Source organism: Crinia signifera, chromosome 2 (assembly GCF_055691185.1).
Source record: "Crinia signifera chromosome 2, ASM5569118v1, whole genome shotgun sequence".
Classification (NCBI taxonomy): Eukaryota; Metazoa; Chordata; class Amphibia; order Anura; family Myobatrachidae; genus Crinia; species Crinia signifera.
In genome coordinates, this window is record NC_139218.1 from 266,097,745 (window position 1) to 266,386,102 (window position 288,358).

The window sequence follows — 288,358 nt, forward strand, 5'->3', positions numbered from 1 at the left end:
TAGCACCCACCATTCATTCCACCAAAATCTGTGCTGCAAAATCCAAAAATCACTCCTTCCCTTCTGAGTCCTGCCATGCACCCAACTGGTATTTTTTGGTCACATGTGAGGCATTGCCGTACTCGGGAGAAATTGGGGCACAGATTTTGGGGTGCTTTTTCTCCTTCATACCTTCTGAAAATGAAAATTTTTGAGCCAGAACTGCATTTTTGTGTAAAAAAATGTAATTTTTCATTTTCACTGCCCACTTGTATCAAAATTGGTGAAACCCCTGGGGGTTTGAAATGTACACTATACCCCTAGATGAATTCCCTGAGGGGTGTAGTTTGCAAAATGGGGTCACTTGTGGGGGGGTTCCACTGTATTGGTGCTTGGGGGGTCTTGCTAATGCGACATAGCACCCACCAAAATTCCACCAGAATCTGAGCTGCAAAATCCAAAAATCACTCCTTCCCTTCTGAGTCCTGCCATGCACCCAAATGGTATTTTTTGGTCACATGTGAGGCATTGCCGTACTCGGGAGAAATTGGGGCACAGATTTTGGGGTGCTTTTTCTCCTTCATACCTTCTGAAAATGAAAAATTGTGAGCCAGAACTGCATTTTTGTGTAAAAAATGTAATTTTTCATTTTCACTGCCCACTTGTATCAAAATTGGTGAAACCCCTGGGGGTTTGAAATGTACACTATACCCCTAGATGAATTCCCTGAGGGGTGTAGTTTGCAAAATGGGGTCACTTGTGGGGGGGTTCCACTGTATTGGTGCTTGGGGGGTCTTGCTAATGCGACATAGCACCCACCAAAATTCCACCAGAATCTGAGCTGCAAAATCCAAAAATCACTCCTTCCCTTCTGAGTCCTGCCATGCACCCAAATGGTATTTTTTGGTCACATGTGAGGCATTGCCGTACTCGGGAGAAATTGGGGCACAGATTTTGGGGTGCTTTGTCTCCTTCATACCTTCTGAAAATGACAAATTTGGAGCCAGAACTGCATTTTTGTGTAAAAAAAATAATTTTTCATTTTCACTGCCCAGTTGTACCACAATTGGTGAAACCCCTGGGGGTTTGAAATGTACACTATACCCCTAGATGAATTCCCTGAGGGGTGTAGTTTGCAAAATGGGGTCACTTGTGGGGGGGTTCCTAACTTTTAGCATCTTATGGTGCCTAGAAACCTACATGGTGCCTAAAAAATAATCTCATAAAAAGGAGGCTCCAAAATCAAGTAGGTGCTCCTTCTATTATGAAGCCTGTGGTTTGGTCAACGTGCACACTAGGGCCACATATAGGATATTTATGAAAACAAAAGAATTGGGGGAATCAATTTTTAGTCACATTTCTCTAGTAAAATGTACTGTGTTCCTTAGAAAAATGTATTAAAATTGCAAATCTGCAAAAAAAATGAAATTTTGAAATTTCACCTACACTTTGTTTTAATTCCTGTGAAACACCTAAAGGGTTAACAAACTTCCAAAATGCTGTTTTGAATACTGTGAGGGGTGCAGTTTTTGAAATGGCATCATTTATGGGGGTGTCTCACATACAAGTCCCTCAAAGTCACATCAGAACTGAACTGGTCCCTAAAAAAATCAGTGTTTGAAATTTTCTTGAAAATTTGAGAATTTGCTATTCATATTGTAAGCCTCCTAGTGTCCAAAAAAATTAAAAGGAAGTTGAAATAATGATGGAAACATAAAGTAGACATATGGTCTATGTTAGTTATTAACTATTTTGAGTGGTATGATTATTTGTCTCACAAGCAGAAAATTTAACATTTTGCAAATTGCTAAATTTTCCATTTTTTTACGACATTTTGGTATTTTTCACAAAAAAACACAGACTGTATCGACCCAAATTTACCACTAACTTGAAGTACAATGTGTCACGAAAAAACAATCTCAAAATCACTGGGATAAGTAAAAGCAAAAAAAAGTTATCCCCACTTAAGTGAGACATGTCAGATTTGAAAAAAAGGGCTCTGTCAGGAACGCAAAAACTGGCTCTGTCAGGAAGGGGTTAATTGATGCAGGTCAGAGTTCCTTAATTAATTGGAGCAAACACAGGGCAGATCCCCTTTATTAACTAACACAGGGAAGAGTTCCTTAATTAATTGATGCAGGGCAGAGACCCTTCATTAATTTTAGCAAACACCGAGCAGAACCCCATCATAAAATGGAGCGAACACACAGGGCACAGCACCAGCGCAGGAGCACATGGGTGCACTGGTAGCCATTTAATTATATTTGAAAATGAACTGCAGCAAACACAGGGCAGAGCCCCCTCATTAAATGGAGCAAACAAAGGGCACCCCTATAGCACACATAAGAACCCCTCTATTTATTGCAATAGTGCAGTGTCCCTTTTTTTTTTTTTTTTTAACTTCATTTCTTTATTAAGTTTCATTTAATATAGTACAAACATCCACTTAAAAACAATTACAAACATTTAAGTTACATTTTACAAACATACATCACATACATAAATTGCGTGGTATTTCATCTATTCCATATTCATATATTTATTACTGTGGAAGCTTAAGAGATCTTTTTCTCTATAGAGGCTCGGTTGATAAAAAAATAAATAAATAAATAAATAAATAAATTCTTTTTCTTTTCCCCTTCCTTCCCTCCCTCCTTCCTTTAACTATCTTTCCATTAACTTGTTAACACGGTTTGATTTTGTTTTGGCGTCTTTATACTCCCCTTCCTCAAGCATTTTTTTTATCAATTCTAGTCAGCACTTGGGGGCAACTATGGAAAAAAAAAAAAAAAAAAAGGGGGGGGGGGGGGGGGGTGAAACCTACCTACCTATTGCCGTGCCTAAGAACATTCATCACAGTCTAAACAGTCTAACTCTTATGATTATTTTGTGAACTGTGTCTTATATAACAGATGACTTAACTCATTTCTAAAATTCTATGTTATCTTAAATTTCATAATAATGTGATTGTGTCCAGTGATTCCACACTGCATTAAATTTACTTAAAGTATTTCGTTCTTGTGCGATGTGATTCTCTTGCTTTATTACATAATTTACCCGTGCCTTCCATACTTCAATATTTGGTGCTATATTAGACATCCATTGTCTGCCCACAATGACCTTCGCAATTGATACAAGATTTATTATATATGCTTTACAATTCCTATCAATGTTACCCCCTACTATTCCTAGTAGACAACATTTAGTGGTCAGAGTCTCTTTTGGTATACCTGTCTCTACTATAATTGCCATGACTTTTTCCCAAAACTGGAAAACATAGTTACACTCCCATATTAAATGAAAAAAGGTGCCAGAGATATTTAAACATTTCGGACAGGTGGAGGTAGTCCTCCCCGCGAACTTCATCATCCTTAGTGGAGTCATATATGACCTATAAAGGATAAATAACTGCGTCTGCTGTATCCGAATGGAGTTTGTCGCTTTTATAACCCCTGCTTTGGCGGCTAACCATTCTACCTCAGTTATTTCCCCAACTTCATTTTCCCATTTTTCTCTCACCTTGTCCAGATTGTCTTTAAACTTATTTTCCATTAAGGTACCATATAGTTTAGATATTAATTTCTTAATATTGGGAGTGTTTATCATTTTTTTAATTTCGGATTCGCCAAAACCTGCATCTGATATTATTACTCGTGTTTCCAATATACTTCTAAGTTGTAAATATCTGAATAGATATGTATTTGGAAGAATATACTCTTCTTTTAGTTGTTGGAATGACTTTAACCCATAGGGTCCATAGACCTGGGAGAGAAGCGTTATGGAATAGGGATGCCATACTTCATTTAATTGTAAGAGCTTAGTGTCCTTAGGGGTCAGTATATCTATAATTCTAAAATCTTTATCAATAAATTTATTATCCAATGTCCGATTGGCCTCTTTCCAGATCATTACCGCCTGGTCTATCAATGGAGGGTCTCCTTGGTGTTTCTTCCCCTGAATTAGTCTAAACTTGGGAGGGATGTTAGGGGTGGAGGTCTCTACTAATCTTTTTACCAGATGGCTATTTTCTTCCTCTTCCCTTACCCAGGCTTTAAGATGTGCCAGCTGTCCTGCTATATAATAGCTTCTAAAGTCAGGGAGCGCCATCCCACCCTTTGCTCTGGGTCTCATCAGGTCATTTAGTTTAATCTTGGGGCGAGCCCCATTCCATATAAAGGAACTTATTATACTATTTAGCTTCCTAAATAGCGGTTTAGGGAGATAAATAGGCGATTGCTGTAATATATATAATACCTTCGGAAGCACAATCAGTTTTACCAAATTAACCCTTCCGATGGGTATCAGGGGCAGCTTACTCCACACTTTTATTTTACTTTTTAACCATTCCATCAAGGGTTGCACATTTAGTTCTATAAATTCTTTCGGGTCGGCGGATATCTGTATCCCAAGATATTTAAAATTTGATACCCTCTTAAGTCGTGATGGTAATGTCTGTGAGCCGCTGTCCGAGTCACCCACCGCAAGAATGTTGGATTTAGTCCAATTTATTCTGAAGCCTGTATAGTCTCCAAAATCTTCAATAAGATTTAATATTATTGGGAGAGTAGTACTATAGTTTTTCAAAAATATTAGAAGATCATCCGCATATAATGCAATTCTCTCTGTCTGATCTTTTACTACATATCCCAAGTCCACCGGATGTTGCCTGATCAGGCAGGCTAAGGGTTCTATCGCCAAGGCGAACAAGACAGGAGACAGCGGACATCCCTGCCTTGTCCCCCTGGCGAGACCAAATGGCAGAGAGGTCCATCCGTTCGCTGATATACGTGCAGTTGGGTTATGGTATAGTAATTGCAACCATCTAATAAAATTTGGACCGAACCCAAATGCCCTGAGTACCTCCCATAAATATGGCCACTCCATTGCATCGAAGGCTTTTATCGCATCAAGAGACACCACCGCTCCTTGGTTCTCACCTAAATCTTTTATCTGCAGATGCGAATAAAGCCTTCGAATATTAATGCTAGTCTCCTTACCGGGCATAAAGCCCGTCTGGTCGGGGTGGATCAACCTGGTAATAAATTTATTTAGCCTATTTGCAAAGATTTTAGCAGTTACCTTTGCCTCAACCGAAATAAGCGAAATAGGCCTGTACGAATCCATTTCCTCAGGGTCCTTTCCCGGTTTTGGAATTAATATTATTTTCGCTTCGGTCATGGATTTTGGGATAGTCCCCTTATCAAACCCTTCAGTAAGTGTTTGAAGTAATAAAGGTGATAATGTTTCGGAATATTTTTTATATATTTCGGCGGGTAGGCCGTCAAGACCTGGCGCTTTCCCTGAGGGCATCGATTTAATCGCCTCTATAATTTCCTCCATTAACAATGGTGCCTCCAGCTCGTTTTTACTACTATCATCTAGTTTAGGAAGGTTGATTTTTTTAAGATAATGATTTATCCTTTCTCCATCATGTTGTATTTTACTAGAATATAGATCTTTAAAGTAGTCTACAAATGCTTCTCCTATTTGAGGGGATGTATGGACTATGTTATTAGCCTGATTTTTAATTTTTAGTATTGTATTGGTGGGCTTTTCACATTTAGCTAAATATGCCAAATACTTCCCTGAACGATCCTCGTTTTGATATTTCAGCTTAGCTCTGTGTTTCATAATAGACTGGTTAACCAATTCAATGGCCTTCATCCAGTTATCTTTAGCCTCCTGCCACTCAATGTATGCAAGCTCAGAATTATTTATACAATATTCTTTTTCTTTTTCAATATACTTTTTTTCCAGTTGAGCTATACTATCTCTACTTTTCCTTTTTTCCTCAGCTTTTCTCTTCCGTAACGTGCCTCTGATATAGGCCTTCAGTGATCTCCACCGAACCCACATTAATATCCCAGAAGTCTCGCCATTGGGACGCAAGATCATTATTTTGGTCAATATTGTGCAACCAATTGGGGTTAAACCTCCAAAAGCTCTGTCCCAACTCACTGCCGGTGTCAAATTCCATGTATATCGGAGAATGGTCCGATATACCCCGGGCCTTGTACTCTATCTTGCGGACCTTTGGGACAAACTCCTTGGATACTAATATTAAATCTATCCTTGATAGGGTTATATGTGATGCTGAAAAACATGAAAATTGTTTATTGTCTGGATTACGCAGACGCCATGGATCTATCCACCCAATGTTTTCGATATACCTATCGAAGCCCTGATTGCTTCTGCCTCCTCCCGTTCCCTTATGGTTCTGCCTGTCTATCTGGGGGTTCAGGACATTATTAAAATCCCCAAGACACAGTACCGGAACATCTGGCGATGCGGTCATAAATTCTATTGCCTTATTTAGAACCCTGAAAGAAAAAGGTGGTGGCACATATACTGCTAAAATCAGAACTTGCATTGAGTTAATCAGGTAATCTATGAAGACATAGCACCCATTTGGATCACTAAGAACTCTATTGCAGGAGAAGGCCGTTGATTTACGGATTAAGACCGATACTCCCCTAGAAGTTGAAGTAAAGGGTGCATGGTATGCGTGACCTATCCAAGGTTTTTTAAGGGCCTGTAGCTTTTTTTTAACTAAATGTGTTTCGGATAAACACATAATATCTACTCCATAATTTTTCAGTTGGTTCATTACAAGAGATCGCTTAACCCCATCATTTAAGCCTCGTGTATTCCATGCAAGAATTTTAACCATTTCTTAAAATTTGGTATAGATTCCCCATCTGCTGTATCTTACCTCTACCCTTATAATGAACCAATATTTCACAATTTAAGCCTCCACATTTTTCAAAAACCACGCTTTCATAACAAACATCACATATAACAAATACAAAAACAACCATCCCCCCCCCCTTCCCCCCCACCCTATATACCAGATCTCCCAAGCTGAGTATACTTAATCCCTATCCCTGTACTCTTTTCCCTTAGGGGCTAAACTATTCCTGACCACCAACGGGCGGTGAGCCCCCTGGTGACTTTTTAATCAGTCATTGTCCCACTGCCTTCCATCTGATGTTTTCCCGGAGCCCATTTATCGATCCAATTTGCTGCGTCCTTTGGATTTGTGAAAAATACTGTTTCTCCCCCCGCCACCACCCTCAGCTTTGCAGGATATAACATAGAGTAGGAAAGACCTTTTTCCCTTAATCTTCTTTTGATGTCTATATATCTCGCTCTCTCCTTCTGTGTCTCAGCTGGGTAGTCGGGAAAGATTGATATTTTAGCCCCGTTATGCAATATTGGGCTTTTTACTCTAGCCATTTTGATTATGGCATCACGATCCTGGTAGTGTAGCATCTTAATGATCATTGTTCTCGAGGGTGCCCCTGGAGGGAGAGGTCTGAAGGGCACTCTGTGTGCACGTTCTATTGAAAAAAATCTCGAGAATGCTTCACCATCGAATTTTTCACGTAGCCATTGCTCCATGTATTTTATCGTGTCCCCTCCTTCCTCCTTCTCGGGCAATCCCACTATCCTTAGATTATTCCTCCGACTCCTCCCCTCGAGATCAGAGATTTTAATTTTCATCTCTTTCATTTGGGCATTTAGTTTATCAACTTTCGCCACTGTTATATTATTACAGTCCTCTATTAGCGAGATCCGGGACTCTGTCTCTTTTTGTTGTTCCTTGACTAATTTAATGTCCTGTCTCATATTTGCCACATCAGTTTGGATGTCTGAAATTTTTTCCATAAGTCTCTGTTCAGAGCCTGTTATCGCCTCCATTAGCTGTTGTAGGGTGACATCTTGCGTTTCTGGAGGGGTACTGCCCTTAACTGGTGTTGACATAGGGGTATTAGTGGGGGTCTGCACCTTGGAGCTATTACTGGGTTGTGTGCGTGCATACCTTTCCAAACGTGCCGCAGCACTTGTGTTTCCGGTTTTACCCATATTTGCAGCAATAACTCTTTACCGTGGCCTTGTCCTGCACAATATTAGTCTCGCAATATGCTTTTGACTGGCCTTTGGTTATACTTAGTGTGCAGGGCAAATATATTCACTTGTGCCTTCGTTATCTCTATACTGCATGCGACAGTAGTCCCTGCATATAATGAACAGTCACTGCATATAGATGAAAGGTTGGCTTGTATTACCTGTTGTTGCTGTTTCCTAACAGGTTTTCAGGAAGACTTGAGCTTACAGTTGGTCTGATCAACGGTTTAATTGTCCCCTTGCTTCTCCACACACGTATAATCAGCAGTGCAGTGTCCCTTTACAGCACAGGACAATGGTACATCACCACTTATGTGGCAGACAGGGCAGCAGTACAGCCCCAGCACTGGCAGCATAGGACGCCACACAGTACACCACAGGATTTTACTGCAGCCCCAGCAGCAAGTGTAAATAACTTGTGCAGGCTGGCAGCACAGGACAGGACTACACCCACACAGGACAGGACTACAGCCCATGCCACCCTCTGCTCAGACAGACGCCAGATACATCCATTCTGCTTCCTTTCCAATGCTGGAATGAAGATACCGCTGAGCTGCGGGACTTATAGAGGGTCCGGATCGCGCAAGACAGCGGGATGGTGATGTTTTGCCTTGTTCCCGGACCTAAGTTTGGCGGGAACAGCCGAGCCACGCTCGGATCGAGAAGTTCTGCCTTTGATCAATATCTACAGTACTAAGCAAGTGAGCACCCTACAAGTGCCGCAAACAGAGGTTGTGCCGGACCTGTTGGGATATATAAGTGTTCGTGTAAATAACAAATTAAGGTGAAAGCATCTAAAAATAACAATTCGGTGAAATAAATACTGTAAGTAAAAATGTAATTATATAAAATAAGCACTTTATGACTTAGTAAATTTACTAAGATGGGAGATCTATTCAAGATAGGAATTAGATTATATCTATTCTCTTCTAGAAGATGCTAAATAAATAGTAGAATCTAAATGGTTACTATGGGCAACATCCCATCTTCAATAGAATGCCCAGCATAGTAAATGTATCCCTAAGTGCCAAAATACCTGAAAAACATAAACAGGGTGCACTCCAATGCTGCAGTATTCCACCTACTTTTGCTTAAACTTAGTAATGTTATAGGGGAGATGAAGAGAGAGAAAATGAATATCTCATGTAAAAGTTACTGAAGTCCTTTCACCAATTACGGGCATGTAATTTCTCAGCAAATGACCTCAAAGGAAAAAGCATCTAAAGGTTCTAGCTCCAGTGGCAGGCAATTACTCTACACCTATGTACCCCACTGTTTTAATATATTACAAAAAGACAGTTCAGTTAATTTATGTTTAAAATGTCATCTGTGTTACAGAAAAATGGTGACATCCGATATCAGAGCATTGGAAAGGCACTTTCAAGCTGCAAGAGCGTGTCTGTGGTGACTTTTGTGGCTTTCAGCGAATCTATGGAAGCACAACGTATTTGCATTGTAAAGAGACACCACAGGGGATCACAGATGTTTCATATGCAGGGTGAGTCAATTATTCATTTCACACATACACCAACCTGTCTTTGTCAAACAGACAGTAATTACATAGGCAGATTGAGAACACTATAACTAATATCTGTGTATGACATAGTCACGAGGGCAATGTCAGAGTTGCCAGGTCAGTTCTGCAAAGTCACAGGTATTAGTTATACTTAAAGGCAACTCTTAAAGTGACAGTGTTGGAGTCCAGATCATCAGCAACTAGTTCTGGGATAATGGGTCGACAGTCATTAGGTCAAGCACTATTGGTCGACAGTGTCTAGGCTGACATCTAAAAATAGTCAACATACCCCAGGTCAACAGTGACAGAAGGTTGACACAAGCTTAAATTTGACATGTACATGGTCAATACTGAAATGGTTCACACATGTTTTTCCGGTTTTCTTGAGCAGACTTGTGCCGACAGGCAGCATTTCATACGCTACCATCCAGTACAGGGTGGTAGGAGAATATAAGTGTGTCCATTCTCTCTATTCAGTCCACATTGACCAACTACATGTCCTTTATCTTAGATTTCTTCACTTCCTGTTTTACCCCCTACATGTGGAAGAACTAGTTTGACCCATAAACCCCCCCTCTCAGTGATGAGGCTAAATGGTTTTTACAATGTTTCAGTATCTGTTAACCCCTGCCTTTCCAGTGTCTTTTTTCTCCTACCAATCCAATATGCCACACTGTTATCCAACCTGAACATGCAATGTTTACAACCACTATTTGTTCTCTATCCTGCAGCCAGTTCCTTACCCAGCTACAAATTTTTAGCCCTCATCACAAAGCTTTCATTTTATTGATCATCCTGTTATGTGGCACAATATCAAAGGTCTTTGCAAAATCCAGGTAGACCATGTCCACTGCATTCCAAAAGTTCATATTCTTGCTGACTTCTTTGTAAAAACATATTAGGTTTGTTTGTCACAAACAATTCTTTACAAAACCATGCTGGTTACCACTGATTATACTATGCATCTCTAGGTATTAATGAATACATCTCTTAATAATATTCCCACAGTTTTCCTACGATTAAGTTCACAGGTCTAAAATTTGCTGGGTCCTCTCTTTTTCCTTTTTTGAATATTGGTACTACTTTCGCTATTCTTCAGTCCTTTGGCTATATACCAGACTAAAATGATATATCAAAAATGAAGATTTGCTAATTGCTCCCTTAGTTCCATTAAAACCCTAGGATGAATCCGATCTGGATCTGAAGATTTATTTGTTATGATTTTATACATTTTCTTGTGGATCTCCTTTTTAGCTAATGCTATGTTTCATTCTTGTGAGTTCAGCCCATATGTGATGCCTTTAGATTCCATTGTCTGCTCCCTTCTAGTAAAGACAGATGAGAAAAATGTATTCAACTTTATACATATTCTCAGTAATGCTATTTCCATTAACTTTGGTTAAGGGGCCTATATTCTCTTTTATTAATCTTTTGCAATTTATGTATTTAAAAACTTTTAGGATTTGTTTTGCTTACATGCTTTTCATTGTTCAGAATCACCCATATAACCTTCCAATAGCTACCATGCCTAATTACATTCCCACTATACACCCCACACATAACTTTACATGTTTTCTCTATCACATCCCACTAACCACAGAATCATACATGCCACCAAGAACCTTTGCAATCTAGCTGGACCAATATGCAAATATCCCATGTAGCACTTACCCACATGCTTCAATTGCTGATTTCCTTACAGATTGTAATCTTATGAACAGGGGTGCTGGATGACAACCTGACACTCCGGATTCTGACTGTCAGTACACCGACATTGGAATCGTTTAGAAAAATGCCCGGCAGTCGGTATCCCAACTGACAGGGGCGATTCACCCTCTATGGGGGTCGTGGAGAGCCCACAGCTTGGCAAGCACAGTAAGCCCGCAAGGGGCTTCTGTCCTTTCCCCCCTATCGGAGTACCGGTTGTCGGGATTATGATGTCTGCATAATAACTGTTGGAATCCCGACTGTCGGAGCCGCATACCACACCCGTGAGCAGGGCCTCTTACCTCTTTGTCTGGATGTATTTACCCAGTCTTGTTTTATTATATTTTGTTCCCAACTGGAAAGTTTAATGCAATATGCTGGAGCTATACAAGTACCTGTTCTTATTATCATTATTGACAAGCTGTGGGCCAGTGTCGCATGGATTTGAGTACAGGCTAATAGCGGCTCATTTAAAGCATGAACAGGTCCCTGACAATATTCTTCTTAGTAGATAAAAGTTTCTTTCACTCTTCATAAAACACAAATTTGCTATGAACAAAACAGTAATGAGTGCAAGTCAAATGAAGTCCATCCATCCGTAGACTAACACAAACTCTGATAAGATACAGAGTTGCTCACTAAGCATATATAGTATACAGTTTGAATGTTTTTTCAAAATAATTTAACATTTATTTGTATCCTTAGTTATCTTTTATGTAGATCTAATTTTAATGGGTGAATCAGATGATTTGGCAAGTGATGGAGAATTCTCATAAGTTAATCAAGAGGTCAGGTTCTAGATAGACAATATTAATAGGGCAGAATAGCCAGAGGAAATCAATACAGTTTCAATTATTAATATCACACTCCTTCTGTATTTCCTATTCTTTTCTTGGGTTATATTGAGTTCTGTTCATGTCAAGCAAAATTAAATGTATTATTGAATTTTTAATTGGAGAACAGCTTCAAGAAATAGCATTACTGTGCGGATGGTAATACCGTATGATACTTAGAAGCATAATGAGAAATATAAAGACCACATTTTTGTAAGACCTCTGATGTGGTATATTGTAGGTAATATAGCATTAATAGTGTCTGTAGGATATTGAACACAAATGAGGTAAGAGAAGAGCAGTAGAGATATGTGTGTACTACCCATGGGTCTGTTAATTGCTCTCTTCTGCATGGGTATGGATTAGCTCATATACAAAGTTTAAGTCGACAGTCAATAGGTTAGCACCAAAAGGTCGACATGAATTAGGTCAACACTGACAAAAGGTCAACATGGATGAAAGGTACAGGGGAAAGGACATGCACAGGTTTAACAGGGACAAAAGGGTGAAACAAGCAAAAAGGTCAACATTGAAAAGATTGACACATTAAAAGGTCAACATGGGTTTTTCTTGTTTTTTTTGAGTGTCACTATCAACACCTGAGCAAATGAACCCCTAAATAGTGTACCGCATAACAATAATTACATTTATATAGCTCTTTCTCCAATAGGACTCAAGGTGGTTAACAGAATAAATATAATACAGTACAGGAACAATGAAGTACATAAAAGCTTTTCATAAATGATACTTAAGAGAATTACAAAGATGCTTGAGTAAACAGGAAAGGCTTCAGTCTGTTCTTAAAGGATTCTTAAGTACTCTAGAATGGCTTGCTTCACTCGCCATGCTTTGGGCCAGGTTACCATTGCAATTCATACTCTATATCAGGCATTCCCAACCACAGTCCTCAAGGCACACCAACAGTGCAGGTTTTCTAGATATCAAGGTTTGAGCACAGGTGACTTAATTAGAATCTCAGGGATTCTGATTAAACCATCTGTGCTGAAGCCTGGATATCACTAAAACCTGCACTGTTGGTGTGCCTTGAGGACCGTGGTTGGGAATGCCTGCTCTATATGGATGGTAAAACACAAAAAAGTCCCAAAAAAATCGTGAAAAATCCACTTAGACCATTGCCACATTGATCTTTTGCTTGTGTCGCCCTTTTGTCAACTTTTTGTGAATATCTACCTAGAACATGTTAAACTTTTGTCAATGTTGACCTTTCTGTATTGAACTATTGACTGATGAACTAGACCAGTGCTAGCCAACCCTAGCCCTCAAGAGCTACCAACAGTTCACATTTTCCGAACAACCTAGCTGCTGCACAGCTGCACTCATTAATCACTGACACATTTTAAAAAATACACAGATGGAGCTAATCAGCTAATGAGGAGACCTGCAAAACATGCACTGTTGGTAGCTCTCGAGTACTAAGGTTGGCTACCCCAGAACTAGACATTGTTTGTGAGCAATTCGGCTACCCTTCTGCATTACTTGCATGCAGACACAACAATCTTTATGCTAAGCCCAGGGCTGTAAACTCATATGGGGATGCAGTCATTTGGTCTACAGCATTATGGTCGACATGAATCTAGGTCGACATGGTTTTAGGTTGAAAGGTCATTAGTTTGACGGGTCGTTAGTTCGAAAGGTCATTAGTTCGACATTGTGTAGGTCGACAGTCAAAAGGTCGACATGGAGTTTTTCACTGTTTTTTGAGCCAACATGTGCCGACAGGCGGTATATCATGCCCTACCATCCACTAGGGCGTGGTGGGAGAATAAAATAGTGTGCCGAGCGTATCGAGGCACCGTGCCCAACGCATCGCGAGCGATGCGAGGGGATGCGGTGCACTTTAAACTGTATCCATGTTGACTGTGTTGACATTCAGGTAAAAAACAGTGAAAAACCCCATGTCGACCTTTTCAATGTCGAACCTAGACAATATCGAACTAATGACCTGTCGAACTAACGACATCTAACTCTCTCTGCACGTTACATCTGCCCCACCTGCAGTGCACATGGTTTTGCCCATTTTGAGAACAAATTTGTACTGCAATCAGATATGAATAAGGGTCTATGTGTGGAGAAAAAATGGCACAGCACACCAATATCAAAACCTCATCCTACCGTGAAGTATGGTGTGGGGCTGCTTTGCTGCCTGAGGGCTTGGACAGATTGCGGTCTTCGATGGAAAAATGAATTCCCAAGTTTATCAAGACATTTTGCAGGAGAAACAATTATATGTTCTCATTTTTGGTACTCTTTACCTAGAACGGCGCCCGCGATTGGCATCGCGGGCAAAAAATCGCGGGCACATAAAAAACGGGTGCGACGCGATGCCCGCGATTTTCCCATAGGGATCAATGTTAAAAGTGAGATTGGACGCGATTTTAGTGTTAAATGCCTCAATGCCCGCGATTTTTACATAGGAAACAATGTTAAATGGGCCACAGAGCCCTAATAGTCCCCCTGAAGTCTTAAATGGCCCCCACAATTTTTAACGCCACCCCACGATCAACGTGAACCCGAAGCGTGGCGAGCGCAGCGAGCCCGCGAGGGGCGGCGGTACGCGTCCTCCGACCTTTTCATACCCCCACTATCCACGTCGGCGTGGAGTTTAGAATAGAATAGTGTGGCGAGCGCAGCGCGCCACCGAGCCCGAAGCGTGGCGAGCGCAGCGAGCCCCGCGAGGGGACGCGGATACCTGTAAAGCCCGCGAAGGGACGCGTTTACCTGTGAAGGTATCCGCGTCCCCTCGCGGGGCGCGCTGCGCTCGCCACGCTTCGGGCTCGGTGGCTCGCTGCGCTCGCCACACTATTCTATTCTCAACTCCACGCCGACGTGGATAGTGGGGGTATGAAAAGGTCGGAGGACGCGTACCGCCGCTCCTCGCGGGCTCGCTGCGCTCGCCACGCTTCGGGTTGACGTTGATCGTGGGGTGGCATTGAGGCATTGAACACTAAAATCGCGTCCAATCTCACTTTTAACATTGATCCCTATGGGAAATCGCGGCCATCGCGGGCATCGCATCGCACCCGTTTTTTAGTGCATACGATGGTCGCGATGGGCGCCGTTCTAGGTAAAGAATACCTCATTTTTTTATTGAACACGCCATGTAAACATTCACAGTTCAGGGTGGACAAAGTATGTGAACCCTTGGATTTAATAATTGGTTGACCCTCCTTTGGCAGCAATAACCTCAACCAAATGTTTCCTATACAGTAGTTGCATATCAGACCTGTCAGGTGGTCAGGAGGAATTTTGGACCATTTCAGTTTACAAAACTGTTTCAGTTGAGCAATATTCTTGGGATGTCTGGTGTGAATCTCTCTCGAGGTGAGAGAGAATGAGTAACTCATTCGGGTGTAGGTCAGGACTCTGACTGGGCGACTCCAGAAGGTGTATTTTTTGTTGTTGATCTACTTCTATGCTTTGGTTCGTTGTCCTGTTGCATCCCCCATCTTCTAGGAAAAAAAAGAGAATGGTGGTGGAGCGTTAAATATACTGCCAATACAGATATAGTATTAATTGAACTCTATCTGTATTGGTAGTATATTTAGCGCTCCACCACCATTCTCTTTTTTTCCTTATGTTTTAAAAATTTGGGAGTTGACTTCCCAAGGTGTGAGCAGCTGGCCCAGCATCCCACCCCACCAGCGCCTGTACTATTTACCTATGGGTACATTTTTTCTTCACACCCCCCATCTTCTGTTAAGCTTCAATTGGTGGACAGATGCATGCGCAAAGCGTCTATTACTTTCAGGCAGGCGGACTCCGAACCCCCCTGCCCCCACCCGTGCGGGAGTTGGGAATGTCCCCAAAAACTGGGACATTCCCACGGAAAGGGGGACAGTTGGGAGGTATGTACGAGATAGCATGTGTATAAATCTTTCCAATGGATAGATCGGTCAGCGGATCAGATTAGTGTGTACCCATTGCTATAAAGCTACCAATGTAACAGTAATCTCATTTTATACAGTCAAATCCTATAATATATATGTTACAGCAAACATAACTTCCATCCAAGTTAAACAATAAGAAAAATGCTAGTGAACAAACATGTTACAGACTTAAATAGACAAGCTAAATACATATTTGATTATTTTGCTTGAATTAAATATGTGTTTGTTCAACAGAGTGGAATACAATAGTACAACAGACAGACAAACAATGAACTACTTGAATTCAGCTATTATTCACAGCAAGAATGGTATTTTTAAACTGCGCTCTGTATGTGTGAGCAGCTCATTGAATGTTCACAAGATTAAAAGATAAATGTAAGCAACGTAAATGGTAAATTAAGGAAACATACAGATGGAGCCGGGCTCCCTCTTGCTGCCGAATCGACAGACTGTCTCCACTGGCGATCCGCCAGCAGCCCGGTGCTCCATCTGACTGAGGTGCACACGAGTGTCTCATTTTCCGGGCGGCAGGAACCTGTCCGACAAGCCGGCAGGGACCCGGGGGAAGTGCCGTCGGAAGCAGAGCAGATGGTGGCTGGCGGCTGGCGATTCTGCCGCCATCCCCTGCAAAGACAAGGCCGGCTCCATCTGTAGGAAGCAATAATAAAAATAAAAAATACCATATATACTCGAGTATAAGCCTACTTTTTCAGAACATTTTTTATGCTGAAAAAGCCCCCCTCGGCTTATATTCATTTGTCCCATTTGAGTCAATAAATTTTCCCAGTTTTTTGTTGTAAAATTAGGTGCCTCGGCTTATATTCGGGTCGATTTATACTTATAAAAATTAATAATGAAAAATAAAAAAGTAAAGAATCAAAATGTATGAAAATAAATAATAAAAACAAAGTATAATATGTGGATTTGCCCCTGTAAGAAAAAGGTAGTATGTTTACAGCTCCCTTTTGGGATGATAGGAGTCCTTTTTGGCAGTGAAATCCAAGACTGACCTGTGACCTACTTCTAGCGCACTGTGCGGAGGAAGCCTTATAGTCCTGTTTCCCCCAGAGGTATCAGAATTTGTTTTGATTTGTTTTATTCATTTTGTTTCTTTAATTTTTACTGTTTATTTTTAATTATGTATTTTTATATTTTGTTTTGATTTTTAATTATTACTTCCTATGTTTCCTTAATCTACAATACAAGTACCACCTTCATTATAAATGCTAACATTTATCTTTTAATCGTATTATCCACAGCAAACTCCACACAATAGACATACTGAGAAATATTTTCTATACTTAATTATTAATCAATAAACAGGTTTTGAAAACAGGCTGTTGCCCAAAATCTGGAATAACCTGTGAAACCCCCTAAAGCTATCATACCCCCGAACATGACCATCTCCCAGAGGGACACAATGCTCTGGTCCTGGACTTCCCTATTAAGGCGTGTACACATGGGGCCTGATTCTGTTTCACTTGCAAAAGCAAATTTTCTCTCTAATGGACAAAACCATGTGCACTGCAGGGGGCAGATGTAACATGTACAGAAAGAGTTAGATTTGGGTGGGGATTTTACTTCAAACTGATATCTATAGTTCAGTGAAAAAATAAAGCAGCCAGTATTTACCCTGCACAGAAACAAAATAACACCCAAATCTAATTCTATCTGCACATGTTACATCTGCCCCACCTGCAGTGTACATTTTGTCCATTAGAGAGAGAATTTGCTTTTGTAAGTGAACCAGAATCAGGCCTGGGTGCAATCTGTCGGGGTGCAGGCATCGGCTGTCAGGGAGGGAGGGATGGACATCTCTGTCTCCCTGAAAACAAACAAAAGTGGTCAGGAATTGCGCTCGGAGTAGGCCTTTCGACCAGCTGCAACTCTGGAACGACTCTCCTGTTAGTGAGAGACAGAGATAGAGTACAAGGAAGGGGGGTTGTCCAGAGTGCGCTCCAGTAGTACCACCTAGCCGGTAAGGGTATAGAGTCCCAAATTTGTGTGATCCTGCAGTCACTTATATTCAAACGGAGTGTTCATAAACTTCAAAATAACACCGAAGACTTCGAATTTAAAAGGTAGTTCTTTATTAGAAGCCCAACGCGTTTCGTCTACACGACTTCATCAGGGGCAAAGGCATGGCCTGGTATGGCCAGAAATCCAGACAGAAGTATACAAATGGGAGTATCCCTTTACATGTACGGTATTGGTAGGTATGGGAACTAAACGCCAAAGGTAAAAATCTCCAAATATAGCTCCTTGAGAGGAAATATAGAACCAAAGGGGTGGAATCCAAGGTGTGAGACTGGAGGGAATGTCTTCCTCTCTCACAGCCAGCCAGATAAAATCAAATATAATAAGATCCGCAGCAAGCGAATATAGGTGCTTACTCCACTGCAGACCAGGATTATCTCTGTCTCCTTGCCTGATACTCTCTCCTCTCCCTCTTTGTGTTTCCCTGATACTCTTTTGCTCCCCCCTTTCTATCTGCCCCCCCTCTCATCCCTTGCTCCTTGACATTCTTACTCTAACCTTCACTGACCAACACCTCTCTCTCTTCCTACTTTCTCACTCTGACTGCTATGGGGCCCACAATGTACCAGTTACACCCATGCATATATTGAATTATAATGTATACTTTATTATGGAAAAAAAAATCCGTCATTTCTTTATACTGTATCGGGAGCCTGGAGATTAATGTAGACATGTGCTCTTTATGAAAGTACCTTAAACCGAGAAAAATTTTTTTGTAATGAAAATATCAAGACCTCTTATGAGTGGTTAGGATAATCATCTGCACTTGGTCTTTAGGATTTTCCACTTCACCAGGCAAAGTTTTATATTCAGACACATTTCTTCCAGAGTATTAGCAAGTAGTTTTGAATAATGTGTAATTTGATATCCCAGTTCCACATATGAAAGAACTTTAGCAACTCTCTTGTCCAGAAAGTGAGGACAAGACAATTACTGTGTCATGATAAATATGATGGTGAGAAATACAAAACAGGAAGCTTTGCTTTATTATATGAATATAGTATGACCCATACTGTAACCAACATTCACATTTATGTTGTAGTAGTAGTACGTTTATTTATAAGGCGCCGCAAAGTGTCCGCAGCGCCGTGCATAGCAAACAAAAAACAAATGACAAGGTAACATACAGGGTGTGTTGAAAAATACAGTATAAATAGGGGTATAGCTGGTAGAAATAAAATCAGCATCAGTTCAGAAGTAGGTGTCAAAATTGTCGAGGAGACTGAAGATGAAGTAGAGGAAGGGAAGAACAGGGCAGGAGGACAGGAGGACAGGTGAGGTAAAGAGGTAGGGTGAGTACGTGAGGCAGGAGGACCCTACTTATAAGAGTTAACATACTAAAAATAGGTGGGTGGACGAACGAAAAACAACTGGATAAGTATGAACGGAGGCAGGATCGGAGGATCAAAAGAGGTTAGGAGGAGAGATAGGCTAGTCGAAAAAAGTGGGTTTTGAGGGAACGCTTGAAGGAGGTAAGGGAATCAGAAAGCCTGATGGGTGGCGGGAGGTTGTTCCAGTGCAGGGGGGCAGCGCGAGAGAAGTCTTGGACACGGGAGTGGGAGTAGGTGATTAGGTGAAAGGTCAGTCGGCGGTCAGCGATGGAGCGAAGAGGACGGGAGGGAGTGTGGATAGAGATGAGTGAAGAGAGGTTGTGTGCTAGTGTGACCTTCATGACACCTACTGTACAAATTTCTAGTGGCGCCCTCATGTCAACCACCCCAGCTGTAGAGCAGGGTCTCCTGTCACAGGATAATGTAGTCCTATAAGCCCCTGTACATGTGATCAAATGCAAAGTAATGTACTAACCCTTGCTTTCTCAATATGCTGTCTTCAGCATTTACCCATTTTAATTGTTAAACATTTAGCTCCCATGTCATGATGTTTTACACATACTTACCTACCATCCCAAAATGGCAGGGAGGGTCCCGAAAATTTAGCAGGGCCCCCACCCCCTCCCTCTGCTGGTCAAATACCAGCAATCACAGCTGTTTGGTGAGGGGATCGTGTCATTTAGGTACCATCCCTTCTCCAAAAAGCCGTGAATCCCAGCATTTACAGGAATGGGGTCGGGGCATAATGATGACAAGCCCCGCCCTTGGAAAAGCTGCAAAGAGTCTTCTTCCAGAGAAGAGACACTTAAGGTAGGCAAGTATGGTTTTACACTTAGGACTAATGAAAATAAAATTTTGGGCATCCACTTCTGCATTGTTCTAACCTGCACCTGTAGCTACAGCAGGCCAGGAGGATGAAGTATAAAAAACTTGTTTCTATTTAGACAGATTATCTGTCCATGAACTGATAGCGCATGCATTTACATGTTCTATGACAGACATGGGTGTCTTTGACGTCTGACTACAGTGTAGCATATAAAAAGTAATAATATTTACAAACACTTTGTAGAAATATTTTTGATATAACGCTACAAATTTGGTTGATTCTAAGAAAAAAAACAGTAATTTTGTACCTTATAATGCCCACCAATACCTTTTTCTGTTCCATATGACTTTGGGGGGGATCCAATTACCTACGGCCATTGACTGCAGGTACTTGTCTCAGCAAGCAGTCCTGGTTTCCTGCGAAAACTGGGCTGCAACCGACAAATGCACATCTTTAATTTTTAACGCAATCCTAATTTGTGAAACATGGGGAAAACCACATCTATGTGACCACACCACCTCTGCCCCTTTATTTGTGAGAGCAGCTGTCATCACTATTACCTGCATTTGTACCAGCCCTATCCCCGGTGGGAGATGGACTCAGATGGAACTCTGCATAAATGTTGACCTCTGAAGAGTCTTTAATGTTTACAAATCCATTGTACAGTTCGATTACATGTGCAGCTCTCTGTTGTCAGGTTATGGATTGTTCCATAGAAGTTTTTTCATACTGTAGTATGATGTAGTAATGATAAAATATCATCTGGCGTTTATATTTGCCCAAAGTGTTAGAAAACAAAGTTTCTTTGCACTTCGGAAATTGATGCATCTGAGTATAATTGATAAATTTGTTTCTAATTTTGAATGAAATTGATCAATGCAGAATAAGATCTGGCCTTAAAAAAGGAAAAATAGTTGCTCCACCCATTTATTTCATTAGGCTTTTCAAGTAATAGACTGTTGATATTGTTACAGCCACCATACACTCTGTTGTGTATGGCAGTGCAATGTGTCATTACGCACTGCATGTAATTTACCTGCGCTTGCCGTGGAATCATCCCATTGAAAATGCAGCACATTCTATTGGACAATTCAATTGAAAGACCGGTATGGAAGATCAGGGGTAAACAGTAAAAAGTGTACAATATATCGTTCCAATCCACGTTAGAGTGACCTATATTGTGCAATATCTTTCAGGGTATACCCAAATTTATACATTTTACAAATTTTAAATACAGGCTTATTTTTCTCAAGATTAAGTTTTCTTTTACTTTTTTGTATTGCTTATGAGCATGTTACAGAGGTAACCTAATACATAATTGTCAAACAGTCCATCTCTGTACACCAGCTCTGTGAGACTCTGCTAGCGTCTAATTTTTTATTTTTTTTTGCTAAAAATAAAAAATGTATCGGTCACAATGTAATGTGTCTAGATCGCACCAGAAAACTGTGTGGACTAATTTGAAATGCAACACTTATAAATATGTGTGTAAATAAGTCTCTGAGGTGCTACGATGCAGTGGCTGCAGATTTTTCCATGCTGAATTCCGCTGTGCTTTAACTAACAGTCTACTGAATAATTTGATATGTGAGCCTTGTATGTCTTTGTGTGAGTTAAGGCCCATACACACTTGCCGACTTTAAGCTGAAACTCGCTCAAAACAGCCGTTTTGAGCGAGTTTCAGCTTAAAGTCTGCAAGTGTGTATGGGCTGCCGATGCCCGACTAGCGATGATGCGCGCTCCCGCATCATCGCTAGCAAAGTGGGCTATCTGCTGGTTTTACCAGCATGTCTGGCGATGATGGCTCATATTTGAGCCATCATCGCCAGGTGTGTACGGCAGCCGGGCTGAAGAATCAGAGACTTTCAGCCCGACTGACCGCCTCCTCCCTCCCACTGCTCCCTCCCCCTTCTCCCCGGCGCTGGAGCATACTCACCACCTCGGTGACTCTGCCGCTCCCTCCCCCTGCTCCACGCGCGTAGTCACACCGCTGCGCCACTCTGCTTCATACATACTGGTCCCTGCCCACAGCACAGCCTGTCATATGCCCTGCCCCCTGCCGTCGTGCTCCACACACTGCCACCAATGAATTTGTTTTTATCCAGTAATATATACATAGCTGGCACATGCCAGCAATGTATATATTACTGCCACCATTGCCACCAATGAATTTGCTTTTATCCAGTAATATATACATTGCTGGCACATGCCAGCAATGTATATATTACTGCCACCATTGCCACCAATGAATTTGTTTGTATCCAGTAATATATACATTGCTGGCACATGCCAGCAATGTATATATTACTGCCACCATTGCCACCAATGAATTTGTTTTTATCCAGTAATATATACATAGCTGCCACATGCCAGCAATGTATATATTACTGCCACCAGTGCCACCAATGAGTTACAGTAGTTATTAGCCAGTAATATATTCATAGCTGGCACATGCCAGCAGTGTATATATTACTGGCACCACTGCCACCAATGAATTTGTTTTTATCCAGTAATATATACATAGCTGGCATATGCCAGCTATGTATATATTACTGGCACCACTGCTCACCAGTGATGATTTATTAGCCAGTAATATATATGTTGCTGGCACAGGCCAGCAACGTATATATTACTGGCATTACTGCCTACCATGGGTTAAATTGAGCCGGCACGGGGCATAACTGCGTTCCGTCAGTTCATTGTGGAGGCGGAACCTCCGCTCACCTTGCCCTGCTGTCTGTCCCTGCCTGCATCGTTAAAGGAGACAGCCGGCAGAGCAGTGGTAAACCCGGCTGTCTCTATTTCAAATGGCACGCCGGCTTGGAATTTGCGAGCCACCGTTGCCTGATTGGCTGCGAGTCTCTGACAGATGGACCTGCTCTGAGACAGTCGGATTTCCCCACCGTTCTGCTCGGCGGTCTACTTTAGTGATGCAGGCAGGGACAGACAGCAGGGCACGGTGAGCGTAAGGAGGCAGAACCGCACAGTGCAGTGCACATAGCATGTTACCCCTGGCACAGTGCATGAAAACCCTAGCAATGAGCACTGTAGGTAAACGGCAATTATGTGGCATTATATATATAATGGGCATTACAGTGTGTTGCATATGTGTAATGGGCATTACGGTGTGCATAGTCCCCTGACCCACAAAGCCATGCCTTAAATTTTTTGCAGGCCAGCAATGTATATGTTATCCCCCCCCCCCCCCCCGAATGTATATTTTGTTATGGCGTAACATATACATTGCTGTCGCAAGCGAATGGATTTCTCCCTACATGCACAGCTGCAAATGAAACGTTTGCAGTGCACATGGGTGGGATTTTCCCCGGTCAGGGCGGCATGGGGTGGAGTTTACCTGATTGCTGGGCTCCGCATATACGCAGCCCAGCAATCCGTTCTGAATCAGGCACCAAGAACAGAAATGCACTGAATAAAATGGCCGCTGCTCCCACCCTTGGAATACAAACCCAGCCCATTATGTAAATCGCCTTTTATATGAAAGATTTTCAGCAAAGTCTTTCGTCTCCTGAAAATCTCTTGCTCTTTGGGGAAAATAACTCAGTGTGTACGCACTACTTTGGGGAAAGATAAATCTATCAAAGATTTTGGCAAAGTCTTTTGAAATGAAAATCTACAAGTGTGTATGGGCCTAAGAGTTTCCTGACATCGTAGACCAAGCATGCCCAAACTATGGCCCTCCAGGTGTTGTGAAACTACGAGTCCCATCATGCCTTGCCACAGTTTTTCTATTATGGAATTCTAAAACTATGTAAAGGCATGCTGGGATGTGTAGTTTCACAACAGCTGGAGGGCCACAGCTTGGACATGCCTGGCCTAGACACAATGCGACTAAAGGGGCCAAAATGCTGGAAGATTGGTGTAATTTAAATTTACACCAATTTCTAAAACAGAATTTCATAAAACATACATGTTACATACATACAGCATATACAAAAACATGGCCTCTCATACAGTATTAACGTTATCCCTTAATATCGGATCCATACCCGTTGTGATTCCCTATTTACTTGCTTCCTATACTTATTCATATCATTTAGACCAGAGTACACTTCCAACCAAATCCTTTCATCCATCTACATAATTTCCCCCGCCCCCCCTCACCACTGTTGCCTGTACCCCCTGCCCCATTCCTATTCAGTAATTCAATTTGTCTCCAATCTTTATTCCTATGTCAGATTTTACTTCTATTAATGTCTTTACTATTCATTTATCTGTACCTTGTGACTTAATCTATTCCTTATAGATTGTGTCCACTGTGACCAAATACTTTCAAACTTATGTATATTTAACTCCTACTGATGTGCATATGCCTCTCGTGTTCTACTGTATTATTCACTAATTTTATCCATTGTCTCAGTTCTGGTCCTTCCTGCGCCATCCACTTTCTTGCAATTATTACTTTTGCCATTGCCAATAATTTCTGTAACAGCTGGTTATTTATGTCCCCTATGCCCGTATCATTAATACCTAGTAAGCATACTCTTGCACAGTATCTCCGTTCTGGCCCTCCCAAACTGTTCAATATATGACCTACCTGTTCCCAAAACTCATTGATCACCTCACATTCCCATATCATGTGGAAAAATGTTCCTTGTTGTTTTTTACACTAGGGGCACATATCATTCTTTTCTCCTTCATCCACTAGGTGTCACTGGAGTTACACTGGGGAATAGAAGGCGACCACAGGGAGCATGGGCACTTTAAATAAAAGATTAGGGTGGCTAACTCCTCCCCTTCTACTTCCCCTCCAGGTCAGTCTTAGTTTGTGCCCGAAAGGGAGCGGACACACACTAGGTGCTCTCTGAGCACTTCAGAGATTTTTTAATGCAGCATGGGTTTTTACTCTGCGCAGAGGACAGGCAGATAGCATTACAACTATCTGCCTGCTACGTGGGAGCCTGCCGAGGGAGCCGACCGCCCTAGTCAGACAGCGCGCCCGGCTCCCTGGCTGCTGAGACCACCGTCTCGGGAGGCAACGGGCGCTGCCCACCAAAGCACGCCGCAGTCCTCCCCCAGCCAACCGCCGACGGCAGGCGCATTGTGAGTATACCCTGCCACCGCTGCTAGCGGCGGTGGTCAGGAGTTATTAGAAAAAGGCGGCAGCAGAGGGCTTCAAGCCTGGCTCCATGGACGCGAGAGCTGCCGGGCGAGGGGGCGGAGCTACCGCGTGGTACTCCCAGCAGCCCCGGCTATCCCCAGCGCTATCACGCGCGGCGGCCATCTTTTTTACACTGGCGCCGCGGCAGAGCAGACAGAGGGAAGCTCCTGTACCGCTGCAGCCCCACCAAAGGCTACAAGTACATCGCAGATCCTGGTGACCGTCCTGCTATAGCTCTCCCGGTACTGTGAGTTACAGTGGGGGGTTGAGAGCTTAGAGAGAGATAGTTGGGCTGTGACAAAAAAATCAGAGCTATAGCGCTACCTGGCTATATGCCATAGCGCAGTACAAAGCCTGTGGCAGCTCCTTTCCTTCACTATCTCTCCTGTCAGTCCTTCTTACTGGACTTATCTATACCTACTCTCCCTTGGGTGTGTGGTAGTGTGTGGATTCTGTGACATATTTGTACAATGGCAGGGGGAAGCTCCAAGAAAATTGCCTGTAAAACTTGCAATGCTAAGTTTACCCCTTCAGCCCCTGGGGAGATTAACTGTGATAAATGCACTGCTACCCCCTCTGGCTCACAGACCCCTGTGGACCCACCTTTCTGGGCCTCACAACTAACTGAGGTTATGTCCCGTTTATCCTCTGAATTAACACAGTCTCAGAGGGATAGAGAGACCTCTAGGACACAGCAGACGGATTTAACCTCTGCAGTTCAGAGCCTTACTAGGGCCCTAGCTCCACGGCAGGCTGAGCCTCGCCCGTCCTCCTCAAGGCAGCCCCCTCCCTTGCTGAGGAGAAGAGCTTCTCCATTACACTCCCATGACTCTGACGAGATGCCAGACCTGGAGGAGGGAGAATTTGCGCCCCCTGGGGACGACATGCAAGATGCACAGGATGCACAGGATATGTTAGTCCAGGACACACAGGAGCCTGTCATACCTTCACAGGGTATTGAAGACCTTATAGAAATGGTCAAAGTAGCCTGCAATGTGACAGACGGAGTTGATACACCTTCCCGTCCATCCCTTTTTGGGAAAAAGGCAAAATTGTCCCCTAATTTCCCGGTAGCTGAGGAATTAGATGAGCTGGTAACTGACGCCTGGAAAAACCCAGACAAACGTTTTCAGGCTCCTAAACGGTTCTTTCAGAACTATCCACTGCTGCCGGAGGGTAGGAAGAAGGTGGAAATTCCTCCGGGAGTCGATTCTTCTGTTTCCCGGCTGTCTAAAAAGACTGTCCTCCCAGTCCCTGGGGCTACCACCCTCAAGGATGTCTCAGACCGTAGGTTAGAGATGACCTTGAAAAACATCTTTTCAGCGGCTGGCGTGTTACAGCGTCCGGCGCAGATTGGTTGTTGGGTGAACAAGGCCATAGGTGTCTGGGCGTCACAACTCTCTGCTGAGGTGAATGACGGTTCAGATCCGGCTACTATGCTGCAGCTGTCTGAACAAAGGCTGATGCAGAATCAAAAAGGGCGGTAGAATCCATGGCCTTTAACGGGGATCTCCTGTTCGGCCCGGAACTAGATAGATGGATATCTCAGGCCACAGGTGGGAAGTCACATTTCCTTCCGTCGGCTGCTCCTCCTCCATCTCGCAGAACCGCCCACAATCCTTCCTTTCGTGCCTTTCGTCCCTCCAGCAGGTTCAGAGGTAGATCCAGGGGAGGTGCTCCTTCACAGAGAGGAACCAGAGGCCGTGGAAGAGGTGCTTCCACTACCACTCTGGACCCCAAGGCCACCAAGCCTATTGCATGACGGTCCTCCGTCCCATCTGGGAGACCCCAGGGTAGGAGCTCGATTACGGAACTTCGGCTCCCTATGGCTCCAGGGTAAGAGAGCTTGTGACCCTAGGTTACAAGATTCGCTTCAGCAGTTCTCCCCCAGACAGGTTCTTCAAGACCGGTCTTCCTCATCCTCCAGAGAAAGGGCAACAGTTGTTGGCCGCCATCGCCAAGCTGCAGGACATGGGAGTAGTGGTTCCGGTCCCCGCAGACCAGCGGTCCCGGGGCTACTACTCCAGCCTGTTCCTAGTACCGAAGCCGGACGGCTCGGTACGCCCAATACTCAACCTGAAGGATCTGAACCCATACTTGCACGTGGCCAGATTCAAGATGGAATCCCTTCAATCCGTCATACAGGGCTTGGAAGAAGGGGAGTTCTTGGTATCCATAGATATCAAGGACGCTTATTTGCACATCCCCATTTGGGCCCCGCACCAGGCTTATCTGCGGTTCGCGGTGCAGGACCGGCATTGGCAATTCCAGGCCCTTCCATTCGGCCTCTCGTCCGCACCTCGGGTCTTCACCAAGGTGATGGCTGTGATGATGGAGGTCCTCCGTATGCAGGGGGTTACTATCATCCCCTATTTAGACGACCTTCTGCTGAAGAGTCGTTCAAGGGACACCCTGTTGGAGCACATTCTTCTTACACAGAAGATCCTCACATCACACGGGTGGATCCTTAATTTTGCCAAGTCCCAGCTTCATCCCACTCAGCGTCTCCTGTTTCTAGGGATGATTCTGGACACCAGCCAGATGCGGGTGTTCCTTCCAGCGGACAAGATTCAGTCCTTGCAGGCCTTGGTAAGACCTGAGACAGTCCTGAGACGGAGACAGGTGTCGGTACACCTGTGCACCAGTCTTTTGGGGAGGATGGTATCCTCATTCGAGGCGATGCAATACGCCCGGTTTCATTCTCGTCCCTTCCAGCTGTAGCTCCTCCGTCAATGGTCGGGCTCTCACCTGCACCTGCAGCAGAGGGTGACCCTGTCCCCTCGGGCTCGTTTGTCCCTGCTTTGGTGGCTGAACACAGCCAACCTACAACAGGGGAGGAGGATTGCAATTTGGGATTGGACCCTCATCACCACGGACGCCAGCCTCCGGGGTTGGGGTGCGGTCACCCTGGACCGTCAGTATCAGGGGTTGTGGACGCAACAGGAGAGTCTGCTTTCCATCAACATCCTGGAGCTACGAGCTGTCTTCTATGCTCTTCTCCAGGCCAGACCTCTTCTCCAGGGAAAAGCGGTTCGTGTGCAGTCCTACAACTCCACGACTGTTGCGTACATCAACAAGCAGGGAGGAACCCGCAGTTGCGCAGCCATGAAAGAGGTCAGCAGAATCCTGGTCTGGGCAGAGACCCATGCCCTAGCCCTGTCAGCCGTGTTCATCCCAGGAGTGGAGAACTGGGAGGCAGACTTTCTAAGTCGGCGGGACGTTCATCAGGGAGAGTGGTGCTTGCACCCTCAAGTCTTTCAGAAGCTGGTACATCGCTGGGGCTGCCCCCAAGTGGACCTGATGGCGTCCCGCCACAATTTCCAACTTCCCCGGTTCTTCGCAAGAACACGAGATCCTCAGGCAGAGGGCGTAGACGCACTGGTGGCCCCTTGGCTCTTCCAGTATGTGTACCTATTCCCGCCGTTCCCGCTGATACCCCGAGTACTTCAGCGGATCCGGAGAGAGGGGGTCACGGCCCTGCTGGTGGCTCCAGATTGGCCTCGTCGGTCTTGGTACACCAGTCTGACAGCTATGCTGATAGACGAGCCGTGGCCTCTACCTCTTCAGGAAGACCTTCTCAGCCAGGGACCCTTCATCTTCCCAGATTTAGGTCGTCTGCATTTGACGGCGTGGCTGCTGAGAGGTCCATCCTGAGGAGGGCAGGTATACCTAGAGCAGTTATACCCACCATGCTTCGCGCCAGGAAAGAGGTTACATCAGCACACTACCACAGGATATGGCGCTCCTATGTGGCTTGGTGTGAGAGGCGTGGAGTCTCTACATGCCTGCTCAAAAAGGCGAGACTTCTCCTTTTTCTGCAGGAAGGTTTGTCGGCAGGGCTGAGGCTGAATACTCTAAAAGTTCAGGTCTCAGCTCTCTCTATCTTTTTTCAGAAGAAGTTAGCCTTTCTTCCTGAGGTTCAAACCTTCTTTCAGGGGGTGCTTCGGTTACAGCCCCCCATTCGTCCTCCAACGGCTCCCTGGGACTTGGTGCTGGAGTACCTTCAGTCCTCTGTTTTTGAGCCCCTGGAGGAGGTAGACCTTCGCTACCTTACTTGGAAGGTCGTACTTCTGTTGGCTCTGGCTTCTGCCAGGCGTGTATCGGAACTGGGGGCTCTTTCTTGTCGCTCCCCGTTTCTACAGTTTCATCCTGACAGAGCGGAGCTCCGTACCAGTCTGGCCTTCCTCCTAAAGGTGGTATCGGCCTTTCATCTGAACCAGCCCATCGTGGTTCCTGCCTTTCCAGAGGATTCCCCGGTGGCGAGATCCTTGGATGTGGTTAGGGCTCTAAGAATTTATGTAGCCCGTACAGCCTCTATCAGGAAGTCTGATTCGCTGTTTGTGACCTACGACCCGGTGCATCGTGGATGGCCAGCCTCTAAACAGACGCTGTCCAGGTGGATTAGGTTAACTATACGTCAGGCCTATGTTACCTCTTCACGGATTCCTCCTGGTTGCATTACAGCGCATTCAACCAGGTCGGTGGGATCCTCTTGGGCGGCTGCCCGAGGGGTTTCTCTACAGCAGCTCTGCCGAGCGGCTACCTGGTCTGGCTGCAGAACCTTCGTTAGGTTCTACAGGTTTGATACCTTTGCGGCTCCTGCTTCAGTGTTTGGCCGCAGGGTGTTAAGCGGTTCTCAGCGCTCTCCCACCCGGGATTGAGGGCTCTGGGACGTCCCCAGTGTAACTCCAGTGACACCTAGTGGATGAAGGAGAAAGAGGGATTTTGTACTTACCGTAAATCCTTTTCTCCGAGTCCACAGGTGTCACTGGACGCCCACCGCAGCGCTGTTCTCTTTAAAGTTGCCTCAGGGCCTAGGTCCTGCAGGGGCCATTACCTTGGAGTTTCCCTGCTGGGTTACCAGGGTCATATATATATATATATAATAAAGTTACATATGTTACATTGTCTGTTGACTGTGTTTGTTTGAAACTTTCAGTGTCTGTTGACTGTGTTTGTTTGAAACTTTCAGTGTTTTCTCACTGTTCTTTCTTTCATCTTGTATTGAATGATTGTATGTGGTATTAACCTCCTCTTCGGAAGTGTGTTTTATCTTCCTGCTCCCTTCCGGGCACAACCTTTATGACTGACCTGGAGGGGAAGTAGAAGGGGAGGAGTTAGCCACCCTAATCTTTTATTTAAAGTGCCCATGGTCCCTGTGGTCGCCTTCTATTCCCCAGTGTAACTCCAGTGACACCTGTGGACTCGGAGAAAAGGATTTACGGTAAGTACAAAATCCCTCTATTAGGGTCATACTTCTTTGCTCTTTCGGGGGTGACATACACTCTATGTAAGATATAGAGCTGGATCTGCTGGAATCTGATAGAATCCGTTGCCCTGGTGGGAGAGGCCAATGCCCTCTTCCATTCTTGATTATTCAATTCCCCCAGATCCTTCTCCCAATACTGTCTAGTCTTCTCTATTTGGGGATTATCAAGTTCGTTTACCAGTATCTTATATATTTTTGCCACCTTCATCTTTTTTTTTCTTTATCTAGCATTTTCTTTACTGGGGAATCTACCACTTTCACAACTCCACTTCCATTTCTAATATTGGGCCTTATTTTGGTTCATTCTTTCTGACAAAATCCTTCTTAGATGGACAAAACCATGTACACTGCAGGGGGGCAGATGTAACATGTGCAGAGAGAATTAGATTTGGGTGAGTACTTTTGTTTCTGTGCAGGGAAAATACTGACTGCTTTATTTTTACACTGCAATATAGATCTCACTTTGAAGTAAAACCCCACCCAAATCTAATTCTCTCTGCACAAGTAACACCTGCCCCACCTGCAGTGCACATGGTTTTGCCCATCTAAGAAGGATTTTGTCAGAAAGAATGAACCAAAATAAGGCCCCTTGAGACTACTCCTTAGTTGCAGGTATCGAAAGAAGAACCCTCTTGGTAACTTATATTCTACCTCCATTTGGTTAGAACTCTTCAAGACCCCTTCTTGATATACTTGGGCAATAGTATTTATTCCTACTTTAACCCAGGGGACCCTGATCTCTTCTTCACCTATATCGTTCTTTCTTTCTTTTCCCTCCTGCATGTTCTTTTATCCATATGGGGGTTTCGGGATCCATTCCTTCATAACCCATTATTTTATTTGCGCTATCCCATACCCTTTTTGCTTGTCTTATTAATGGGTTATTTGTTTTCTTTATATTTCCTATTATTATTGCTTGCCTAGGTGACATTTTTCCACAGTTCTGTGAAATTTTTTTTTTTTCCCCCCAATCCAATCCTGGATGTGGGTTAGCTGTGTCACAATATAATAGATTTGGAAGTGTGTTAGTCCCAGGCCCCCAATATTTTAGATCTTATTAGGGTGTCTTTTTATTCTTACCCTTTTTCCTGCCCATATTAGTGAGGAGGTGATACGGTCTATTTTTATGGGTTTTCATGGGTATATGTACTGGTGAGTTTTGGAGCAGATATAAAAATTCGGTACTTATGTAATATCTGGGCTCCCGTTTTTCTTATGAGACCGCGTCCGCTCGCCACACTATATAAAATTAACTCCATGCGTAGTTGGATAGTAGGGGTATGAAAAAATGGGGTGCATTTAACATGGGAGCCCAGATAATACATAAGTACCAAAAATTATTATTCATCATAATGACCTGTATACATTTCTCAATTTGAATTTATATAACAAATGTGAACGAAGCTAGCAATTTTAGCAGATAATTTGCACATCTCACAGGGATGTTGGTGCTCAAAGAGTTAATGCTAGCGGAGCTGCAAGGGACCTGGTGGCTCACTCACGCCAAACATCTTGTAATGCATGCAGGATTGAGATTAGGTGAGGACACATCTGTACATTTCAGAACCTATAAGTAAGAATAAAGTGCAGCTATATCGCATAACCAGATTTTAATATCAATTTTTGAAGTTCAATTAAAAAAAAAAAAAAAAAGACAGAAAATGTCTAATTGGCAGCACATCTTTCCTTGTCAGATTTCATTAAAGGTCAGAATATCTAAAAATATGTTCTCACCCATTTCCAAGTGAACATGTCATTTTTCATTTAACAAAACAATAACTTTCTGTTCTTCGAGATGATCACCATTTATGAGAGTTATTGGTCTGTAAAATTAGCACCTCAGCCCAGTTACTTAAGATCAGTCTCAATTAAATTTGTTTGATCAGCACTATTTTTTGTAAATGATGCTGCTCTTATTATTTTTATGTCAAAATACATGAATCAGGATTTCTCTTATAGTTTAACTACAGGACACAAGATGGCCTTGTAAGCATTGACTAATTGTTTTTGCTTTAGAACAGGGGTATTTGTCACAATGGCATACAAATACCAGTTTTATTACGTTCACGTAACCAGCTACAAATAGATGAACATCTTGCAGCTGGTAGATCTGGTAACTCCCAAGCATAGGCGTGCGCAGCACATTTTATTAGGGGGTGTACTATCAAAGGGGTGTGTGTGGCACCCCCTTTTGTGCATGTCTATTAGTGCCCATTGGGTGTGTCAATCTGGCGTGTCTACCATCTTCTATTGGCACTCGCTACAATATAAAATGTCTCTCAGCCACAACATAATCTCCTGCCTATTACAGTTTGAAGTTCTAATTACTCTGTGTAACAGTAAAGGCAAATAAAGTCAAAAACATATATGGATGACGCAGGAATGTAGTGATATGACAATGGTCTAGAACAAATAATGCAAAACACGTAATTGACTGATGGGCGCTTCTTTTAATGGAATACAGTTCTAAAAAATAGACAAAGGTATTGCAGATATTGCTAGCGGCAGGGAGGTTTTCATAAGGTAGGCACAGCATTAGGGGGTGCCTGTGTACCCCTAACACTCAATGTGCGCACACCTTTGCTTCCAAGAAGAACACAGAAGGACTATCAGTGCATACAATGTTTTATGCAAGGGACTATTTCTCAGGTGACTTCATGGTAAAAAGCAAAAAACTACCACATACATTGGTAACCTGTGCATTGAATTCATATGTTAGTAACAACTTTCTTTTACAATGTGTAAAAACAAATGCCAGGTTATTAGCTTAGAATAGGGCGTTTCTACAGATGCTTTGCAAGTACAGTAGATATGCAGACATTTAGGGTATATCACCAGAAGGCAGTATTTGCGGCATCTAGGACAAAAACTAACTTCTTCATGCTAACACTGTCCAGTGTGTTAAATGCTGGACAGTGATACAAAGGATAATATCCTCCCTGTGTCCTGGTTAAATGGGATCATTTTCTATAGACATATCAGGGCAGGTGAATGAAATGGCTGTGTAAAAAACAGAGTATTTCAGCAATGTTGTCTCATTGCAGAAACAATTTAAAAGTCGAGGACAAGATCTTCATATGTCAGTATAAGACAGGTGAAGGCAATCTGCAGATTGCTAGCAATTGAAATATAAATCCTACAAATGTCCAAGGAGGCAGAAGTGACGAGCAATCTGAGTACAGTGGTGTAACAAGCAGAAACTTATGGCAGACCTTGCTAGATTTTAGAAACAGGCCAAAAACTGCAGGTTCTTATGTGACTAAACAAAGAAATAAAGCTAGCATTTCAAAAATGCTCGGGTAAAATAAGACATGTAAACAAACAGATATAATTTCATATATGAAAAGTTTCTTATAATGTGGATTCCAGTGCTACTGTGACCGCATTCAAGTAATACTATACAACTAAAACACAATGTAGTTAATAAAAAATTAATTTGTTATGTAATCTCTTACAAAACTAAGACATACATAGATAACTTCGTACCAACACATGGCCACAAACAATAACATCACTGAATAGTATATTTTAGTTGAGCATAGATACTGACAATACAGATACTAAAAGCAAAGTGATATTGTGGAATTTTATGGGTAGATATTTTGATAAGAAAGGGGACAGGATCATACATTTTGACTGTTGGCAATCAGGATATAGCATGCTTCATTACGGAAATTAACACTTTATTTTACAAAACACTGTAGTTGAATCTATGCATTTCGAAAAAGAGAAAATACAAAGACAGGAACCACAAGTGTAGCTATATCTGCTGTACAAGGAGGGTGCAAGACTCACAAATATAAGAATAAATGAATAAAGAAAAATATGTACAGTGCTCGGGTTTTGACTGAAATAATTGAAGTGAATGCATACAATGCAATGCAATGTGATTTTTCATTGTAAAGACCCAATTTTTAATTGTATAGTCAACCATGGGTGATTTCATACCCCCACTATCCAACTACGCATGGAGTTGATGTTATATAGTGTGGCAAGCGCAGTGAGCCACCGAGCCCGAAGCGTGGCGAGCCCCGCAGAATACATGTAAAGTTATCCACGTCCCCTCGCTGCGCTCGCCACGCTCGCCACACTATATAAAATCAACTCCATGTGTAGTTGGATAGTGGGGGTATGAAATCACCCATGGTTGACTATACAATTAAAAATCAGGTCTTTACAATGAAAAATCGCATTGCATTGCATGCTTTACAATGAAAAATCGCATTGCATGCCTTAAGTAGTGGCATGCAATGAAAAAATCGGGAGCCCAGATAATACATAAGTACCAAAATTTGAGATTAGATTGTTTCCTCTTAGAGTGAAGAAAACTGGTCTGGTATAAGAGTAACGGGGTCTGGTAGAGTGAAGAAAACTGGTCTGGTATAAGAGTAACGGGGTCTGGTATTATTCAAAGGTGCAGGCTGGAGCAGATGAGGGGGGGGGGGGGGGGGGCGGCTGAAGCCTTCAAAGACTGCTCATATGCATGCCTATTGCCTCTGAGTAAAGCAAGATCCTCCATTGGGGATTATTCCGGGACTTATACATTCATCTCCAGTCCAAGGAGACAATATATTCATCCTCAACTCAGTCTGGTAACTATACAAAACCTGTTGCAAGACCTTTCACAAAATGATTTTAATTATTGTATGCATTAGCTCCAATTATTTCAGTCAAACCCGAGCGCTGTACATATTTTTCTTTATTAAATGAATGCATTTGTCTAGAACTGTACTCCTACAGATGACAAATGAAGTATCTGATCTGTGTAATTCATGACTGTGATGTCAGAGCCATAGTTCATTATCAACGAGGTTCTAAAACAAGCAGTACGGTAGCTTGCAGTTGTGCACCGTGACATTCTAGACAAGAACACGTTGCTTAGGAATTTAGGCACTTTTACACAAGTGTTTGTATTTCATTTGAATACAAACCATATCAAATAAAACACTTTAAATAACATGCCAAATGCAGCCAGGTAAACTGAAGTCAAATAAATATTTAACTAATCTTTAACCATCATCATTATGGTTCTCTTAAGACTAAAAGCCCCATACACCACAGCGACTTCTGCCCTTGAAGAAGTTACTCGCGGTGCTCCCTCGAGATGGCCGGACCCATTGCATCGGACCCACCGTCAGTCACCTGCAATTTGGGCTCTTTTCCTGTGATTGATTGCTGCAACCGTCCAGTGTATGGGAGCCATAAAGGTATTAACTTGATGTCAAATAGATCAGTACCTACCTCATTTTCATTACAGTCTGCATAACAAACTTTGTCAAGAGGAAGATTTTAATAGAAGTTGTCCAATTTCTGCTTTAAAGAATTGTACCAACCGCAATTCCCAAACAGTCCATTGAAGATGCTGCATGAGTGCTGCTATTCACACAGGCTAATGACATGCATGATACTGACAAGGTCATCTTTTAAAGATGGAAAAAAATCTCAATACCTTAATCAGTATACAATATATATATATATATATATATATATATATATATATATATATATATATATATATATATATATATATATATATATATATATATATATATATTCAAACTGTATCCAAGCAATTTGGTAAATTTAATAAAAATAAGTATAAAAGTACAATAACACGTTTTTTCATTCATTTGGCACAACTGAAGTGGTCCAATAAAAGGAAAAACACCCAACGTGTTTCGTCTTAACGACTTCCTCAGGGGAAATGTTCTAATTGTTGTTATAAAGTGGAAGCAAATATTTTCAATCCACTATAGGTGTGTCACCTTCTGATCAAAACAGGCTGAAGCGCATCGAGACATCCTTTATTTGTGATCAATCAATTCGAATGAAATATTTCAGAAAAAATGGACAAGTCTGGAAGGAGACCACAATTAATTTGTCTTCCACAAGTATTCCTCCTTGGTAATATATCCAGCACGTGGGTCCTTCTCAGGCTGCACATTTGTCTGTCTGTCTATCTATATAGCAATGATTATAGAAGCAATGGCCATGAAACTGACTTTATTCATACGTGTGAAATGCATTTGTAGGACTATCACAAAGTTGAAATGGGTATTCCGCTATTATTTAAGCATATGCTATTCATAACCATATGTTAAAGGAGTAGTAGGAGGCATTTTGACTCCTTTTGACTGATATTTTTTTTCTGCCAATGTGATTCTTTTACACTATTTCAAAATAATATGTTAGACTTTGTTTTTCCCTTCTGGCTATACCGCACATATGCTTGCATGTATATCCTAACTCCCATCATACACACAAATCAGGAACCAGTGACTGAAATGTGTGTGTTTTAGTGTGTTTCTTCATACACTGTAAAAGCAACTTTCTAGGTCACAGAACTGTGGGCTAGGCTTATCTACACACACCATAGATTTACTAGGAAGCCAAAATTCTTCCTTTCAAGAGAACATTTTTAAACACATTGAGGGAAAATGAGGAACTGTAGAATGTGGCACAGATTTACAACCATGGTAACAGGAGGAGACAAAAACAGATTTAGTAGAGAGCGTCACATTTACTGGGGCAGCAATCATCTATAGCACAGGTGATCTTTGAGGACTCACAATGAAATGCTATAATAAGGTGATCACACAATTACAAGAAAAAAAAAATTCCAACAAATTATCGAGTGGTGCGGTAGACCAATGAACAAATTTAAAATTTTATCAGCAGTCAATGTACAAGATAATTTAAGATATTTAAACATGTTATTTCTTTGGTGTTATGCAATTAATTTTACAATATTGATGAGAAAGCTGCAGTATTTGTGTACAAAATAACAGATTACAAAATGCTTCAATAACAAAATGTGCAAAAATATATCCATACAAACACAACTTTCTTACCAATAAAAAGTTTATTATAATCTTTCAACATTATATTAACTTTAATATATATATTTATATATATATATAAAAACTTAGTAGTAATTTAAATTGGAATGCCTTTATTCACTTGAAACTTTATAATGTTAGGTCAGGTTTATATTTTTATACTTTACAGCTCTCCCTTTTGATTTGACAGATTTTGAATGGTTTTACATTGGAATTAATTGAATTTATACAAAAGAAAAGTAATAACTTTAAAATACCTTCATTCAAATCTACCAGGTCTGATTGGTTCCTGGGTGGACAATATCTACGTCAACCACTTAAGGTTGACCGTGACTAGATTGACAACTAAAAATGGTCGACATACCATGTGTCAACATTGACAGAAGGTCCACATTGACAATCAAAAGGTCATCACCCTAAAAGGGAAGTTTTTCCCTTTTATTTTTTTTAGACCATCTTTGTTCATACAGTACTTAGCTTTCGCCATGCTTCTGGCACAATATTGTGAGCCCTGCGAGGGGACACGGTACACTTATACGGTGTCCATGTTGACAGACAAAAAAGGGAAATACTTGTCTCAACTATGGCCGACCTAAAGTGTGTGTCGACCTTCTGTCAATGTCGAACTATGGTATGTCAACCATTTTCAAGTGTCGACCACCTATACAATATCAGTCGGATTAATCCAGACATACACTGGTTTTACTTTAACACAGAACTTATTTTCTTCAAAGAGGTCTATGGTCACTTGTCACTATCATTATTGATAAATGAGAACAAAGACACATTCAATACAGTTTGTTCAAGTGCAGCGTCAGGAAGAGCAATGACAATGTGATTTCCAAACTCCTTTCTGGGCAAATCCTGTGTTGAGGCTACAGATTACAGATATAGTCATATACCAATTCCACTTTGCTTACATTACTATCAAATGGGTCAGTAACAAACTACAAAGGTGCCTTTATATGAAAGAAAAACAAGCAACAATCAAACACGTAAAATTTTCCATTCTTTGGAAGAACTTGTGATCTTTGAGAATTAAATGTTAGGATGCAGTCCAGTGCAAGTTTTCTCTGTAGTCATTTGTAGATAAAGATGGATACCAGGGGATGGTCGCAGTGTCCTTCAAATGGAATGACTGGGTAGGAAATGTGCTGTGTATAGTAAGATCTCACCTAATGATAAGTATCGCCAATATCTCCAGTATTGACCAGCTCCTGATGCTTTTACATATAACATATATCTTACAAGTTTGTGGCTTTATACAAACCGACTGGTCTTTTAGGTTTAGTGGTTTTAACTTTAAGTGGCACCAATAACCTTCCCGTATTAACAGCTACATCATAAATGTGCACAAACAAAATAAAACCATAAAACCAAAAAGAAAGAAACAAAGCCACGTTTTTGTTTCATTCTACTTGAATGTACTTCTCAAATCTCAGAAGTGTGTGAATGGAAAAAAAATAAATTAATTTGATACATGTGCTTAATCATATTTAGGAGCTGAAGTATATTGGTATGTCAGGACCTTATTCCAGGCGATGGGTCAACATGACCAGAAATTACACAATATGTGAAATAAAATATAAACTTGAACTCTACAAATAGATTTCTATTTTGTAACGTTCAACATTTTGGTAAAGCCAGTTAACCAGTAAACAGTTAAAAATAACTTTATAAATTTTCTTTTCTAAAGCTCTGACATAACTTTGTATTTGGTTATTCACATAAAAAATACAAAATAATCCTGTACCGATAATTTCCTGTTTCATATTTCGAAACAAAGTAAATATATAAAAAAAAGTAATGTGCAAAATAGAAAATATAAATAAATGTATATATATATATATATATATATATATATATATATATATATATATATATATTAGACATACACACACACACACACATTTATAAAAATGTTGTTTCTTGCATTTCCCCATTCTTTGTGTTCCTAAGTATCCTGTCTGAAAATACACTTTCACTGTATCCTGGTCTCCTAGAGTCTGTGTTATTACATAAAGCAGCTGGCAATAAAGATGAATCATTTGATGTTTCCTGAGGTCTATCAGATAGTTGCTTTGGTCTAACAGAATCCTGAAGTAAAGGAGTAGAAGTTATCCAGCTTATTAAACCAATGTCAATGTCAGATCGGTCAATCTTTGAGTCCCATTTAGCCATCTCACCCATGTACAAAGATTCCGATGCCACACAAGAGTCATGAGTGTAAGGCTGGAAACCGGTTAATGAATGGTCGTTTTGCTTTACAGAAACTGAAGTCACTGAACTGGAACAAAGTTGGTGATCAGTTGTTCTGAGTTCTTTTTGGTCTTGAGAGCAGAGATTTTGAGATTCTCTCTCTTGACCCATATTGATTTCACTTTGGTTCCTATACGAATGGCGGTCACTAACCGTTGATATTGTGGTATTGATTTGTTTCTCCAAAACAGATGCAGAATTAGAATTTAACTTGTTGTTCAAAACATGAGATAGGCATTCTGGGTGGGCTCTTAGCACCTGGCGTCCGACCTGCACTTGTGTTGGAAACATTGTCCCTTGGATGGATTTGTATAAAAACCTAAAGAAATGAATTAACAAAAAGTGTAAATAAAGGCAGCAGTGAATACAAGCTAATTGTAGAATTATGAAAATATTTAATATAAGGATGGACAGTGATGGTCAACTATTTACCATCATAATAAAAACATTGAAGGTGTTATTGATTTCATCATTCTATTTCAGACTTCTGGGGTGAGATTTAATAGGATGAGAGATTTAGAAAGAGAGAGATTTGGTAAGAAATCTCCAGTTTTTTTAAAGCGGCAATCATTTACAATGCAAAACCAGTTTGACTTTAAAGTGTAAATGATTGCGCTTTAAAAAAACTGGAGATTTCCTACCAAATCTCTCACTTTCTGAATCTCTCATCCTATTAAATCTCACCCATTATGTCAATCAGTTATCCAATATTCTATTTAAAGTCAACATTCATTGTAATGTTTAAACCTGAAGAGACTCAACCTAACAAGTCTTCAGAAGGAGTGAACAATAAAGGCTATATACACAGAGCAGTTACATACATTTAAAAGGATTGCTATTTTGCATTAATATCTACCTTGCACATGAAAATGGATATTGGTATAGATCATTTTAAGAGGAATTTAATTTAGTACATTCAAAAACCTGGTGTGGCGACAACAAAATGAAGGCAATACATACAACAAAGGTTCTCAAACTTGGTCCTCAGTAACTCAAACAGTGCACGGTTTCCATGTCTCCTCAGAAACACAATTGATATAATTAGCTCCACTGTGGATCATTTACAGTTTGTCAGTGAGCAATGAGTACACCTAGTGTGCTAGGTGACCTGGAAAATGTGTGCTGTTTGGGGATAGTTTGAGAACCAGCGACATACACAAAAAAAACAAAAAAGGGGGGGGTTTAACAAAACGTAACTTAAAATACCTGGGTAATAAAGCAGTGATGGGGGAGAAGATGCAAATTAAATAAAATAAAGGATTGGCGAGGAGTTTCTGCATAGTCCAATATGGGTTTGAAGGAGGGTTGCATGTAGGACAGGATGAGTTGTAAATTAAAGCCACAGAAAAAAATAGGAGTATGCTGAAGGCCATGGAGGACACATTGATCCAAGTCTGAAAATAAAATATGCAACATTGATTATTGCTATAAATCACACTTATAATGTAAAACTGATCAGTAAGTTGTCCAAAAACTTTGCTCTTACCCAAGTTTTAGTTTCAATTCCCAAGTGCAGCATAATGGTGAATAGAGCACAGGTCACTATTGGAGTGCCCCATGTGAACAAATCAATATCTGAATCGTAGAATGTCTAGTAGATAAAAATAATACATTTTAGTAATAATCGTGTCATAACAACTTTATATAGTAAAACAAAAAAAGATACTTACAAAATATGGGACGAAAAAGCATACAAGACTTTGGTAGAAAGCATCAATCATATTACGCCAGAACATGTGTGGCTTGTACTCCTATAAAGATAATTGACTAAATTAGAAATGTATGAGAATATACATTTCCCCTAAAAAATAAACCTCATAATACAAGCGGTTTCATGACATATTTGGAAGTTAAGGCCCCCATTACTATCCGATTTGGGCACGATTTCACCCGATTCGGATGAATCGGGCCATGAAATTGGCCCAAATCGCATGTTTTGACATCCGCTCCAATCCGATGCGCGGTCCCGTGTGCATCGGATCGGAGTTCGGCAGTCGGACCGGCTGCACATAAGATTTCCTAAATCTTATGTGCAGCCTCCGGGCGGGGGACGCCAGAGCCGGTCAGAGTCAGTGGCGGCAGATGCTGGGGAGCTGCAGGGGGGAAGCCGGGCAGAGTCAGCGGTGGCAGATGCTGGGGAGCTGCAGGGGGGGAGCCGGGCATGGTAAGCTGTCAAATAGGCAGCGGGCGGGGGGGTGCTGGAGAGCCGGGCAGGGGACACAGGCAGCGTGTGGGTGGACGCCGGTGAACCGACGAGGGAGCTGGGCAGGAGGATCGGAGACTCATTCTGCAAGGGAAAAAAAAACCCCATTACAAATGAATAGGCAGCCAGTGATTGGCTGAGAGCTCCCTGCGCTAATTGCTGATCCTCCTGCCCAGCTCCCTCGTCGGTTCACCAGCATCCCCCCGCTCGCTGCCTCCATGTCCCCTGCCTGGCATGCCCCCGCCCGCTGCCTATTTGACAGCTTACCATGCACAGCTCCCCAGTGTCCCTCGCCCTCTGATTCTGCCCGGCTCTCCCCCTGCCCGCATCTCCCACTGCAGCTCCCCGGGAGTTGTATATGATATATGATTATCATATGCAAAACTTTGGCACATCAAGTGCCTAATTATGTGTGACCCCTCCCGGGGAGCTGCCGGCGAAATCAGGTCCGACTTGTCCCTAGGACAAGTTGGGCTAATGTATGGGGGCCCTTAGTGCAACTAATCTGTGTGCATTAGCAAAAACTACCTAACTGATCTGAGATATCAGGTAGATATCAGTTTTTTTTAAAGGGAAATCATTTAAAAGGCATGGAATTGCCCCTTTGAAAAATGTCTGAGTTTGCAAGCATCCCGCACCGCCGCCAAGCGGCAATAAATCCCGCCGATAGGGTCTGATTCCGATGTGTATGCAAACACGATTGTTTACGTACAAATCTGTTGATTGGTGATCTGCACATGTGTAGAACTAGTTCTGTGTGATGGCTATCAGTCACCCCTGAGCCGCAGCAAGTCATTTGGGGAGGTGGGTGGGAGGGGGTGCAGAGCAGCGACCAGGACCAACCTACAAAGTGGGGGCTTGTTACAAATGTTAAACACACGGTCTGAATCTTCAAGAATATCAATCATATCAGAATCCGGTCCATAGTGATATGCATTATTTCACTCTGTTTCCTATTTCGGCAGGTAACAAGACTAAAATCCTTCAAAAAATAAATAAATGAAGAATTGAGCACCCGCCAACATCAATCATCAGTAATGATGCAGTACCCACACAAAAGTAGACTTATTCCAGGAGACTTTAAATTAGCAAAAAATACTATTAGATTGTCATGTGAGTAGAAAACCAGCAAAGCAAATGTATACATTGATGATATGGTTTGCTTTTTTTCTATTTAATTGTGCTATAGAATTCTATTGTTTATTGTATTTCAGTTCTAATACTGTTCAGGCCCATACACACATAGTGATTTTGGGCTATATTCTAAACTATCTGGCCAAAGTAAGCATTGATCACTCTGTGTGTACAGGCATAGTGACTACACTAGATTTTGACTGCATGCAGATCGCCAGTGTTCTCCCCAGAGAACACTGGTCAACACAGATCGCTCAGCACACATCGCTGGTGTATTGCATATACTATGTGTGTACAGAGATTTACTGTGAAATGTTTTCAATGTTTACACTGTACTGCATTCAATGTTGTGGTACCTAATAAATAAAAGTTTAATAAAACATAATAGCTACAGTATGACCAAGAAAGTGTTTATTGAAATGGCAAGAATATATAAAAAATATGTTGGAATAAAATGCAAACACACAGAAATACCCATTAAGATTGCTGTAATATAGGGTGTGCCTTGCTATCACCAGAGAATAACTTCCCACGGGTCTCATCACTGAAAAGGGGGGACCCTCTCCACTTTCAAATGAGAATAACACCGAGTTTGTAGGTATCACAAAAGAGAGGACACATTTTTATGCACTCTCCTCTTTTGCAAATGTAGGAAGTGTTGTTACTAAAGGAGATGTGGTTTAATATTATTGAGCAACTGTATTGATAATGTGGTCAAGACACAAAACCCTACTATAATATTGAAAGTGTTGGTATAGTAGACCTTTGGAAAGGTGGCCATGAAATATCCCAATAAATTATTAGTGTAAAAGGCATTTAAGAAACAAAATCATGGTCGATTTTCCACCATCTCCAGATATTGCTAAGTTACCTCCATTGTTTGTCCACTTCTGTAGAGCTTGGGAACAGCAATCAGCATGTCAGCTGGCAAGTCTTTATCAAGAATTCCAGTAACAAGTTGGGGAATGGATGAGAATAGTAAATTAAAAAAGATCAGATACCACTGATCAATCATTGACGATCCAGAGAATCCACAAAAAAATTGGTACCAAAACAAGAGAGCCACAAACATCTAAATTGAAAACATAAAACAATATTAATTTTCACTAATGCAAAACTAAGAAGCAATCACTACAGCAACTTGATTGCAGTATGCCCTGTTTATAGAAGGCTGCCACATCAATCTATGATTAGTTAACAGACACGGAATGGATTATCCCTTTGAGTGCCAAGTGAATGTGTCAAAACAGGTGTGAAAATTGCCAAGCAAACATTTTTATCCATCATAATGGACTTTAATGTTTACCTTATATAACATTTTTTTTTAGTTTATATAACAAATGTGAGCAACGCTGGAATTTTTTGCTGATGTTTTGAACATCTCTCCCAGAGATGTTGGCACTCAAAGGGTTAATCTTAAATAAATTTTGATTGCATTACAAATAAAACATCACATGAATTTCTCTTTTCTTATGTAAAAAAAAACATACTACAGAATGCCACATTCCATTTTAAAAGATTAGATAATTTATTTGTATTTAAGATCCAAATCAAAACTTTTTTAAAATTTGTGGTTAGGGATAAATACGGATGGCCGGGGGTGGGAATGCCGGAGTTCAGAATACCAATTGCGGCATCCAAAAGGAGAGAAGCCCTACAGGATTGCCCCCCACTAACCCTAACATTCCCTCACCGCAACCAACCCCTAACCCCACACCTTCCCAACTACTGCCAAACCCTAATCCCCTGTATGCCACCCCCTAACTCTCTTCACATACTTATGCTCTGTATCCCAGGAGTCAGGATTCTAGTGCCGGCATTCACATAAATGTTGGGGTTCTGATACTGGTCTCTTGGCGGTTATTGGAATGCAATTGGAGTGTTAGTATTGTGAACGTCGGCATTGCCACCAACGGGATGCTGAACACCTCTCTGCGGCTAAATTGCCAAACAACTACAACCTACCTATTCAATGGTTGCACTCACAAGTTAAAAATATAAACAAGTATGTGATCACTATCATGTGATAGTTGGATGGGAGGTCTCACCAAACTGTGGGTTCTGTTCAGGGCTCCGGAAACCTTTAATCAGAACTCCAGGGCGGGCGGGCGGTGTGGTTTCTCCTCAGTCCCAGGTACAGGTATTATTGTCCAGCCACGGGTACACCTGCTCCACCTGCACCTACACCATAGGTACCCGTGGCTGGACTATAATACCTGTACCTTGGACTGAAGAGAACCCACACCGCCCACACACCCTAGAGTTCTGATTAAAGGTTATGGAGCCCTGAACAGAACCACAGGAGTGGTTGGTGAGACCTCCCATCCAACTCTATCACCGGCTCGTGATCACATGCTTGTTTATATTTTTAACTTGTGATTTGCAAATAGGGGAATAAATGTATTCAATGGTTGCAAAGTGCTGCACTATTCATTTTTCTTTTCTAGACATTGTGATTTATCAAGGAAAACTTGAGGACACATATGGACACTAGATATATGTCCCCACCCTTATTTAAATAGTGTAAGTGCCTGAATTGATATGCATTCCTATTCTCAAGCGCTGACTGCACTGGTATCTCTTTGTTTGCAATTTCCTGTTTAAAAGTTTGGTGTAACTTTTCCAAGTGTGTGCTGCTAAAGATATTAGCGCAACAGTACAAATACCATTGTCTTTTGTTAAGCTTAATAAGTAAGGCATTAGCAAAAATCTGTTTGACAGATTTAGAAAAAAAAAAAAAAGCGACAACAGTTATTGTGGTTTTATTTTGTGAGTACTTTGGGGAACTTAACTAAATGTAAGCATTAAGGCAATATAAAAAAACAGGTCACTTAAGCATGACTCAATATAACCATTTTATTTTGAAATCCAAATTTGGGGATGTAGAAATTTCAAATGCACAAATAAATATTTTATATATAGTTGAATATTCTAATACGGTGTCGCTAGATATCAAGTGCAGTAAAAAAAACAACAGCAACTTTGTTTTTGATCCAGGTGTGAGGGGGTCGCTGTCACTGTTCTACCAATAGTACGCTAAAATGGGTGATCCGGAACAGTGCTGGAAAAAGGGGTGCAGGACTGAGGGTGTTGTACCTGTACTATTACATAATCCATATCAATCAGCACACACGTAAGTAATACTGCATGCATCCCTTATCATTAAACAATGAGTTAAACTTCTTGGAAACGGTCAAGAAAACTTTTCTTCAAAAAAGGAGAACATCTATAAAACAGTTTACTAATATCAAACACATTCTATATGCACAAAAAGATTAAAAAGACGCGTTCTAAATTAAACCACTGCTGAAGGAATCATATCAAGTCTTTAGACGAAAAATAAATGCAGCCAAATTGTGAATGCGCTCATTAACATTATAAAAGGTCACGGTCTGATGATAAGAAAAAAATACAATATATGGCACCCCTTTCATAGCATCAATGTTATCATATTTTAACTTCTACTTACAGCATTTTTGTAGAAGAAATATAACACCATGTTGGCAAGTCGAGAATAACACCATCGGCCATGAACAAGCAGCAGCTTCTCCAAGTACCGAAACCTCGGAACAGCAAAGTCACTGGCCATAACTGCCTGTACGGAGCAGAAAAGTGTTCACAGTGAGAAACGAGTACTGTTTGTTTGCAAGACACCAACACAGGGCCTTATTCTGATCTAAGCTCAGTAGAAATTTGTTCTTAAAATGGGCAAAACCATGTGCACTACAGGTGGGGCAGATGTAACATGTATAGAGAGAGTTAGGTTTGTGTGAGTTATTTTGTTTCTGTGCATGGTAAATACTGACTGCATTATTTTTACACTGCAATTTAGATTTCAGTTTCAGCACACCCCACCCAAATGTAATTCTCTTTGCACAGGTTACATCTGCTCCACCTGCAGTGCACATGGTTTTGCCCATTTTAATAACAAATTTGTACTGAGCTCAGATCAGAATAAGGCCCTCTGTGACAAAACAAAGAATAGTAATCAGTGAGACATATGCATAATTAATAGCTTTTCGTGATTTCTGACTTCTGAATCTGTGGAAACAATTTCTTACATAGCAGGTGAGGCTGAATAAAGACTTGAGTCCATCTAGTTCAACCTATGTTTATAATAGCTTATCCCTTGTTGTATAGTATGTTCTGATATTTTAAAGACAGATTATGTTTCTTATTTGTACCCATGGATGTTTTTAACCAATAAATGTTTATCCAACCTTATTTTAAATGTATTTATTGTGTCTGCCGACACCACTTCTCCAGGAAGAGAGTTCCAAAGTTTGACTGCTCTGACCGTAAAGCAATCTTTTCGTATAGATGAACAAAATCTTTTTTCTTCTAATCTAAACTCGTGCCCTCGTGTCCTAGATTCCTTTCTAGCAGAAAAATTTATATTTTGCAAGAAATCATTTTGCAAGAAATTCTTTCATGACAGACGGATACGCGCTATAATACTATATTTCCAATCTGGCTGGATGGAATGGAAATCTGGTAATGTCTGGGAACAAATTACAATCAACCATTTGCACCTAAAAGCAGTCAAATGGTAGGAAAGTAGTCAAAAACATTTGCATAAATTGATTTAACCAATTTGTCTAAATTACCATTTTTGTCAGATTTCCATGTATACGAGCAAACAGGCAATTGTTATTTGCACCCAGAAATTACCAGATTTTTATTCCCACCAGTTAGATTAGAAAGCTAATCTTATAGTGTGTATCCATAAGCCCTCTGACTTCAACATTGGAAGCTTTCAAATTCTGGGTTATTGGTGCTGTTCAACAGTTTATTTTATTAACATGTTAGGAGGCCTTTCATCAAATTTACAGTTTGCACAGTGTCTGAACACCGGCAGCGTCAGGCAACATGCACAAACTGCACCAAAACAATGCAATGTAAGATCACATGTAATTTAACTGGCAACTAATTATACTAACTTCTAAAACACTGTAGCACAATGTGCAGCAAATATAACTACACTCAAGAAAGAATGGTAGTCTAACTAGCATGAATCATAATTCTTTCCATTACATGCACACATTCACTAGGGTTAGAAAATTAAAACAGACTGCTGCACTCTGGGAAGGTTGTCGTTATTCAATCCTAATATGCATATTTGGTTCCCCTAATGCCACTTTGCTCCTCTCCAATCTGTACTCAACGCTGCAGCTAGACCTCTTCTGACACACAAAATCTGACTCCTCTTTCTGCTAAGAACCCTACTGGCTCCCCTTCCCCAAAGAATCCTGTTCAAATGCATCACTGTCATGTCATGTGACTATCCACAACCCTGTACTGCTTGAAACGGGAAAAGAAAATGCATCCACCACACTATTGCTCTTCAGCTACACTATAGAACGCTTCCTCCCCACACTACTTCAGATGACCTAGAACCATTATATGTACCCACATTAACACCGGTCAACATGAATTTTGAGTCTGGGTTCTGCATGTCTGATTTTTATTTCATCCACATTACTAATTAAAGATACAATAATTTTACCTTAAAAAATGTCCCTATTTGCATACCTTTATTGTATGTAAAAACAAAACAAACTTTTGTCATTAAGTGAAATTAATTTTATTTACTTTTTTCCTAAAACAAACAACTACTATAACAGAATATATTAAAAAAAAGTTTAGAAATTCATATTCTATTCAATTCGCAGTACCTGGTGCTGGACCCTCTCCCCTTCATGCTGGAAGTCAGCTCAGCAGCAGAGCAGGCAGCGGTGCTCCCCTCCCCTTCTAACTGAATAGCGGCGGCACAGGCACTGGCGCCCGACCCCCCACTCTCCCTCTCCTGCTGGAAGTCAGCAGCAGCGCGGGAAGTGGTGCCCCCCTCCTAAGTGACCAGCAGCACAGCGGGCACCAGTGCCTGACCCCCCCTCCTACTGGAAGTCGGCGGTGCCCGCCCCCTCTCAGACCTGACTGATAGCTTGGCAGGTTCAGTGCAGCCTGTAGACACCAGTGCTATTGTTGGCCTCCCTATACTGTATGCTGGTTCTATACAAGGTCTAGTCACCAGGTGCGTGGCAGCCAGTGGTCTGGTGTGGGAGTCAGCGGTGCATAGCAGCCAGAGTGAATTGTGGCTGAAGAAATTTGGGAGCCTGTCCCTACTTTCATAAACCGGCTTCCCTGCAGCTGCCTCTCAGTAGCCGGCACTGAGATATGGGTGTGTTATGGTGCCCATACACATACATGGTACGTTTTGTACTGTGCAAGGCAATGCGTGCTCCTGTGTATCCCATGGTACAAAAAGTATGTGCAGCACATAATTTTTGAACTAGATTACATCGCATCTAGTTCATAACGCACGCTGCTATAGTACATCTCATGCATTTTAAACTAGATACAATGTAATCTAAATAAAAACGCACGGTGTGCATCACACCGTGAATAAGCACCTTTAGCATGTCTGGCTCCTACACTTTTATCCTGGCTCCTAGATTTAAAAAAAACAGTGGTTCCCAAACTGTGCCTAGGCACCCTGGGGTGCCTCAGGACACATGCAGGGGTGCCTTGGGTTGGTGGACCAGGATCAATTCATATTATTTATGGTTAATGTACCAGGCAAGACCAGTGCTTGTGGCTGCCAATCATAACATGTGGACAAACAGGAGCAAATCCTGTCCCTCACCAGATAATTGTGACATATAAACACAATGCACTTAATTTAATATTTTTTTTGGAATTTCTCGATAAGCATTTGGCCTAGGGGTGACTTGAAAATATTTTGATGCTCTAGGGCGCCGTGATTCAAAAAAGTTTGGGAACCCCTGCTGTAAGTCATTGCTTTAATAAGTGCGATTAAAGAGAAAGATTACATTTGTCATCTGAAGTCTTAATTTTGAACTGGCTTAAAATAGACATACAAAGATGAATCCAAAAATATACTGGTAGGCTACTTGGCTCCCAACAAAATTAACTCTAGAATGTCTGTGCGTGTGTGTGTACATGTGGTTGGAAATATAGATTGTAAGCTCCACTGGGGCAGGGACTGATGTGACTGTTCAACTATACTCTGTACAGCGCTGCGGAATATGTATGCGCTATATAAGAAACTGTAAATAAATAATAAAGAATTCTATAGTGATTTAAAGAGTAAATGAGAGTATACTGTATGTTCCAGACAGACGTTTTCATTGCCAGCATGAGATCCCCCACCCCCAAAACAATATAATGTCATCTGCAATATGTCGCACAGATGTAAACAGTGCAGTATCACGCTAATGCCCCGCTTGCAGAATACGCTGTATGTTTAAGGGAAAGAAGCAGATGTCATTTTTCCACTGTGCAATCAGATGTTACATGTCCTGTAATGTGTATAATGGCACACAGTTAGAAGCCAGTTTGATCTGCAGAGTTTAGGATTTGCTCTGGTAGATTTTTACAAAGTATAACCAAGTTTAAAGAGAGGTTAAATCAATTTGCTACATATTTACAACAGAAAACACATTTTTTAAATTTACTCCATTTTGAAGAACAATGTAAAATAAATGGTTTTCAGAATCTATGCAGCAAGTCTAAAGTGTTATCAAGGTAAAACAGAAATATCTGTGGCAGTAATGTATGGATAATGCATGAGTCAGTGCTCAGTACAGGTCCCTCTTTCTGAACGAACAGCTTTATCAGTGTGACAAAAAAAAGCCTCACAAAAGAGACACAAAGTTGATATGAAGGTGATGCTCTAACACAATGTTTCTCTACAGTGGCGTCACTATGTGCACTGTATATAACCACACTGGGTATGGTAGGGATGCCACTGGTGCTAAAGTACCTAAGAGATTTCATACAGAGGGGAGTTCATCTTATTCTGGGTCAGTAATAATCACACTCGCTTCCAAAGACATAAATCCTAAATACATGTAGGGGACACTTAGGGGTTGAAGTTGAGAACCACTGCTTCAACATAATACTAATCTGCTGTAATGAACTTTAAGTCTCATTTTCACTCTCTAATCATGATTCAAATTGAATATTTCAGAGACCTTTCAAGATTGTATTGTTTAAGCACTCCCAATACACCAAAAAACTTCACATTACTAGCCCACAGAAATATGATAAAGTAAGTATTATTGTGGAAAAACTTTAAACAGAGAATTAATCTTGAGCTCTAGGGGTTTAAACCATTTTCCTAGTAAGTGATAGGTCTACTTAATATACTGTTATATTGGCCACCTGAACTGCAAAACTAATTACATTATTTTGAATTTGTGCCAGTTTAAGAATCCTGTAACACCGAGTCATTTTCATGCAGAACTAATAGTCGTGTGAAAAGTTTCATAAAGACACGAATAACCCACCTGCATTCCTTCCTGGCCAGAGATTCCGATCCCGACATCGGCCACCTGAATCATGCTGACATCATTTGTTCCATCACCTTCAAAAGAGGTTAACGAACACATTTAGGTGTTTGGCAAAACATGTCATTGTACCAACACTGGCCCGTGCCATCACCTATGCAGATTTAATAAATCAATTTCCTACTTATTCAGTATTATAAATGACAATTGAGCTGCATGTACTGTGCGGTGTTACCTAATAGAGCTAGCTGACCAAAGCAACTTTCCTGCTTTAGTTAACAGATAAAACTGCAAGCAAAGACCCTCTTTGTCAACATATGTGTATTACTTAAACAATATAACTTACCTATTGCTAAGGTCATAGATTTCAGCTTGTCTCGAACAAGCTTAACCACCATGCTCTTTTGAAGGGGCGTTGATCGACAGCAGAGCACAGATCGACATTGCCGTGCCAGTGCAATAAATTTATCTGCTTGGGTTGTGTCTAGTGCAAAAGCTAATGTTTTCCCATCGATCACAAGTCCAAGACTCTGATGCCTTGTTGACGAAGACAGTTGGGACTTATTACGTCTAAAATCAACAGCAACGTTTCCAGCAGATTGTTTCTTTAGCTCATCTGAAGTCTTGGACTGTACATAGCGCAAACACTGGTCAAGTAAAGCAGCACAGGCTTCCTAGGATGGAACAAAAAAGAAAAAAAAAGTGTTGGTCAACACATATCAAAGCATATAGAATTATATACGGCAGTGGTTCTTAACCACAGTTCTCCAAAATCATACAGTCAAGTCCTAATCCAGGTCTTCCAAGGATAGGTGAGGGAGGACAGAAACATCCATTGGATCAGACTGGAGCAGGAATGTTTGGTGGATTTCTTTATTCATGCACAGATGAGTTACTTTAAGCAGCCCGCTTCCACAGGCAAATACTCAAAAACGTGGCCTATTAAGATTAACCAAAGGTTGGGGATGAGGACCCCTGATTTAAGGTAAAAACAGGCAACTCTGTCACTGCTACAAGCGCAACGTCAGGAGCTTGCCTACTAATTGATAAAGCACCCAAACAATTATATGTACAGATTTATTGGTTGCAGAAATAAAAGTAATTAGTTTAATTTTTATTTCCATTTCTGTAACCTAATATTTTGGTAATTAGCAGTTTAATTTCTTTTCTTTGAGTTCATCTGAGGGACACTTCTTACGACACAGGTTAGGGAGGATTGAAGAGCCAGCACATAATGAGTTAACTTTTAAGTGTATTTAAGCTCCTTCCCTCCAACCCATTCCTCAGTTTAAACTTAAAAAGCTTTAAGGATAGTTCAAGAAACAAAGGACAGAATTGCTTTCTTCTCTTATTCCCAACCAACCAGGTTAGGACTGAAGCATCCTCTGGATGAACTACGTTACTGGTAAGTACCAAAGAATCTTGTTTGTTTTCTCTTTCCTTTGTGTGGGGGACATTTCTTACCAAGGGGATGTACAAAAGCTTCCTCTAGGGTAGGGTGTGTTCAGTCTTATTGAACAACTATGCTTCACATCGAAGAAAAACCTGGTAAAAGTATGAACTGATGTCCTGTCATTGTTCTACACATCTGTTCAGTGGTAACTGTATGCCATGGTGCCCTTAGAGCACTTACCGAGCGAGAGGTTGTGAAAACTAACTGAAAATTTGGAAAGACAACCCATATTTGAAACATTCTATAAATCTTTTCCTTTTAAATGTACATAAGTTCTTCATCTGGTCAGAAAGTCAGAGTTCTTCCTATGCATAAAATCTAAATGGCCTTAATCTGCCCTTTGGGCCTTATTAAGACCTGTTTGCTAGGCTGCACATACTCACAGCCTAGTGAACAGGTAAATACCGCCCTCTCACTAGCATGATTTCTCTTCCTTCCGCTAATAAAAATCTGTTAAGACTTGACTTTTATTTTGTCCGGAGATGGACTAATTAGTCATGTGACTTCAGCCGCCAACCTCGAGCAGGCATCGAACTGCCACCATGGGTACGCCCAGTGTTTTCATGGAAGCACTAAACGTTTTTTGGGCACGCCTATGAAGTGCTGGGTGTACCCCCACTCCTCCCTTCCTAGGGCAAACGGGCCGCTAATGTGAAGTTCGCCGAAGCCATTCGCTCTTGGGGTTTGCGCATGCACAATCCCCTGAACATCTTGGATAGGGACGAATTTGGCCCGTAATGAATGGGTCCGAATTGGCTCCTTTGTCTCAAGCAACAGTAAACACACATTATCAATTCTGGACCTGGAAATAAACATAGAAAGCAACATCTTGACAACAAACACACACATAATTAAAACATACAAAAGTACTATTCAGGGAAACACATAAAAAGGATGCGGCCCGATGCATTGGAATTGGGTGAAATTGGTCAAAATCACATAAGTGTATGGCCAGCTTTACTTTGCAGCATAAAACTGTTGCACAGTATTGTACAGGTTTATTTTTTTTTTTTTTACAAGACATATTTATCAGGCTTAACAACTCTAATCAGTGGCATCATAATAAAAATACACTGTAAATCTGGCAACTTTATGCGTAATGAATTACACTGCACTGTCTGGATAACCTTTTACATGGCATGTAAAAATGCTATACAGCAGATAGGAGTAGATGAGCAAGAGGATAAGTTACAGTCTGATAAGTGCTCTACAGTGAGGTAAGTAAAATGACCCGCTAAAGGCCAATTTATTTATTTCTGCTAATGGCAATATGGTTAACATGTCACTGATTTGGAATGGCAGCGGAGACCTCAAGAACAGCAACCACTTTGCGTTCACATTGATCAGTCTTTATTGGCCTCAGATGAGACATCCTCATGGTGAATCTTATGACTGGTATTAAAGTTGGCTTTATCAATGCTTGCAGTTTAACATTCAAACCTTAGAGCTGACAAAGCATCAACTATACACACAATCCCAAGTGAGACATTTGAAAAGCAAGGCCAATAATCCATAACCAAAAGCTTTATTTAAAGCTAAGCCTCAATGCTTTATATATCTGCACAGACTTCCGATTAGAATTCTATGTCTAAACTGCAGACACTGAGAAAATGTTTACAAAGCTCATATTGTCCTGAAAAATAGGTGTTAATCGCAATTTCCTTTTGGTATATTCACCATTTTTAAGAACTAAAAAGTCAGCTTTCAATATACAAATTCCCGCATTGCATCCTTGTTCTATTTTCAAGTTGACAAACCTGTTAAACTCACAAGTGTTGTATTTTTAAAAAATTGTAAAAACTCTTTCTTTCTGCTTTCTATAAGTAATTGTGGGGGGAGACCAACTTTTGGGGTTGAATGGAATGCTGCCAGTGTTCGGCGACAGTGTGGGATGCCAGCCAAACAAAGACATTTTTTTCTAAGGGGCAACGCATGGTTTGTAAGTTTTGCCTTGTAATTAATTGCCCCTTTAAAAAAAAAGTCTGCATTTGGCTGTCATCCTGCACTGCCGCCGAACTCGGGTGGCATTACATTCCACTCTTGGTGTACACTACACAAGAATGCCCAAGTCCCATATATTCTCCATTACACAGAACTCAATAAAGCGAGGAGAAAGTTTAGAGAGACAAATAATTAAATTATAATATGTATGGTTCAAACTGCTAATATTAAACTTGATATTTCTCAGTTTTCCAGAAAAATCAATTCCTGTACTCAATAATACATTTCTAACACTTACATGGCAATATCATTTTGTGCTTTGAAATAGACATTGCTAGCATTCCATAAAGAAAATTGAAAACTCTGGTGTTCTAAGATATGATGCCTCAGCGGTTTGCTTTAATGTAAAGATATGTTAAATGGACATCATCAGATTTGCGTCTCAGCCACTGTGCACGTTACGAGAAAGGATGACAGCACAAGCAGGCAAAAATGTGCTTCTTAAAAATGAACTGCAAGAAATGGGCACTCCACCAACTGTTAATGCTAGAGAGTAATTAGCAATTTCTATGCATGATCTTTAAGCACATAGAACATAGATCACATTTTGCAGTTATTCAGCATTCATTGCTTTGAGTTCTTGGACTGTAAACTGTTGAGATGGCAAGTAATAAGATCAGTAATTAATTAGGAAGGAAATTAGCTTTTATTGATGACTGACACGACTCCTACTTCAGCTTTATTGCTACTTATATGCTTTGTGTTAAAGGGGATGTCATACTTCGGACATCTGCCTTCTCTAATGGTGCTCCCACATCAACATGCACCCTACGATTACTTTACCCTTCATTCAGTCTCTTTGGGCCTTATTTTGGTTCATTCTTTCTGACAAAATCGTTCTTAGATGGACAAAACCATGTGCACTGCAGGGGGGGGGGGGGGGGCAGATGTAACATGTGCAGAGAGAATTAGATTTGGGTGAGTCATTTTGTTTTTGTGCAGGGAAAATACTGACTGCTTTATTTTTACACTGCAATATAGATCTCACTTTGAAGTAAAACCCCACCCAAATCTAATTCTCTCTGCACAAGTAACATCTGCCCCACCTGCAGTGCACATGGTTTTGCCCATCTAAGAAGGATTTTGTCAGAAAGAATGAACCAAAATAAGGCCTTTTAAGACATGAAGCCCTGAGCAGAGTTTTTTTTTTCCCTACAACACATCTATTCCACGACAAATCTTTTATAATTAGCAGCTAGCAGTACACTTTTGTTTTTTTCTTGATCATAAAAACTGCATTTGTTTCTACAGTACACGGATGGTCAAATATTCTAAGTAACATGGTAACACTCTGGGTAGAGGAAAATTATAATGTTGTCTATTTACAGCGCTTGCTGTCTAGAACACCTTCTCATCCCTTATAAAATGTGATTGATATTTTATGCAGAAGTAAATTAAAATTACACTATAGATCACTTTATGACAAAATCCTAATTATCTTGCCATACTATACCTATCCAGGTTTTAAGTGGTGTCCTAAAGCAGAAATGCAAACATTAATAATAAAATATACACATACATATATATACTCTATGAGTTGAAGTACCACCACTGACCACTAGAGGCCACTCAATGGACCAAATTACTCGTTTGTGTGCTTAAAGAGGTCATAACAAAAAGGGAAAGCAATTTTTGCAGTGGCACTGATCTATTTCAAATTTGCTGGATATGGAGAGTTGGAAGCTGCAGAGACAGAAATTGGAGGTAGGAGCAGATAGGGACTGGGGGTTGTGTGGACACTTAGTGGGCTAAAAACAGTCACAGCTCAAAGTGAAAGTACATTGCAGAAGCAATCATTTTGATGGGCTTTTAACTAGTGTAAACATTAGCCTTATATCAAATTGAGCAGATGTACTGTATTGTGCACTATGGGCAACTCCATGGCGAGTTCTAGAATCCATTGTAGTTGTAGCTTTAAACCCTCAGAACATCAGTCTAGAGTGATCTATTCAACTTCCTATTGGCACCTTATATTCAATTTTTTCTCTGTATCTGGTTTTGTGTGCAAGTTCATTTTGCCTATATAAAAATACAACTATGTGGCCACTCCATTTGGTTATCCATATGTAGTGGACATTCAAATAAGAAAATACAAGAAGAAAACAAAAACAAGATGTATTTTTTTGAATTGTAGGAGCAGCAATACAAGATATGAACAGTATGTCACCCAAACAATCGGCATAAACAAGAAAATTAACCTATACAACTCTCATCAGTGTAGTGTAGTATATGTTAATTTTTGTATTTATTCAAATAAGAAAAGCTAATTTTGCATAACTACCCTTTGTGGTAAAAAAAATAAAAATTGGACCACATAATGTAAAGCTGAAGGGAAATCACTTCTTAAAACACTACCAGATTAAAATGTGTTTATGATTTAACAAGGGCTTAATTTTGGTGAGGCTGCCAATAATAGCTCTTTCACACCAGAAAATGGTAAAGAACTTACTCGGGAAAATGGTCCATGGACCAAGCAGGGACATTCCCGGGTTGGCCCCTTTCACACCACCCTTGTCCCTGAATTTTTTGGTGTGAGGGGGGCAGCGGCATCCAGGCAGCGGGTCCGGGCAGCGTGGTCCAGACTGCTGGGATCCGAGCAGCGTCGGCTGGGCGCTTGTAGCGATATTTGTCGGGCAGCGGGGCGGGATGCGCTGTTGCATTTGAGAGCGACTGGCCAGACGCTCTCAGCCAATTAGAGTCCGGCCAGTCTTTTCAATTTGTTTTCAAATCCCGCCCTGCTGCCCGGCAAATAGCGCTACAAGTGCCCAGCTGCCACAGCCCGGATCCCCGCAGTCTGGACCCCGCCACCCGGACCCTAGCTAGCAGGGTTGAAATCCCGGCAAATTTCCCCGGGAATCTGGCACATCAGCGCTAGTAGCGGGTTGTTCCCTGGGCCAACCCGGGAATTTTGGCAGGTGTTAAAGGAGTCTAAGTTTACAGTGTGATATTTATGTGACTTCTGCCTAGTCCAGTTCTTTTATATCAGTGATAAATAGATAAACCAGATTGTTTGATCAGCTGCCTACACAAATGTATATGGCACCAAAGTACCAGGATATAGGTTTCTGCTGTGGTGTGAAGAGTTGTACATTAGACTCTGGACACTGTGCTACCAGTTGGCTATTAATGAATATATTCCTCAGGGCAGAAGGGTCTATGTAACACTCACTGTCTATTATAGGTTATGAAGGATTATATTCTTATATAGTAAAATAAGCTGTTTTAGGATTGGGTAAGAGACTTCCAGACATAGCCTCTCCTCTGTAAAGTGACCAGAAGCAGCAAGTCAATTTACTTTATCAAAATATATTAACCCCATGTTTGCTTACATACGGAAACTTGCTGGAAAACATAACTGGCCAAATGTAATAGCCTCTAATGATCGGCGGCCATGCAGAATTCCGGCCAAATTCTAAATTTTTTTTTTTTTTAAAGGGGGCAATCATTTACAAGGCACAACCATGCCCTATAAATAACTGCCCCTTTAAAAAAACCTCTGACTGCAGGTGGCACCCCGCACGACCGCCGAACTCTTGAGGTTATTACATTTGGCCAAACAAGTTAATTCACTAATGAGCATAGATTAATATTTACATAATTATCCTGATCAGGCTATTAACTAAAAAATTTAAATCCAGGGACATGCCCAGAGGGAAAAAAATACAAAATGGATTTTCTAGAAATTATGACAAATGCAGTATAACAGTTTGAGGAATCAATTGTTAAGGTGCATACACACTGTGAGATTTTGGCTATGTATGATTTTGGCAATGTGATTTCCTTTGAACACCCAAGAGCCCAGAACCATCCAATCTTGATTAAAATTTTGACTATATCCGATTTTGAATATAAGAACACTAGACTGTACACAAAATACTCAAAATTGGCTTGGGGCTAGTGCATCAGCATCACAAGCTGTATACACACTGTGTAATATTTGCTAACTTTCCTTCTGATCTTGATTAAGTAGTCAAAATTGAAAGCTCAGATCGCACCGTTTGTTTACACCTCTACTTTAGTACACATTTTGTAGTGCACCATGACCAGTGGCATAACTTCTGTAAGGCAGCCCCAGCAGCCGCTTGGGGGAGCAAGCAGCAGCAGGGTCTGTGTGGGCGCCGGCACCCGCTCGACGCACTGACATGCTGCTGCCTGACGCTGCTCACTGACTAAGCACTGGAGGTGAGTCAGCTGCAGCGCAGGTGGGGCCATGGCAGAGATGTCAAATTCCTCCACTGATTCAATTGACTGTAAACAGAGCTGGCTATTGGCTGGCATGGGCATTCTAGGGCGGCCTGGGATGTGTTGGAGCCAAGGGAAGCAGCAGTGTATGCTGGTCTCTCTTCCTCTCTCCTGCTTCAGCTTCTTCGTTATGTGTGTGATGTCATCACGTCACACACTGGGGAAACATGCTGGAGAGGAGCCTGGAGGGGGCACAAACTTTTTGGCAGGGCGGAGCAAAATTTATAGTTACGCCACTGACCATGACGCAGATATCGCAGATTAGCACTGCTACAAACCCTTCATGTCAGGTCAATGGAAATCATACAATAATCTCTTTATATGTAGGCATTTAGCACATCTGCCTGGCTCAGTAACAGACTATCAAACCTTTATGGGTAAATAAGGGCTTATACAGTGCTTCCTTTCTTACATAGGTTACACAAGGTAAAATCAAATCTTACCATAGATTCTGCATTTAAAGTCAGGATATCATCCCCATGATCCAGAAGCTTGCAAGAATACCCAATATTTACAGCAGTTTCCTGCTTGTCTCCAGTCAGTACCCATATTTGCAGTCCAGCTTTACGTAGCCTAGTAATAGTTTCTGGAACACCTTCTTGTAAGCGATCTTCAATGCCTGTGGCACCTAGAAAATAGAAAGTTTTACATTCTAAAATGCAACATTAACGTAATTCAATAATAAAGTGAGAATATTCTTGCATATTTGCTATTGCGAATTCTTATACACTATCCAAGAGTATAATGAAGTAGAATCCTCAAGCGCTCTCAAAAACACCACAGCTGCTTTCTTCACTAAAACAGTTTAACCATCACTGTTCACAAAAATGGTCATGAAGATTAATCCACAGCGCTGCGCTATATGTTCTTCGCTCCAATTTTTACGAAATAGAAATTTGCTGATACCAAAGGAAAATTATATAGAATGGGGAGGACAGTATATGTATTATCCCGATATGAATGTCTCAGATGGATAACGCCAAAGAAATACTTTCCAAAGAATTAAGGGGCAGATTTATTAAGCTCGGTGAAGTGATAAAGTGTCTGGTTTTTATCACCGTCCAATCAGCTCCTACCTGTCATTTTTCAAGCCAAGCCTATAACTTCACAGTTAGGAGCTGATTGGCTGGGGTGTCCCCCAGTGGGATGGTATAATACCCAGGACTCACCTCTGGTATAAACGTACCATTTCTTCCTTATATCTCAGGCCTCTGGAATCCAGGAGAGAATGGGGCTTATAGATGGTAATAAGAACAGAGAGAGGCTTCCGACCCCTGCCACCGGTACAAGGAAAACCTCTCTCTATTCTTATACACTACACATTTACCAAATGACACAAATGGTGGTATTTTGTATTGCGGACAAAATGATCCATACATAGAAAACCTATAGTTAAAAGCTGGTGACATAGTTCATGTCTCTTGCGAGCAATAGATTACTCAGTATAGCACCAGTATGGAGACATATGCCAAATTGACAAAGATTAATTTAGAGACTCAATTTAAAATGTTCAATTAAAAATTTTACATTTTAAACAAGATTCAATTTAAATTTCTGTCGAGAGTGTACTTTAACTAAAATACCAAGGATTATCAAAAATAACTTATACAAAGCATACACACGGTGAGATATGCACTATTTTTCTATTTGATTTTGCTTATAGAGGCAAAATAGAATGGGCATCGAATGGTGTTTCTAAAATGGATGCAGATTCGATCCCAAAGCACGCTCCTGTGTAGTGTAAATCGAAACACAAAAATAGTTTTGGTAGCCAAGACTATATAGTGTAAATCTAATAGTAGTGCAAATCTAATGTGCTCTCTGTAGCATTCGATTTTATGTCCATCTCATGCCTGAAGCCAGTTTTGATCTAATAGCAAATCAAATAGCAAATCAAATGCACATCGAATAGAAATTTAAATAGAAAATAGTGGATATCGAAAAGGAGTAGAAAAAAAAAAAGAGCAGGTCGAATAGTCCATATCTAATCAAATTGAATCGAAAACTAAATGAAACCGTCTGTGTACGCACCTTAAGAATTGACTTTCATAGCAGTTACCGATTGCACTGGGGCAACCGACCATCTGATTTTTTTCAACTACTAACATCTGATTCTTCCATTTTTAAACTGATGCATATATGACTGTTTAGCTCTCGCATTAACCGAGACAAGTATTATAGTCAAATGAAAGTGGTTTTGAAAAATCTAACATGAATAATACTTCTTAAATGAATCTAAAATTGTAATGAACAGTTACAAAAGCTAGATATCCGATCGTGTGTGCTGATCAGATAAATGATCCGATCTGATGGAGCGACTATCAGATCAGTGCACACCTTACTCAGTATGTACAGGTTGAGTATCCCGTATCCAAAATTCTCGGGACCAGGAGAATTTTGGATAACGGATTATTCCGTATTTCGGAATATTTTAATATTTCAATTATGTATTTTGAAGTATCTTACATGTATGCTGTATAAACACATAAAATACACACAAATATATTTTATTACCACATAAAATACACACAAATATATTTTATTTGTTCAAAAAACAAGGTTTCAAAACATGAAACAAAATGTGTGTACTATCTCAGCACTGAATTTGAATGCCAAGCAATCATTGTCTTGCACATATATAGTGCCAGTTACATATCATGTCACCAGTAGTGCTGTTACAAATGTCCCCAGTGAGTTTTTAGCAAAAAAAAAATATTTTTTTTCACTTTCTGGAATGTATGGTTTTCGGAATAATTCGGATAACGGATACTCGGATACGGGATACTCAACCTGTACTTTCTTTTGATATTTACATTGGGATCCCAAGGTCGTGAACAAGGGAGGTTATTTAGAATGGATTGCTTCTCTGTTCATCTGCAAAGCCCTGTGATCAGATAGCCGTTGCACATCAGAGTGAAATCCCATGCTGTGCAAGGCTGCGAAAGGCTTGCAAAAATGTTACCTGTGTGTAACCCAGGAACTACTCTGCCTGTGCGATAGAAACAGGCTGTTCGAAGCTGGAACTGACCTTAAACCGCTGGGGCATGCCTGCACTATCCCTGACACTCCCAGAAAATGGCAGGTACACTCATGTCAAAATAACTTGTGAAGGGATTGCGATTTAAAAAAAAAAAAACTCTGATGGACAGAACAAGATCAGTGTGATGTCATTGTTTAAACTGGTGCCCTCAGACATGTTTAGAAAAAAAAAAAATCTGACCATAAACAGTTGTTACTTAGAACATAGAACTCATTATCATTCACACTTATATGCCTTAGTCGCGTGGAGTTTACCACACAGGCTCATTTTAGTAAGGAGACAGTTAATTTACCATTAGGTTTTCAAAATTCTGGTTGGCTGCAAATTCGCATGTTTGCGAAACCCCCAGACACTGGTCCGCCCGCAAACCCCTCCCCATTAGTGGCAAACGCAGGATTTTTAGAGGGGGATTTCCAAATGTAAATCTAAAAATATCCCACTGTGCAGCGCATTGGAGTAAGTACGGGAGTCTGAAGGAGCAGTAACAGCCCTAAAAATTGCTCTTTTATACATTTGATAATGTATGGAATACTGTATTATTATTTAACAGTACAGATGGTCTATAGTATAGGCTGTTTCAAACGGGATGCAGTTTAAATCCCGGCGGTCGGGATCCCGGCGTTCAGAATCCCGACACTTTCTCCCTCCCTGGGTGTCCACGACACCCCTGGAGGGAGAATAAATTAGCGTGCCAAGCGTAGCGAGGCACCAGGCCCGCTGCGTGGCGAGCCCGCAAGGGGGGGGGGGCGCGATCCACATCCCCCCCTTGTCGGGATTTCGGCGGTCGGGATTCCGGCGTCGGGGTCCCGACCGCCGGGATTTCATACTGAATCCGTTTCAAACATGTAAATGTGATAAGTAGTCAGGAAAAGGTTAAACATATAATAAATACACATAATAGAACCAGTACTGCTGAGCGGTCCCATGGGCGAATCCCTGGGCCCACTGCCCGCAGCCTTGGGTGCGTGCGCCCGGAGAACAGTCTGTTTATCGTGGCTGCACGCACATGCGCACTTCTAAAACATAGAGCTCACATGTGAGCGAAGAAACCAGAATAACCCCCATATTGTGCCCAGTCAGAATAAAATCAAACACAGTGTGGCAGCAAAGCTAATGCTGTGCTGCCTATAAAGTTCTTAATATCCCAGGTTAGGGCTTCAGCAGTTTCATTAACGGAGTACACTCAGCTGAATCTTGAATAAAACTGCAGTTCAGCAAATATGATCACAGTATATATTTTTAGATTAAAATTATGCTATATTCATTTCTCAAATCCCTATGAAATCAATAAAACAGGAAAACTACAAATCATGGGTTCTTTATTCTGTATTTTTAGCTCTAAATTCCCAAAATGAAAAAGCCATAGATGTAACAAAATGAATAAGCATATTTATATGCATATGTGTGCAAATTCAAATATGCTACTAGCTCAGCAGATATTAAATATATTTAATAGAAAAACTACTAAGACATTTCCATCTTTCCATTTAATTTTAGGCTAGACTATTTTAATTTTAAAATTGGCACATAACACCAATTATTATGATCTAGAGAAGCAGCGCTAATGAATTGGTAATGAAGAGGTTACAAGCAGCCATTATGAACAAGAATAGTTCATAAAGGGGCTGTGGGCTGCTCCTGGGTGTCACCCTTTCAGGGGGTAAAACCAAAGTGCTGGCTCCTCCGTAGTGACAGGAGCTGGGTTCTGCAGGGTGAACTGATCATGCAGCACCTGGCTCTTATCACTGATGAGGAGGCTGCACTATAAGAGTCTCCAGGGGCAGCACGCTCATCCCCAAAGTGAAATTATCAGGGGTTTCACCCCATACATTTACAGTTTCTTATATATCGCAGCACATTCTATTGCGCTTTACAATGGGAAACAGTGCTAAAACAAACTGGGTAGTAACAAACTGACAGAGGTAAACATAAGAAACACACACTATTGATACCAGCAGGGTTCCCAGCGGGACACAGAGGAGGTGTTTGTCTATTCCGCTCTGAGTGCTCCTTTGTGCGGATCACATGTAGTTCCCTTTTGCTTTTATGTACATTTTAATTCTTTTGTTTCACACCGGGACACCATGCCCCCTGTTCAGGTGGGTGCTCTGAAGAAGCGCAAAGGGGGTCTCTTAGCCGCACCAGGTGTCACAAACACTTGTGCCACCACTGGCTATTGTACCTAGTAATACATGTTTAGGTTGCGGTTGTTAGTGCTGTGTTATAGCTTTATCTTTGTCTGTATGCATTGTGTTGTCCACACTAATACAAAATAACAAAGGAATAGGGGTTCCAGTATTTTCTGCAAAGACTTCAAACATTCTTAAGTCTAAAGTTGTAGTCTTATGGAGTGATGTACAGTAAGGTCTCACACACTAAACTAAGGGGTCTATTCATGAAGCAGTGACAAGTAGAGAAGTGAGGCAGTGGAGAGGTTGCCGACAGCAACAAAACCGCTTTGAGGTAAACATCAAGTGCATTCTATAAAATTATGCATAGCACCATGTTCCACTTCTCCACTCTCTGCACTGCGTTATGAATAAACCCATTTACCACAGATGCCGAGGTGTATGTCTCTCAGGTCATTTCAATGCTTTATTAATGGTGTCTGATCACATGAAATATTTATCCACAATGTTGCACTAGAATAGTTAAATATTTTTAATGATGTCTTAGCCAAATAAACTAAACAGTATTCTTGAAATGCCGCTGTTTTAGGCCAAACAGATTTGTTCATTCTTTGTTTGATCAGAAACACCCACCAGTGATTTTGATTAAAGTCTCTTCCATACAAATGAAGGGGAAAACAATACTACAAATTCCCTAGATTCCCTTACACTGGATATACTGTGGCAATCACAAAATAATTAAGTCTTAGAGTTAATAGTCACATCGCTCATAGCATATGATTCCAAGAATGCTCACTCTTAAATAGATGTAATTAACAAAAGTTGCTGGAGAGTGTACTATTTTAAATACTGTATACAGGTATCTTGTTTCAACGGTCTCTTAAATATGATCAGTTAACACTATAAATGTGCATAAAAATCAGTGGAATAGCATTCACCTATTCTTCTGAGAAAGGAGGATTAATAAACTCACCCAGCAAATGCAGATTGGTCTCCAGACGAACTGCAGATTGGAACAGTAGCTCTTCCCGGTTTTCTAATGAGGATTCTGCTTGTAAATGAAATTTCAACCAACAAGCATACTCCTCCTTACTGAGAACCTAGATGAAAAAGTAATTTGAAATGTGTATTATTTATGGGATATAATCTCCAAAGTAAACTCTACTGCATAATATATGGTCTCTGTTTAGACACTGCAAATAAGCACGGCACGAAGATGGATTAACAGGATATTTGCCTACAAATATAATAAATAAATATATATACCCGGCGGCTCTCTGCGGCAAAGAAACCCGACTCCCCTTCCTGCATCACACCCGGCAGCTCTGTGTGACTGTGGCATAGGATGTAAATGAATATATATAGCAATTACTTAAAACAAAAAACCTGTACATGAAAGTGAGCAAGTGCCTATTGTAAATTGTAGAAATTGTGCAATGGATATTTTGATTCAAGAGACCACTAACTAAGCTCTAAGCTGAGAATGTTTGGACCCAGTGGTTAGGAAGGAATCAGTTGTCCCTGTTGGTTGCATTAAATGGTCACCATGGCATGCTTCTGACAAAGTCACACCACCCCAAGCAGCATACCCCTTAAGTAATCACCTTAATGTGGAAACGACCCCTGAAGAAATCATTTAGGTCAACAAAACATAAAAGTTGAGCAAGGTACTGATGGATTATCGGTATCATTTCATAAGTAGGGTTACCACCGGACCAGGATTACTCAATCGGTCTTATTTACCAGACTGTCTGGAGTAATCCCGAAAGGGAAGTAACCCTAATCACAAACTGAAACTTGCACATCCTCTTTGAAGGACAGGATTTTATGAGATTATATATTATTTAATATCTGTACCAGTCACCAACCCATATCCTTAAAACAAAGACAGACTATGAAGCTTAGATCTGGGAAACAGACTGATATCCATTTTGCCCACTCTGAATCATTATGTCCATGTAGCCTTAATCTCTGCCCAGCAGACCAGGTACTGTATAGCAAACTACAGAAACTGGATGCTAAGAAGGCTTTCAAAAGGCTATAACACTGAGTCCTGTATTCAATCCCGGCCAAAAATGTTGTCAGAGGGAAAAAAAACCCAGAGATTCGCCTTATCAGTATTCAATCACGGCCATTTTCACTAGTTTTTTAGTACATTTTTGTCCTTTTCATTTTCATTTCTCGGTGGGGCGAGATAGCATTGTTGAATATGGCCGCGAATTCGCCAAAACCACATGAATGCGTGACAATTTCACTGTTTTTTTTTTTTTAAAATACGGAAAAAGATGGAGGCGCACGATAGTGTAGTCTTTCACTTAAAAGCAGTCTTTACTTCAACAATTACGAACTCACATAAGTACGTGTTCTAGTTGTAACACACAAAGCGCTTGTTTGAATAATACAACAGTGAAAAGCATCACCAGTTACTCTGGCAGTGTCCCCGGAAAAGGCGCTGTACTCCTGCATTACAAGTATTGGACGTCACCATGTCTCTGATCGCATCCTTAGCTCCGCCCATACACATTTCACCATAGAATTAGGTCAGTGGGTGACACCTGCTGCCAAAATCTTCTAGGACAAAACGCGTATCGGCAGTCAGTAAGGCAGGAGTACAGCACTCCCAGGGTTTTGGGAGTTTAGCAGGTCATCAAATTGAATAACGAAATGTGTAGGGGCGTGGCCTGTATGGCGCAATCTTCTGCTGTCCTGAACATGGAGATGGAGCTGTGCTGCACGCTAAGCCTGCTAGGTATTGCTGACCGGCTGCCAGTGTGTGATGATACATGTATTGAACCGTGTGGTATTCAGTCCACAACACAGGAAGTTGTTGGTACGGATACATTCTTAAGTCATTTATGCAAAAAATTTGAATAAACATTTGATACTGCACTATCAGGCACCCCTTCCACTTATGTTTAGATTGCTGTGGAGCCCGGAGGACAAGAGCTTGCCTTTGTGGACATACAGAGAAATCATCTGAATTGTGTGCATGTGTTAGTGACCTATACTTTTTGAATTGCCGATACCAATGGGGACCGCTCTCTCACTTGCCGTCAGCGCGCCATATCTGTATAGTTGGCGGGTGCTGGGGGACTTATTCTGGCGGACGACGCATGGCGGGAGTTGTGCTGAGAGCCTCTCTAGCTTCAATACGCGATGCAACGCGAGATGCGATGTAAGGTCCTGTGAAATTGCTAACACTGGGTGTATTCGTCACACCGCAATGTGACTATGACACACTGGGAGACTGTGCTGATCAATTTCTGTGTGCGAAAGTCTCTGAATCTGTACACAAAGTACTACAATGTAGCTTTTTCCACAACAGGTACTGTTCTGCTCTGTATATAGACTCAGTCACACACAATATACGTAACATATCAAATTAATCAGCAAAGTCAGTTGTAATGAGTTGCCAAAAAAACAAACGATGCCCATGCTAGCAGATTTGCATGGTACCCATCAGCTTACTCACACTGGGCATCTTGTCCTGCATGGTATATTGAGGCTAGATGGTTGAGGACACATATCTAAGAAGCCCTTTTAAAAAGGGACATATACATTAAGAATGAGCAAAACAGAATATAAAACAGTTAATCTGTAGGACCTGTATTTCGTTTTTGAGTTCCTACAATCTTCTGGGGCAATAGAGCATGCATTCTACCAATTATGATTTGGCGTCTAGGAGTTACTTTAATTAAATCTGAGACTGATATCTAGATAAAATTGCCACGTAAGGGCAGTGCAGGACACAACTTCCACAGTTCTTAAAAAAAATTGACAACTAATAATAAGTTGTGCTATACCTAAAGACCTAGAACACATAGCCGATTTATCAGAGTGATAAAATCTCTGTGTACTAGGTAATAACAGTGTACTCTCCAATTTTATTGTAAAAAAAGCACCCTGCATCATTTGTTACTGTATCATTAAATTCAGACCCTCCGAGACTTACACATATGTAAAAAACCCTAATAAAAATTAACATCTGTGGCTTAATCCAAAAAATATATTTGAGTAAAATTAGCATAATAATAAAAGCAAAACGTAGCATATTATTTGGGAAATAGTAGCGAAGAGTGGCTAAAAGTAGCAAAGAGTAAAAAAGTGCAGCTACACAAAAAAATCATGTCATACATATTATAGTGATCTATGACGCACATACCAAACAACAATGTGCAGTATAACATAGCACAACATAGTATAACATAGCAATATTTGCAGTCTTTTGTATAGGCACCAATGACAATTAGCTCACTCTAATGCTTTCCTCCTTATATTATGCTATTTTTTTGTTATACTGTATGTTATTTTTATTTTTTATTTTTTTTATTGCATATTTCACAAATTTTTACTTCATACATACATCATACAAAGGAGTATTAAAATACATGATCTCAAAAATTACCTAATGTCACAAGATCCCTACAGTATGTCTTCCCACTAATTATTTTAAATTGACTTGTGATAAGTATGTCTTGCTATCTTTTCTCTAGTCTTTTTTTTTTTTTTAAATGAAAGCCATTGCCATCAACAAACCATTAACATATAACATAAAAACAACAGACACAATAGGGAAGGATGCGATAGGACTACTATCTTTATTTCTTCTTTTTACGGACCTTTGATTACCCTTCATCTGACCTTTCTACTTGCACTGATGTTAGGATTTATTGCTCATCCCCTAATTTGGGAAGACTTCTATGCCATTGAGTTTCCTTGAAGGGGTGTAGAATTTGTTTGTGAATTTTTTTATCTAACATTTCTATAAGGATCCCCCAAGTCTCATAAAATCTTCTCCCCCCTTCTTCTATTTCCAGCACTGCACTGTATTTTTCCGTTTTCATTAGCATGTTTCTCATAGAGTCTAACCTGGGGGCTGTTTTTATTGTCCAATTCTTTAATATTATTTTTTTTTCCTATCGTTACTATTATTATTAATATTGACTTCAATCTCCTCCTTTCCTGTGTTATATTCCATTTTGGGAAATCTGCAAACAGCAATGCCTTGTAATCTAATTCTACATGTATTTGGAATGTGTTTAATATAGTTTACCACCTTATACCAATATCGTTTCATTTTAATGCATTCCCAAAAATTGTGTTTAAAAAGTGCATTAGGTGTATTGCATTTTGGACATGTGCCTTTTTCCTCTGGTGTCATATATTTACATTGGCCTTGTGAAATATAGGCTCTGTGTACCGTGCGGAAGTGCACCTCTTGCAACATTACCGAGGGTATTATTTTTAGTGTTTTCCCTATGTGTGTGATCATCTCTTCTAATCTAGATTCCTCAAGGAAATCTTTTTGCCAGGCCTTATTTAGTGTTACCCAATTTTTTTGTGTTTTTCACGTGAACAAATCCCAATATAGGAATTTGGTTTTATAAGGAGTGTTCATTTTTAATAAAGTCTCTATTTTCCTACACTCATTGTTATTTGTATTTATAGACTGTGAATTCATTATACTCTGGGTGTAGTGTCTTGATTGTAAGTACATATAGAATCGTGGTTTTTCCAGCTTAAATTTCTCCGTTAATGTTTGGTAGGTATACATGTTGCCTCCCGGGTCATATACGTCTTTAATTTCCATGATCCCCTTCTCTGCCCATTCCTTGAACAATACATTCTCCATTGCTGGTGTGAATAAGGGGTTTCCTTGAAATGATGGGGGAAATTTACTAAAGGAAATTTGTAAAAAAAATAGGTGTATTTGTATCCAGAAATACACTTATTTTTGACATTTACTATCCCGAAAATACGGCAATTCGTAGTCGTATTGATGTGCTATCAATACGAATAGCCGTATTTTCGGGATAGTAAATGTCAAAAATAAGTGTATTTCTGGATACAAATACACCTATTTTTTTTTACAAATTTCCTTTAGTAAATTTCCCCCGATATATGTTTGGATTTTGTATATGAGCTTTGTAAGTATTTATGTATTTTTATCCATGCTAGGTGGGTATAAGAAAACATGATGTTAGATTTTACAGTTAACGGCATTTTATTCCTTGGTGTATGTAGCAGCGCATTTAATGTGTATGGTGCAAGCAAGTTCAAAATTTGTATACGTTGATTTTCGTTGGATCCAGTCTACTGTATATCTAAAGGACACAGCCAGAGAAAACAACTCTATATTCGGGATTGCCAGTCCCCCTTCTTCTCGTTCTAGCTAAAGTTTTTTTAAAGATATTCTTGATTTCTTTCCTGACCACAGGAATTTCGAGAAGGCTTTGTTACACCTCTGGATGTCTCCTTTTGAAATACGCATAGGGAGCATCTGGATCAAATATGATAATTTTGGGAATATCACTGCTTTAATTACTGCTGCTCGGCCCAATAGGGAGAGTGGCAGGTTATTCCAGTCGTTTAATTGTTTTATTATTTGTTTGACTACTGGGGTAAAATTGTTTTTATATAGATCTACTATTTTTGGAGTAATCTTCACTCCCAGGTATTTCATCGCCTTAGAGACATATTTAAATTGAGCATGGACCTGCTGGAACTCCTCAGTTATTGCTGTCCCTCCTAGGCTTAGTATCTCCGATTTACTCTGATTAACCTTATACTGTATGTTATGTTATTATTTATTTGCTAACATTATGATACTTTTATGCAAACATCTGTGCAGATTTTCTGCTAATTTCTGGCATATTTCAAAACAGAAAAGTTTTGCGAGAACTCACACATTATGCACAGTCTATATAAAATAACACACCACTGTGGCCTGAGAGAAAGGGGTCCTTTGTGTAATTTTAGTAAATATACTATTGTATTTCAGCCGATGTAAACTTTCGAACAGCAGAGAACTATGATGCAACATGTCCAAAATGTCAGAAAAATGGAAAAGGTATCCTTCGTTCCCACTGTAATGGAGGATCCATTCCAAATAAAAGCGGAGATTTATAAATTAATAGAATGCTTCGTTTAAAAGGAATATTTTGTAAAGAAAACAGACCCCAATAATACCTCTGTAATTGAGAAAAATCCTCCCAGATTCTAACTTTGACCCGGTTACACAAAACGCCTCTATAAAAATCTATACGAGGCTGTTGGAGAATACCGACATGAAAACGGTTACTTCATGTAAACAACATTATCATAATCATCTCCGGATGAGTATACAAAATTACGGTCTTTGGTCCAAAGAACGGATATCATACGGAGCACCGACGGTATGCGGTCATTTGGTCTACAGCATGATGGTTGACAGTCATTAGGTCGACAGGTCATTAGTATGTATACAGAGGTTGCTAGGCAACCCAACAGCGCAGATCGACAGGACAGACACGGGGACGCTGATATTCCCGACTGAAAAATCAGGGATATAGAAAATCTTTGCCTGAGAAAGCAGAGCTTATATATACTTACTCGTTTTGCTATACACAAAGTTCGTAATCCATCAACCGCATACAAGTTCAAGTAATTCTGAGTTTTGCCTTGAATTCTTCTTTGGTACTTTCCCACAGAGTTATCTAAACAAAAAAGAGGGTCACTAAATTAGTGGAAGAGCTTTTCTAAAGGGAAGAACAAACTATTGGTTACAATGTAGTTTTTTTTAGTCCTTAAGATTGTGATTTTTATTACATAGGTGGTATATTGAAGGTTAATTTTTTTCGGAAAAATGGCGCAATATCAACCATTTCTGCATACAATAGATGGAATTTGCATTCCATTTATTTAATGTTTTTTTCTATTTTCCCAATTTTCTGAAACAATTCCAAAAAGGTGTGGATCCCCGAATCCATGTCTTTTCCCACGAAAGTGCCCGCTAATTTGAAAATTTAGTGCCCATTTCCCGCGAATGCCAAACGCAAATCCCAGCTGTTTCCCTGGCAAAAACAGCCAGGATTGTATAGTCAAATCCTTTTAAAATCAGAAATAGGATGCTGTGGGGAGGTATTCAATGGTCCCCCTATCAGAAGAGACAATATATACTTTGTTCAAAGCCAAGTGTCCATTATGGAGCATAAATCAAGTGTCCTAGATAGCAAAAACAAATGCAAATATTCCTAACTACCAGACAGAGTCTGTTTTTACATTTTGTCCCAAATGTTCTTGTCCTAGATATTGTCCTATTTTTCAATGCTGACAAACTGTATAATATAATTTTCTCTTATAGCTAACGCAAGATTAAACATACAGTACAGCAGTGTTTTTCAACCACTGTGCCTTGAGCTGTTCTCAAGTGTGCCCCCAGATCTAGAGATGCACAAACCAGTTTATAGCCACCACCAGTTCAACTGTTATTTACTGGTCTCTTCTTTTAATGTAAAGGGCCAATGTATTTTATTTTTGTTACCTGTGGGGACCAGTGTGATTGTTTTTAATATGGGGGCCAATAGGTTTGGGGTTTTCCCTGTGGGGATCACATGGTGTGCCTTGGCAATTTTAAGTGTGCCGCAAGGTAAAAAAGGTTAAAAATCACTGCAGTACAGTATAGCACACAGATCACATATCTAGTAGAATAAATCAGATGACAACTGTTTAATCAATTTAACATTGCATTTTTCTCAACTACTGTAATTACGGGAAAGCAACATTGCTCAAATTACTATGGGGGTGTGATGTCAAATGAGAGATGAGGTGATAGCAATGTGCCATGGTTAGGAGCGTGCCCACAATATGCTAACATGGCATCACCAGTCCTGTAGATAAAAAGGTCCATACACACTGGGCGATTATACCAAGCGTGTTTGGTGCACCATGATGGGGAAAATAATTGGGCTGAAAAATGCTCAGTGCATACACTGAGCAGTTTTCCCCCTGCCCAGGATGGCTTTCCATAGCAGGACGCTATAGAAAGCCACCCAGTCGCTCATCTGCTGGTAATATCAGCAGATGAGCCGCAGCCGGCAGCGATGATGCGGGAGTGTGCAGCGGTGCTCACCACTCATCGCGGCCCCATACACAGTGGGCGGCTTTCATGCGGAAAGCCGCTCAGACATGAAAACTGAGCGGCTTTCACATGAAAGTCGCCCAGTGTGTAGTTAAGGCATGCAATGCTATCGACGCGATTTTTGCGGTAAAATCGTGTCGATAGCATCGCATTTTTCATAGGAATCAATGTTAAATCAATGCGAGCCCCGCGAGGGGATGAGGAATACAAGCCCGAAGCGTGGCGAGCGCAAGCGAAATACATGTTAAGTAATCCGTGTCCGCTCGCCACGCTTCGGGCTCGTATTCCGTGTCCCGCGTCTGCACTCACCACACTATATAAAATCAACTCCACGCCGACGTGGATAGTGGGGGTATGAAAAGGTCCGAGGATGCGTACCGCTGCGCTCGCCACGCTTCGGGATGGCGTTGATGGTGGGGTGGCGTTAACAATGAGGGGGCATACAAACAATGGGGAAGCATTTAAAATTGACCCTAATGTGAAATCGGGTCTCAGGGACCATTTAACATTGATTCCTATGGAAAAATTGCATCAATCGCATCGCATGCGATTTGGTTGCATGCGATGGACGCGATTTTTCTGACCAGATGAAAAAAAATCGGGCGCACAGATAATACACAAGTACCCAGGACTGCAGCCAGGAACGCTTAGACCCAGGCTGCAGTGGCTAAGCTTTGTATGTACAGATGACCAGTGGATTGAGCCAAGTGTCCAATGTCTGCCCTCTGCCAGCTACCATACCCTGGACCATGTAGGTGTTAACAGACACCAGACAGGTGGTGTGTAAGGAGCAAGTTCATATACACACAGCAGCAGTGCCAGTTGTAGGAGCCTGGTGGTGACTGCAAAATACCCAGTAACTGCGGAGTGGGTGGAGTCAGTAACAGGCAGTAACTCATGTAAGAGGGAATCCCCTATTGGACCAGGTCTTGTGAGAGCCAAAACCTGATATCGTACCATGGGCACCTAAGCATAGACGTTAACATATCGATTATATTGTACTGTAAAAAGCACTAATCATTAATGTTAGACACAAATACTGTCATTTTTAACCATTTATTGTGAATGTATTTTTATTTTGTTTATAAATCATACAATTGTATTTTTTGTGTTTAAAAGTATTTAGGTACTTATGTAATATCTGGGCTCCCGTTTTTCTTATGAGACCGAGTCCCCTCGCGGGGCTCGCTGCGCTCACCACGCTTCGGGCACGGTGGCTCGCTGCGCTCGCCACACTATATAAAATCAACTCCATGCGTAGTTGGATAGTAGGGGTATGAAAAAATGGGGTGCATTTAACATGGGAGCCCAGATAATACATAAGTACCAGTATTTATGTATGATAACAAAATCTATGTAATGTATGATAACATACTACTGCAGTTGTTAATAGCCACAGATTACCATCTGCTGTGTGCCTGCACCGAGAAGAGGTTAATAAAATCATGTCATGACTGGGGGCCTGCAACATACTCTCTCTGGGAACAGCTTTCCTAGCCAGAATCACCCGCACATAAGTGCATCAGGAACTTGAGGTAATCTTGGCTTTGAAAGGAAGACTTTGGCGAGACTTGGTTAGCTTAACTTGTTTTGCAATATGTGTAGAGAATCTTTCCTATTGTTTATATAGGGTAGTGGTTTATTTAGCTTGTAAAAATCTGAATAATATTTTTGCTAAATAAAGGAGGATACAGGTTTGTTTTAACACATTCAAAAAGTCACACCCCTCCTGCAACCCCCAGGTTTTGGTTCACTTGTATGCAATTAATGGAATGATGGAGCACAGCAAAAAAAAGAAGATACAAACACACACACACACACTGATGAATCAGTCATAACAATAAATCCACTGAGCGATGAAGAGAATAACACGGAATATCTTGTTACTAAAGCACCTGTAAAGGGGTGGGGTGATTTTGGCAGCAAGTGAACACTCAAATTGAAAAATTGGCAGGCATTGGGATCTACACGATTTTGACAATGGAAAAACTGTGATGCCTACAAGTCTGGATTGGAAAAGCTCCAAAAGAAAAGGTCTTGTAGGGCGTCTATGATATGCAGAGTTTAGTACCTACCAAATGTGGGGCAAAATCCCAACACAAATCCAGCAAAAAATAGTAGAGAACCTTTAAGGGATGGTGGTGGAGAGGCACAGAGGGGATGTGTGTTGATATGAAAGAGAAGATCTACTGATAGCATACCAAACTCCAAGTACAATTTATCACAAACTTGTGGGGAGAACATTATACATAATCTGGATAAACATTGGAGCATCCTCAAAATGGACAAGGAATTATGAAATACTACCTGATAAACCAAACATCCTACCGCCATCCAGCCAACTCTTTAATCCAAGTAACCAGTACACAGCTACCATCAAAATGATACAGTCTATTACTTGATCTTAAACTGGGCACACATTAGAAGAGATGGTTCAACTATATGCACGATAATGTTAACGTAATTTTTAAGCTTATCATGTGCACGCACTGTATTGGTAACGATGCACGCTCCTCCCACAGGTTGTTAGCGACCCCCTCTGACTATATTGCAAAGGACAGCATGCTCCTGGATGATGCATCGTCCTCTTTAAAATTGTTTAGTGTGTATGCACTATATCATTTATCATGGGGAACAGCCAGCTCAAGGTGAACAATATCGTCCAGTGTATTCGCTGTGCATCGTTAACGAGCCCCTCCCTTGCCCAAGCAGGTTCGGACGAGGGAGGACATCGGCTCCATCGTTCATGACATTGCCAAGTGTGTATGCACTTGCTGATGCCGGTCTCCCCCAATGAGTACTGTTGCCGCCAATTTCGGCATTGGCAGGATCGTCATAATGTGTATGGGGCTTTATACTAACTGGAAAAAGATGTCCTCTTAGCTAGATAACAAATTATATGTGAGTAAAGTAACTGTCTAAACAAACTCCATTTTACTAAAATAATGGGAGCATTTTAGATAGCACATTAAAATACAAAATGTTTCATTCTTTAGGAGCTCCTAGTGATGCAAAAGCAAAAAAAAAAAAAAAAAAGCACAAATAAAAGTTACAGATAAGCAGATACTCACAATAATTCTAGTACGCAATAAACTAATTGCAGTCAGTAACTGTAGTAGCATGTCTACAGATTTCAGAAATTACATATTTTGTATAATTATTATATTTTGATGGTACAGATATGTCCCCATACATCTAGCCTCTTTTCGCTTTAAACAGTCCCTTTAGTCGCACCATGCCATGGTGTGACTGTAGCGATGGGCATCTTTTTTTGTGACTTTTTTTCAATGAGTAACATCTTCGGAAGCACAAGCAATTTCTGCTGATTAAAATGTTATGTGGCATGTCTATATTCAGTGTGTGACTGTAGCTGTATCTGCAGAGGAAATGCTAGGTTACATGGTTTTCACTGTAATGTTCCATTTCTTATGACGATACAGCACCAGTTAACCTCCCAGTTTGAGGTGTGGGGACTTGCGTACAAGATATTCAATGTTAATCAGATTGTAACCATAGGGTTAACAGTTTGATTTCTACAATGGTTTGCAGTTCTCCTATAAGCCTTGAAAAGGACATTGTACCATGCAGTACTTGCTATGCATATTTTTAGAGAATGGCCAACAGTAGCTTAACCTTTTAGGGCACACAGGACATTAGTATTTGTTTGCGGAGCCAATGCCTTGAAGGGTGTATATAATCCTATGGAGAATAGTCACCCATTAGGCCTCACTCTGGGACAGATGAACAGATGATGAAATGATGGAACGCACAGAACTAAGCTATACTTCTTCCTAAGCACACAGGTGTTGAAAGGACAACTGAGGCCTCCCTGGATGTGTGATCATTGACTGTTTGACTTCACTGGATTAACCTCACAAAGTTGAGTATAATAAATCAATATTGTATTGGTTAACTGTTGTAGTGTTTCTTTGCTGTCCTTCTATTAATTCCTTGAAACCTAAAAGAACATATATTCCTACTGGGAACAGGGATAAACCGGTTGCCTATTGAATACCCCCATTTGTGTTTTATTTATCCCTGGAGTGCAGTCGATACTTGCAGCTAAATAGATCTGAATAATCCTCCCTGTATTTTAATGGCCGAGGTGCACAGCACAAACGCAACAAGAGGGGTTTGTGCATAAAAAGAAAAGAAGCAGCCACTCAAACGAGACTTGATAAGAACTTATCTTGAATATAGGCTAAGCAACAACATTTTGTAGACTCTTCTCAAGCTACCTTTATAAATAAATACACAAACACACACACATATATAGGTTTTCTCTACTATGGAATTGCTAAAAACTTTGAGTGTTATGTCAGAGCTGCAAAGACTCGGTTAAAGGAAGCTCTGGGAACATGCTCCTTAAACTAGCTCCATTTCCCCATGTACCACAATGCAAACTAACATTTATACAGTACACCAGCTACTATTTGATTAAGCATTTGTTTACCATTGTTGTAATGAATAATATACTGTTCTCTGCGCTGTAGAATACCTAAAATCTCCCATTAATCCTAAATTCTCCCATTAAATAAAAAAGACTTCATCAATTATATATTGCATATTGAATACATGTCAGCGACCAGTGAATGAAGCAATAAAGCATAATGGCTAACAGGTATATATATATCATTGACATACCGGTCAGTGACATATGTCAACTTTTATAATGGAGTCCCTGTTAAAATTCATGAGCTGTAGTCATATGTCAATACCTGAAAGTACTTTAACCTCATTCTCTTCTGTCAGATGAAAAATGTATCCAGTGTGCGGGATCACTGCATTAAATGGACAGTAGTATAAAACATTTTACTATTTATAAATGTTCTATAAAAAATATAATTTATTGGTAAAAATCACCTGCTATTCCATACTGTTCTCATGATGATTTAGCTTTAGATGTGTCATCCTACATCTATACCACAGTGTAAGATGCCTGGTGTGTGTGAGACCCAGGTCCCACACAACTGTGCTAGAATTTGGCGTGTTTTTGCCAAAAATATACAAAATGTACCAGGTGCCTGTATGGTTTCATTTGATATGCAACCCTTGTATATTGCGTGCGACTAAGTGATATTAGATATTAGGCTTTGGAGATCAGCTCTTAAATGCCATGTTGTACAATGACAGGAGCCAAATGGCTGGTACCTTATCTCAGTCTACTTTCTCTCTCCGAGGCTTAGCATAGACCCCTAAGTCTGTATACATAGCACAATGGGCCTTATTTTAGTTCACTCTTTCTGACAAAATCCTTCTTAGATGGGCAAAACCATGTGCACTGCAGGTGGGGCAGATGTAACTTGTGCAGATATAATTAGATTTGGGTGGGGTTTTACTTCAAAGTGAGATCTATATTGCAGTGTAAAAATAAAGCAGCCAGTATTTTCCCTTCACAGAAACAAAATAACTCACCCAAATCTAATTCTCTCTGCACATTTTACATCTGCCCCCCCTGCAGTGCACATGGTTTTGTCCATCTAAGAAGGATTTTGTCAGAAAGAATGAACCAAAATAAGGCCCAATGAAACTTGTAATGGAAAACAATGGCCCTGCAACATTGTAGCATTTTGTATCCAGTGGACCTGGTGCGCCAAAATGCGCTATTTGGCATGACTGCAGTAATGATGTATGAAGAGACAACTGTAGTAATAAAATATTCCTTGTTTTCCCATCCCCCAGACTCCTAATGCACCTGAACTCTAATTACAAGTTTTACCTTATTTGGTACCTATAAGAAAGTATGTAATAGTTTACAGGTGAAGGAAACTTTTGATGACAAGAATAAAGCCCTGCACACACAGGGGGGATTTTAGACAATATCGCTGGCTTAATGTTGGTTGAGTGCCCATATTGCCTGTAGTTTCTGTGTGTACTGGGCAATAAATCGCTAGGAACATGCTACCACAAGCAAGCCCTTAATGGTCACTGAAACATGCTCCTGCGATGATGGATTAAAATCGTTGGTGCACAATCACTGTGCATCAGCAACCACATGAAGACAAATAAAATAGCGGTAGCAAAAAAACAAAATAAAAAAATTGCTTGCAATTTTCAGCCAATGAAAACAGTACACTGAGCAATATGGTCACTGAGCAATATATTGCTGATATGCCAAAATTGCTCAGCGATCATATTGCACCATGCATACAGACCTTTAGGCAAGGTACACACTATGCAATACATTGGTAGGTAAATCAGCAGTTGTGTTTACCAGATAAATCTGTGAATTACGTCACTTAAGGCCCATACACACACAAAGATGTGTCAGTAACGACCCATCGTTAACTACTATCTTTCATTTTCACCCTTGAAGTGAAAATGAACGACCTCAGCATTGCAGGTGCTCACTGGTGCACGACGGCTGACAAACGACCACAAACGATGCAGGACCTTTTCTATTGAAAAAACAAACAATGTTAATGACCATAGCCAAATTGACCTGCATGCATTGACGATGGCTATGGTCTTTAACGACCCACGGGTACGCGCATCGTTGGTAGTCGTCCGTCATTCACAGCATAAACAGTAGACGATGTTAAAAGATTCACCTCCTAAACGACCCTGAACGAAGTCGTTCTGGGTTGTTCAGGAGGTGATTTATAATGGGGTCGTTCATCATCATTAAGAAGACATCGTAGTGTGTGTATGGGCCTTAACATACAGAAAACATCAGATGCGAAGTACATCAGATGCCGCTATGTCAGACAGATATATTGTTACATCTGCCTGTAGGAAATGTTGACAATAATGTCACTACCAGTTCCTGCGGTAAGTGTGTATGCTGTGCAGCATACTTACCATACTGGTCAGTCACCCAGTTGCAGTGTGCTGTGAGAGCCACAGCTCTCTTGGCCAGCTCTGCCTCTTCTCTCTGATGAGGTGGTGTGGGCATGTTGAACATGCGGTGTCATCCTCAGCGCGAGGCTACGCATGCCTCATCTCAACATCCGTAAGGACAGATGTGTTTGCAGCAGCCCACAGCTAAGAAAGGAAAAGTGGTCTATGGGGGCCAGGAGGTGAGTGTATATCTGCACAGAGTACTGTATGGTAGGGGGGCCATTAAAAAGCTCGCTATGGGGTGCCCATAGGTCTAGGTGAGCCCCTGCTTATACTCTAGTTTGCTGTTGTACCTGGGAGTACATTTGTTTTTGCCATTAGTAGAAGCATATTGTACATATCTATTCCAAGCTAACAAGTAAATTGAGAAATAACTCCAAAGCAGAGAAATATACAGAAAAATGTGTACTGCATAATTTAGCTAAAATGAATTTGAAAACAAAATAATGGAAGAGGTGTTGTGGGAAACAGATGTTTCACCATCACGCCAAATTCCTCCTGATACCAGAGTAATGAGAAGGGAATAGCACTGACCAACCTCACACCTGCTTTACAGTGACCCAAACTGACACTTACAATAAGTCTAAAAATGCCAGCGTCGCTCACATTTGTTGTATAAATGCAAGTAAAAAAAAAATGTGTAAAAAAAGATTATATTTCCTACATTACAGGTCATTATGATGGATAAAAATGTTTGCGTGACAATTTTCACACCTATTTTGACAAATTCTCTTGGCACTCAAAGGATTAATATTTTGTTAAAATCACTGATGCAATCTAAACAGATTTACAACAAAATTAAATGTAACCTCAAAACCTACCTTTAGAACATGGCTGCAGGAGATCGAGAACAACAGAGTCTGCTCCTTTAGTGTAAACAACAATTTCATCTGTAACCGGATGTCGGACTATAACAGACATCCTTTTTCTGGTAGAGTCAAACCCCAGGGTGTGCAAAAGTTCAAAGCTTAATCTTCCTACGTGTGGCAATTCCACTGTCACTTGGTCAGCCAATCTGCCAACCAGAGAAAAATTATATGCTCTGGCAGCATAAACAAGAGCAGCTTCATCGGGACTCTCTGCTTCATATCGCAACTCCCCTTCCTGTGCATTTACAGTGACTCCATTACCCTGCTGGGAACCCTGACCATTTATGCACATTTTTGGAGAGCTGGGTCGTTTTCCTTCCAACTTCATGAAACTGCCCTCATTTGAGCTGGAGGACAGAATACTTGATCCGATTCTTTGCAGAGATTTGCTATTCCCAAGACTTGATGAACTGCTACTATTTGACCCTGACGTTAGCCGACTTGGAGTAAACCTTCTAATAAAGTCCTCAATGGTTTTAACTGGAGACTTCACTTCAAATCGAACTCTCACCTACAAAGAAACACAAGGATGAAGAACACCAGCAACTATAAAATGAAGAATGTTCTTTACAATGAATTGTATCATTCTGGTACACTAATAGAAATTTTAAAATAACCGCATTTTTATATTTTTTATTGAAATTTTAACAATTGAGATCCAGTGAATAAACTAAAATGGTACAAAGGTGAGTAGGTAACGGAAGACTGAAAGAAGGTCTTCTGGACCAATCAGATAAGATTTTAAATAGTTCACTACATATGGTTTTAGTTACTAGCCTATTGACTAATGTCGGGAAACAAAGCTCATTGTGACAAACATGGAGAAAGCGCAATGTTCTCAGGCTCTTACTGGAAATATAGCAGGCTCCTCAAACAGAGTAAATGGAATCTTGTGCCAATAGGTTACAACATTTTAAAGCCCCACGCAATACTTGCTAGAGTTGGTCAAGAGTACAATCTACAGTAAGAAAATAACCCAAAAACACACCTCCAAACTGTGTCATAAGTCATTTGAGGAAAAGAACAAACTGTTAGGCTTCAAATAATACAATGCCAACAGAGTCTCCAGACAACCCCTACACAGCTTGGGATGTACTGCACAGAATGGTGAAAGGAAAACAACCTACAAGCGGGAGCTTTTGCAACAGTGTTGAGAAGAAATTCCAGACAGTGTTCGATTCCAGTGTAGAAAGAATAACAGGTGGGTTTGGATGTTCTATTTGCAAAAGGTGGCTAATTGAGTCATAAATGCAGATACAATTTTGTTTAACAAAATGATTCTAGGTACTTTTATCACGGCACCCCCGATTTCCATCGCAGGGCATTGTACTATGAAAAATTGCGTTGCATTCCATGCGATATGATCGCATGCGATGCAACGAGATTTTACCCGATTTCCAATTGTACAGGCACCAAGATGCCTTATTTTTAATTGTATACCCACCCTCATGGGTCATGAATATGTGAAATGCCCCCCCCCACTATGAACGCCAACCCGAAGCGTGGCGAACGCAGCGAGCCCACGAGGGGTGGCGGTACGCGTCCTCCGACCTTTTCATACCCCCACTATCCACGTCGGCGTGGAGTTGATTTTATAAAGTGTGGCAAGCGCAGCGAGCCACCGAGCCCGAAGCGTGGCGAGCCCCGCAAGGGGGCGCGTATACCTGTGAAGTAATGCGCGTCCGCTCGCCTCACTGCACTCGCCACACTTTATAAAATCAACTCCACGCCGATGTGGATAGTGGGGGTATGAAAAGGTCGGAGAACGCGTACCGCTGCGCTCGCCACGCTTCGGGTTGGTGTTGATAGTGGGGGGCCGTTAATGTGGGGGCATTTTACATATTTATTACCCATCAGGGTTGGTATACAATTAAAAATCGGGTCTGGGGGTGCCATTTAACATGGGACTCAATGGGAAATCTCGTCACGTCGCATCGCATGCCATTGTAATGACATGCGATGTGACCCGATTTAAAAATTGTATACTCAGCCCGGGAAAAGGCTGAAATCGGGTCCATCGCATACCTTAATTAGTGGTATGCGATGGGCGCCGTGATAATACACAAGTACCTGATTCTAGGATTTCTTTTTTTTATCTCCGATTATTTATTCTTTTTTTTATTTTTGAGTACAACGAAACTTCAAACTGTAAATTCCAAAAGCTGGAAAAATGGGGGTGTTCAAACAGCCCCAAACATTCTTCTCCAAAAAATAACAGGCTGATGATTTGTAACAGCTAACCAATTAAGGCTGGTCTTTCAGGAGAAAAAGTCCACTTTCCGTGCAATGCTCCTATGTCGCCGTAAATAACGGTGAGTGTGCATGTTTTTTGGAGAGTAGTGAACTTTTCTCTCCTATTTTGTGCTTCCCTGTATTCAGCTATGTTGCTTCTCCAAAAATTTTTTGCGAAGCTAACTCAGTTCACCCTGCACTTCTCCCCGGTGTTCGCAATGTCTGTTCAATGGGGATTTTAGCGTCTCTCTCAAAAAGTGTATTCAATGCACAAATTGCGAGTCCTGCTGGTTTCTTTTTTTAGAGATGTTCTCCATTTTTCCCTCGGCATCTTTTTTAGGTGAACTGTAAGGTTATCTTTGTTAAAGTTGTTATTTTTTTTTGTTTTTTATGGCTTATAAATTAAAAAAAATGTACTCTAATGTATTTATTGCAAGTGCCATAATGCTGTACTTCTATATTAATTTATTTGGAATTTAATAAGTTATTTGAATGTAACCAATAAGAAATCATTTTGGAATGCTCCTAGTAATTTCCCATGCTTCCTCTCTTCTTCCTCACCTAACCCCCAAACAGGCTTTTAAACACGCTAACAATTATAAAATAAATTAAATAAAAACCCAGGGCAAAGAAACAATGCTAAAAGCACAACACAAGGATAAAGGCCAAACAGAACAAAATACACCCGTCTGCACAAACCCAATTACACAGCCATTTGTTGTAAAATAAATACTGAACAAAACATTTACCTTTCTAAACCTTTGTAAAAAAAATACAAGTCCACAAATGCGAGGAACACGCTGCTGAGATGAACACCCTGCTCAGGAATATCCCAGTCTGACCAGCTCACGTGGAGAGCAGGAGAAAACAGATGTCTCCAGTTACAGCACTCCCATTTGAACTCGCATAATTATGCTAAGTTCGCAAAAGGGGCCGGCGAGCTGGCCACACGTTGAATACTGAGGAAGTCAGAAATGAGGAGATGAGAAAAAGTGCCGAGCACTTCAGCGAGATCACAGGGACACAGAACAGTGAGCGGTGAGCCAGACTCTCAAAAAACATTGAATACTCCTAATGGTGTCTGGCTTAAGCATCTCGATCCAATGTGCTTTCATGATTTTAAGGGCTGCTTATTGAAGATTATGCATTGCATGCCTGATGCTGCCAAAGCATAATCCGTGAGAAGTGTCAGGCATCTCGGCTAATTGAATATCACCCGGGCATTATTTATTGCAGCTAATGGTATACCCGCCAGTTAGTGATCAGCATTTTGGGAACATAATGGTAGGTTGGCTAGAAAAACATAGGCTTTTGGACAGGTTTCTGAGTGCTCCTCAGAAAGCCACAGCAGCTGGCCCTGGGGACTTACTTGAGACAGAAGAGGTCTGATAGTGTAAGGTATGTAAGCAGCAGATGTGAGACATCGACTGCAGTGAGTGTTTATTTTTCACAAATACCCTGTGAGCAAAACTAAAGCTGTGCATGCTCCTATGAATTAGGTACAGTTGATAATACAGCACCACTGATTAATGCAGCTTACCTTTTGTCTTGGCTGATTTGGAGCCGTAACAATAACGGTGTTACAGATTGTCAGAGCAACAAAAAAGTCAAAAACGTCCATTAGTTCTGCAGTGATTTCAGAGAATAGCTCTTCACGATTTCTCACAATCTTCAGGACTTTTGTGCAATCATTGACTTTTTCTAGTAACTTTGGATCAGGGGTAATATCTTTTTCCTATAAATAAAATGGCCATAAAGTCAACAAAATTTTTGAATTTTCTTTAAAATGTAGATGCATTTTCAGAGTCTCTCTAATATACGCACAAATTATATCAGAATATCTTAACTGTCAATATTTTGGTAAAGGTACAAAAAGAAACATTCTAATCTCCCCCATTCATCTGTGGTCCAGTTTCCCGCTGAACCTTTTAAAAAACTCCAATTTGCTGATCCCAACCAGTTTTTAGTATGGATCATGGAAATGCCCCACTATATCTGGGCTATGTGTGCATCATAACCCATTACTTCAGATTCTGTGTTGATTTCAGGGAATACCGTAATTCAATCTGAATAGGTAAAGGCAGGAAAAAATATATGATCTATTTATACCCCAGGGACCCATATTCTGTAGAATGGATGAGGCTCTTTCTGTGTTAGGTGCTAACAATAGAGCACAATAAAACAAAATAACCACCACAGAAAAAAAAAAGAGGTACAAATATAAATGCCTTTTTCTGCATACAGGGTAAATACTGATTGATTTTGCTTGTAGCCCACAAATACTGGATAGCTTTTTCTATTATGCTGCAATTTAGTTCAGCTAGGTAACTTCAATTCACTTTGAAATTGCTCTAAACATTTTTAAATATGACCCTTCAGTGCAGCATGGTTTTGTTAAGTTCCTTTATTTTTTGCTTTGCTCCCAACTCAGCATCCATTCCTACAGATGCATCCTTGCTCATCTAGCTTCCATACTTGAAGATTCACGGCACAGAGTGCAAAAGAGCCACCAACCCCCGTGCGACTCAATTCAGAGCATTTTTTCATGCAAATACAACTGCAATCACACACAAAATATACACATGCAGCATACAATTTTAATTGGAAATGAGCGGGTTCGGATCTGGATTTACTCAGATCTCAAAGCATATTGAATATCCTAAGTAACGTATTTGCATAGTGAAGTAAGATATTTTCAGAGGGGTTGGGGGGGAGGTGTTCAGAGCTGGCTGAGTCACATGGAAGACTGTGGTTCTCATGCACGCTATGGGCGGTATTCAATGTGCACCGTCACTGCTTCGCATGGCGATAATGAAATGTTATCGGTTGTTTCGCATTGCGTTAATGTATCGCTTAATACCTTTTTCCCACTATTCAAAATTTGCGTGACGCGTAACTGCGATAAAACACCTATGAGGCGAACGGTGGGAGTTGCTATTTCGCTTTCCCGCCATCGATAAAAGGTATATATTGGCATGCACGTGCGGATTTTAGTCATTGTGGACACGTGCGTCGTAGATGCAGTTAGCTCGCAGTCACCTGTTTCGTTTTTTTACTGCAACATCATCAGGAATTTGGATTCAATATTAATGGTAATGGGTCATGCATCATGGGTAAAAAAGTTAATGTAGAAATATATTACCGAATAAATTAAATATATATTTATTTTAAGTGTTACAGCTTTAAAAATTATTTATAATTATTTATATCACATTCGGAGAAAAAAAAGCATTATTTCAGTTATGTTATTATTTATAAAATAGTTATTTTACTTTCATTGCACATGTAAATAAAATCGATAAGAGGTGGCGATAATTACATCGTGAAATGTACAGAAGGCTTCATAAAGTAAACATCGAATAGGTGATAAATTAACGAGCTCTTTCTAAGGCGATAAATGAAAGATATCACTTGAACAATGCGAAATAATCACTGAAACCAAGCGAAACAAACGAACATTAAAAAACTAGAGAAAACTTATCGACATTCCATAATTCCAACTTTGAATAGGTGAAAAGTATCGAACATAGAAAAAGAGCGAAAAAAAAACAACTATCGGAGAACATTGAATACCGCCCTTTGTGTGCCGCAAGCCATAACATACGAAGGCTTTGCCATAGTGAAACTAGCAACTTCCACCAAAATGAAGAGCTCATTATAAAACCCCTATATTCGATTTGAAATTCCTTCGGACCCATTTGCAAACAAAAGCAGTAACTTGATCATGACACTGCGTAATTTAGGACCAATCCATGCTATATTATGAGATTTATGTGCTGTGCTTACCATGGGGCTACTGAAAGCTGTGTGCTTAGAGAGGATGCTGGCCTTCATAGCTTCTGCTCTGCTGCCAGTACGTCTGTGGGTCTTGGTACTAAGACTTCGGTGCACCACTTTAACACTGTGATTGCTTCCACCACTGTCGCGTCGAGTGATTATTTCGGTCTTTGGTCCATTCTCCTCTTCATCAGAGTCTACCTCTTGATAAGTGGCTAATCGCTTTGCTATAAAGTTAATAGTGGTAGTTTAGTACATGGTTCCCAAACTAGGTGCCAAAAGGGAATATGTAAGGGTGCTACAGGACCAAATAAAATAATTTATAGCCTACTACCACATAAACACTAGCCGAACCTAAGCCGACCCATATTGTGCATACACTATGAATGTTATTGGCAGCGGATATTGTTCAGTGATGTCACTGGGGCCCACTGATCATGCAGGTCATTTGGCTATATAGCCAATATGACCTGCAAGTTCAGTAGACATCAATCATCGTTAATGATGCACGGGAGCGCGTATAGTTAACCTTTTGCAGTCCAAATTCTTTTTTTGCAATTTAAACAGTCTGGTTTAAATTAATTGTATTTTTTTTTAATTCAAAAATGGTCTACATTGAATGTTGAATGATGCTAAAGTTCTTATTTTAACGTGGCTCACCATTGGATCTGCTAATAGCCCTAGGGCTGTTGAGACTGACTAGACATTGGACTTGAAATGGTTGACAATATTGAGTGTACGCACTAGAGCAGTCATGGCTAACCTTGACATTCCAGCTGTTGAACTACACATCCAAGCATGCCCTGCATCAGTTTTAACAGGGCCAAATAGTAAAACTGTAGCAGGGCATGTTTGGATGTGTAGTTCAACAGCTGGAGTGTCAGCCATCACTGAGCTAGAGGATATAGTGAACATTATCGCTCAGAAAGCCCTTTCTGATCAATATCTTTAACTATATCCTCTAGTGTGAGGATAACATGATCAGTGGCCACTAAGCAGGGATCTAAAAAGTAGTAGAAAAAGGTGACCAATAAGCAGGATTGCAGCCAAGCATTTAGCAAACAGAGGATGGTTAGGATGGGACCAGGGCCTCCAATGGACCAAAACGTGAATTTAAATGGATTTGGTTACAGGAAAGAATTGTTATGACTAATAACTAAAAATGTCATGCTAAATATCTACAACCCTAAGGTCCATTTGACAATATCATAAAAACAAATTAAAAAGCATTAAAATGTAAATCTTTGCTTCCCACTAAAATGCCCATTCAATGCCTGCAAAATGACATGGTGCTCATAAAGTACTTTCTAATTTAATCATTATTATCATATACAGGCTTGCTACTGTATTATATTACAAAAATTATAAAAGAAGAGAGAGATGCCAATGTTTAGACACACACCTATGAAAGACAGATATTCAAAATAAAACTTTACTTTTATTAGTACCTGTATCAGTTTAGCCTCAGACACTATTTTTCTGTCCTTCAATTCTGTATGTCAGGAAAGTAAATACAAAAGGAACATCGATAGCACTACCCCTGAAATTCATCTGTCTACACCCCAACCCCAGAACCCTATTAGGGCACATCTGGTAAAATACGGTGACAACCAGCATAGCCAGGGCCTTTATTTTTAACATTATCACACATTTTTCTTCTCTTTATGAACATACAGTAAAGCCATGTACACACGGGGGCGATAGGGGCTGAAGCAGGCGACCATATTGCCAGTGATGGGAGTGTGCCCCGGTGATAAATCGCCGGGTGTGTGCTCCCGGTTTCAGCCTCGTTTTAATCGCAAGCTCCTGCGACCAGCTGATTACCTCTGCGGCACCGCCAGCAGAGGTTCCCTTTCATCAGCGACCATCTCTGGTCGCTGATGAAAAGGAGAAACTGAGCAATATATGGCTGAGCAATATATTTCCCCTGTGTGTACGGGGCTTAAATGTTGTTAATGGTAAAATTTTAATTCTTATTTCACCCTCAGGGAATTCCCTTTATGTTGCCCAAAAAAGGAAACAAAGGGACCTTTTTAAACAGATACTAATAAAAGTAAAGTTTTATTTTGAATATCTGTCTTTCATAGGTGTGCGTCTAAACATTGGCATCTCTTTCTCTTCTTTTTGACTTTTTGTACTTACTTATTTGCCTTAGACTGCACCCCCGCAAATAAAATTAAAACAATAATGTGGACTATAGCCAAAATTGAAGTGCTAAAATATTAGTGCAGAATCGCACTCTTCTTTCCTACTGTATTATATTAGTCAGGTTTTCATTTTAACTACATAAAATGACACCTTTCTGAAACTGTATATAACAAGACATTGATGTGGGTCAAAGTTTTCACATAATTCATCTCTATATGAAAAACGACATTATTAACAGTTCATTATTGTTGGAAAGTAAACCAAACATGAAAACCTTTACATTCATATACAAATGAAATAACATACAGAAGGTACAAGCACAATACATAACCCAGATGAATAGACACGGAATCTACATACTGCTTCAGTAATGTTTCTGGGCTCCAAATTCACATCACTGTGCGGTTTCTATTCACTATAAAAACTTGTCAAAATAAAAAGTCTAAAATGTATTTTAAGGTTTTAATGTCATACCAAGCAAATGTGGGCCAGTGGAACAAAATACAAGCTTTGTGCCAATATAAAAGCTACCCACCGTGATTGTGTCGCAAATCCCACACTCATGTTCATTCATCAGCAACTGAAGCATTTAACAAAGGAATATAAAAACATAATAAATAACTTGTTTTGAACATAGATGGCTGGAAATCTAATAAGCAGTTTTCTTTGCAGAAATGTATTGCTGCAGCTGCAAAACATGGTAATAATGCTATATGAAAACACAGCCTTGCACTGGCAGCAAGAGATAAGGGAAACAGATGCCCATCTCACAGGCCACTAGAGTGTGCACCAGAGCACCGAGAGCGGAATCGTTATTTTCACAGGTGGTGCAGATATCAGTGATGCTCAGGTAGCTCATTTCACCAACAAATTGCTTTCCTAATGTACATAGGAAAATTAAGGAAATATTAATTTAAGGCGGTCTAAGGACTGTAATTACAGACCACTTTGTACAAATATTCAATGAAGCCCCTTGCGGGCTCGCTTCGCTCATCATGCTGCGGGGAGAATAGCAGGTGGCCCTCGGGACCCCGAGTGTCGGAGTTTTAACAGTTGGGATTTCGACGTCGGTGTAATGATTGTCGGAATCCCGACTGTCTGTGAGTCATCCGGCACCCAGTGTCTTATGTACCATGGGTTGCTACCCGGAGCTTAAATTACATTAAATCAAAAATAAGTCAAGTCTGGTTATTACGAGTCAGCATTTCTGGGATGCTTTTACATTTTCAATCATTCATTTTTTCATCTATTCATTGTAATACAGGTCGGTCTCGCTTTTTTTTGTTTACCCCTCACCACCACTTTTGTCAGGCCTTCAGGATCCTCTTCAGCAGCATCTACGGTCCCAGGGTGCATTGCGTGACTGTGCACTCATGCAATGCACCCCTAGGACCGGAGATGCAGCTGAAGAGGATCCTAAAGGCCGCTGTGGAACCATCGGGGCACCACCAGGGGACCAGGTAAGTATGGAGAAAAAATTCCCCCCCCCCAAAAATCCCAGATCCAAAATGCTCATGGTCCTGAGCATTTTCGGATAAGGGATACTCAACCTGGTAGTACATACAGTCCCTGAAACATGTCTCGGAAACCGCTGGGAGAATTTTCGGTGCGGTTTTCGCTATTAGGTAGTGCGGTTCTTCCTAAAGGTTTATGTATATTCACCATCACCCTATCCCGTATGGGAGCTGAACAGAATGAGTTTATCATAATCAACCATTCAGAATGCACTATGCAAATGGCGTGACTGGAAACCTCACTGCTGGGCTGCATATCCATTTACACAGCAAGCAGTGCTGCTGAGAGGCTGGTCGGGCCCTAGGCATGGTAACACCACCTTTAGCAGAAAATTGAGTTTAAAAAGGTTTTGGAGCAGTGGGAGCCTCTCTACCAGGGGCATCTCAAAGTCAGCAGCAGCATCCTCTGCAGTACAGCACACTCCAGCGTGCAGAGCAGGATTAAGGCTAAGGGGGTCCGGGGAACTAACAAAGGGGGGCCCTGTCAGGAGGGGGGGGGGGGGGGGTAAGGATTAGACTGTAGGGCAGAAGAATTAGGTTTATGTGGTGGGGTGCAGTGGATAGGCACAAGTGGAGAGGGTTAAGCTGCAGATGGAGGGAAGGTTGGGAGGCTAGGGGAGGGTAAGTTTACTCACCTGACCCCTTTAAGGATTCCCCCCTTTGGGATGCTGGCGGTCCGTAATGATAGAATATAATATATGCCAATGGCACTTGTCAGACGGAGGCTGGGGGCCTGGCAGATGTGCTGAAGGATCCAGTTTGAGTTTGTGTGGGAGTCTTGCAGCTGCACGTGGGAGTGGCCTCTTAGACTGAGGGGATTGGACCCAGGTTTGATGCCGCTCTGCAAGTGCCCCATGCCATGCGCAGCAAACAAGGGCAGGGGGATATACTGTGTCAGGGGTGTGGGAAGGGGCATGCATGGGTGATCTGGGGTGCAGTGTGTGTGCTGACAGAGGGCAGAGGAGTGTGTGACATGGGTAAGGTCGACAGTGAAAAAGATTGTTTTTTTCCACCCGAATGACAGTAAACAAACAGTAAAATGTAGCACTGCTTACGCGCGCCACGCTTCAGGCGCACTATTTTATTATCCCACCATGCCTTAGTGGATGGTAGGGCATGAAATACCACCTGTCGCATCGACATGTACACCGAAACGTACCACCGCGTCCCCCTCGCATGGCTCGCCATGCTTCGGCACGGTGCCTCGCTACGCTCGCCGCACTATTTAATTCTCCCACCATGCCCTAGTGGAAGGTAGGGCATGAAATACAGCCGGTCGGCTCCAAAAAAAAAAAAAACAACAGCAAAATAAACCCCATGTCGACCTAATGACCCTGTTGACCTAGTGGTGTCGACCTACTTGGTGATGACCCAATGACCGTATTTTGTGAAGTGGAGTACCTGAGGCAGGGTGTGTGTGTGTTGATGATGAGGAGCAGGGGGCATTGAGTGATGTGGCTGGGGCAGGGAGTGTGTGAAGGGGAGCAGGGAGTGTGTGATGGGGAGCAGGGAGTGTGTGAAGGGGAGCAGGGAGTGTGTGAAGGGGAGCAGGGAGTGTGTGATGGGGAGCAGGGGGCATTGAATAGGACACGATTGCAAATTAAAACTATCTCATTGAAGGTAATATTCTTACTGGCTGTGGAACTGGAGAAACGGTTTTAATATCCAGAATCCTAATGATTCCCTCAAATTAACAGTTTAATTGTAAAGGAGCCCAGTTCCTGATAATAGTTTGCTTTGCGATTACCATAAATAAAGCACAAGGTCAAAATCTTAATGCAGCTGGAGTTGACCTAAGTGGGGAATGATTTTCCCATACATGGCCAACTTCATGTGGGCCTTCCGTGTGTTACATCATAAAAAAAAAAAAAGTGTACTCCAAGGGAAAATGATGGATGTGCTCTAAAAATAAAGGTTATAAGTCACATTTCTTATTTACAAACATCACTGTTACCAGAAAAAAATGTATGTGCGGAGCAGGCCGCTAGTTTGTTATAAATTAGCTATTCTCTATGAGCTCTTGGTAAACCCTATTTTGTCCCGTTTTTTCCTTAGATTTGTAAAACCCTACAACTAGCCTACAATACAGTATCTCACCATTTGCATCATGGGAATATTCTATTCCAGAGACGGTGCACCTTCGGAATACCATTTTATTCTCTGTTAGAGTTCCAGTTTTATCAGAGAAAATATACTGAATCTGACCCAAGTCTTCAGTAATGTTCAGAGCACGGCACTGTAAGCGCGAGTCTGTTTCTTCATCGTACAGGTCCTTGTCTTGGTGAATCAAGTAGACCTGACAGATTTTAACGATTTCAATGGAAACATAGAGGGACACTGGAATGAGTACCTGTCATTTAAGAAAAAGAGAATTCATTAATAAATTGATGTTGGGTAAATATACGAAACCTTCTAAAACATGTGGTGGTGTTGCGCATAGCAACCCATCAGATTGTGGATATTATTTCTCTATTACAGTATTGAAAATAATTGCTATAATCTGACTGCTATGGGCAACCCCACCACTTTACATTTTTAGAAGCATTAGCATATCTACCCCAAGTCTTAAAATGAAATAGCAACATATGGCAGAAGCAGACAGTGGCGGGTTGGGAACAAGCTATAACAGTTGACAAATGAAACATAATTTTTTTTCCTGATTGTCCATCTTGAATGAAGTGTAATGGTGTGGGTGTGTGATCATTGCAACTCAACTAATCATATGAATAGGAGTCCCGTCCCTACTTCATTTGTCTGCTGACCCGCCAGAGAGTCAGTTCAGTTGAGCCGCCAGAGAGTGGTGGGGGAATACTGGTTACTGCAGTTGGGCGTTTCTTGGGTGGCAATGACCACATAACTGACAGATGTACCTTTTGCTACATGCACTACAAAAACCTTCATGTTTCCGATCCTGAAATCACTAATGCACAATACCGTTTTTTTCACAAGGTGTATGTTGAATTTAGCATACAGTAGTGTTTTTATACAATCATCAGCAAAATGCAGCACTGTGCCAATTGATTGTTGAAGTTAAAAAGATAAAAAAATGGGGACTAATTAAATCGATAATAAAAAATAAATTATGTAAACACCCTATTTTTCACAGCCAATAGGATACCCCACTAACACTGTGTTTAGGCTTATTTAGAAGCAACAATATAGTGAATCTGAACTGAACTCTAAAATGCATTCTGCAGTTTGGGGGGAAAAATGCATTGGAATTATTTTAAAAAGTTACCTGTAAAACAATAATCATTGTGAAAAATAGATAAACTGCAGAAAGAATGGGCTTCACATAATTTCCATCGGTCCCAAGGACATCAAACACTGGTCTCCTTTCTCCATACTGCCATACCCAGAGCGCATGACCTGAGCACAAGCATAATCTTGTTAGTGTTACAGTGACTGGAAGATTATATATGAGTGATATCATTAAAAAAAAAAAAAAAATTTCAAAGTTACATAAACTATAAATCCCGAATTTAAGAATTTCCCATTTACTATGCCGATTAAAATAATCAAGCACTGGCAGATTCAATTAGCTGCGGGTCTGACAGCTTTACCTGCGGCTTTTACGTTAATGACACTACCCTGCGCAGGAAGACCTGGAAGGTGCACTTAACATGTTCAATTATTTTTGAGTCCTAAGGAGCTGTAGAAAAAAAAATACACTTTCGGTAAACCCCATAGGGTGCACTTAACAGATTTTTCCCCTCAAAAAGGACTGACTAAAACAGTGAAAACCATACTAAATGGTGACCAAGTGCCATGAGAAACAGTAATTGACAACAAACATGAGTGAACATGGATACCACAAAAAGAAAACAAAAAGGCAGAGGGCCCTCCTCACGAACTAAGGGTGATGGTACAACCGGAAATTAAGAGTAAGGAGGGCAGAGAGATTACAGCTAAAAGTGAAGAGAGTGGACAAGCTTTGAAGAACAGGTTTGTTTTAAACAAAAGAGGCTGGTAGACAGTCTTACAGTGCAAGGGTGTGGTATTTTGTTGAAGTTTTGAAGTAGCATTTTTAGACTGTAAAAAAAATGATGAGTTCAAACAGGGACAGTTACAGAGTCGACCTTTTCACGTGTCGATCATTACCATGTGAATCTTTTGCTAGGGCCAACCTATTGTCCATGTTCACAAAATGTGTCAATAGCCTAATGCATGTTAACCCAAAGTCTGGATCCCTTCACGGCTTTAGGTGCTGAGCAAGAACTTTTGCAACGCTATGAACATAGAATAATTCGGTTGAGTAAATGGTATTTTATAAAAGTAAAATTTTTTCAACCCCATAAGAGTAAATTTTCAAAAGAGTTCTAAGTGGGTGGCGGCAAATAATGGTCATAGGTGTAGACTTATTATAGCGGCCCTAGACACGCCGCTATAACAGTTCCTGGTTCACCTCATTAACGAGGCAAAGCAGGAGGGGACACCGACAAAATGTATCAACATCTTGCCGGCCGAAGCGGGGGGAGCGTTAACTCCTCCTCCGGTCGATGTCTCCTCCTGGAGACAGCGCATCAGTTAATACTGATGCGCCGTCTCCTCCCCCCCTGGCCGGCTGACTGGGCATGCGCTGGATCTCGCTACTCTCTCGAGATCCCCAGCACAGCTCAGAGCCAGCAGCAGGTACAGCGCTGTCCCTGCTGTAGGCATAGGGCATCGCCGCCTGCAGCTGTCGAAGTCGATAGCTGCAGGCGGCGGAACGGTCAGTGATGCTGACCATTCATAAATTAGGTAGGCGCGCAGCACGAAATATTGTGGCTGCGCTATGCCTCCTGCCTTACACCGCCGCCGGTAAAGTACCCGGCCAGCGGGTTTCATAGATATAGTGAAGCGCTATCCCCTGCTGTAGCGCACAGGGATAGCGCATATGTACCACACCGCCAGATCATAAATCTGCCCCACAGTTTCCAGCCGACACAGCAGGTACATAGGGAGGGTTCACCAATAGCACAATGGTAATGCATTGTAAATGGCAGACTTGAATTTTGCCACTTAACTCCAAAATTAAGCAACTGAAAATCTTCAGACTAAGGGACTGATTGGATTGCATAAGATATTATTGGGAATCTGTGCATGCGCTGGACCTATTCTGCACATGTGAAGAACGGGTTCTGCGATCTCAGAAATGCAAATGCCTCTGCATGATTGACAGACAGAGGCATTCATGGAATGGATGGAGGTGGAGGTAGCCGACAACCTGGAAAAATGGGGCATTGTCATTTCTCAGGTCATTTCTCAAGGACAGTGTTTGTGTATGCAGTTTCCTTGGTTTCGCAATGCCCCCTACAACTACAAGGTTGGACAACTCCGACATGCAGTCACTGTTTTAGCAATTGCAAATTCAGGCAGGAGGTGGTATGCACATCCTACTGCATTTGCATTGCTAAGGATAGCATATGTAAACAGCTTAGCATATATGATCCATCCTGAATTAGTCCCAAAGACCTTTCATGTAGTATATAATATACCCTGCTCAGACAATGGAATCATAGAAATGTCACTCATAAATGCCACATTTCTGCTATTATATATAGATAGGTGGTACAGAGAGCAACCAACATATGACATTTTACATGTGGAACAACAGAATATAATAATGTGTTCTTCTTCAGAGAAATGAAGAGTGTCTAATTATTTCATCTGTCAAGCACATGCACAGACATGTATGTAACCGGTTCAGGGAAAATGTCAAACAATAGACATTTATAAAACATAAATCAAATATGGCTCACCGACTAGAATATACCAGTATGAATCATGATAAGACAGCCAACACCACTGAGCGCACAATTAGAGTCTTAATACAAAAAGTGGACTTCAATTCTAAATCAGGGAGTGGGCTCATTTCAACCACACAAATAGTTAACACACTGTACATAAAACCAGGCACCTTTTCCTACACAAGACTTGGTTCTGTAACCGTATAGGACTAGGAGACTGGCACGGTGAAGGTTCCTTGATGCATATTACGTCCAAAATGGCCTTAGAGAAGACACAACTGCTTCTTCCCACAGGGATGCCATTTGTGGGTAATAAAATCCTGGTGCATTTTTTTTAAATCTATAAAAGCATGCAGTGCCACGTCTGATTGGAGGAAAGTGATAAACCTACACAAATTAACGTCAACGTAGTAAAATACAAACAAATGTCAAATAACGTCAGCTACAATATGCTTCAAACTCTGGGAAGGGGAAGGTTGTTGTTCCTAAAGACAATGGGGGTTATTCTAGTTCATTCTTTCTGACAAAGTCCTTCTTAGATGGACAAAACCATGGGCACTGCAGGGGGGCAGATGTAAAATGTGCAGAGAGAATTAGATTTGGGTGAGTTATTTTGTTTCTGTGAAGGGAAAATACTGGCTTCTTTATTTTTACACTGCAATAGAGATCTCACTTTGAAGTAAAACCCCACCCAAATCTAATTATATCTGCACAAGTTACATCTGCCCCACCTGCAGTGCACATGGTTTTGCCCATCTAAGAAGGATTTTGTCAGAAAGAGTGAACTAAAATAAGGCCCAATGTGATGATATTTGCATTTTTTTTGAATTTCAAATGCTCCAAGGCACTTGTATGTTTAATATCTGCACTATATGGTTATTTAATGTAATGTGTATGCATTGTATACTGTGATTTCTAGTACCTGAATGGAAATGAGCCATAGTTGCATATGAGGCCAACTCTGAATAGGTTGATCACATCTAACTAATGTTCAAAATGCATTATGCTGTTAGCTGGGCTATTGAGTTGCACTGCACTTTCCAGTCTCCCTAGCTGGCCTCGTCCACACTTCACCACTACTCTGCCTTGTAAGTATTCAGAAGCAAGAATTGACATGAATATTAAGTGCTTGCTATTTGTCTCTAGAAAGAATAACGCATTACCGGGTGTGAAATTAAGACTGCAAATGTTGCAGCAATTGAAGCTTTGAGTGCTCTAAGAAGAGGAATTCTTACCAATTGAAGAAAATAGGCACATAATTAAGAGTATCAGCACACACCAGAAGACATCTGTATTCATTTGCCTCTCAAGCTTACTGCGCTTATAACGCGGTCCATTGTTGTTTAACAAAGCTTTGGTCTCATGGCCTACAGAAGAGAAAAAACAATAATAATGAAAGAATAAGTAATTTAATCAAATAAAATCTTAAGAACACTGCAAGTTCTGCCAATTACAACTTTATAATATACTAGTAAGCTTACTCGAAGCAAATGGTTCGAAAGCTAGATGGTTTTACTTATTGCCAGTAGATGCCAGTGTTTTGGTGATACACGAACACTAGACATATATAGACGATCTTTATTTACATCTATAGCCAAGCCATAGCATCTATAGCCAAAATCGTACCAACCGGCACTCTAAGACCATTTAAAAGTTGAAAAGCAGTATTTAACCAAAATCAATGTTTCGAAAATTGACTCTCCCTTCTTCAGGATGCAACATACTGTATATAGGCAAGAAGAGCAGTTCGCTGAACAGAATGTGTATATTTCAGTGCATTTCTCTTTGGAGCATAGCAGAGCTCAAAGCATGTAATACTGCTTTCACATTGCCTAAACGTTTAAGACCCAGTATTTCGAAACGGTATTTCAAAAACGGGTCTGAGCCACTAAACCCCTTTCACATTGCAGGTGAAAACAGTTTTAAATAGCAAGTAACATTCACACATTCAACCCATTTAACCCCCAAGGAACACGTTTCAAGCCATAGAAATAGAGCTGTTCACACTGCATAAAAACGTCTAGGACCTTGCTTTTTAATATTTTAAGAAATACCGGTATTTCTTAAACGGTTAAAGCACCCTGGAGCTTTCACACTGTAGCTCTACCCGTTTTAAAAGGCAAAAAAAAGGCAATATACCGTTTAAGAGTTGCAGTGTGAAAGGGGTATAATTTACCAAAACAGAATAGCTATGAAGCAAGGTTAGAGTGTAGTTTGCCTGTCAGTCTAGGAGGGGAAGGAGAAGTCTTTGGTATAGAAGGTCTGTCTGTGCCGATTGTATGACCAATATGCCTGCATAGCTGGCCAGCGACTAGGGAGTTGGTCTCTGTTAGTGAAAAAGAGGCTATGAACATATACTCTGTAATGATTACTGGTATGTGGTGAAGAAGTTAAGAGTGTGTATGTGTATGCTTCCAGTACACAGATTATATATATATATATATATATATATATATATATATATATATATATATATATATATATATATATATATATATATACACATACAAAGCAGAAACAGAGTGCGCTAAGGGTGAAAGTACACAACTTTTCCTCAGTTTATAAAATATTTAATAAAAGCCAACAGGCCTGCTGTTGTATTGAATCACCACACACTATGTTAATTGATTCCATCAAATGACCGTGTAAATTGTGTATCTTTTATAAGCCGTGTTGTTGGCTTTTATTAAATATTTTATAAACTGAGGAAAAGTTGTGTACTTTCACCCTTAGCGCACTCTGTTTCTGCTTTGTATCTGTTCTGGGTCCCGGCTAACAGGGGACTCTCAGAGTTGCTGCTGTTTACCACTGAGGCGCAGATTTTTAGGTACTATATATATATATATATATATATATATATATTTTTTTTTTTTATATATGAGTGACAGTGCTACTATAATCAATATCCACATGTCATTAATTTCATGTTGGGATAGGTCGACAGTCATTAGGTCGACACAGTTGGGTCGAAAGGTGGCAAGGTGGACATGGGGGCAAGGTCGACATTTTTTTTTTTTTGTTTTTTGAGCCGACAGGCGGTATTTCATGCCCTACCATCCAATAGGGTGTGGTTGGAAAATAAAATAGTGTGCCCGTAGCATTGCGAACGTAGCGAGCTATGCAAGGGGCTGCGGTTGACTTCGAACTGTGCCCATGTCGACTGTCAACATTCGGGTCAAAAAACAGTAAAAAAAACAAACATGTCGACCTAACACGTGTTGCCCTAACAATGTGTCGACCTAAACCCATGTCGACCTAATGACTGTCAACATAAGTGCTGTCGACAATACGATCCACACCCCTTCTTGTCAATATGATGTAAAGAGAATTCTAGGTAATGTCCTAACGTAGTTCACAAAAATATATATATTGAAATGTAAAATAAGTGATTGAGGTATATGGTGCAGCACGGACGGTGTAATGGTTAGCATTACTGCCTCACAGCGCTGAGGTCATGGGTTCCATTCCCACCATGGCTCTAAACTGTGCAGAGTTTGTATATTCTCCCCGTGCTTGCGTGGGTTTCCTCTGGTTTCCTCCCACAATCCAAAAATATACTGGTAGGTTAATTGGCTTCCAACAAAAAATTCAAATATTCTCTGTAAAGCGCTGCGGAATATGTATGCGCTATATATACTGTTAATAAATAAGGTAATTGTTTCCTAGCGTGGCGCACATCGCATTGCATTGCGTACCGTTATTAGTGCTGTACGATGCGATCTCCATGTTAAATGCACAGGAGTCCTTGTACAATGAAATATCGCATAGGCCAGCAAATGGCATGCGATGCGATATTTCATTGAAGAGCACCCATGCCATGAGATGTGATGGGTGCTTACAATTAGATGTAACCCCCAGAATCCACGCCATCCCGAAGCGTGGCGAGCCCCGCGTGGGGCGACGATACGCGTCCTCCGAACTTTTCATACCCCCACTATCCACGTCGGCGTGCAGTCGATTTTAGATAGTGTGGCCACGCTTCAGGCTCGTATTACGTGTCCGCTCGCCACGCGTCGGGCTTGGTGGCTCGCTACACTATCTAAAGTAAACTGCAGGCCGACGTGGATAGTGGGGGTATGAAAAGGTCGGAGGACGCGTACCGCTGCGCTCCCCACGCTTCGGGTTGGCGTTGACACTGGGGGTGGCGTTGACACTGGGGGTGACACTAAATGATGGCATCACATTGTAAGCACCCATCTGTGTGCTTGTACAATTAAAAATTGCATCGCATGCCACAATATTGCGGGGGATTCGAAGCGATGAGATGCCGTACGATGGAATCGTAGGCGCTGTTCTAGGAAACAAGTACCATAAATAAATAATAATAAATAATATGGTGTAAAGCAAGCCTTTTGTGGTGTGGTGTGTGGCTGGCTTTTATGTGTGTCTGGGAAAAATCAGTACCTGCATAAACAACAATTCCAGAGACAACCTCTGTATTTCTCAGAGTACAGCCACGTAGCAGGAGGTTCTCCTTGGAAAGACCAGATTTCTTTCTATTTTTATGAATTCTGGAATATAAAGAAATAATTAAAAAGGAAAAAGATGGTTAACAAGCCAAAAAAATAAAGAATCCATGCCTATATTCTTACATATTAAACAAGATTGCTTTTAATAGTTACATTAAATAAAACATGCATAAATAACAGTACTTTTCCCACACTAAGCTGCGAAGGAAACATTGCTGTAATTAATTAGATGTGGATAAGGCTGTAAAACAGCATAACAGGGTCATGTTTTGGTCAGAGGCAGATGCTTTGTAATGTGCGCAATGATCACTATAAGCTTGTGGTTTGTTTGTTCAAACAAATCAGCATAATAAAAGTACATTACTTCGATGTGTTCGCAGGGTAATTGTTAACAGGTCAATTAAGGAATTAAAGAATAAAAAAAAACCTCTGCAGAAAATGTGATACAAAACCGAGGCCAGCATTACTGAAATGTATTGCCCTGCCTTATAGTGGGTGATAATAAAATGGTTCCAACAACTGTAAAATCCTGTATACAAGAATGGCACGTAGCCATTAACACTTAAATACATGTGAAGTATCACAATAAGATTGAATGCAGTATATTGATAGCTGAAGTGCTTGACTGAAACTTCGGGGGACATTTAAGCTCAGCCCACACTATACAATTGGACCTATTTGCAAATAATTGTGTGCATGGCCTGTTTTATTGTATAGCGTGTATGAAGGATCATTTCATTGTTTTGTCACGCAACTGGAGAAATCATGGTCACAAACATGTTCCTTCAATTCTCTGATCATTTGACCAAGACAGAAAATCTCAGCCTCAACCATGTGGACAGTCTCAATCTGACCATATATCCAGTCTTTTTCCTCAACTATGTCATCCTCTCTTTAGATGGATACATGCACATTTAGGGGAGGATTCAATCCTTGGTCACGACTGCCGATCTGTCCAGACAGCCGTGACCATGGCCAGCATAATCGCCAGGCGGGATTCAATGTTTGAAAAGGGGGCGTGTCCGTATAAACGACCATGGATTTTTCAAGATTTGTCCATGATGGCGACAATTCACAAAGCGACAAAGCGGGCCCGACAGCTTTCAAAGTCAGCCCGTTCTGTAGATCTGCTTCTTCAATGCTGTTGGATAAGACAGCATTGAAAAGGTGCCCACCGCTATGTCCATCCACATTGAAGAAGCAGATTGACAGAAGTGTCAGTCTGGCCTGTTTTGTCGATTTACGGCCGTAAATTGTCACCATCACTGACGAATCTTGATAATCCACGGCTGCTTACGGGCAATTGATTACCCCCCCCCCCCCCCCCTTAGTGTGTTGTAGCAAAAAAATCAGTTGCATTATAAAAATTAAAAATAGGTGCATTACCATACTTTTGCAGTTTAGTTTTCATGAATAACCGTTGCGCAATGCTATGTTCCACTAGACATGCTGCAGGATGCTGGGAAATACTTTATAACCAGCCCCATCAAAGCCACAGAATATTCAAGCACAAAGAATGAAGGCGCATAGGCGTCTCCAATTCTTAGGGCAGTATTCAATGAGAAAAGTTCTCCGTGTTTTGTGGAGAATTTGTGCTTTTTTCGCCTTGGACGGGGCATTTTGCTCTCCAAAAGCGAGCAACCCTATTCAATGTGAAATGTTTTCCGTCTTTCTAAGTGATTTTCGCCGTCTCTCTCCGTGTAGAAATTCTCCATCTTTTGATGGAGAGCTGGAATGTGAACTTTTAATCTAAAAGGGTTTTGTATTTAATTTTGGTGTCAAAAAATCAGGAATTTTTTTCTGTGAAGGGGCATGTGATTTTTATTCATGTGCTTATAGCACATGAATATATATTTAATTTAAAAAAAAAATATTTTTTTTTATTTTTTTTTTACACAGTGCAGCCAGCAGGGGGCCGGAGCGCTCGAGCCGCTCATTAGATATTCATATATTCACTGCACCCGTATGCACGTTCGGGTGCAGTGAATACTGGGTCCCCCGCTGGCTATAGGGGGGGGCAGCCTGTGCTGCCTGGGTCCCAGGGGGGCCCCCTACCCTCACATATGTTCTGTGGCATCCAGGGAGACTTTAATCTCCCTGGATGCCACGTCCCACGGCTCCCTGTCAGCTCCCTGCCGCGGACGCTCGTCCGCTGCAGGGGTTAAGACTCGCCGCGAGTGGCGGCGAGTCTTAAAAACGTTGAATAGTGGGAGCAGGAGTGGCAGCGAGCCCTCCGGAACACGGAGAGTGCATGGAGAGCAAAATAAAACGCTCTCCATGCACGGAGAACTCCGTCATTGAATACTGCCCTTAGAGCTACTGGTTTCCTGAAATTTTTCGGCAAATATATTAATATTCTTTTTGTATAAAAAACAAACAGTTATAGAAATAGGTCTTTTTTTTTGTTTTGTTTTGATGCTGTAGCTTTGTGAAAGTCGAAAGTTATTTCAATTTAAGATCAGACAGCTGCCCACTAATAATGCTAGGAGCTGCCTCCTGGGGGAACTCTTGTGGATGTATTAGGACACATCTGTATTAAGCTGCACTATTTTTATTTTCAATCATTAGATATTTTTGGACTGAACCCAGTGGCTCCTGCTGCATTTTTAAACAAAGTGTTTTTATCCACAATTTGCAATCACTGACTTATTTCACCTTGCACATGTATCCATTATAGCTCACCAACTTTACACATTACCAAACAAACTTTTTTCTCTTCTTTACCTTTATATAAGAGCAATCTTAGGAGTAATGCATGGTGTAATAATGCATATATTGGGGTATGTTCTATTAAAAAAAAAAAAAAAGTGTTTTTTGGTAAGCCAACAGTAAATGTTACCTAGATTTACTTTTCTGTGGGTTTCATTTGTGGTATAGTACTATTTATTGTAATTTTAAAGCAACTTATAATAAACAGCATTTTCATATACTGTAGTTGCATTTGAGTACTCTCCTTTTTCCAGTACTTATACACTAATAACGCTGTAAGCATTCATTACTAAATGTCAGGCCACGTGAGAGCTAGCAAATTAGCTAAAGGATACATTGGTGAGTACTGTACAGTCAATTGTTAGGACTAAAACCTATTTTTACTTATTTCCCCAATAGATCTATTATAGTAATAAGTACACCGATGTATGCAAAAGGGAATCTGTACCATCCTGTTGTTTGTTAAAGAAAACAAAGCACTAAAGTGTGACAATAATAATAATAATAATAATAATAATAATAATAATAAATAATAATAGTAATCTCTGAACTACATAAACTTGCACAAACAAAGGGTAATCTGTAGAGAAGGCACAGAACACTATTCATTCAGCATATATTTTAGTAGAGATGGTAGGGCATAATAAACACAACTAAAATGGAGGAACATTTTCTTTAACTAGATGCCTTTTTAATGGAGATATGCAATTTATTATACATTCCAAGTTTATTGTTCATTTAGATCTATGTAGAGTTATAATTGATCCCAGCATGTATTCATAGCTTAAACCTTCCAAGTGGAGGAAAGATACACATGAACTGCCATGCAGATGCTACTAATTAATTTGTTTCAGTTTGTTTTTCTGACCCTTTTTTATAATCTGTTTACCATGGCCATTCAAAGTTCAAGCTCATTGAGTTAATGCACATTAGAAGAGGTTCTTTTTTAGGTGGGTGTGAGCACTAACAGAAGAGTTTGATAGGAATATATTCCAAGCACCAGCTCCCACCCCACTGGCTGTTCATATAAAAGATCTGACAGCAGTGTACCAACAATTTTATTCAGGGACTGGGAGCGAATTAGGAATTCTTTCCTACTGCAACAGCCTGACCATACTAGAAACCTGCTGTTTATCTATGTAGTGGAGAGGATGACAACTAGCTAATGGAAATCATATGTGCATCTACCAGGACACATTATGTACCACAAGACATCTCTAAAATGGTCTGCCAAATCATCAAAAGGATTAGCCTTATCTCTGGCGTAAGATTCTAGGATTCATCAAACACAGTCATAACAAGGGGGGGCTCTTGTTAAAACCTTAGGTCTTATGGATACATATAACTGGGTTGAGACAAGTCTACAGGGTAAATTTATTAGAGCTTCAAAAAAATGTTAGTGCTGCCCATAGCTGCCTAATTCGGTCTACAAATCTATAGGATACTATAGAGAAATAGCTAGAATGTGATGGGTGGCTATATATGTTGGAAATGTATGCAGGTGTTTTTCAAAAGTTACGCTGGCACAGACCAGCAGATGACTACAGTATAAACCAGTGGTCGCCAACCCGTCGCTCGTGAGCTACTGTTAGCTTACGGTAGTGATTTGGGTGGCTTCACCACTGCCTGCCTGCCTCCCTCTCTCCCTCCCTCACCCGCTGCCAGTTCTCTGAGGGAAGGAGAGCACATCACGCACTTCTCCTACCCCTCATTGTTGGTATCTCTATGACTGACTGGGCCGTAAGCCAATCTGAACTCATGGGCAGTCAGCAAATCAGGAGCCGACCCGCGAGCTTTGATTAGCCGACGGCCCAGTTACCGGGAAGGGAAGTGGTAGAGCACCGAGGAGCCAGCCAGCCGGGACTCTCCTACCCTCGGCAGCAGCAGGAACACCACCACCACCACCACCACCACAACAGTGAGTTCTGCTTCTACTGGTGGCACAGTGGGGGACAAACCTGGCACACTGGGGGACAAACCTCTCTGGAACCGTGGGGGCATATGTGTATGTGGCATTATTGGGGGCATATGTGTATCATTTTCATTGGCCACACCCCATGTGGCTACACCCATTTTTGGCGTGCGCCTATGGTGTGCATACACAGTACCACCAGAGTATTTATTTAGAATGGCACCACATTGTTTATCTGGCACTGCTGAGGGGCATTGTGTTTATGGCATAACTGCGGGTATAGGGGGCATTGTTTAACTGGTGGCATGTGTAAATGGCATTTTTCGATTATTATGCAGACTTTTATTTTATTTTAGTAGCTCTTCAGATGGTTTATTTTGTCTTGAGTAGCTCACGCCCCAAAAAAGGTTGTAGACCACTGGTATACACTGGTTACTTAACCAGTGGTGTTGGTTTATTGATTAACAGGTAAAGCTGAACTTACTGTTACATGCACACTGTGGGTCTTATTCTAGTTCACTGTTCACGGACAAAACCATGTGCACTGCAGGGGAGCAGATGTAAAATGTGCAAATAGAATTAGATTTGGGTGAGTTATTTTGTTTCTGTGCAGGGTAAATACTGGCTGCTTTTTTTTTTACACTGTAATATAGATCTCACTTTGAAGTAAAACCCCACCCAAATCGAATTCTCTCTGCACAAGTAACATCTGTCCCACCTGCATTGCACATGGTTTTATCCATCTAAGAAGGATTTTGTCAGAAAGAGTAAACTAGAATAAGGCCCAGTGGGAGGAGCAGAACTTAAGCTGAATGAGGAGTCATACAGTTCATCAGCCAGTGAGCACATGCTGAAAAGGTATAGCTGTGCATTGGTTTTGGAACAGCTTTATAGCAGTTAATTACCCAGGTTTCTAATAGGTGCGATGTGAAAGGGGTAGGATTAGCTCCTAATTACTGGGTTCATGCCGATTTGACCCGGTAATTAGTGCGATGTGAAAGGTGTTACCGGGTCTCGCAAACCCGGGAGCAACATGGCAATATGAACTGGTAAATAAAGAATGGTTCTTGCCAGTTTGTTGCTGCATTACTTTGCAGTGTGAACGGGTTAATCAGTTCGAGCGACCGGTTTCCCATGCACACCAATGGAGGAGGTAGCGTTTGGAGCAGCACCAGCTCTAAGCGCTGCCTCCTCCGCCACGCCCCTGGATGACATCAGCGAACTGGTAATATTGCCGGTTCGCTGAGGAGGTCTGATCAGACCAAAACGCAGGGTCGCCCTGGGACTGAATCATGTCAAAGTCCCAGTGCGACCCTGCAATTGCGGACTGAAATAGGAGACTTGGTCTCCCGCCACGTCACTTCAAAGTAAAAAAAGACCAGATGGCCACTGCTTGGACATCTTCGAGAAGACTGGAGTCTGTAGTAGCTCATGAAGACTTGAGTCTGTGTAGCAGCAATCACCTCTCTTATCACTGGTAACAGCATCACTTTTCATTTTTAGAAGCTTTAATAAATCTAACATGTAATGTTAATTTCTAAACTCTTTCCTTTTCCTATGGCTTGCAGTTATCTTTTTAGTGGTAGGACATGGTTCTATGGTACAAAGAGGAAAAGGTGTACTCATTACTTCATGCTTGTGCGGTGTCTGTTCACTACATTGCTTAATATAGCTTATAATATAATTTGTACAAAGTGGTGAAAGACTATTGCACTGTTCCAAATGGCAAGAGGGGTTCCTCAGTCCTCTTCTTATTCAGCCGGCAGTCAACCGAACATTAGCATTAAACAAGACAGGGAGAGACTTATCAGGGAGACTAAATTATAAAGTATCCATATACACTTTAGGATCCCGGGACGTGGGACCAGCTGTGGATCCTAAAGATACCTTTGTATGCAAATAAGGCAGGGGAGACAGGTCAGGAACACAGACTGGGTACTGTGTATGGACACTTTATAATTTATACCCCTTTCAGACATACGCGAAAATCCCGGGTTTTTTCACATGAATGCGCCCAAGCCCAGGACTAGCTTATGTCTGAAAGGGTATACCAGAGTTTCACTCCCGGATAATGAGCACTTGCAATTGACCAGGGTTTTTCCCGGTATTTTACTCCCGGATATAATACCCGGCTTATGTCTGAATGGTATTACCAGGGATTTTCCGTTTTAAACATGTAATGTGGCTTTTTTTTCCTGCCGAGGCGTCTTCTGATGAGGTCATCAGCTGCAGCCGAGGAAGACGCCTCATGTGCGGAGGCGCTTGCAGAGGAAGTGAATGCATGTTGCTCCTTTGCAGCAACAGAGTGCAGAATCCTGTGGGAAGTCAGGTGGCATGGCACATCATTGGAAGGAAGAGGTGGTCAGGGAGCTGTTACATGTCCGTGGAGAAGAGGAGATCAAATCTCAAATCACAGGCACTGTGAAGGTTGCCATAGTGTATGCAAATATTGCAACGGTCCTTGTCCATTTTAATGATGAAACACTGAAATGCTTGAAAAGCCTGGCTTATGTGTGAAAGGGGTGTACCCGGGTTTTTCACGGATCTGAGGTGTAGTGTGAAAGGGGGTCTGTTACTAAAATCCCGGGAGTAACCTGGGATGAAAATCCCAGGTAAACCTGGCCAAAATCCCGGGTAGTATGTCTAAAAGGGGTATTAGTCTCCCTGATAAGTATCTCCCTGTCTTGTTTTAATGCTAATGTTCGGTTAACCGCCGACTGAATAAGAAGAGGACTGAGGAACCCCTCTTGCCATTTGGGACAGCGCAAGAGTCTTTCACCACTTCATTATCTACAGTAACTGTTTGCAGCAGTGGAGGGGGAGTGGGAGGAGGGGGACTATTTACACTGTTATGGGAGACCTATGGGAAGGGAGAGGCATGGGGATAAAGGACATGGCTATGGAGGGGGACCTTTGAAAAGTGGGGGCCCAAGGGGATGGGACACGGTTCTGGGGGAGGGGCATGGGAGGGTGGGAGCAGATAGCGCGGGTAATCGGAAAGAGGACAGGAGGCAGAGACACTTGGAAAGTGGGGGCTCAAGTGGCTAATGACACTGCTATGGATGAAAGGTGGAGACACATGGAGAGTGGGGGCTCAGAAGGCTAATAGCACTGCTATGGGGGGCAGAAGGGGGCATAGACGTGTGCACAAGCACATTCACATTCTATGTCTGTCCGGACACAGCACAAATAATTTTAATTTAATCAGCCCTGGTGAGCACTAGATGGTCAATTACACATAGTATGTACTACAGTCACACTGTGCGGACGGGTGTGGTATGGGATCCAGACAGTCATTAGCCCGACGTCAGGATGCAGACAGTCATTAGCCCGACGTCAGGATCCCGACAGTCATTAGCCCGACGTCAGGATCCCGACTCAGAAAGCATGGCGAGTGCAACAAAGCCCCTTGCGGGCACGGTGGCTCGGTACAGGCACGGTGGCTCGCTACTCTCGCCACCTATTCCATTCTCCCTCTATGGGGGTCGTGGGCCCCAAGTGGGAGAATAGCCGGTGGCCGTCGGGAACCCATCTGTCGGATTTTTGACAGTCGGGATCCCGACGTTGGGTAAATGACTGTCAGGATCCCGACTGTCTGGACCCCGCCTGACACCCGTGCGGACACCGTCACATCACGGCTCCCACTGTGACACCACCCATCATGACTGAATCCGAACCATAAACATATTATTGAAAAAGGGTAAAACTGACCATTATTTTTTCATCAGTATATTAAAATTATAAAAAGTCTTACAATCCTTTTAAATTTAGGGATACATTTACTAAGATGGGAGTTCTATTGGAGATGGGATGCTGCAATAGCAACCAGATTCTATTATCTTTTAGAAGGTGCTAAATAAGTAGAATCTAATTGATTGCTATGGGCAACATCCCATCTACAATAGAACTCCCATCTTAGTAAATGTACCCCTTAGAGCATGGGTCCTCAAACTGCGGCCCTCCAGATGTTGTGAAATTACAAATCCCAGCATGCCTTGCCACAGTTTTGCTATAAGGGAGTGTTAAAACTGTAGCAAGGCATGCTGGGATTTGTAGTTTCACAACATCTGGAGGGCCGCAGTTTGAGGACCCATGCCTTAGAGTCTAAAGGTGCCCATACACAGTACAATAATTGTATGCGCATGCGATGCCATCCGAAGCCGGTGCAAAAAGTATGTGCAGCACATACTTTTTGAGCTAAGCGATGGGATATGGAGCGCGCATCGTATACAAAAAATGGGCACCTTAAATACTGTAGTATATATTAATGGCCCTCGGGCTTTGATTCATTTTTATTGTGGCCAACACTGTCTTAAAGGTTGAAGACCCCCTGATTTATACTAAATTTTAAATGGACAGAGACCATTATTCTCTGTAAAGCGATGTATAAATATGGTGGACAATATGGATAAATAATAAAGAATACATAACGCTTAGTTAATAAAGACTAGTAGTAATACATATGTAAATATATTAACATGTAAAAATACTCACATGTAACCTCGAAATCTGCTCAAATCATTATTTGGCTTCTCATATTCTATAATGCTGTTAAACTTCATAGGATCAAATTCTGTTTCCTGAAAAACACAAAAAAAAAAAAATAGACATCTGAGATCTACTGAAAGGTGGAAGAAAGAAAAAAATGGGCTGCCACTAAAGCAGGGTAAATTCTGCATACATGAACATATTAGAGTATACATAATACCTATACACACACACACACGCCTAGTACAGGTCCCCAAAGCAGACATTTGCTTAACGATAAAAAAATAAAATAAACCATGACCACCACCCCTAGTATGTTGGTAAAAGAAATATTAGATGAATTGAGGAGAGGGGCTATTAGTACCGCAACTCCCCCCATGCAGTACTCTTCTACAAAGTGTGTGGGCAGTGCAGCAGCCAAAACCTGCATATCTGTAATGCACACTTTGATCAAATCTACCCTGATATGTGTCTGATTGTGATAATTAGTGCACCACCTTTCTGCATATGATATACACAGCAAGGACCATAATCCTCAATCTGTTTACAGCAAATTGTCTAACACAATTCTATTGCACACACTCTTATCTCCAAATTTTAAATGATGGGAAAGACCATATAGAGAGAGGATTTGCAAGAAACAGAGTGGGGTAATCTACCGCACAGGATAAAGTATAGCAATTATTCATATAGCGTATGGCCCCCTATTGTTCTAATTTTTAAACAACCGTATCAGTTTAGGGGTGTGCTACCACTGACACAAATACAACAGAATAAACAAGGAAAGAGAAAGTGTGTCTTGGTGTGGTGCACCATAGAGATTACATGCCAAGAAAAATTAACTTTTAATTCATTGTTCTAAAACTGCGAAATATAAAATAAAACACATAAATGACAAAGTGCAAATAAGTGCGTGTTTAAAAACAGCACGTGTGGGGACTAATTGTATGTTTTGAAATTAGTCTCTTTATTAATATATGTACAGTGTTGCGTCTTTCACAGTTAGTGTCAGATTTAAATGTGGGACAAATTCCTCTTATTACATTTGTTACAATTGTTTGTGAATAAACTGTTAGCACTTGTAAGAGTATGTGTTTTTATTGCCAAATCAATTGATTCAATCAGAATGTCGACACTTGCATGTCGATAACAGGTATGCACAGGAGGAATGTGCAGAAATCTAATACTATACACAATAAGAGCAAAAAACTGGTTTTAAAAAACAATATAGTGGTCATGTGATCATGTCACATGATTGGGGCCGATCACATGATTCTGAAGGTGACATTTATAATCTGTCTCAAATGAGATCAATAATATGGGGCAGATAGCGTTATGTACAAAGATGTAGCCAGCGTTCATGAGACAATTGGTCTCTGAAAGATAGTTATCAGCGGATGTGTTAATCTAACCTCTGTGGTTAGTGGAGGTGTCTGGTTGTCATACTTCCGGCTGGCGGAAGTACGCATGGTTGGCGGAAGTAACCGCTCGGTTGTCTCTAGTTAGAGCTAGAGACATCCTGGATATGCTGCGCGGTGATAGGTGTTTCCACAACGCTTGTTGATTTGATCAATCTTGCCGGAAATGACAACTTTGGTTGGCGGAAGTTTAGTCCCGTTATGTGCATTGGTTGGCATTATCATTCAGCTTTAATGTATTAGAAAAATAACATGAACAAAGAAATATCTCTAAAAGGCATATAATAAAGATAAACAGGGCATAAACATAAATATAAAAAATAATAATAATAATAATAATAATAATAAATAAGCTAGCACCGATTATATAGAGAAAAGTATGGTGGATGAGAGATCGTATGGAAAAGGAGATTCTCATTATATATGTATAATAAATAGTGTATATAAAGACAAAAAAGAGAGATCTAAGTTTATCTGCAAATGTCATGTAAAGCAGAGATACATACAGTTTCATTATTATTTTATTATGATGTTTTTATATATAAATATATATATCTCCTGAGGGGTCACCCATAGTGATGGTATATTTAGTATGTGTCATATACATTTAAGTACCATACACATAAATAGACTGAGCTGTGGTGAGATCCCCAAACAGTAAATGATATACATAATTCTATGCAACAAAGGTTGTGTATCATTCAAAGGATATATATCCCAAAAGGGGGGATTGGAAAAAAAGGGGAAAGGGGGGGAGACGACGACTAGAAGGTCCTCTCCTCATTTTGCGGACCTCGTTGAGGGCTTCGTGTAGGAGGGGGTCTGGGTATCCTCTTTCTTTAAAAGAGGTAATGATATCAGTAGCTTGTTCATTGAACAAGTCTAGTGAAGATCAATTGCGGCGAATCCGCATCAATTGTCCCTTGGGGATATTGACCTTCCAAGGTTTGTGATGTGAACTTTTATAGTGTAGATATGAATGTGTATCTACAGTCTTGGTGTAATTTGAAGTGGTTATGGTGGAATTGACTATGTTCAGGGATATGTCTAAAAACTCAATGTGTATGGGATTAAAATGTGAAGTGAAGGATAAAATAAATTGATTGTGATTGAGTGAAGTGACAAAGTGTTGTGCTGATTGATAGTCCCCATCCCAAATTATAAAGAGATCATCTATATAACGGCCATAGAACACAAGATTCGCACCGAACTCGCCGCCCCACACATGGGTGTCCTCGAACTTGCCCATGTATAGGTTGGCATAGCTCGGCGCAAACCTGGTGCCCATGGCCGTCCCTATCACCTGCAGATAATGTGTGTTGGAAAACAGAAAATAATTGTGAGTCAAGATAAAAGAAATGGATGAGATAATGAAGGATTGTTGTTCCTGTGTCAGATCAATGTCTCTCTCTAATTTGTTGGCAAGATGTAGAATGCCAAGATTGTGTGGTATATTGGTGTATAATGCCTTGACATCCAAGGTCATAAAGGCATAAGTCTCCTTCCAGGTAATTGTTTGAATTTTTTGAAGGAAATGGGTTGTGTCCTTGAGATGTGACCTGAGCACAGGAACAAGAGGTTGTAAGAAGAAATCCACATAGTGTGACAGATTAGTGGTGAGGGACCCAATACCTGAAATTATAGGGCGGCCAGGAGGTGAAGTGAGTGATTTGTGAATTTTAGGGAGGTGATAGTATGTGGGTGTGATGGGGTGAGTGGTAAACAAAAATTGACATGTTTCCTTAGAAATTATATTTTGGGCTAGGGCCTCATCTAGTGCGTTTTTGCGCTCTGTTTGAAAAATATCAGTGGGATCTGTTTTTAGTATCTTATAAAAATCCTTATTGTTGAGTTGGGTGAACGCCTCCTGAACATAGTCTTTCCTATCTTGGACAACCAGAACCCCTTCTTTGTCTGCCTCCTTTATGATAATCGACGTATCTTTAGTGAGAGATTTTAAGGCTTTTTTTTCTTCTCTAGTTAAGTTGGAATTCTGAGTTTTCTTTCCTCGATCCAAGTTTACAGAGGTTCTTAAAATCCTCCAATGTTACCTTGTAGAAGGTTTCTATATTGGCACTTTTAGCTGTAATAGGGAAAAATTCCGATTTCCGTTTAAATACCTTGGATTTGATATCATAAATTAATTGGCGATTCATCGTCTGTTCCAGACTGATTTTCCCGCAGCAGTTCTTGTAAAGTCACTAGTGCAGGATCGTCAGATGCGTCCAGCACGTTTGGGAATGATGCATCTGCATTTTTGGTTGTGTCCTTATTTGCAAAGTATCTTTTGCGTCAAAGGGTTCGAATGTATCTATTTAGCTCCACATATAATTCAAAGATGTTAGGATTGCTTGATGGAACGTATTTCAAACCCTTTGCCAACAAAGACAGTTCATTCTCACTGAGGTGTTTTGAAGAAATATTAAAGACATTTTTATATTTTAATTTGTCAGAATCTGGTGTTTTGTTTTGTTTGGCTAATCTTTTCTGGTGGTCTTTCTTTGATTGTACCCCTCCTCTGTTTCCTCTAGACTTCTTTCCCTTTGTCTTTTTGGTGTCCCCTGTTGTAACATGGGATAGTTGGTCTCCCAATGGTTGGGGCGGGGTCGGGCCTCCCGAAAATCCCGTTGGGGTGATCTATTATGGCCTCTATTCCAATTTTGCCTCTCTTTAGGTCTAGCACCCTGTTCTTTTGAAGAGTGGAAAGGGGACTATGTGGGGAATCTGTGGTGCTATTAGGACGTTTTTCTCTTCTATTTTTTGAAGGGTCGCGTCTCTGTTGTAAAGATTCGTGTCTAGAATCAAGTTCCCTGTCATATCTGTTATTTTGGTATCTCAATTGAGGTCTAGAGAATGATCTAGGATTAGGTTTCTTATTTTTATTCCTATCTCTATATGATCTTACTCTATCATTTTGATAATCTTCTAGATCTCTCCTGAATTTCTTTTGTTTGTTCTCCAAAATCTCTCTCAATCTTCTCTATACGTTCATTGATGGCAATGTCTTTTTCTTTGAACTCTTTTTTTGCCAGAAAAGGTGTCAAGTCGGGTTTTTACTGTTTCTATTTCTTTTTCTCCTCCCTCTTTTTTTCTACTTGATATATTAATAAAGAGACTAATTTCAAAACACACAATTAGTCCCCACACGTGCTGTTTTTAAACACGCACTTAGTCATTTATGTGTTTATTTTATATTTCGCAGTTTTAGAACAATGAATTAAAAGTTAATTTTTATTGGCATGTAATCTCTATGGTGCACCACACCAAGACACACTTTCTCTTTCCTTGTTTATAGAGAGAGGATTTGTCTGGAATGCGTGGTGTCATCTATTTAGCATACACGTTAAAAGCTACTCAACCTTTGAACACTGTAGATTGGGAACCTTTAAACTAGGTGAATACACAAGGAGCCCAGAACCATACAATCTTCACAATATTTACTTGAGATTTTGACTACATGAAAACACTATACTATATAAAATATATTCAAAACTGGCATGCCTGCAGTCTACTTTTTCTTGCGATGCCGATTCATCGGGGGCACGCATGGGCATCACAAGCTGTATACACACTGTTCGATTTGTGTTAAAATCGCACAGCTCAAATAGCACCATGTGAATGCACCTTTAAGGCCCCCATACACTAGTCAGACTTGTCCTAAGGACAAGTCGGACTAAATTCACCTTGAGCTCCCCTGGCAGCTCCCAGGGAGGCTCACTTACGATTTGGCACTTGATGTGCCATTTTTACATGTGATTTATCACATGTAAAACTCCCGGGCGGGGAGCAGGAGAGCCGGCTATCTGATTTCCGCGGTGGGCAGCGGCAGGTGCCAGGCAGCAGGGTGGGAAGCAGGAGCATAATTAAAAGACTAAGAATTCTCTCAGCCAATCAGCGGCTGGCCAGTATTTTTTAAAATTCTGCTGCCTCTTTTCGCCTCACACCTGTTGTGCTTCACCACTGGCACACAACTACGGAATGTACCCAATACAATGTGGGTGCTAAAAAGCACCTGTGATGGGTCCGATCTGATACATTTTATGTGAAGCAGGTTCAATCTGTAGGGTCTGATGGGATGTCACATACAGATGACCCACCAGACAGCAGCCTAACCCTTCAAGTTAGTGCCTAACCCTAACCTTCCTACCACCCAAACTAACCCTATACCCCCCACTAGTGCCTAAATCTAACCCCGCGCCCACCGCTGCCTGGCTGGGTACACACCTAAAGATGTCCCTGTCCAATTTTTTTTGGAGGGAACAACAATCTGGAAATGTATGGGAGCATGTGACAATTCACCATTTGCACCCAAACACTGTAAAAGAGACAATAGTCATTCAGACAAATTGGTTAAACCATTTGAATTAACAAATTTATTTGAACAATCTGTTTTATCCATTTTCCAGCATTTAGGAGAAAATGGTTGATTGTCATTTGCTCCAGTACATTGCCAAGTTTTTGTTCCCATCTAGACAGATTGGACAGATAAATCTTTGTGTGCGTACCGAGCTTAACTTGCATACTTGCAACAGACGATCAGTCTGTTAATCGCATCCCACCCTATTTACATGCACTCACCATCTATACTATTATTTATTTTATTAAATAAATAAAATACTATTAGACTTTAAATGTTTTCATATGAGAAGTACATAATTGCTTGATATATTTATTTGTACATTATGTTAGTTCTGTTATTTTATAGGGAAACATTTTATGATGTAAGAAATTTCTTCTGTATAAAATGTCACAGTTACACTTTTTATGAGAGGTGGTGCAATGTGACTCATGAGTCTGTACAAGGAACACAGCACAGAACAAGAAAAATAAGTACTTTGGAAAAAGCATGAGCTATTTTAAAGAATGATTTTACAGATTATTCAGGTCTCTGACATTATATAAAGAGCTATTAATAGTGCTTCATAGATTTACTATGCAAGTGGTAACTGCTTAACTTGGGTGCTTATGTTACAAATTGATGTTCTATTCACCTTGAGGTAGAATGGTTGCATAGTGGTTAGCACTACCCCTCATGTATCAAGGGTCATTGATTTGATTCTGACCAGTGCCCCCTCTCTGATTCAATGCAGCCGTTTTTTTATGGTGAGGATGGCTTGTTTTTTAGGCTCACCGAAAAAAAGCCATCCTCGTCATTTAACCCCTGTGCTGGCCGTTGACCCTATTCAACATTCCGGGGGAATCCTCTCTGTCAGAGGATGGCGAGAATTCCCGCAAACGGCCAGGTTCGTGGCTAATGCAAGGAGCCCGCTACATTTAGCTGCGAGCCTCGTCATTTTAAAAATAAATAAATTTGAGTTTATGGGAAATCGCTTCTCAGGTCATTTGGCTGGAGATGTGGTTGGCAGATCCAGAACATAAGGAAAGGTTACAGATTTGAAAGGGTTGACATTCCCTGGTGCACAGGTAATGAAAAGCAACACAAGTTTCCAATATTCTTCTACTTTTCAAATCTAGAATTTGTAGGTCATTTATGATTTGTTTTAGAACAGTGATTTATATAGTGCATACATAACCCACACCTCTTTATAGAACATACAGTATTTAGTCATTCACAGGATAATTCCTCAATTATCTGCCCCCATCCCTTTCCCATCAGCTCTAATCTCCCTTGCCCATTTGTCTTATCGCTATATACAGTAGTACCAAAAACGTTAACGTGCATACACACTAGATGGTATTAACGATATGCACGATAATGACATTTTCATGTTGATTGTCCAGTGCGTCTACACTATATTGCTAGCAATGTGTCCTCCCTCTGTCTGTACATGCAGATTAGTCGGAGGATATGTCAACAATAGCATACTATTAGCTTGGATGGGGTCACTGACTTCTGTAAAATTACTCCGCGTGTACGCACTGTATCTTTTGTCCTGGAGTTCCAGGGAAATGATGAGCAACATAGTAGCTCTTCTAAATTGGGTACGCTCTACATGATATGATGTCAGTCAGGGAGACGGCTGGGAGTGGGGGAAGCAGTTGGGGGCTGCAGGGAGGTGCAGGGGACCGGCGGCGGAGAGCTCAGCCAGGCGGGCGTGAGCATCTCCTGCGCGTTGCCGTCTGGTGGTGGATGGAAAGTCTACCACCAAGAGCAGCTCCAACGGGAGCTGCTCCATCTGTATATTAAGCTGTATATTAAGCTGCCAGGGAGAGCTAGAACTGGGTACCTGCAAGATTGTACTTTAGAAGATCTCTATTTTGTAATATAAAGCCTTATTTCACATACGGTACTAGTTCAAATAGTTTTCATCTAGAAACCATCTCTTGTACCCCCCAAGGTCGGCCCTACCGTTACGCAGAGTATGCAACTGAGTAAGGCGCCAGAGTAATCAGGGCTCTGACAGTGTTTTCTTAATGGCTGTCAGCTCCCTGATTACTGCCCATAGTAAGGTGCCATAGTAAAGGGGAAAGCCACCGCCAGACAGGCAGAATTGAAAGCAACCGCCAGACAGGCAGAATTGAAAGCAGTGACAGCGGAGCAGGGAGCGGAGGGTGGGCTGCCTAGCTCAATACAGAGCAGGTCTGCTTCTAATTGAAATCTTGCGGTCCAGAAGCCAATCAGGAGCAACCACTGCCACTGATTGCCTGCCGGGCCGCAAGCTCTGACTGGCTCACGAGCCAGCGCAAGTTTTCAAATAGCCTCAGACCTGCTCTGAATACAGCCAGGCCGCACCCCGCTCTCTGCATGGCTGTCACTGCATTCAATACTGCCCAGCTGGCAGCAGATGTGCAATGGGCATTACAGTGAGTTCCACGGTATGTCTAAGTGGCTCTAGCTGGCGCAATGCGTCTAAGGGGCTCTACTGTGTGGTGTATTGTGAATTGTTAATACTATGTGACCGCGCCCTAAATCAATTGATACTCTATCACATTGTAACTCCACCCACATTATACACAGTGAGGGCCACTAAAATCTGTGTATGCTTACCAAAAAAATTAGGCTTGGCCCAGCCCTGTGTACCACTAATGTATTGCAACTGGCCTGGCAATCATTAGCTTGTTTGTTACAACCCCAATCAACCATAGGTTTAAAAAGCATGTTTTAAGCATTGAAATGTCTAAGAAATGTTACATATTTATTCTTGCCAGACGTTCCCCTACAGATGTGCTTTCATCATATCTTATATCCAAAGCAACTTTTTACTTTCAAGACTTCTCCAGTGCTGCAAGAATGATCCTCTTTTTGTAAGAAAAGTTCCTGATACATACCAATCGTGGACTACCACAATCCCGAACTACTGTATTTGCTCACTTTTCTCCTCACAAATCCCACACTACCTATGACGAGTCAGTGCTGAGGTACAGACCAGAGTGCATAGGGAGCAACAGACCAGCCAAGGGATCAACACCCTAGGCTGGAAAAAAGGTACTGCACAGGTTGTCACAGGTGCAGGGTGTTAGAATGAACACTAGGAACCAGATGGATTATCTAATATTGTAGACTCAACCCGTATTACAGCAGTAAAACATCAAGTGCAAATATCGTGCTATTCTATTTGGACTGTCTGATAATAAGCATAAGCTCTCGTGAAAATACACAGGTTCAGTTAAATCTGTGTGTTTTCAGCCACCACAGCCCAGTTTTTCAGATACTTTTGGAAATCATGCTTTGCCTGCCAGCGATTGCAGGTAATAGGATATCCTTGTTGCAATTTTTCCAGGCGTATTACAATTTAAAAATAAAAATGGAAGTCGTTTAGCGCTATAACTTCACAATTTGGAACGGGCCCTTAAATCCTGGTAAAAGTGTTATGTTCTATGTCACAGAGATATTTGCACAGATCTAAACATGTATAAGCAAAAGGGAATTATAGTCCTCACAAAATGTAAAACATTTATATGTACATACAGTGTAAATAGGTCTAATATTGGAAGCAATAATATTTAGTAAATAAAAGGTACAGTACTTTTAATAGAAAAAGAACATAATCTTGATTAAAAGAAATAAATACAAAATAACCAGAGAGCTACTGTATATCTCTATACGTGCAATAGATATTTTAAAAAGGTATATTTAAAAAAGTATTTAAAAAATACATATGGAACATAATCTCTCTTTTAGAAGCTAATGCGCTCTTCACTCAAATACACTGCCAGCAAGTGTCTTAAAATGACTCCGCATCCCCTGAACACAAGCACTAGTTACTGTCTACTGTGTGCTTGATCAGGTTTGTAACAGGCATTTTTAACAGCGCTGTTCATCGATGGCTGCTGATCAGCGGATTCAGTTGGCAGGTCAGTGTTTCTGTCAGGGATGCAAAAAATTTGAAGAGTACAAGGTGAACTTGGATTATCTCAAAGAGGCAGACATGCAGTGAATGGACATTGTTCTGGTGGTCAGCATTCACAGTTGCTGTAAATTAGATTGTATGGTGTACATTTTTAAAGCAGACAAGATCTTCAAAAATACAATAGTCAATGGAGGTAAAAGCAACTCCTTGCCACCAGTACACTTTGCTGAAAAACTGAGATGACATTGGTGTCCTATTACATATAGGTGAAACCTTATAGCGTTCACTCAGATTATTTTAGGGCAGGGCACTTTTTCAAATCGGAAGGGTGCATTTTATATTAGAAATTTACATTAGAAAAAAATAAAATAAAATTATATATATATATATATATATATATATATATATATATATATATAAATGACAATTATGAAAGCGCTAAATATTTATGATGACAATAACTTAAAATGTTACTGTATGTGCTGCTGTTTTGTTTAGGGCCGCTCAATGCCCCAAATTTGAACAAAGAGAGGGAAAAATACAAAACTGTGCAGAGTAGGAGTACTAATTAAAATTATATGGATTTATTACCAAAAGATATGACAATAATATAATAAGCTGTACAGCTAATGAGTGACCACTCTATGCTAAAAACTTAAATCAAAACAATAAAACACAAGTATTAAAACAATTAAAGCATATAGAGCATTCGTGGTTGGGTAAAGAGCCCTCAAGCAGATAATTAGTAGTATCTCTGTGTGGCAATTGGTGCTGACAGAATAACCTGTGGTTTAGTAGCTTATGGTTAGTTGTTTTTAGTTACCAGAAAAAGTTCTAGGCAGTTCTGTAAAAGCACAGGGATGTCAACTTTATGTGGCTTATTTAGGATTAGTAGGTTACGGCAGGTAGGTAGGTAAATATGAGATATATATATATATATATATATATATATATATATATATATATATATATCTGTTAAACTGCCTGATGCATGATAGATTTGCTCTTCTTAATATAAGTGAGAAATGAAAGCGATATAATATAAAACTTGTGCATATTATATTTAGGTTTCTTAAATTAATCCCATTATGGCTTAATAATGAATACTCAAATGAAAACATTAAATGTATAGCCACCAGTTTCCACAAAACAAAATGGCGAGTTGGGCTTTAGATGTCCGGCATTTGAGAAGGAATGAATCCGGAACCAAACAGAGCGGGGATAACATAATGATGCACACAGCCCGGAAATGGTAACGACATAACCAGAAGTGCGCGGAAGGTAAATGCCGCGAGCACATACTGTACATGTTACCTCTGTACTAACACACTGAATGATGGACGAAACCGGAAACAGCCACCCTAGAACCGGCACATAGAATATATATATATATATATATATATATATATATATACACATATACATACATACATACACGTAAAATGGCAGTGAGTGCTTCTTGCACTGTACAAAATTTTTCTCTGAGGAAGCCGCTGAGGCTAACAGCAGGTGGGGAAATGTGTAAGAGACACAGTCATCCATCTCCTACTGTATATGCATTACATGATCCTTATCTTGTACCCTGCAGAAATCCATATTTATATTGGTGTTTACTCTGGATAAAGTTGCCCTAAAGACATTCAGCGGCAGCAACTGAGAGGCACATGAGAGCATCTTCATCTTTTAAGGCTGCAAGGTACCTTTTTATTCTCTGTCTGGCCTGACATGAATCCAAAATGAATTTACAGCAAGGTAACCATATGGTTTATTATTAACACCTACATGCCGTAACCTACTAATCCTAAATAAGCCACATAAAGTTGACATCCCTGTGCTTTTACAGAACTGCCTAGAACTTTTTCTGGTAACTAAAAACAACTAACCATAAGCTACTAAACCACAGGTTATTCTGTCAGCACCAATTGCCACACAAAGACGCTACTAATTGTCTGCTCTTTACCAAACCATGAATGCTATATATGCTTTAATTTATGCTTTAATATTTGTGTTTTATTGTTTTGATTTAAGTTTTTAGCATAGAGTAGCCACTCATTAGCTGTACAGCTTATTATATTATGGTCATATTTTTTGGTAATAAATCCATATCGTTTTATTTAGTACTCCTACTCTGCGCAGTTTGGTCTTTTTCCCCATATATAAAAAATTGCACACTGCACTAGGATTACGCCCATTAAACAATACCATACTCTGCTATGCCCATTACATATTCTGTCGTAATGACAATTACACATTATGGCATACACTGTAATGCCTCTTACACATTATACCACACACCATAATGGCCATTACACATGATGTAATACACCGTAACACCAATGACACATTATGGCACGCGCTGAAAGTTCTAAGTGGCATATCAGTGCATGGGGGGCAACATAAGGGTGCACAGTGCCACAAACAAAAAGGGCAGGGTGCATTTTGAGGTTTTAAAAATGGGCAGGGTACGGCACCCTGCAAAAGAAGCTTAGAGGGAAAACTAACCCTATAAACTATTAGGACAGGTTATATTAGCTTTTGTGCTAACAGTTTAGCAGTATATTTTTCACTAGTAATGGATGTTTTTCTCAATTCTATGGAGTTCTTTCTCAATAATGTAATAACATGGATAAGACAGGGTGCTGACAGCTCTTGCAGTAAAGTAAAACCTGAACTTTGGGATTTACTGTACAAAGATTTTCCCATGGCACCAAGTAAACATTCACTCCAAGCTGTAGTGTCAGAACTTTGCAAATGTATTTTTAATCCAGTTTTAATTCCCACTATTTGATTATGATACATGTAATTACTATAGAAATCATTATTAGAGCATTAGCATAGTTTTGAGGATTTAATACCAGTTTAACATTTACAACATAAACATTCAGTTTGTTGTGTACTGCATCAACATTCATATTTCTGTAAAACAGGGGCCATGAGTATAGGTGTGGTATGTTAGGACAACAGTTAGTTGAAGTATCAGGTTTACATAATCAATTGTTGGTTTTCAGCATGTCGACAGTGACCATTTCTTGTGTCTACATGTTGCAGGTGGTACAGCACTCACTTACCTGGTCCAGGTGACTGTAGTTGTTCCAGCTTTGCTTCTTAGGCACGGATATTATGTGACAGTCACTTTATGGTGAAACCGGCCGATTTCCTCTAGTGACTAACTATCCCTTGAAAGTCTAACCCTAACTATTGGCATTCTGAGAATGTCAACATATCACATGCGGCTATTCTGAGGAAGTCCACAAGTTGCCCATCAACAATGTACAGTAAAGGTGCCCATACACGGTACAATTGTTGGGTGTGATGAGATGCACGATCCCGTCACACAGCTCTATCACAAGCTGCTACACATACTTTATCTACTAGATCTCATCTCATCGGATTGTAAAACCTATGCAATAAGATGCAATGCGATAACTGTACCGGGCATGGGCACCTTAACTGAATCCACATACATTCGGTTACAAAATCCGCACATGCTTAGAGAGAATATTAATGTAGCATTTTCAATAAGAGTCTAACGGCACTATGCGATTTTGGACCGATTCCTCGTGATTTCAGCACTTGGGCCGATAAATCTCGTGAAATCGTCCCAAAATCGCATGCGTGTGACATTTGATACGCGGTCCGTGTGTGTGTGGGGTGGGGGGTAATCTGCAAGGAGACAAGTATTCCACAGAGGCTGTTCTGCACAGAGCGGGTATTGCACTAGAAGGGAGTACTTTGAACAAGGTGAAATCTGTATGGAGAAAACAGGGGTACTTGTTTCCTAGCACGGCACCCACTAAGCAAATAGCTTAGTGGGCTATTCTGCGTAAAGTGCACATGCCACGAGATGTGATGGGTGCTTACAATTGTAAGCGCCTGCACCTATGCCATTGTTTACAGTCAACCCCATTATCAACGGCACCCCAAAGCGTGGCGAGCGGCGGCGGAACGCATCTTCCGACCTTTTCATACCCCCCACTATCCACGTCGGTGTGGAGTTGATTTTATATAGTGTTACATATACTGCCAAAGATCCACTGTTGTGGCAAAATGCTTCCTGCATTAATTTTTTTCTTTTCACAAACAATGTCTCATCGCATTCCACGCTGTGGCTGCGCCATTAAATCTAGGGCACACGCCTCCCTGACCCAGCAGTTGTACAGCACTGTGCACTTCGTTGAGATGTGGAGCTGCTGCGCACAATACTCCACAGACGTCATCTCCTGTGCCCACGAGTACAGGAACCGTACCAATGTGAGAAACGGTAAGTGGCAGCCAGGGAACCATTACGCCGCTCGCAAGCTGACCTTAAGTCGGCACACCATCACGTGGCACCACCACATCGCCTCCTTAACGGCAAGGCGCATCGTTTGGCCCCTGGGAGAAGTCCACGGTCCTGAAAAAATGTAAATCGCCTCCTCCTCGGACTGAGGCAACGTGAATATATTCAATGATGCTGCCATATCAATAGATTTAATATAGTATATCAATAAAACAGCAGGAGCTCTGAGTGATGCGTCCACTAGTCACAGAAAATCACCTCAGAGAGAATCAAACATGGGGCGGGAATGTCAGTGAGCAGGAATGTGAACGGTACTGAAATCGCATTGCATGTCACTATAACGTGGCATGCGATGAGATTTCTGTACGGTGCCGTACGTAGAAAATGTGGGTGTCGTGCTAGGAAACAAGTAACAAAATAGGAATTTGGTACTCACCATTAATTCCCTTTCTCCGAATCCATACAGGACAATTAACACCCTCCCGGAGCTGGTCTGGGTAAGTATTGACATAGCGCTGCCAGCACCTTTTTATGGTTTGATTGTTTGGTTTTTCTTGTTTTTATCTCTGGCTCTTTTATTCTCCCTCTACCGGAAGTCCCTGGTCTCTATGATTTTCTTTCCTCTTGGGCACAGGTAACCAAGACTGGGTCTCAGAGGGGGAGGAACCGTGCTACTGACAAAGTTCTTAAAGTGCAGACTCCTCACTTGCACAGCATTAACCCAGTGTAGAGACTGTTTCATTGTCCCTTATATACTCGGGGAAAGGGAAGTAACGGTGAGTACCAAATTCCTATTATTGCTAAGAAAAGCAAGTCTAGCCAAGTTATTACACAAAGGGAAGGCCTTATGAACTTGATCCAACTGATTAACCTAGGTAGAGGCTTCAGGTAGCTACTATGATTTTGTTTTCTTAGCAAGATCTGTAGCTGTAATTAGACCGCTTCAAATCATCCCCCTTATTGTTGTCCCAGTGCAGAAATACAGTTATTAATTGCCAGTTTCAGTATAAATATAATATTCCAAGTCCTCAGGAAGCTTCTGATCTTATGTGTTTTCTCTTCACATATTGGTAGCCAGGCTGGGGATATTCTGTAGCAGCGGTTCTCAAACTGTGGGTCCTGACCGTCTCAGCATGAGGTCGCAACTCCATGTTGCAGACCATCAGGCTGATGACTTTTCAGATCTCAGACAAGTCAACAGATTTTTCATACTCCTTGAATTACTGACTTATTTTAGACTCCTTTAGTTCCTGTCATTTTTATTGTCTGATGGGGTCCCAGAGCGAAATAGTTTTAGGAACCCTGTTCTATAGGAATACATTTCAGATACCAGCATTTGGGATGCTGGAGGTCATAAGACCGACCTTGGCATCCAAATGTGTAGAATCACAATAAGTGTTGTTAAGTACTGTAGATCTACCCTCTCCCTACTACCCTAAGCCTCCTTGTCCTAAAACCTACACTTCCCCCTCAGTACTAAAACTGAACTTTACCCAGTTAGCATCAAAACTACCCCTCCATCCCCACAGCCTAACCCTAACCATAGTGTTCACTCTAGTCTTGTTTTGTGCGCCCTTCCACCCCCTACTGACAAGCAGCTGAAGTCCAGTCCTCTGCCGAGAGCGACATGGGGGGCATATGTAATAGGCATTATGGTGTGTGGTATATGTAATGGGCATACAGTGCATGACAATGGGCCTTATTTTAGTTCACTCTTTCTGACAAAATCCTTCTTAGATGGAAAAAACCATGTGCACTGCAGGGGGGCAGATGTAACATGTGCAGAGAGAATTAGATTTGGGTGAGTTATTTTGTTTCTTTGCAGGGTAAATACTGGCTGCTTTATTTTTACACTGCAATACAGATATCAGTTTGTAGTAAAACCCCACCCAAATCTAATTATCTCTACACCTGTTAAATCTGCCCCACCTGCAGTGCATATGGTTTTGTCCATCTAAGAAGGATTTTGTCAGAAAGAGTGAACTAGAATAACCCCCAATGTGTCATCCTCAATTTGAATGCCAAGCAATCATTTTCTTGCACATATTTAGTACCAGTTACATATCATGTCCCCAGTAGTGCTGTTACAAATGTCCCCATTAAGTTTTTACCATTTTTTTTTTCACTTTCTGGAATGTATGGTTTTCCGAATAATTCGGATAACGGATATTCGGATACGGGATACTAAACCTGTACTATTAGTCTCAGGAGTTGAAAAATTAGTAGGGAGAATTTAGAACGCAATCACTTAAGAAGTAGAATTTTGTTTAACACAGATCTGCTTTAAGGGAAATTGTGATTTAGATTTAATCAAGATTGGGGCAAAAGAGCTTCATCGGCCCTCCCCAAAATAGAAGTAGCTAAAAAACTAAAATCGGCATCTGAGGAAATTGAATTGGTGGCCTTCTATTAACTACTGGATGTGGAAAATGTGGAGGTTACTCCACTGGTCCGATTTTCTGTATCTGCCGGTTTATCCCCTAATGCAGTGGTTCCCAACCCTGGTCCTCAAGTACCCCCAAAAGTACATGTTTTGCAAGTCTCCACACAGAAACACAAGTGACATAACTAGCTCCACCTGTGGATCTTTTCAAATGTGCCTGAATAATGAGTGCACCTGCTGGGTGACCTGGGAAAACGTGCACTGTTGGGGGTACTTGAGGACCAGGGTTGGGAACCACTGACCTAATGTAAAGCTGGCCATACTTTTATACGTTTGGGTCCTTTTCACTCAACTCCGAAGGATTGGGCTTAGAAATCAATTGAAAAGTGCCAAAATCGTACATGCCTAACCACAGATTAATATCTCATGCATGGGTTGGATCGGATCCGGAGATCACAAGTACTGCACTTAAGATTTTTTTTTTTTTGCAAACTGATTTTTATTGGTTTTTAACACGAGTCAGAAGATACATATATTTAAGAGTCACAAACAATGTAAAGACTCAGAATGGCAAGTAGATATTGCTAGACAACATTCAGATAAACATTTGTGTTTCAAAGGCATTATCTACAGAGTATACGTACGCAGAAAATAAGATATATGAAAGAAAGAGGTGGAAAGAAGGTGAAGAGAGGAGGGAGAAGAGGGGGGTAGGAGGGTTAGGGTGGGGATGGGGTGGTTGAGCCAATGTGATACTAGTGTGAGTCGGTCTGTGTCATATGGGTTTTGTATAAAGGTGATTCCTTAAAAGTGGACCAGGCCGCCCAGGTGGTAGTGAACCTAGTGGATGTGTTTGGGAAGGTGGAGGAGATATCCTCCATGGTCATATAAAAGTCGACCCTTTGTAGCCATCGACGAATTGGTGGTTGGATGGACGTCATCCAGAAGCAGGGAATGGTAGCTCTTGCCGCGTTCACCAAATGGCGTAGCAGCGAGTTTTTGTATTGGGAAAGCGGCATATCTATCAGGCTGAGTAGCCAAAATTCGGGGGTCTCTGGGACTGGGTGTTCCGTGAGTTCCTGGGTGATTTTGTGGACTTGTTGCCAGTAGCCAGATATCAGACTGCATTGCCACCAGATGTGAAGGGGAGTGCCTGTCGATTGTTTACATCTCCAGCATAAAGCAGGTACAGATGGGAACATTCTGTGCACTTGATCCGGACAGCGATACCATCTGGACATTATTTTATATTGGGTTTCTAGTACCTGAATGGAGGGCGAGCTAGCAAATGTGTATCTGAATATATTGGACCACTGCTCTTCTGAGAGTTCATGTTGTAGGTCTTTGTGCCAGTCTTTAATGAATTTGGGAGCTGGGAGGGAGATACTAGATAGGCAAAGCTGGTATAGTTGTGAGATCACATGTTTGGGTGGGGAATCAGCTAGGCATAGGTTTTCGAAAGGGGTGGGTGACCACCCTATCGGGCGCAGTGGTGAGGACGTTATGAGATGTCTTATTTGTAGATAGGTCCAAAAGCTGTTGGGGGGTAGGTTATAAGTCTGGGACAGTTCTGTAAAGGGGCGAAAACCGGTGGAGCTTACAAGATGTGTCAGTCTTGAGATGCCGGCTTTGGACCACGCAGCAAGAGATGTTGCAGTGAGAGCATTTGGTGGTATGTCTGGGTGAGAGAGTAATGGCATGGGTAGGGAGAATTTGGGGCTGAAGGTGCGTAAGTGTCTATGCTTTTTCCAACATTTCAGGGTTGGGTCGAGTGTGGGGTGTCTAAGGTGAGGAGTTTTCAGAAGCCAAGGAAGTGTATGGGAGTGTGTATTTGTGGTGGCGCCAATTATCTGTGGCCATTGTTTTTCGGTAGGGAAACGCGTCATTTCGACAACTCTGGCCAGATGTGCTGCGTGATAGTAACTTATAAAGTGTGGAAGTTGTAGCCCCCCGTCTTCCCGTCGTCTTATTAGTATCGACTTGGCTAGTCTATGTCCTTTTGAACCCCATACAAAACGGTTTGTCGCTGCTTGAAGTTCCTTAAAGAAGGCCTCTGGTATGGCTATGGGCAGTGCCTGAAGTAAGTACAGGACCTTGGGCAGCACGTTCATTTTTATGGTATTAATTCTCCCCATCCAAGAAAGGTTAAGGTTTGTCCACTTATTAAGGTCGGTTTTGAGTTTATGAAGTAGTGGGAGCAGGTTGAGTCTATAGAGGTCCGCTACGTCACGTGATAGAAGTACCCCTAGATATTTAAAGTGTGTGGGATGCCAGGTGAAAGGGAACGAGCCGCTCAACCCTTCTATGATGTGCGGCGGAGTAGAGATATTTACTGCAACAGATTTTGTGTAATTAATCTTGAAGTTTGAAAGGGTGTTGAATCTAGAGAATTCGGACATGAGCGCCGGGAGGGATGTGACAGGGTCGGATATTGTGGCTAGTAAATCATCAGCAAACAATGCTAATTTGTATTCCTGAGGTCCTACTTTCATGCCATGTATATTTGGGTTAGCTCTGATAGCTTTTGCTAAGGCCTCCATGCAGAGCACGAAGATAAGTGGAGAGAGAGGGCAGCCCTGTCTAGTCCCGTTTTTTATTCCGAAGGAATTGGAGAGGGTACCATTCACTCTGACTTTTGCCGTTGGGGAGCTGTATAGTGCCAGTATACGCTGGAGGCAGATGGGTCCAAGACCTAGATGGCCGAGGACTCCTTCTATGAAGTGCCAGTCAACTCTATCAAAGGCCTTCTCAGCATCTGTGGACAGGAAGACCACGTGGGCAGCGCCAGTCCTTGCGGCGTGGATAAGGTCAATAATTTTGGAGGTGTTATCCTTTGCCTCTCGGCCTGGCACAAAGCCCACCTGATCTCCATGTATTACCCCAGGAAGGAGAGGGCTCAATCGATTTGCCAGCATTTTGGCATACAACTTCACATCGCAATTAAGTAGGGAGATGGGTCGATAGCTTGAGCATTGCGTAGGGTCCTTGCCCTCCTTGTGTATTACGGAAATGTGAGCTTCTAGTGTTTGAGTAGGGAAGCCTGACTCTATGGGGATTGAGTTACATGCCTTTAGGTATAGAGGTAATAGAGATGTTTTGAAGGTTTTATAGTAGCAAATAGGGAGGCCATCCGGACCAGGGCTTTTTCCGGTTGGAGTGGATGCCAGGGCTGCCTCGAGTTCATCAGATGTAAAGGGTTTTTCTAGTGAGTTTAGTTCTTCTACAGATAACTTGGGGAAGTTGATTTTGTAGAGGTAATTTTTAACTAGCAGTTTTGGGTCTTGTGTGGGCAGGTTAGGGTTTTCTGATCTTAAGTTATATAGGGCGGAGTAATAATGCTGGAATGATTCGGCTATGTGGGGGAGGGTGTGGACCATTTTACCGTTGGGATTTCGCACTGCATGTACATAAGATTGTAGTCTTTGTGCTCGGAGCGCGCGGGCCAGCATGGCGCCGGGTTTATTGCCCCATAGATAGTATTTATGTCTGCATTTGCCTATATCCCTTTTGGTTGTATCACTTAGAAGTTTATTTAGTGCGCTTCTAGCTTCAGTGAGATCATGTAGTACCCGAGGGTCTAGTGTCGATTTATGTTGAGATTCTAGAGACATAATGCGCTTGAGGAGAAGCTGTCTCTGTGCCGTTTTCTCTTTTTTAAGTTGTGATCCTAGTTGTATACATTTGCCTCGGATAACGCATTTGTGAGCCTCCCATATAGTCATTGCACCGACATCGGGGGTGTCGTTGGTTTCAATGTAACTTGTAATGGTAGATTTAAGTTCCGTTATGATTCGGGGGTCGCGCAGGAACGAGGAGTTAAATCTCCAGTTCCAGGGCTTTTGTGTGTCTGGAGACATTTTAACGGAGGCAAATGCAGGTGCGTGATCCGACCAGGTAATTTGACCGATCGAGCTATAGGGAAAGAATTGTAAGGATTTATGATCTATTAGGAAGTAATCCAATCTGGAGTACATGTTGTGTGGCGCCGAGAAGAATGTATAATCCTTCACCGTAGGGTGCTGGATCCGCCATAGATCAATTAGCTGGAATTCGTGTAGGAGCCTGCGGTAGTTTCTATGGTCACGTGTGGGTTGGCGTGAGGTTGAGGGCGTACAGTCTAAGGTAGGGTCCAGCGACCAGTTGAAATCCCCTCCTAAAATCAGGCAGCCTTCTTTAAGAGGTTCAATTAGTTGTAGCATTTTAGAGAGGAATTGTTTTTGGCCCTGATTTGGAGAGTAAATGTTTACAAATGTGTACATGTGAGAGAATATTTGGCATTTAAGGACATGACACCTGCCCTCTGCTAGGACGAGATGTGAGATATTCGTAAGAGGGAGGCGACGAGAGACAAGTATCGCTACTCCAAGGGATTTACCTAGGGGATTGTCGCTACAATAAACTAGGGGGTAATAGTAGTTACTGAGTTTTGGGGCTGCTTGGAACTTAAAATGTGTCTCTTGTAGGAAGGCGATGTCCACGTGTTCCTGTCTAAGTTCGCGTAGAAGAGTGGACCTTTTCTCGGGTATATTAAGCCCTTTCACATTGAAAGAGCACATTTTGAAGTCTGGATTAGCCATGTGGGGTTGGGGGATATGTGCTAGCTAGACTCACTTGTGTGTAGAAATATTGAAAGTAAAGACTCACCAGGGTCCAGTAGTCCTTGTTGTCTAATTTCAGACCACGAAGGCAAGGAGGGGTGGGGACGTGGGAATGAGGAGGGAGAGATAGTAGGAGTATAGGCGAAAAAGTAAGAGCATAGTTAGATACAGATAACAAAAGCAAACATCTTGTAAGCTGAGAAAGCAACATTATAAACGAAAACGTTGCCGCCAATGGGCTACATGGACTGGCCCCATGGCCCAAAGTCCAATGCAGGATGGCGGAAAACCCAACTGGGGTGTGGTGGCAACCGGGCCACCCAGTGTCTGAGGTAGGCTCAGATTGTGAGGAGGATATTAGATCAACTTATGCATTTATGATATATAAGATAACAACCTCATGTTAAAATTTAAATAATAAAGTACAGAAACTGGGAGTACTGTAGACTGCTGAGTGCAGCCTAACATAAACCAACTGATGATTAAAGTATAACAATTAAGTATGCGACCGTGACAGGGTCAACTTAGGGGGAGGGGGGGAAAACACCTAGGATAAGTGGGCCGGTGACCCACTGACAGCAGTATTGAGGGTTGATATATCCCAACGATGAGTGGTTGAGCAAACCTTAAATCGCCTGGATGGGAAGAGACGTTATAACAGTTTGTTGACTTCAAGTGACTGAGCCAGCACGTGGATTGGATTGGTCTTGCGCTCCACGCTTCCTGTTGCCAACTAAAGTCCATTGGTTATCTGGCATGGGTATGGGAGGTGGCTCTAAGCGGTGATGTGAGTGGATCCAATCAGTCAGGGATGGCTTGGTAATTTTCAGAGTTGCGCAAAAAGTGTCCAAGTCTTCTGGGGACTGTAGGGTGGCGTGGCGACCTTCATGTGAGGCTTGCACGCTCAGGGGGAAGCCCCAGCGGAATCGTATGGCTTGTTGTTTGAGGGCATCTGTGAGGGGTTTTAAGAGGCGCCTTTGTTGGAGCGTGTGCCAAGAGACATCAGGAAATATATGGACGGGTGTGCCATTGAACTCCAGCCTATCAAGTTTCCTGGCTTTGGTAAGAATTTCTTCTTTAACGTGATAATAGTGGAGGCGGCAGATTATATCTCTTGGGGCATCTTCTCGGAGACCTTTAGGGCGGAGGGCACGGTGGGCTCGGTCGAATAGTATGGCGTTGTCAGCTCCTGCCTCCAGGATTTCGTTGAACACAGACGTGAGAGCGTCCACTATACCGGGGCCCTGGACATCCTCTGGAATCCCCCGTACTCTAAGATTATTCCTCCTGCCTCTGTTGTCCAGGTCATCTTGACGTTTCTGGAGCGCTTGTATTTCTTGTGCCTGTCGGGCAACCGTCTTATGGAGTTCGCGGTGTGCTGTATCGAGTTCCTGTACATGTTCTTCATTTTCAGACACTCGACGAGTTATTTGTGCTAGGTCGGCTTGAAGTAAGGAGATTTCAGATTTGACAGTCTCTCTGAGTTTCTGCTCAAGGTCTTGGAAGTCGCGTTTTGTTGGGAGATCTTTCTTGGTCGGGAGAGAGCGGAGTTGTGCAAGTACGTCGGCCATCGTGGCCTCTGCGTCTCCTGGTGGCGGGGGCACGTCTGAGGAGGCCATGGTGTCAGCGTCGTGTGCTGGTGGGAGGGGAGTTTGGTGGAGGGGTTGTTCTTCGCCGTCAGTTTCAGGATGTAGGTAGCGGTACAGGTTCGGCTGTAGTGAGGATTCACCTGATTTTTTAGTAGCAGGAGTCTGCCCCCCTTTCCTGTTAGTTCTCCCCATTAGCATCTGTGCTCCATCTGGTGTATAGATGGGTGTTTATAGTTGTCATGTCACGGTGTCGTTAGAGAGCATCAGACAGGGCTTTGCCTTTAGGATCACTTGGGCAGCCGGGTCAGCCACACGACCCCATCGGTGGTGGGTTAGGTCAGGGGCTCATGGCCAGCTGGCGGGGCATCAGGTTGTGGTAAGCGTGGGGGGCATCAATGGGTTCTGCTTAGTGGGCACCTTATCTTGGACCCTGTGGACAAGATGTAGAGCTGCTGTGTGATGGTTTCCCACTGCAGGGGGTAAAAGGCAGGGTGCAGGCTCGATTATGCACTGTGTGGTGGGGTTTTTATGAGTGCTGCAGCTGGTGGAGTGGGAAGGGTGTGATTTACCCACCAGTTAAATGGCCGCCGTCTAACTGTGTGCCCAGTGTATCTATAGGGCCTCTCTCACCCAGCCCAGTACCTTGTTGAGGGGTCTTTGCTGGCAGTGGGAGTTTCCTGCAGCGGATCAGTTCTGCCCCTGGTTGTGGTTGTGATTCAGGCACAGCTTCTATCTGCTGGCCGTGCTGTGCGATGAGGCTCTGGGATAGGGTTGCAGGTCCTGGTTCTGGGTGTGCTGGTCGGGGGTACCCGGCCCCTGGGTAGCGGGTGATGGTCCCTGCAGGGTTCTCACCCTCTCCGGAGGTAGAGGCAGCCGGCTGGATACAAAAGGGGGGGGTCCCGCGCTGCCGAGTGAACGCTGCGGGCGCGCTCTGAAATTTAGGTCCCGGCTCCATCTCGCTGGGAAGGCCGCAACCTGCGAGTGCACTTAAAAGTGCACCCCGGCTCCGCAGCTCTTCCCCGTCTGTGCCGGAGTGTAGGCGGGATAGCTGTGCCCGGGGTCAGGTCGCGGGGATGCCCGTTTGTGTGCGTTAGCAGGGTGAGTTGGCAGGATCGCCCAGGAGCTCCCCTCAGAAGCGTCCGTTCACCTCCGCCATTCTGCACTTAAGATTTGTTCGATCCGGCAGGCTTGCTAGGGGTCGTATATGGTACATTGTATGCTAAAGGACCACCTATGATGGATCATATGCAGTCCAGACGCCATTCTGCATGCAATACCTCTGTTTAGTGTATGTGTATGCTAGTCTGTAGCAAGTTGTTTTGCAGCTGCTCCAGTTTATGCTCAGTTGCTATTCAATTGGGAAAATAGTCATCAGAAAGAAACCATTAAACTAGATACAAAAATACTGTTCTTGTCCATTCATTGCTATTGAACCTCTTTTCTCATTTGGCTCTGAAAAAGGTATCAAGACCACTGATAAAGTCATCTGCCAACTTGGAATAGATGTGGCCTAATGAATTTCCTTTTTCTTTATGCTGCCTGCTGTACACAGAAGAGAACACTTGTTCCTCCTAGTGCGTACAAATTTTAGTGGTAGTTATTGTCGCCATGGAGATCACTAAATGAGTTACAGGTATGCAAAATCATAATTTGTCTGCTGCCCCATTATTGTAAAAGCCATTAAAATCGGTAAGCCTCTTAAACAAGCTAACAGCTATGTATGTGCTTGGTTATTTGCATGGTAATTTGCTTTGAAGTAAACAATTAAGATATTTAAATATAGCAGAATGTTCTTAAAATGTCAATTTGACCGCTAAATACAGAATGTCCATGGAGTATTTCTGAGGCTGAAGGGCTTAGAAATAAAACCTTAGACTTATTTATTTAGTAACAGTTTATATAGACTGTTATATAGAGCAGCACATTTTGTCATGCTAAGGAAGTGATAAAACACTTTTTCCTATGTTCCACTCTGGAACAAGCACCTGCCAGTATCCACTTGCCAAAACCATGGTGAAGAAGAAGTATGCTTGGCAAAGTTTTTCCAGGGGCTCTTCTATCTGAGGATGTGGATGAGCTTCTGAGCACAAAACCACAACTTCTGGTCAAGTCTCCACACCAGCACAATCGTCACTATGAAAGATATCCTGACCATCTAAAAAAGTTCAACATTTAGATTTTTGAACATATTGTATGCTGAGTGCATTTCTAATGCATGCTACTAACAATATGGTCCTTGAGATTATATGTTCTTATCGGAGACCTTATTCACGAGAGTCACAGACACAGAAACGGAACCGATCTTTATTTCCGATCCCTATTTACAATGGTTTAGACTAATTATCACTGATGAACCCTCGCAAAATATTATATGACGATTTCCTAACCACCTTCTAGTCTCAGAGGATTTTAGAAATAAAATAATGTCTGATTAGGAGTAATACAGGACCAACAACCAGTCACACACAGAAATACCCCCCGCCCCCATTCTGGCAAACGGTTAAAGCTGTTTTAAGAGGTAAAATATTGTCCTACGTAGCCAAACTTAATAAAATCCACTCTGCATCATTCCTATCGCAGCAGCAAAATTTATCACAAGCTTACTCACAATATCAACGATCCCTATCTCTTCTTAACAAACAGTGTTACGTAATGGCAAACACATTTTAATGAATACCTACATAATAGAGAGAATAAAGCTTTATACAGTATACATTAACGCTACCATAGCTTTAGCAATAAGACTTGCAAATTACAATATATACTCGAGTATAAGCCTACTTTTTCAGAGCATTTTTTATGCTGAAAAAGCCCCCCTCGGCTTATACTCGAGTGAGGGTCCCATTTGAGTCAATACGTTTTCCCAGTTTTTTGTTGTAAAATTAGGTGCCTCAGCTTATATTCGGGTCGACTTAAATATTTTAAATGAAACAAGACCCTCTGCAATGGTCCACCCATTAAAGCTCCCAAATGGCTCCACTAAGACATCTAATGCACAGATAGCACAAGTAATGAGGATTTTTATTCTTCGTTATATTCACCCACACCTCCCACTTCTGCTTCTTTTACACTACCACATCCAAATCCACTTTACTTGACAATTCCCTTTCCGAAACTTACACTACATCAGACAAACTCTTTGGGGGAAATTTACTAAAGGAAATTTGTAAAAATAGGTGTAAAAATAGGTGTATTTGTATCCAGAAATACACTTATTTTTGACATTTACTATCCCAAAAAATAGAGCAATTCGTAGTCGTATTGATGTGCTATCAATAAGAATACGAATTGCCTTATTTTCGGGATAGTAAATGTAAAAAATAAGTGTATTTCTGGATACAAATACACCTATTTTTACAAATTTCCTTTAGTAAATTTCCCCGCACCACCCTGGAATGGTGAGATAAAAGCATCAGATCGCCCCGTCATATTCATTGTACATGCACTTTTGAATACATATGCATTGTCACTTTGAATCTTGTACTGCTGCTGCACTTGCACTTTTGTGTATCCATTTGCATTTGCACTTTTTATCTGTGAATTTTACTTGTGAATTGTATGTTTAAATAAATCTTCATTCTGGTCTAATACTCCCCACTGTGGGTCCAGATCATTTACATATCCACTCCGGGCTATGTGCGCCTAAACCTGTTGACCTATCTCCCTATTCAAAATTGATTTCAATGTAAAAAGCCCCAAAACCCCCATTTTAATACCAAACCCCCCTCATGTTTCAAATGCCCCCCCCCCCCCCCACCATTGAGGGGCGAGCCCGCGAGGGGCGGCGGTACGCGTCCTCCGATCTTTTCATACCCCTACTATCCACGTCGGCGTGGAATTGATTTTATATGGTATGGCGAGCGCACAGATATCCGCGTCCCTTCGCAGGCTTCACAGGTATCAGCGTCCCCTCACCATGCTTCGGGCTCAGTGGCTCGCTTCGGGCTCGGTGCTCGCTACACTATATAAAATCAACTCCACGCCGACGTGGACAGTAGGGTATGAAACGGTCGGAGGACGCGTACCGCTGTGCTCGCCACGCTTCGGGTTGGCGTCAATAGTGGGATGGGCATTAAACATACTTTTTAATCATCTTCAATGTGAAATGGGCCACATTGTCACCTATGTAAAATCGGGTTGATCGCATCGCGGGCCATTATAATGGCCCGCGACTGACGCGATCAACCCGATTTTCACTTTAAAAATAATTTTACATTGTTCCCTGTGGGAAAATCGCGTTGGTCGCATCGCGGCCCCTTATTAGGGGCCGCGATGGACGCGATCAACCCGATTTTGTCTTTCACCGGCAAATTAGCTGGTGATTAACACAAAATCGGGTCCATCGCGTTGATTGTATGCCTTAAGTGCCTTAAACTTAAGGCACACAATCAACGAGATGGGCGCCGTGCTAGGAAACAAGTACCGAAATTCTTACTACTATAATAAAATCAGAGACACCTATTTAAACTGGATTAGTCCAGAAAAAACTCCAACACAATTTTAGATAGTCTCCATATATCTCCCTATGGGAAAATACGAAATTTACCCCTTCCCTCACAAATTCCTCCTTTCAATTGTGGAAAAATAATGGATTGGCTCGTGTCCAAGGTCTTCGATCCAGGAGGGATTATCCCCTTCCCTTTGAAACATTAAAATCGACATACTTCTTACCAAGAAACCATTTTTACCTTTATTTGCAAGTGAGCTCAGTCAATCTCCCCTCACATGGGAAAATGATCCCCACCCTATCCTAAAATTATTACAATTTAAGAATATAAGGGTGTATAAATTAAATCAATTGTACCCACTCTTAGTTGAATCTAAGGTAATTCGACCCACCCATTCGTCTGTCTTCCTATCGAAATGGTTGGCAGACTTCCCTTGTACCCTAGCTGCTCCAGACACTTCTCTAAAGAACTATTTTTCTTACTGCAAATATTTAGGCTCAGCATATCTACATGAAACGCACCTAAATTTTTTACACAGGGCCTTTATATCACCAGCCCAAAGTAAATATATAGCTCCAAATGCAACAGGGCAATGTTTTAAGTGTTCTAGGAGGAATGCCAAATTAGTACATTGTTTTTGGGATTGTCATAAAACATGCAGATTCTTGAAAAAGGTCATCAACTTTGTCAACGGCTCCATGATCCCATCCCCAGATGCCTGCCTTCTTTTCAACTTCAAAGCAAACATTAAACCCCTCTGAAACCGGTTGATTGGGTGCTAATATACCAAAAGCATGTTTTTTTTTCTTTTTTCAAATTTTTGTATATATAACTAATCAGCAGCAGTCTTCAATAATTGAACTTGTGTCTGTACAAAAAAAGCTGTGTTTGATCATAGGCCAAGTGTAATACCTGGCCCGGAGCTCACACAGAAAAGATACTTAATTCCCAGAGGAAATAGAAGGCTGCGCTAATAACTGAAAGTTACCTTCTTGCACCCTGAATGGATACACATGCTCAAATTAAATTGAGACTGTTTTAATTTGAAATGCAATATTATGCAATTTATTTTATAAAAAATAATAAATGAAAAAATATAGGCAGCCACCTATATAAAAAATATTAATACACAAATATATCACATTAATCAACACATTCAAATTTAGATAAATTTGTACAGTATATATATATAAAATCTTTATATACGGAGCAGCAATATTACTTCAATTACTGATAGTAGCCACAAGACTTTAATTGGAATAAGTGGATTTCCAAACACTTTTATATCCTCAGTGCAAGTATATGGAGCAGACTTTTGCCCACTGTGATGTCAAATGACGATACACACAGACAAAGAGTCTTTTCAAAGATTTATGTAACTCACAAAAGAACAGTCTATTGCTGGGTGTGTAGGATAATGGTGTGCATTTAGTGCACACCATTATCCTACACACCCAGCAATAGACTGTAGGGAGCCGGGGGACGGTGGCAGCCAGGGAGATTAAAGTCTCCCTGGCTGCCCCAGAACATATGTGGAGGGGAGGAGGGTTCCCCGGGACCCAGGCAGCACAAGCTGCCCCCCCCTATAGCCAGCGAGGGACCCAGTATTCACTGCACCCGATCGTGCATATGTAATGATCGGGTGCAGTGAATATATGAATATCTAATGAGCGGCTCGAGAGCTCTGGCCCCCTGCTGGCTGCTCTGTGTAAAAAAAAAAAAAAAAAAAAAAAAATTAAAAAATATATTTTTTGTATTAAATATATATTCATGTGCTATAAGCACATGAATAAAAATAGCATGCCCCTTCACAGAAAAAAAATCCTGATTTTTTGACACCAAAATAATAAAAAAAAAAACCTTTTAGTTTAAAAGTTTACATTCCAGTTCTCCATGAAGAATTGGAGAATTGCTACACGGAGAGACACGGCGAAAATCACTTAGAAAGACGGCGAAAATATCACATTGAATAGGGTGGTTCACTTTTGGAGAGCAAAATGCTCCTTCCAATGCGAAAATAGCACAAACTCGCGATAAATCACAGCGAATATTTCTCATTGAATACTGGCCTTTGTCTGTGTGCATCGTCATTTGACATCACAGTGGGCAAAAGTCTGCTCCATATACTTGCACTGAGGATATAAAAGTGTTTGGAAATCCACTTACTCCAATTAAAGTCTTGTGGCTACTATCAGTAATTGAAGTAATATTGCTGCTCCGTATATAAAGATTTTATATCTATACTGTACAAATTTATCTAAGTTTGAATGTGTTGATTAATGTGATATATTTGTGTATTAATATTTTTTATATAGGTGGCCGCATATATTTGTTCATTTATTATTATTTTTTATAAAATAAATTGCATAATATTGCATTTAAAATAAAAAAAACAGTCTCCATTTAATTTGAGCATGTGTATCCATTCATGGTGCGAGAAGGTAACATTCATTTATTAGCGCAGCCTTCTATTACCTCTGGGAATTAAGTATTCTTTTCAACAAGAACGATTTGGGACATCCTACTTCTCAATGTATACCATTTTTGGTAACTACCTTCACGATGGCAAAAAAGTTAATCCTACGACATTGGACTAAAAAGTCGGCTCCTACCATACAGGAACTGAAATTGAGACTCTTACAACTTTTAAACTTTGACGTAAGCACTTTACTGACTCAAGAAACATCCCCTAAACATTCCTTCTACAATAAATGGAACTGGCTCTTACATTCCTTGGATGACAATTCAAAGTATAATATCCTCTACTTCTTTGAAACATGCAATTGGACCAAAGTTGGCCCATACGTCAACGTCCCAATGGAATCCACTCCACCAGACACTCATCCCCAAGAACCGAATGACTTTCAAAATAATTGACACGCTCCTTGTCCCTCACTCTCTCGCTGACTTTGGACTCTCATCGAACAATCAAACCTACATATCTACAAAGTGACATAACAGTCCCCTGGACTGACACCCTCTGGTTTTACACTATAAGATATTGCTTGTTGTATTAACTAGCTAGGAAATGTTTATAAGAATATGTATGTTGCGGAGTATAACAAAGTATTAATAAGGCTACAGGTTGTATATACACTACCTCTCCTCCCTCCTCATGTGTATGTCTTGTCTATAGTCATGTCTATATGTATCTTGTATGACTTTATCATATCTGTATACGATTTTTATGTCCATACTGTAGTGATACTTCTTATATGGATACCTATATTTGTCACCAGTTTGAGACATTACCCTTTCTTGAATAAGTTGCATGCGATATTTATTCCTAAATACCTAATAAAAAAATGGTCCTTGAAGGTAAACTTGAAATGTATTGTAGAATTCTAAGAGGCTTGCATCTTCTGCTCATAGAATAGTGCAAAACATTTAGCTATCCCGCAAATGCGCCCAGTGTACACAAGCGCAAATCGATTGCCTACTAAAAATCACTGAACCATATCAAGATGATAGGGCTAGCAAACATCAAATAAATAGGCGTTTGCTTACCCCATATAGATAGTATGACCACACATACCCAAAATATTTACTAGTGTAAGAGTCTGGAGGAGCAAGCTGTTCTAGGTGATGCTGTAGGAGCCTGCTCGAAACAAAAATAATTGCCCACAATGCAGTGGGAGAATTCTGTAACAAGGTACAGAAAGTAAAAGAATTTCTATGCAGGGATGGAATTTCTTTTCGAGGTCAAGTTGGAGGAAAAGTCAAGTGCAGAGATGGATGAGAGGAGGATGGGAGGGAAAGAAAAGGGAAACCGATGGTAGCAATGAGGCCGCACTGAATCCTCTTTGCAAAAAAACACAAAAAAACACCTTTCCTTTAGTCTCCAATCAGTTACTCTACTGAACTGCCTCCTATCTGCACAGTTCAAACTGAATTTATGTATGTGTCTCTCAAACAACCCTGACTCCAATTTCTGTAATTACTGCTGTGTGATTGGATCATGCAACTCATTAGCCCTTTGAGTGCCAAGTGAATTTGTCAAAACAGGTGTGAAAGTTGTCCAGAAAACATGTATATTCATCTTAATGACCTGTAATGTTTACCTTCTATAAGAAATATATAGATTTTTTTACACAGTTTTTATTTGAATTTATAGAACGAATTGAGCAAAATGCTGCCATTTTTATCAGATATTTTGAGGCTCTCAGAGATGTTGGCACTCAAAGGGTTAAGCACTTTTTACCCTCAAAAAGTGACTGATCAGTATGCAATATACAGGCCGGTACTCTTTACCTATCACGGCGCCCATCGCGGGCATCGCGGGTACATTTATGTCTGGCCGCGACCGACGCGATGCCCGCGATTTCCCATTGAAACCCATGTTAAACATGGAAATCGCGTCGGTCGCGTCGCGGCCGGCCATAAATGTACCCGCGATGCCCGCGACGCGATGCACCCGATTTCCCATAGCAATCAATGTTAAATGGCCCGACCGACGCGATTTTACTGTTAAATGCCTCAATGGACCCGATGTGGCCATAGGAAACAATGTTAAATGGGCCACAGAGGCCAAATAGGCAACCTTGACTGGGAAATGGCCCCCCCAATTGTTACCGCCACCCCACGATCAACGTCAACCCGAAGCGTGGCGAGCGCAGCGAGCCCGCGAGGGGCGGCGGTACGCGTCCTCCGACCTTTTCATACCCCCATTATCCACGTCGGCGTGGAGTTGAGAATAGAATAGTGTGGCGAGCGCAGCGAGCCACCGAGCCCGAAGCGTGGCGAGCGCAGCGAGCCCCGCGAGGGAACGCGGATACCTTCACAGCTATACGCGTCCCCTCGCGGGCTTCACAGGTATCCGCGTCCGCTCGCCACGCTTCGGGCTCGCTGCGCTCGCCACACTATTCTATTCTCAACTCCACGCCGACGTGGATAGTGGGGGTATGAAAAGGTCGGAGGACGCGTACCGCGGGCTCGCTGCGCTCGCCACGCTTCGGGTTGACGTTGATTGTGGGGTGGCGTAAACAATTGGGGGGGCCATTTCAGAGTTCAGGGTAAGTATTTGGGCTCTAAGGCCCATTTAACATTGTTTCCTATGGTAAAATCGGGTCCATTCAGCCATTTAACATGAAAATCGTGTCCATCGGGCCTTTTAACATTGATTCCTATGGCAAATCGTGGGCATCGCGTCGCGGCCATCGTGTGCACATTTATGGCCGGCCGCGACGCGACCGACGCGATGTCCATGTTTAACATGGTTTTCAATGGGAAATCGTGGACATCGCGTCGGTCGCGTCGCGTCCGGGCATCTTTAGCCCGCATACGACGCGATTTTTTAACTCACGATGCCCACGATCAAGATCGTGGGCGCCGTGCTAGGTAAAGAGTACCTACAGGCCTTATCATAGTGTATACAATTCCTGTTTCCCTTATATAGCGAAGACCTCTTACCTGTTTGTTAATAACTAGCCTTATTTTATTACTATATTTATTCCAAATGATGAAGTGAAATGGAATGTGTTGGTGGTGAGTTTTAGATAAAACTAAAAAATCGGACCTATCAAGATAGAGCATGGAAACAACCCCAATAACGTTAAGAAATAAAATAAATAAATAAAAAAAAAACCTTCTTAAATGCACAAATGTCTAATTCTAATGCATAGGCCATTAAAACAAGTGTCACCATTCTATTCTGTAAAAGCAAAAATTAGTTCTATATAAAAACGGACTAGCGAAATACAGCAATGTCTTGATTAATCAGTATATTACACTAGTAATTTAATGATCTATAAAGTATATATTGTGGATCAAGCATATTCTGGCTACCTCCTTCATATGGTCATACACATTCTGAGAAGAGACCGGAAAAGTTACTAGTGGAAGAAAAAGAAAAAAGTAACCATGATGTACAGTCAAATATAATTGTCAGATGTTAAACATTACTGCAGTGCATACGGGGAGCATATCCACATGCTGCACACAGACCGCTATTCTGAAGTCTAGCTGATGATATGAGCAATACATTCCATAAGCAGTTTTGGGTGCGGTAGCAAAATACTTGCAATACAGAAAAAGCATTGATGTCTAGCTCACAATGTGAATCCTGTTTAATAGTTCCGTAAACGCAATGACTGGAATGTAACTAGGTGGGTCATAGTTAAAAATGATGCTTTGACAACACCAGAAAATACTTCTCTCAACTGATTATATAAAAAGAAACAAAAAGTATTATAAATAACGTACTGTCTAATAAGTAACAAAAATAACTAAAAGTACCACAATTTCAATATCTGTATTTCAAAGAGTAACCTAACAGTATTAAAAAAAAATTAAAAAAAATAAAAGTGCCCACTTACTATCAATTGATCTACAGATATCTTAAACAGAGTTTGTGTTTGAAAGATAACGTGGCGCTGCACTTAGGGGTCTGCCTATCTGGATTTGGGATGCGGTCATTTGGTCTACTGCATTATGGTCGACAGTCATTAGGTCGAATCCATTAGGTCGACATGCTAAAAGGTCGACATGAATCTAGGTCGACATGGTAAAAGGTCGACATGATTCTAGTTCGAAAGGTCATTAGTTCGACAGGTCATTAGTTCGACAAGGTCATTAGTTCGACATTGTCTATGTCGACATTCACAAGGTCGACATGGAGTTTTTCATTGTTTTTTGAGCCAACATGTGCCGACAGGCGGTATTTCATGCCCTACCATCCACTAGGGCGTGGTGGGAGAATAAAATAGTGTGCCGAGCGTAGCGAGGCACCGTGCCCGACGCATAGCGAGCGCAGCGAGCGATGCGAGGGGATGCAGTGCACTTTAAACTGTGTCCATGTCGACTGTGTTGACATTCAGGTAAAAAAACAGTGAAAAACCCCATGTCGACCTTGTGAATGTCGACATAGACAATGTCGAACTAATGACCTTGTCGAACTAATGACCTGTCGAACTAATGACCTTTCGACCTAGAATCATGTCGACCTTTTCCCATGTCGACCTAGAGTCATGTCGACCTTTTAGCATGTCGACCTAATGGATTCGACCTAATGACTTTCGACCATAATGCAATAGACCAAATGATCCCAACCCCTGGATTTACGGAGATCTGCCACCAGATCTTTTTATAGGAATAATGCGGAATTTGTGTGGTGAAACCCAGAAGTATGGGCGCTCCCTTTTTGGACACACAAGTGGACAAACAAAATATATAGGTGGGGAAATACTTCCCTCTGTCTGTTGTATTCTTAGGAGGTTGTCTCAAGATGATAAAAGTTTCATATGTTCCACTTTGTCACGGTGAATATGTGAAAAATCGTGACAAAATGGAACATATGAAATTTTCATCATCCACTTGTGTGTCCAAAAAGGGAGCGCCCATACAGATGTAGCCCTCTTCATCCTTGCAGGGGCTGGCGTTTCCATCGCCAGCCCCCGCCTCCCGCCAGGGGCGCACACGCACAAGACACTTGCGCGCCCAGTGGCAACGGAGCTTGCAATGGGTCCCTGCTTCCTCCCCTGCCGTCGGTCCCCCTCGCCGCCCCGACCCCCCCAACCCTGCCTGTCTCCCTGAAGCTGAGATGGGCAGGGACCCGATGTGCAGCCGTCGCCAGACTGGGACACGCGTGCGTGTGAGACGCACGCGCGTCCCAGTGAGACGCACGCGCATCCCAGGCCCTATCACTGGAGCTTGCCAGAAAAGGGGATCTGGCAGGCGCCCGGCAAGGATGAAGAGGGCTACATCTGTGCTTCTGGGTTTCACCACACAAATTCCGCATTGATCTACAGATATATCTGCCAATGTCAACAAAAATCTGGTACTGAATGGGCAGCACAGATGGTGTAATGGTTAGCATTACTGCCTCACAGCGCTGAGGTCATGGGTTCGATCCCCACCATGGCTCTAACTGTGCGGGGTTTGTATATTCTCCCCGTGCTTGCGTGGGTTTCCTCCGGGTGCTCCTGTTTCCTCCCACAATCAAAAAAAATATACTGGTAGGTTAATTGGCTTCCAACAAAAATTAACCCTAGAATGTCTGTGTGCGTGTACATGTGGTAGGGAATATAGATTGTAAACTCCACTCTGGCAGGGATTGATGTGAATGTTCAAATATTCTCTGTAAAGTGCTGCGGAATATGTATGCGCTATATAAGAAACTTAATAAATAAATAAATAAATAAATAAATATGAAATTCAATCAATTGCTCCCAAACATTGGAAAATGGACACAAATTTTTATATGGATACACCTGATAGATCAAATTATTTTAACCAATTTATCTGAACAACAATTGCCTTTTTCAGCATTTGGGAACAAATTACCAATTTCTACAATACATTACTACAATTTATGTTCCCACCAGACAGATTGGACAGACAAATCTTTAGGTGTGTACAAGGCTTTAGGGTTCCATGAAGACCAGGTTTGAGAAACATTGGTAGTAGGGCGGCTAATCCCCCCGATCACGGGATTTGGCACCAAAATGTGCGGGATTTCAATCCAATCCCAGTATTGGAGCAAGTGCAGGTTAATGCAGGGCAGCTTCTGAGAACCCGCTCAGAAGCTGCCCGGCTGTTTCTGACCCTGGCGTGACCTTTGAACGTCGCACTGAGCAGGCTGCAGCATCCTGTCCCAGTTTACCACTCCCGCCTGCACTGTAACTCCTGGCCTCCCCTCCTGATGCTGCCGCTACCTGCCCGGAGGCACCAGAAAGGCACCCCCCCAGCGCTAATCTTTGCCCCGCACTCGGCCGTCGCCCACCCACGGAAGTAAATCTCTGGGGTGGCAAAAGGCAGCGGAACCCGGGATTGAAAAAATGCCCCGGGATTGGCATCCCTAATTGGTATGGTGTTTAGTACAGAAGTCCCATTTCAATGCTTAACATGTTTCCGTTTAACTACTTTGATAAAAGTTTGGGTACTTGTTTAGTTTCACGGCGGCAGCGTCTCAGTCGCAGCAGCGTCTGTGTCCCCTTGCAGGGCTCGCTTCGCTCACCCACGCTACGGGCTCGGTGGCTCGCTACGCTATCTAAAATCAACTCCATGCCAACGTGGATAGTGGGGGTATGAACCAATTCACGTTGGCATGGACTTTATTTTAGATAGTTTTCCGAGCGCCGAACCCGGAAGTAGCGGGCGGCCATGCTGCCGCCGTGAAACTAAACAAGAACCAAAGTTTGTTGCAATTTGAGTTTTAGAAGTTTTTTCTTGCATAGTCCTTAAGTCTATTTTTCCATACTGCACAATTAGACACAATTTTTAATATAGCCACAATTGTGTGTATAGACACCAGTGACAAGTACCCCAGGTTTCACCAGACAAACATACATTTAATGTCCATGATTAGAACAACTATCTGTACTGCCTTCACTATTAAAGCAAGATGTCAGAAGACACAGATGCTGGGCCTACATAAACAGACATGTCCCCCTAATGTCATAGAATGGTTCCGGTGTACATGCCAATGACTAATTACCCATGTGCTTTATGTAGCCAATGCTTTACATCCGGAGTTCTCTCAGAGGGGAGAAGTTGCATAGGATCCCCCTTGAGCTGTCCTGCAGCTTCCTGGGTAGCAGGATCACATGCAATATATCTAATGTGGTCATTTTGCATAGGTTAGATCATATACGATCCCAGCAAGGGCTGCGGGATCCGAAATTGCAATTGCAATTTCCGGCTCCCATGTGCAAGGGCCCCACATGGTATTAGAATGGAAGGCGAAAGACATGTGATTTAGAACTTTTCAGCCCATTTATGGGACCAATCTGTCAGAAATCGAATGAACAGTGCCCAAATTGTACTACTGTGTGGGCACCTTAATAGTTAAGTAATTTTTGTGATCCATGAAGGTTTGGTATATTATTCATGCTGATGCTATACAAATTATAATTAGTCTACTGCAATCTTTGCTTATATTACATAAAAGTAGAATGTGCTCCTGAAATATGACCCTTTCTACTGTTCTGAAATAAGTAAAGACATTTTTTTTGATAAAATCTACAGGGAACTTTGTTCACGGTGTGAAGTTCCTGACATGTATTGGCATGTGCAGTGTGATAAGGCATTGGCGCTATTGTTGTAGGTTACAAATACCTGCTGTGCAAAGCCCCATTATTTTCAGTAACAATAATGGCTTCTCCCAGAAACCAGCTGTTCCATGACCCTGCCCTGAATTTTCCACTGCTTATCACATATTATCTCAGCATATTTCACTAAACAGCAATACTGACATATTTATCAGCTGAGAAAAGTGCTTCCTCGGAAAATAGAAAACAGAAATAATGGACAAATAAAGAAAACATAATCAAAAGCTTGGAAAAAAGGTGGTTTTGTTTGGTCCTAGTAACTTATCTAGAGTAGGCTTTATTCCCACACCTCTGTCTTCAAGGCATAGTAAAGGTCGTAAACACTGGCCCATATATATTTCGAAGAAACATCAGCCAGTGTGTTCCAGAGAAAGGTCTCAACGGCGTTGTTCAAAGATCTCATCGGCAGTGCAACACAGCCGGCACCCGATATAGGTAAAAGATATAACATGCATCAAGCTGTGTGGATGGCCGATCCGCTTATAGCCTGTATACCAGCACAGCAGCCCTTGGCAACCAACAGCTCAACTGGGTAGTTGTGACTTCAGGCAGGATGGATCGGGCGGTGTGTATGGAGAACACGATGCCGTATCTGACAACAGATATCTGCAGATCAATTGATCTGCAGATAAATCTGCCAGTGTGCACCCAGCTTATAAAATTTTAGGTTTTTGTGATATGCATGCTTGAGCACAGGTAACTTGTTTTGAGTTAACGATCGGTTCTGACACCTCAATCACTAAAACCTGCACTGATATAGTGTGTACACACGGTGAGATTCCCTTGCTATTCGACTGCTATACAATCTTTGCTAACTCTGTACTATTTACATACAATTCATACAATCTGCATTAGATTTGCACTATATAGTCATTGCTGTCCTGTCTATCTGGGTTTCCATTTGTGCTGTCCCAGGAGCGCGCATCGGGATCACAAGGTAAAAAACCTGTGCGATCTGCATAGGATCTGCTTGTGATTTTGACTATATAGTCAAAATCTCATGCTGGATTGTACCGTGTGTACACAGCATTAGTGTTCCTTGATGACTGAGGTGGGGAATGCACGACCTAGAGTATGTTTTAAATCACTATACTTTTGACCAAAAAATGTCAGCAGGGCCCTCTCCCATCTATAGTCTCCATGTAATACAAAAAATGGTGGTCTCATGCCATGTATAAGTCTAAAATAAACTAGCATAAGCAAAAAGTAAAGCTTAAAGGAATTTGCTTATGTTTTAAATAGTCCATTTACACAAACATGATATATTGCAGTGTATACTTTATATATAGCATTCTAAGCAAGCTCGGGAATCTATGTGAAAAAGTTTAGCTTGTGGATTTAAAAAGGTGCATAGTACAGTAAAGACAAAATTTATTTTAGGATGATTGCAAATATTTATTTTGTTATCCATTCATAATACTCTGCTTTATGGGAACACAGGCATACTCTACATACAGGGACAGATTGGCCCACCAAAACAGATTTCAATGTATCTGACCCATAGCCCCTTCGGCAAAGCCAGCTCAATCGGATGGCTAGCAACTCACTTTAAGCACCTGCTAACCAATTAGAGTGCAAACTAGATGTACTATGCTTAGGCTATCAGGCATATGGTTACTCAGGACTGGCTGGCCTAAAAGACAAAGCATGTATTTGCATATGGCAGTACGGATGGTGTAATGGTTAGCATTACTGCCTCAGTGCTGAGGTCATGGGTTCAATTCCCACCATGTCCCTAACTGTGCAGAGTTTGTATATTCTTCCCGTGCTTGCGTGGGTTTCCTCCGGGTACTCCGGTTTCCTCCCACAATCCAAAAATATACAAGTAGGCTAATTGGCTCCAAAACAAAAATAACCCTAGAATGTCTGTCTGTGCATGTATATGTGGTAGAGAATATAGATTGTAAGCTCCACTGGGGCAGGGACTGATGTGAATGTTCAATTATTCTCTCTGTAAAGTGCTGCGGAAAATGTGTGCGATATATAAAGAAACTGTAAATAAATAAATAAATAATAATAATAATAATAATAATAAATATGGCGCTAAGCCTGCAAGGGCACCATCTCTTGCCGCTGACTGCATCAGACACAGCGGTGGGGATACCCTCAGGTGTGCGCCCTTGGTCCCTAGAGTGTGTGTGTCTGCATGTGTGTCAGTGTGCTCATATATGGTCTGTGACCGGGGAGTCCATCTGCGCATGTGCAGAGCACGGCGCAGGGCATGCTGGGAGGGATCAGTGACGGATAGGCTTCTGCAGGGAATCGCCAGCTTTTGCTGCAGCGCTGCCACTGCATACAGAAATGCAGTAAAAACACAGATAACAGGGTCTGCTTTAGAGAATCTCCCCCTATGTGTGTAAGGATAGACTGCTACCAGTTTCAGAGGTGGACAGGGAGTAGACAACTACATTGTAATATGCGCCCTGATTTTTAAAACCTTTACACAAAAGGGAGGATTATGATCCAGATTGGTGAGCTGAATATGGCAATGTGCTTTTTACATTTTAAAAAAACGTACAGGGTTCAGTACACTGCTACAACAGCCTCACATATAACACACATATACAAACATATTTCTAAACGTATACACTTCCACACACAATGCATGATTGCACATGTGTACAAAGTTTTTCTTACCAGCTCAGTGAACCTCTTTACTACTTGTCTTTGCTTCAGATTGGTTTCTCCATCCAGATTAGCAGTTTCTATGTGACAGAGGCCATCTGGATCACTGGAGGAGAGCAGCAGTATATCAGCAGGGATGATCTCATTGCACCGCAGCTGGACAAAGTCACCAACTTGCACTTCTTTCCAGTATCTCTCCACGTATTTCCTCTCATTCCTGGGGAAACAAACCATTGTACGGTTATAGAAATGCTTGAGGATATTACAATGGCTGTACAGTAACAGAAAAAAATTAAATAAAACGACAAACAAATATCAAGATTACGGTTCGGAACGGCACTACATACTTCTATAATCATAAAGACCATTTCTACTGCAGTACGGTAAATTAAAAATAACTGCAAGCCGCTCATTTGAAAATCAGTGTTAGACGGCTGAATATATCATTTATTTTAGCAGAGTACATAGAAGCCCTCCAAGAGCATATTAATGAATATGCAACAACAACAATATATTGCCACTTAACGCCTTCACATTTATTACGAATACAGGTTGAGTATCCCGTATCCAAAATGCTTGGGACCAAGAGAATTTTGGATAACGGATTATTCCGTATTTCGGAATATTTTAATATTTCAATTATGTATTTTGAAGTATCTTGCATGTATGCTGTATAAACACATAAAATACACACAAATATATTTTATTACCACATAAAATACACACAAATATATTTTATTTGTTCAAAAAACAAGGTTTCAAAACATGAAACAAAATTTGTGTACTATCTCAGATATTGAATTTGAATGCCAAGCAATCATTGTCTTGCACATATATAGTGCCAGTTACATATCATGTTACCAGTAGTGCTGTTACATATGTCCCCAGTGAGTTTTTAGCAAAAAAAATATTTTTTATTCACTTTCTGGAATGTATGGTTTTCGGAATAATTCGGATAACGGATACTCGTATACGGGATACTCAACCTGTATCTCTTTATTGGAAAGCCATCTAAAATCATGTTTAATTACAGTTCAATAAAAAAAAAAAGGGACTCCTTAAGGATGAATCTACCTTGCCTTAAAATAAATATCATTTTGTTTGTTTTGCCCCCCCCCCCAAAAAAAATAAAATAAAAAGGAGAAACACACACGCACGCAGAATGTAGAATTTAGGAGGAAGAAAAAAAATATTTCATGGGAGCATTGACCCAAACATATCATAAGTATGGTTGCACCGTGGAATATTTGAAACTAGTCACCAGCCCGTGGAAATTAAGGAGCCGCTGGGTTCAGCATCCAGATGATAGATTGATAGACAAAAGGTCAACGCCGCAAATGGTTGACACAGGAAAAGTCAACATGAGTTTATGGGTACTTTTTTTCTTTTAACCGCAAAGAATCAATAAAGCCCTAGTGCCATGACACGATTACATTATGTGAACATCTCACTTTCATATGACTTATTTTGCTTTGCGTATTCGTAATCTACACATGTAAAAACTGCAAATTTTTGCATTTAATTACATTTTGCGGGACTTATGTATTATCTGGACTCCCATGTTAAATGCACCCCATTTTTTCACACCCCTACTATCCAACTACGCATGGAGTTGATTTTATATAGTGTGGCGAGCCCCGCGAGGGGACGCAGTCTCATAAGAAAAACGGGAGTCCAGATATTACATAAGTGCCCATTTTGCATTTATGAATTATTAGCTCTTAGAATTTATGAAGGACTGCGTTGATCTAGATACTGGTTCAGAATAGAAATGGTCATTTAGGTTACGTAGAAAAAAAAGGTACTTGTGTAGTTTGGCGGCGCCCATCGCATCGCATACCATAAGGCATACGATGGTATGCGATGCGACGCAATATTGCACGATATTGTACAATGCCATACAATTTTAAAATTGTATGACATTGTATATGGCATACAATGCGATGCAATGCGATTAAACATTGTATAAGCACCCTAATGGGTGTTTACAATGTTAAATGCACCCCTCGCCACCCCCCCACTATAAACGTGAACCCAAAGCGTGGCGAGCGCAGCCAGCCCGCGGTACGCGTCCTCCGACCTTTTCATACCCCCACTATCCACATCGGCGTGGAGTTGAGAATAGAAAGTGTGGCGAGCGCAGCGAGCCCGAAGCGTGGCGAGCGGACGCGGATACCTGTGAAGGTCGCGAGGGGACTCCATTACCTGTGAAGGTATCCGCACCCGCTCGCCACGCTTCGGGCTCGGTGGCTCGCTGCGCTCGCCACACTTTCTATTCTCAACTCCACGCCGACGTGGATAGTGGGGGTATGAAAAGGTCGGAGGACGCGTACCGCTGCGCTCGCCACGCTTCGGGTTCAGGTTTATAGTGGGGGGGTGGCGTGGGGGTGCATTTAACATTGTAAGCACCCATTAGGGTGCTTAAAAGCACCCTTTAGGGTGCTTATACAATCTTTCATCGTATAGGGGACAAAAATTGCGTCGCATCGCATGCCATCGGGTGCATGGCATGCGATGCGATTAAAACATCGCGCGATGGAAATCGGGGGAGCCGCCAAAATACACAAGTACCGAAAAAAAAAAATTTCAAAACATTGGAAAAATAACCATGAGCACAATTTACACATAATCAAGAAAAGTTTGGCATCTCCCAATCAAATAAATGCGTTCAAACATTAACATAACTTAGAGATGATTTAGGCTGTAAGACCAGCAATTTGCGAATTATTCTGCTTATGCATTCTGCTTCAATGCAATTGCATTTTGATTGACAGGAAGCCAGCGGTGGAGTAGAGGATACATGGCATTTCATGGGTGTGCTTGTCCTACGTGCCAAGGCGTATTTCAGGTGAGTCTTTGATGTCAGCGGTGACCACTTCCAGCTTGCTGCTTTTGTAGAATTGTGGATGCCTTTAACTGGTACAGATGGAAGGTTCTCTTCAATATTCATTTTCTGGCAAATAGTTTTGCGAATGCTACCTCGCTTTCCGATTGCAACGCAATTTCTGCAATAGACTTTATTTCTGGGCAGCAACTACTGTATTCCAATACAGCAACTGTTTTTTTTTTATCTCAACTTAGTGATCCATGCTGAATACAGAAAAATTTAAGCAAAATAAAAAAAATCTTACTGAAAATGTTCTTAGAGTTTCCTTTTAGACGGAATACCTCATGCCAAACAGGCATGGGAAGAGGAGGATGATGAAATAGTGTTCAGCTCTGTTAGAAATTATGCAAATGCAGGTTATCAACAGATGGAGGGATTTGCTTAAAATGTTTCACTGCCAACTCCATGATTCCACGCAGCAACATAAGTTGAATGTTTTTCTTTGCTTGACTGTGTGATGTGTCCGTTACATTTAGTGAAAACTAAACTACTCTGATTTAGGTGGGATCATCCCAATCTGAGAGCACTGTTCTGAAGTCCAGTTAGGCTGGAAAATAGGAAGGGGTCTCCCATGCACTTCTATATGCAGCAGGCTGCTAAAGCACATGGTTTACAGAAACTGTAGCGTGTTACTTTTCAAAAGAGTATGCGACTTTACAAGGGAACATTGCATAATTATGAGACTGCCAAAATAGCTTAAATACAGTAGCTAAACAGGTGAAGAGGCAACCCTATCCATATCGGCGTGGAGTTGATTTTATAAAGTGTGGCAAACGCCGCGAGCCCCGCGAGGGGACGCGCATAACTTCACAGGTATACGCGTCCCCTCGCAGGGCTCACCACGCTTCAGGCTCGGTGGCTCGCTGCGCTAACCACACTTTATAAATTCAACTCCACGCCGACGTGGATAGTGGGGGTATGAAAAGGTCGGAGGACGACGCGTACCGCTGCACTCGCCACGCTTTGGGTTGCTGTCAATAGTGGGGTGGTGTTAACAATGGGGGGGCATTAAGCATACCGATGAGTGGGCATATACAATGTGAAATTGGCCATATTGGCCCATTTCCCATTGTTCCCTATGTAAAATTGCATTGATCGCATTGCATGCTATTATAATGGCATGCGATCAAAACGGTTTTAACTTTAAAACTCATTTAACATTGTTCTCTATGGGAAAATCGCATCGGTCGCATCGCGTGCCATTATAATGGCACGCGATGGACGCGATCAACACAATTTTCTCTTTACCGGCAATTAAAGCTGGTAATTGACAGAAAATCGCGTCCATCGATCGCATGCCTTAAGTACCTTAACTTAAGGCATGCGATCAACCCCGACGGGCGCCGTGCTAGGAAACAAGTACCCTTTTTTCAGTATACATGCTACACCTATGCAATAATCAGATGTCATGACCGGATCTACTACGGTTATAAAAAGGATTCAGTTGTACCTTTACTTTGCTGCAGAAACTGAGAACCTACATTGTTGTCAATCTGAGCTCCAGGAGTGGATGAATGCCAGTTGACTGCTATTGAACCCTGATATAGCAGAGGCCCTTATGATAAGTCACAGGGCAAGACTGCAGCGTAACTTAGTACTGGGAATTAAGCGTGAAGGTCCAGAACAACAAAACACTGATCACATTTGCAATCTTGGAGTGTCCTGGATAATGGCTGGACACCCAAACATCTGGGGCTGGATGTATTGCGGAGCAAATATGGCGTTACACCATGTTTTATTTAAAGGGGCAGTCATTTATATGCGATTATATTTATATGCTATTATTAACTCAAAATGCGATGGCCGGCGATGTGCAGCGGATCCCCCCTCCCTCCCTGAGCCCTAACACGGCTGTGAGGGCTCCGCTTCTTCCTCCCTGCACCCGGAAATGGTGGAGGGAGGAGGAGGTCACTGGTCTGGGCAGCACAGTAGGAGGCTGCCCGGACACAGGTGAGGGGGGTGTGGCATGGATCGGCAGGGGGCGCAATAGGAAGCCCATAGGCTTCCATGGGGTTATGCCATCTAGAACTGGCGTAAACCCCCCCACGCGCAGAGAAGCCCCAGCGGTGGGGCTTTGCTGCATATGAAAATGCAGTAAAAACCCTGAAAACTGGGTTTTAACAGCATTTTTAGTTTGGTGCAACACAGTGATGTGTGCTGAGCGATCTGCGCTAAATTCAGTTTTCTTATGTGCATGCAGTGCAATTTAATTAGATTTAGGCTGCATGTGCTCAAGCAGGTGTATTAGCAGCAGTACTTTACCACTAATAGGTTCTCCAGGTTCGTTTAGCTCCTATGCCCTTTACTCCAGATATCCGCATTTATCTGGTATTCTCCATCGTGTGCCTCAGGCAAACGAAGCATAATCCCTGATAAGGAACCGCAATAATACATGGGATCGGGGATAGGTAGAATGATCCAGCGGATCAGCACTCACCCCATTGTAATGCACATTGGCTCTGGTACCCAGGGCCGGATTTGTGCCTAGGCCCGTGAGGCACCGGCCTCAGGGCGGCACCAATTAAGGGCGGCAGGCAGGCTGACATTTTGTTAAATAGCAGCATGGCACAGCGGGTGGGCAGCGGCGAGTGATGAGCGCCGCCGCAGCAGACATGAATTATGTGTAGGCGGCAGCGCCGCCCGTCACCTGCCACTGCCCACCCTGCTATGCACATTACATCACCGCTTAGTGGCTGGGTCCGACGGTCCCCCTGTGCGTCCGGAAATGGCTCAGGCTCACTGCTGCCGGCGCCCGTCCATTGGCTACTCTACACACACACACACACAGTCTATTGGCTGCTGTGTATCCAGCAGCTGAGCGGCACGCAGATCCTCCCTGCGCTCAGTCAGTCACAGTGTGAGAGAGAAATCTGATGGAGACACTGTGCTGCTAATCACTGTGCTAATAAGTGCCTCCCTCCGGGTCCTCCCTACAGTGAGCAGTCCAGAGTGCTTACATTTTTTTTTGAGGTGGGCTACAGTTAAAATGTAATGAAATATATAAATAACAATGTATATACATATATGATTACATTAAAATAGGGGGGGGGGGGGACCAAAAATGTTGTGCCTAGGGGCGGCCTGACCCCTAAATTTGCCCCTGCTGGTACCCTATGGAAACTTTGAAATATTCTTCAGCACAAGCAAGCAGCAGCACTCAAAGATCCAAAGTAAAACTTGTGTTAATAACCCTTTGAGTGCCAAGTGAATTTGTAAAAATAGGTATGAAAATTGCCAAGCAAACATTTGTATTCATCCTAGACCTGTAATGTTTACCCTATTTAGGAAATATAAAATGTATATTTATTTGAATTTATATAACAAATAAGAGACACTAGCATTTGTAGCAGATATTTTGCACCTCTCTCAGATGTTGGCACTCAAAGGGTTAAATCAATTTGCAAGGCTTTAGTTTGATGTTGATTTAATAACACCAGTTTGCTTTGAATCTTTGGGTGCTACCGCTTGTTTGTGCTGTAGAATATAATTTAATTTATATACAGGTTAAGTACAGGGGTGCAAGTATGGTGGTACGGCGTACCGGTAAAAAGATATATTGCCGTTAACCCGTACCACCATGACAAATACCCCCATAAGTGTTTAATGCGCATATATATGTGGCAGGGGTGTGGCCTCTGCCGCCCAGCCACAGCTGATTGCCTTCAGAGGGGAGGGGATCGCTCATCTCTCCATCCCCTCCCTGTGTCACTGACACAGTCGCCTGTCAGCCAATCAGAGCTCGCGGGCTGTCAGCCAATCAGGAGCCAGCACGCAAGCTAGACGCAGAGCAGGAGAGACGCAAGATGTGCTCCTCTACCCTCCCCAGGGAAGAAGCAGGCAGCGGGGAACTAGAGGAGGGAGGAGGGGAAATCAACTCTGGCACTTTCACATTGCAGCCTTAAACGTTTTAAAATGGAAAAAAAACGGCAATATACCGTTTTAAAAGTGCGATGTGAAAGGGGTATAATGTGTACATGTGAATGTTTTTTCTTTTGGGGGGGGGGGGGGGGGGGGGGGGGGAGGGGTGTTGTTGTAGGGCTACAACCAATACACTCAAACAACAACAACCAAAGCAAACCATTTCCAGAAATTAGAAAGTTATTTATTTTTACATTGATGCTGACATAAAATTGGAATATTGTTAATAAATATTTAAAACAATAGGCGGAAAGACTAACAAATGTTGACTTATTTGGCATGCCTACAGATGCACGTACAACAATGTATTTAGTCTCCAGTCTCTACTTCTCCCAAAACAGACTTTATGCAAGCATAGAAACAGAGATATTCCTTGCTGTGCGGTCCCTTCCTCAGTACAGCTGAACAGTGTGCGGCGGGGGCATGCAACCTAATGCTGCTGCTGCAAGTATTTGTGAATTTCAGTTCAAACATACAAAGCTACAATATGTTACACTGGAACACCGCTTTCCCATTGCAAAAAAAAAAAAAAAAAACTGGTTCTCTGTGCAGGTTGAAAGGGCCTTTTCAAATTTACTGGGCCCAGCATCTCAGTATTCTGACCCAGGATAAAAGAAGGGTTAATCCCAGATCCAGGTTGCTGTGCAGTGTGAATGGGTAACCCAGGTTGAGCAACCCAGTACCTGTTCATACTATGGAGGAGCCAGCGCTGCCTCCTTCCCGGCCCCCGATGACACGTTGAAGCCCCGGTTAGATGCATATTGCCAGATCACTGAAAGAAGTTGCACCACGCAAATGCCAGGATAGACCAGTGTCCAAATCCTGGGTTGGACCCGCCATTTGCAATGTGAAAGGGGTATTAGATAAAGAAATAACAAAGTTTGGATTTTAATACCAAAGTGAATTAATTTGTGTTAGGAGAGTGCCTACTTCTCACATGAGAAAACTGGACATAGAGCACACACACATACATAGAGCACACACACATACATACATACATACATACATATACACATATATACATATATATATACATACATACTATAACGCATAAACTGGAAGCCGGTGGATGATGATGACGCAGCTCTCCGGCGGCAGTGAGGACGCCGGAGAGCTGCGTCCTCTTCATCCGCAGCCTGTCCCGTCATTTGCGCCGCCACCTGTGTGGATCCCTGGCCTGCACGGAGGACCAGCAACCGGGGTGAGTATTCTCCCCACCGCCATCCCGCTTCCTCCCCACCTCCTGCCGGCCTTCTTTCCGCCCCCTTCTCACACCAGAAAATGCAGGGACATTTCTGGTGTGAATGGGTCCAAACCCGGGAATGTCCCTGCTTGTCCCGGGAACTGAATTCCCGGGTTTGTCCCTGCATTTCTGGTGTGAATGGGGTATAAGAGAAGTGGATAAATAAGTGGGGTGATCATCCTGGATGCCAGAAAAAGAAAAAGGTGAAATTACTGAAAATGTTAAATATATTCAAAAGCAATTGTTTATGGCTTAAACAAAATGATTTGGGGTGCATAATTTAACAAAGAAGCTGGATTTGGGTTAATCTGGGGCAATTTTTTTTTATTTTTATTTTTTGGGGGGGGGGGGGGAGTAAGACATGATTTGCATAAATCAAACTAATTTAAAACTTCCAAAATTCCTAATTAATCATTAGGGGGTATGAGTCCAAGGAGTTATGCATGGTGCCCTGACGTTTTAACCTTAAAATATAAAAAAAAATCTTCTACCATCTCTTACCCTCAGCAAGGTGCCACTGGAAAAATTATAATCTGGCTGGTTCAGTTTATAATGGTTTAGTGGTTTATAATAGAATTGCTAAATTTATTTGCCATACGTATTTATGAAGAAAATGGCAACTCACACCTTATTGGATTGACTGAACATCAAGCAAAAATCACACAAACACAAAGTGAATTGAAATGATAAAAGTAGCTATAAAGTGAGAATTACAAAGAAAAAAGAGAATACAAAAAAGTATTCATTCAACTCATGAATGGATTCATTCGGTTCATATTTAACTATTCATTTTAGTTGTATTAGCCTTTGATATAGTAGGGGGCAAGCAAGATAGAGGCCTGCATGACAAATTAATTTCTATTTATAGTTCTTAATGGGTTACTTGCTTTAAACATTTAATATTGAATTATGTGCAAAATAATAGCAAGGTGCCACACACAAAGGATTATAGTTTTTAAACAAGTGTGTCCTGGTGTCTGTGTAAACAGGAGGAATGTGTGGGGTGAGGTGTGCTTTGTACCAGTCTAGTAGGTTGGGTGGAATGTCTCATACATTGCTGCTACAGCAGGTGCATGCAATTTTGTGATGGTGTTTTGGGGGAGGGAAAGGATGCAGCACCATGCAAATACAGGCAATGTAAATACTGGCTATCAGTTGTATTTGGCAAGACAGCACGCATATCATATCTCCTAATGTTAGTAAAATTTGAACATGTCAGTGCAGAGGTGGCTGGCATGGCAGTACATCCAGTGGGGGTACTCAGCCCTTCTGAAGTGCCCGACCACCCTTCACTCCTACAAAAACATACTTTTATTGGTGCACACAGTTGAGCCACCTGCTTCAATGGTGAGTGGTAAAGCAGATACTGAAACTATTTCTGCAAATAAACTGCTGACCATGGGCCCTACCCATCAAATCAGGTATGGGTGGAATTACTAGTACCAAGTCCATGCCACACATTTCAGTCAGGAGACAGAAGAGACAGTTGGCTCCATTTAAGGAGTCCCAACTACTTTAGCACTTGCTAAAGGGGTTAAAACCTCTGTTTAGTAGTTATCAAACAGCAATAAGCAGATTTATTGCTTACATCAGCTGGCACTGAAAACCCGAAAAAGTCTGCAGTTCATAATTGGCTGTGGTAGATTTCTGGTAATACAGAGGGACACCACAGGAACACGCCATACAGGTAACATTGTTAATACTTGCAGCACATTCAGTAGCACTGCTGAGATATTAATATAGTCTATTCAAAAGGAGTATACTATATACTGGGCTCCAGTCACCTAATAAATGCTCAGGACCAGAAGCATTTTGTATAATTGATTATTGCATATTTTGGAATATTTTTATAATTTAAATGAGGTATCTTGCATACATACTTTTTTTTTTTTTATTACACAAACACACGCACACACGCATTAATTTATCCATCCGAAAAACTACCGTCTGCTGACAGAATGTGAAACTACATCTCTCTCACACATGCATAAACACATAAAGGTAGCAGACTAGCTTTCAAAGCTTTTGCTTCGAGTGGGCTTACTAGTGTTGTATAAGCACATCAAAACACACACATGCAATACACACAAATATATATTTTATTTGTGCACTATCTCAGGCACTCAATTTGAATGGCAAGCAATCATTTTATTACACATATTTAGTGCTAATTACATATCATGTCCCCAGTAATACCAGTTACAGATTTCCCCAGTAAGTTTTTAGCAGAAAAAAAAAAAATTACATTTCGGGAGACTATGGTTTTCGGAATAAAAAGGGATACTCAACCTGTACCAGTAAAAGTACCATTTGTTCTAATACCTGTAGCATTATATTAGTGTTCCACAACAGGCTGAATACAATTTTTATTCCACTGCCCTAGAAATTAAACCACACCTCAACTCATTACATTAACAACTGCTTATTATTGTTGGAGTTATGTTTGTTCGTCCAAAATTCCAATTATGTTTTTTAAGATTTTTTAACAACCGTGGAGCCAATGGTTGTCATAATATTTTGACTTTTCTGTGACAGATATGTGCTATTTATTTTCATACCGCCCTGTCAGTGTATGTGGCAGGAAACAGAAGGTACTTCAGACTACTAGCCAAATAACTGTAGTACCTCCACAAGAACAGATATTGTTAAATGACAAAACTTCAGATCTAGGAACATGTTCTGATTATGGAATAATGTATATAAAACATTATATGCTATTTTATTACTTTCTATCAATTTATTGTCGGTAAAGATTTGCATTCTATTAACGTTTCACTGTTAAGGTGTTATTACAATTGTTTAACTAGTAGTCTGAAGTACCTTCTGTTTCCTGCCACATATAAGCCCTTATTCTGGTTGGTGCGGTCGAGCCGCATATGCGGCTCCGACCGCACCAGACGAATCCCCGCCTACAAGACGGATCGGCACGGCCGTCCGTACACGGACGGCTGCCGATCCGCATGAAAATGGCGGGGCGTACGCCTCCACCATGTTGGGAGCTGCCCCCTGCATTCGATGGTCGATGACCATCGAAGGCAGGGCCGCACGCTCCCCCCGCTCACGCAAGCTTAGAGCACACGGACAATCGTCCGTGTGAAAGCTTGTATTGGGGCGGGCAGCTGACATCCGGCGATGTCAGCTTTCCGCCCCCATCACTGGCGTCATAGCCTCATTACCATGCATACGCCCCGCGTTTGCATGGGAACGCCCATGAAACGCTGGGCGTATACATAGGGTAATGAGGCTATTAAGCCCCTCACACCCCTATACGCCCCCTTTGCGGCGTCTAAATTTTTTACTCTGCGAATTCCCCTGCACATGCGCAGAGTGACCTCTGCGCATGTGCAGAGTGTAAACATCGGCGGTACGGCCGCACGCGGTCCGTACCGCTCAGATCAAAATAAGGGCCATACTGACTGGGCGGAAAGAAAATACATAGCACATATCGGTCACAGAAAAGTCAAACTATTATGAAAACCATTGGCTCCATGGTTGTTATATTGTCTCGGATTGTACAATAATGATCGTACGCTTCTAAAACACATGCATTTTAAATATACAAGTTGTATTTTATTGATAATCTGACAATGTCATTTTAGTGCTGGTTAACAAAACTTTGGGGGGTATTCAATGTTGGGAGTTGTCCATCAACATTCATTCCTGGTTATGAAGAATCAATCCTGACCTATTAGCAGCTCTCTACTAACACAGCTTGCCCATGGCATTGCCACATGAATATATTCCAGGTGCATGGCCTCTGTTCACATAAATAAAGGGGGATATTCAATCTCCCGCCGCTATTCCCGATAGGGGTAATAGCGGCGGGGCCCTATTCAATGCGGTCTTCCCTGTCGGCATTGAATAGGGATCTCGGCAGAACATGACCGACTTCATAAGCAGTCAGGCACATTCTTGATGAGCTCCCAGCCGCAGCTCGACAATTTCCGGACGCTTCTCGCAGCCACACCCCCTTCTCAGCGCTCGGCAGATGGGACATTGAATCCCGCCTGGCAAATCTGTGTCGAGCTGGCAGAGAACGGGACAGGGTCACACACAGGGACGTGCGGTGGGGTAAATGGCTGAGGAGTCCCTGGCAAGTACCAGAGCCAGATTTGCATCCAATTTATGAGCCATGGGGTACATGCCAGCATTATACACATGTGCAGCAGTATATACTGCTGGAGATTCACTGAGTTTTAAAGAGGGATGTGCAGAAAACGTAGCTAGGTGAGGCACTGCCTCACCTGCCATAGACTTTTTACTCCCGAGTTTTGACTATAAAAATTATTAGAATACAAATAAGATTTTTATATATATTCTTTGTATTTTTGACATACTTTAGAAACTCAAAACTGCAGCATATACGTTAGTATGACAGGAAAGGCAGTGCGTCCCTACCTTACCCCACCGTGCACCACTGGTCACACCTGTTGGGCCAGCCTGACAGTCGTGACCTTGCATTTATTATCCCACTAAGTGGAGAGCTTAGGGGAAGCCCAAAACCTGCACATGCCCCTAATAGTGATGCCAACCAAACCCAAAAGTGATGCCAGGAGAGCCACGTCCCTTCCATGACCAGCCACATGGAGGGGACATGACTAGGCATCTGATTTTTCTAAAATGGGCATATAGCTTAAAATATACGTATAAACCCATTAACTCAAGTTTTACAAGAACAATAAAGGTTTTAAAATGAAGTGCGAAAAGTCTGTCAATTACAAATTAATTTAGTTTCTATCTTTGGGGCAGATGTATTAAGCCTTAACAAGAGATAAATGCAAGTGTGATAAAGAGAGCTAAACGTCCAGCCAATCAGCTCCTTACTGACTTTTTTCAAACACAGCCTGTAACATGGCAGTTAGCAGGTGATTGGCTGGATGTTTATCTCTCTTTATCACCCTTGCATTTATCTCTGGTTAAGGCTTAAGGGGGAGATTCTCTAAGCTAAAAATGCGGTAAAAACCCCGTTATCGGGGTTTTTACCGCATTTTGGGATGCTGTAAGCATCCCCCGCCGGGTTACCGCGGCGGGGGGCATCGCCAGAAAAATCTGGCGATGCACCATAGAAGCCAATGGGCTTCTATCGCAACCCTCCGCCGCCCCGCACCGACCCCCCGCCGCCCCGCATCGCCCCCTCCCCCCTCACCTGTGTCCGGGCAGCACAGCGCAGTGCTGCCCGGACCTGTGACCTCCTCCCTGCACTGATCCTCTTCCGGGTGCAGGGAGGAGGAGAGCCCGGGGCAGCAGCGCCGGGTGTGGGAGGGAGGGGAGAGCCGCCGGGACCTGCTGGGACCCGGCGACTCTCACCGCAAAGGACAGCTCTTAACGCAAGAGCTGTCCTTTGCCTTAATTATCGCATATGTTACAGCATATGCGATAATTAAATATGCGATGGGCGGCGGAGATTCTTAGAGAATCTCCCCCTAATACATCTGCCCCTTTGAGTGATGACACTCAGCAACATGAAAAACTCAATCTCAGGCCTGTGTTCAATTAGCAGCGATGTGCAATCCCAATGTACGGCTGTGCACACCATCACTAATTACGCTAAACCAACATCACACTCTTCTCAACATTTCCATAGAAGGTGTGGGGAACAATCAGCAATGTTAATGGCTTTAATGGTGTAAAGAGAAAAGCTATCCAGATGGTAGGTTGACAAGGCTATGGTCAACACATGAAAAGGTCAAAATGAGTTTATTGGGAATTTTCTTTTCACTTTTTAATATTCTACAATCATGTGGACTCTGACTGGCCGCGGTAAAGTGTGTGGAGTGCAGTCTCCCCTGGGCTGAAACATGGCAGTGGAACAAACACACTAAGGCCCTTATTCAGATCTGATCGCAGTACAAATTTGTTCTCAAAATGGGCAAAACCATGTGCACTGCAGGTGGGGCAGATGTAACATGTGCAGATAGAGTTCCATTTGGGTGAGGGGTGTTGAAACTGAAATCTAAATTGCAGAGTAAAAATAATGCAGCCAGTATTTACACTGCACAGAAACAAAATAACTCCCCCCATATCTAACTCTCTCTATACATGTTACATCTGCCCCACCTGCAGTACACATGGCTTTGCCCATTTTGAGAACAAATTTGTACTGCGATCAGATCTGAATAAGGACCTAATTGTAGGGCCACATGCTCAAGTGTTGACATGGACAAAAAAAAAAATTTCAAGCTTTTGCAAGTGCCCACCCCCTAGTGATAAATACAGCCACTGTTGACTGGCCAAGTGTGTCTTCACCCTTCATACAAATAGATTATTATTAGTGTGGCAGCTGGAATTCATTCATTATATTTATTTAAAATTTCACAATCAATCTGTGGTATAATAGCTTATCCCAATTTTATTTTCTTTGCATTGGAAGATCATTGATGTTTGTGAGAGGGCGGTTCAATAAGTAGGTAACAAGACCTCATGTGTTCTCTATTTCGTTCTAATTTCATGCCAGCTCAAATCCGGTAGACCGCTGCTTCCCTTCACATTCATTAAACTGCACCTCATATCAGTCATACAGTCCCATCATCAGGTGTAATATGGCAGGGCCGGCTGTAACATGGTCAAACATTGAGATGCCGGATCTGGTCCCAAGTTATTTCCATCTCTTTGGACCAGCAATGGGTCAAGGCAATTCGCAAAAGAAGGTGAAGTTCTGCAAACAAACAGTCATGTCCTTCAGATGCTCGACACAAGAAGTATGAGGGAAGATATCTGTACCAAAGGCCATACTTTTGATTATACATAGATGGATACATTTACACAATGGGAGGTCTTGTAATGTTTATTAAATCAAACTGAACGTTAACCTATTAAAACCCATAAAAAATGTTTTATATTTAGTTTCAAAATATTTATTGATAAACTTACCTCAGAAAAACATTCTAAAAATTAATATACCAATATTTTTACAAATCAGGCCCTGGTTACCAAATTAAGTGTCATATGTTCAGGACATTGGGTCTATATGTATAGATGATTTGTATGAATATTATATTTTAACTTCTCTCTCTCAATCACTTCCTTTCTCTCTCAATCACTTTCCTTGTCTATCTCATACTGTCACTCATTTTCTGTGAAAGGCTCAAAGAAGGTCATACAGAGTCCTCTGATACACTTCACACATAGGGCCAGGTGTATTACAGTGGCACGTATTGTGCTGCTATAACACTTCCAGCTTCACCTCATTAAGGAGGCGAAGCAGGAAGGGACATCGACAAGCTGTATTAAACATATTGACCCCCCCCAGCGATGTCCACTATAGCACAGGATTCGCAAATACAATTGGTCGGTTAGCGAGTGGCAGGATGGACACAGCTCCTGGGCGGGTGTAAAAAACTGCAGCAGAGGGAACAACAGGATGACAGGAACACGGCAGCTCAGGAGGCACCAGCTGGGAGGGCAGCTTCCCCCAGGCTTCCGGCTCCTTCACTCCCCAGCATCTACTATTAATCACCGTACTTAAGCAGCATCGCCGATGCTGCCTGGAGATGATGTAGCACTGTCCTGATGTATGCGGCTTTACCCGCGGGTAATGCTCCTGGTTCCTGCACTTATGCTTCAGTGCAGTTATAAATAGTAGATGCTGGGACTGCAAAAACGTGCTGGAGGTCTGTGGAGATCCTGGAATCCATCATGTAGACATGCTTTATTAGTTTTGGAATATATTTTTAAGACTTATTCATTAAGTTCAGCGAAACCTACCGCATGACGTCATTGTATATCTCAGTGTGCACTTTACTTAGTTTGCCAGCAGCAGGGACAGCGCTATCCCTGTGTTAGAGATAGGGCATCACCTCCCTGTAGCTGTCCAAGAAGTCACATTTGCCCTGCATATCAGTCTGCTATCATCGCACACTGGCTCCTTCTTACATGGAGAGAAGCAGTATCAGTTACCCTTTCTTCCCCATAAAGCTGCATCATATATCTACCCATATTGTGGAAGGTTTGCCCTTTAGGCAAGATGCACTAGGATGGTTACCAGTTTGATTTTTTGCTAACATATGCTCAATGTTATCAAGTTGAAGATCAGTTAGACACATTGGGGCAGATGTATTAAGCCTTAACAAGAGATAAATGCAAGGGCGATAAGGAGAGATAAACGTCCAGCCAATCAGCTCCTTACTGACTTTTTTCGAACACAGCCTGTAACATGGCAGTTAGGATGTGATTGGCTGGACGTTTAGCTCTCTTTGGGGCAGATGTATTAAGCTTTAACAAGAGATAAATGCAAGGGTGATAAGGAGAGATAAACGTCCAGCCAATCAGCTCCTTACTGACTTTTTTCAAACACAGCCTGTAACATGACAGTTAGCAGGTGATTGGCTGGACATTTATCTCTCCTTATCACTGTTGGATTTATCTCTTGTTAAAGCTTAATACATCTGCCACTTTATCACCCTTGCATTTATCTCTTGTTAAGGCTTACTACATCTGCCCCTTTATATTTGACTGTGTGACCTAGAGGGTGGCACATGTGCTTTGTGGCGTCTTCAACAATGTGAATGTCTGAGAAATAAACATGCAAACATCAATATTTTGGTTTTGACTGTTTGGAATCACAATCCATGAGATTTTATACAAAGAGCACATTAGAGACACTTTCTGTTGTTCACAAATAAAATGTCATCAATAAGGCAATGGATCAAGGTCAAAGTACTTTTTTTTTTTGGGGGGGGGGGGGGGGGGTTGCATCTGGATTTCAATGGATTTCCAATTAAAAAAATGAAACTTCTGAATTTATTACAAAATGTACGATACTGTACATTTTACAACCAATATGTCAAGCTACATTTCATGGTATAAAGCTGGGGAATAGATTTTGGTTTTCACCTGGCACAAAATCTTCCTTTGTATTTTTAGACACATTACTCTACATGCTGTGCCAAACGAGTCCTTTATTACTCCGTAACATTACAGCTGCTTTGTTTTTGCAGGACACCATGCCAAAACATGTTATAGGGCCAAAACAAGTACTGCCCTTTAGTACAGTGACAACCAGGCAACACATGGTTCTTATGTAAGCAATGTGAACCATGGCATGAGTAGCCTCAAGGTACAACACATCAGTGGAGAATGATCTGATGCAACTGAAGATTTGGTTATGTTCTCACAATTTTTGAAAGCCGAAAACATAAATAAAAAATATGAATGGTGTGGAATTGGACTGACTTAAATAAAGAGTGTGGTACATTTTGAGGACATACTTGTGAGCTCGGCAACAGAAGAAAAGGCTTGGACATTGACAAAGTATTAAATAAGTAAGATTATGGTTATTTGTTCAGTTGTAATTAAGCATCTAAAAACAGGGGACATATACACACACACACACACACACACACACACACATAGCATCTGCACCATGTATTTTTCTTTGCAGAACCACAAGTCCCAGCATGATGGCACCTCATGTATATAGGGTGTGCATTCTAAGATCCCCCAACCAATCAGCTCCTTCCTGACATTTGTCAAACACAGTCTGTGATATGGCAGGTAGGAGCTGATTGGCTGGCTGTTTATTACTCGCCATTTTATCACTTTTGAAGCTTAGCGCATCTGGCCCACAATATTTAACCACTTGAATTAAAGCTGGAAATCTGAACTTCAAATAAAAATCCACTGTGGTGGTGTACAGATCCAAAGTTAGGAAATTGTGTCAGTGTCCAAATATATATGAACCTAACTGCATATCAGGACCATGCAGTGAAACTTCAGTAGAAGATGAATCATTTGAAAGCACTGATTATATATTGATATTGAATGAGAGGTTAAAAACAAAATTAAGCTTTAAAAAAAAAAAAAAATCAGCTTCCCCAGGCAGATTTGTTCATTTGTGAAAACTATTTTTTCTTCTTCTGTAAACGCCTGTCGCTGTCACCATTGTTATATGGCATTAGATAAATAGGCTTTACATGGAAAAGCATCCCAGGAATCTCCAGATGATGGCTACTTGCTGAAATAATATTCAGGATCCAGGGGTGGACTTCTTCAGTAACCAGAGACAAAGAATTGAGGGTGTATATGTGCATGAAGAACAGGATTGTGTGAATGGAAGAAGGTTATCTTTTTAATGTATGAAATGTGCACTCCAGCTATATTTTTACCACTTTGTGATAGAGATTACTTTTGCATTCTGTTTAGAGTGCTTGGGTTAGGATCTGGGTTGCAGTTTGTGTGTCACGACAAGAGATGCCTTATCTAGGTGGCAAGGCAAAGATTGAGAAGCTGGATGTGACAGAAATGGAAGGACAGGGAAAGCTCATTATATAGGGGGAGAGAAAATCTACAGGTAGAAACTGCATGGACTATGTGAAGTTTTGGAGGCGACAGGTAAGTTCAAATGGGAATGAGGAACTTCCATAGAATAAAGTGATCAGTGGAAAGGAAATACAGGCAGACAATGAAGCTGCCAAGGCTTAGACAAACTGGGCCTAGGAAAAGGACACAACATGATGGTAAGTACTCTTAGGGCAGTATTCAATGAAAATAATCGCGGCGTGCAGCGAATCCTGTTTAGGATTCGCTGTACAGTCGCCGTGTTCTGGAGCCTCGCTTTCCCCCTGCTATCCCCTTATTCAATGTCGCAGGGGCTCACTGCCCCTGACAGCGAATCTTAACCCCTGCAGCGTCCCGCAGGGAGACGGCAGCAGGCAGGGAGATGGAAGTCTCCCTGCCTGCCCCAGAACGTATGTGGAGGGCTCCCTGGGACCCAGGCAGCACAAGCTGCCCCCCGGGCTAGCCAGCAGGGGACCGGTTATTTACTGCTCCTGATCGTGCATATGTAATGATCGGGAGCAGTGAATATATGAATATCTAATGAGCGGCTCCCGGCTGGCTGTTCTGTGTAAAAAAATATATATCTTTTTTTAAATTAAATATATATTCATGTGCTATAAGCACATGAATAAAAATAACATGCCTATTCACAGAATAAAATTCCTGATTTTTTTACACCAAATGTAAAAAAAAAAAAAACAACTTTATTTTAAAAGTTCACATTCCACTTCACCATGAAAAGATGGCGATTTGCTACACGGCGAAAATCACTTAGAAAGACGGCGAAAAGTGCACGTTGAATAGGGTGATTCACTTTCTGACACAAAAAAAAAAAAATCACCTTCCAATGCGAAAATAGCACAAATTCACCATAAAACATGGCGAATTGGCCTCATTGAGGGCGAGATGTATCAAACGGAAAATGCGGTAAAACCCCGGTTTTACTGCATTTTCCAATGTATCAAAAATGATACCGCATTGAAGGGAATCGATACCCTATAGAAGCCTATGGGCTTCTTTTCGCCGCCCGCCGACGCAAACCCGCCGCCTCCCCGCTCCCCCCCCCCCGGCTTACCTTCCTGAAGGGTCCTCCTGGACCGCGGAAGGTAAACCCCTCCTCCCCCTAGTGAAGCAGCCGGACATCCTTCCGGCTGCAGGGGGGAGGAGGCGGCGCTGGGGACAGCCTGCTTAGCTGTCCCCGGCGTGAGGGGAGAGCCAGGCAGCAGGGAGGTGACGGAGACCCTCCGCACACCAGAGTACAGGTATCGCGCGGGGGGGGGCCCGCTTAGTACATATGCGCTGGCATCGCGGCGGGGGGCCGCGAATGGCAGCGATGTATTTTAATACATCTCGCCCTGAATACTGCCCTTAGAATTTGTTTATTGCCAGGTGGCATGGAGGAAGCCAAACATCATCATAGCATGTGAACAGCAGCAATCACGAACCCCCTTTCCATAGCATTTAATTTAAGGTATCCAGGTAAGAGGGTGAGGCTACAATGCTTGCCTGTGGGCAGAACATCCAAGAAATACAGCAGAAGGAAAACACTAATAGTGAAATGCAAGGAGACATACAACTTTGGGATAAATACCAAATAGTTTATAAAATCGGATTACTTCTGTCTAATTATTACTATTATCTGCTGAAGAAACATAAAAATGTATGACAATCAAAGAAGCTGGCGTATACAACAATACCTCAATAACCTGGCAGAATACTAAACCATAGCATTACAAGAAATAAAAAGCAAAAAAAAGGTTAACAGTATTACATTGATTTATTTAGTTATTACCAGTTATTTATATAGCGCATACATATTCAGCAGCACTGTACAGAGAATAGTTGAACATTCACATTAGTCCCTGCCCCAGTGGAGCTTACAATCTATATTCCCTACAGTATGTACACGCACACACAGACATTCTAGGGTTAATTTTGTTGGGAACCAATCGACCTACCAGTGTATTTTTAGATTGTGGGAGGAAACCGCAGTACCCGGAAGAAACCCATGCAAGCATGGGGAGAATACACAAACTTTGCACAGTTAGGGGCATAGTGGGAATCAAAGCTCAGTGCTGTAATGCTAACCATTACACCATCCGTACTGCCCCATTAGATAAATATTTTCTACAATATACGCACATATATAGCATTAATTCTAGCACCCAGGACCTTTCAAAATCAGCACAGGCTTTTAAAAGGTCCTGGGTGCTAGAATCAACGCTATATATGCAGGGTTCGCAAATACTCGCCACTTTGGAGCACCAGGGACTCATTTTTTATGAATGGCTGGGTCCCCTGGGACCCGCTCAGCCCATTTCGGCATGCACACCGTGTTAATATGTGTGACAAGGGCGGAGGGATCTATTTCCCCCTCAGTTGTGATGCGACCGTGGAGAAGACACAGCGTGACTTACGGACGCTTCACACATCTGCTGGGTGCGAAAATGAAAGGGTCCCTGTCACCGTAGAGTCATAGGCAGCAGTGTACGGAAGCCGCGTAAGCTGGCTCCTGCACTGTGCCTCAACAACAGATGGCTGGAGCCAATACCAGAAGCAGCTGCTCAGCAGGGGAACAGCTGCGGCTGGTGTGAGGACAGAGCACGAGGAACTGAAATCAGCATTGGGGGCCAGAACCAGGGAGGTGTGACAGTGAGGACGGAGCAGACCTGGGCAGGAAGTAGAAGAGGGGTGCGTGGTCCATTTAGCAGGCTGCTTGGCTGTGTCATGTAAGGGGATTTATTGCTAGAAGGACTCGGGCTGCAGACTTCCCTCCTCCTCTCCTACCTCGCGGTGCTGCTCTCGTGTGTCACTGTCACCTCCTCCAGGCTCTGAGTGCTGGCTGTTATTGGCCCACTTGTCCCCTCCTCCCCTCACTGCACGGCTGGCAGAGAGGATGTAGCTCACCAATTAACTCTTAACAGGCAGAGCTGCCTGTAGGAGAGGCGCCTATAGACTCTGCTGGGATTTCACTAACCCTATCCCTCCTGTTCCTGCTGCCATTACTTTTACAATCCTGATCGGTGCAGTACAGGTGTCCCTATTCCGACAGTATGCCTTTTTCTAGTATATGTGTATCTTGCTTTATGTTAGTCGTCAAATTGCCAATTGATCCCCCCCAACCCACAATAGCCACAGTTTTGGGGGTGCCCAAATTTATGTTTGCTTACCAAAAAAAAAAAAAATAGGCTCAGGCTGGCCCTTGGCTCAGGGTATATGCCATATGGAAGAGAGGAGCAGGCTTCTGTATGTGCCATGCTGGGGAAGGGGAGAGGAGGCTTCATTCCGTTGGGACTCAGAAAAGGTCAAGTAGGACCCCGATATTTGTAAGTGAGGGGTCCCAGGGACCCATAGTTTTTGAGGGTTTTCGCAATCACTGATATGTATATTCTGATCTGTATTTGAGCACTGAGGTACAGGCCAGAGACTGTTAGAAGCACCACAGCATAGAGCGACACCCAAGGCAGGAAAGATGAACTGCACTGGTTTTGAAAGGCGCTGGTTCTAGAATGAACACTTAGGGGGGTATGCAATGTTGGTCGACCTCCCACAGCCATCTCCCGACGGGGGAGATGGCTGCGGGGCCCTATTCAATGCTGTCTTCCCCGACAGCATTTAACAGGGGTTCTCCGCAGCTGTCGGGCTCGTTCTGCCGAGGAAAGCCGGACATAGGCGAGCTCCCTGCCGGAGCTCGTCTATTTCCGTCCTCAACTTGCGGCCACGCCCCCTTCTCGCCGCTCGGCGGCCGGGACATGGAATCCCGACCGCCGAGCAAAGCGAGAATGGGACAGGGGCACATTGAATACCCCCCTTAGTCTGCAAAGTATTAGTTGCCAGCTGTGATGATATATTCTCCAGTATGGCTTTCATTCCAGTGGCCCATGAGGGTTCCTGGGAATCAGCCTGGGAACCACCACTGAGCTGCGGAGACATGTTACTGAGCTGTGGTGACATACATTGCTCACATGCAACCTGTGATGTAGAGCTTGGAGCAAACTTGTTGCTGCAAATCATACAAGTTATTTTTCTCACCATACTGGAGAAAATAACACCCCCTTAAACACACTGCAATCACACTGAACACACAAGCAGTGAATGTACAGTAATAGATACTAGGTGCAGATGATCACATACAGATATAACCGTGTGTAAAATGCTTAACTAGCAGTGCAGGAACTCAGAGGAATATGGGGGACACTATCACCCTGTAACCTGGGCTACGATTAGATAGACCAGCCTCATGAGCGACTTTGAGGATGGCTTTGCAGAGTACCGCACTATGCAAAGCCGTCCTCTCCCTTTTAAATGACATGCACAATAATGACAATGGTTATCAATCTTTTCATGCATATCATCTAATGTGTAGGCACTACATTGCGAGGGATGCACTCTCCCACAGGTCACTGGTGACGCCCTCATCTGTACATGCAGCTGAATCCTGATCATATCTCAAAAACTATACTCCTGAATGTGGTCACTGAAGATATTTTATGTGAAATCTTTCAGTTTTCACAAAAGATCACATTTGTCCTGGAGTACATCGTTTAATGTGTACCCAGCTTTAAATCGTATTGGGATTTCCACAAAACCATTCCCAATTACTAAAGGAAAGTGTGCAAAGTATCCCCTGCCCATTTCTGATTGGTAAAAAAAAATATACCAAAATCCTGGTGGCAGTATATATTCTGGTAATATACCAAAATCCTGGTGGCAGTCCATCATTAGCTTCTCCTGTCAACCACAGAAACACTATAACCTGGCCAAGTAATGCGGGGAATTCAATCGGATGTGGTATACGGTTTTGAAATGCAATGGGGGTAATCAAGCTGTGCCGGTAATTTCAGCCAGTGGAAAGAACTGCACTCGCCTATTCAAAACAGCCGCTTATAGTCCAATTTGTGTCCCACACCGACAATTTAGCATCTGTTTCAGGCAAAACACAGCCGTTCTGACACTTGACAGTCAGCATTCAATATTCAGTCGAAAACGGCCATGAACCCAACTGTCAGGACGTTCCCAACAGTCGGATTCGGAATTGAAATCCCCCATCATGTACAAGTGAATCCCCCCCCCCTTTTTTTAAAAGAATGCTACTAACACAGGGCTCGACAATACCCGGGGGCCAGGTCACCATGCCGACCAGATTCTGCTTCCTGGCGACGAGATTTGCCAGGAAGCAGAACCCCAGGCAGATGGTGGCAGCTACACCCCCACGCCATGCTGACTGGCTCACCTTCTCTGGTGTGAGCGGCTGTCAGCTGTAAACACTGACACGCCGCAGCTCTCCATGTACCTGCTCACCCTGCCTTGTCTCCCACTCAGCGCAGTGGCGTGTCAGTGCTGTGTGATCCCCTCTGCTGCGATCAGCTCAGCAGGGAAGGAATGGCATGTGCTTTAACTAGCCGCAGAGAGACCTAGCCAAACAGTTTGCAGGGCAGCACAGCTGAGCCTGGCTGTAGGGACTCTGGAGGTATATTCTATATTTTTAATGTGGCGCCAATTGGAGCGCGGGTGCCTGAAGCCGGGGTCAGCGATTGGCTGCCTGGCTCGCCAGTTGGCGCCAGATTTCAAATGCCTGATGGGGTCACCCAGTGTGGTGGGAGAAGAGCGACCTCGACTTCTCCCCTCAATAATCAAGGAGGCAGCAAAAGAAAAGGTGGTGGTGAGTATTACTGCTGCTGGGGGGTATTATACTGTATGTGTTTTACTGCTGGCATCAGGGCACTACTGGGGGGCATCTTGTGCAGGGCACTACTGGTGGCATCTTGTCGCGCTGTGGACCTTCTCTGATACAGCGGCAGCAGGGAGAGTTCTGCACCAGTCTGCTGGCTGCCGCTGGGCTGGCTGTTATATTGAACCGTATAACCCACCGTGGGGCCATCTGCTTATGTGTCTGCTAAATGGGGCACCCGAGGCTGCTGTAAGTGCTCCTGATAGGATAACCAGCCACGGAACCCGCTGCTTACGCAGAGGCTGGTGCCAGCTCTCCCTGCCAATCTCTACCTCCTGGATCCTCATCCATGATCCTGCAATGGTGCCCCCCTCTGTCATTTTTTTTCTCGATCTGCCCCTGCCTGGCATCAAGTCAGAAACCCATAGCAATGAACATGTAGGTAAGCAGCACTTATGTGGCATAATATGTCATGGGCATTATGGCGTGTGGTATTATATGTAATGGGCATTACAGTGTGTGGCATAATTTGTAATGGGCATTACTCTGTTTGGTTTACCCTGTACTGCAGTAGCGCACGCAGGGGGGGTTTCTGAGTACCCAGAACCCCCCCAGGAGTCTAAAGGCCCTAGGCTGAAAGCTGAGGGTTCCCTCTTTCCATGGGTACAAGAATTTAAAAAATCGGCCCTTGGGAACCGGAGATATCTGACTTCAAAGCAGTGGTCCCCATCCAAGCCTGTTAATTGTTTTCCCAGTCAGATATTTCAGGTTCTGTCTGACTAAGAGTTTTTCTGAGGGTATATTCCAAAAGCTGGGACTCTCCCCCATTGGTGGACACTAGATATCAGCCTTCCAGCAGCTGGTTACTGCTCCAGCTCCACACACCTGGTATGTAGTTTTATATTCTCGTTGGCAGATTGCTCTGCCTCCTGAACTCTCATCCCCTAGTCCCCAATACCATTTAGTAGGTGGGATTCTCTCGTTTTTAATATGTGTATGTGACATGTAATAGGCATTATAGTGTTACTTTTTGGCGCACACTGTACTATTTTTTTTCTGGCTCCTACACTTTTATTCTGGCTCCTAGATTTTTTACAAATTTGTCAAGCCCTGTACTAACAGGTAAAAAGTACCAGGGTATTGTATATATTGGAGGAAGATAACAGGAGTTGTGTAGCCAAAGCTGTTATTTACCTGCGAGATGTTTAAAAAAACAATAATATGTAGTTGGGAATCAATTGTACACCATGTGTTTTCCTGTCGCAGCACATCACAACCATAGTGGGCTTTAAAGGTGGTCACTACCATTGTGGAACGATTATGAAAATAAAAATATTGATTTTTGTTAAACAATAAACTACAGCAGTGGTTCACTAAGCGGACAGCCACTGAATAGCTCATCTGTACTTCCAAGGGTAGACCCACAAAGCAGTCACTGTTGGCCAGAGATGCTTTAAAACTTTAGCAGGCCAAGGGAAAAACAATCACATACACTCTACTCCTTGGAAAAACACAAACTATTTTGCAACTGTAACCTAAAAGTAGAATGTAGAACATTTTCTTAAAAAGGAGCAGTAAAAGAAATATTGTTCCCACTATACAAATTACCATGTGTGGAGTGCATTAGTTTAAAAAGGTGCCTATATACTAGGGCGATTCCACTGCGGTTTGGTCCCTTTTCATGAAATTCAGTAAAGAAATCGGATGAGAAGTGTCAAAATCGCATGTGCTTGACATCAGGTCCGATGCGATGCATGGTCCTGTGAGCATCAGATCGTGAAGTTTGCACAGGCTGCATTATAGATATATTGAATCGCCAAGCCTTTTGGTGGGTTAAGCTGGGATTACTTTATATGCAAACCATATGCAGTCCTGCCATCCGGGAAGTTCCAGGGCAGTTCAATGGGGAGTGTGGGTAACCTCTTCACTCAGAGAAGTCGCCCAAGTGTATGGCCTCGTTTAGAATTTGAGGAGAAAAGGCCTGATTTAACCCCTTCCAGACAATACATCCACCGGGAGGTAGTTCCTATTACATGAACAAGTTGGTGCAGGCATTCTTCTGCCTGCACCCCAGAGTAGAATCATTTGGTTGCCAACCACCTCGGCTATAAATGAAAGCCAGAGGCCAATTGAAGGCTTTGGGTCTACATAAGAAATTTGCATTTGAAGATCTATTCCCTCCAGCTTACACTAGATGGCACACGACAGGGAATTTGTTGATATGCAAGCACTCACTACGTTTGGGGACCCAAAAAAACATGAAATTCCCCTAATATTGTGCCTAAAGGATAGTGGTTGGAAACCGCTAGAACTGGGGTAGCCAACCCTAGTCCTCGAGAGCTACCAACAGTGCATGTTTTGCAGGTCTCCTCACAGAATCACAATTGAGCTAATTAGCTCCATCTGTGTATCTTTTAAAGTGTGTCAGTGATTAATGATTGCAGCTGTGCAGCAGCTAGGTTGTCTGGAAAATGTACACTGTTGGTAGCTCTCGAGGGCTAGGGTTGGCTAGCACTGCGCTAGCTTATAAGTTTTAACTATTTTTATGCGAGGGTTAGAATTAAAGCACTCTCACCTGAAGACTTATGATGGGTACACCCTGATATAGAATGGCAGTCCAATTGAACAGCTGATATATCATGGGCACATGCAGGTGAGTACCAGTGATATGTCTAAACAACGGTGCAGCACAGCTGATGGGTAATATATTTGCTGATGTATCAGGGCATTGTGTGGTAGGTACTCTAGACTTTAAGCTCATTGGAGAAGGGCCCTCTTCCCTCCTGTTCTCACAGCACTCTTCTTGCATTTAAATTACAGCTCTCTTACTCACCTACCATCTATACGTACATCTCTTCTCATTCACTTCCCTATATCTCAGCTGTATCGTGTATTAAGAATTGTACTGTTAATTGTGCTCTGTTTTTGTCCTTTTGTCGCTTTTATGTCTTGTTCTGTGTACCCTGTACTGTTCTACTGGCTGCCTAGGATCTGTGCTGCTAGCCAAATATGTACCCTGTGTCATCCCCCTAGTGTCCTATGGGCTAGATGTGCATTATTTTTAATATCTGTAAAGCACCTTGAGTCCTGTTGGAGAAAGTGCGCTATATAAATAAAACTTACTATCTTTGCTGCAGGAGCTGACATCACAGCACAAATTTGAGCGCCTGGCCAGCTGTGTGACAGGGACCAACATATCGGCTTTCTGACTGAAGTATATACTCCTACCTTGATCTGCCTGCTCATGTGGCCCAATGGCAGGTCCACTGACAAGTCTGTCTGGTGTGTCATCATCATCATCTTCTAAAACATAATAGGAGGGGCTGCCCAATAGTGCAGGACCATTTATAAAAAAATAGAACATCAAAATATTAAATAGGATTTCTTGTACGGCACCCGTACCAAAATATACATCAGATGTGGGCTGGATACCACAGGGTTCAGCCCACACCTGGTGTATATTTTGGTATGGGTGCCATACAGGAAATTAATTTTGGTACTCTTTACCTAGAACGGCGCCCATCGCGGGCATCGCATGCCATTATAATGGCATGCGATGCGACCGATGCGATGCCCGCGATTTCATATAGAAAAGCGTATGACCAAAAAAACGCATGCGATGCGACCGACGCAATTACCGCAGTTTTACATAGGGAACAATGTTAAATGGCCCACAGACCCCAAATAGCCACCCTGAAGTGTGAAATGGCCCCCCCAATTGTTATCCCACGATCAACGTCAACCCAAAGCGTGGCGAGCGCAGCGAGCCCGCGAGGGGCGGAGGTACACGTCCTCCGACCTTTTCATACCCCCACTATCCACGTCGGCATGGAGTTGAGAATAGAAAGTGTGGCAAGCGCAGCGAGCCCCGCGGATACCTGTGAAGGTATGCGTGTCCGCTCGCCATGCTTCGGGCTCGCCACACTTTCTATTCTCAACTCCAAGCCGTCGTGGATAGTGGGGGTATGAAAAGGTCAGAGGACGTGTACCGCCGCCGCTCGCCACGCTTCGGGTTGACGTTGATCGTGGGGTGGCGTTAACAATTGGGGGGGCGCCATTTCACACTTCAGGGTGGCTATTTGGGGTCTGTGTGCCATTTAACATTGTTCCCTATGTAAAATCGGGTCAATTGGGCCATTTAACATTGTTCCCTATGTGAAATCGCGGTAATCGCGTCGGTCGCATCGCATGCGATGCGACCGACGCGATTTTTTACCTTGCGATGCCCAAGATCAAAATCGTGGGTGCCGTTCTAATTTTAATATTTTGACCTCCTATTTTTTAAGAAACGGTACTGCACTATTGGGGCATCCCATCTATTATGTTTTAGATTGTGTTTGTGGAGCCTGCGGGATTCAGGAAGGACTGAGGGGAGCAGCGGTCCAAGATTTATATGGACAAATGCCTATCTTTCACTATAAACCAACATGTACACACAGCGCTCAAAACGACTGAAAACCTTTAGCACTTGAACCTAAAATGAGGACATCAATATTTTTTTATTCAGACAGTTGTAAAATGCAAGATTACGAGACATACCCATTGCGACAGCTAAACAACTCCACTTATATTTTTACTAACAACTTCTATATTATTTTAAAAACTTGGCATTACGGACGCACTGAGGTCAGGGGTTTGATTTCCCACCACGTCCCTAACTTTCCTGAGTTTGTATATTCTCCCCGTGCTTGCGTGGGTTTCCTCCGGGTACTCTGGTTTCCTCCCACAATCCAAAAATATGCTGGTAGGTGAATTGGTTCCCAACAAAATTAACCCTAGAATGTCTGTGTGTGTGTGTATGTACATGTGGTAGGGATTGGAATATAGATTGTAAGCTCCACTGGGGCAGGGATAATGTTCAAATATTATATGTAACGTGCTGCGGAATATGTATGCGCTATATAAAAAAAACAGTAAATAGAGAAAACAGAAATTGGACCATTGCATTGACACTGGAAAATCGCTTTACAGCTGCCACTTCATCTGGATCCCAATAACCAAACCTCTCCCCAACTGAGCGGCTAGGGCACACGTACTGGGGATGAACAACAACATTTACCACTGCAAGGGAAGGGGACAAGAACGTTTGGTACATGCACACTGCATTCCGAGGAGCAGACGCCTGATGTGACACAATAGGGGCTGACACGCTGCATCTGACCGCGGGGTCGCAGCAGTCAGTGTGGCCGGGGATGTGGGGGGTGGCTGCAGACAGGGCAGGACAATGACTGACACGTGTGAAGATGCTGGGGACATGGACCCACGCCTGCGGGCACAATACACAGGCTGGTCATGGAGTGTGGGATATGGAAGGGGCGGCAACAGGGGGGCGGCGGCCCTCCTCCCCTACTGCCATGAATGGGGAGCAGTCAGCACACAGCCGGGCACATAACGTGGCAGCAGCGTCGTCGTCTTACACGGGGACGGGGGTGGGTCTGGGTGCCCCTCACTACACACCGCAGTATTTACCATCAGCCCCCTCTTACCTGCAGAACACCAGGCAGTCCATGTGGTTGATCTCCTTGTCGGAGCGGTAGCGGCGGTAGTCCTCCCACAAGTCCTTGATGGCGGTGACGGCCAGGATGAAGAGCACCGGAGCCAGCGCCAGCTCGGGCTTGAAGGCATTGACCGAGGGCACAAAGTTGAGCAGCGCGATGAAGACGAAGTAGACGTTGGCCAGGCGGTGGAACTGCTCGAAGAGGTTCTTGGGCAGGAAGGACAGCGCCGTGTACTTGGTAGTCTGGATGGCGTTGCCGGCGTACTGGCGGTTGGGGTTCTCCGCCGCTGCCTTGCCGCTGGCCTGGTACAGCAGGTTGGAGTGGACCGTCCTCGCCTTGCTCTCCTTCCTCCGCTTCTTTCTCCTGCTGCTGCTGCTGGAGGCGGCGGTACCCCCCGCGCCCCTCGGCTCCCCATCTCCGCCCGTGCCCACCGCCATGAGCTCCGGTCCCCGGCCGCTGGCTGTGTGAGAAGCTGCCGCTGTCAGGTGCCGGCGATGTCTTCCATCAGCCCGCGGGGAGGTGTCGGTGCAGTAGCAGCGCTACTCTCCTCACCATCATCACCCTGCACCAGCGCCTCTACTCCCAGGTGCAGCCCTCTGGGTGGGGGATGAGTTTCACTGGGGGGGTTCCAGAATCTGCCTTCCCGCTTTAAACTTTCGTTTCCAAAAAGTTTTTGGAGGATTCTCTTTACTTGTGATGTGTGTGTGTGTGTGTGTGTGAGAGAGCGGGGGGGAGGTTCCTGTCCCGGCCCAGTCCGCCCCTCATCTCCATGTCCCGGCCCCCGGTGTGTGTCAATCACTCCTACCACCAGGCACCAGCCCCTCAGAGTTTCCGCTGAGCCCTGGAAGAAAAGGATGGGCGGCGGAGAGGGCTAAATAGTGCTGCTACACATCAGCCGCCGACCTGCCCTGCAGCCCCGTCACCATAGGCGTGCGCACGGGGGGTGCCGGGGGTGCACAGGCACCTCCTAATGCCCGTCGGCACCCCCCACGCGATTGCACGCAAAATGTTTCACTTGCCGCTGCCCGCTGCCGTTCCGTTCTCCAGCCTGGAAGCGCTGGCCGGGACGTAGGCTGTGCAGCTCAGTGAGCTCCATTCACAACATTAGCACCCGGCCCCGCCTCTAATAACGTCACACACAGACGTGGTGACGTCGTCCTGGCCGCGCTCCCTGCGTCTTCCTGGCCGCGCTCCTGCCGTCGTCCTGCCCATGCTCCTGCTGCCTGATAGAGAGAGAGCAAGCCCAGCAGAAGCACGCGCCCTGCGCTGGCAGCAGAGGCACTGCAGACAGTGAATGATCCACCACAGCGTGAGTGACCTGGCTGCCTGTAGTGTTCCTCCTAGGAGGAAGCAAGCTAGGTTAGCTTTTTATTCATAAGTGAAATATTAACAATTAACCCCCTTGGTTTTTGATTTTGCTGGGGCAGGACAAACCTGGGCAGGTTTGTCCTGCCCCAGCAAAACACATCACAGATATTAGGAAGCTGTTGTGGAACTACACGTCCCAGCATGCCCTGCCACAGATTTTATATAATGCATTGCTAAAACTGTGGGAGGGCATGCTGGGGCGTGTAGTTCCACAATAGCTGGAGGGCCATGAGTTTGATACCACTGATGTACAGTGTACACACTAGGCGATATTGGTCACAATATCGCTCAGAAAGCCCTTTCTGAGCGATATTGTGACCAATTTGGCCTAGTGTGTATGGGGCTTAAATAATACATTTCTTTCAAACGGAATCTGCTGCGCTATATAAGACCCTGTAACGGAATCTGCTGCGCTATATAAGACCCTGTAACGGAATCTGCTGCGCTATATAAGACCCTGTAACGGAATCTGCTGCGCTATATAAGACACTGTAACGGAATCTGCTGCGCTATATAAGACACTGTAACGGAATCTGCTGCGCTATATAAGACACTGTAACGGAATCTGCTGCGCTATATAAGACACTGTAACGGAATCTGCTGCGCTATATAAGACACTGTAACGGAATCTGCTGCGCTATATAAGACACTGTAACGGAATCTTCTGCGCTATATAAGACACTGTAACGGAATCTGCTGCGCTATATAAGACACTGTAACGGAATCTGCTGCGCTATATAAGACGCTGTAACGGAATCTGCTGCGCTATATAAGACGCTGTAACGGAATCGGAACACCTGTGATATTACTGCTTTGTTATATACAAATAAATCATCTGTGTGAGTTCCTGCCAACACTGTATTTAATATAGTTTGCATTGATGCCCAGTGGGCGGTGAGAGAAACGCCCAGTGGGCGGTGATAGACACGCCCAGTGGGCGGTGATAGAAATGCCCCTCCAATTGTGCACCTACTAATAAAATGGGCTGCGCACGCCTATGCCCGTCACCACTCGGCCCCGCACGCTGCAAAGAGAGTGCAAAATGTTTTTTATATTTTCGGTTCCAAATGAAAGCACAGGCCGCTTGCGGGCGGTCAGCGGATACTGTGGTTCCATGTACTGTATTGGGAGACCGTTAGCTGCCTCAATGCACAGTCATACACAGTTCTATCTTGCTTGCAACAAGTGGAAGCTGTAGTTTTGTGTGTGAATTGGCAGATAGTTAATAAGTCGAAAGGCCGACACAAGTAAAAGTCAACACGGAATTGTTGACATGAGTTTGGTTTTTGTATCATTGTAGACACCTGTAGACGTAGACCCCAATTAGTGTAACACATACTGTACCCTTATATGGCTTGCTTCGCTCACCATGCTTCAGACCGGGTGACTTGCTTTGGTCGGCACACTTTACTATTCACAGTTGTAGTCTGTGTGGATGGCAAAGTATGAAAAAGTCCAAAAAGATGGAAAAAAACTGAAAAACTAATGTCGGTACTTGTGTATTATCACGGCGCCCAATTTTACTACGTATGCAAACGTAGTGAAATCGCCTCACATGCCATTATTGTATGGCATGCGATGCGATTTTACCTGTTATAATGGCATTTAATGTACTATACCATTAAATGACATATAACGTAATTTATTTACACACACCCCCTCCCCAGTATCCACATCATCCCGAAGCGTGGTGGTGGAACGTGCAATGGCGTGGATAGTGGGGGTGCCTAAATAAATGACATGTTGTATGTAATTTAATTGTATTGCACATTAAATGCCATTATTATATGTCCAATCTGAACCGATACCTGATCCAGTGGCGGAACTTGTGAGTGGTTGGCCCAGGGGCAAAATTCAATTTGGGCCCCCTCCTCCATTCCAACCCTAGCTCACAATATGCCGCGCACCAGTGGGTGGCAGCAGTGGGCCCCTTAATCCTCAGGGGCCCCGGTGCAATGCACCTGCTGCACCAATGGTAGTTCCGCCTCTGACCTGATCGCATCGCATGCCATACAATAATGGCATGTGATGCAATGCGATTTTTTTATCTGACCTGATTTTTGTAATGTATTCACTGACAGAGAGCAGTGAATACATTACATAGGAAAATCGCATAGCATCACATCGCATGCCATACAATAATGGCATGAGATTTCACCTCCCCGAATAGCCCACTACGCAAATGCCGTAGTGGGCGCCGTGATAATACACAAGTACCATAATGTCAACCTTTTCGTGTGTCTGCCATTGCCATGTTGACCTTTATTTGTGTCAAGTTTGACCTATTGCATGTCGACTTTTTGTCTGTGCCGACCAACCGAATGTCTAATCTTTGTTATCACCCTTGATTATAATCTCTCATCAGCAGGGTCCTCTGCCCTCTATTTCTTTTCTTGAACAATTCCTGTATCTAGTCAATTTCTCAGATCCTTTTTGTCCACCCTTCAATACATGAAAACAGACATCGATGCTCATTTGTTTTCTTCTGATGTTTATGATTTTACCATTGATAGCAGCTTCCTGGTGTCAAATACTGTGCAAGCAATGCATCAAGCCTGGCCCAGGACACTGTTGCTTATGTGCATTCTTTTGTAATGCTTCCTTCATCTAAGGATCCATGGCTCTGTCCCCAAGTCCATGGCAAGCTTAGTGAGCGCCTCTCACACAACGCCGGTAACCACCAGGTCCCCTGCGCTGGTGGACTCTGGCGGAGAGGAGATCATGCAGGCGCCGGCGGATAGGTGTTCCATCTGTCTGAGATGCAGGTGCATTTCAGATGCTCCTGCGTCTCAGTATTATTGTGGCAGGGTACGGCAACCCTGCCCGTGTCCGCTTCAGGGCGAGCCTTCTTTTCAAACCCCCACTATCCACGCAAGCCCGGAGCGTGGCGTGCCCCGCATTACGCGTCCTCCCGACTTGTTCATACCTCCACTATCCACATCTGCGTGGAGTTGATTTTATAAAGTGTGGCGAGCGCAGCGAGGGGACACGGATTACTTTACATGTATTCCGCGTCCCCTCACGGGACTCGCCACGCTTCAGGCTCAGTGGCTCGCTGCGCTCGCCACACTTTATAAAATCAACCCCACGGCGACGTGGATAGTGGGGGTATGAACAAGTCGGGGGGACGCGTAAGCTCCCCCCTGCGGGGCTTGCTGTGCTCGCCACACATTGGGCTGGTGTGGATAGTGGGGTGTTTAAGGAACACATATCTGACAGGGATGCTGACTACGATGGACGCGGGAACACTACGTTACTTCTGACGGATGCTGACTGCGCTAGCGGGAACACTACGCTACTTCTGACAAGGACGCTACGCTAACTACTATAACGGGCGCCGTGCTATTACACAAGTACCAAATATGTTTTTAGAAAAATCTGCTAATTTCTTATGTGGTCCCTGTACCTGTCTGGCCAACTTCCAACGTATCCCCTCTCCATCTCGCAGTGACTCCTAACTACCTTCCTACTCATCTCTGTGGGAGAGTCAGCTGTTCTGCTGTCTCCCAACAGTGGCTCCTGGTGGTGTGCATCTTCGGGGTCCCCGGAGCATCCTCCGGTCTGCTATGGGACAATGACACTGGATCTTTCTGCAGCTGCCCGTGCCTTCTGGGTTCCTGACTTCTAGCTCTCGGTTTCAGGTCCTGATTTCAGGCACTTAGGGCCTTATTCTGGTTTGGTCGGTGAAATGTACGTACGGTCCGTTTCACCGTACGTTTCCCGTAAGCGGGCGGTGAGCGAAAGTCCACCCACAAAACATCCGCATACGAACGGTCACAAACACTGACAAAGGGGAGTGGCTTACACTTGAGCGTACGCCACCGTGCACGGACGGATCTACTCTTAGACACCGATAACTGGCGTAGAACAGAGCGTACGCCACCGTTTCGGACGTCACTTGTCCGTTTTCCCACCGACATCTTGCGGCTATCTGAGCGTACGCCACCGTGCACGGACGGGTCTCGGCTGTTTTCAATGGAAAACTCAGCGTATGTCACCGATCGCGAGAGTGAGCGTACGTCCGTTCACGGTGACATACAGTACCCTTCACATATAAGGACCTGCTAATGTAGCCTTTTAACTATGATTAAGGCAATTCAATTAATTATTCTAATTGTTATTCAATCATTGTTTTCTATTACCTCAATTGTCTACCTTAATGAACACCCTTATAAAAATAAATTTTAACCCTCCTTACATGTATATTTATTATGTTCTAATGTTGCATTTTCATCACTATCTATGTGTCCCCACATTGCTTTTACTTTTAAATAAAGTTATGTTGGTGTTACAGTGAAGAAGTTGAAACATGTCGACTTCTGTGAATTGAGTGTCCTGCTTTTTAAAGTATACAAAAACACTTACTGAATGGGTGTAGATGGTTATAAAATAACTACCTTGACATATATAAGCAGGTCTTAGAATGAATCTTACCTACAATTAAAACAACCTTTACATGTAGAGAAGTGTAGAAAGATAAGCTTCCAATGTGTTTGTGGGCTGTGTGTGGCTTGCAGGTAGTGAAATCATGGTTTTCACTTAGTAGGCTGCAGCATTGCTTATTACATTCAGGTGTAGTAATCAGTGTTAATTAGCAGACCCAGGCGTCCCCTCTCATGCGGTATTTGTAGGGGTGGTCTGGAGGTATCGTTGGCGTCCGCCTGTTTTCTGGATGAAATGCACGGTGCTTTCGCCGATCGAGCGGTTGTAGCACCGTACATTTTTGGTGCACACCCCCCGTGTACGCCCATGTTTACGCCCAGTTTTCCTCATTATTTCAGCCACTCCCCTCAACACGCCCCTATGTTGCCCACAATGACCGTACTTTTGCGGACAGGTTTTTTCGCACGGAAAGAGCCGTCCGTGAGCGGTGTGAAGTCAGTGCGCCTGCGCATTGCAAAAGCTACGCATGCGCAGAACAAAAAAAAAAAACCTGATCAGCCCATTTACGGTCCCACCATAGCAAGCAGAATAAGGCCCTTAACCCCTTCACGACATATGACGTATATATACGTCATATGTCCGTTGGGGGGGAATCAAGCCAGCTCACGGAGTGAGCTGGCTTGAAAGAGAGCAGGTAATCCCTGCTCTCACGGCCACGAGCGGCGAGTTCGCCGATCGTGGCCGTTTAACCCTTTAAGCACCGCGGGCAAAGCGCCCGCAGTGCTTAAATAGCTGATCGGAGGGGGGGCGCCCCCCTCCGGCGCCGATCGGGGCCCCCCGCAGCGAGATCGGAGGGTGCCGATCGGTTGCCATGGTAGCCAGGGGTCTAATGTAGACCCCTGTGCTGGCCGTGTATGCATACCTATTACATCCTGCCTCAGGCAGGATGTAATAGAAAGTGCATAAAATCACTACGTTCAGCCATAGAGCTCTATGGCTGAACCTAGTACAGGCGATCGCGCCCCCTAGTGGTCAAGTACACTAGGGGGCCTTGTAGTAAAAGTAAAAAAAAAAAAAAAATAAAGTTTAAAAATAAAAAAAAAATAAAAAAATATTAAAAGTTCAAATCACCCCCCTTTCCCCATTTCCCAAATAAAAATAAATAAAAAATAAAAAAAATAAACATATTTGGTATCGCCGCGTTCCTAAAAGTCCGATCTATTAAAATATAACATTAGTTATCCCGCACGGTTAAAGGCGTAAACGGAAAATAATCCCCAACGCCAAAACTACGTTTTTTGGTCGCATCGCGTACCCAAAAAAAAATAACTAAAAGAGATCAGAAAGTCGCCCATATCCCATAATGGTATTAATTAAAAAGTACACTTCAGCCCGCAAAAAATGAGCCCTCACCCAGGTCCGTAGGTGGAAAAATAAAAAAGTTATAAGCCGCAGAACATGGCGACGCAACGCAAATTAGAAAAACCGTAAAAGTTGCGATTTTTTTTTTTAGTGGTAAAACATAACGAAAACTATATAAGTTTGGTATCGCCAGAATCGTAACGACCCATAGAATAAAGATAACCCATCATTTTAAAGGAACTATGAACTCCAAAAAAACCGTAACCAGCGCAAAATTGTGCAATGGCGTTTTTTTTTTTTTTTACCCCACATTGAATTATTTCCTGATTCCCCAGAATATTATACGGTACAGTAAATGGTACCATTACAAAGTACAACTTGTCCCGCAAAAAAAAAGCCCTCATGTGTCTATATAGCCAGAAAATTAAAAAAGTTACGCTTATTTGAACGCAAGGAGGAAAAAAAAAAAAAAATTACCTTAAAAGGCAATGTCGTGAAGGGGTTAATCCCAGCTGACAGCAGTACTGCAGCTAGGCGAGCTACCCAAACTATGACTGCGAGCTACAGGTTGGAGACCACTGTTTTCGACCGACATAAACTTGAAAAAGTTTGGGACGTAACTGGAGACGTGTTTAATTGCTATGCACATAGAAGATACGGTACTTGTTTCCTGGCACGGCCACACCGATTTCCATCGGGTTGGTCGTGTCGGAAAAATTGCGTCGGTTGCATCGCATGCGACCAAATCGCATGCGATGCGACCGACCCGATTTTTAAATTGAATCAAATGTGAATAGGGTCCCTGGGACCCGATTTTACATTGGATTCATTGTAAAATATTCCCTAGACCCCCAATTTTACACCCTGAACCCCACACCACAATTGACGACAACCCGAAGCATGGCGAGCGCAGCGAGTCCGCAAGGGGCGGCGGTGCGCGTCCTCCGACTTCACAGGTATACGCGTCCCCTTGCGGGGCTCGCTGCGCTCGCCACGCTTCGGGCTCGGTGGCTCACTGCGCTCGCCACACTTTATATTCTCAACTCCACGCCGACGTGGATAGTAGGGGAATGAAAAGGTCGGAGGACGCGCACCGCTGCCCCTCGCGGGCTCGCTGCGCTCCCAACGCCTCAGGTTCACGTCAATCGTGGGGTGACGACGGGGCCATATATAATGTGAAATGGGTCATATTGGCCCATTTCACATTGTTTCCTATGTGAGATGGACTTAATCAAGTCCATCTCATCTTGTGCCATTATAATTGCACAAGACCGACGCGATGCTCCCGATTTCAATGTTCAAAATAATTTTAACATTGAAGCCTATGGAAAAATCGCGGGCATCGCGTCGGGGGCAATGTTAATGGTCGCGACCGACGCGATTTCGCCTTTGCCGGCAAAATGGACCTGATTTAAAAGGAAATCGGGTCCATCGCGGGCATCGTGTACCTTAACTTTAAGGAACACAATGCCCGCGATTGTGGCCGTGCTAGGAAACAAGTACCAAAGATACTTGGCTTCAGTATCACAAAATACAATGTTCCACATGCCCTAATATTCTGTGGATAGTAAAAGATCTTTTCTGTTTTGAAGATAATTATTTCTTTATCCTATCCCTAACAAACTATTGTGTAGTTAGTAAAAATTTTTTCTTGATACATATATACTGTAGCTACAGTACTTTGTCAACCTAAAAAACATTTCATACTGTGAAGCATATGAAATTTACTTTCACACTTTAGATTAATTATTATTAAGTTATTTATATAGCACACACATATTCTGCAGAGCTTTACATTTTAAGATTCAAATCAGTTCCTGCCCCAGTGGAGCTTACAATCTATAGTCACTACCACATGTACATGCATACACAGACATTCTTGGGTTAATTTTTGTTGGAAGCCAATTAACCTATCTGTATATTTTTGGATTGTGGGAGGAAACCGGAGTACCTGGAGGAAACCCACCCAAGCACAGCGATAATATAAAAACTCTGCACAGTTAGAGCCATGGTGGAAATTGAATCTATGACCTCAGTACTGTGAGGCAGTAATGTTAACCATTACACCATCCATGCTGTCTACAGTAATACCCCTTTTACACCAAAAACCCTCATCGGACCCTGGTCTTTGAACGCTGGAGTTTCCAGGGTCTGACCCTGCTTTATACTGCATTTACACAGCACTTGGATCTGGGTCTGCACCATTTACACTGAACCTGGGTCAGCCCTGCCTTTCCTTGTGGATGTCGTTAAAAATGCTTGCTCGTTGGTAAGGGGGGTGAAATTGCTTGTTGCCAGAAGGCATCACACACACATATATATATATAAATAAAATATATATAAATTAAAAAAAAAATATATATATATAACGATTGGCACTCCAATGTAAAGGTGTCCACACACGCACCGATTTTAGTGCTATGCGTTTTTGGCTGTACAATGGTTCTTTACAATTTTTCTGCCAGAATTAAGCATGACCCGATGTGATGGTTATTTTGCTGTCTGCGATGCGATGCTGTGCGATTTAAGCACATTTTTTCACTGGCTTTTTCTGACCTTTATTTTGTTCGAGTTCACATGTTTTAAACCTGCAATAAAGTTGTTGATACCAATTTGTATGTAATTATTTCCCCAAAAAAACAAAAAACCATCGTATAGCATCGGCTCGTATGCCTGTATAATGCTGAGCCCGATGCTATGCGATAATGTCCAAAAAAGTACCTGCTGCACATACTTTTTTGGACATCTAAAATCGGCCCCCGAGAACGCGCATAGCACAGCATCGCGTCGCACACGCCACACGAATACACCCCGATAATTGTACGCACGATGCGTTTTGTACTTTAAAAGTACAAAATGCGTTCTAAAATCGATGCGTGTGTGGGCTGCATAACAGTGATAGACAAATATATATATACTAGGTGATTCATCGCGCCCTACGGGCGCTCTTCACACCGTCGTAAGGGGCTGCGCCCCCTTAATTTGTGAACGTTTGTATATGAGAAATATGGTTAGAATTGTATGAAAGATGCCCTGTATTGCAACTTAGGTGTCCGCGAATCGCGAGAGGGGGGGTCGCGGAGGGTGCCGCGAATTGCAGGAGGGGGGGTCACGGGGGGTGCCGCGAATTGCAGGAGGGGGGGTTGTGGGGGGGTGGATGCTGCGAATCGCGGGAGGGGAGGGATTGCAGAGAATCGCGGGAGGGGGGTCGCGGGGTGGGTTGCCGCAAATCGCGGGAGGGGGGTTACGGGGGCGGGGGTTGCGGCGAATCATGGTAGGGGGGGTCGCGGGGGGTGTGCCGTGAATCACGGGAGGGGGGTCACGGGGTGGGGTGCCGAGAATCGCGGGGGGGTGTGTGTGTGCCGTGAATCGCGGGAGTGGGGGTTGCGGGGGGGTGTGACGCGAATCGCCACAAGAAAAAAATCAACACAGAAAAGTCAACACATGTAAATGTTGACATAAGTGTGCCACTTCATTGGTGTCCATGTCGACACATGAGAATGAATATGAAAATATTCAAAAAATGACAAAAAAACTTCAAAAACTCATGTCAACCTTTTTCATTGTCGACCATAGCCATGTCAGTGTTTTCCATGTGCAATTTAATTCTGGAGCTGCCGCGAATCACGGGGGGGTGCCGCGAATTGCGGGAGGGGGGGTCGCGGGGGTGGGTGCCGTGAATCGCGGGAGGGCGGGGTTCACAGGGGTTCCGGTGGGGGGTTGCCGCGAATTGCGGGAGGTGGGGGGTCACGGGGGGTGCCGCGAATCGCGGGAGGGGGGGTTGCGGGGGGGTGTGACGTGAATCGCCACAAGAAAAAATCAACACAGAAAGGTCAACACATGTAAATGTTGACATAAGTGTGCCACTTCATTGGTGTCCATGTCGACACATGACAATGAATATGAAAAAATTAAAAAAATTAAAAATAAATCTTCAAAAACTCATGTCAACCTTTTTCATTGTCGACCATAGCCATGTCAGTGTTTTGCATGTGCCATTTAATCCTGGGGCTGCTGCGAATTGCGGGGGGGGGGGGTGCCGCGAATCGCGGGAGGGGGGTCGCAGGGGGGTGCTGCCAATCATGCAAGGGGGGGTCGCGGGGGGGTTCTTTTTGCCACGAATCGCGGGAGGGAGGTCGCGGGGGGGGGTGTTTTTTCCGCGATTCGCTGGAGGGGGGGGTCGCGGGGTGGTGGTTATGCCGCGAATTGCGGGAGGGGTCGTGGGGGGGTTCTTTTTGCAGCGAATCGCGGGAGGGGGGGTAGCGGGGGTGTTTTTGCTGCGAATCGCGGTAGGGGGGGTCGCGGGGGAGCGGGTGTTTTTGCCGCGAATCGCGGGAGGGGGGGACGCGCGGGGGGGGAGGTTTTGCCGCAAATCGCGGGAGGGGGGCGCTCACCTGGTGGCTATGGAGTAGCAGTGCTGGGCAACATGGGAAGGCAGTGGGTGTCTGGCACTGTCTGTGGGCTCACTGGGCTGGTTCTCTGTCACATACCTCCCAACATGACCCTCTCCAGGAGGGACACAATGCTCTGTTTCTAGACTTCCCCTTAATGTATGATTGCCATCACCTGTTTTAAACAGGTTAATTTCTCAGAAAGGTGTTCAGCACAGATGAAGGCAATCACACATTAAGAGGAAAGTCCAGGAACAGAGCGTTATAGACACAGACACCCACTTTGAGTGACAGATGTAGCCAAATATATAGGAGATACATAGCTTGGAGCTACCTGTGTCAACAATTATTACTGAGTGCCGCCGTGAACATTGGTGTATATATATATATATATATATACATACTACTACTTAAATAAAAATTGTGAGGGGGTAGACGGGGGAAGCTGTCCCTGGGTGCAGGGAGGAGGGGGGTCCCTGCGGTTGCTGAGGGGAGGGGGGGTACCTGTCAGCCTGAGGTCGGAGCCGGAAGGGATGATGTGCGCTGCCGCTGCTGTTGTACCTCCTCCCGCTGCTGTGAAGTTCCTGTAGCGAATGGACAGTCAGTGGCGGGGGTCCCCCTGGCGCACGGGAACTAGTACTAGTTCCCATGCCCCGGAGGGACTGCCGACACTGACTGTCCATTCGCCGCAGGGACCGGCTGCCGGGGGGAGGTACAGCGGTGGCGCACATCATCCCCTCCGGCTTTGACCTCAGGCTGACAGGTACCCCCCTCCCCTCAGCAGTCGCAGGGACACCCCTCTTTCCGCAGCACCTGGGGACAGCTTCCCCAGCGATGCACGCTGTGGACCCGCTGCGGGTGCCTGGACCCGCAGCGGGACCATTTACACCGGCCTTTACACGGGTCCTCTCCGGGTTCTACCCAGAGAGGACCCGTGTAAATGGACACGGATATAACCCATTTACACCGCCGATGATCCGGGTCTGACCCGCCGCTGACCTGAATTTTTCGGCGGTGTAAAAGGGGTATTATTAGTACATATAGCCTCTGTCAATGATGGTAAAATAAATGCTTCCTATCATAGGCAGGATGTTTAACCTAAAAATGCAGTCATGCCATTTTCTAGGATTTGCGCAGTCTCCAGATGCATAAAAATGGTCCGTAGGGGGTATCAGAGACATCCTCTAAGGGTTACCAGCTTTGCAGTTCCTGTGGACTGCTGGTATGCTTTAGGCTGCTAAACTCTCCATTCATACAACATTAGCCCCTTGAGTAGTATGGCCGGAAATTATCCGGGCTCAGCTGCGCGTAAAATTTCCGGGCATACGACAAATATGAAATAGGTGTGCGCCAGTGGTGTCCAGGTGTGCATCACTGGCGCACCACCTCTTGAGCCCCCCCGTTACATCCCCCGGCCCCCCCAATCACCTGTGCTCCGGCGATCGTATGCCGGAGCTCTTCTAACCCCTGCCGCTCCCTGAGCCTCTAGCCGCCTGCCGCCATTCATTTTGCAGCAATGACGTTCGGGGCGGCTCGGGAGCACTCAAGCGCCCGAGTCCTCCCAAGGCGTTGTGAAACATCCCCGTGCCTGCCGCCTGTGTGATGACTGGCTGGGGCAGCGGAAGGGGAGCTCCGGTGTACTAACGGGGGGGGGGGGGGGGAGCTCCTAATGATTTGTGGTGGGTTTTGCTGCCCTGGTAGGTTTGTCCTGCCCCAGAAAAACCTCTCATGGGGTTAATAACCGCAGTTATACCTGCTTTTTCGCATTCAATAAAATGGTGCTTGATACAGTACATCCTGCACTGTAAGATTATGGTAAAATTGTATCAAAGAAAATGTCTGTTGAATAATTTAAGTGCACAAATACCCATGATAATATTAATTAATATTGTAAACACTAGCTACAGATAGTGCTAATCATGGGTCCTCAACTGCGGCCCTCCAGATGTTGTGAAACTACAAATGCCAGCATGCCTTTCCACAGTTTTGTAAGACTATTTACAAACCAAAGTTTACTGTACTGTTTCCCATTGTTTAAGGACCGTGGGCCAGATGTATCAAGCTTCAAAAGGTGATAAAATGGAGAGTGATAAACAACCAGCCAATCAGCTCCTACCTGTCAGGAGCTGATTGGCTGTTATCACTGTTATCCATGTTATCACTTTTTGAAGCTTGATACATCTGGTTTTTTGTCTCTAAACTGAGCCAAGATCAATAGGTGTTCCGGGAAGAAGTTAGGTTAACCAGACTCCTGAAGATAAGCATCATCAATGTTCAAACATTGGCACTAGAAGATGGGAGGGATAACTGGAGATAATACCCTAAATTGAAGCATTATAGTTTCCAATGTCACTGCATAAAAGATCAGGAAAACAAGTTGCAGATCCAAGGAAAGCTTGTTTGTAACATTAGTATTGACACCTGAATTGGATTGCTGCTTGGTGTCAGGGTTAAACAGAGTGCCCAGAGGGGATCCTGGCACTTACCCGTCCAGACACTCTGTCTCCTCCATCTGAGCTTGCGTCCGGCGAGCTGAGTGCTCACGACGCTGTCCTCTCCCTGCGCTGATCTCTCCCTCCGATGGGCACCGCAGCTACTCCCTGTCTCCGGGTGCCACCATGCAGGGCTGTAACTAGGGGGTGGCTAGAGGGTCACGCACACCGGGCGCTGGAGGGGGGGAGGCGCAATACTGTCACTGTCCCCGGGGACTCAGTTTTTAAAACTGAAGGGGTCCCCAAGGACGCGCTGTGCTGCACCTGAACCAATCACTGCAACGGCCGCCGGGGACCCAATCATTGCTCAGTGGCCGCCCGGCAGCCAATCACTGTAGGTTTTCATAATTGCTGCCGCTGCGCGCCCTGAGCGGGTTGAGTCAGAGTCACACACAGACTCGTGCGTGTGTCCTTTGACCGCCTGCCCGCCCCACACAATGTAAGTCTATGCCACCGCTGAGCGCGGGGGGACGGGACGCGATGCGGCTATAAAAGCTGACAGCCGCTCTCAAAGGAAGATGTGAGCGGGCTGTCAGCGCAGCGGGGGACTGGATGTGGCTAGAAGAGCAGCTCTTCCTCTTCCAGCCACATCCAGTCCCCCGCCGCACTGACAGCCTGCTGAGCAACATGCCAGCTTCTCCAACCCGTGGGCAACGAGCACAAAATGCTTCCCTTCCCCCAGCAACGGCCATAAAATGCCCCCGCCCCTTGTGGCGATCCCCATGCACCAACCAGCATGTAACCCCTGCATCAAGCATGTAAACCCTGGCATCAAGCATATAACCCCTGGCATCAAGCATGTAACCCCTGGCATCAAGCATGTAACCCCTGGCATCAAGCATATAACCCCTGGCATCAAGCATGTAACCCCTTGCATCAAGCATGTAACCCCTGCAAGGAGCATATAACCCCTGGCATCAAGCATGTAGATAAGCAGCACTTATGTGCTATACTATATACTGGGCATTGCGGTGTGTGTTATAATGTGTACTGGGCATAACGGTGTGTGTTATAATGTGTACTGGGCATTACGGTGTGTGTTATAATGTGTACTGGGCATAACAGTGTGTGCTATAATGTGTACTGGGCATTATGGTGTGTGCTATAATGTGTACTGGGCATTACGGTTTGTGGTGTAATGTGCTCTGGGCATTACGGTTTGTGGTGTAATGTGCTCTGAGCATTACGGTGTGTGCTGGAATGTGTACTGGGCATTACGGTGTGTTCTATAATGTGAATTGATACTACTATGTGACCACACCACTCCCCCCCCCCCCCCCCCCCCCAAAAAAAAAAAATATACCCTAAATTTTTAGCGCGCGCTTTCGGCGTGCACTGTCCCTGTTTAATGTCACCCTCCTGCCTGTCTGTAAGCACATAAATGGCTTCGGATTAATGTTTTTATTTCTGTGCAAACAAATGTGTGCCTGCTTCTGAAAAAAAAAAAAAAAATTATATATATATATTTATTTAAGAAAAGATGGGTGGATATACGGCGCAGAGTAAGGCTATAGATCACACCAGCGATAAATGAATAATCAGCCAATAAATCGATAGTTTGTAGCTGAACACACTTGATCCATATATTGGATGCAGCCTCCTCCAATACTCCCAGGACTCACGGGAGAAGCAAAGATAATCTGTTAAAATAAAGAACAGGAGGGGCGCTCCATAGTGTATCACACAGACGTTTTAATAGTAAAAACACATCCAGGTTAGGCAACAAATGGACTCGTACCAAGAAAAACACTGCTGTGGGCTGGGTACCACAAGATTCAATACATGAAATGCCAGGCAACCTCCTACCGCTGATCCGGGGCTCTGCTGGAGACCACGACCTCCCGCTGAAACGAACAGCGTGCCGGGACAACCACGCAGGAACAGACACGGTGGGGGAGCTGTACAAGGTAAGAGATGTCTTCACAAGCCCGCCCTAACGCGTTTCGTAATGCAACTTCGTCAGAGGGCGTGGCTTGTGACTGACAGCTCTCTATATTTAACACACTGATCCACCAATCAGGGCGCAGAGGCGCTACTATGCACCTAGTATGTGTGCAATCAGTGCAGGTGTCTGAGGCAGGCCCGCAGCGATGATTCCATATGGAACCCTCTATATATGATTAAAAAGTATCATTTTAAACAAATATAAGTTTCACAAAAAACAACTGTCCTGTGGGACCAGAAAAATATATAAATGCGCAAAACAAACAGTTATATTAAAGCGCTGACAATGTATCCGTGTGCACCTCCGTGTATCTATAAGGAGTGCAACAGGTGATGTTAATAACCATTGAACCAATTATTTGTAGCCAGTCGCACACTGGGTGGATCATTGGGCTATGCAGATAGTACAAACACAGCGAGCATAACAAAAAATTGTATACAGAACACTTGTATGTACCATACTGGTACCGCAAATAACAATTATATATACGGTACTTGTGAGTTATCCGGGCGTCCGATTTTAAAATCGGGTCGGATCGGGACATCGCATCGCATCGCATGCGACCATCGATGCGATGCGATGCGATGCGATGACCCGATTTTCCATAGGAATCAATGTTAAAATGGACTGAGTCCATTTTAACATGGAATTCAATGGGAAAAAGGGGTCCTTTTCATACCCCTACTATCCAAGTGGGCATGGAGTTGGATATAAACCTGTGGCGAGCGTAGCGAGCCACCGAGCCCGAAGCGTGGTGAGCGTAGCGAGCCCCGCGAGGGGACACGGAATACCGTCCCCTCGCGGGGCTCGCTTCGCTCGCCACGCTTCGGCTCGGTGGCTCGCTACGCTCGCCACAGGTTTATATCCAACTCCATGCCCACTTGGATAGTAGGGGTATGAAAAGGACCCCTTTTTCCCATTGAATTCCATGTTAAAATGGACTCAGTCCATTTTAACATTGATTCCTATGGAAAAATCGGGTCATCGCATCCGATGGTCGCATGCGATGCGATATCGTATCGCATCGCATCTGATTGTATGCCTTAACTTAAGGCATACAATTTTAAAATCGGGACGCCCGGATAACTCACAAGTACCATATATACAATAGAATTAATACAGGAAAAGTAGTATGCCAAAAAATTACTTTAAAAATTGACATGCATAAAAATTAAAAAATTAATCTAAAGTGAGAATAAATATAAGCAGCAGCATGAGAATAAAACAAATAATATAATTAGCGATTTATGAAGGGGGTTATTTCGTACCCTTCATTGAGGCCAAGCGGGGTGAGTGTGTTTAATGTGAGGATCCAAAACGTCTCTCTTTCTTAGAAGCGCTTTGTCCCTGTCACCTCCTCGTTTATTCGGAGGGACAATCTCTATTCCCTTCCATTTAAGACCTGTCACATCGCTGTTATGAAAATGTTTAAAATGACGTGAAACACTATGGTTCAGGATACCGTGTTTAATATTACGGGTATGCTCCAATATACGGGTTTTTAAGTTTCTCTTAGTTTTTCCGATATATCGGAGCCCGCACGGACAAATTAAAAGGTACACCACATAAGTGGAATTACAATTTAACAAATTGTTTCATATTAAAACTCTTATTTTGACTAGAATAAAAGGAAAACCCTCTATCGATTAATGGACAAATTTACATCTCCCGCACGGGAAGCACCCTTTTAAATCCAGAAATGTGTTTGAAACAGCCGATCCAGCTGGTTGCACTGTCTCAAGTTGACTCTTAGAGACAATGGCTTTGATCGTCTTTGCTCTGGTATATACCACTTTGGGAGCATCTCCTAGGTGGGTACCCAGCACGGGGTCACGTTTAAGGATATGCCAGTTTTTCTTTAACACATTAACAATGCGGCGCTCGTCATCATTATATTTAGTAATGAACAGACATTCAGGATTTTTTGTCTCTATTTGGTCATACTTTTGTATTGAAGGATCTCATCTCTAACAGATGATCTGGCTCTCGCTAGAGCAGTATCAACCAATTGTTGGGGATAACCCCTTTCTCTAAACCTATCTGAATAGATCTGTGCTTGTGAGTCAAAGGTATCAATGTTAGAACAATTCCGGCGTAAACGCAGGAATTGTGAATAGGGGATGTTATTCCTCCAGGGTTTAGAGTGACAGCTTTCATAGTCAAGGTAGCTGTTACTGTCTACACTTTTAAAAAATGTACAAGTTTCAATATGGGGTATCAGTGGGAAGTTTTCAACACTTAAAATAAGGTCCAGATATTCGATCTTAGTAGGCTGAAAATTGGAGGTGAATGTAAGATTGAAGGTGTTTGTATTAATGGCCTCCATGAACTTCTTAAAAGAGACTTCATCCCCCCTCCAAATTAGCAAAATATCGTCGATATAACGATGGAAGAAAACGATATTCTCTGCCAATTCACCACTCAATAAATGAGTTTCCCACTCCCCCATATATAAGTTAGCCAAGCTGGGGGCACAAATCGTACCCATAGCTGTGCCCCACAGCTGTAAGTACCAGTCCCCCAAAAACTCAAAATAATTATGCTTTAAAACAAAATTAAGACAATCACAAACAAATCCCTTTGCTGCAGATGAGATCAACGGATCCCTAGAGAGCACTGTTTCAATTGCTGACAGACCACCTTCATGTGGGATAGCTGTATATAATGACTGGACGTCAATACTGGCCCAATTATAGCCAGATTCCCAATTAACATTTTTAATTAATTGTAGCATATGAGTGGAGTCTCTGACATAAGTTCTTAACTTAGGCACATAGGGTTTAAGTACTGCATCCACATATTCAGACACCCTAGATGTCAGGGACCCCACTCCCGCCACAATTGGACGACCAGGGGGACGGTCTAATCCTTTATGGATTTTAGGCAGGTGGTAAAACGTAGCCAGGTTAGGTGTAGGATTATACATATATCTATATTCCTCCAAAGTTAAGACCTTAGACTCCATGCCATTTTTAAGGAGGTTCTCAAGGCTTTTTATGAATAAGGGGGTGGGGTCGGCATCCAATTTACGATAGGATTTAGAGTCACCCAGAAGATTATGTGCTTCAGACACATAATACTCCCTATCCATGATCACGACCCCATCCCCCTTATCCGCACTCTTAATAACAATGTCAGTGTCACCAGATAATTTTTTCAGTGCATCAGATTCCTTTCTAGTAAGATTATTTTGGTGTGGATTTTTCTTTATCCGCAAATTCTCAAAATCTTTTTTAAGGAGGCACCGCGGCAGTTGCCCACTTTTCCGGAGTGCCAAACATCCGAGCACTATATATATATATATATATATATATATATATATATATATGAGATGAGCGGGTTCGGTTCCTAGAGATCCGTACCCCTCCATACTTACCTTAATCGGGGCATTCTTGAGCCGTTCGCGTCCATCCTGCCGATAATCCGGGTTGAAAACGAGGCCAAAACATCATCATCCTGCGTCGGATTCTCGCAAGACCGGATCTCTATGTAAGTCCCGGCTTCCGGCGCCATCTTCAGTCTGTGTGTGAAAGTCAGACAGCACAGATGTGTCCATACTGTCTGCAGCAGGAGGGGGACACTATGGGGGCTGAAGAGGGGAAAAACGGCAGAGGGGAAAGCGTGCTGTCTGCAGCAGAAGGGGGACTCTATGGGAGCTACAGGGAGACGACAAACGGCATAGGGAAAAGCGTGCAGGAGGAGGACACTATGGGGCTGCAGAGCAGAGGGGAAAGCTATGGGGCTACAGGGGGACAAGCAAGGGGGAACTAACAGGATGCATAACTTAATAGGGGCTGCTGTATGGGAAAAAACGAAAGGGTACATACACTAAGGGGGAGCTACTGAGCGGGAGAACTACTGTGATGGAAACTATACTACGGGGGAACTACTGAAGGTACCATTACTAAGGGTGCTATTATGTGTGCACTACTAAGGGGGGCTGCTATATGGAACTGCTGTGGGGGACAACTAAGGAAAAAAAAAAACAAAAAAAACATTTTAAATGCAGGGCTGCCTGCTATAAGTCCAGAACCGCGGCCTGGGGGAGGAAAGGGGAGCGGGCAGGCAGAAGGGGGGGGTGCGCTCAGACCCGCTGAACCAGCAGGGGTGGGGGGGGGGTTGTGGACATAGCCGCTGCTACAGCGAGGGGGGTCCAGTGGAGGTCTGTGTGTGTGCAGACCCCCCACTCCAGGGGAGGGCGGGCATACCCACTGCTCCAGGAGGAATTGTGCAGGCCACCCACTGATCCGTGAGGGGGGTTGCATGCAGAACCGCTGCTCGGGGGGGGGGGGTTGTGACCGGACTGGCTGCGGGGGTGGCAGTCCCACCGCTCTGTGTGGGGGGTAGGCATACCTGCTGCTTCAGCGAGGGCGGGGGTGCGGGCATAGCCGCTGCTCCAGTGAGGGGGTTGGGTGCAGGCCGACCCGCTCATCCTTTGCGGGGGGGGGGGTGGCGTGCAGACCCGAAACTCTGGGGGAGGGCGGGCGTACCCACTTATCCGGGGGGCGTTCATGTATGGGGGGATCGCTGTTGTATGGGGGTGCAGGATCGCTGTTGGGGGGAGGCGGGGGTGTTGTGTGCGGGCAGACCCGCTGCTCGTGCAATGGTGTTGCGTGTGGGCAGTCCCGCCGTGGGGGGGGGGACCGGCTTTGGGGGGGGAGTGCGGGTAGAACCACTGCTCCGGGGGTGGGGGGGTGCAGACAGACCCACTGCTTGAGGGGGGGCAGCGAGAGGGGGGGTGCGGGCAGACCTGCTCATCCTGTCCAGCTGGGGGGGGGGTACGTGTAGACCCGCCGCTCCCGGGGGGGGTTGGGGGGTTGTGGGCATAGCCGCTGCTCCAGGGGGGGGGGCGGGCAGACCCGCTTGTGGGAGGGGGGTGCGGACCCGCAAAACACCCCCCCCCCGGGCCTGGCCGCACCCCCCCTTGAACAGCGAGTCTGGCCGCACTCCCCCTCTCCTGGAGCGGCGGGTATGCCCTCCCCCCTTCCCCATCCCACTCCCCTACACGCACCCCCCTTCGCTGGAGCAGCAGGTATGCCCCCCTTCGGAGCGGCTGGTCTGACCGCACCCCCCCTACACTGGATCAGTGGTGGCGGCAGACCCACTTCTGCTCTGGGAGGTGGGGCGCAGGCAGACCCGCTGATTCAGGGGGGGGGGGCAGTCCCGCCGCTCTGGGTGGGGGCGGACATACCCGCTGCTCCAGCGAGGGGGGGTTGCAGACATATCCGCTGCTCCAGTGAGAAGGGGGGGTGCGGGCAGACCCGCTCATCCAGCGGCGGGTGCGTGTAGACCCGCCGCCCTGGGGGAGAGCGGGCATACCCACTACTATGGGCGGCGGTTATCGGGCAGACCCGCTGCTCTGGGGGTGGGGGGTGTGGGCAGACCTGCTGATGCAGCAGGGGGTTGCAGGCAGACCCGCTGCCCTAGGGGAGGGAAGGGGGGCGGGCAGCGGTGTTGGCAGACCTGCTTAACCAGGGGGGGAGGGTTGTGCGATCAAACTCGCTGATCCGGGTTGGGGGGGTTGTGGGCATAGCCGCTGCTCCAGCAAGGGGGGTGGGTGTGGGGCAGATCCGCTCATCCAGCGGGGGGGGTGGGCAGACCCGCTCGTGGGAGGGGGTGCGGACCCGCAAACCCCCCCCCCCGGAGCAGCGGTCCTGGCCGCACGCCCCCTTGAGCAGCGGGTCTGGCCGCACTCCCCCTCTCCCGGAGCGGCTGGTATGCCCTCCCCCCTTCCCCCTCCCACTCCCCTACACGCACTCCCCTTCGCTGGAGCTGTTTCAAAGTGGGCAAAACTGGGCGTAAATCGGGGCGTAAACATGGGTGTGCTCGATAAGTGGTAGGCATGCACTGGGACGGCTCACCGAGCGGCCGCCACCCAACACTCTTCGGACCAAACAAGTAGCTTTCATGTCTCGGAGGGCAGTAGTTCATGTGCACCACATTTGGTGGGGCAATCAGTACGCACCATACCAAAATGACTTTCAGCTGAACACAATACTAACCCAGTCCTCTGGTCAAGTTTCTTTAATTACCACATTCCTCTACTGAGATTTCATGCATTAACCCATTCAGTCATTGCAGGGCGCACATGGAGGCCAAACATTTCTTTGAAAAGTTACATTAAATAAAGTAATATCTATGATTCATGCCATGTGCGTTCTTTTGTCCCGTTACTACATGTACACCCTTAAAACATCAGTGCGTTTATCCTGTTAACACAGTACTGGTCACATTTAACAGTAGTCAACAATTGTCAACTCTCATACCTGTATGCTAAAATAACCCATATGTCATTATGCATATATACGATCATGTACTCTAAGCTCACTGATGTGTTAACAAACATGATTGAAGCCCTGGTTTTGGTTAAATTCTTTTTGGCCTGTCCTGGCCATTTCTCCATTCACATCCATCAATGCTGTTTAGGGGCATTGATTTAAAATTGTGAAGATGTCTTGTACTTTACATGTTGCTAGGTCAAAACAATCACACCCTCCCTACTATCTTATACAGGGTGCTCAATCAACACTCAGATTGATTGCCCATAGCAACCTTACATGTGAAATAAAACTCCCATCTTACTCAATTTCCCCCAATGCCCACATGTGTCCATTCCTGAAACAAAAACACTGTAATATGAGTATATCACTCTCCAAACGCAACACTATATGGGTGTGGGGACCCACATTGCACATAAATGTAGCTGCTAATCTGCAGATATATTTATTTGGAAAGAAAGAGTGTCTTTTTTTGGTGCACCTAGAGAGTAATGTTAATAAAACGTCACTTTTATTAAATTCATTTAAAATAGTTGCGAATATAAAAGAAAATTGACAAGACATGAGACAACATATAGTGATCTAAAAAAGGATAAAAATCCTTCACCTAGTGGAAACCCCACTGCCTATTATCCCAGTTAATTTCAATTGAATTGCTGTATGGCTCAGAAATATGGTTATGTTACTAATTAATATAGCGTGGATCAAACAGGGTTGTTACCATTATGTATACAATGTTTCAAAATGACCCTGAGGCTCTCTCTAGCAGCCGCTGGCAAGCGCCTGAGCACGGGTATAATACCGTCTCAGCGCTGCTGCTGGCTTGCTGGAGCCAGTAGTACCACGACCTGTGTTCTCCCACAGAGCTGCGCCTGAGGGGTGCCTGCGTGCACTCCCTCGCTCAGGTGGGTTGAGAACAGACAGGAACACTCACGGTTCTGGCGCCAGATACCGTGTCAGTGTATTTTGTAGGGGACCGTGTCCAACGGTAACCCCAACGCAGCCAACAGATCAAAAAATACAATTTGTAAATGGGGAGGGGAGAGTGGGGTTTTAGACACACTAGGTCCGTGTCTATGGTAGCACACCCTCGTACTTATTACTAATAAACTGTTGATAATATACAAGGAGGGTCCACCCTTGCATAGAAACCAACTAATTACTGTGCGACTGACCATACCCTCTTCTAATTCTTTAATCTGCAGATATATCAATTCACAAACAACACAAAGCTCACTTTCAATCTGGAATAATGTTTTTATTTTTCCTGTCCATTTTCACAGGATAACCAAGATGGCAAAGAAAAACATACAGTAAGTGAAATAATAACACAGGCAGGACAAAATATAGCTTTAGCAGAATCATCTATCACACAACAGGTGTTTTCCCAAGTGATTCACACCAGCACTGAGTGGCCATCAGCCAACAATCCTGGCAGTCAGGGACAACAGGAAAAAACAAAGAAATAGCATTTCAAGAGAAGGTACCTGCAATTTCGGTACCCTTTGCACGGAATTGGATAGAGTTTGCAAACAAGAAGCTGGGCCACACAACTAAGTAGGGACAAAATAACGGAGGAGATCAATAGGGATGGCACCACATTATTTTGCTGCTGCGGAAGGGGGTGATCTTGTTCCCCTTCGCCCAGCACGGAGTGGAACTGGAGGAATAGCAGCAGAAACGGCAGAGAGTAGGTCCCTATTGGTGGTGATAAGCTTCACCACAAGCTCATTGTGGCGGAGGAGGAGGTCATTTTGGCGGCTGAGCAGGTCGTTTTGCCAGATGGCTTGTTCAGCAATGACCTGCTGACTGGCAGCCATCGCCTTCATGACCTCCTCGCTCCTATCCTGACACTCTGCCGCTACCACTCCCTGCTGTAAAATGGCCTGAAGCAGCTCCCCCCCAAGATTTAATTCGGCCTGCGTGGGACCATGCTGGACATTGGGTACTTGTGTGGGTGGAGTTCTCTCAAGTGATGGAGTGGCTGGGGACGGTGGAGGTCCATCTTGGTCTAAAAATATAGGGGAAAAGATCAAATTTTAGACACATGCTATAATACAATGGATTAAAACAATACAACGCCACGTTTAACATTTAGCTCCTAGAGCAGCAGCAAACACCTCTACCGGGAGCTCTAGTCTGGCTGTGCCTCCACCGTCCTGCCAGCTTTTTCTTGAGGTTACTTTTGAAATCATGTCACCAAAAAAATACAAATGACCACTGAATACATAATATACCAATTGATATCATTTTGACAAATATCATTTGTATTCAATGTAAACCATGCACATAGCATTTACTGCAATGTACCCATTTAATATAGTGTATTCATGGCATTTACTTATCACATCCAATACAAATACACATAATTGTTGACGTGTTTAACCTCAAAAAAGCGAAATGTTTCCTCCCATACTTAGACTCATGGGACAGTAAGATGTGATACAGGCCATGAGCTTTTATTTGGTAAGATGTAAAATACACTTAATAGGTCCTTTTGGTATGGGCAACCAATCACATCCTGCCTACTATCTTGTAGAGCAGGGGTGGGGAACCTCCGGCCAGCGGGCCGGATACGGCCCCCGCACCCTGCTTGTCCGGCCCGCCCGTCCAGCTGCATATTTTATGGTTTAAGCAGACCCTCGCCCGCCTGGCTATATTACTTCAGTAATATAGCTGTGCGGGCGGGCGGCTGATTAATAAGTATATAGGCGGGCGAGCGGTGGGCTGATTAAGCTTGATCCCGCCCGCCTATATTACTGATTAATCAGCCGGCCGCCCACCCGACAAGCAATGTTCCTATCCTACCTATTCAGCCGCTCGCCCGCCCACATGGATGGCTGCTGCCGCGGGGAGATGTTAACACGCGCCCACCAATCACAGTGGCTGTGGATGTGATGCATCCACAGTGATTGGCGGGCGTGATGCGGGCGGTAGGTAGGGAGACTGGTCGCCTGATTAAGGAAGGATCAGTCAGTGCATGGGCGGGAGCATCCTACAACAGCCGCAGCAGCAGCCATCACGCTGTGCTGCTACAACTAGTGTGTTAAAGGTACTGTAAATGCTGCTCCTCTCACCCTCCCTTCCCCAGTGACTGACAGATCCAGGGGTTGTCATTTACCCCTGGATTCACACCCAAACAGGTTTATGTGATTATCTCTGATTATTATAATCAGAGATAATCACATAAACCTGTTTGGGGGTGACACTGCCACTTTCTCCACTTTTTATGAGTAAATGACAACCCCTAGATTAATGCTGCCCGTGTGTATAATGTCCACATGTATATGCTGCTGCCCTGTGTATAATGCCCACATGTATATGCCACTGCCCTGTGTATAATGCCCACATGTATATGCCGCTGCCCGTGTGTATAATGCCCACATGTATATGCCGCTGCCCTGTGTATAATGCCCACGTGTATATGCCGCTGCCCTGTGTATAATGCCCATATGTATATGCCGCTGCCCTGTCTATAAATCCCACATGTATATGCCGCTGCCCGGTGTATAATGCCCACATGTATATGCCGCTGCTCTGTGTATAATGCCCACATGTATATGCCGCTGCCCGTGTGTATAATGCCCACGCGTATATGCCGCTGCCCTGTGTATAATGCCCACATGTATATGCTGCTGCCCTGTGTATAATGCCCACATGTATATGCCGCTGCCCTGTGTATAATGCCCACATGTATATGCTGCTGCCCGTGTGTATAATGCCCACGCGTATATGCCACTGCCCTGTGTATAATGCCCACATGTATATGCTGCTGCCCTGTGTATAATGCCCACATGTATATGCCGCTGCCCTGTGTATAATGCCCACATGTATATGCTGCTGCCCTGTGTATAATGCCCACATGTATATGCCGCTGCCCGTGTGTATAATGCCCACGCGTATATGCCACTGCCCTGTGTATAATGCCCACATGTATATGCTGCTGCCCTGTGTATAATGCCCACATGTATATGCCGCTGCCCTGTGTATAATGCCCACATGTATATGCTGCTGCCCTGTGTATAATGCCCACATGTATATGCCGCTGCCCATGTGTATAATGCCCACGCGTATATGCCGCTGCCCTGTGTATAATGCCCACATGTATATGCCGCTGCCCATGTGTATAATGCCCACGCGTATATGCCGCTGCCCTGTGTATAATGCCCACATGTATATGCTGCTGCCCTGTGTATAATGCCCACATGTATATGCCGCTGCCCGTGTGTATAATGCCCACGCGTATATGCCGCTGCCCTGTGTATAATGCCCACATGTATATGCCGCTGCCCTGTGTATAATGCCCACATGTATATGCCGCTGCCCGTGTGTATAATGTCCACATGCATATGCCGCTGCCCTGTGTATAATGCCCACGTGTATATGCCGCTGCCCTGGGTATAATGCCCACGTGTATATGCCGCTGCCCGTGTGTATAATGCCCACATGTATGTGCCGCTGCCCGTGTGTATAATGCCCACATGTATATGCTGCTGCCCTGTGTATAATGCCCACGTCTATATGCCGCTGCCCTGTGTATAATGCCCACGTGTATATGCTGCTGCCCTGTGTATAATGACCACATGTATATGCCACTGCCTTGTGTATAATGCCCACGTGTATATGCCGCTGCCCTGTCTATAATACCCACATGTATATGCCGCTGCCTGTGTGTATAATGCCCACATGTATATGCCGCTGCCCTGTGTATAATGCCCACATGTATATGCCGCTGCCCTGTGTATAATGCCCACGTGTATAAGCCGCTGCCCTGTGTATAATGCCCACATGTATATGCCGCTGCCCTGTGTATAATGCCCACATGTATATGCCGCTGCCAGTGTGTATAATGCCCACATGTATATGCCGCTGCCCTGTGTATAATGCCCACATGTATATGCCGCTGCCCTGTGTATTATGCCCACATGTATATGCCGCTGCCAGTGTGTATAATGCCCACATGTATATGCCGCTGCCCTGTGTATAATGCCCACGTGTATAAGCCGCTGCCCTGTGTATAATGCCCACATGTATATGCCGCTGCCCTGTGTATAATGCCCACATGTATATGCCGCTGCCAGTGTGTATAATGCCCACATGTATATGCCGCTGCCCTGTGTATAATGCCCACATGTATATGCCGCTGCCCTGTGTATTATGCCCACATGTATATGCCGCTGCCAGTGTGTATAATGCCCACATGTATTTTTAAGGTGATCATTTTTATATGGCCCCCGAAGGGTTTTCAAATTTTCCAAATGGCCCTCGGTAGAAAAAAGGTTCCCCACCCCTGTTGTAGAGGGTGCAACATAAATAAGAAGGACACTCAGATTGGTTGCCACTAGCAACATCACATGTGAAGTGTATTTTGCATCTAACTCTATTTGTAACCATACTTCAGACACATATAACCATCATTGACAAACCTATTTGTGGGTGTTTAGTAAAAACAAGGGATGGTACAGTACATTTTTCCTGTATAGCTTACTAAACATCCCATATCCAGAATGTTGTGATGGACAATGCTCAGTACTGTAGCAGCGTGCATGTGCAAAATCACACCCCTCTTTTCTGTGTTGCACACAACTCAACATTTACCTTCTCTATACCACCAGATAGAGATTTCTCAGGTACACCTGACATACTGCTGTGTTGATTTTTGACACAAAGAAATACATAAATAATCCATATCACGATATTGTGGTGCCACCTTATTGATCTCCTCTGTTATTTCCTCCCATATTTTATCCTTCATTGTGGGCGTCAACCACTTGTTTGTCAACTCTATCCACTCCCGGATTCGGGGTACCGATATTGCAAGTTCCTTCTCTTGAATCGACTTATTCTTCTTTTTCTTTGTTCCTGTTGTTGTCTGACTGCCAGGATTAGCATACCCTCCAACATATGAATGTTAGAAATCGGTACACATTCGGAAAGGGGGCGTGACCAATGTAAAGGGGGCGTGGCCAATGGTAAAGTGGGTGTCCACACCCCCTTTCCGAATGCGTACTGAGCATTTTTATACACTATATATATATATATATATATATATATATATATATATATATTCTTTAAGCACACACTTAATTCTGCACCTGCATAATAGTGCACTCACTGCATCCACATAGTGCAGACACGGCTCCAGCAGGGGAGGTGCACCAGCTGCCTCTCTACTTGTGGCTTACCTTGCATTGACTCTGCATTGACTCTGCTTCTAACCACCCCCCCCCCCCCCCCGGAGGTCGCACAGCTGACAGAGGCATGGGGGGTGAGAAGCAGTGACCTCTCCTGGCGGCTTGGCACCCTCTAAAAGTTTTAACGCGTACCACAGGTTCCACCCTCTCTATGCCTTTGTCCGCAACCTTTGCCACTAGCTGTCTCTACACCTGCCTGTACGCCCTCCCCCCCGGCGCCGGCTAACTGCGCTCACTGTCCGGCCCTCTTGCACCGCAGAAAAAGCTAACATGCGGCTGCCAGAGACTCTATGCTCTTCAGAAGGTCCGCCGGCTGCGTGACGTCATGACGCCGACGCACGCTGCCGGGACCCGCGGCAATGCACCACTGGGAACGGAGAGGGTGCCGGAGTGGGGCCATATTTGGCAGAATGACACTTTCCTTCTGCGCTGTGGAGAATAACGAACAGAAGTAGGAGCCATCTGCATTCTGCAAAAATCGGTACAATCGGTACATTCTGATTTAGCCGGTACAGACTGTTAAAAAACGGTACTGTACCGGCTAAATCGGTACAGTTGGAGGGTATGGATTAGTTTCTGATGCACTGGCAGTGCTGGCATGGCTTCTCTCTTGGGAAGGCACCTGCTGTGATCCTGATGATTCTGCTGATGCCATAGATTGTCCTGCTGTGAGGTGCTGCTTAGGCCCTCATCCGTCCGACCCTTATTGGGCCTCTGCCGAATGCTGGATGTTATTGAGGCCAGATTGGCTTGGATCAGCTCACGGTCAGAGATAGCCGAGTCTGAGTCTGAACCAGACATGTTAGCAGCAAAGGGACCTTATGTTTGGCCCTCTATAAATACCCCTGAAACAATCCTCAACCCACCCTCCCAAGCAGCATTCCGTATGCGCACCGACACTGTTCAGCGTTCACATCACGAAACACACGCTCCCCAAAAAAATCTGGTGGAAAATTACACACACTTGCAATAGAATTACACATAGGCCAAGTAGAAATGTACTAAACTGAGTTATTTGTTGTAGTGATATATCTGACTTTGTTATTCTGTGTATGTATTTGTTAGTGTTGATGCTATTTTTCCGGACTATTTAGAAATTCCATTCCAGATTTTAAAACAAACAACAGCAAATCACCTCTAATTACCTGATGTCAGGAAAAACACATGTAAGGGGCCTATATATATGGGATGGCTGCAATGTAGTTGTGTCCCAGCGTGTTCAGTTGCAAGGTAAGTTTGGATATGTTTTCTATTTGTTACTGAATGCTTCTGTATGTGTTTAAAAAGGGTTTTCTGACAATTCCAACATCCTAACATATATTCAAAAGAAGAAAAAGAGAGAATGAGTTCTGTGCACCTAGGCAGCCTATGATGGGTACATCCACAGTGGCTCTGAACCCCTAAACAAAGTAACAATACAAGACGAAAGTAGGATGTTCCCTCCACCGGCACCCTTAAAGAATCAGAGTGCGCCCCTAGATCAGCAGGAACAATCCTCTTCTCCAAATTTTTAATGGTTAATATGGGGTAAGTATAACCATAAGTTCCTCCTTTTAAATTAACCTATCCTCTTCTCCAAATTCGACTGTTTAATAGATAAGGAATCCTCAGATCTCCCCAGCATTCAACTGATTCCCAATGAACTCCCGAGAGACATACAAGAAAGAGAAAGGGGGCATATGGTGCAATACCACCTTTATTCACACAACAACAAAAATTACTGAAATCCCATACGAGTAGAAATGGCTAATTACCGAATGTGATGGAGAAAATGAAACAAATCAATTCTCATGAGCGCATGGAAACAAAAGATGATGGTCCGGAATCCGTCATCTAATGTAGGCTACACCGGCAAAAAGTCCAGATCGAACAAAGTATGCACCAAGTCCTCCTCAGTCACAACTGTGACCTTTTTCATAGAGAGTGGCCTTGGTGTTCTGCTTCAGGGGTTAAGTACCCCTCTAATAAAATAATTTCAACACAGGTGATTGCAATCATAATTTAAGAGCTATGTCCAGGAGCAGAGCATTGTGTCCAGGTGACCATACACGTACCAATTTCCCGGTACTTTCTGTGCTAAAATAGCATCGTTGTGCATATGTTGTGCATGGGATGCGATGCTATTTTAGCACAAAAAGTACCGGGTAATTGGTACGTGTATGGGCACCTCCTGGAATGGGTCATGTTGGGAGGTATGTACTTAATGAAGCTCTGTTAAGAAATAATTGCTCAGAATTCATGTGTTTTGATACCCACACACAGCTTAATGAGATCACACCCTTGTGTATTCCGGAATGATGATTAACAAGAGCTCATTTTTTACATTTTCTATAGTTCAGATTTAAGGTGGAATGTTTATTTATGTTTGGTAGATTTGTGGGTGGGAAACCACACTGTTATAAATCAAGTATGCAAGGTCATCCTCCAGGAATAGGATTGTCTGTTTAGAGTTGGCAGAAAAGTACATGTTTTTATTCTTTGAAAGATCTACAAATATGTACTTATTACTACTGTTTGACCTGCTGTGCACAACTGCACCCTGACATACACTGTCCATCCTTTAACTGGTAACACATGATATCTGGAATTCCATCACCACCCAGTACATGGTTTGTAAACAGGGTGTGTTATGACAAGAGAAAGGCCAGAGTGGTGCAACGTTCGATTGCGTTATAAGGCAAATATATGTGTGATAAATATATAATAAAAACAATGCTATGCTGCTCAGCAGCTTGCCTGGTACTTGCCATTGGGCACCATGAGTATCTATCTATAATATACTATTCCAAAAGGAAGCTGCTAGAGCTGCAAAAAGGGAATCAATTCCATAATAAAGTACCATATATATATATATATATATATATATATATATATATATATATTTGAATTCAATATCATTACAGTCACGGTTGTTGCAATGGTCAGACGTCCTATAGGTAAGTACGTGTGGATGGTTGTAGTATGTACTAAAGTTTTCTTTTTCAGGGTGTCTGTCTTTTATTTGGCTATTGGGTATGTTGTAGAACATATTAAATGTTTGTATGTGTGGTTTTAACCCCTAAAAATTCACTGCAGCCTCCCATCATATCCTATAATGGGATTTTTTAGAACATGACACATTAAAAGTTAATTTTATGTATACTTTTTTCCTTTGAAGTGCGCTCCCAAAGTAACAGTCCTTTTCTCTCTTGCTTGATGCCATATATACATACGGTAGATTATAAAACAGCTGGGCACCAGGTCCTGCCCGTTTTTTTATATCGAATGGGTACTTGCATTCGTATCCATTCAATCTTAGGGCAGTATTCAATGAGAAAAGTTCTCCGTGTTTTGTGGAGAACTTGTGCTTTGTTTGCCTTGGACGGAGCATTTTGCTCTCCAAAAGCGAGCAACCCTATTCAATGTGAAATATTCTCCGTCTTTTTAAGTGATTTTCTCCGTCTCTCTCCGTGTAGCAATTCTCCATCTTTTGATGGAGAGCTGGAATGTGAACTTTTGAACGTAAAGGTTTTTTTTTTAAATTTTGGTGTCAAAAAATCAGGTTTTTTTTCCTGTGAAGGGGCATGTTATTTTTATTCATGTGCTTATAGCACATGAATATATATTTAATTTAAAAAAAAATATTTTTTTACATTTTTTTTTTTTACACAGTGCAGCCAGCAGGGGGCCCGAGCGCTCGAGCCGCTCATTAGATATTCATATATTCACTGCACTCGAACGTAACTATGCACGAACGGTGCAGTGAATACTGGGTCCCCCGCTGGCTATAGGGGGGTGCAGCCTGGGTCCTGGAGAGCCCCCCTCCCCTCCACAGTCCTCTGGAGCAGCCAGGGAGACTTTAATCTCTCTGGCTGCTTCCGGCTCCCTGAAAGCTCCCTGCTCCCTGCAGGGGTTAAGACTCGCCGCGAGTGGCGGCGAGTCTTAACCACATTGAATAGAGGGAGCAGGAGTGGCAGCGAGCCCTCCGGAACACGGAGAGTGCATGGAGAGCGAAATAAAACGCTCTCCATGCACGGAGAACTTTTTCATTGAATACTGCCCTTAGTAAATTTACCCCTGATTGGTTGCTATGGGCAACATCCCATCTTCAATAGAACTCCCTTCTTAGTAAATAAACCCCAGTTTGTGATAGACATATACTTCTCAGAAGACATGGGATTACTACTAGATTGGCTGTTAACGTCAATCCTTTTATAATATAACATCTTACACTATATTACAAATAACCAACACTTGCAGTAGAATACATTTACAAAAATGTTGCAGATTCACTGTACTGTGCAAAAAAATGTTTAATATATTTTTTTTTTCTACAGTTTAGAAAACACAATCTGGTCAGATCTGAAATGCAATCTGGTTAGAGAGGCAAAATATTGTGAAGACCTGACACAGTAATGGAAGGGTAGCTTGCCTTAGGCTATTGTAAAACAAAACCATCTAGTTCACCATTTATTTCTGGAAAGCCATACATGACATAACATCATAGATCATTCAAAGGTCAAGTCTAAAGTAGGTAATGGACAAGGACAAACTGACATCTACTGATCCCAGCTGTAGATCAAAACACAAACAACATACTACAATAGAGAGGACATACAAATAGCCAGTGTATACTGCAAATGGATTATTAGATTAAGGATGCTAGATTTTAGGTAACATAGAAATAATTGTAACGTCTCAGCAAAGTGTTTAGACCATGATCTTTTTAATTAACGTCTTAGTCAAGTGTCCTTGGAAATATTCCTCTTTCCTTGAACACTTGAGTATTGAGTGCCCTAGAGAAAATGTCAGAACATTGCCATATGTGAATCATACAAAACAAGAGTAGGAATATGTTGCAACTGTTCAAACCAGTAGCAGATTTACAGACATAAAAGCAGTTGCTTAGGGCCCGGTGGGTGCCAGGGGAACCGCATACACTGGATGTATAAATAATAGCATCTAGGCCCTGGCAGGCTCACAGCACAATGATTAACAGGTGCATGCTCCAGCACATGCTGAAGGGAATCCTATGCTGATGCAAGCAGACATTGTTGCTTTCAAGCCGGTGTTGTGCCGTGTTTCAAATATGGAGGACAACTCACCAAAAGTTGGCATTACCCTATCGATTCCTACAAGTTTCTTTCTACATCAGTGCTGTAGAGACATCTGATTGGACCCCTCTTAGCATCCCCTGCAGCCTCCGCATCTTTTTGGCATATGCAGAGGGACTTCTGGGGCTGGAACCCGGAAGCCAGGGTCCATCACAAAGTGCAACTCTTAGAGAGAGAGCTGCCCTTTGCGTTACTAATTGCATATGAGTGCAGTGAGTGGGCAGCTGCTATAGCTCCTGCAGTTATTCACTCAGTCATTGGCTGCCCGTAAAGCATGCCGCTCCCCCTGCACCATTGCCTGCTGGAGAGAGCAGCAGCTGGCTGGCATAGCACTCGTCTCCTGCACGCTCTCCCCACTGCAACAAAGTTTACCCCAGGCTGACTGGCTACCGGCAGGGCCAACTGCAGCAAATTGCCTCCCACCTCCATTCACAGTTGAAACTTGCCAAGGTTTACTGTGATAATTTTATGTGACGGAAACAGGTTTGGGTTCGGTGCACTGCCATTGATAATGGCAGGATTGAAATTCATGATGAGCAGAGATCCTCCCAGCCAAGCATGTCCACCACAGATGATAATTTCTGATGTCCTGAACAAGTGATTTTCATCTCTTTTGACAACTGAAGAAGCACCTGGGTGATAGGTGATTTGCAACCGACTGTGATGTTCAGAAATCCATCATGTCTTGGCTTCAGCACTTGACACTGTTTTCTTCCATGCAGGATAGAAGCTTGGTATAATGTAACTATGTGGAAAACTAATGTGTGCCAATGCCATACTATTTGAGCAATAGATGGTGGGTTCATGTAAATAACAAGAGGCAAGACCATCTGGCATCCTTTACAAAGGGAGGAAACTCCCGAAACGCATTGGAAGCCGATGGATATCTGCCGTCACTGATACCGCAATACCGGAAGCAGCGCTTCCGAACTTCTGGTCACTGACGGCCGCGCCACGTAGAAGGGATGCCGGAAATCCGACCTGCCAGTCACCCAAGACAGTCCCATTGGGAGGTGTTCCCTCCCTTCAGCCGAAGCAGCCTATAGAATCAGGGGCATGCGCAGTACCTACATCCATACTGTACTTGCGCCAATCCCAGTGCCTGTCATCTGTATTATACAGGCGTCTGGACCGTGATTTCACTTCTATGGGTTGAGTAGTGCTCTTTATATACATTATAACACATAGTAGCCAATATCTGTATGCACCTTTTACACATAATGCCACACAGTAATGCCCTCATGCACATAGGGCCTAATCCAGGTTGGTTTGCAGGCCGAGAAGATGTAACATTTGCAGAGAGTTAGATTCGGTGGGCTATGTTCAAAATTAAGCATTTACTCTGCACTGAAACAAAATAACTAACCGAAATGTAACTCTCTCTGCATGTTACATCTGTCCTAATTCCATATCTGGTTAAAAAGTACAGTAAAAAAAATGAATAGAGATTTATCCTAAAACTATTATGTTCATTATTATGTACTACAGTCACCAGCTCAGTTTAAGACACAATGGCCTAGTTCAGTTTTTCCCAACCTGGGGTACGTGTACTTGAAAATGATATCGGTAATGGCGGAAGAGGAAGCCATCTTTCGATGGCGGAAGAAGTCACCCATTGCCATGAAGACTTAATAGGTTGTGTCACTTCTGGTTCTGTCTACAGCATCATCAGCGTCTCCTTGTGCTTTTGTCCAACCAGTAATCCACTTGGAGCTAGCTGCGCTGCCCTAAGACATCAGTGTTCATCTGCCCCGCACTGACAAGGGTGGAGGAAGTTCCGGCATTAATCCTACAGGTGTTAGCGAGAACCCTGGAGACAGTAAACAGCCAGCGACCAGACATGGAGGGACCTGATTCCTGACTGCACACTACTCCTATGCTCCTCCTTAATATAAGGACACACATAAGGATACACATCCTGGTCATTTCCACTCCACTCTTAAGTACAGATGTAGCAGGCTACATCTTTGCAGGGGCTGGCGATACCATTGCCAGCGGCCAGCTACCGCCAGGGGTGCGCGCGCAAGAGACGCTTGCGCGCCCCGTGGCTACGGAGCTTGCCAGGGGTCCCCGCCACCTCCACCACTCCCCCTTGCCACCCCGACCCCCCCCCCCCCCCCGAACTGGGCAGTGTCTCCCTCAAGCGGAGACGGGCAGGGAGACGCTGCCCAGCCGCCGTGATACTGGGACACGCTTGCGCATGAGACGCACGCGCGTCCCAGTCCCTATCGCCGGCGCTTGCCAGTGAAAGGGATCTGGCGGGCGCCTAGCAAAGATAGTCTGCTACATCTATACTGCAGATATTTCAAATTAAGATGAGGGTGTACTCATAAATGAAAAGAATAATCAAGGGGTATGGGAGACAAATTAGTTTGGGAACAGCTGGCCTAGTGGATCCACATGGACTATGCCAGGGACAGAACACCTCAAACAAATTCTATACCTATAAAAGGTCTGGTGCTCATTATGGTCACTGTTATTTTAATGTCTGTTTTAAAGAAGGTGAAAGACTGCATTCAGGTTTATCTTTGTAAGAACAGGAATGGTTATTACCATAAGACTGCTGCTTATAACATAGAGAAAGGTGTCAAGCTCTCGGTGTGCACTTTGGCCTTTATTCAGATCTGATCGCAGTACAAATTTGTTTGGAAAATGGGCATAACCATGTGCACTGCAGGTGGGGCAGATGTAACATGTGCAGAGAGAGTTAGATTTGTGTGAGTTATTTTGTTGGGGTAAATATTGTGCAGGGTAAATACTGGCTGTTTTGTTGGGGTTATTCTGTGCAGGGTAAATACTGGCTACATTATTTTTACACTTCAATTTAGATTTCAGTTTCAACACACCCCACCCAAATGTATCTCTCTCTGCACATGTTACATCTGCCCCACCTGCAGTGCACATGGTTTTGCCCATTTTCCAAACATATTTGTACTGCAATCAGATCTGACTAAGGGCCTTTGTAATGTAAAGGGAATACTGCAGATAATACTGTAGAAGCAGATAGCATTGCGATGTGCATAAACCCTAAAGGGAGAGTTGTCACAATCATGTCATGTGGAATAACAGTCACAGGCAGCTCTTTAGTATTTGAACAAGCAATAAACTAATGTAATGTGTATAGTTTAAAATTGAGAATAAAATGCATAGCATTTCTGCCTAGAATCTCAGCTGAGAATAAAAGGCCTGGTTTGAATTTGTAGGCAAACCTCAGTGGCAAACGCAGGATTTTCAGAAGGGGGTTTCCAGAGGGGCGGAGCAAAGCACAGAGATGGACACTTAGGTGACCCAGTATATGCCGGGTCAGTTAAAGTAAAATAATAATAATAAAAAAACAAAACAAAAAAAATATATATATATATATATATACACACACACACACATATATACATATATATATATATATATATACACATACAGGGGCGTCAACAGCAGTGTAGACCCCTAGGCATAGCAATGTATTGGGGCCACTACTGATCCTCCAGCGGTAGGGGTGGGGGAAGCTTTGATGTCCCCCGGGTGGTAGGGGGTATTATATCAACTGCTCAGCATGTAGGGCCTGGATCAGTAATTTCCATTAATTACCCCTTTACTGCACAGATGGTGGGAGATGGGGTGGGAGAAGGGGGCACTGGGCTGAATGAAGGGGCCCTGATACATAACTTCCAGGGTGGTAGAGGATGTTTAATATGCAGAGGAGGTGTATAGTGGAGTGGGCATATTATTCATAATTTTCTGGTGGGAGGACAGCTTGCTTGACTGTAGATATATCCAGTTCCCAGAAATACATTTATTAGATTTTAATGGATTTAAAAACTAGAAAATCCCACCTACTAATGGTATTGGGCACTAGGGGATCAGTGTTCAGGAGGCAGAGCAATCTGCCAACAAGTATATAAAACTACATACCAGGTGTGTGGAGCTGGAGCAGTAACCAGCTGCTGGAAGGCTGATATCTCTGGTTCTGGGAACAGTAAAGACAAGCTACTAGTGTCCACCAATGGGGGAGAGTCACAGCTTTTGGAATATACCCTTAATAGGATGAGAGATTCAGAAAGTGAGAGATTTGGTAAGAAATCTCCAGTTTTTTTAAAGCGGCAATCATTTACACTTCAAATCAAACTGGTAAATGATTGCCACTTTAAAAAAAATGGAGATTTCTTACCAAATCTCTCACTTTCTGAATCTCTCATCATATTAAATCTCACCCTCTGAGTCAGACAGAACCTGAAATATCTGACTTGGAAGAGCAATTAACAGGCTTGGATGGGGACCACTGCTTTGAAGTCAGATATCTCCGGTTCCCAAGGGCCGATTTTTTAAATTCTTGTACCCATGGAAAGAGGGGACCCTCAGCTTTCAGCCTAGGGCCCTTAGACTCCTGGGGGGGTTTCTGGGTACCCAGAAACCCCCCCTGCGTGCGCTACTGAATCTGATGGTCTTCACTACAAATCCAATGGACCCCTTAAGCACCATACACAATGGACATTATTCAGGTACGTTCGCAAAGGCTGTTTGTTTGCACCACCGGATGTCAGCTGCCTGCCTACTTCCTTCTGAATGTGCATGCATATGTTAGGGTGCCTCAGAGCACCCTTACATATGCGTGCACATTCCACATCTTTCGATGGTTGACGACGATCGAATGATGTGGGCGTTCCCCTGCAAGCTGCGAATTGATGTCTATGCAAAACATCCATTCGCAACCAGTGCGAAAGAACGCGCCTTGCGGATGGTGGGTCGGCGTACCACCATTCGCAAGGTGGGGTTAGTTGACTCGCAAGGATGCAAATTCACATTCGAGCGGATCAACCAAAATAACCCCATATATCCGATCCCAACTGACACTGATATCGGCGGCAGGTACCAGCATTGGCAAAAATATTGTGCAGAAGTTCCTTTCTGAGTGATACCTTTTAAAATATGATCTGTAATGCATAGGGTTTTAGCCTCAGCATGTGGCACTTGGATGTGTGGTCGGGGATGTTAACCGACACCATTCTTTAAAACGTGGGGTGTGAACCTCGATTTGTAGCCATGCCAGGCCCATGTACAGACTCCTCCTGCTGCATTTGCATCTGTTTGTATGGAAGCAAAGCCACTTCCCTGCAGCTGAGCAATTCCTTACAAATCAGAATCTAGCCCAAAGAGTTGTATGCTGGATCTCACCTGAGTTGTGGATATAGTTAGTAGGCACTACAGTAATAGCACTCTGCTATGCTTCAGAGTGATGCAGTCAGCATCCTGGCAGTCAGGATGTCGGCATTCAGTATACCGACACTGGTATCTCAACTTCCTTAAGAGATACCGGTGTTGTATTTTGGAAAGGGTCAGGATGCTGGTGCTGAAATACTGACAGCAGGCATCCCGATTGGTGAGTATACAGGGCGGCATAGGGTCAGGCAATCAGCCAATGGTGCCACAGGTGAATCAATACTGTGTCCTCATGCGCAACTTGGATCACTAATACATGCTGCATAAACATAAGAGTCATACTTGCCTACCCTCCTTAGAAGTTGCAGGAGTCTCCCAATATTTGTGCCAGGCCCCCGGAGCCCCAGAATAGCAGATAGTTCTCCCACTTCCTGCCCCCTTCCTAGTGAAGTAGACAGGATTGAATGTTACTTACTGGCAATTGCGGGAGCCATGAGAAGGGGTCAGGAATAAATGGCTGGATCGCATCATTTAGTTCTGCTCCCTGAGTGCAAAACCATGAAGGATCCTGGACTGGTCGAGAGCAGATACATGTCTGAAACAATGGGTTGAATTGGAAAGATGGTCCTCACGCCTATGCCTTCAGGCGGTTCCATGGCTTCCTGTCATCAGCTGGTCCACCCATCTGACGGTTGGTCCCACACTGGCTTTCTGGGGATCTCTGCACTACAAACTGGGTCTCTCCTCTTATCATGGGTAATTGCTGGCCTCCCTGGGATCTCCCACGAAACAAATAGCAATGTTTGAATCTAGGTCTTCTGCCACCCCAAACAAATCGACTAATAGCCCTGTGAGTGTCTACCAAGTACTTTGGGGGGAGTTTTAATGGTATAGTCTGAAAGAGGTATAGTACTCTGGGTAATATAGTCATTTTCACAATGTTTATACGGCCCAGCCAGGGCAATTTCTGTGTGTCATTTCTCTATGCAGCATTTGTAACAGGGGAACATGGTTAAGAGTCACTGTCGTTAGTAGGGAGGAGGGGATAAGAATGCCCAGATATTTAATATGTGTTGGATGCCATGAGAAGGGGAATTTGGGGCTCAGGGACGAGACTAATTCATCAGGGAGAGAAATATTAAGAGCTGTAGATTTGGTGTAATTGATCTTAAAGTTTGACAATGAACCAAACCGGGAAAATTCCCCCAGGTTTGCTATACATTTTAATACATTTCTTGTGTGAGAAAGCAATCATATTGCTAATCTTTGGAGAAATGAATATATATATATATATATATATGTTATATTTTAAAATTATGGGGGGGAATCCGATTAGCCATGTGGTCTGCTGTGTGGGCAAATGAGCTGTAGGGTAAACTGGTCCTAACTGTATTCCCCCAAATGTTGAATAGCCCCATGAAAGTAACGTTTCAAATGTCAAAAATGAGTCCGTTATTATATCATTTAAATTAAGTTTAAACTATTGACAAATTGAAAAAAATATTATTATCTTGGTTTTGTGGATCCGTCTACAACTTGCTTAGCTTTTGTCATAGAATTATTGTTTGATCTCTTATTGAGCCTCTAATCGAGGCAGGCATTTCAATCTCGTAGAAGTTAAAAATCTGTATTTAAAACGGGACAGAGGTATGTGGAGGAGATGCTGTGCTTCTAAAAGAGAAGTTTACTGGAAGATAAATGTCTCTATTTTGAAGGTGGAAATATTTTTGAATGTTCATAAAAATATTCAGTATTAACTATTCACTGTTTTTATTAAACATCATACACCTGCTAAGAATAGACTTAGGGCCAGATGTACTAACCTTCAAGACTGATGAAGTGTGGAGAGATAAAGTACGAAACAATCAGCTGCCAACTGCCATGTATCATGGACAGGAGCTATTTGGATGGTTATTGATCTCTCTCCACTTTATCTCTACATAAGGTTTATTACATCTCCCCCTCATTTTATGAAGCAATATTCACTTTACACTTTTTAGCCCTTCTCCATTGAAGCTGTTTGACGATCAATGGCCACAATTCTGTCTGTGTTTGAACCTTCATAGAGTTTCAAACACAGAGGACACAAAACAGCATTATGATCTTCTATACTACACATCACCAGCTTGCACTGCAATGTTCTGAGATGACTGTGTTTGCCATTTTTTTTTATGTATGATGTATCATCCAATTGGCTTAGGGCCTGATTATAGTTGTATGGTATTGTACAGATGCAGGAATGCTTCTGTGTAATCCGGTGTTACTAGTATGTTAATGGTGCAAGAGGCATCTGATGAAAAACTACACCTAAGGCCGACACAGATCTGACTGCCGAACCTAAAGATGCAGCTTCAGATTACCATCACCATGGCCAGTGTCAACACCCACATGAGCATGTTTAATCTTACTTGAAATGCTGTGGATGCTTAGCGGAACCACTTACATTTGATTTACGGCAGCTTTTAATTATACAAAGTGCCCCATTTTTAGAACATGTAGATGATGTTTTATGAGCACAGAAGTCAATTCTAAATCATGTTACCAGAATAGTCATTTAAATTTTTGTTTTAAGCAATCCACAAACAGGTGAACTTGGCTGTAGTCTGGCATGCATAGTTTGGCCTTCAAAGTGTTTTATTTCTAATCTAGCAAAAGGAAACATGGATAGTTTACAAAAATGTGGAACATTAACTCTCTCACAGTGCAAAATGCTTTGTTCCAGGGTTAATACATTAATTTGTTCCAACCAGTATTCCCAAAAACGCAATTTATGAAATGCATTTGTTTTTTTTTTATTTAATTTATTTAAGAGTGCTACGAATATAATTTATAGAATGAAATAACTCAATGAAATAAAACATAAAACATGTAGTTTTTAAAAATACGTTCCATTTTACACACACTTTTTCACTATCTTAGAGGGCTATTCTTCAGCCTACTGTATTGACAAGTTTGCAAATATGGAAATGTTAACTTAAAAATATTCTTAAACCAAATGAATAAACATTCCTTGTCATTTTTTTTAACCTCAAATCAGAATCATTATTTAACATAACTTTAAAAAAAAAAAAAAAAAAAAAAATGCCCCATAGATTTATTTACTAATGTACATTACAGCCCCATTGGTCTATTTCTGGCAAAGTTTCACCATTTGTAATATTTAGATATTTAAATATTACATAAGGGTAAAGTGGAGAAGTGGACAAAGGGGGTGGGACCCAGCAGGGCGGTAGGAGGACTACTAAGGTGAAGTTGATGTAACATGTGCAGAAATTTAGATTTGGGTGTCTTGTATTTTTCCTGTGCAGGATAAATACTAGCTGCTTTTGCATGTAGTCAACAAATACTGGACTGATTTATATTTACACTGCAATTTAGATTTCTTTAGAACACACCTTACCTAAATCTAAATCACACTGCACATATTTCATCAGCACCACCCATACTTCCTGACTTTTCTTCTCTCGGGAATTCACAGGTCATCATTATAGCCCCACCTCATCCTTGTATGCTGGTGACCATCTCTCCATCCTTCCCACTTCTCTATGGTAGCATGCCAGAATATCTGCCTGCTTTTGTTGGTGTGCTGGGGACTACCAGAGAAATTGTGAGCCTTTACGCAACTTCCAGAAGAGTAAATAAATATGGCCCCACCTCCAGTACAACATGGTTTTACCCAGTTGCTGGATATTTTTTTACTTTACTTACAAAGATGAATCATGAATATGGTACCAGCTGCTATGCCATATATGTTTACAAAACAGAAATACTTATGTTATCAGCATAATAATACACTGCAAATCTGGGTGTGTCTAACAAATTAAAGCACAGAGATTTTTATTAGATTTTGATACATTTTATTATTAGTATGAAGAGGGCAATGCTTTAATATAGTTAATTAATTTGAAAGGACTAATGTTTTTATTGGGGTTCGTTAAGGTGAAGGGTTTTTATAGTCTGAATGAGGTAATGAGAGTGTTAATATTAACCCCTTCCCGACATTTGACGTACATTTACGTCATGGTCGGGAAGCACTTCCCGACACATGGCGTAAATGTACGTCATGGATTTAAACTGTCACCGCGTCTATAGACGCGGTGACAGTTTCAACATGTCTGCTGTCCCTGACAGCAGACATGTCCGTGCATGCCCAGGGGGGGCTGCGATGCCGCCCCCCCGTCGGCGATCGCTGTGATTGGCTGTTCAGTGTGAACAGCCATTCACAGCGTTTTCCTGTGTCACCGGCGAATAACGTTCGCCGGTGACACGGGATCGGAGGTGATTGGTGCTGTAAAGTACAGCACCAATCACCGCGGGGTGTAAGGGTGACACTGGTGTCACCCCACCTCACCCCGCCCGCCCCCAAAGGCCGTGATTGGTCCGTCGGACCGACGGACCAATCACAGCCATGGAGGGGGGTTTAAACTAACGGTGACTGCACTGCAGACGCCATTCCGGTCTGGAATAGCGTGCAGTGCGGTCACCGTGCCCACCTGCCGCCATATACTGACCAGAACCTTGCTCCATACTTACCTGATCACTGCTTCATCACTGCTTGATCACTGCTTGATCTGTGCTTGTAGTGTGCTGGATGCTTCCTGGATCCTGTTGCTACTTGTGCCTTCCTGTGCTGTGAAATTGTGCTGCTGCAGTGTAATAGCTAGATAGAGAGATAGATAGAGAGAGATAGAGAGAGATAGAGAGAGATAGAGAGAGATAGTGTCAGAGAGTGCTATATTTTGTGCTGCTGCAGTGTGATATAGTTATAGATAGAGAGAGAGAGATAGAGAGATAGATAGAGAGGCCTAGTGACAGAGTGCTATATTTTGTGCTGCTGCAGTGTGATAGTTATAGAGAGATAGAGAGAGATAGAGAGAGAGAGATAGAGAGAGATAGTGACAGATTGTGCTATATATTTTTTATATAACTGACTGCTGCCCCCTCCTTTTGTGCTGATCAGTATAAATTAACTGATCAGCAACTTTTTGGGGGCGCAGGTTTTTTTTTATATATAGATATACCTGTCAGTGCTGCTGCTGCAGTGTCATAGAGTGATAGATAGTGAGAGATAGAGAGATAGAGAGAGATAGTGACAGAGAGTGATAGAGAGTGCTAAATTTTGTGTCTGCTGCCCCCGCCTTTTGTGCTGATCACTATATCTGAGGTGATCAGCAACTTTTTTGGGGGTACAGCGGTTTTTTTTTTTTTTTATATATACCTGTCAGTTGCACTGTCAGTTGCACCAAAGGTTGTGCACCTGCTGCCCCTCACTGGTAATCAGTGTCGCATCACTGATCACCTTTTTTTTTTTTTTTGTGGGTGCTGTGTGGTCTTTTTTTAATTTTTTTTTTACACACACTGTGATTTTGTGGGTGTCCTGTGGCCACTGTGCGCTGATCAGTGACGTACATCACTGATCAGCTTTTTCGGCACAGGGTTGATCTATTTTTTTTTTTTTTGATCAAATTCCTGTTGCCTTTGAGCGCTGTTCAGTGACAGACGTTACTGACCAACATCTGTGCTCAATTTTTGGCGCAGGACCTTTTTTTTTTTTAACCCCTTCAATTTTTTTTTTTTAACCCCTTCAATTTTTTTTTTTTTAACCCCTTCAATTTTCTTTTTTGGTATAAAGTATTTTTTTTTTCTGCACTACATACACATTACACACTACATTCCCCCCAGGTTGAAATAAAGTTTGTACCCCCCCCTACACTATACACGTGTTGAAACATTTCACTACCAGTAACACAAAAATAAAAATGGCATCCCAAATGTCCTCCCAAATGTCCTCCCAAATGTCCTCCCAGTCATCCAGGAGAATGTATTCAGTGGAGGAGGCATATGCCATGCTTGCTTCTGACACAGGCAGTGATGCAAGCGGGGAATTTGAAGGATTCGTCTTAAGCTCCTCTTCCTCCTCTGGTGATGAGGGACCCCCTCAAAGACGCCCCCGTAGAGCAGCTGAGCCCCCCCCCCCAACAATTGATCTCGTATGGACCCCACCACCAGACAATTTTGAGCCCCAGGTTCCTGAGTTTTTGGCCATGCCAGGAATCCAATTTGATTCCACAGGTCTCAGAGAAATTGACTTTTTCAAATTATTTTTCTCTGATGATTTTATAAATTTAATGGTGGACCAAACTAATTTATATGCCCAGCAGTTTATTGCTCAAAACCCCACGTCATCATTTGCTAGGTGGACCCCTGTAGATGCAGTAGAGATGATGACGTTTTGGGGTCTGGTGTTTCATATGGGCATAGTAAAAAAGCCAGAAATTAGGCAATATTGGAGTACAGATGTTCTGTACAGTACTCCATTTTACCGTATGGCCATGACCCGGACTCGATTTGAGACAATTCTTAAATTTATACATTACACCGATAATGCACAGTGCCCACCCAGAGATGATCCCACCTTTGACCGGCTATTCAAAGTCAGGCCGGTCATTGATCATTTCAGTGCCAAATTTGAAGAGGTGTACATCCCTGAAAAATTTATTTGTATCGACGAGTCCCTTATACATTTTAAAGGAAGGGTTAAATTCCGCCAGTACCTTCCCAGTAAGAGGGCAAGGTATGGCATAAAAATGTATAAACTGTGTGAAAGCACCTCAGGGTACACCCACAGGTTTAGGGTTTATGAAGGGAAGGATTCAAGAATTGAACCGCCAGAATGCCCCCCCTCCCTCGTAGGTGTTAGTGGGAAAATTGTCTGGGATTTAGTGCACCCCTTCCTGGATAAAGGTTATCACCTCTATGTGGATAACTTTTACACTAGCATCCCCCTGTTTAAGGCCCTTGGTTCAAGAGGTACAGCAGCTTGCGGTACTGTGCGCAAGAACCAAAGAGGCCTCCCAAAAACGCACATTGCCCAAGTAATGAGAAGGGGTGAAAGCAGGGGAATATGCAACGAAAATATGTTGTTGGTCAAATATAAGGACAAGAGGGATGTCCTTATACTGACAACAATTCACGGAGACAGTACCACCTCCGTCCCTGTACGAGGTACCAGTACCCACACCTCAAAACCTAATTGTATCCTGGATTACAATAGGTACATGGGCGGAGTGGATCTTTCAGATCAGGTACTGAAGCCGTACAGTGCCCTGCGGAAAACAAAAATCTGGTACAAGAAGGTGGCCGTGTATATCATCCAGATGGCACTGTATAACGCTTACGTGCTATTCCGTTCTACCGGCCAGAGGGGGACATTTATGCACTTTCAAGAGGAAGTCATAAAGGGCCTCATATTTGGGAACCAGCAGGCAGAGGGCCCCAGTACTTCTAGTACTGGCCCCCGTATTGTACCAGGGCAGCATTTTCCTGATGAAATCCCCTCCACTGGAAAAAAGGGCAGGACACAAAAAAGGTGCAAAGTTTGCTATAAAAAGGGAATAAGAAAGCAAACTATTTTCCAGTGTGACACTTGCCCCGACAAACCCGGCCTATGTATAAAGGAGTGTTTTAAAATATACCACACATCTATGGAATATTAGGTTCATAATTTCACTGTGCTTCGGGGGTCTTGCTAATGCCACATAGCACCCACCATTCATTCCACCAGAATCTGAGCCGCAAAATCCAAAAATCACTCCTTCCCTTCTGAGTCCTGCCATGCACCCAACTGGTATTTTTTGGTCACATGTGAGGCATTGCCGTACTTGGGAGATATTGGGGCACAGATTTTGGGGTGCTTTTTCTCCTTCATTCCTTGTGAAAATGAAAAATTTTGAGCCAGAACTGCATTTTTGTGTAAAAAAATGTAATTTTTCATGTTCACTGCCCAGTTTTATCAAAATTGGTGAAACCCCTGGGGGTTTGAAATGTACACTATACCCCTAGATGAATTCCCTGAGGGGTGTAGTTTGCAAAATGGGGTCACTTGTGGGGGGGTTCCACTGTATTGGTGCTTTGGGGGTCTTGCTAATGCGACATAGCACCCACCATCATTCCACCAGAATTTGTGCTGCAAACTCCAAATATCACTCCTTCCCTTCTGAGTCCTGCCACTTTTTGGTCACACATGAGGCATTGCCGTACTCGGGAGAAATTGGGGCACAGATTTTGGGGTGCTTTGTCTCCTTCATTCCTTCTGAAAATGAAAAATTTTGAGCCAGAACTGCATTTTTGTGTAAAAAAATGTAATTTTTCATTTTCACTGCCCACTTGTATCAAAATTGGTGAAACCCCTGGGGGTTTGAAATGTACACTATACCCCTAGATGAATTCCCTGAGGGGTGTACTTCGCAAAATGGGGTGACTTGTGGGGGGGTTCCACTGTATTGGTGCAACATAGCACCCACCATTCATTCCACCAAAATCTGTGCTGCAAAATCCAAAAATCACTCCTTCCCTTCTGAGTCCTGCCATGCACCCAACTGGTATTTTTTGTTCACATGTGAGGCATTGCCGTACTCTGGAGAAATTGGGGCACAGATTTTGGGGTGCTTTTTCTCCTTCATACCTTCTGAAAATGAACAATTTTGAGCCAGAACTGCATTTTTGTGTAAAAAAATGTAATTTTTCATGTTCACTGCCCACTTGTATCAAAATTGGTGAAACCCCTGGGGGTTTGAAATGTACACTATACCCCTAGATGAATTCCCTGAGGGGTGTAGTTTGCAAAATGGGGTCACTTGTGGGGGGGTTCCACTGTATTGGTGCTTTGGGGGTCTTGCTAATGCGACATAGCACCCACCAAAATTCCACCAGAATCTGAGCTGCAAAATCCAAAAATCACTCCTTCCCTTCTGAGTCCTGCCATGCACCCAACTGGTATTTTTTGGTCACATGTGAGGCATTGCCGTACTCGGGAGAAATTGGGGCACAGATTTTGGGGTGCTTTTTCTCCTTCATACCTTCTGAAAATGAAAAAGTTTGAGCCAGAACTGCATTTTTGTGTAAAAAAATGTAATTTTTCATGTTCACTGCCCACTTGTATCAAAATTGGTGAAACCCCTGGGGGTTTGAAATGTACACTATACCCCTAGATGAATTCCCTGAGGGGTGTACTTTGCAAAATGGGGTGACTTGTGGGGGGGTTCCACTGTATTGGTGCAACATAGCACCCACCATTCATTCCACCAAAATCTGTGCTGCAAAATCCAAAAATCACTCCTTCCCTTCTGAGTCCTGCCATGCACCCAACTGGTATTTTTTGGTCACATGTGAGGCATTGCCGTACTCGGGAGAAATTGGGGCACAGATTTTGGGGTGCTTTTTCTCCTTCATACCTTCTGAAAATGAAAAATTTTGAGCCAGAACTGCATTTTTGTGTAAAAAAATGTAATTTTTCATGTTCACTGCCCACTTGTATCAAAATTGGTGAAACCCCTGGGGGTTTGAAATGTACACTATACCCCTAGATGAATTCCCTGAGGGGTGTAGTTTGCAAAATGGGGTCACTTGTGGGGGGGTTCCACTGTATTGGTGCTTTGGGGGTCTTGCTAATGCGACATAGCACCCACCAAAATTCCACCAGAATCTGAGCTGCAAAATCCAAAAATCACTCCTTCCCTTCTGAGTCCTGCCATGCACCCAACTGGTATTTTTTGGTCACATGTGAGGCATTGCCGTACTCGGGAGAAATTGGGGCACAGATTTTGGGGTGCTTTTTCTCCTTCATACCTTCTGAAAATGAAAAATTTTGAGCCAGAACTGCATTTTTGTGTAAAAAAATGTAATTTTTCATTTTCACTGCCCACTTGTATCAAAATTGGTGAAACCCCTGGGGGTTTGAAATGTACACTATACCCCTAGATGAATTCCCTGAGGGGTGTACTTTGCAAAATGGGGTGACTTGTGGGGGGGTTCCAATGTATTGGTGCAACATAGCACCCACCATTCATTCCACCAAAATCTGTGCTGCAAAATCCAAAAATCACTCCTTCCCTTCTGAGTCCTGCCATGCACCCAACTGGTATTTTTTGTTCACATGTGAGGCATTGCCGTACTCGGGAGAAATTGGGGCACAGATTTTGGGGTGCTTTTTCTCCTTCATACCTTCTGAAAATGAAAAATTTTGAGCCAGAACTGCATTTTTGTGTAAAAAAATGTAATTTTTCATTTTCACTGCCCACTTGTATCAAAATTGGTGAAACCCCTGGGGGTTTGAAATGTACACTATACCCCTAGATGAATTCCCTGAGGGGTGTAGTTTGCAAAATGGGGTCACTTGTGGGGGGGTTCCACTGTATTGGTGCTTGGGGGGTCTTGCTAATGCGACATAGCACCCACCAAAATTCCACCAGAATCTGAGCTGCAAAATCCAAAAATCACTCCTTCCCTTCTGAGTCCTGCCATGCACCCAACTGGTATTTTTTGGTCACATGTGAGGCATTGCGGTACTCGGGAGAAATTGGGGCACAGATTTTGGGGTGCTTTGTCTCCTTCATTCCTTGTGAAAATGAAAAATTTTGAGCCAGAACTGCATTTTTGTGTAAAAAATGTAATTTTTCATTTTCACTGCCCAGTTGTACCACAATTGGTGAAACCCCTGGGGGTTTGAAATGTACACTATACCCCTAGATGAATTCCCTGAGGGGTGTAGTTTGCAAAATGGGGTAACTTGTGGGGGGGTTCCTAAATTTTAGCATCTTATGGTGCCTAGAAACCTACATGGTGCCTAAAAAATAATCTCATAAAAAGGAGGCTCCAAAATCAAGTAGGTGCTCCTTCTATTATGAAGCCTGTGGTTTGGTCAACGTGCACACTAGGGCCACATATAGGATATTTTTGAAAACAAAAGAATTGGGGGAATCAATTTTTAGTCACATTTCTCTAGTAAAATGTACTGTGTTCCTTAGAAAAATGTATTAAAATTGCAAATCTGCAAAAAAAATGAAATTTTGAAATTTCACCTACACTTTGTTTTAATTCCTGTGAAACACCTAAAGGGTTAACAAACTTCCAAAATGCTGTTTTGAATACTGTGAGGGGTGCAGTTTTTGAAATGGCATCATTTATGGGGGTGTCTCACATACAAGTCCCTCAAAGTCATATCAGAACTGAACTGGTCCCTAAAAAAATCAGTGTTTTAAATTTTCTTGAAAATTTGAGAATTTGCTATTCATATTGTAAGCCTCCTAGTGTCCAAAAAAATTAAAAGGAAGTTGAAATAATGATGTCAACATAAAGTAGACATATGGTCTATGTTAGTTATTAACTATTTTGAGTGGTATGATTATTTGTCTGACAAGCAGAAAATTTAACATTTTGCAAATCGCTAAATTTTCCATTTTTTCACGACATTTTGGTATTTTTCACAAAAAAACACAGACTGTATCGACCCAAATTTACCACTAATTTGAAGTACAATGTGTCACGAAAAAACAATCTCAAAATCACTGGGATAAGTAAAAGCAAAAAAAAGTTATCCCCACTTAAGTGAGACATGTCAGATTTGAAAAAAATGGCTCTGTCAGGAACGCAAAAACTAGCTCTGTCAGGAAGGGGTTAAACCTTTGAGTGCCAACATCTCTGTGAGAGATGTGTCAAATATCTGTTAAAAATGCCAGCATCGCTCATATTTGTTATTTAAATTCAAAGAAAAAATGTTTTTAAACTTTATATATATATATATATATATATATATATATATATATATATATATATATATATATATAGTCACAATGGTCGAGCAGCACAACCTTAACCTGAGTAAAGAGCCGGTGCCATCCAAATCCCCTCGGGGACCAAACACTCAGAACAGGAGGCGGCACTCGTTCAAGAATTTCAGAAACGGCAGGTAAACTTCAACGTTTTGAATCTTTATTTAATTCGTCATCAGGAAGCAAATTGATAATACAAACATACAATATTTATACATATACCAGTTACGTGCACCGAATCAGGAGCTCCGAATCTCCCGCCGCTGCCGCTGGTATGGTGACGTCAGTGCGTACGTCGCACAACATGTGCGTCAGCACGCTGACCACCTATACCGTGTCTGCGTGCGAGTGACCTAGGTAACCAGACGCTAATGACTGGCAACCCTGTTAAAAGCAAATCACATTCAAAATACATAGCGGACTCAACCACCCCACGGAGCTCATGCAAAAAAATATTTTACAGTGAAAGGAACGCAGAAAAAACCTACACCAAACCTGAAAATAAAAGTGAATGAAAAAATGAAGGAAATATAAAATGAATAAAACATAAATGAAAAAAATAGAGCAAAAAACAAGACAATAATAGAATAGGATGCCTGCAGATGCTAAACATAACACCCAGATTACATATATCGACATATAGAGCAAATAATTCAATGGGCTATAAACATCAACATAATAGTTGGTCAATAGAAATAAAAAACATCGTCTAGAACTCTGGTTCATGCCGTTAGGGGAATAAATGCCAACAAGAGAATAATAGCACAAAACAGCCTATAAAAAACAGTGAAGACCCCGAAATTCATTTAAACCTCTAGGGGCCACCGTGTCAAGACGTTTAATCCAATTGGCCTCACACTTGAGTAATTTCAGTGAGCGATTCCCTCCTCTCAGGGAGGCCGGGATATGATCAATGATCATATATCGTAGCATGGGCATGGTGTGACGGGCTTCCAAAAAATGCCGCGCCACCGGTTGGTCGCTGGAACCCTTTTCCAGGGCCAATTTAATTGAGTGGCGATGTCCCGCCATCCGCTCTCTTAAAGTGCAATCGGTTTTCCCGATATAATGGAGGGAGCAAGGGCACGATATCATGTACACAATATACTTGGTGGTACATGATACCCTGTGTCTTAAAAAGATCCTGGTGCCATTATGGGGGTGACAGAATGAGGTGCCAGTGATCAGAGCTCGACATGTAATGCACTTAAGACATTTAAAAAAACCAGGTCGATTACCCAAAAATTGGTCTTGATTACCCTCGCACATCCTTGACACATCAGCTTTGACGACAATGTCACGCACACTCCTGCCACGAGTGTAACATGGCATTATCGTTGTATCGCCCATTTGCAAGGATTCATCCATCTGGATGAGAGGCCACAAGTTCTTAGTAGCCTTACTGATGTCATGGCTAAAAATGTTGTAATGGTTAACCCAGGGTAACCGGTTGTTGACACTGTTTTTCTTAGGTTGGTATTTGAGTAAATCTACCCTGTTTTTGGACAGAGCTTTAGCTTTGGCTTTGTGCAGCAACTTGACATCATAACCCCTGGTGGAAAATTTAGTAATCATGATATCAATCTGTTCACAAGCCAAGAGGTCGGTGCTGCAAATGCGCCTAGCCCTTAAAAACTGGGAATAGGATAAACTGAATTTAATGGATCTGGGGTGGCAGCTGGTGGCATGTAAAAAAGTGTTCGGTCCATGGACTTTGTAAACACCGTAGTCTCCACAGTTCCGTTAACCACCTTCAACGCCACATCCAGAAAACTGATCGCCCTGCTGTCGACAGAGTATGTCAATTTCACCGGGCTTGAGGTGTCATTATGCCCATCAATAAGATCGACGAACTCATCATTGGAGCCAGTCCAGATCATGAATAGATCGTCGATATACCTGGTGTAGGCAAAAATATGTTTGGAAATGTCGACATTACTGAAAAAAAGTTGTTTTTCGACGTCCATCATGTACGCGTTGGCATACGATGGGGCGAAATTACACCCCATCGCACACCCAACGAGCTGCAGATGGAACGTCCTGTCATACAAAAAGAAGTTATGTGTCAACACAAACTTAAGAAGAGATAGTACAAAATTGACATCAGGCCCCACATAACTCTCATTGGGGCAGATGTATTAAGCGTGGTGAAGAGATAAAGTGGAGATAAAGAGGAAGGAGATAACGCACCAGCCAATCAACTCTCAACTGTCTTTTTTCAAACACAGCTGATTGGCTGGTGCATTACCTCCTTCCTCTTTATCTCCACTTTTCTCCACTTTATCTCTTCACCAGGCTTAATACATCTGCCCCATTGCCACTGAGAAGCCTCCTTACAGCCATCAAACCCGCATCAGTTGGAATGATGGTGTATAGGCTTGTTACGTCAATGCTGCATAATAAGCTACCAACTGGTATAACACCCAACCTACTGATCAAGTTCAGAAAGGCTGTGGTGTCCAGAAGGTGCCCCGGGGAAGCCCGGATACATGGTTGGAGAAGAGCGTCTATATAGGTAGAAATATTTTGGAACATAGACCCACGGGCAGCTATAATGGGTCGCCCTGGGGGGGCCTGGAGCCCCTTGTGTATCTTAGGCAACGTGTATAACAGTGGGACTACCGGGTGGGGTACAGTAAGAGCAACAGCCAGAGAAGTACTAATGACACCGTCGGCCACTGCAGCGTCAAGCATTTCTTTCAGTAGAGCAGTATATTCACTGGAAGGATCATGAGACAAAACCTCATATACACCAGGATCAGCCAATTGTCTAGAGATCTCGCTTTTGTAATCTTTTAAATCCTGTAAAACAACGGCTCCACCCTTATCGGCGGGCCTAATAACTAAGTCTGTGTAATTACCAAGTTCATGTAATGCATCAAATTCATCCTTAGACATATTAGCTCTAGAATTGTTGGTACCATACTGCTTAGGTCTAACAACAGAGGTGACATTATGTTCAAGTGCATGCATAAACGTTTTAATATTGGTGTTATAAGAGACAGGCTCAAAAACAGACTTAGGTTGTAATTTCAATACCTGAGGTGGTATAATAGAACCAGGATTCAAAGGTAAATCAATAGGCTTCGGTATCAAAGGTTTTTTGTTAAAATGTTCTTTCAGTTTCAGTAAACGATTGAGTTTATAGCGTTCAATGTCCCATTGCATATTGTCCAAACGAGTGGTAGGCACAAAAGAGAGGCCTTTATTGAGCACCCTGTGCTCCGCATCAGTAAGGGTATGGGAAGATAAATTGAATACTATATCATCGATGGGGGTCTGCCTTTTCTCCCTCGACCTTTGACACTGGCCCCCTCTCCGCGTCCTGTGCCTGCGTCTCGGGAGATGATCTGCCTGGTGCGAACCCCTAAAGGGGGAAGGGTCTTCTTAACGCGTCTGGCAGGTCTCGAGGTACCATCGGAATCACTGGTTGTCAAGATCTCAGCTGCTGAATCAGCTCCATTGATATCAGACCGTCCATACCGTCTATTATTGTGTCGACAATATTGTCGTGGGCCAGATTGTTGGTTGCCCCCTTGGATCCATGAATAAACGGAATTCTGCTCGTAATCAAGGTTAACACGGTTCAGTTTCTGTTTCTTAAACTGAATAAGATCACGTTTATATCCTATGACTTGTTTGTTTAGCTTGTCAAGCCAGTCGACAGAGGTGTCAGCAGTGAAAGAAACCTTGTATGAGTCCTCAAATACTTGAATACGGTCACGTACTACATCCAACTCGCGCCCAGCTTCTTCAATAACTAGCAAAATCAGGTCCAGACTGCATTTATTAAGGACCGCGATCCATTTTTTGCAGAAAGCTACGTTGAAGCGGCCAATTGTGGGTGCGTTCCGCACACGGAAGCCTCTGGGGATGCGCTTGGATTGATAGTAGTCTCCAAGGGTGATGCTATGATACATGTAATCAATTTCGCGCTGTTTAAGTTTCAGCCAGTCCTTATAAAGGAATTCAAGGGGACGAATCTCATCAGTCTCCTTGTCATGTGCACGTCTTGACATAATGGCCTCTGCCTCTGATTCAGAGAAGGTGAGCACATTCCCCTGTGTCAGCAGAGCCAAGTTGATCTGGTCGACATAGTCAGCATCTGCAGGAACACCACCTTCAGCCATGATGAAGGTTTAGAGTGGTGCACAACACCTGATGTAGATGATAAATCACAGAAAATCGGGGTGCTTCAGCTCGAAAGCCCTCAGTCAGCCTGCCAGCTGTGAGGGTATAACAAAGTCACAATGGTCGAGCAGCACAACCTTAACCTGAGTAAAGAGCCGGTGCCATCCAAATCCCCTCGGGGACCAAACACTCAGAACAGGAGGCGGCACTCGTTCAAGAATTCCAGAAACGGCAGGTAAACTTCAACGTTTCGAATCTTTATTTAATTCGTCATCAGGAAGCAAATTGATAATACAAACATACAATATTTATACATACCACCAGTTACGTGCACCGAATCAGCAGCTGATATCTTGACAACCTGTGATTCCGATGGTACCTCGAGACCTGCCAGACGCGTTAAGAAGACCATTCCCCCTTTTGGCTTTCGCACCAGGCAGATTATCTCCCGAGACGCAGGCACAGGACACGGAGAGGGGGCCAGTGTCAAAGGTCGAGGGAGAAAAGGCAGACCCCCATCGATGATATAGTATTCAATTTATCTTCCCATACCCTTACTGATGCGGAGCACAGGGTGCTCAATAAAGGCCTCTCTTTTGTGCCTACCACTCATTTGGACAATATGCAATGGGACATTGAACGCTATAAACTCAATCGTTTACTGAAACTGAAAGAACATTTTAACAAAAAACCTTTGATACCGAAGCCTATTGATTTACCTTTGAATCCTGGTTCTATTATACCACCTCAGGTATTGAAATTACAACCTAAGTCTGTTTTTGAGCCTGTCTCTTATAACACCAATATTAAAACGTTTATGCATGCACTTGAACATAATGTCACCTCTGTTGTTAGACCTAAGCAGTATGGTACCAACAATTCTAGAGCTAATATGTCTAAGGATGAATTTGATGCATTACATGACCTTGGTAATTACACAGACTTAGTTATTAGGCCCGCCGATAAGGGTGGAGCCGTTGTTTTACAGGATTTAAAAGATTACAAAAGCGAGATCTCTAGACAATTGGCTGATCCTGGTGTATATGAGGTTTTGTCTCATGATCCTTCCAGTGAATATACTGCTCTACTGAAAGAAATGCTTGACGCTGCAGTGGCCGACGGTGTCATTAGTACTTCTCTGGCTGTTGCTCTTACTGTACCCCACCCGGTAGTCCCACTGTTATACACGTTGCCTAAGATACACAAGGGGCTCCAGGCCCCCCCAGGGCGACCCATTATAGCTGCCCGTGGGTCTATGTTCCAAAATATTTCTACCTATATAGACGCTCTTCTCCAACCATGTATCCGGGCTTCCTCGGGGCACCTTCTGGACACCACAGCCTTTCTGAACTTGATCAGTAGGTTGGGTGTTATACCAGTTGGTAGCTTATTATGCAGCATTGACGTAACAAGCCTATACACCATCATTCCAACTGATGCGGGTTTGATGGCTGGAAGGAGGCTTCTCAGTGGCAACGAGAGTTATGTGGGGCCTGATGTCAATTTTGTACTATCTCTTCTTAAGTTTGTGTTGACACATAACTTCTTTTTGTATGACAGGACGCTCCATCTGCAGCTCATTGGGTGTGCGATGGGGTGTAATTTCGCCCCATCGTATGCCAACGCGTACATGATGGACGTCGAAAAACAACTTTTATTCAGTAATGTCGACATTTCCAAACATATTTTTGCCTTCACCAGGTATATCGACGATCTCTTCATGATCTGGACTGGCTCCAATGATGAGTTTGTCGATCTTATTGATGGGCATAATGAAACCTCAAGCCCGGTGAAATTGACATACTCTGTCGACAGCAGGGCGATCAGTTTTCTGGATGTGGCGTTGAAGGTGGTTAACGGGACTGTGGAGACTACAGTGTTTACGAAGTCCACGGACCGAAACACTTTTTTACATGCCACCAGCTGCCACCCCAGATCCATTAAATTCAGTTTACCCTATTCCCAGTTTTTAAGGGCTAGGCGCATTTGCAGCACCGACCTCTTGGCTTGTGAACAGATTGATATCATGATTACTAAATTTTCCACCAGGGGTTATGATGTCAAGTTGCTGCACGAAGCCAAAGCTAAAGCTCTGTCCAAAAACAGGGTAGATTTACTCAAATACCAACCTAAGAAAAACAGTGTCAACAACCGGTTACCCTGGGTTAACCATTACAACGTTTTTAGCCATGACATCAGTAAAGCTACTAAGAACTTGTGGCCTCTCATCCAGATGGATGAATCCTTGCAAATGGGCGATACGACGATAATGCCATGTTACACTCGTGGCAGGAGTGTGCGTGACATTGTCGTCAAAGCTGATGTGTCAAGGATGTGCGAGGGTAATCAAGACCAATTTTTGGGTAATCGACCTGGTTGTTTTAAATGTCTTAAGTGCATTACATGTCAAGCTCTGATCACTGGCACCTCATTCTGTCACCCCCATAATGGCACCAGGATATTTTTAAGACACAGGGTATCATGTACCACCAAGTATATTGTGTACATGATATCGTGCCCTTGCTCCCTCCATTATATCGGGAAAACCGATTGCACTTTAAGAGAGCGGATGGCGGGACATCGCCACTCAATTAAATTGGCCCTGGAAAAGGGTTCCAGCGACCAACCGGTGGCGCGGCATTTTTTGGAAGCCCGTCACACCATGCCCATGCTACGATATATGATCATTGATCATATCCCGGCCTCCCTGAGAGGAGGGAATCGCTCACTGAAATTACTCAAGTGTGAGGCCAATTGGATTAAACGTCTTGACACGGTGGCCCCTAGAGGTTTAAATGAATTTCGGGGTCTTCACTGTTTTTTATAGGCTGTTTTGTGCTATTATTCTCTTGTTGGCATTTATTCCCCTAACAGCATGAACCAGAGTTCTAGACAATGTTTTTTATTTCTATTGATCAACTATTATGTTGATGTTTATAGCCCATTGAATTATTTGCTCTATATGTCGATATATGTAATCTGGGTGTTATGTTTAGCATCTGCAGGCATCCTATTCTATTATTGTCTTGTTTTTTGCTCTATTTTTTTCATTTATGTTTTATTCATTTTATATTTCCTTCATTTTTTCATTCACTTTTATTTTCAGGTTTGGTGTAGGTTTTTTCTGCGTTCCTTTTACTGTAAAATATTTTTTTGCATGAGCTCCGTGGGGTTGTTGAGTCCGCTATGTATTTTGAATGTGATTTGCTTTTAACAGGGTTGCCAGTCAAGGGCGTAACTACCATTGGTGCAGGGGGTGCAGCTGCTATGGGGCCCAGAGCTGAGAGGGGCCCACTTTGCCTGTCAAAGTTACATGTGCTGTATATATTTTTCAGCATTAGGTGATAAATAGGGGCCCTTACAAACTTTTGCTATGGGGCCTACATATATCTAGTTACGCCACTGTTGCCAGTCATTAGCATCTGGTTACCTAGGACTCTGTAATTTGTTACCATGGACACTCCTACGTCACTCGCACGCAGACGCGGTATAGGTGGTCAGCGTGCTGACGCACATGTTGTGCGACGGACGCACTGACATCACCATACCAGCGGCAGCGGCGGGAGATTCGGAGCTCCTGATTCGGTGCACGTAACTGGTGGTATGTATAAATATTGTATGTTTGTATTATCAATTTGCTTCCTGATGACGAATTAAATAAAGATTCAAAACGTTGAAGTTTACCTGCCGTTTCTGGAATTCTTGAACGAGTGCCGCCTCCTGTTCTGAGTATATATATATATATATATATATATATATATATATATATATATATATATATAAAGCACAATTGTGGTATGGCGCCTTTAGAAATAATAAATAAAGTCCATATATATGGTGGTCACAAATCAGTGAAGCAGACCAGAAGAATTCATCCAATTTCTTTGTTTATTAACTTCAATTTTTTCATCGGCAAAACCGTGAGAAGTATCCCAACGCGTTTCGTCTAGAACGACTTCATCAGGGGTAACATCATAAAATTCTAAAATACAATTATTCACATTTTAATAACAAATTAACACTCATTATTACATAAATTACATACATGGTTTCACTGATAGACCCAATTACTACAGAAGAAAAGAACAAAAGAAGACAGGTGGTGGTGCAAGAAGACTATGATTTGAACCCTGTGATTGAGTTGGAAGGTAATACATATACCTCTTCATTCCTATGACAGGAGAGAAAGTACTTATAACTCCTCCAAACAGTGTTTATAACTCCTTTAGTGAACAACAGGGGAGAAGTGGCTGTTATTCCAAACCTAGGAATTAACATTTTTCTCAGTGACTCAAATACTCAAGATTTCAGTGCATTTTAATTTATGAAGTGAGAAATATACATACCAGTTGTTTTTAGAGTAGAATATAAGCTGTTGATATGCTTACTTATATACAAATGTGTGAACACCTACAACATATATAGAAAGTGTTCAATATCATTCATCATCTACATTATAAGTGCTAATTTTCCAAAATACTGTATTGTACATACCAATAAAATTCTGGCAAAAATACTTTTCTTCCCTGTGTGGTAAACCTATAACAAGGCAATAGTTTTAGTTTTTTTTTTTTTTTTTTTTTTTTCCTCCTTCCTCTATACAAGGATCTATCAGTAACAATCAATCTCACATTTCATTTCCCCATTTACAGCCATACATATAGGTACCAGTCAAGTATATAATTACCTTTTTCTCAAGGATCTCTCTCCTACAGGGAAGAACTGCAGACTGAGTGTCCTGAATGTTGTGGGTATATATAGGGGAATACATCCCTATGTCATATCCTCCTACTTCCTATTGGTTCAATTTTAATTTATCCAATTAGTATTACTCAGTCTTATTTTTAATAGTCCGATTACCATAGTATAAACTAAATAGAGTTCCAATAATATATAATAATCCTAAATGCTTAAATAAGCCCTCCTACATGTCGAATAGTATAAAAAAGGGGGATCTACCCATAATTCCCCACTCTACCCATAATGCTATTCTTCGTTTGACTTTATCATAAACGTCTATATGGCCTTTAGACTAAAAATACATAAGGTTTATTCAACCAAGAATCATCGTCCTGTCGCTGGGACCATGATCAGGCTAGTGGTATACTTCGATCTCTCCTGAGATCGTGTTATTAGGGCTAAGAGTTTATAGCGTGTGGCCGCCCGCTACTTCCGGCTTGCGTTTCACACAAGCACCGGAAGTGCGGCTTGCGTTCCACCTTCATCAGAGCCGCTGTTGTGATTCACACGCCGACTGTGCTACACAGTGCGAACGCCCGCTACTTCCGGTTTGCGTTCCACCCAACCCGGAAGTGCGGCTAGCGTTCCAACACCGCTACACGGGGATACGCTTGCTTATGCCTCCCTGTAATCTGGTGTAATTTCATTTTTATTTCTACTGGGGTATTAATTTGTGATGGTGTTATCTGACCAGGTATTAAATTCATAAGGTCAATCCTCGTTTATTGTAAATATTCATGCGTTCCATTTAGCCGCCATCTTAGACAATTGCGTTTCATTAACTTTCTCTTCTCTAGGTATTTTCTTAAATAGTCCTAGTGCTTCTTATTAATTAATTAGTTATTACTATATTGCAACTCATAAAAAAAGGGGGGGGGGATCTTTTTTATATATTTAGTGTTATTAGGGATAGGTATTCTAACTCTTTTAACGACCTATTATAGGTCAAATCCCCTTAATGATACTGACTGGTACCTTCACAATTATGATCAAATTTATCATTCTCTAAAAATCCTCTTAATTTTAGATATATTCACGGATACACCACTTAAAATTAATTATTAAAAAAATTATTAAAAATACAAGAAAAACATACAAAATGACGAAATACAATAGTAATACAGAAAGAAAATACATATTTACCCTCATTTAAATGAATATTATATATACACACACTTATCTCCTCTATATCTGAGCTAGTTTATTCTGGTTGGATTTTTTTTTTTTTTTTATGTAGGACCTATTAGTTTGTGGTAACTCTAAACAGGATTTTTTTCTTCACAGAAAAGCCGTCATTTCTATGGTTTCGTTTAGGCCATTGGGTATTAGGCTGTTCAAGGAATAAATCCAAAAGGACTCCCGTCTCTTTAGGGCTAACTCTCTGTCACCTCCTCTCTCATCTAATTTCACTTGTTCTAGGGCAACAAAGGAAAAATCATTAAGGTCGGATCTGTGTTCTTTCTGGAAATGTCGTGGGACACTGTGATTTTGTACTTGATTTCTAATATTCCTCATGTGTTCTTGTATTCTCAGTTTGAGATTTCTTTTTGTTTTTCCCACGTAAATGAGATTACAGCTGCATTTTAACAAGTACACTATGTGAGTTGATTCACAAGTGACAATGTCCTTACATTTTGGAAGCCCAGGAAAATTGTTGTTCAGCCAATCATAGTGTTTTCTGTCGATATGCTTACAGCAAATACACTTGTTGCAAGGATAAATCCCTGTCCTTTTATTCAAAAAAGATGGTCTTCCGGATGTTGGGGAATCTCTACCAGATTTTAATCTGCTTGGTGCTAGCATATTCTTCAAGTTGTTTGCTTTTTTGAAAATAATAGTTGGCTTTTCGGGGAGATGAGGGCCCAACACTGGGTCCTTCTGGAGAAGATGCCAGTGTGTATCTAAACATTTTCTTATTTTATAGTGTTCTTGATTGTACTTTGTTACGAATGGTCTTGAATCCGAATAGTGGGTTGATTCTATCTTTGATTTTTCTTGTAACAAGGGTTGTCTAGGTAAGTTTGAAGCTTTATGTTGATCCTTATTTACTTGAATAGGGTCATAACCCTTTTCCACAAAGTTCTGTACTAGCAGGTTAGACTGTTCCCAATACAGATCTATCGTACTACAGTTCTTTCGCAATCGTACAAACTGTGAATATGGGACTGAGGTCTTCCATCTTTTAAGGTGACAGCTGTTGCTAGGGATGTAGCTGTTCGCATCCGTTGGTTTGAAGAAAGTCTTTGAAGTCACGGCTTCATCTTCCCTAGCCATAAGGATCAGGTCAAGATAATCTATCTCCACTTTATTTTGTTTGTAAGTAAATCTTAGATTGAAGTTGTTCTTTTGGATTTCATCCACGAACCTTTTCACACTATCTTCTTCTCCTTCCCATATAAAAATCAGATCGTCAATATAACGCTTGTAATAGATGATTTCTGGATACTTGTAACCCGTGGACTCATAAAGGTACTCTTTTTCCCAGTAGTCCATATAAATGTTTGCGAATGAGGGGGCGAATTTCGTCCCCATAGCTGTTCCGCAGCGTTGTATAAAATAATTACCCTCAAATTCGAAGTAATTGTGGTCCAAAATAAACTTTATTCCATCCAAAATGAACTTATTCTCCATTTCTGAGACTGTCTTATCGTTGTTTAATATGTTGTTCACAGCTTCCAAACCCTTATTGTGAGGGATGCAGGTGTATAAGGCTTGTACATCTATTGTTAGCCATCTAAATGTATTACGCCACTCTAAATCCTTCAACTCTCTTAGTAACTGGGTTGAGTCTTTCAGATGTGATCTCTGTTCTTTTACATATTTTTGTAGTTTCAGATCCAAAAAATGGGATAAATTCGAGGATAGAGAATTGACCCCTGCCACAATAGGTCTTCCGGGGGGGTCATCTTTATTTTTATGGACTTTCGGCAGATGGTAAAATACCGGAATCCTTGGCTTTGCTACATAAATATAAAGGTACTCTTCCTTGAGAAAAAGGTAATTATATACTTGACTGGTACCTATATGTATGGCTGTAAATGGGGAAATGAAATGTGAGATTGATTGTTACTGATAGATCCTTGTATAGAGGAAGAAAAAAAAAAAAAAAAAAAACTATTGCCTTGTTATAGGTTTACCACACAGGGAAGAAAAGTATTTTTGCCAGAATTTTATTGGTATGTACAATACAGTATTTTGGAAAATTAGCACTTATAATGTAGATGATGAATGATATTGAACACTTTCTATATATGTTGTAGGTGTTCACACATTTGTATATAAGTAAGCATATCAACAGCTTATATTCTACTCTAAAAACAACTGGTATGTATATTTCTCACTTCATAAATTAAAATGCACTGAAATCTTGAGTATTTGAGTCACTGAGAAAAATGTTAATTCCTAGGTTTGGAATAACAGCCACTTCTCCCCTGTTGTTCACTGGAGGAGTTATAAACACTGTTTGGAGGAGTTATAAGTACTTTCTCTCCTGTCATAGGAATGAAGAGGTATATGTATTACCTTCCAACTCAATCACAGGGTTCAAATCATAGTCTTCTTGCACCACCACCTGTCTTCTTTTGTTCTTTTCTTCTGTAGTAATTGGGTCTATCAGTGAAACCATGTATGTAATTTATGTAATAATGAGTGTTAATTTGTTATTAAAATGTGAATAATTGTATTTTAGAATTTTATGATGTTACCCCTGATGAAGTCGTTCTAGACGAAACGCGTTGGGATACTTCTCACGGTTTTGCCGATGAAAAAATTGAAGTTAATAAACAAAGAAATTGGATGAATTCTTCTGGTCTGCTTCACTGATTTGTGACCACCATATATATGGACTTTATTTATTATTTCTAAAGGCGCCATACCACAATTGTGCTTTCTATTGTCTTTGTTGTCCCTGAACCCTCTAGGGATTTGTGTGGTTAGGCGGCCATTTACTACAGTATTTGAATTGTCTTTGCATATACAGCGCGGAGAGGATTATTGGTACTATTATATATATATATATATACGGTATATATCTCCTATATAAGGTAAACATTACATGATGAATACAAATGTTTATTTGCCAATTTTCACACCTATTTTAATAAATTCACTTGGCACTCAAAGGGTAAATGAAATTAATTGAAAATGCGCCTAATTTAGCATCAGTTGCAGTTTTGCAAAGATTTACAAATCCTCAAATGCTCCCTCTAGGACAGGCAATCCCAACCACGGTCCTCAAGGCACTCCAACAGTGCAGCTTTTAGTGATATCCAGACTTGAGCACAGGTGACTTAATTAGTACCTGAGTGATTCTGATTAAACCATCTCTGCTGAAGCCTGTATATCACTAAAACCTGCTCTGTTGGTGTGCCTTGAGGACCGTGGTTGGGAATGCCTGCTCTAGGATGTGGGAGGCCGCTCAGTACAGGACAAGGCTGTTCCGCATGCTGAGTCCATCTGCAGGAAGTTTGCAAAATTTTGCAATTGCATTGCTAATATCCTAGCGAGCACTTGCATGTTAAGGGTAGCCTCCCCGGCACTGCAGCCAAGTTTCAAAACCAGTCACCAGGCCACCATGTTTTGGGTTGCAGCAGCTACATGCGATGTTGCACAGCCAGTTTTGCCCACCATGCAAATTGCGCCTCATTGAGTTTTGGATGCAGCCCTGCCAATTATCACATGTGCAAGCCCTTCGTGCAGCACTAGCCTACGAAAGATAGACATACAACACATTTGTTGGCAAGCTGCTAAATCAGATTGTAATGTCACTCAGGTGCCAATAGGGAGGGGTAATTCTGGCTAGAAAAAAAAACACACTGAGTGAGAAATATACACATAATAATCAGAAAATACATAGATCTTGGTTGCATATATCTGCAGATATAGGGCTAAGCCCCCAGGCCATACGTCAAGGCGTCTCTGTGTCACTGGGGGTCCCTAATACTGGGTATGGGTCTGGGGTGTGGGCCCCCTAACATGCAGACAGGCTGACTACTCCAGGGCAGCACACAAATGAAAGTTAGTAGGGGTTAATAAGAAGCACACACCCCAGACCCATACCCAGTTATAGGGACCCCCAGTGACACAGAGACGCCTTGACATATGGCCTGGGGGCTTAGCACTATATCTGCAGATATATGCAATTAATATCTCGGTATTATCTTATTTATTATGTAGATATTTCTCACTCAGTGTGCAATTGGGATACAATTTTTTTTCCTAACCAGAATTACCCTTCCCTTTTGGCACCTGAGTGACATCACAATCTGATTGAGCAGCTTGCCAACAAATGTGTTGTGTAGTTGAGAGAGGCATAGAGGGGTCAGCATTAGGAGGGATTTCTGACTCCTGAGTGCCATTGGGGTATCTCCAGGTTAACTGGCTCTCAGATGTTATAAGCCATTATCATGTGACCTTATACTGGGCTATTAGACCCAGACATATATGTAACTGTTTATTGGATTGGTTTGCGAGTGTGGTCCCCCCTGTGTTGGTATGGCCGGGCTGCTCCAGGTTAGCACACCCTAATGGTGTGTACACACTTGTACAATTTAGACTATATTACAATTTAGCCTATCTGCATACAATATATACAATTTAGACTATCTGCGTACAATTTAGACTATATATAGCCAAGACTTTCTGGCTGCGATACGGGAGCGCGCATCGGGATCGCAAAGGTTAAAACTTGTGTGATCTGCATGAGATCCAGATGAGATTTTGACTATATAGTCAAAATCTCATGCACAATGCACCATAACACTCGCTCAGCGAGAGATGCAAAGCAGGGAGGCGCTGGCCAGCAGAGGCGCTCTACCTGATCTGCACACTGCTCCTGTCGGCTGCCGCTGCCTGTGAGACACTGGGGAAGGGTGAGCGTCGGCGGAGGCAGAGGAAAGCTCCGGATTTACTGCTAACTACAGTACTGTCAGGAGCCACTAGATGCCCCCATCTCAGTGTGGAGCTCTGCACGAGAGAGATGGCCTGGGAGCCTACAGAGGAGCTGGCTGAGTGAGTTTGTATTTATTTGTGTCTGCCTGTCTCTATCTATCTCTCTATCTATCTATCTATCTATCTATCTATCTATCTATTGTCTATGTGTGTGTCTCTCTCTTTCTCTCTCTGTCAATGGGCAGTATTCAATGAGCATTTTGGCGATGTGCAGCGAATCCTGTTTAGGATTCGCTGCACATTCGCCACTGCTCGCTGCATTCCGGAGCCTCGCCGGCTCCAGTATTCAACGAGTCAGGGGCTCGCTGCCCCTGACTGTCGAATTTTAACTCCTGCGGCGATGCCGCAGGGAGCCCGAGGACGGTGGCAGGCAGGGAGATGGAAGTCTCCCTGCCTGCCCCAGAACGTTTGTGGGGGGGAGGTGGGCTCCCCGGGTGCCAGCAGGGGACCGGGTATATTCACTACACCCGATCATGCATATGTAGTGATCGGGTGCAGTTAATATTTGAATATCTAATGAGCGGCTCGGCTCCGGCCCCCTTCTGGCTGGTCTGTGTAAAAAAAAATTATATATATATATATATATATTTTTTTTTTTTATTAAATATATATTCATGTGCTTACAGCACATGAATAAAAATAGCATGCCCCTCCTCAGAATAAAATTCCAGATTTTTTGACACCAAATGTAAAAAACAAAACACTTTATTTTAAAAGTTCACATTCCACTTCACCATAAAAAGATAGCGATTGCTACTCGGTGAATCATGGCGAAAAAAACCTTGAAATGTATTCGCCATCTGGTCATTGAATAGGGTGATTCACCGTTTTAGTCAAAAATTCGCCTTACAGCACAAAATCGCCATAAAAACATGGCGAATCAGCCTCATTGAATACCGCCCTATATCTCTATATCTGTCTGTTTCTCTCTCTCACAAAATGAGTTCCTGTGCCAAAATGCAAACGCACAAAGAAATATGCTCCGTTCTCAACTTCTAGATGTGTATGGGTGATGCTAAATGATTAGACCTCTATTGGTGTATTTATCAATTATTTAACAGTGATCCAATATTTTGTAGTGATAGCTACTTTATTCTTAAATAACACATTTAACAGTGAAAAGACGACTAAATGTATTTGCACAGCAGCACATGAATGGGGAGGGAGGTTTGGGTGATGTACTCGCCAGTAGCAAAACAGCAGAGAGAGATGTTCAGAAGTTCGCCGTGATGTTGTAGGGGGCTGGCGTCCCTACCCTCCTACAGTGCACCACCCCCGTTAGGTACCTTGCTGTGTGGTGCGTGCTATAGTGCTCCAGTCCATCTGGCCCCCCCCATGTGCACTCCGTCCCCCATCGCTATATTTTCTGCTAGGATCTGCGTGCACCGCAAATTCGCCGGCTGCAATACCACAGTGCTCAAAATTGTTCAGCAACACTTCTGGGTAGGTGTTGTCGCAAGACTACCTGAAGTGTGCTGGCCCTGGAGCTCCATGCGCTCAACTCTCATTCAGAGAGGAGACTTGATGGATGTGTACTGTTAATGTAGGTGTGCCACCAACGCGTTTCAACCTTCCTGGCCTAACACAAATACTTAAGGTCCATACACACTGGGCAACTATGCCCAGCGTGTATGGAGAGCGATGATAGCGTTCATTGCTGCGGGAAAAGCCGCTCAGTGCATACACACTGAGCGGCTTTCCCCCTGCCCGGCGCCGACGGAGGGGGGGAGGGATGGCGTTGCATAGCGGAGCTCTTTACAAAGCCATCCTGAAAGCCGCTCATCTGCTGGTATAACCAGCAGATGAACGGCTTTCCCGGCGATGTTGCGGGAGCGTGCAGCAGCGCTCACCGCTCATCGCCAGGCCATACAACACTGGGCGGCTTTGAGCTGAAAGCCGCTCAAACCTGCTGTTTTGATCGACTTTCAGCTCAAAGTCGCCCAGTGTGTATAGGCATTTACACAAACATTTGTCATCCATTATAATCCTGGGGAATTTTAGTTTGCAGGAGGGTGCCAGACACCCTAGCACCGGCCCTGCTAACACTTTATTAACACTTATGGTTTCCCCTATGACATTGTATATATATTTTGTATTATTTTAATCACACCTTCACTTCCTTACATAGCACTTATGTGCTTATTTCATTTGTGTGCTGCCCTGGAGTAGTCAGCCTGTCTGCATGTTGGGGGCCCACGCCCCAGACCCATACCCAGTATTAGGGATCCCCAGTGACACAGAGACGCCTTGACGTACAGCCTGGAAGCTTAGCCCTATATCTGCAGATATATGCAACCAAGATCTCTGTATTATATGATTTATTATATAGATATTTCTCACTCAGGCCCTTATTTAGATCTGATTGCAGTACAAATTTGTTTGGAAAATGGGCAAAACCATGTGCACTGCAGGAGGGGCAGATGTGACCTGTGCAGAGAGAGATACATTTGGGTGGGGTGTGTTGAAACTGAAATCTAAATTGCAGTGTAAAAAGAATGCAGCCAGTATTTACCCTGCACAGAATTCGTTGGTGATTCGTTTTGAATGGTTTTCCCCTCATGTGTGAGAATGCAGATGGAATTATAGGTAATTCAGAGGTGAATGTACTGATGTGTCCCTTTACATCCTTTCTGCGATTCCTGCTTGCACATGCGTCCACCCCTCTTTCACTTCAAGAGACCTGTCAGCGATGCCAACAAGTGCGGCATTGTGCGCTGGCATTGCGCTTCTGCTACAGTAAGCTGCTATACGCAGCAACAATTTACTTTATAAAGTACAATTATGGTGTGGCCTCATACATATAGCCAACTCTGATTATAAGCAAAGGTCTGCATTTATTTTTGAGAGCACAATGTTTATTTATCTGTGGCCAACTTGCATGTGACTGTGAATCAGCCCCATTATCGGGTGATCACAAGACCTATTACTGTATATACATAATGCATAATATGTCTGTGTGTATATGCTCATGATTATCTTTCCATTTCCAATGTAATCTTTTTATGAGCATTTGTAAGCTGACTTAGTTATTAAAGTAAAATGGCAAAATGGGCCCCCTTGTGGGCATACAGTAGCTGTGCACGCTCAGCTTGCTAATATCTAGAATAAGACAGCATGTGGAGGGAATTCTCTGTCATTTAGTAAAGCATTATTATTTTGGTCTGTTGATCTCTATATAGCAGTGCCCCGAAATACTAGGCCTGATTCTGACTTTCATGCAGGTCCAGTGATGTAAGTTCTCACCAGACGCCCAGAGGCGATATAACAATAGTGCCCCTCCTTCCTAACCTCAACACCAACACCCAAGAAGCCAGGCCAAATTAAGGGTCATATGGCTTGGAGACAGGATAGCTATTTATAATAATATTGTAAACTAGTACAAGCATGTGCCAGGTCACTTGGTAACCCCCACCCACCACTTCTACCATGCAAACCCAGCCACATATACAGAAACATACAGCCACATATTATGAACAAACCCATAGCCACACACAAGGCCTCATATACACACACAGCCACATACAGGCATACACACAGCCACATACAGGCATACACACAGCCACATATGAACAAACACATAGACACATACACAGCCTTAAAAACTAGAGATGTGCGGCGGCCACTTTTTCGGGTTTTGGTTTTGGTTTTGGATCTGGATCTCCCTTCGTGTTTTGGATCTGGATTGGTTTTGGCAAAACCACCCTTGTCGGTTTTGGTTTTGGATCTGGATTTTTATGAAAAAATGCTAAAAATGGCTAAAATACCAGAATTTGGGCCTGTTTTTGCCCCTAAAGTATTATTAACCTCAATAACATTAGTTTCCACTCATTTCTAGTCAATTTTGATCACTTCACAGCTTACAAAATTGTTTTCATTTACTGTAGTTGGGCCAAAAGGGTATAACGAGGTAGCTGGATGACTAAGCTAAGCGACAGCAGTCGGCATCACATACATGTGGACCTTACACTTCCAACCTGGCAGAGCGGCACTGCAGGGGCAGACAGGGTGGCAGTTTAATAAACTATCCCAAAAAGAGAGAAATGCTCCAAACAGCAAATACAAAGAGGTATCGGCCTTGTCATGACTGGTGGTAGCAGCTTCAGCACTCCCACTATTTCCTCCTCCATCATCCTCCAAAAATGTGTTTTTATTTTATTTAGTACTTTTATTTCTTTTTCTTACTTTACACTGGACACAGCCTGTCACACTGGACACAGCCCCTTGGACACTGGACACTGCCCCTGGACACAGCCCCTGGACACTGCCCCTGGACACTGGACACAGCCGGTCACCCTGGACACAGCCCCTGGACAATGGACTTAGCCTCTGGACACAGCTCCTGTACACTGGACACAGCCGTCACACTGGACACAGCCCCTGGACAATGGACACAGCCGTCACACTGGACACAGCCTCTGGACACAGCCCCTGGACACAGCTCCTGTACACTGGACAATGGATATATGTCACGCTGGACACTGGATATATGCCGTCACACAATGGTTAGATGTCACACTGGCCACTGGATATATGTCGTCACACTGGACACTGGATTTATGTCGTCACACTGGACACAGAATATATATCGTCACACTGGACACAGGATATATGTCGTCACACTGGACACTGGATATATGTCGTCACACTGGACACAGGATATATGTCGTCACACTGGACACTGGATATATGTCGTCACACTGGATATATGTCGTCACACTGGACAATGGATATATGTCACTCTGGACACAGGATATATGCCGGCACACATTACATGTCACACTGGATACAGGATATATGTTGTGACTTGTTACACTGGACACAGGATATATTGTCGTCACACTGGCCACTGGATATATGTCGTCACACTGGACACAGGATATATGTTGTCACACTGGACACAGGATATATGTCATCACACTGGACACAGGATATATGTCGTCACACTGGACACTGGATATATGTCGTCACAGTGGACACAGGATATATGTCGTCACACTGGACACAGGATATATGTCGTCACACTGGACACTAGAAATATGTCGTCACACTGGACACTGGATATATGTCGTCACACTGGACACTGGATATATGTCGTCACACTGGACAATGGATATATGTCACGCTGGACACAGGATATATGCCGGCACACATTACATGTCACACTGGACACAGGATATATGTTGTGACTTGTGACACTGGACACAGGATATATTGTCGTCACACTGGCCACTGGATATATGTCCTCACACTGGCCACTGGATATATGTCGTCACACTGGACACAGGATATATGTCGTCACACTGGACACAGGATATATGTCGTCACACTGGACACAGGATATATGTCATCACACTGGACACAGGATATGTCGTCAGTCGTCACACAGGACAGGACACAGGATATATGTCGTCACACTGGACACAGGACAGGACACAGGATATATGTCGTGAGTGACTCGTGACACTGGACAATGGATAAGATATAGGCCGTCACACTGGACACAGCCCCTTGTATTACTGCAGCCCCTGTACACAGTGTACTACTCAGCAGCACTGCAGCCCCTGCGTGTGAGCACTGCAGCACTGAGTTAGTTAGTTAAATCACAAAAAAAACAGGGTTCAGGGCTAAATAAATCACAACACAGGGCTTAGGGCTAAATAAATCACAACAGGGCACGGGCCACAGGACAGCCCCTGGACAGTGGACACTGCAGCCCCTGCGTGTGAGCACTGCAGCACCTAGTTAGTTAAATCACAAAAAACACAGGGTTCAGGGCTAAATAAATCACAACACAGGGCTTAGGGCTAAATAAATCACAACAGGGCACGGGCCACAGGACAGCCCCTGGACAGTGGACACTGCAGCCCCTGTGTGTGAGCACTGCAGCACCTAGTTAGTTAAATCACACTACAGGGCTCAGGCCTATAAACAGTCACTGACTCTCAAGTCTACAACACAGGGCAGTGAGGGCAGGTCATGGAGCACAGCACAGCACGGAGCACATGGCACGGAGCACAGCACAGGGCAGTGAGGGCAGGTCACGGAGCACAGCACAGCACGGAGCACATGGCACGGAGCACAGCACAGGGCAGTGAGGGCACAGGTCAGGTCACGGAGCACATGGCACAGAGCACAGCACGTAGCACACGGAGCTTCCCAACCACCCTCTTCCCTCTCCAAGATTGGAGTGAAGATGGCGGGGCGCGCGTGCGTCTTTTATAAGCGCGATGATGACGTTCGGCCTCGTTATTGGTCCGGAATTCAGGCGGGAACACCCGAGCCGGCTCGGATCTGGCCCGGATCCCCGATATTCGGATCTGTCGGATCTCGGGGATCCGGACCCGCTCATCTCTATTAAAAACACACACCCACAGCCACGTACATTCATACAAATACTCCCCACATGCACAAACACTCCCCACACGCAAAGCCACATATACATGCACATACACAGCCAAACACACAAACAGCCACACACACACACTCTCAAACACTCAACTAAAAGTGATCCTAGTGTGTGCCCACCTATATGTACTCTATCACTGCCCCAGCAATTTCGTCCCTTAGCCCCTCACCTTAATCGCCAGCCATTTAACCTGAGCAGCGGCAGCGTGGATGGAGGGGGTGTTTTTGGAGACAGGCAGAAGGCCATCTCTGTCAGGAGGCGGAGTTTGCAAGCAGTGTCAAACACTGCCGAGTCTTACAGCCTGTCTACCACTCAATCGACTCCCACCACACCGTATCTTCTCTGCATCCTGGTATCGATGAGCAGCGCTTCTTGATGTAAGGGGCTGGGGCACCAGAGGCAGTGGAGAAGGTCGTGTACCTTCTTAGGATAAAACACCCACCGGCGACCAACTCCGTTGTCTCTGTCACTTCCACCACTGTGCAGTTCCATTTGCAGGTGCATTTGGAAGGTGGATATTTTGATAACGATATTTTTTACAGAAAATAACTTTTGTGTTTATATGTGTGTCCATCACACTGTAGCATTGGTCCAAAATCGCCATCATCAGCAACATCGTTCGTCATCTGTGCTTGTGGGACGTTGGAGTATATAGCTAACAAGAGCCATGAATGCAGCATGTCCCTCGCAGGGACGTGCAGTCAGGGGAGGCAGGGGAGGCAGTGCCTCCCCTGTCATAATGATGTGAATAATAAAAAGAAGATATATTTATATATCTTCTTTTATTATTTTCATCATTTCTACCTCTCCCCCTGTCTCCTACCATCCTACACTGCTGCATGTGAGGGTGGGAGGCAGCGGGAGAGGTGCCTCCCGCTGTTAACATAAAAACACCGGGCAGCGGGGGGCGGGTAGGGGTGGGCAGGGGGAAGGGTGCAGCAATGGGCTGTAAAAGCCCATTGAAAATTAATGGGGAAGCGGCACTCATACTGGTGCCGCAATGACAGGGGCACCAGTATGAATGCACGCCCCCAGATGTGATTGGGTCAGCGGATCCAGTGATGGATCCACTGTCCAATCACACACATGCAGCAGCGTAGGATGCAGCAGCGCGACAGCGTGGAGTCCGGCGCCGCTGTCACCGCCGATGAGAGGTGAGTCCGCCGGGGGAGGGGGCGCATGTACGCCCTGCTGCCTGTGCCCGGCCGCTGCATATACCATATAGCATGGTATGCGGGCGGGCGGGCAGGCGAGGGGGGGGGGGGTCGGGGGTCCCGTGCGGGGAGATCAGTGCCTCCCCAGGCAATGACCTCACCGCACGTCACTGGTCCCTCGCCACTCTGTCTATCTACCATCATCGAGACCGACATCGGCAAGTGTGTGTGCATTTGCTGATGCCGGCAGCCCTCCAAGGTCACTGGATTTAGTGCGTTTAGTGTGTACACGGGCTTAAGATAATGAGTTTCACAGACTATGGGGGAGATTCTCTATGCTAAAAATGCGGTAAAAACCCAGTTATCGGGTTTTTACCGCATTTTGGGATGCTGTAAGCATCCCCCGCCGGGTTACCGCGGCGGGGGCCATCGGCAGAAAAATCTGGCGATGCCCCATAGAAGCCAATGGGCTTCTATCGCAACCCTCCGCCGCCCCGCGCCGACCCCCCGCCGCCCTGCATCGCACCCTCACCTGTGTCCGGGCAGCACAGCGCAGTGCTGCCCGGACCTGTGACCTCCTCCCTGCACTGATCCTCTTCCGGGTGCAGGGAGGAGGAGAGCCCGGCGCAGCAGCAGCAGCGCCGGGTGTGGGAGGGAGGGGAGAGCCGCCGGGACCTGCTGGGACCCGGCGACTCTCACCGCAAAGGACAGCTCTTAACGCAAGAGCTGTCCTTTGCCTTAATTATCGCATATGTTACAGCATATGCGATAATTAAATATGCGATGGGCGGCGAAGGGGGGCGGAGATTCTTAGAGAATCTCCCCCTATAACACATGTACTACTAACATATAATTTTTCTTAACAGATAAATTATCTCTTGCCCCGTACACACATGGAACCTCTGTGCAGTTAAGCACAGATCGCTCAGTACAGATTGCTCTGCACACATCGCTGCACCAGCCATGTGTGTTGAGGGATCTGTCACGGCCAGTGTTCTCTGGAGAGAGAACACGTGCAATCACTAGATATATACTGCATGCAGTATGTATTTAATCAGGCGATAGCGACACGTGGGACTGCACATTACCATCACCATACACACGGAGTGATCCATGCTTCATTTCTAAGTGATCTAGTCAGATGGGGCTTTGGGGCTTTAATCACCCAAGTGCAGTGGGCCCGGAGGCTGGGGGGGGCCCATGGACAGCAAGCAATCCCCTACATCTGATTACTATTTTTATTTCATTATAGGAGACCGAGGGAGCCGCCCGTGGTGGCCTGCATTGCCGGGAGATTGAGGAGCCTGGCGGGTTTCGCGCTGTGCCGGGCATGTGGTGGGATAAGCTACTGTATAGAGTGAGGAGCCGGGCGGCGGGGTGGGAGGCACGCTGTGTCGCTGTGCCGGGCGGGGTCGCAGGGTTGCGCCGTGGCGCTGTGCTGGGCGGGTGTGGAGAAGAACAGCGCACGGAGCCTATCTGCTCTGCTTTGAAGAGAGGAGACCGGAACACTGACACCGGAAGGCCCTCCACACCGTCATTGGGAGTGGGATAGCTGTGGACGCACATGCCAGGATTTCCATCCCATACTATTGGCCCCATAGTGGCAGACTGCTGTGAGTGTAAAGAGAGTGACAGTGAGGGTCCATCCGGGAGAACACAGTCCTGCTGGCTGCTGCAGCAGCTTCTCGGGTGAGCTGAGCTACATGTTGCAGCAGCAATAATACTATGCTGAAATAATAAGTTTAAAATGTTTTATTTAGGTGTTTTTTTTTTTTTTTTACAGTATGTGTTTCTCTGTCTGAGCTATACACATTTAATGTTTGCTGCAATGCGGCTTGCTGCACCGGGCTGTGCCTGTTCACACGGGGTGATCGCACAGTGCGGCACGATATGCCGCATCGCAGTAAACATTAATATGGCTTCATTCAGTTGCATAACTATGGTACCACAGACCCTGCGGTGGCTTGAGGGAGCAAGCGCTGGTGGGGTCTGCAGGAAGCGCCCCTGTCAGGAAGATGCTGCACCAGATGTAGTCTGTCTTAGCAGTAATGGGCAACATGGTGTGCATACAATGGGAAAAGGGTATTGCAGTGTATCGGATAATGTGTAATGCGCATTGCGGTGTAAAGCATATGTGTAATGGGCATTGCGGTACGCGCATAATGGGTAATGGGCATTGTGGTGTGCACATAATGGCTAATGGGCGTTGTAGTGTGTCGCATAATGTGTAATGGGCATTGCGGTGTGTGCATAATGTTTAATGGCCACTGCTATGGAGCCCACAAAGTTCTAGTTACACCCCTGCACAAGTGGTTCAAATTATGACAATTGCAATGGAATATAATACAATTACTAGAGCTGCCGCCACATCCTGCAGTGTAAGGGACAGAACAGAGCTGCTACACATGCCCAGTGGTAGCAGCTTTTTCTACCAAGTTTGCAGAGTGTGTGGATCTGAGTCCACAATCACTGCACTTCACCGGAGAGTAGTTACCAGGAAGAAGAGACAGGATCCTTGCCATGAGATGGGAGAATGTGAGCTTGGAATGTGCAATAGTGGTTTTATGATATGTGTATATTTATTCGTTATGACATGTTTAATCTTTCCTGACAACTTATTTTTATTTTTTAAACGTTTGATATAGCCTATAGTATAAACATATATAGTGTTAAATAATATATTGGAAAGCCCCCTCTAGAAATCCTGCATTTTCCACTGTACTGTAGGTCTTTCATGTGAGTAATCATAGTGTTGTTTACACATTTTGGAGAGTGCAGAAGTCTGATGATAACATTATAACGTGTGGGTAAGTAAATGACAGCCTCCTGACTTCTTGCGATTTTGTGACTCATAGAAATCTTGAGAACTCATTGAAAGTGGAACTGAAACTGAAAATGAACACATTTAAAACACTATGTAACGGGAACTAAAATAAACAAGAAGTTATAAATTGGAATTTGACACTGATTTAAGCTGTAACATAAAACTGATATAGCAATGGGGATGCATGCCTCTGCATACAATACATTATCTATTTAAGCATATATATACTGTATACTGTAGGAGTAGTAAAATAGCTTCTGAATAATTTTCATAGTAAAAAAAGCTGTATTTAGAGCATACTTGCCTACTTTTGAAAACTAGTTTCAGGGAGATTATAGAATTTTGCAGCACAGCACCCCATAGAGTGGGCGTGTCATGCTTCACTTAAACGATGTGTGGATGTCTCCATATATGGAGAGATTGTGAAAAAAGATTGTGAGCGTGGCACCTAGAAGCGTGGGTGTGTACTCATGGAACTTTTTTCCTAGCACGGCGCCCACGATTTTCAATCGTATGGCACCTTATGCATTGTATCGCATCGCATGCCATATAGCCGCATGTGATGCGATTTTGGCTCCCCTATATGATTTTTTATTGTAATGCACCCCCACACCACCCCCACTATGAACGCCAACCCGAAGCGTGGTGAGCGCAGTGAGCCGGCGAGGGTCGGCGGTACGCGTCCTCTGACCTTTTCATACCCCCACTATCCACGTCGGCGTGGAGTTGATTTTAGATAGTGTGGCGAGCACAGCGAACCACCGAGCCCAAAGCGTAGCGAGGGCCGCGAGGGGCCGTGTATTACTGTACATGTATTCCGCGTCCACTCGCCACGCTTCGGGCTCGGTGGCTCTCTGTGCTCACCACACTATCTGAAATCTCCAAGCCAGCGTGGATAGTGGGGGTATGAAAAGGTCAGAGGACGCTTACCGCCGCCTCTCGCGGGCTCGCTGTGTTTGCCATGCTTCGGTTTGTCGTTGATACTGGGGGTGGCGTGGGGGTACTTTTAACATTGTAAGCACCCATAACGGTGCTTATACAATTAATAGTCTTATAGGGGGGCCATTTAACATTGAAAACACCCATTAGGGTGCTTATACAATTTAAAATCGTGTAACATTGTATATGGCATACAATGCGATGGTAACATCGGGTGCCACCGCGTTACAACACATCGCATCGCATACCATTGTAAGGCTTATGGTATACGATGCGATGGGCGCTACATCTGAGAGGAATCTTTTTAAATGACCTATATCCAAATGTATATGAGCCCCAAAGCAGTCAGTAAAAGATACTATACTTGGTAAAGTGTTGGAAAATGGCGCTGATGATTCAATGTAAATGTATCTATCTTTTATTCCTTTTTTCCCCAAAAATGTAACAGTGTAATGTGGGCTAGGTGAAATTAGGGAGATTGCTAGACTAATGAGGGAGAAAGGGAGATTGCTATTATTTCAAGGAGTCTCCTACAGAATGCAGGAGGGTAGGCAACTATGATTTAGTAGCTTAATAGTAATGATAAAATTAACTTTTTAACTATTTATACCTTATAACCCTTTCTCCCAATAGAAGTACTTTATTGTTGCAAAATAAAACAAAATACAATAAAATAAACACATGAATTAACAAAAGAATGTAAAAGCTGTTTGAGTGAGTCTATATTTATAGCTTTCTAGAACAGGCCACTCAGACAACATAAGGCCAAAATATTAAGGGAAGCAGCAAAGTGTAGCTTGGATCCATACCTCCCAACATTTTCTCCCCAGTGGTCGGGACTTCTGCGCGGAAAGGGGAATGATACTTCCCGCAAGTCACACATAATTTGCTTAGTGGGGATGATGCTCCCACAAGCCACACCTCCCATTTTTTGCCACTGAGGGAGCATGGCCAGAGCTCTGTGAGCTGCTGGTCATGCCCCTTGTCCCTCTGCCATGAATATGTGCACAGCGTCTATTTTCTGCTGCTCTGCTAAGGAGAGCAGTAGGTAGCATAGGGTACTCCCAATTCCCCCCCCCCCACGGGACACTGCCGGCCAATTTGTGCTGATTAGTGACACAATGGCCAGTATTCAATGAGAAAAATTTGCCTTGTTTTATGGCGAGTTTGTGCTGTTTTCGCGTTGGAAGGAGCATTTTGCTCTCCAAAAGTGAACCACCCTATTCAATGTGATATTTTCGCCGTCTTTTTAAGTGATTTTCGCCGTGTCTCTCCGTCTAGCAATTCTCCATCTTTGGAGAACTGGAATGTGAACTTTTAAACTAAAAGGTTTTTTTTTAATTTTGGTGTAAAAAAATCAGGATTTTTTTTCTGTGAAGGGGCATGTTATTTTTATTCATGTGCTTATAGCACATGAATATATATTTAATTAAAAAAATATTTTTTTTTAATATATATATTTTTTTTACACAGAGCAGCCAGCAGGGAGCTCTCGAGCCGCTCATTAGATATTCATATATTCACTGCATCCGATCATTACATATGCATGATCGGGTGCATTGAATACTGGGTCCCCCGCTGGCTATAGGGGGGACAGCTTGTGCTGCCTGGGTCCCGGGGAGCCCACCTCCCCTCCACATATGTTCTGGGGCAGCCAGGGAGACTTTAATCTCCCTGGCTGCCACCGTCCCCTGGCTCCCTACCAGCTCCCTGCCGCGGACGCTCGTCCACTGCAGGGGTTAAGACTCGCCGCGAGTGGCGGCGAGTCTTAACCACATTGAATAGTGGAAGCAGGAGTGGCAGCGAGCCCTCCGGAACAGGGCGAGTGCATGGTGAAAGAAAAAAATCTCTCGCCATGCACGGAGAATTTTTCACATTGAATACTGCTCAATTTGAGCTGATTAGCATCATTGTGGCACCTCCCTTGGCCTTGGTAATTTTGGCAGGAGTGAGACCATTATGATCAGTTACACTGCCTGTTCTACCCCCTAATCGATATCACAATACCCACAAGATTGTAATGAAAATGGATGATTTTAGAAATAAAAAAATGCTTTGGTATGAAAAATGTTGTAACCCATATGGACGTGTGTAGGGGGTGGAGGGGGTGCACACGCACGATTGCAGCATCCCCTATTGAGTGGCAGTAGCAGTGACAATGTGACTTGGCTGACCTGTTCTGTGGCCGCATATTGTAGTCCTCACTGCACAGGGCCGGCTGCTGGAGGGCAACCTTATTTGTTATTTCTATATCTAAATGAAGCATTGCCGCAGGTCCCATAAAGCGGCTGTCACTTTTCTTTTGGCAGCTTTTAAAAAAATGTCCGCGGTTACCATGGTTTCCAGGATGTAGGGGGGGGGGGAGTAATTGAGAAGATGCTGCAGAGCCTGTTTAATGTTTAATGGTCCAAATAGTGGGAGGCTCTAACTCACCTGTTGGTGGTTGTTTGATTAATAAGACATTTCATCTGGCTAGGGTATACAGTATATGGGCTCTGTGGCAGTATCAGTGTACTCCTCCCTTGCTTGCTGACTCACTGGACACCCTGTACCGGTCTTGAAAACAGCCCTTCAGGGTTGAAACGTAGACACAAAGTATGCTGTTCCATTACAATTGAAAGCCTGCAATATGCGGTGAGTGCCCTCTCTCTGGCTGATATATATATATATATATATATATATATATATATATATATATATATATATACACAGTTGGATCCCCTGTCAACTTTGTTCCTTAGGTCGTGGCTCACCATGGCTAGCCATGTCTATCCTATTGTTCTCAGCATAGTAATCCTATTACTCACTTAATCCAATTAACAGGCTAAATGAGGAGGGCTCCATCTGTATATATATATATATATATATATATATATATATATATATATATATATATTGTGGGGTTTTAGCATCAAACGGGTAGGCACAGGTGAGGATTTGGCACAGACTTAGACAGTGACATCACGGCTTGGGTCCAAAACAGGGCTTGCCTGAGTTTTATTGCAGCACTCAGAGCAAGAAACTAACAACAGCCTTTACACTTCAGGCAAAACAGAAAACAAAAACCTGCTCGTCTGAGCTCTAACTAAACAGAATAAACGTCCCTCTCTATACCAGGGCCACACTATGTGACACTGGACGCATACAGCAGATATAGATCAAGTAATGCAGTACTTACAGCCTTGTCTCTCTCTAGCAGCAGCTTACTGCCTCCAACACCCAGGGAGAGAGAGAGCCTTAAGGAGAGGGCTGACTCCTTTTTAAAGAATCAGGTGTTCTCCTGATTACCAGCCCAGGACAGAACACCCTTTGTAAGCCGGAGCTTACCACACAGATTGAAATAGCCTGCAGTCTATATGCCATAAGACAGGATTCTAGGGGAAAAGTACCTGCCGTCTATGACTTTCCCTGCCACTGTCTTACATACCCTCCCCCTCTGTTCGAACCTGTGGGGTCGGACACTGTCTGCCAACTGGCAGTATGTTCGGGATAGGGCATCAGCATTACCCTGAAGCCTTCCTGCTCTGTGTTCCACTGTAAATTTGAAATTTTGCAAATTGAGAAACCATCTCATGGCCCTTGCATTTCTCTCTTTGGCTTGGTACATCCATGTAAGTGGGGAGTGGTCAGTGATTAATCTAAAGGAGCGTCCTAAGAGATAGTTCTTTAGGGATTCAAGGGCCCACTTGATTGCTAAGCACTCCCGCTCGACTATACTGTAGTTTCTCTCCGTAGGTGTGAGCTTCCTGCTCAAATATGTTACCGGGTGTTCCTCTCCACCAACTTCTTGGGAGAGGACAGCACCTAGTCCCACATCAGAAGCATCAGTCTGTACGACAAACTCTTTTTTAAAATCTGGAGTGATCAGGACTGGTTGATTACAAAGGGCCACTTTTAATTCTTGGAATGCCCTTTCAGCCTCTGGGTTCCAGCTGACCATAACTGCCCTACCTCCTTTGGTAAGATCGGTTAGGGGCGCTGCTATGGTTGCAAACTGGGGAATGAACCTACGGTAATACCCCAGAATTCCCAAAAAAGCCCTGACTTGTTTTTTTGTCGAAGGACGAGGCCAGTCTTGGATAGCCTCCACTTTATTTATTTGTGGCTTTATTATACCTCTCCCGATAACATACCCCAGGTAACGTTTTTGGACCTCCCCAGATATGGCCTGTCTACGCGCTTCTGGTACTCTATAGGGTTTTAAGCGTACCCGAACTCCAGGTTCGGTGACAATGTCATGTTTTATGGCTGTGGTGCGCCCTGGAAGTTCTGAGAACACATCATAATTCCTTTGTACTAACTCTTTAGTTTCCTGCTTCTGGGATTTGGACAGGGTCTCTGACACCCGCACCTCTGGGCTATCACTAGAGGGGGCACTTACAGCTGTCAAAGTCTCTCTGTCTTTCCAGGGTTTAATTAAGTTCACATGGTACAACTGTTCTGGCTTCCGTTTACCTGGTTGATACACTTTATAATTTACACTTCCCACTTTTTTATCTACCCGATACAGTAGATCCTGGTTAATGGCCATCTTTGGGAACTCTTTGTCAGCATTGGGGTATTGGGGCTCACCATTTATGACTTTAGGATTTTCCCTAGCTCTTAATAAGGTGGGATCTCTAAGTTGAGCAGTCCCAAAATTATCACGTGACATCTCTAGCTCAGGCATGTCACCTGCTTCTTCCTGCTCCTCAGCTTCACCTGCAAGAACAGCTAGGGGAAAACGGTCAGATTCAATAGTGGTCACCCCTACCGTTTGAACCTCAGTATCCTGATCAAAAGGCTCAGGACTAATCACAGGGCACACATTCTCATTATTAACAGCATTTCTAGTGCAGTGTACACTCTGTTTCCACAAGTCCCAGAACAATGGGAAGTCTCCTCCCAGGATCACACTATGCATCAGGGTCTTTACCACGCCCACTTCATGGGACACAGTTCCACAAGTACTCTTTAGCTGGACTAAAGCTGTGGGATACTCCTTGGTGTCCCCATGTATGCAGAAGACCCCTATGTAACGTCCTGTGAGTGTCCCAGGGTCTACCAAGCTGGCATGGACGAGAGTAACTAAACTCCCAGAGTCCAGAAGAGCCCTCCCGGGATAACCATCCACCTTTACATGACATATTTGCTGTCCAGTTTCTGACACAGTCTCAGCAGAGAAAACAGAACGTGCATATAAAGAGCTTCGCCAGGCTGTATCACACTCCATTGGCTCAGAAGTAAGGGGGCAATTGGCAGCAATATGCCCAGGTCCATGACAACGCCAACACTGTATGCGGCCCCAGTCTTTTTGCGACCCAGGTTTGGACCCCACTGTCCCTTGGGAACGCCTCTCCACTGTTTGTTCCCCATCTAGGCCACCTCCCTTTACAACATTATTCACCCCTCTAGTAAACGGAACAGTCTTACCAGATGATCCGGCCGTTTTGCTGTTCTTGAGGGTGGAATGTCCAGGAGGCACTTCTTGGAGTAGATTTTCAGTAGCTCTGTACCTCTCAACCAAGTTGACAAGCCCCTCGGCATCATTAGGGTCGCCCTGACCGACCCAGCGCTGAACCTTTGGAGGTAAGGAACAACGATACTTGTCCAGCACGACTCTCTCCACGATCTGCGCTGGTGTAGACTCCTCTGGCTGTAGCCATTTCCTTACCAGGTGGACCAGGTCATACATTTGGGACCGCGCAGGTAACTGTTCAGAAAAAGTCCAGTTATGTACCTTCCGGGCACGCACACTCATGTTTACGCCTAAGCGAGCAAGGATCTCTCCCTTGAGTTTCGCGTAGTCGTTAGCATCCTGCTCACTCAGATCAAAATACGCCTTTTGTGGTTCTCCAGTTAGAAAAGGTGCTACCACACCTGCCCATTGATCCACGGGTAACTGTTCACGCTCTGCTACACGTTCAAACACCGCAAGAAAGGCCTCTACATCATCCGTGAGAGTCATCTTTTGCAGAGATTTCTGTACTGCAGCCCGTGTGGTTGGAAGCAAGGGTTGGGGTGTTTGCACACTCTGCGCCACACTCTTAGCCACATTCTGTATTTGCTCTTGTAATTGCAGATTAATTTGCTGCTGTTCCTTTAAGGCTAGTCTGTTGGATTCAAGCAGCAAAACATTGGTTTCAGCCTGTGCACGCATGGCCTCCTCATGCACCTTTTGCTGACATGCGTTTGCCTGCACCAAGTGTTTTAAAAGGTCCTCCATTTTAACAATCTCCTGTTGCAGTGTTACAGCAGCCTTCAGCCAGGACATACAAGTATCAGTGCACTCCAGACACTCACTTGTGGCTGGTTGCCTTTAGCAACAACTTCCAGCTTGCTGTAGCAAAAGTCCTATAGTTCGATGTATGTCTCTTTAAGTGAGATGCTTGCTCGCATTCTCCACCATATGTGGGGTTTTAGCATCAAACGGGTAGGCACAGGTGAGGATTTGGCACAGACTTAGACAGTGACATCACGGCTTGGGTCCAAAACAGGGCTTGCCTGAGTTTTATTGCAGCACTCAGAGCAAGAAACTAACAACAGCCTTTACACTTCAGGCAAAACAGAAAACAAAAACCTGCTCGTCTGAGCTCTAACTAAACAGAATAAACGTCCCTCTCTATACCAGGGCCACACTATGTGACACTGGACGCATACAGCAGATATAGATCAAGTAATGCAGTACTTACAGCCTTGTCTCTCTCTAGCAGCAGCTTACTGCCTCCAACACCCAGGGAGAGAGAGAGCCCTAAGGAGAGGGCTGACTCCTTTTTAAAGAATCAGGTGTTCTCCTGATTACCAGCCCAGGACAGAACACCCTTTGTAAGCCGGAGCTTACCACACAGATTGAAATAGCCTGCAGTCTATATGCCATAAGACAGGATTCTAGGGGAAAAGTACCTGCCGTCTATGACTTTCCCTGCCACTGTCTTACAATATATATATATATATATATATATACCAGGGGTTTGGGGTGCGGCACTCGGTTACAATGCTGGAAATAACGACAGTACAGTGTCGATTTAGATCAACGTTTCAGTGCTCTTTAATGTCGGCACTATCGACGATAGCACTGAAACGTTGATCTAAATCGACACTGTACTGTCGTTATTTCCAGCAATGTAACCGAGTGCCGCACCCCAAACCCCTGGTATTATCGCTTCACTAAGCTGTGAAGTTGTGAAGGCACCGGTGTAAGTAACCTATTCAGCGTGGAGTGCCGGTCCTACAAACCAAACTATATATATATGTCACGGACCCACCGGTCGCCTGCTCCGATACGTCAATCTGAGCAGCGCCGGCCGTGACTGGGGTTCACTCAGGACACTCGGGTCCTTTCCTTGAGGTACACTGCCACCAGCCAAAACCTGATTTTAGCGCCTGAAACTGCGCAAGGGGCGGCTTGGCTCGCCCCTGACCACACAATACAAGATAACAATGGTAACGTTTTTCAGCCGTTCTCTTCCGAGGCTAATGAGTCTTAGGAACACAGAACCAGAACTGGGAATATGTATTATTTATTCCTAGAAATACTACAGAGCTTTAGAAAATAGTTACAAGATTTTACAATGATTTTAAAAGTACACACAAGTTTTAAATGCAAATTTCAGAAATAAAATAAAAGGAAAAAAAGACAGAACCGTATCCTACAATCCTGAAGTGGGGGGGTCCTCCACAAGAAATCTCTCGTCGCCTACAGCCTGCTTGCTCGACCCCCAGGTAGTGACACTGACTATCCCAAGGTACAGAGGTTTTATCTGCAGCCTCCCTCATCCCTCCCACCCTTGGGATTTTTAACCATTCCCTTGCTGAGCCTAGTGAAGGTCCCTAGATCTTTCCCATAAAGAATTTGTCCCTGCTTTGAAGTAGATCTTATACATTCCTCAAGTGATAAGAGGTCATTTAGTGCAGGGCCAGAGCCACTTTGGCCGGTTGGCTGGACACTATTGCTCTCCCCCCCAATCTGGTTTATGAGGGGTCTCAGATCTTATCTTACATCCTAACTCCAGAGGAGTCCACAGATGGCTACACTCCCTGGGTCACCAATAGTCCACACACATAATACATGACATGTTCTGATCTCCCACATAATAATCACAGGCGGCATGATTTTACCAAACATACCAGACATACATTGATTGCACAGATAATCATAACAGGAGGCATACGTTAATTTGATCGATCACCTGATCTGATCGTTACACCTCCCCCTTTTAAAATGGCGCACAGAGGCGGTGACCCACGTCACCGTCTCATCAGTGCGCTATTAACTACATCACCTGGACAGGTAGCAGTGGTCTCTGTGCTGAGACAGACTGCCACTGATTCTGCGGGATCTGTACTAACACTTCACTATACTTGACGTCTGTCATGGCACCACCTGACGCCATAGCCGTGGCTAGGGTGGGCAATGGGCATAGTCCCTGTCCCTCTCGCAGGAGATGGCAAACTAAAAGCACACAGGTGTCCTCGAACCCATAGTCTGTGAGCACACTGATATAGTGGGAGCTGTGCCCATCCCGGCTGGTATTGACACAGCCCACCACAGCTGTGCGTCGGACTCCTGGACACGGATTCTCCCCTGCAGCTGGCAGTTTGGCCTTACTCACTGAGATCAGTACCAGACCATTCCGCCACACCCCAAATGGCCATCCCCCTGGGACTCGTAACTCGGCACGTTTAACTATACCACAGGTGTGGGGCATTCTCCCAGCACTATATACAGACTGAAAAATGTCTTCCCAGCACCTCTCCTGAGCTGACTGACCCCCCCTCCCCTTCACTGGGGGGAAGGTCCACTCACTCAACACCACACACCTCATCCTTTTGTGAGGAGACTCGCCCTCTGTGTCTGTGTGTGTGAATTGTGAAGGGGGGCACGTGTCTGCAAGGGGGAATACCAGCAGGTCCTTGTCCCCTGTCTTGGGAACATCCCAGCTCAGCTTTCCTGAGGTTAATGGAGCTGAGTTTACCTGTGCTTCTCGGGCCCTCCCACCCTTCTGGTTGCACACAGCAGCTTCCCTACTAGCCACTTGCTCTATCCCTGAAACAACCCTCTCACTGTACCCAGGGGTATCTTTCCCACTTCCCAGGTATGGGGCAGCCTGTGCAGGGTTGATTCTCAGTTCTGCGTGGAAAGCCAAGCTTTCCATGGCAGTCCAGGACACCTTCCTGAGCCTGACCTTCCCTCCCAGACCCGCAGGTTCTGTGGCTGGGGTGGTGCCACTGAGGTTCTCAGGAGAGGCATCCGTTATCCAGTGATGCTGGAAAAATGCACTCTCTGGAGGGTTCTCAGTGTCTGGAGGGAACCCCTGCGGTGCTCCTGTATCTGTGTTTGTGTGGCTACAGTAAGGAGGGGGGTTCGGGGGGAAAGCTGCAGTAAGGGACACTCTCTCCCTATCAGACATGCCTACAGTGCACACAGGACCCACCAGGTCACTTATTATACCTGGTACCACATTTCCCACATTAGAGCAAGACATCACATTATCAACAGTAACATCAATGTCATAACCTGGGGAGACATCTTGCACTACCTGAAAATTAGCCTGTGCATCTTCCACAACACATGGGACCCATCCTGCTGGCTTACAATTGAACCATGGCAAAACCACTATATCTGGATCCCATTGTCTCTGAGCAGGAATGGGGTTATCTGAGCATGTTGTCACCATTAACTTCTTGGCAGGTACATGCGCTGCCTGCAACCAACTCAGATCGGTCCCATTTGTGCAGTCCCCTGGCACCATGTCACAACCAGACATCACTGGAAGAACAGGGTTAACTTCTAGCACAGCAACCTGAATGACATCACCAGCAGCACTCCTACCACTGGTGAGTGAGGGTGTCTCATTCCCAACTAGATTAGGGCATTCGTTTAACCCCACAAACTGGCAAGGATTACCCACTATACCTGTCTCTAACTCACCCTCCCCTACCTCTACAGAAGGTACGGCACTATCACAGATCATCCCAGGAGTTTCACAAGAAATCACAACATTGCAATGTTCAGCATGGTTACATACTACCTGAGATGCATCATATGGTTCAGAAGGGTTAGCGACAGTGGGGACAACAAAATGAAGTGGAGTGAATAAAAGTCCCACATCAGTAGTCCCACACACATTTGTGTGCATACAGTCAGAAAGTCCCATTCCTCTTTCCGACATGGTCTCTTCCCTGCATACTTTCACTATGCAGTCAGAATACTCACTGGGCTCTTCTGGTGCTGTAGGGGATTGGTACTCTGCAGTCACCCTGACTGCCACACATCCTACAGTCTCCCTGGTGCTAGCAGAGATGTCAGCTCTCTGAGCATCGGCTGTAGTGTCCAGGGCCAGCTCGTTACTCCCAACCAAGCTGACACTCACTTGGCTTCCTCTGTCTGCTTCCAAGACAGGGAACTGTGCATGACACGGTCCGGTGAAATTCGCGTCAGCGGTGATTTGGGACCTCTGTCCCTTGTTAGGCTCCCCATGATTGATAACAGAGTCCACATCATGATCCAACACATTATTTACTTCCGCAGACAGTAAAAGTTCAGTACGAAGCCCATCTCCTGCTAACTCAGTAGCCACGGCAGATAAAGTCTCACGTAAAGGTTCGCCATCCTGATGCCCTGTATCATCCTCCACTGGTTCACCAACAGCGATCAGCCCCCTGAGCCTCACCAGTTCCAACTGGTACTCACGCTGGGCCTGACGCTCTGCAGCCTCAGCCTCTCGTACGGCTTTGCGCTTCTCAGCCTCTCGTATGGCTTTGCACTCAGCAGCCTCTCTGTCGACAATGGCTTTGCGCTCCGCAGCCTCTCTGTCGACAATGCCTTGGCAGAACTGCACCACCTGCAAAGCGAATACGGGGTTCACATTCTTAATTTGCCTGATAACAGCTAGAAGGTCGCTCGGCAGTGTAGACTTGCTGGGTCCAGCAGAAGTGTTTGACCCTGGCGCGGAATCGTTTGTACTGTCCAGTGCTGACTGAGCCCCTGGGGTAGGATTGTCCATGGACTGGTTTCCTCCAGCAGCTAGAGTCCGATCGGCATCCACTAGTGCCTGAATCATACGTTTTCTACTCTGGCCAGACCAAGGAATATTCCTCTGCACACACACGACCGCCAGGTCATCTCTCCTCATCTGCTGGTAATCAGCCATCCGGAGTCTCACACTTGTCAAATAAAATGATAGGAAAGAAAAACAAGAGAAGGAAGGGGAACAGAAATTGCACTCACTGTGTGACTTTTAAAACTATAGTAAAGCTCTGAGTTCTGATTCTGGTGATGTGGGTATTTCTCACAAAATTCTACCCACACTCACTTAAGTTCTTAAAGAGAAAAATGAATTCTCCACCCCACCGCTTGCCACCAAATGTCACGGACCCACCGGTCGCCTGCTCCGATACGTCAATCTGAGCAGCGCCGGCCGTGACTGGGGTTCACTCAGGACACTCGGGTCCTTTCCTTGAGGTACACTGCCACCAGCCAAAACCTGATTTTAGCGCCTGAAACTGCGCAAGGGGCGGCTTGGCTCGCCCCTGACCACACAATACAAGATAACAATGGTAACGTTTTTCAGCCGTTCTCTTCCGAGGCTAATGAGTCTTAGGAACACAGAACCAGAACTGAGAATATGTATTATTTATTCCTAGAAATACTACAGAGCTTTAGAAAATAGTTACAAGATTTTACAATGTTTTTAAAAGTACACACAAGTTTTAAATGCAAATTTCACAAATAAAATAAAAGGAAAAAAAGACAGAACCGTATCCTACAATCCTGAAGTGGGGGGGTCCTCCACAAGAAATCTCTCGTCGCCTACAGCCTGCTTGCTCGACCCCCAGGTAGTGACACTGACTATCCCAAGGTACAGAGGTTTTATCTGCAGCCTCCCTCATCCCTCCCACCCTTGGGATTTTTAACCATTCCCTTGCTGAGCCTAGTGAAGGTCCCTAGCTCTTTCCCATAAAGAATTTGTCCCTGCTTTGAAGTAGATCTTATACATTCCTCAAGTGATAAGAGGTGATTTAGTGCAGGGCCAGAGCCACTTTGGCCGGTTGGCTGGACACTATTGCTCTCCCCCCCAATCTGGTTTATGAGGGGTCTCAGATCTTATCTTACATCCTAACTCCAGAGGAGTCCACAGATGGCTACACTCCCTGGGTCACCAATAGTCCACACACATAATACATGACATGTTCTGATCTCCCACATAATAATCACAGGCGGCATGATTTTACCAAACATACCAGACATACATTGATTGCACAGATAATCATAACAGGAGGCATACGTTAATTTGATCGATCACCTGATCTGATCGTTACATATATATATATTTAGTAGGACGTAGGGTGGCACTCCTGGGAAGCCGATGGTAGCAAAAGCTACCAAAAGTAATGGTAGGGGTGACGGCAGCACTCAGAAATAATGAAGCAGGACTACAAGCGTTGTGGGGACTGACGTTTCAAGGCTGTTAAGCCTTTTTATCAAGGTGCTGAGTTGATAACGGAGAACGGATATATTTTGATATATATATCCATCAGGGAGAATCACGACACAGCCTCTGAATAAGTTGCTGGATGGGTGTCTGGGCCAATAGATAATACAGACAGCGGTATGTGCGTCACTCAAAGTACTCCAGAAATGCGGTTCAAATTATTTTATTTCAGGCTGAAGACAATTGAAATGAATTAAAAATTAAAATGATTTGTACCGCATTACTAGAGTACTTTGGAGTGATGCACATATGTGTGTGTGTGTGTGTGTGTGTGTGTGTGTATACAGTATGTATTGAGGCAGTGGATGATTACAGAGGCAGAGTATGACTGTTTGTATACATATGGCTTTTTTATGAATCTACACCTTTCCAATATGAGATTTATTAAGTCCTTGGAGTGCCCCCTGTTTGTTTCATTACCTGTCATGGCTGCTGAGCCTGTATAGGTGGAGAAACTAGGAACATATATATATATATACAGTATCAGTGGCGTAGCTAAGTTTTAGGCGCCCCCCGCCGCCCATGCAAACCCCCCCCCCCAAATCCCCCGCAGCCTTACCTATCGCGCTGGTCCCGGCGGCTCCGTTCTTCTGCTGAGGACCACCACAAAATGGCCACCCCCATACAGCAGACAGTTTCAGAGAACAGTGTGCTATATGGGGCGGCCATTTTGTGGTGGTCCTCAGCAGAAGAACGGAGCCGCCGGGACCAGCGAGATAGGTAAGTCTGCGGGGGATTGGGGGGGTGTAACTATAGCACCGCTGCCCCCGGCGCCCCCACATGCACAGCGCCCCCCCGTGGTGGTGGTGGCTGCGGTGCTATAGTTACGCTGCTGTACAGTATGCCTATGTATTTGGCGATGGCGTACTCAGAAAAAAGGCATACTCATAGGCAGAATTGCATATATAAAGCAGTCGGCATCCCGATAGCCAGAATCACACCATGTGTATGCCGTTTCTGAGAGGTATATCCTTGTTGTACTCAATGCAGTCCAGCAGCTGGGAAACATATGAGATGTCATGTATGTACTTTCATCTGACTGACCAGGAAAGGGGTTATTGGTGGTGGTGGGTGGGTGATGAACATTATGGTGTGTGGCATTTTGTGTAATGGGCATTACTATGCTTGGCATTATGTGTAACGGGCATTACAGTGTGTGGCCTTTTGTGCGCACTGTACCTGTTTCTGGTGTATGTGTGTGTGTTTGTGTGTGGGGGGAATGATTCATTCTGAAGTGCATATACATAAATAAGTCACCATTTAGTTTGCATTATAGGCGTTGATAGACATGCCCAGTAGGCTGTGATGGACACGCCCAGAAGGTGGTGATTGACATGCCCAGTAGGTGGTGATAGACACGCCCCTCCAATGGTGCACCCCCTAAGAAAATGTGCTGCACATACCTATTCTTACTCATAGTAGTAATTAATTGCTGAAGGTTCGGCATCCTACAGTAGGTCAACAGTTTCAGCTCCAATAATTGCCTCAAAGTTTTAAAATGTGGTCTGGATAGGCTATCCCATAATCTTGCTGTGCCATAAACTGGTCTCAAAGCATGGAATGCATTTCTAGATACTGAAACATTACACATTTATGCAAGTGAAGACTCAAAAAAAAAACACACCTAAATGTTACTATAATTTTGTGGAATTCTAGTAATATTTGCCTGCTTCTCTTAGTTATTTTCTGAAAATATTCAAAAAACATCCAGGCCCACCCCCCATACTAACACGATTCGTAGATTTGTGGGTAGGGGCGGGGCTAAATGACTCACATTTTGATCACTGTTTCCTCTATACAGCCCTGCAAATTTATTGTATAATCTCCTCATCCTGCCTGTTTCACTATGAAATGGGCGGGAGATCTAGCCTCTCTTCCGTGCAACTTCAGTGAATCTAAAATAATGAGAAAAAATACGTGATACATTAGATATGCCTCTAAGTGTTATGAATTTATGAAACACCCTTGCTAAAAATACAGTGAACTTGAACTTCTGTTTCACTGTTTATTAAATCCCAGAATTGTTTGCCTCCTATTTGTTCTTGTTTAGAAGAAGAACATTTAGAAAATAATGAAAATCTTGCCATGTTACACAATATGAGGTTTAAAAAGTCCCAGGTAAAGTCATGTTTTATCTTGTTCTATCTCCTATTCTCTTCCTTGTACAATGTTATACATAGTCTGCTTTTATGTATGCCTATTAGGGATCTAAGATTCTATTTTATGACTTACCAACATTACATTCCATTTACTGTTGCATTTCACCTTGGACATTTTATCTGCTTAAAAAAAAAAAATCTATTGTAATAGAGATGAACGAAGGAAAAATTTTAAGTAACGCTTTGCACCATTTATGAGAAAATTGATTTTTCATATTGTTCCTTTAATGGTTCACTCGGCTTTATATATTGAATCTCAGTATACTTCACATCAATTAGGTATTGGTTTTCAGATTTCTTAAACTTTACTTAAAGTATGTAAATACAATTTAGTGTGTCTTCATTAAATTAGAACATAAAGTCAGCATCAATTTCCAAAATGGGTAGATTTTAAGTCTCCTTGGTTTGGAGTGAAGGAGGGGGGGTCCAAATTATATTATTGCACCTGGGCTCACCATCCAGAAGTTCCGCCATGTATAAGGTGTGCCCATATGAAAAGGAGACTTTTACTATAGCAGCGTTGTATCTAATCGCAGTGGGTTAATGTGTTTGCCGATAGACGGTATGGCATTTTTCCAAGTTGCACATATGTAGTGAACGGCTTCGCCTCAGTTTCTTCATTCCTGGAAAGTTGTTGTGTGTGGTCGGATGCATCAGCACAAAGAGCTGTTATCCAATTTCTTTGCGCCGAAGGCGAGCATGCTTCAGAAATGTATCGCAGGATGAAGGCGGTGTATGGAGAGCAGTGTCTCGCATGGTCCACCATATTCCGATGGTGTCAGCGTTTTAAGGCGGGATGCAAAAGCAAGGACATGCCACGGAGCAGGCAGACGCATCTTGTCACCAATCCTGCCACGATTTTGGCTGTGGAGGATCTCAATCGTCTGAATCGTTGGATCACCACACACGAGAAATTGCCCTGCAATGGTAAGTAAATCCATTACTTGTTCTGTGTGCCAAAACACAACAAATACCCATTTTTGCCAACGTCTGATTTCTGTCAGATGCTTGGCACCCACTGTGCACAAACTTTGTCATAACCGAGCTTGTTGTAGATTATTTGCTACACAGTTCCCTTGCTATTCTACAGTGTAGCAGCAATTTTGTCACAAACCGTGGGTCTCAGCCCCGTCTGAGACCACGTCCATTACCTTCCCGGTGGTCAGCGGTGAGAGTAAGGCCTCTGGTAGCTGTCAGCGCCTGGCGAGATGTCCCATGTTTGGCTGGTGTTGACCCGTGCAATCGACATGCCGGCACGCTGGAGCCCGCGCGTCATGGGCGCCGCCATGACACATGCGCTCAGCTGACCAGAGGGTCCAATCCCGCGGTCCAGCCAGGGTGACCTCTGACCCACACACCTGCACACCTCTCAGGTGTACTCACTCTTTCCCTGGACTGATTGGTGCTGCTGACGCTAACCAATCAGTGCGCAGCAAGGGGGATATATTCCGGCTTCTAACTCACAGTCATCGCCTTGAATATGTGTTCATCTGACCTCAGTCCCTCCTGTGTTCAGCTGTTTCCAAAGGCTCCTGGTTATCCGGTCTCCCCGTGTACCTCTCGCAGTTTCCTGCATACTACCTGGTTTGTCATCTCCAGAAGACTCCTGCCATTCCACTCTGCAGTCGAGTATTACTCCTGTTACCATCTTTACCTGGCATACCATCTCCAGAAGCCTCCTGCAAAATAACCATCGTGCAGTTGAGTGATCTCATCGACCCTGCTGTCGACATCAGTGTTGACACTTTCACACTGTGCCCTCCAGAGACTATTCCAATCCCCAGTGTCTTCAATATCACTACCACCCTCCGCCTACGTTCAGAGGACCAGGGCAGAGGGCCGCGACCTGCCTGTCAGACGCAGCGAAGTCCATATCCCCTTGCGGGGGTCTCTGGTGAATACCGCTGGCAGGTTAGACTCCGCGCCTCTGTTTCTGGTTTCAGCCAACACTCTGGTACGCAAGGCAGTGCCTCTGTGCATGTCATTCATCAGGCCTCCGGCCTTCCGCTACACAGCGCCCTCCACTGGTCCACCACGGTCAGGGTCGGGAACACAACAGACCCAGAACCTGACAGTATATTCAAGGCCGATGGACTCGGCCCAAGACCCAAGTGTGGGACCAGCGGTTCTTCAAAATGTTGCTGCCAGAATGGAGACCCAAGAAGCTACTCAGCAGCAGGTGATTAAATTCTTACAAGATGTATCCAGTCGGTTGGACACCCTGCAACAGTCCCTGTCGACTTCTGTGTCAACCACTACCGTAAGATCAGCAACACCAGCTTTATCATCCCGTCTCCACCTGCCAGCACCCACCAAATACGATGGTGACCCCAAGACCTGCAGAGGGTTTATCAACCAGTGCCAAATTCAGTTCGAATTGGTTCCTCATAATTTTCCTACGGCCAGAATTAAAATCGCATACATGGTGTCATTATTAACTGGCTCGGCCCTGAAGTGGGTATCACCCTTATGGGAAAAAGCAGATCCTCTGCTGACAGACTATGACCAATTCCTCCTGACCTTCCGCCGCATATTCGACTTGCCAGGTCGACCCGTGTCAGCAGCTACTGACATCCTCCAGGTCAAGCAAGGGTCCCGCCCCATGGGGCAGTATGTAATCCACTTTCAAACTCTCGCGTCTGAATTACAGTGGAACAATGAAGCCCTGACAGCTGCCTTCTGGTTAGGAGTTTCTGACCGGATCAAAGATGAGCTGGCATCTCGCGACCTTCCTACCCCCTTGGAAGATCTCATATCTCTATGTGTCAAGATTGATCTACGTCTTCGTGAGAGAGGACTAGAAAAACACAAGAAGTTAATTCCCAAAGTTTCTCCCAAGATTCGTTCTGAGTCTCCTACACGTGAAGAACCAATGCAAGTGGGTAGATCACGACTGACTCCCGAAGAACGCACCCGTAGGCAGCGCAATCGCCTGTGCATATATTGTGCTGCTCCTAGCCATTTCATTAACAATTGTCCCGAGCGTTCGGGAAACGACCGGGCCTAACCTGCAAGGGAGGAGTCAGGTTGGGTCAAGTGGCAAAATCTCCTCCAGAATATGACTTTGGCTTACCCGTATCTTTGGATACCCCTACTGGTACCCATTCCAGTACCGCCCTGGCAGACTCCGGCTCGGCCGGGAACTTTATTTCTCAGGACCTGGTTACTAAACTGAAGATTCCAATGGAACCATTAGTTCCACACCTAGCTGTGACAGCAGTTGACGGCAGCAGAATCCCAGGCAGTGAGGTTCGCTTCTGTACCAGTCTCCTCACCCTCAGAGTCGGCATGCTGCACCAGGAACAGATCAAATTTCTCGTTATTCCCAAATCTTCTTATGAAATCGTCCTTGGTCTTCCCTGGTTTCGTCTTCATAACCCAAACATCAATTGGAAGACGCTACAAATCGAGCAATGGAGTTCTCATTGCCAACAGCAGTGTATCAAGTCAGTGGTGCCCACTCGTTCAGCCAATGTAAAAATTCTTCCTGGCCTCCCTGAAGTCTATAGTGAATTCGCTGATGTGTTCTGCGAGCAGTCCACTGATACTCTTCCTCCTCATCGTGATTGGGACTGTAAAATTGACCTTCTCTCAGAGAAATTCCCCCCTAAAGGTCGAACTTACCCATTGTCCGTTCCTGAGACACAAGCCATGTCGGCATACATACAAGAGAATCTTCAGAAAGGCTTCATCCGGCGCTCAAGTTCACCAGCAGGTGCAGGTTTCTTTTTTGTAAAGAAAAAAGATGGAGGCCTCCGCCCGTGCATCGATTACCGGGGTTTAAACAGTATCACAGTCAAGAACAGTTACCCGCTTCCTCTTATTACAGAACTTTTTGACCGAGTGCGAGGTGCCCAGGTCTTCACCAAGTTGGATCTCCGTGGGGCATACAACTTAATAAGAATCCGTGAAGGTGACGAGTGGAAGACCGCATTTAACACCCGGGATGGTCATTACGAGTACCTGGTAATGCCTTTCGGTCTTTGTAATGCCCCAGCAGTATTCCAGCAATTTGTAAACGAGGTCTTTAGGGACATGCTCTACGTTTGCCTTGTGGTATACCTCGATGACATCCTCATTTTTTCAAAAGACTTATCCTCTCATCGAACTCAGGTCAAGGAAGTATTGTCTCGCCTTCGCAGAAACAAACTGTATGGCAAAATCTCCAAATGCACTTTCGAAGTCCCTTCTGTGCCCTTCCTCGGATACATCATTTCTGGCTTCGACCTACGTATGGATCCAGAGAAGTTAGAGGCTATTAATGGGTGGTCACAACCCACTTCCCTCAAAGCAGTCCAACGCTTCATAGGGTTTTCCAACTACTACAGGAAATTCATTCGAGGCTTCTCCACGCTGATTGCACCCATCACCGCACTCACAAAAAAAGGGGCTAATCCAGCCAACTGGCCCTCAGAAGCCATCGCAGCCTTCCAGTTTTTAAAACAAGCTTTTGTCACTGCTCCTATCCTGTCCCAGCCTGATGTCGACAAACCATTTTTTCTTGAGGTAGATGCCTCTCACATAGGAGTCGGTGCTGTACTCTCTCAAAAGAACAGTGATGAAAAACTCCACCCCTGTGGGTTCTTCTCTCGCAAGTTTCTTCCAGCAGAAAGAAATTACTCTATTGGAGACCAAGAATTACTGGCCATCAAATTAGCTCTCGAAGAATGGAGATATCTTTTAGAAGGTGCCAAGTTTCCCGTGACGATCTTCACAGATCATAAAAACCTCCTGTACCTCCAGTCTGCCCAGTGTATGAACCCTCGACAGGCTCGTTGGTCCTTGTTTTTCTCTCGTTTTTCTTTCAAGTTGTTATATCGTCCTGGCACTCAGAATATGAAAGCGGATGCCTTATCACGTTCCATGCAAGAAGATTCTGACCTACAGGAAAATCGGCCCATTCTGGACCCCATCGCCTTTGCTCCCACTCAGGTGTCGCCTGTGCCTCCTCCTGGTAAAATCTTCGTTCCCACTGAATTACGTCAGAAGCTTCTTTCCTGGGCTCACAAGTCATTATTCTCTGGGCATCCTGGCGCTCAAGGGACATTAAAAATTCTTCAGAGATCCTATTGGTGGCCGCAGATTGGCAAAGAAGTAAAAGAGTTCGTGGCATCATGTCCAGAATGTGCACAGCACAAAGTATCCCGACAAGCCCCAGCCGGCCAGCTCCATCCTCTGTCCGTTCCATCTCGTCCCTGGACTCACATCTCAATGGACTTTATCTGTGACTTACCCAAATCCCAAGAGTACAACACCATATGGGTAATAGTTGACAGGTTTTCCAAGATGGCCCGATTCATCCCATTACCCGGCCTACCGTCCGCTCCCACTCTGGCTCAGCTGTTTGTTCAGCACATCTTTAGAAGTCATGGCTTGCCTAGCGAAATTGTGTCCGATCGAGGGGTACAATTTGTGGCAAGGTTCTGGAGAGCTCTGTCTAATGCATTCCAAATCAAATTAAAGTTTTCTTCAGGCTATCATCCCCAGTCCAACGGTCAGACAGAAAGGGTGAACCAAGATCTGGAGACCTTCCTTCGTCTTTATATATCATCCTCGCAAGATGACTGGTCGAGACTCCTCCCGTGGGCAGAATTTGCTCATAATTTCAGGTACCATACAACCACTGGTCATTCCCCTTTCTTTATAGTCTATGGACAAAACCCCCGGGCCCCCAATTTTGAAATGTTACCAGCGATAGAGGTACCTGCAGCCGCAGCAGCCATTAACCATTTCTCTCAAATCTGGCGAGAGGTTCATTCCAACATCACGAAAGCCTCAACAAGGTATAAATTCTTTGCAGATCGCAAGAGAAGAGCTGTTCCAGAGTTGCACCCAGGAGATAGAGTGTGGCTTTCCACACGGAATCTCAGACTGAGAGTTCCCTCTATGAAATTTGCTCCCAGATTCATCGGTCCCTATACGGTTCTACAAAGGATCAATCCTGTCGCATACAAACTGAAGTTGCCCAAATCTTTACGCATCCCCAACTCATTTCACATCTCGTTGTTACGTCCTCTCATCCTGAATCGCTTCCATACTTCCTCACCCTCACTACCCAAAGTTCAAACCAGCAGGGGAGTAGAATTCGAGATTAACAAAATTGTTGATTCTCGTCGGAGGTATGGGCATCTCCAATATCTCGTTGATTGGAGAGGATATGGTCCTGAGGAGAGGAGTTGGGCAGACGCAGAAGATGTACATGCCCCCCGACTAATCAAAGTATTTCACGAAGAGAACCCGTCCAAGCCTAAAGGGTGTTCGGTGCCCACCCTAAAAGGGGGGGGTACTGTCACAAACCGTGGGTCTCAGCCCCGTCTGAGACCACGTCCATTACCTTCCCGGTGGTCAGCGGTGAGAGTAAGGCCTCTGGTAGCTGTCAGCGCCTGGCGAGATGTCCCATGTTTGGCTGGTGTTGACCCGTGCAATCAACATGCCGGCACGCTGGAGCCCGCGCGTCATGGGCGCCGCCATGACACATGCGCTCAGCTGACCAGAGGGTCCAATCCCGCGGTCCAGCCAGGGTGACCTCTGACCCACACACCTGCACACCTCTCAGGTGTACTCACTCTTTCCCTGGACTGATTGGTGCTGCTGACGCTAACCAATCAGTGCGCAGCAAGGGGGATATATTCCGGCTTCTAACTCACAGTCATCGCCTTGAATATGTGTTCATCTGACCTCAGTCCCTCCTGTGTTCAGCTGTTTCCAAAGGCTCCTGGTTATCCGGTCTCCCCGTGTACCTCTCGCAGTTTCCTGCATACTACCTGGTTTGTCATCTCCAGAAGACTCCTGCCATTCCACTCTGCAGTCGAGTATTACTCCTGTTACCATCTTTACCTGGCATACCATCTCCAGAAGCCTCCTGCAAAATAACCATCGTGCAGTTGAGTGATCTCATCGACCCTGCTGTCGACATCAGTGTTGACACTTTCACACTGTGCCCTCCAGAGACTATTCCAATCCCCAGTGTCTTCAATATCACTACCACCCTCCGCCTACGTTCAGAGGACCAGGGCAGAGGGCCGCGACCTGCCTGTCAGACGCAGCGAAGTCCATATCCCCTTGCGGGGGTCTCTGGTGAATACCGCTGGCAGGTTAGACTCCGCGCCTCTGTTTCTGGTTTTAGCCAACACTCTGGTACGCAAGGCAGTGCCTCTGTGCATGTCATTCATCAGGCCTCCGGCCTTCCGCTACACAGCGCCCTCCACTGGTCCACCACGGTCAGGGTCGGGAACACAACAGACCCAGAACCTGACAAATTTCATATGTGATGATCCAACAATTCTGATGGATGAGAGCATGCTCGCCTTCTGTACATCAAAAACTACTTTTCGGAGATGAAGGCGCAAAGCCGTTCACATCACATGCGCATCTGAAGAAATGCCTCACATCTATCAGCAAACACATTAACCCACTGCGATTAGTTAAAATGCCGCTACAGCAAAAGCCCTCCGGCAGACAGGCGAAACTAGCAACGGGCCCGAACTTCCGGCCACTGGCATCAGGCGGCGGCTGACGTCACACGCCGCAGGGCAGCGATTTTAAAATATAAGGCCGGCGTCTGCTGGGCATAGACGCCGGTTATAGTTCTGCCTATTAGGATCAGAGTGTTCCTGGTTCCCAGACTTCTCTGCTAGTGTTCACTGTGCCTGTCCTGTGCTGCCCAGCAGTCAGCTTGTTCCAGGTTCCAGCTACAGCCAGTCAGTCTGCCTACCCCTGAACTTCCTGTGGATTTCCATCACCCAGATAAGTCAGGGGTTCCCTGCATTTATTATCTTCTCAGTGTAATTTTGTGCATTGTTGCATCACAGCTCATGCCATTTCCTTTGTGACATCTTGTGTATTGTTACACCTAGTATTTTATATTTAGTGTGTCACCTTTTTTGCATTGTTGCTTCCCCCCCGGGTCCTGGGGAGACTTCTCTCAGATCCCTCTTGGGGGTTTGTAGACTCTGGGGGTGTCCCATCCTGTTTCGTTCCTTAGTTAGCAATCCTCTTGCACTCTCTCCGCCTCGGTGGACCTCACATAAGACCTGGCGGCATTGGGGTTGGAGCCAGCTTAACCAGCTCCTTCGAAAGCGGCTGCTAAAGGTGAAGCCTAGCACCACACGTCTCCGCCGAACCCGGTTCAGGTTTGGTGGTAAAATATACGATAAAGACTGCGCTTATTTAATTAAAGGCGCATGTATGTCTAAAACACTACTAGACACAGTTATATATAAAAAAATGTAGTCTCACCTAAACCAATGATTATATGCATAGTATTTTCTTTATTAAAATATTATTAAAAAATCACTAATTTGGTGAATTTAATAGACCCAGGATCAGAAATGCATTAGTCCTTCCACTTAAATATCCAGACTGCTATTAAGCCAGTTTAAACACTATCCATTTTTGTTTTTGCTGTAGCAAAAATGTACATAAATTTGTATCCACTGTTTGTATAGTACTCACAGGTTCCAGGCTACTTGTCAGTTGTATTCAGTGCTGTTTTAGCACCAGTGTACGGACACCCGATGCACTGCAAGCTACCCAGGACCTTTACCGGCGGCAGGGACGCATGCGATCCGTCACAATTTATTATGACGGATCGCATATGTCCCTGCTCAACGCCCGCCTCGCCGCAAGAAGGAAGGTCCCAGAACGGGTGGATGGACAAGCAGCTGGTCCGACCACTTGCTTGGGTCCATTGAGCACGGGACCACGCATCGGACCCAACGACATGTCAGGGACAGTCGATTTGGTCCGATTTAATGGCCGATTGGTCGGAATCTGCTGAAATTAGACTAAATCAGCTCAGTGTATAGGGGCCTTTACAGTCACACTTATTGATAACAATATAGGTTTTTTTTGGCAAGACAGGCATTAATGTACCTGTAGTTCCACAATAATTATACACCATCTGCCTCTGCCCCATTTGGAATAAACAGTGGTAGTACCCCAGAGCTTAGTGGGTCCGGCCATAGCAAGTTGTATCAAGCGGCGGGGTCTGCCCAAGGTGTCATCTGCAGCTCGTGGTCCTCAGCGCTGCATGTCAGTTACCTGACGAGCACCAGATCCAGATGCCGGTCTCTGTTAGTTGCCTGCAGTTTAAAGCCCTTAGCGCCGCACGTCAGTCACCCGACAGGCGCTGGAAGATGGTCTGGACAAGTCCCGCTATAGGAGGTTGGTGATGGAGGTGCCGCAATTTAGTTGTTTAACCTCTGGTGAGCTAGGCAATATTGAAGGGGGGCGTTGATTCCCCGGAATATCGAGGTTCGCCGCAAATGCAGCAAGCCCACTGCATTTTGTGGCAAACTCCACTGTTTTGATGCTCGCACTCATCATTTGCATTGGGCTCCATATCTCAACCGATTAACATCTACTAACAAGTTGCCAAAGGACAATGGGGCAGATGTATTAAGCCTTAACAAGAGATAAATGCAAGGGTGATAAAGAGAGATAAACGTCCAGCCAATCACCTGCTAACTGCCATGTTACAGGCTGTGTTTGAAAAAAGTCAGGAAGAAGCTGATTGGCTGGACGTTTATCTCTCTTTATCACCCTTGCATTTATCTCTTGTTAAGGCTTAATACATCTGCCTCATTGTTATATTTATTGTCAATAAGTATTTATGAAGTGTACTTGCTTTTCTTTATTGCCTAAAAAGGGAAATTTTTTATGTCATTTTTATGTCATTTTATATGAAATTAATTGTTTAGTGTATTAAATATTATTGTAATACAGTTGTTGAACGATCTCACAGCACCCGCTGAATCTTCTTTCTTTTCCATACCTAATATCGGATTCTGTCTAACAGAGAATCCTTCAGAGATGCGGGTTGGGGAACTCCCTATATATATATATATATATATATATATATATATATATATATATATATATATATATATATATATATATATATATACTGTATATGTACTTGCCCAGCCGGGTGCCTCCTCATTCAGGAATCAATCCTGCTGTATGTCCCGGAGTGACACTCATTCCAGTTTCCTCCTTGCTGGTTCTTTTCAGCGAGGTGGAAACTGGAATGAGTGTCACTCCGGGACATACAGCAGGATTGATTCCTGAATGCGGAGGCACCCGGCCTGGGTGAAGAAAGAAGAACCAGTTTAATAAAATATTTTAAAACCAGTGTTTGTGTTTTGTATTTTAATATTTCCTTTACAGGGGGCCTTAAATGCCCCACATGCTGGTACCTGTGGTTCTCCCAAGTACCAGCATGTGGGCAGGCTTGATTGGACCTGTAGTCCCACTGTAAGGGACAATATTACTGTTGAAACAAGCTATCAGCCCTGCACCCACCGCCCAGGGGTGCAGGGGATGGCCCCGGGCTTCAGCCCAGACCTGGGGTGCCCTGGAGAGGGGGTCCCCCTTTTATTTGGGGGGGGGGGGGTCCCCACCTCCCCAAAAACTCACGGCCTAGGCTGACTAGTTAGGGTGGGTAATGCTTTGGCCACGGGACCCAATCAAGTGTGTCCCCTGGCATTACACCCCCTGCTAGTGGAGCCTGGTGCTGGTCCCCAAAATAAGGGGGACTCCTATTCATTTTGTCCCCCGTATTTTGGAAACCAGGGCCAGCTCAAGAGCCTGGTGCTGGTCCCCAAAATACGTAGGACCCCCACTCGCCTTGTCCTCTGTATTTTGGGAACCAGATCCACCCAAAGAGCCCGGGGCTGGTCATGCTTGTGGGGGGACGATATGGCCCAAAACGAGCCAATTTAGATACAATCTTGACTGATTGTATGTAAATCGGCCGTGTTTTGGGCCATTTTGCTGCCCTTTTGATTTGATCCCGATCCGATGCGAGGCCCCACGGGTTGGTCAGTCTTTTCTGAGATCCTACCTGCTGCAGGTAGGATATCAGAAACGACCATTGTAGTGGGTGGGGGTCGCGATATGATCGCGATCACATTAGGGGCATTTTCGCAGCGGGTCGGCGGCGCCAACAGCTCTTGAGCGGGTTGTACGTTCCTGTGACACCTCACTCACGAGCACCATCGTCCTGGTGTGTACAGGGCATTAGACATGCAGTCTGCTTTTTGTACATGTTGCCATGGTGATGGGGATACACACAGTAGCTGCTGAGCGGATGAGATTGTAGTTGTAATGTCATCAGTTAGCGATGCCGCCAGTCGGCGGCTTACGTCCCGCTGCTACCAGCCACTATTCACTAGGGGGATTTGTCTATAAAGGTATGTTTTTGTTGTATGTTAAACTTATGACTTGAAAACAGTTGAATAAAATAACTGAAACATTGTCTTCAGCTTTGCTTGCTGACCATTTATTACTGCTACTGAAAAATCATCATTCCTGAGTTTCCCTTGGTACCCATATTTTACACTTTACCAAAAATACATAAAAATCTGTCTGCTCCCCCTGGTCGACCCATCATATCAGCCAGGGGTTCATAATTCCATCCCACTGCAATATTTTTGGACTCCATCCCACAACCCCTTATTCAGAAAGAAGAAGAACCGAGCTTCACTGGCAGTGACACTGTCTAAATTGCACTTGACACTGGCAGTTTTCTGTCTAAATTGCACTTGATACTGTACCTGAACAATGTTGTTTAATTGTTCTGGATGTGGTAAGCTTATATACCTCAATTCCCCATGCATTTGGGTTGATCGTTACTAAACAATTTTTTACGGAAAAAAGTATGTATACCACAGACCAGATCAATTAAATTTTATCATTGCTGGAATTGGTTCTTTGTTACAATTTCTTCCTGTACAACAGACAGTTTTATTTGCAAGCTCGGGGCTGCGCGATGGGTTCTAGCACAGGTCCGAGCTATGCAAAGATTATTATGTATGCTATTGAAAACGATTTGTTCTACAGTAAACCTGAAATTTCTTGTCACTTCTTGTTTTTCGGTCACTAATAAAAATGATAAAAAATGTATTAAAAAACAAATTCACACTCCAAATGGAGTGTGAATTTGTTTTTTAATACATTTTGTATCGTCTGTTTTACTTGTATATCGTATGGAATAAAACACTTTTTTTACGGAGTATGTATGCTGGTTGTGGAGAATATCCTTATCTGGAAAAAGACCAAAGAAACCGCTCTGTGAAAATAGGGCCTCATATTGAGGTGAGTGCTGGTCCATCAGGCGTTTTATGTGTGACTGGATACAGGGTGTCGAGTGATGTTCTTGAAGATTAGGATCCTGATCTAAAGATTCCTTTACATGCAAATAGGGCCTATTAATCAGGTCAGTAACGTCCATATTGTGCTTATGAAAACGTGAGGTCACAGAAGGATTGGAAGGGAGACTGTCTTTGGAACACATAAAGATACCTTTATGTGCATATAGGGACCCCCACGGAGGTCAGTAGGAGGCCCCATTTGGTCCAAATAATTTGTGGACATCAGTCAACCTGGAAATCTACAAGCAAGTCTAATCTGCTGTAGTTTTATCTGATTGTATAGGGATAGCGCTGAAGTGTATTTTCATTTTTTGGTGCTGTATTTGGTTAGTGGGAGTGTATTGACCCACGGAACATACACGCAGCAGCAGTCCTGGGCGCAATCAACCACCTGTCGAACCTATTTTTTTGCCTATCACCTTATTGGCCCGGTGAGCCCAACTTTCAAGGATCTCATCCGTACAGAAACTATTTAGTACACTAAGCCAGATGGGCTTCCCCCAATAAATCATCACCTTATTGGCCCTGTGAGCCCAATATTCTAGGACCTTATCCTTACTGAAGTTATCCAGCACACTAAGCCAAATTGGCTTCCCCCAAATCCATCATTTTATTGGCCCTGTGAGCCCAATACTCAAGGACCTCATCTTTACAGACATTGGGCCTTATTTTGGTTCATTCTTTCTGACAAAATCCTTCTAAGATGGGCAAAACCATGTGCACTGCAGGTGGGGCAGGTGTTACTTGTGCAGAGAGAATTAGATTTGAGTGGGGTTTTTCTTCAAAGTGAGATCTATATTGCAGTGTAAAAATAAAGCAGTCAGTATTTTCCCTGCACAGAAACAAAATAACTCACCCAAATCTAATTCTCTCTGCACATGTTACATCTGCCCCCCCTGCAGTGCACATGGTTTTGTCCATCTAAGAAGGATTTTGTCAGAAAGAATGAACCAAAATAAGGCCCATTATCTAGTATACTAAGCTGGATTGGCTTCCCCCAATCTTATCACCTTACTGATTTTACCTTTGTCCTAAATGAAATATTAGTTGCCACACAGGCCTAATAATAAATCCTTTTGTCACACCCCTGAAGAAGTCATTCTGATGAAACGCGTTGGGTTTCAATAAAGAACTTTGGTACTTGTGTAGTTTCACGGCGCCAGCATGGCGCCATGCTACTTCCGGGTTCTACGCTCGCCACAAACTATGTTAAAAAAAGTAACTTAACTCCATGCCAACATGGATAGTTCATACCTCCACTATCCATGTTGGCATGCAGGGGCGGATTGGCCGACCGGGAAACCGGGCTGTTTCCCGGTGGGCCGGCATATTTTTAGTATAAAGGGCCACCCTCCCTCCTTAACAGGGCCGGCCGCGGCATCTCCGTGTATTTTGCCCTGTTTAAAGATGGCCGCGGCCGGCCTCGAGTAGTTCCACAGTGAAAATGGCCGCGGGTTTAAGTTTTCTACTATATATTTAATGCATATATATTCTTTGAAGTTTTTTGTGCCTTCATTAAACTGTGTGTGTACAGTGGCGGTGGGTGGAACTACCAGGGGTGATGTTAGGTACCCGCCCCCAGCAGCAGCGCCACTGCCTCATTACCATGAGAATGCCCAGCGATCTCATGGGAACGCCCATGGAACGCTGGGCGTTCCCATATGGTAATGGGGCAGCCCGGCGCCCCCCGCCCATCTCCGCCCCCCGCACGCCGCCATGGGTGCATGCACCATACGTCTGTACATGCGCAGAAACCCGCATGCAGACGCGCAACATTGCTCCTGCGTGCGAATGCACGCAGGACCGAACAAACGTGAATAACCCCCTTAGTGTGGTGGTGGCTGTGTCCAAAGAGGCACAGCCACTCACCACGGCTGTCACTTCCCCCCAGCCTCCCGCCGGCTGCCGCTGATACCCTCCCCGCAGCCCATACCCACTGCGGTCCCCGGAACCCCTCCCCCCCATCCAGGTTTTCCACTAGTGTAAAACTTGTAGAGACAACACAGCTGCATTTTAAATTTGCCGCTGTGAGTGAACTAATAACTGCTCGCAGATCGGCAGCTGCAGCATTGCGGTGTGTCAGATAATGTGTAATGGGCATTGCGGTGTGTCCCATAATGTTTAATGGGCATTGCGGTGTGTCAGATAATGTGTAATGGGCATTGCGGTGTGTCAGATAATGTGTAATGGGCATTGCGGTGTGTCCCATAATGTGTAATGGGCATTGCGGTGTGTCCCATAATGTGTAATGGGCATTGCGGCAGCGGGCCGTTTCCCGGTGGACCAGCACATTTTAATAGGGAAGCGGCCGCCCACCCTCCTAACAGGGCCGGCTGCGGCATCTCCGTGCTGGGCCGCGGCACTGTGCCCTGATTGAAGATGGCCGCGGCCAGCCTCAAGTCCTCCCACAGTTAAAATGGCGGGAGTGCTGGTGTGCAGAAAGCCTGGCTGCGCTGCCCACGTGATCAGCCATCCCAGCAGCAGCGCGCAGGACTGTTTTGCGCGCTGCGCTGGATGGATCTGTTGGGCGGTGGCAGGAGCATCGAACAGGGAGAAGCCAGCATGCAGAGGCCGGAGGGAGCACAAATTAAACAGCAGCCGGGGACTGTCTGACAGGCGGCCACAGGAGGAGGGTAAAAACAAGGCACTGGTGCTGGCAGAATTAATAATTTGAGGCCTCAGTATATATATATATCTCCTATATATTTGGCTACATCTGTCACTCAAAGTGTGTGTCTGTGTCTATAACGCTCTGTTCCTGGACTTTCCTCTTAATGTGTGATTGCCTTCATCTGTGCTGAACACCTTTCTGAGAAATTAACCTGTTTAAAACAGGTGATGGCAATCATACATTAAGGGGAAGTCTAGAAACAGAGCATTGTGTCCCTCCTGGAGAGGGTCATGTTGGGAGGTATGTGACAGAGAACCAGCCCAGTGAGCCCACAGACAGTGCCAGACACCCACTGCCTTCCCATGTTGCCCAGCACTGCTACTCCACAGCCACCAGGTGAGCGCCCCTTCTCCCGCGATTTGCGGCAAAACCTCCCCCCCCGCGCCCCCCCCCCCCTCCCGCGATTCGCGGCAAAAACACCCGCTCCCCTGCGACCCCCCCCTACCGCGATTTGCTGCAAAAACACCCCCGCGACCCCCCCTCCTGCGATTCGCTGCAAAAAGAACCCCCCCACGACCCCTCCCGCAATTCGCGGCATAACCACCACCCCGCGACCCCCCCCCTCCCGCGAATCGCGGCAAACCCTCCCCCGTGACCCCCCCCCGATTCGCGGAAAAAACACCCCCCCTGCGACCTCCTTCCCGCAATTCGCGGCAAAAAGAACCCCCCCCCCGCGACCCCCCCTTGCACGATTGGCGGAACCCCCCCTGCGACCCCCCTCCCGCGATTTGCGGCACACCCCCCCCCCCCGCAATTCGCAGCAGCCCCAGGATTAAATGGCACATGCAAAACACTGACATGGCTATGGTCGACAATGAAAAAGGTTGACAAGATTTATTTTTCACTTTTTCAATGTTTTCATATTCATTCTCATGTGTCGACATGGACACCAATGAAGTGGCACACTTATGTCAACATTTACATGTGTTGACCTTTCTGTGTTGATTTTTTTCTTGTGGCGATTCGCGTCACACCCCCCGCAACCCCCCTCCGGCGATTTGTGGCACCCCCCCGCGACCCCCCCCCCTCCCGCAATTCGCGGCAACCCCCCACCGGAACCCCCATGAACCCCGCTCTCCCGCGATTCGCGGCACCCACCCCCCGCAACCCCCCCCCCCTCCCGCAAATCGCGGCACCCCCCGCAATTCGCGGCAGCCCCAGGATTAAATGGCAAATGCAAAACACTGGTCGACAATGAAAAAGGTTGACATGAGTTTTTGAAGATTTATTTCATTTTTTGAATGTTTTCATATTCATTGTCATGTGTCAACATGGACACCAATGAAGTGGCACAGTTATGTCAACATTTACATGTGTTGACCTTTCTGTGTTGATTTTTTCTTGTGGCGATTCCCGTCACACCCCCCCGCAACCACCCCTCCCGCGATTCGCGGCACCCCCCGTGACCCCCCACCTCCCGCAATTCGCGGCAACCCCCCACCGGAACCCCTGTGAACCCCGCCCTCCCGCGATTCGCGGCACCCAACCCCGCGACCCCCTCCCGCAATTCGCGGCACCCCCCGTGATTCGCGGCAGCTCCAGAATTAAATTGCACATGGAAAACACTGACATGGCTATGGTCGACAATGAAAAAGGTTGACATGAGTTTTTGAAGTTTTTTTTTTCATTTTTTGAATATTTTCATATTCATTCTCATGTGTCGACATGGACACCAATGAAGTGCCATACTTATGTCAACATTTACATGTGTTGACCTTTCTGTGTTGATTTTTTCTTGTGGCGATTTGCGTCACACCCCCCCCCACAACCCCCACTCCTGCGATTCACGGCACACACACACACACCTCCCCCGCGATTCTCGGCACCCCACCCCGTGACCCCCCCTCCCGTGATTCACGGCACACCACCGCGACCCCCCCTCCCATGATTCGCCGCAACCCCCGCCCCGTAACCCCCCCTCCCGCGATTCGCGGCACCCACCCCCGCGACCCCCCCTCCCGCAATTCGCGGCACCCCCCCACGATTCGCGGCAGCTCCAGAATTAAATTGCACATGGAAAACACTGACATGGCTATGGTCGACAATGAAAAAGATTGACATGAGTTTTTTCATTTTTTTTTTCATTTTTTGAATGTTTTCATATTCATTCTCATGTGTCGACATGGACACCAATGAAGTGCCACACTTATGTCAACATTTACATGTGTTGACCTTTCTGTGTTGATTTTTTCTTGAGGTGATTCGCGTCACCCCCCCACCCCCCCCCGCAACCCCCACTCCCGCGATTCACGGCACACACACACCCCCCCGCGATTCTCGGCACCCCACCCCGTGACCCCCCCTCCCGTGATTCACGGCACACCCCCCGCGACCCCCCCTACCATGATTCGCCGCAACCCCCGCCCCCGTAACCCCCCTCCTGCGATTTGCGGCAACCCACCCCGCGACCCCCCTCCCGCGATTCTCTGCAATCCCTCCCGCGATTCGCAGCATCCACCCCCCCACAACCCCCCCTCCTGCAATTCGCGGCACCCCCCGCGACCCCCCCTCCTGCAATTCGCGGCACCCTCCGCGACCCCCCCTCCCGCGATTCGCGGACACCTAAGTTGCAATACAGGGCATCTTTCATACAATTCTAACCAGATTTCTCATATACAAACGTTCACAAATTAAGGGGGCGCAGCCCCTTACGACGGTGTGAAGAGCGCCCGTAGGGCGCGATGAATCACCTAGTATATATATATATATATATATATATATATATATGCAACAAAAAAAGAAGGAGTGCACACGTGAGCAAAGTAATGGCACAGGCTGTGGAGCTAGCGGTGAATACTACGCATGCTGACTACAGTATATTGAATTGTATGTGAGCCTACACTTTTTCAGTAAATACTGGTCATTACTTTGCTCATGTGTGCGCTCGTTTTTCTTGTTGGATGTTCCATACACTGAGGCCGTGACAAAGCCTCCTGGAAGTGAGCCAGCACTACATCCTTAAAGACGGATTTACATATATATGACATTGTGACGTTGCGCAGATCCTCTTCTTGTGTGTGTATGTATATATATATATATATTTTTTTTTTTCATCTCCATAGTAACCGGACTCCTGCATTCTGATCAGAACTGTGATGCATTTCCTTTGACTCGTCTTCTGGAGAAAGCCTGCTGGAAGAGGGGCTGCGCTGAGCGGAGGTCATGTGAGAGCGACTTCCGCCGGCGTCTGCTTGCACAGTGAGGCTGACTGCCAGTTTTTCAATGGTGGACGGAGATCTGCATGCACGGGCTTTCTGTCAGGTACAGGGTTAACCAGAGGGTGGGCAGGAGGGTGGGATTTTTGTGGTGTGTATATATATGTCTTTTGTGTACTGTATTGTTCGAGTCCCTGATGACGGGGTAGATACCTCGTAATGGCGTAGGACCATCAATAAATGTTTTTTGTCGGAGGGCTGCCAATCCCTCTATCTATCTATCTATCTATCTATCTATCTATCTATCTATCTATCTATCTATCTATCTATCTATCTATCTATATATCTGGATATCTACGCTGTCTCCTTACAGTTCCCATGGTGATGTATTGTTGTGTCTCCCTGCACACGCCCCCTGGGCTGTCTGTCGTGACGCCGGTGCGTGGCGCGCCCCTGTGACGTCATCGCGACTCCCCGCCGGGTGCAGCGTGCAGGAGCATCATGTGGGTCAATGGGTAAGCTATTTATATGTTGTCTTTTATTGTGATTATTGTTGTCCTGACGAAAGAGGTACA

General features: G+C 43.6%; 1 protein-coding gene and 1 long non-coding RNA gene across 3 annotated transcripts; one reads left to right on the plus strand and one right to left on the minus strand.

The window, feature by feature from the left end:
• Positions 1–37,365: 37,365 nt before the first annotated feature.
• On the minus strand, positions 37,366–179,869 carry ATP10A (ATPase phospholipid transporting 10A (putative)). Of its 2 annotated transcripts, XM_083168568.1 has the most exons (21): positions 178,747–179,868; positions 149,279–149,483; positions 109,635–109,720; positions 100,455–100,561; positions 97,286–97,417; positions 93,560–93,690; positions 92,419–92,671; positions 86,669–86,886; positions 84,423–84,617; positions 80,603–81,161; positions 71,414–71,517; positions 65,016–65,142; positions 59,317–59,501; positions 51,524–51,851; positions 51,178–51,254; positions 46,338–46,463; positions 43,740–43,940; positions 41,202–41,282; positions 41,018–41,122; positions 40,738–40,925; positions 37,366–39,850 (listed from the first exon to the last, which is right to left on the minus strand). In XM_083168568.1, exons 1-21 carry the CDS (start codon positions 179,193–179,195, stop codon positions 39,184–39,186), a joined length of 4,524 nt encoding a protein of 1,507 aa, XP_083024694.1. In that variant the 5' UTR covers positions 179,196–179,868; the 3' UTR covers positions 37,366–39,183. The 2 variants fall into 2 exon arrangements, with proteins under 2 accessions (XP_083024694.1, XP_083024695.1); XM_083168569.1 differs by lacking the exon at positions 40,738–40,925 and having other exon boundaries at positions 39,713–39,850; positions 178,747–179,869.
• Positions 178,636–209,094, plus strand: LOC146057388 (uncharacterized). The gene is made up of 4 exons (XR_014469713.1): positions 178,636–180,067; positions 202,261–202,290; positions 208,266–208,401; positions 208,768–209,094. It is a non-coding gene; the product is annotated as an uncharacterized LOC146057388 (long non-coding RNA).
• Positions 209,095–288,358: the final 79,264 nt, after the last annotated feature.

Excerpts from the sequence above, each read along its gene's own strand:
- ATP10A (XM_083168568.1), bottom strand. The coding sequence starts at position 179,195 with ATGGCGGTGGGCACGGGCGGAGATGGGGAGCCGAGGGGCGCGGGGGGT. Across the intron at positions 97,418-100,454 it reads TGGAATTGTTGTTTATGCAG|GCCATGAGACCAAAGCTTTG; the intron begins GTACTGATTTTT and ends TCTCTTCTGTAG. Across the intron at positions 41,283-43,739 it reads GAAGTGGACAAACAATGGAG|GAGTACAAGCCACACATGTT; the intron begins GTAACTTAGCAA and ends TTATCTTTATAG.